This window comes from Sciurus carolinensis, chromosome 15 (assembly GCF_902686445.1).
Source record: "Sciurus carolinensis chromosome 15, mSciCar1.2, whole genome shotgun sequence".
NCBI classification, from domain to species: domain Eukaryota; kingdom Metazoa; phylum Chordata; class Mammalia; order Rodentia; family Sciuridae; genus Sciurus; species Sciurus carolinensis.
In genome coordinates this window covers 31,406,493-31,694,850 of record NC_062227.1, presented here as the reverse complement: position 1 = coordinate 31,694,850, position 288,358 = coordinate 31,406,493, and the positions used below count along the sequence as shown (strand labels likewise).

Sequence of the window (288,358 nt, the reverse complement as noted above, 5' to 3'; positions counted from 1 at the left end):
AGGACATGGGTATGGAAAAAGTCAGAATTTTTTACAGAGGAGGGTAAAGAGACTAAAACTGCCATACTCCTCTCCCTGCGTAACTGGGTTTTAAAAATACGTTTTAATATATTTTGTTATATAGTATATTATAGTGTTTATGACACTTTTCTTAGAGCATGAATGATTTAAAGAAAGGGGGATTGACTTATTTATTTTGATGTCACGTGAACTGTACATAAAGATGTGGAATCTGGCCTGCATGATGGCACATGTCTGTTGTTATGGTTTGGATGTGAGGTGTCCCCCAAAAGCTCATGTGTGAGACAACGTAAGAAGGTTCATAGGCAAAACGATTGGGTTATGAGAGTCTTAACCTTATCAATGAATTAATCCCTTAGGGGATGAACTGAGTAATAACTGGAGGAAGGTAGGATGTGGCTGGAGGAGGTGGGAATTGGGGTGTGACTTTGGGATATGTATATATTTGTATCTGGAGAGTGGAAACCCTCTCTCTCTGCTTCCTGCTGATGTGAACTGCTTCCCTCTGCCACACTCTTCCACCGTGATATTCAGCCTCACCTCAAGCCCCGAGGAACGGAGCTGGCCTTCTAGGGACTAAGACCTCTGAAACCGTGAACCTTCAAATAGACCTTTTTCTCCTTTATAATTGTGCTGATCAGATCATTTAGTCACAGCAGTGAAAAAGCTGACTAAAACACCTGTAATTCTAGCAATTTAGGAGGCTGGGCAGGAGGATCACACATTTGAGGCAAGCCTTAGCAACACAGAGAAACCCTGTATCAAAATTTTTAAAAATAAAATAAAAAACACTGGGGAATGTAGCTCAGAGGTAGAGCACCCCTAGATTCCATCCCCAGTACCAAAGAAAAATGAAAAAAAAAATGTGTACACCAATTTAAGAGTCCAGTAAGGTTAAGAATGTGTGTTAAATTATCAATACTGTGTGTTTGTATAAGCTTAGATGGAAATAATCAGAAAAGATGTCTCATGATATCCAATCTTTTGTCTCCATAAAGAATAAAGATCCTTCTTTGAATTGAAAAGCACAGGGGAGGGGGAGGGTGAAATGGAGAATAGTCTCAAGTAAGTGTCTCATAACATGCTGACATATCTAAAAGCACCACATGAAAATGAGTCTTGCTTGACTGAGTGCTGTAGTTTATAAAGTAACTTTTCATGTAGTTTATAACAGCTTTTCCATGGTCATTGATGGTTTTATCTCCATCTTTTACTACAATGTTATAAAATGCCAAATGGATGCTGCATTCTGTGGGGATGAATAGGAGGAGAAACGTAATCCCAACTGGCAATGAAAGGCCCCCAAAAGTTTTGTTTTATTTGAAAATTTCAATATGAAACTCAGTATTTGGGTTAAAGTCTAAAAGTCTTAAAAATAACCATTAGGGATTTTTTAGTCTGAGATAACACAATAAATATTATCTAGTAGAGGTAATGTGTATGCAGTAATTGCAAGCATATTGTATCATAGACCTTCTATGATATACCACCTTGTTATCTAGGCAAAAGAGGCCTAAGCTCTCCAAGCCTCAATTTATTCATCTATAAAAAGGTACTAATAATGTTGACTGTGCCAAGTTGCTGTAAGGATTAAATCAGCAGTGACTGTAGGCCAGGAGCAGCAGTAGTACATGCCAGTGACTTGGGAGGCTGAAGGATCTCAAATTCAAGGCCAGCCTCCACAATTTAGTGAGACTCTCAGCAACTTTTTTTTTTTTTTTATTATCAGTTTGTTTTTTAAGTTTGGTACTGAGGATTGAACCATGGTGGGAACACTGAGCTACATGTCCCCCAAAATAAAAAGGACTGGGCATGTAGCTCTGTTCCCACCCTGAGTTCAATCCCAGTACCAAACATAAAAAAAAAAAAAAAAAAAAAACCAACAACAACAAAAAATAAAGTTCCTCCAAAATAGCTCTTGGGACCTTTTGTGAGATTAAAAAAAGAGCAGAGTATAATGAATGAAGACCCTGGGCAGGTAAGTTTTGACGAAAAAAGGAGCTGGGAACAGCCTCAAGCATAAAGAGTAACCATGGAAGGAAAGAAAAAGCCATGTCTGAGGACACTAGTGAGCAGATACCACTACAGGGATTCTGAAAGGCCTTGGGGACACCCTGGAGGAGAAACAGGAAGAGGCAGAGCGTGTGTGTGTGTGTGTGTGTGTGTGTGTGTGTGTGTCTGTGTGTATTTCCAATAGAAGATTAGGAGCTGGTGCCAAAAAATCACACCTACTTGGCAATTTTATTTAGGGTGGAATAAAATAAATACTCATCTAATCTTAATGTAGAAAAAAAGTTTTCAAAACAATGAAAAAAGTATACACACAAAGGTAATTTTTAAAACTCCTAACTTCTGCCAGACACAGTGGCCCACGCCTATAATCCAGAGACTTAGGAGGCTGAGGTAGGAAGATTTGAGGTCACACTCAGTGATTTAGGGAGGCCCTGTATAAAAAATTAAAAGGGCTGAGGATGTAGCTTAGTGGTAGAGCACCCCTGGGTTTAGTCCCTAGAATTGCAAATAAATAAAATATTAAAAACTCCTAACTTTGGTACTTAAAAAAATATTTAAAGAATTAAAAAGTGAACAGAAACTTCATCAATGGAAATTGTGAGTTTTTTTGTTTTTGTTTTTTTTCTTTTTCTTTGTACCAGGGATTGAACTCGGGGGCACTTGAACACTGAGCCATATCCCCAGCCCTATTTTGTATTTTATTTAGAGACAGGGTCTCACTGAGTTACTTAGTGCCTCAACATTGCTGAGGCTGGCTTTGAACTCACAATCCTCCTGCCTCAGCCTCCTGAGCTGCTGGGATTACAGGTGTGTGCCACGATGCCCAGTGGAAATTATGTTTTTAAGATTTCATGGAAGGCTTCCAGATAAAGACAGTGGATTACACACAGGCATCTGTTTTTGTTCCTTCTCAAAAGTCCACTGGAACAAGAGTGAAGTGCTTGTTATGAAGGCATAAAATGGAGAGAAAAGGGAAAGGATACAATAGAAGTGAGATTTGGAAACTGAAAATTTTGAAGCTATGGAAATTTGAAAGATGAAAATGGGTTAGCAACACATTCCACTATCACTATTAGAAACAGAATCTTAAATCAGTAGCAGGAAAACTGAGACTAATCCTACTTTCACTGCAGAATCTCCAATGGATTCAGGCAATGACCACATGATTCCTGTGGAAGTGGGGCTGAAAGTTAAAAATAGGATACTTGATTGATAGTCTACTTAAGAAGTAATAAGTAAAAGTTCTTCCCGCTCTGCAGTTGCGCCACTGTCCTTCCCTAACCCTGGCCAGACCAAGGATTTTTATTCTTGAAGAGATTAGAACTGAAGGATGTTGGGCTGAAGGATAGAAGGCTTGAATGAAAATGGGCATATCAAATTACATTGTTATATTGTGTGAATGTACAAATATGTAACAACAAATCCTACCATTAGGTACAACTCTAATGCACCAATAAAAAATATGGAGAGAGAAAAATAAAAAGTGGGGCATTCATAGCACTGAAAGCATAGTTAAGGAAAAATACATCTGGATCTTGAGGCACCTAAGCCTGGCTGGCCTCAGGCCCCTGTCTTTAGGAAAGATCAGAAATTTTCTTGGAGAAATTTGACCAGTTCTATAAAACAGATTTAAACATACCCACAGTGCTTTCCCAACTAAGCAATCTGGCTAAATCACTTCATTGTGAAGGTCACATTCAACAAGCTTCTGTTCCTGTACCCCAAACCCCACCTCAAGAGCCTACAAGCAGTTTTTTAGTTCATACTCTCAAAAGTATGGGGAAAATAAGGATTACCAGACATCTGAGGGAAAAGCAGACAGGAACATGCAAGGTTCAGCTAGAAAAATCTAAAAATCCTAATAACTGGAGTTCATGAAGTAGAGAACAAGGATTGGGAATGTATGTAGCTCAATGGTAAAGTGCTTGCCTACCACGCATGAGGCCCTGGGTTTGATCTCCAGCCTAGAGAGAGAGAGAAAGAGAGAGAGAGAGAGAGAGAGAACAAAGAGAGTGTGTTAGAGAGGAGCATTCAAAGAAAGATTTCAATAAAATGTCTCAGAACTGACTGCATCAATCTATAGATCAAAAGAATTCACTGAGAGCACAGCACAATGGATAAAGAGGCCCACACCAAAACACATATGATGGCTACTTTTATGTGTCAATTTGACTAGGCCATAAAGTGCCCTGATATTTGGTCAAACATTGGCCTGGATGTTTCTGTGGTGGTATTTTGTATGAGTTTAACATTCATATCAGCGGACTTTGAGTAAAGCAGATTGCCTTCCCAATATGGATGAACCTCATTCAATCAGGTGGAGACCTGAATAGAATAACCCCACTGCCCCCCCACCCCCCATAAAACAGAATTCTTTAGCGGACAACTTTCAGACTTCCTCTTCAACACTAATTCTTCCTGGTCTGCAGTAGACAACCTACAGATACAATTGGGACATCAACCCTCCAGAGTCTCCAACTTGTCAGGACACCCTGAAACATTCAGACTTGCCAGTCTTCATAATCACACGAACCAGTTCCTTACTTTAAAAAAAAAAAAATCTCCTTATATATATTGTATTGGTTCTTTTTCTCTGGAGAACTCTGCACATAACACAGCACATCATTGTGAAAATCACAACATTTTGGATGAAAAGATCTTACAAATTATAAAAAAAAACACAAATCACGTGTCAAAGAATTAAGATTAGAATGGAATCTAAATACCTAGTGCATCTGAATTTGGTGAAAAGATTGGAGTTGAATTAATGAGGAGTACATTAAAATTAAATAAACAGGGAGCTGAGGTTGTGGCTTAGTGGTACAGTGCTTGCCTGGCATGTGTGAGGCCCTGGGTTCAATCCTCAGCACCACATAAAAATAAAGAAATAAAATAAAAATTAAATAAACAAACTAACAAAATTTAAGTTATTCTGAACTCTAGAGTAAACAAAATGTATAGAAAAGGAAAAGTAACCATAACTTCCTACATGTTTACAAGGTTGTAACAATGTAAACACTATCTAAAGATAAATCAAAATTAGAATATAATTATATTGGAAGAAAGTTATTTTGTGGTAGGATCGAGGTTGATAAAAAGAACTAAATACCCATGTTACATAGGATAGAATTCAAATATAAGACTTAAAATTTAAGAAATATAAAGATGTTTTATGTAGAGACTTGCAGGTAAATTCCAAAATAATGACCTAACTGGAAAAACTGATTGGTCTGGTCACAGGGAAATATAGAAAGAAGAGCAAAGAGTACTGTTTTTTGTAACAAATCTAGCAAAATTATTTGTCTAAACTATTTATTTTGATTAATTTTGTGTATAATTACACACATTTTGATTACAAATGAAAGCTTAACTCAAATATAAAAACTTAAAATCTTTAAGATATGAGGCTTTTTTTTTTTTTTTTTTTTTTTTTTGACTAGGGATTGAACCTAGGGGCACTTTATCACTGAACCACATCCTCGGCTCTTTTTTGAAACAGTTGAATGCCCTCAGTTGCTCAGGGCATTACTATACTAAGTTGCTGAGGCTGACCTTGACTTGTAATCCTCCGCCTCAGCCTCCCGAGTTGCTGGGATTACAGGTGTGTGCCATAGGGCTCTGCAAATGTGGCATTTTAAATTAAGGGGGAAATGAAATATTAAATTATGATAATGGGAGAAATGTTTGGCCACATAGAAAAAGAGTAAGAATTCACAGTCCATATCTTACTTCAGGACAAGCTCCTAATGGATCAAAAAATTAAATTATAACAGCACTAGATACAACCATATGAACTTTTAAAAAAATAATGTGAAAGTGAGAAAGTCTCTTTAAGAATGATACAAAATCACCGGGTGTGGTGGCCCATGCCTGTAATCCCAGTAACTTGGGAGGCTGAGGCCTGCGACTCCAGTTCAAGGCCAGCCTCAACAATTTAACGAAGGCCCTGAGCAACTTAATGAGACCCTGTCTCAAAGTAAAAAGGGTTGGCAATATGGTTCAGTCAAGTGCCCTGGGTTCAATTCCAGGTCCTCCCACCTCAAAAAAAAGAAAAGAAAAGAAAAGAAAGACACAAAATCCATGATAGAAAAAAAAAAAGATTGACAAATTTGGCTTCATAAAAATAAATTCTTATCATAACTGAAGAACTATAAACAAAGTTAAAATGCTACCTATAATCTAGGAAAATGTATAGATCACAAGAAAAGAGACAATTTCCTTATTATATAGAGAACTATTAAACAACATAAGAAAATACCAATAATGCAATCTAAAATTAGACAAAAGATGTGATCAGGAAGTTCACAGAAAATAACAAATAAACTTGATCATATAAGATGCCCAATTTCATATATAAGAACATAAATGAAATTAGCTCTTCAATGAAATGTGGTGTTTTACTTATTATATTCACCATGACAAAAAGTAATAACACTTTGTTGTCCAGGGATAAGGAAAAGTGAGGAAACAGGTATTTTCATGCATCTGAGCATAAATTGGTATCATTTCTCAGGAAGGTAAGTTGGCCGAGTGATTGCACTTCTAGAATTTATCTTGTAGCTGCATTCTGAGAAGTACAAAAGAACTCTTGGCATCTAACAACTTTGTCCAAATTCTTGTACTGAGAAACTTGACCAACCCTAGCACAGCTTCTGTCAGCCTTAAGCATGCCTCTGGGACAATCCAGTTTCCCTTTGAATTCCTACTTGAAAAAACTCAAGCTCAGTTTGTTCTAGCCAACACCTGACTCCCTCTTTCTTTTCTTTTCAACTTCTTTTTTTTTTCTTTTTTTTTTTTTACATTTACATAGGGTAATGATGTTTATTTTATTTTTCCCCTCCCCCCACCCCTCCCACCCCTCTTTTCCCTCTACACAGTCCTTCTTTCCTTCATTCTTGCCGCTCTCCTTAGCCTAACTCTAAACCTAACCCTAAACCTAATGCTAACCCCTCCCACCCCCATTATATGTCCTCATCCGCTTATCAGCGAGATCATTCGTCCTTTAGTTTTTTGAGATTGGCTTATCTCACTTAGCATGATATTCTCCAATTTCGACCATTTGCCTACAAATGCCATAATTTTATCATTCTTCATTGCGGAGTAATATTCCATTGTATAAATATGCCACAGTTTCTTTATCCATTCATCAACTGAAGGGCATCTAGGTTGGTTCCACAATCTGGCTATTGTGAATTGAGCAGCAATGAACATTGATGTGGCTGTATCTCTGTAGTATGCTGATTTTAAGTCCTTTGGGTATAGGCCAAGGAGTGGGATAGCTGGGTCAAATGGTGTTTCCATTCCAAGCTTTCTGAGGAATCTCCACACTGCTTTCCAGAGTGGCTGCACTAATTTGCAACCCCACCAGCAATGTATGAGTGTTCCTTTTTCACCACATCCTCGCCAACACCTATTGTTGCTTGTATTCTTGATAATCGCCATTCTAATTGGGGTGAGATGAAATCTTAGGGTAGTTTTGATTTGCATTTCCCTTATTACTAGGGATGTTGAACATTTTTTCATATATCTGGTGATTACTTGTACATCTTCTTCTGTGAAGTGTCTGTTCATTTCCTTAGCCCATTTGTTGATTGGATTATTTGTATTCTTCGTGTAGAGTTTTTTGAGTTCTTTATAGATTCTGGAAATTAGCGCTCTATCTGAGGTATGGTTGGCAAAGATATTCTCCCACTCTGTAGGCTTTCTCTTCACATTTCTGATAGTTTCCTTTGCTGAGAGAAAGCTTTTAAGTTTGAATCTATCCCAGTTGTTGATTCTTGCTTTTATTTCTTGTGCTATGGGAGTCCTGTTAAGGAAATCTGATCCTGAGCCAACAAGTTGAAGATTTGGACCTACTTTTTCTTCTATAAGATGCAGGGTCTCTGGTCTGATTCTGAGGTCCTTGATCCATTTTGAGTTGAGTTTTGTGTAGGGTGAGAGATAGGGGTTTAATTTCATTCTATTGCATATGGTTTTCCAATTCTCCCAGCACCATTTGTTGAAGAGGCTATCTTTTCTCCATTGCATATTGTTGGAACCTTTGTCTAGTATGAGAAAATTGTATTTATTTGGGTTTGTGTCCATGTCCTCTATTCTGTACCATTGATCTACCTGTCTATTTTGGTACCAATACCATGCCGTTTTTGTTACTATTGCTTTGTAGTAGAGTTGAAGATCTGGTATTGCAATACCCCCTGCTTCGCTCTTGCTACTGAGGATTGCTTTAGCTATTCTAGGTTTTTTATTCTTCCAGATGAATTTCATAATTGCTTGCTCTATTTCTGCAAGGTACATCATTGGGATTTTAATTGGAATTGCATTGAATCTGTATAGCACTTTAGGTAGTATAGCCATTTTGATGATATTAATTCTGCCTATCCAGGAACATGGGAGATCTTTCCATCTTCTAAGGTTTTCTTTAATTTCTTTCTTTAGTGTTCTGTAGTTCTCATTGTAGAGGTCTTTCACCTCTTTTGTGAGATTGATTCCCAAGTATTTTATTTTTTTCGATGCTATTGTGAATGGGGTAGTTTTCCTAATTTCTCTTTCTGAAGATTCATCACTTATGTATAAAAATGCATTGGATTTATGAGCATTGATCTTGTAACCTGCTACTTTACTGAATTCACTTATGAGTTCTAAAAGTTTTCTGGTGGAATTTCCAGGTTCCTCTAAATATATAATCATGTCATCAGCGAACAGGGATAGTTTGAGTTCTTTTCCTATTCGTATCCCTTTAATTTCTTTGGTTTGTCTGATTGCTCTGGCTAGAGTCTCAAGGACAATGTTGAATAGAAGCGGTGAAAGAGGGCATCCCTGCCTTGTTCCAGTTTTTAGGGGGAACGCTTTCAGTTTTTCACCATTTAGAATGATATTAGCCATGGGCTTAGCGTAGATTACCTTTATAATGTTTAGGAATGTTCCCACTACCCCAATTTTTTCTAGTGTTTTGAGCATGAAGGGATACTGTATTTTATCAAATGCTTTTTCTGCATCTATTGAAATAATCATGTGATTCTTAACTTTAAGTCTGTTGATATGGTGAATGACATTTATTGATTTCCGAATGTTGAACCAACCTTGCATCCCTGGGATAAAACCCACTTGATCGTGGTGCACTATCTTTTTAATATATATTTGTATGCGATTTGCTAAAATTTTGTTGAGAATTTTTGCATCGATATTCATTAAGGATATTGGTCTGAAATTTTCTTTCCTCGATGTGTCTCTGTCTGGTTTAGGTATCAGGGTGATATTGGCTTCATAGAACGAGTTTGGTAGGGTTCCCTCCTCTTCTATTTCATGGAATAGTTTGAGGAGTATTGGAATGAGCTCTTCTTTAAAGGTTTTGTAGAACTCGGCTGAGAACCCATCTGGTCCTGGACTTTTCTTTGTTGGTAGGCTTTTGATGACCTCTTCTATTTCATTGCTTGAAATTGGTTTATTTAAGTTGTGTATGTCCTCCTCGTTCAGTTTAGGTAGTTCATATGTCTCTAGAAATTTGTTGATGTCTTCGAGGTTTTCTGTTTTGTTGGAGTATAGATTTTCGAAATAGCTTCTAATTATGTTTTGTATTTCACTCGTGTCTGTTGTGATGTTTCCTTGTTCATTCCGAATTTTAGTAATTTGAGTTTTCTCCCTCTTTCTCTTTGTTAGTGTGGCTAAGGGTTTATCAATTTTATTTATTTTTTCAAAGAACCAACTATTTATTTTGTTAATTTTTCCAATTATTTCTTTTGTTTCGATTTTGTTGATTTCGGCTTTGATTTTAACTATTTCCTGTCTTCTACTACTTTTGGTATTGGTCTGCTCTTCTTTTTCTAGTGCTTTGAGCTGTAGTGTTAAGTCGTTTATTTGTTGATTTCTACTTCTTTTTTTGAATGCACCCCATGAAATAAATCTTCCTCTAAGTACTGCTTTCATAGTGTCCCAGAGATTTTGATATGATGTGTCTTTGTTCTCGTTTACTTCTAAGAATTTTTTTATTTCCCTCCTGATGTCTTCTGTTATCCATTCATCATATAATAGTGTATTATTTAGTCTCCAGGTATTGGAGAAGTTTCTGTTTTTTATTCTGTCATTTATTTCTAATTTCAATCCATTATGATCTGATAGAGTACAAGGTAGTATCTCTATCTTCTTGTATTTGCTAACAGTAGCTTTGTGGCATAAAATATGGTCTATTTTAGAGAAGGATCCATGTGCTGCTGAGAAGAAAGTGTATTCGTTCTTTGTTGGATGGTATATTCTATATATGTCCGTTAAGTCTAAATTGCTGATTGTGTTGTTGAGATCTATAGTTTCTTTATTCAATTTTTGTTTGGACGATCTATCCAGTGGTGAGAGAGGTGTGTTAAAATCGCCTAGTATTATTGTGTTGTGGTCTATTTGAATTCTGTAATTGAGAAGGATTTGTTTGACGTACGTGGATGAGCCAATGTTCAGGGCATAGATATTTATGATTGTTATGTATTGCTGATTTATGCTTCCCTTAAGCAGCATGTAATGTCTTTCTTTATCCCTTCTGACTAGTTTTGGTTTGAAGTCCACATTATCTGAGATGAGGATGGATACTCCAGCTTTTTTGCTGTGTCCGTGTGCATGGTATGTTTTTCCCCATCCTTTCACCTTTAGTCTATGGGTGTCTCTTTCTATGAGGTGAGTCTCTTGCAGGCAGCATATTGTTGGATTTTTCTTTTTAATCCAATCTGCCAGTCTGTGTCTTTTGATTGATGAATTCAGGCCATTAACATTCAGGGTTATTATTGTGATATGATTTGTATTCCCAGTCAATTGACTCATATTTGTTTTTGACATGCTTTGGTTTCTTCTTTATTTGGCTATTCCTTTAGGCTAGCGCCTCCTGTTGCTGATTTGCATCGTTGTTTTTCATCTCTTCCTCATGGAATATTTTGCTGAGAATGTTCTGTAATGCTGGCTTTCTTTTTGTAAATTCCTTTAGCTTTTGTTTATCATGGAAGGATCTTATTTCATCGTCAAATTTGAAAGTAAGTTTTGCTGGGTATAAGATTCTTGGTTGGCATCCGTTTTCTTTCAGGGCTTGGTATATGTTGTTCCAGGCCCTTCTAGCTTTTAGGGTCTGGATTGAAAAATCTGCTGATATTCTTATTGTTTTCCCTCTGAATGTAATTTGATTCTTTTCTCTCGCGGCCTTTAACATTCTGTCTTTATTTTGTATGTTAGGTATTTTCATAATAATGTGCCTTGGTGTGGGTCTGTTGTAATTTTGTATGTTTGGAGTTCTATAAGCCTCTTGTACTTGGTTTTCCATTTCATTCTTCAGATTTGGGAAATTTTCTGTTATTATTTCATTGAATAGATTGTTCATTCCTTTGGTTTGTTTCTCTAAGCCTTCCTCAATCCCAATAATTCTTAAATTTGGCCTTTTCATGATATCCCATAATTCTTGTAGATTCTGTTCATGATTTCTTACCATCTTTTCTGTTTGGCCAACTTTGCTTTCAAGATTAAATAATTTTCTTCAATGTCTGAGGTTCTGTCTTCCAGGTGTTCTATCCTATTGGTTATGCTTTCTATGGAGTTTTTGACTTGGTTTATTGTTTCCTTCATTTCAAGTATTTCAGTTTGTTTTTTTTTCAGTATCTCTAACTCTTTATTGAAATGATCTCTTGCTTCCCGTATTTGGTCTTTTAACTGTTGATTGGTGCGATCATTTAATGCCTGCATTTGCTCTTTCATCTCCTCCTTCAATGCCTGCATTTGCTCTTTCATCTCCTCATTAGCTTCCCTGATCGTTTTAATTACGTACATTCTCAACTCCCTTTCTGACATTTCTTCTGCTGTGCTGTCATTGGGTTTTATTGATGTAGTATCTAGGTTTGTTTGGGACATTTTCTTCCCTTGTTTTCTCATATTGGTCAGTTGTCAGTGGGACCCTGAGATATTGCAGTTTTCCGCTACTGGCTTATAGTGTCCAGGTAGATTTCCAGTGTATCACCTCCCAGCCTTCAGTAGCCTGATGTCTTGGAGGAATCTGATAAAGCAGCTCATCCGAAGAAAACTGCCCCTAGCCCCCTACTGGTTCCACGGTTTGGAACTGGCTCTGTGCGGAAATGCTCTCACTGTGGGCCTGCGCTGTGCAGCTGGCCGTGTGGGATGAGCCCACTGCCGGAGTGTGGAAGGCTACCTTGGGAAGACTCTAGCTGCCCTGCCCGGCTCCAATAAGCCACCTCTATCTGGGCCTGCCACCCGGGCCGAGCTTTACCCAGTGGGCAGACTCACCTGTGGCTCTATTTCAGTCCGAGTCTCTCAATGCCTCCCCTTCTTAACTCCTGGGTTCTGGAGCGACTAGGGGTGCAGTCTCCCTCTAGGCCGCCATCTTGGATCGCCAACTTCTTTTTTTTTTAATATTTTTAGTTGGAGATGGACACACACTTATTTAATTTATTTATTTTTATGTGGTTCTGAAGTTCAAACCTAGCGCCTTACATGTGCTAGGCAAGTGCTCCATCCCTGAGCTATACCTCCAAATCCTGACCCACCTTTTTCTTAGAGAATTTAGTTTTTAAAAGCTTACAATTGTAAATCCTTCCTTTGTCCCTTCGAGATGTGCATGTCTCCTAAAATGTATGTGTATTTATTTTTCTCAAGGCTGTGAAAGGCATTACTATGAAATGTAACCATCAGGAAGAATAGAACTTGTCTCTCAGTCATGAGGGAGGGCAGAATCCTAGCTTCACTAATTGCTACACAGCTGGCCTCATCACATTTGTGCTAACTTTCTTATACACATTTTGTAATTTTTCACTTCCCAAACTTGCCCCTGCTTGCTTCTCCTCCCCTTTTCCCTTATTCTTCCTTGAAAGTGCCCAGTTACTGCTGCACCGATTGGAATGGAGCTCAGCTCTTTCCCCTACAGTCAGTAGTTACCACTTTAACTATATCTGGCTTTGATTATCTTTTAATAATTCCCACATATTGAAAATGACATTCATAATAACATTGTTTGGAATGGTTAGATTCGCAACAATCTGCTTGAATAATGTTAGTACGTCTACACAAACAATACTGTTCAACCATAAAAAAGCCCTTTATGGAATGATTGAAAGATTGCCAAGATATGTAGATAAGTGGGGGGAAAGGAAGCACAGAACAGAATGTATAGTAGTTATCCTTTGTGTAGCAAAAGCAAAAGAAAAAATATACAAATATAGTTTATGTGCCACATATATATGAGGAGGATATCCAAGACATGAGAACAGTGGTTGCCTGTTAGAAGGAGATGGCATTTCCTCTGAGCACAGAAAGACAGGTAAGCAAACACCTGTAATCCAGAGGTGGGCAGGGGCACAGGCATCTCATGCTTTGTAGGTTGGCTGCTTTGTGGGCAACTGATTTGGGACTTTGCAGAAGGTGATCGGCAGTGACATGTGGACAGCACAAAGAACAGGCTTGAAGAGATCGTAAGGTAACTTTTGCAGCAGGCAGCAATCAATAGGGCCAGGGTTAGTGGCCTTTGAAGGAGAGTGACTAGAGGGAAGCAAGCAGCAGATTTGATTATATTGAAGACATTACTTGCTCCGAAGTTTGAGAGAGGCAGAAGAGGGAAAGTCACTTAGCAAGTGGGAGGCCTGCTAAGACTCAGCTCCATTTAACTAAGATAATCTTATTACACATTCCAGTAGATTATTGCAAGGACTCGCTGGTGGGGGGACATGAAAATGCAGGGTTTGAATTTCCTAATTCAGAAAAAATGATTGATGGGGAGCCTAAGGTGCTGCTCCTCAATTCACTCCCACATTATTGCTAACACCACACTACTCCAGCCTTCTTTGCCAAGGACTGATTATGGTCAGAGATACTGGTTTAGGTCCAGAATGCTCCTCTAATAGGTGACTTTGACCGGAGGGTTCCCCATCATCCTGGCCAAACTTTCTTAGAACTGATGCTTGCTTGCTTGCTTCCTTTCTTCCTTCCTTCCATCTTCCCTTCCTTCCTTCCACTCCTCCTCCTTTCCCCGTTTCCTTTCACAGTACACCAGCACAGTAGTCTGAGGGCACTTCTTATCTACACCTGCTTCTCTCCCTTGTCTGTCACAGGCGTTTCTCCCCATCAGTCTCTTAAAATTCTTAATGTTACCTGCCTGATATATGCTTATCGAAGCACCCAAACTTACACAGACTTTGTATTTTACACTGCTGTTCTCCTGACCTCTACAAACATTTGATTTTATTTTTAATTATTATGTTCTGAGATAGAAGTTTTATTAAGATCCAAAAACTTTATTTAAGACCCAGTAACTGGTGGGATCTAAAAGATATTTGGAATTTACCTAAGGAATTTGCAGCAATAATTGAGGAAAACAACTCTGCAATGGGAGCTCAGAATTATTGACATTACAGGTATTATTGTCAATAATCCACTTCTCACACGCACGTCTTTTAGTAAAGAAGACCGCACAGGTCTCCTGGTTTACTATTAATTCTTTGATCTCTACCTCAGGTGGTCTAGGTGGTTCAGTAATAGCCTCACGTTTGACTTGGAATCACTGTTCCCAGATACTCAAAGGAGGCAAGGTCTGGTTTTTCTCATGCTAATTCCCCAAGAGCCTTTCACCTCCTTTATGATCCTGTTCTTGTCATTCTTCTACCCCACTCCACCTCAGTCCCCAACACCTGAGTCCATTCTTCATGCCCAAGTGTGCAGAAAGTTTAATTCCTTTTCAAGGACACTTGAGCCCCGTCAAATATGGAAATGTGCCTGGGTCTATGTTTAAAAGTCCCCAAACATTCCATTTAAAGCAAACATACAGTCCTTAAAGGAGGTGTTTCCTAATCTCTCAGGGTAACCTGGCTCAACTTCAGCTCCCTTCAGGCAAGACAACTTAATGATTCAATACAGTTTAATATGGAGTCCTAATTTTATACTCCTGTTTTCCTGAACTTTGCAGCCATTTTATTTTATTTGTATATAATTATGTTCTGAGTTTTTATCAATGAAGTCTTTAGCATTTGTACAGAATTAAAAGCACATTAAGGATGTCATCAAATTAAACTGAAGCCAGGTATGGTGATGCATACTGTAATCCCAGCTACTCAAAGACTGAGACAGGAGGATTGCAAGTTCAAGGCTAGACTTGGCAACTTAGCAAGACCTTATTTCAAAATAAAAAATGAAAAGGAGTAGGGATATGGTTCTGTGGTACCAGATTCAATCCCTAGTTTTAAAAAAAGCAAAACAACAACAACAACAAAAAAAAAAACCCCACTGAAGTACAAGAGCAATAAAATCATTGAACTTTCTGTTTAAAACAGCAGGTCATTACACTCTTTAAAAATCATGGTCCCACTGACTATCTCAAAACACTCAAGACCTTAGGCATTTATTACATATTCCAAGGAAGACCTATTCTACCATATGGTGCCTGACTAATGACATCTACTTATATAGTCCTGCTAGTATCCTTTGTACTTGTGTTAAACAATCAAGGTGAAATGACAACTAACTAAGGAGAGGTTGATTATAAGCAGTCGGAACCAGAAAAAGAGTTGTGATATTGCCAGGTGTGGTGGTGTATGCCTGTAGTCCTCCCAGCAACTTGGGAGACTGAGTTAGGAGGATCCCAAGTTTAAGGCCAGCCTTAGAACTTAGTTGGACCCTCAGCAACTTAGTAAGACCCTGTCTCAAAAAATAAAAAAGGGGGCTGGGGATATAACTCAGTTGGTAGAGTGCTTGCCTTGCAAGCACAAGGCCCTGGGTTCAATCCCCAGCACCACAAAAAAAAAATAATAATAATAATAAATAAATAAATAAATTAATTAATTAAAAAAAATAAAATAAAATAAATAAATAAAATTAAATAAAAAAGGACTGGGGATATAGCTGAGTGGTTAAAGCACCCCTGGGTTAGATCCCCAGTATCAAGAGAGAAAAAAAATTGTGATATTTACTTTCATTTTACATTCCATTTTGTTTTTCTGAAATTACTTTTCCTGCATGGAAGTTATGCTACCACAAGATGGCAGCACAATGGCATTCTGGTGGTCTAAATTATAAGGAAGTTTAGACTGGCTTGAAGACTCCACCAACCTGGTTGAAATATAGAACTGAGAATCACATTGTCTTGATACATACATCCATTCATCTACCCATACATCCAACAAATACGTATTGCCTTTCAACAGAACTGTTGATAATGATCCACTTGAGTTTAAAACATTATCAAAACCATATTAAAAGATAACTGAAGGAGGTCAGACAGAAAAGAAACAGACTAAAGTACATTGTTCCTGCTTAATTTTTATAGGTGGGAAAGTTCCAAAATAGGTGCTAGAATGTCTTCTAGCATAAGGCATCAAGTATTAGTCCAAAATTGGGAAGGTGGTGAGAAGTTAGCAGATGACTCAATGAAGGAACTTTGAGAATCATTTCTAGGATTGGGATTGGACACCCCAACTGAAGGTCAAAATTACTACTGGAAGTAGAGGTAGCACATAGTCATCTGTCAGGAATAGGGTGGTGGAGATGGATTTTGGTTGTTGGCTTCCTTGTGAATCCGACCTCTCACACACTTAGCAGCTGACAAAGGCAATTTGGTACCGAGTTAACGAGTTTTTAACTACTGTTATTTTCTTTTTATACTATCAAAGACAGAAATCTTTGGGTGTTTTTGTTTTCGTATTTGCTACTCACATACATTCTTCCTGCACATTGTTTCTTCCCCATATCTGCTAGTTTTCTCTTCTCTAAGAGACCTTTGTAAGACCACCCCTAAAGACTAAGAAGTGGGTTAGTCTTCTAACCTAACTGCTTTAGATCAAACTGCCTTCCTCAAACACATCCAAAAAGGGCAAAATTTGGCATCTATTAATGATCAAAATGTGATTTAATTTATTTTTATATAAAGAAAGAATAGCATAAAATAGAGGTTGGCTTTGCCCTCTTTTAGAATCTGGCCCTCCACAGGAAGTACATTTTAACTTGACTGCTCTCGAATCCCTCCCTTGTTCTGCTGCTATGTAACAGAGATGCTGATCCCAAGAGGCTGCATTACTGAAGTTCTCCCAGTTGTCAATTAACATCTGACTGAGTCCAATCCACACAGGATTCTGCCACAGCACTGAAGAGTGCGAAGAGAAGAAACGCTTGGATTATTCTTGCCATATTTCTTTGTCTGAAGTGCATGTTTGACAGTGGCTGCGTTTCCTCTCTGGCTCCCATTCTAGCCCAAATGATCCCCCATATGGTTTCAAGATTGTTCGATAAACCCAGCTCTGAGATCCAGCAATATTGCACTTTTTATCCCTCTAGTCTAAAAGTATCAGTGGTTTCTGCCATTGCTAATCAGATTGCCTCACCTTCCCTTATTCAGTTCTCAGATTTTTCATCATTTGCCTAATTAGTTTCCTGTATTAAATTCCTTCTGTTAAAAAACATTCTGACAATGGTTTCTGTTTTCCTGACATGTGAATTCAGAACACACAAACATACATATATGAAACTGAAGCAAATTCATTCCTAGTAATATTCCACTTACTGTGTACAATGTGAGGCTGAGGCAAGAGTTCAAGGTCAGTCACAAGTTCAAGGACATTCTAGGCAACTTAGACCCTGTCTCAAAATAAAAAATAAAAAAGGCTGAGAATATAACTCAGTCATAGAGCAACTTTTTGTTCAATCCTAGTATTAAAAAACAAAAACACCAACCAGAGAGAGAGAGAGAGAGAGAATGAGAATAGAGGGATCTGGGGATGTAACTCAGTAGCACAGAATTTGGCTAGCATATGTAAAGCCCTGGGTTCAATCCCCAGTACCAAAAATAACATTTTTATTCTTTAATAATTGCATAAAGACATTAAAATAATGCATATTAATGGGATGCCATGTGATGTTTTCATACATGTATACCTTAAGTAATATTTAAATCATTTAGAAAAAAGTAAGAAGTTCTGATGTGCTTGCACAATAGAATAACTATAGATATTTCAAAAAGCTAGAAGAAAGAATTTTGAGTTTTTTTTACTACAAATTATTGATAATTGTTTCAAGAGACATATATTTAACCTGGTATAAATAATAAACAATGCAGCCTGTCATGGTGACACATGTCTGTAATGCCAGTGTCTTGGGAGGTTGAAGCAGAAGGATTGCAAGTTTGAGGCCAGCCTCAGAAACTTAGTGAGGCCCTCAGCAACTTATTGAGAACCTGCCTTAAAATAAAACATTAAAAAAGGGCTGTGGATGTTGCTCAGTGGTAAAGCTCCCCCGAATTGTATCTCTAGTCCCCCCCCCCAAATTACATGGTACATACATATATCAAAACATTGCATGGTAACCCATTATTATATATAATTTTTATGTTTTGGTTAAAAAATAAATTTAATTTTTTTGTGTGTGGTGCTGGGAGTTGAACCCAGGGCTCTTTGTGCATGCCAGGCACACACTCTACCACTGAGCTACATCCTCAGCCCCTAAAATAAGTTTAAATTTACATATGCCAGGCATGGTGGCATGTTCCTGCAATCCTAAGCTAGTCAGGAGGCAAAGATGAGAGGATTGTAAGTTTTGAAGTCCACCAGGCAATATGGTAAGACCCTGTCTCAAACAAAACAAAACAACATTTTGAAGTCTTAAAAATTAAAATTAAAAAAATTAAAAATAGGAGCCTGGAACTGTACTCAGTGGTAGAGTGCTTGCCTAGCCCATGTGAGGCACTGGGTTCAATCCTCAGTACCACATAAAAACAAATAAATAAAATAAAGGTATTAAAATTTTTAAAAATAAACTTGAGAATTTAAGGAAAGAAAAGAAAAATCAGTTGACTCTTGTGGGTTTACTATGTCTGGATACTCAGTTTTGTTTCATTCATCTACTTTTTTTTTTTTTTCCATCAATTCCACAATGTCTTGGATACTATAGCTTTAGATTAATGTTGAAATGAAGTTTGTGAATTTCCAACTTTGAAAAATGTTGTTTTGACCATTATAAGTCAGAATTTTACCTACAAAATAGTGCTAGATTTTGATTGAGATTACGCTGAGGACAATTTGGAGAAGACCATATTGAGTCTTTTAATCAATGAACATTTTAAATTATAGAGACTAATTCTTTAGTCCAAAATTAATGTTGTGTTTCTGGTATTTATTTAGTAACCTATTTGAAACCACAGAGAACCTTAACTGCTGGGTCTTGATAAAGGTATGTGGGTGGGAGTTCATCACAGAATAACCTCAGTTATTTTTGTGTTCACTCAACTATTTTTGTGTTCACAAACAAAAGTTCCATAAACATAAAAATAGTTTTCTTTAGGACTGAATTCTGCATCCAACTCTTGCTACCTCATGATTTTGAGAAATTACTTAGCTTGAAGTACTTGTTTCTTTATCTGTACAATGAAATGATAAAGGGGTGTAACTCAGTAGTAGGGTGCTTGTCTGGCATGTGCAGGACCCTGAGTTCAATCTCCAGCACAGGAAAAAAAAAAAAAAAAGGTGAAATGGTATGATTTTTTGGTCTATAAATTGGATATATGATATTTTTTTCCAGTGTCTTCCTGAATCAACTCTTTCTTATTATGCCTTCAAAATTAACATTTTATTATATCTTATATAGAAAATGGATTAGATTATACAAAGATGACCATTCAGATTTGAATGATATAGCCCCTCTGAGAAATGATGACAAAGAGAGTATTTTTTTGTAAGTCTTTGTCATTGCTTCTGTTATAAAGGATGATTTAATTTATAAAACACTATTTCACCTGACCCTGAATGTCAGTGCTTAATATGCACCAGGCATGCACATTCTAACAGCTTTTGTGTTCGTATAATGGACCAGTGAATTCTATTTAAGGCCTGGGATTCAATTGTATCCTACAAACAAAGACAGATTGTTTTGAATTGGTGTCTGTTAAAGAAAGATGTTCAGTTGTTATATTAACTATGTGTGTTTTAATCAACTTGAGCATGTTATTCAACAAGCCGTATTTCTCTGTAGAATGAAATGTTCCTTTATGAATTAGATAAACTGAATAGCTGATATATATCTACATATTTAAATCAACTTGCAGCAAAATTTTGTTATTTTTCAAAAACATATCTTGGACTTTCAGGAAGCCATTAAAATGTCAGTGTCACCAAAAAAAAAAAAAAAAAAAAAAAAAAGCATTAGTCATGGTTAAACAATTTTCTGGGTATTTCCAGCCAATAACTTTGTTAAAGGGCCTGAAAATAATATACTACCATCCATTCTGTTATAAACTATTTATTCATAGAATTGTGATTCCTGAATCTTATTCCCCTGAATAAGAGTGAGTTTATACTCTACTAAAGAAGCAAAGATTCAAACGCATAATTTATAATAAAATAAAGGTGGTGGTATAAACAAGAAATTAATTCATTAAAACATTTTTGGGGGTTGGAGTTGTATGTCAGGGTAGAGCACTTGCCTAGCATGTGTGAGGCACTGGGTTCAAGTCTCAGCACCACATTAAAGAAATAAATTAAATGAAGGTATTAAATGAAGGTATTGTGTTCATCTATAATGGGGTGAATTTAGTGCTACCATGTGCTAGTCCCCATACTAGCTATTATGAATAAGATATAAAACTTTAAGAATTTAGGACTGGGCATGTAGTTTAATGGTAGAGTGCTTGCCTAGAATGTGTGAGACTTTGGGTGATCCCCAGCACACGTACACATACAAAAAGACTTGAACTTGTAATTTAGGGGCTGGGGTTGTGGCTCAGTGGTAGAGCGCTTGCCTACATGTGTGAGGCACTGGGTTTGATCCTAAGCACCACATAAAAATGAATAAATAAGGGCTGGGATTGTGGCTCAGTGATAAAGTGCTTGCCTAGCCCGTGTGAGGTACTGGGTTCAATTCTCAGCACCACATATAAATAAATGAATAAAATAAAGGTCCACCAACAATTAAAAAAGAAATTAAAAAAAAAAACTTATACTCTAATTGTGGAGATAGACAAATACAGAAGAAATTACCAAAGTAATTAACTACCTAGCCAAAGTATCAATGGGAAGCAGAAAAAGCTTTCAATAGGTGAAATTTAAACTGAGATTTGAAAAGCTAGCAGGATTAAGAGGAAGAGGAGGAATAAAGATGTTCTGAGCAGTAAAGAAACTTTTGCAAAGGTACAAAAGTGAAGAAAACTGCAAATCCTTAGTAGTTCTGGATCATAGAGTACGTTGGAAAGTAGCAAGAGATGCATCTAGGCCTGGAGTGGGGGTGCATACCTGAAATCCCAACTACTGGAGAGGCTTAGAAGGATGATTTCAAGTTTGAAGCCAGTCTGGGTAACTTAGTGAGACACTGTCTCAAAATAAAATAAAAAGGATTGGGGATGTAACTCAGTGGCAGCGCACCTTTGGGGTCAATCCCCTCTACTGAAAAAGAGAGAGAGAATGACAGAAAAGGGGAGAGAGAGAGAGAGAGAGAGAGAGAGAGAGAGAGAGAGAGAGAGAGAGAGAGAGAGAGAGAGATGCAGCTGGGATGAGGAGAAGCCAGATAATGAAGGGTTGTGTGTATGGTTCTAGGGTTTGGGCCTGATCAAAGATGTTTCAACATAGAAGATATACACAACTATACATATATATAATCATTAATATGTATATATACTTTATTGAAATATAATTTATATACCATAGTTTTTATATATTCACTGAATTGTACTACCACCACCACCACAATTTTAGAATATTTCATAACACAAAATTAAGTTCGGTACCCATTAGCAGTCACATTCACTCCACTCCTACCAGCTATAAGCAACCACTTATTGTTCTATATCTATACATTTGCCCATTCTGGACCTCATATACATGGAATTATATGATATGTTGGCTTTTGTGACCATATTCATTCAATTAGCATAGTGTTTTCAAGGTTTTTCCATGTTGTAGCATGTATCAGTACTTGTTCCTTTTTATTGTTGAGTAATATTACATTTACTTTACTTTTGTATTGTTGCTATAAAAATAACACAAATGTAAAACAATGCAAATTTATTATCTTACAACTCCATAGGTCAGAAATTTGGTGTTGGTCTCAGTGAACTAAAATCAAGATGGTGTCGGGGTTGAATTCCTTCTGGAAACTCTACAGGAGAATCTATTTCCTTGCCTTTCTCAGCTCCTAAGTATTGCCCACATTCCTTGGCTAATGGCTGTCTTCCCACATCTTCCAGGACAACAACAGTAGCCTCATCTACATCGCATCACTCTGATGCTTTCGTCTGCCTCCCTCTTCCATTTTTAAGGACACTCATACATGCTGAGTGTTACATGAACATGGAAGGGAACAAATAGCACATATTGGTGAAGGTCTCAGTCAGAAAATAATTAAGCTGGATCATTAAAAAGTTATAAAACAGTATTGGCTTTTATTCTAATTCTAAAAGTAACAAATTCACTGTAGAAAAAACTTAAACATAGAAAAGCATCTAAAATAAAATAAAAATCACTTAATACTTCCCCACCCAGGGAAAACCATTATTAACATTCTGTAGTACTTCATGTGTGTACATGAAAATAGTTCATATTGTATATAATTTTTATTTTCCATTCTTTTCAACCAATATTATGTCATGAGCACTTTTCAATATCATTAACTACCAGAGACAATAAAGATGGCTGTATGGTATTCCATAATAAGAAAATGCCAACAGATCTCCTTATGTCCATATCCTGAAGAATGTAAGAATTGAAGTGTTCAAACCAAGAATCATAAATTAAAGGTTAATTTGTCTTTCTATGTGTGAAACAGAATTCTTTTTTAAAACTATTTTTTAGTTGTAGATGGACACAATATCTTTATTTATTTATTCTTATGTAGTGCTGAGGATGGAACCCAGTGCCTTGCACATGGGAGGCAAGCGTTCTACCACTGAGCTATAGTCCCAGTCCAAACCAAAATTCTTGATGATACAAAATTTCATCAAGCCATGATAAAAATCTATCCTTGACACTGGTAATTTAAAACTATCAATTTAGCATTGGGTTCACCAAATTTCATCTCTTATGTCCCAAGTGTTGTTTGTGTTTTTTAATTGTAGATATTGCATAGTTAACACAAAAACAAACTTAATCAGTGATGAAGACATATCAACTGAGAGATAACTACTTTTCATTTTAAAATTGAATTTCAGGGCTGTTGCCTGGAAGCCCAATGTCACAGTACCTGCAGGTTTGGTTACACGTGACTGCTGCCATCTTGGGACGCCAGGCAAGGTCTGTAGGTTGCTGCTGCCACAACTGCCTCTCAGGGCATGGCCACCTTGATCTGGGGATAAGGACAGGACCTGAAGATATATTGAGGTGCCTGCAGGACTGGTTGTACCTGATGTATTTCTGCTTGGTTTGGTAGTGGCTGCCATCTGGCTGCCTCTTTGCACAGTCACTCCTTTGTGTGAGCACATCCCTGGTGGTCTCTCTGCAAGTTGAAAGGGCATTGAGATCTTGGGACTGCAGCAAGACAGGGCCTGGGGAAGCTGAAACCAAAGTCCATCAGATTGCAGTTGGGTTTGTGTGGGCCAGTCTGGGTCTTGCAAGTCTGTGGAAAGCTAAAGGCTAGGGGTAGTTCCCTGGGGGGAGCACAGGTTGGCAAAACTGGAGAAAACTGGGCTCTCTCCAGCTCAGTGAGTTCTGAAGTGCACAGGGAAGGAAGGGGCCAGCTGCAATGGGTGGGAAGACTAGAAGAGGGTGTGAGGGCATCTTGCTATCGGCTCACCCACATAACCGGTCCAGCACCCACTGGACTGGAGCTAACATCAAACTCCAGACAACCACACCTATCTGCAGAGAAAGGAAGAAGAGAAAAATTTTAAAAGCCAATGGAAGCAATCATTCAATTTTCCTTCGAGATTTTCCTTCTTTTTTTTTTCACCCTCTCTCTCACACCTCTACCATCTTTGAATCCAATATTTTTCATGCATCAATTTATTGAAGAATGGGATGTCTGAATAGTATATTATAGTTTTGTTGTGTTTTCTTACATTTTTACTTTAAAAAATTTCTATATATTGTTTTTCTCACTTTCCTGTCTCCCTGGATTCTCTTCTCACTTTGCTCATATTAATAGCCAACCTCTATTGATTTGTCCCTCACTCTTACTATAAATTTTTACATCTATTTTTTCTCCCTCTTCCTCATAAACATCACATCTTACACTACTTCTGTTCCCTCATTGTCCATCATTTGAAACAATAAACCCTTTTAGCAGACTAACTGTTTATATTGTAAACAATAATTGAACATTTCATTTCTGTTTATTGTGACAAAACTGTAAATGCCTTAATAGGAATCATTTGGTTTAAGGTGGTATATTGTGCAGAATGGGTCTCCCTTTCAAGGTGAGGTACTGGAAACCTTCAGGGACACTATAAGACAATAGGATAGAATCTCTACTACCTCAGCTCCACACTACTGGATGAGAAGACACCCAAACAACATGCAAAAACAATGGAACAAAGGAATACAAACAAACTGAGATGTTCCAACAATAGGATCCATTGACTAAACAGTATGCCAGAGAGGAAGTTTAGAAAATACATAGTTAAATTTATCTTCAAAATAAAGGATGGTATTGGAGAGAAAATACAGGAAGTGAAAGATCATTTCAATAAAGAGGCAGAAATTATAAAAAGGAATCAAGCAGAAATCCTCAAAATGAAGGAAACCATTAAACCAAATTAAAAATTCACCAACAGACTATACCACTTGGAAGACAGAACCTCAGACAATGAAGACAAAATATATACTCTTGAAAATTAAGCCAATTGCACTGACAAGATGGTAGGAAACCATGAACAGAACTTCCAAGAAATATGGGATAACATGAAAAGACCAAATTAAGATTTATCAGAGTAGATGAAGGCATGGAGATACAAACCAAAATAATGCACAATCTTTTCAATGACATAATAGCAGATAACTTTCCAAGTCTAAAGAGTGAAATAGAAAATCAACTACAAGAGACTTACTAGACCTCAAAGATATAAAATTACAGCAGACACACACCAAGGCACATTATAATGAGAATGACTAACATATAGAAATAAAGACAGAATTTTGAAGGTGGCAAAAGAAAAAAATCAAATTATACATGGGAGAAACCAATTCAGACCTCAGTTGATTTCTCAACCCAGATCCTCAACATCAGGAGGTCCTGGAATAATATATATCAAGCTCTGAAAGAACATGGATGCTGTTCATGGAGAATTTCACATCCAGCAAACTAAACTTCAGATTTGAAGATGAAATAAAAACCTTCCACAATGAGCAAAAGTTAAAAGAATTCACAACTAGAAAGCCTGCATTATAGAACATTCTCAGCAAAATATTCCATGAGGAGGAAATGAAAAAACAAAAGATGAAAACCAGCAAAGGGAGGAAATACACTAAAGGAAATGTCAATCAAAGGAGAAATTAATTCAAGTTAAAAATCAAAACATAACCAAAATGACATGGAATACAAATCATATCTCAATAATAACCCTGAATGTTAACAGACTAAACTCATCAATCAAAGGACATAGACTGGAAGATTGGATTAAAAAAAAAAAAGACTCAACAATATGCTGTCTTCAAGAGGCTCACCTCCTAGGAAAAGACATTCACAAACTGAAGGTGAAAGGTTGGGAAAAAACATATCACTCACATGGACTGTGTATACAAGCAGGTGTTTTCCTTCTCATATCAGACAAAGTGGACTTGAAACCAAAGTTAGTCAGAAGGAACAAAAAAGGACATTTCATACTGCTTAAGGGAATCATACACCAACGAGACATAACAATCATAACTACATATGCCCCAAACAATGGAGCATCTATGTACATCAAACAAACTCTTCTCAATATCAAGAATTAAATAGACCACAACATAATAATACTGGGTGACCTTAAAACACCTCTCTCACCACTGGACACATCCTCCAAAAAAAAAAAAAAAAAAAAAAACTGAACAAAGAAACTGTATAATTAAATAATAAAATCAATGATTTTGACCTAATGGACATATATAGAGTATTTCATTCATCATTGAGCAAATACACCTTCTTCTCAGCAGCACATGAATTTTTCTCTAAAATAGACAACATGTTATGCCACAAAGTGACTCTGAGAAAATACAAAAATATAGAAATAGTACCCTGCATTCTATCATATCATAATGGAATAAAACTAGAAATCAATGATAAAATAAAATATAGAAGCTACTCCAACACCTGGAGAACAAATAGCATGTTATTGAATGATGAATGAATAAAAGAAGAAATCAAGGAGGAAATGAAAAAAATACTTAGAGGTAAATGAGAACACCGATGGGGCATATCAAAATCTCTAGGATGCTGTGAAGGCAGTGCTAAGAGGAAGGTTCATTGCATTGAGTTCATACATTAAAAGAATAAAAAGTCAACAAATAAATGACCTAACATTACATCTCAAGCCCTGGAAAAAGAAGAACGAATCAACACCAAAAGCAGCAGAAGACAGGAAATAATTAAAATCAGAACTGAAATCAATGAAATTGAAACAAAAGAAACAATTCAAAAAATTGACAAAACAAAAAGTTGGTTCTTTGAAAAACTGAATAAAATTGATAAACCCATAGCTGTACTAACAGAGAGAGAAAACTCAAATTACTAAAATTTGTGATGAAAAAGGAAATATCACAATGGACACTACTGAAATACAGAAGATAATTAGAAACTATTTTGAAAATGTATACTCCAATAAAATAGAAAAATTCAAAGACATTGACAAATTTCTAGAGACATGATCTACCTAAACTGATACAGGAGGACATAAACAATTTAAACACATTAATTTCAAGCAATGAAGTAGAAGATTCCATCAAAAGCCTACCAATCAAGAAAAGCCCAAGACCAGATGGGTTCTCAGCCGAGTTCTACAAGACCTTCAAAGAAGAATTAACACCAATATTCCTCAAATTATTCCATGAAATAGAAAAGGAGGGAACCCTTCCAAACTCATTCTATGAGGCTAGCATCACCCTGATACCAAAACCAGACAAGGACACACCAGGGGAAGTAAACTTCAGACCAATATAGAACATAGATGCAAAAATTCTCAATAAAACTCTGGCAAATCACATACAAAAACATATTGAAAATATAGTGCACCATGATCAAGTGGGGTTCATCCCAGGGATGCAAGGTTGGTTCAAGATATGGAAATTAATAAACATAACATATCACATCAATATACTTAAAGACAAAAATTATATGAGTATCTCAATAGATGCAGAAAAAGCATTTGACAAAATATGGCACCTCTTCATGTTCAAAATACTAGAAAAACCAGGAATAATAGGAACATACCTCATTATTCTTAAAGCTATGTATGCTAAGCCCAAGGTCAACATCATTCTAAATAGAGAAAAACTGAAAGCATTCCCTCTAAAAACTGGAACAAGGCAGGGATGCCCTCTTTCACCACTTCTATTCAAAATTGTCCTTGAAACTCTAGCCAGAGCAATTAGACAGATAAAAGAAATTAAAGGGATATGAATAGGAAAAGAAGAACTTGAACTATCATTATTTGCCAATGACATGATTCTATATTAGAAGATCCAAAAAATTCCACCAGAAAACTTCGAGAACTCATAAATTAATTTAGCAAATGATATAAAATCTATACTCATAAATGAAATGCATTTCTATACATAAGCCATGAATTCATTTTTCCAGGACTCTTCTTTTTTTCTTTAAATTCTATATTTTTTGAGCTCATGACTTTTTCTGATCAGTCCTATTTTTTATTCAATTAGAGTTTTTGAACATCCCTTACATTGCAATGGAGGTTCACCTATAAAAAGTTACAAGGCCTATGCTTTTGTGTTATGTGTATATTGTGTTGTCTGATATTGTGTTGTCAGTCTATATATGTGCATGCAAATATCATGTACATGATATCAAAATAGATATATAATGAGCATTCATCAATTAAAATTAAAAAATGAATCCAGAAACCTTTAATTCATGTGATTTTTAAGGTTCAATTTAAATTGGGTAAATAAATGAAAGTAAAATGTCTTTAAATTTACTTAACACAAAAGTCTCTAGGTGGTCAAACTAATGAAATGTTGCTGTCTATAAAATGTCTAATATCAATCATTTCTAGGACTTTTCTTCAATAGGAAAGAGATGGAAAATATTGTTTAAATATATATCTTGGTTTTTACAGTAAAATAAGTAAATTAGATTTGACATGTATGGGATTACTCAAATGTGTTTGTTAGAGACATCTGATTAATTTACAAAGTTAAAATGCTAACTGTTAAATAACATCGAGTACTCTTAACTCCTTAAATTCCATGGGGTAACATACTTAAACATTATTGGTGTTTCATAGATTGGTAAATAAAAAGGGTTTAAAATTGCTTTGTGTTCATCACTAAAAACAATGTTACTAAGAGTTAAGTCCTAACAGGTACAATTCTATATACAAAGGGATCCAAAAAGTTTCAACTGTGTTTCAATTAGAGTACTGTAAATAACATAAAATATTTCATCTTATTAAAATGGAGTAATTTATCTAAATTCAAAAATTTCATGAGTTGTTTCAGAATGTGAACACAAAAGGGGTCAACAGATAAGAAAGAGAAAAATAAAAGGTTCTAGGTATGGAAATATATTTAGTAGAAGGAAAAAAATGTTTCGGGGTAGGAAAAGTCTGTGTGCTGAAATACATGAGGGTCTAAGTAAGTGCTAAGAAAGTCTGTGAGTAAATAAGGGCAAATTTCAACAAGTTTGTGTGTAACTAAGTTGGTTATATGTATGTGAGACAGTCAGATAAAGCTATTTAAGGTTTTTCCTAAGGTCAAATACTAATGTACTGTAAACCAAAGTTTAATTCATATGTTAAAATGACAAGTATTTCTTTTAACACTAATTTACTCTTAACATTGTGTCAGTTAAGTTTTATTCTTTAGAACAATTAGTCTTCAAAATTAGGGTTTGTACAATTATGGTTAAACAACAACTATTAGAGTATTATACTCTAATATAATTTTTCTTTAAAAGCTAAACTTAGTTAATATAAAAACACCAAGATAGAGGGGTTTCAAGATGGCAGACTAGAGGGCGGCTGCATTTCATGTTGCTCCAGGACTCAAGATTCAAAAGAGGAGTTAGTGAGTGACTTGGGACCAACTCAAAGCCGCCGGGTGAGTCTCTCCTGTTGGGGAGGTGTCCCGGACGGGGCGGTAGCCCTGGAACGCAGGGAGCTTTGTGAAGTAGAGTTGCTCGGCAAGACGCCCCTCCCCCCTGCTGGAGCGGTAAACACGGACAGCGGGGAACTTTGCAGAGGAGGCTGAGCAGCACAACGCTTGGTTTCGGAGCAACCTGCCGGGGCTCCGGCAGCTGCCAGAGGAAGAGCTGGGCAGCGAGCTATTTGGACTTAGCAACCGCCTGAACAATGGGGGCGGGCTGTCCTGAGGAGGTGGAGGTGCGCAGTGAGTTGCTTGGTCTCCAAGCACACACAAAGAACACCGGGTGGCTCCCTGGAGGAAGAGGCGAGCGGCGGGTCACTGGGGCTTGGAGCATATGTACGAGGCTCCAAGTGGCTACTCAGAGGAGGGGTCGCATAGCTAGGCGATTAGGTGCAAAGTACGGTCCGGTCCGGGGATCTAGGCGCCTTTTGTTGAAAGAGCTACACAGAGACAAGCTGAGGGGCGGAGCGAAGGTTCCAGGACTGCGGGCAGCTTCTCTGAGGAGGGGCTGTCTAAGGAGACTCGTCTGCGAAGGGCAGGGCTCCCAGGCCCAGGAGGTAGGTCCGGGCCCTTGGGAATGGTGCCTGGGAAGGCTGCCCTGTCCAGGAGGTAGTTGTGGACTGAGGGGAACCTCTAGGAGGGGAACTGACCAGCAAGACCTCCCCATCGGGTGAGTCTTCCCCGCCAGGTGAGGTTTTCCCACAAGGATGGTAAAACCAGAGACACAGGCCCAAACAGGCCTTGCCTCAGCCTGCAGCCTAGTTCCCCTTTGGATGACCATTGGTCAACAAGTAGAGGCACCTCTGCCCACTAGCAGGGAATATGCCCCACCTGAAGACCACCACCCCTAGAGAGGCAGCTTCTTTGGGGAGCACCGCAGTATCAACTTCCTCTAAGACTTCAGGCTACTGAAGGATAAGAGGGGATACACTAGCAATCTTCAGGGACATTATAAGTCAATAGAGGAAATCTGCAACATCTCAGCAGTCTACTGATACCTGAACGACATGAGAAAACAAGGGAAGAAAATGCCTCAAACAAATCTGGATGTTACATCAATAAAATCCAATGACAGCATGGCAGAAGAAATGTCAGAAAGGGAGTTCAGAATGTACATAATTAACATGATAAGGGAAGCAAACGATGAAATGAAAGAGCAAATGCAGGCATTGAATGAACACACCAATCGACAGTTAAAAGAGCAAATACAGGAAGCAAAAGACCATTTCAATAAAGAGTTAGAGATATTGAAAAAAAACCAAACAGAAATCCTTGAAATGAAGGAAACAATAAACCAAATTAAGAACTCCATAGAAAGCACAATCAATAGGATAGAACACCTGGAAGACAGAACCTCAGATATCGAAGACAAAATATTTAACCTCGAAAACAAAGTCAAACAAACAGAGAAGATGGTAAGAAATCATGAACAGAATCTCCAAGAACTATGGGATATCATGAAAAGGCCAAATTTGAGAATTATTGGGATTGAGGAAGGCTTAGAGAAAAAAACCAAAGGAATGAACAACCTATTCAATGAGATAATTTCAGAAAATTTCCCAAATCTGAAGAATGAAATGGAAAACCAAGTACAAGAGGCGTATAGGACTCTAAATACACAAAATTACAACAGACCCACACCAAGGCACATTATAATGAAAATACCTAACATACAAAATAAAGACAGAATCTTAAAGGCTGTGAGAGAAAAGACCCAAATTACATTCAGGGGGAAACCAATACGGATATCAGCAGATTTTTCAATCCAGACCTTAAAAGCTAGAAGGGCCTGGAATAACATTTTTCAAGCCCTAAAAGAAAATGGATGCCAACCAAGAATCTTATACCCAGCAAAACTTACCTTCAGATTTGATGACGAAATAAAATCCTTCCATGAAAACAAAAGCTAAAAGAATATACAAAAAGAAAGCCAGCATTACAGAACATTCTCAAAAAAATATTCCATGAAGAAGAGATGAAAAACAAAGAAGCAAATCAACAAAGGAAGGAGCTATCCTAAAGGAGCTCTCAAATAAAGAGGAACCAAGTCGTGTCAAAAATAAACAAATAAATGAATAAAATGAGTCAAATGACTGGGAATACAAATCATATCTCAATAATAACCCTGAATATTAATGGCCTGAATTCACCAATCAAAAGACATAGACTGGCAGATTGGATAAAAAAGAAAGATCCAACAATATGTTGCCTGCAAGAGACTCATCTCTTAGAAAGAGATACCCATAGACTAAAGGTGAAAGGATGGGAAAAAACTTACCATGCACATGGACCCAGCAAAAAAGCTGGAGTATCCATCCTCATTTCAGATAAAGTGGACTTCAAGCCAAAGTTAGTCAGAAGGGATAAAGAAGGACATTTCATACTGCTTAAGGGAACCATAAATCAGCAAGACATAACAATCATAAATATCTATGCCCCAAACAGTGGCTCACCCATGTATGTCAAACAAATCCTTCTCAATCTCAGAAACCAAATAGACCATAATACAATAATACTAGGCGATTTTAACACGCCTCTCTCACCACTGGACAGATCTTCCAAACAAAAATTGAACAAAGAAACCATAGATCTCAATAACATAATCAATAATTTAGACTTAACAGACATTTATAGAATATACCATCCAACCAAGAGTGAATACACTTTCTTCTCAGCAGCACATGGATCCTTCTCTAAAATAGACCATATATTATGCCACAAAGCTAATGTTAGCAAATACAAGAAGATAGAGACACTTGTATTTTATCAGATCATAATCAATTGAAATTAGAAATAAATGAAAGAGTAAAAAACAGAAATTACTCCAACACCTGGAGATTAAACAATATGCTATTATATGATGAATGGATAACACAAGATATTAGGAAGGAAATTAAAAAAATTCTTAGAGGTAAATGAGAACAAAGAAACATCATATCAAAATCTCTGGGACACTATGAAAGCAGTACTTAGAGGAAAATTTATTTCATGGAGCACATTCAATAAAAGAAGTAAAACTCAACAAATAAACGACCTAACACTACAGCTCAAAGCCCTAGAAAAAGAAGAACAGACCAACACCAAAAGTAGTAGAAGACAGGAAATAGTTAAACTCAGAGCTGAAATCAACGAAATTGAAACAAAAGAAACAATACAAAAAATTGACAAAATAAATAGTTGGTTCTTTGAAAAAATAAACAAAATTGATAAAACTTTAGCCACACTAACAAAGAGAAGACGAGAGAAAACCCAAATCACCAAAATTCAGAATGAACAAGGAAATATCACAACAGACACAACTGAAATACAAAACATAATTTTTTTTCAAAAGCTATTTTGAAAATCTATACTCCAACAAAATAGAAAATTTCGAAGATATCAACAAGTTTCTAGAGACATATGAATCGCCTAAACTGAACGAGGAGGACATACACAATTTAAATAGACCAATTTCAAGTAATGAAATAGAAGAAGTCATCAAAAGCCTACCAACAAAGAAAAGTCCAGGACCTAATGGTTTCTCAGCCGAGTTCTACAAAACCTTTAAAGAAGAGCTCATTCCAATACTTTTCAAAGTATTCCATGAAATAGAAGAGAAGGGAACTCTCCCAAACTCATTCTATGACGCCAATATTACCCTGATACCTAAACTAGACACAGACACATCGAGGAAAGAAAATTTCAGACCAATATCCTTAATGAACACCAACGCAAAAATTCTCAACAAAATTTTAGCAAATCGCATACAAAAACATATTAAAAAGATAGTGCAGCATGATCAAGTGGGTTTCATCCCAGGGATGCAAGGTTGGTTCAACATCAGGAAATCAATAAATGTAATTCACCATATCAACAGACTTAAAGTCAAGAATCACATGATTATTTCAATAGATGCAGAAAAAGCATTTGATAAAATACAGCACCCCTTCATGCTCAAAACACTAGAAAAAATAGGTATAGTGGGAACGTTCCATAACATTGTAAAGGCAATCTACGCTAAGCCCATGGCTAATATCATTCTAAATGGTGAAAAACTGCAAGTATTCCCCCTAAAATCTGGAAAAGGCAGGGATGCCCTCTCTCACCACTCCTATTCAATATCGTCCTTGAAACTCTAGCCAGAGCAATTAGACAGACCAAAGAAATTAAAGGGATAGGAATAGGAAAAGAAGAGCTCAAACTATCCCTATTTGCTGATGATATGATTATATATTTAGAGGAACCAGGAAATTCCACCAGAAAACTCTTAGAACTCATAAGTGAATTTAGTAAAGTAGCGGGATATAAGATCAATGCTCATAAATCTAATGCATTTTTATACATAAGTGATGAATCTTCAGAAAGAGAAGTTAGGAAAACTACCCCATTCACAATAGCATCGAAAAAAATAAAATACTTGGGAATCAATCTCACAAAAGAGGCGAAAGACCTCTACAATGAGAACTACAGAACGCTAAAGAAAGAAATTAAAGAACACCTTAGAAGTTGGAAAGATCTCCCATGTTCCTGGATAGGCAGAATTAATATTGTCAAAATGGCTATACTACCTAAAGTGCTACACAGATTCAATGCAATTCCAATTAAAATCCCAACAATGTACCTTACAGAAATAGAACAAGCAATCATTGAATTCATCTGGAAGAATAAGAAACCCAGAATTGCTAAAGCAATCCTTCGCAGGAAAAATGAAGCAGGGGGTATTGCAATACCAGAACTTCAACTGTACTACAAAGCAATAGTAACAAAAATGGCATGGTATTAGCACCAAAATAGACAGGTAGATCAATGGTATAGAATAGAGGACACGGACACAAACCCAAATAAATACAATTTTCTCATACTAGACAAAGGGGCCAAAAATATGCAATGGAGAAAAGATAGCCTCTTCAACAAATGGTGCTGGGAAAATTGGAAATCCATATGCAACAGAATGAAACTAAACCCTTATTTCTCACCGTGCATGAAACTAAACTCAAAATGGATTAAGGACCTCAGAATCAGACCAGAGACCTTGCATCTTATAGAAGAAAAAGTAGGTCCAGATCTTCAACATGTCGGCTTAGGACCAGACTTCCTCAACAGGACTCCCATAGCACAAGAAATAAAAGCAAGAATCAGCAACTGGGATATATTCAAGCTAAAAAGCTTTCTCTCAGCAAAGGAAACTATCAGCAATGAGAAGAAAGAGCCTACAGAGTGGGAGAAAATCTTTGCCAATCATACTTCAGATAGAGCACTAATCTCCAGAATCTATAAAGAACTCAAAAAACTCTACACCAAAAATACAAATAACCCAATCAACAAATGGTCTAAGAAAATGAACCGACACTTCACAGAAGAAGACCTACAAACAATCAACAAACATATGGAAAAATGTTCAACATCTCTAGTAATAAGAGAAATGCAAATCAAAACCACCCTAAGATTCCATCTCACCCCAATCAGAATGGCGATTATCAAGAATACAAGCAACAACAGGTGTTGGTGAGGATGTGGGGAAAAAGGAACACTCATACATTGCTGGTGGGGTTGCAAATTAGTGCAGCCACTCTGGAAGGCAGTATGGAGATTCCTTAGAAAACTTGGAATGGAACCACCATTTGACCCAGCTATCCCACTCCTTGGCCTATACCCAAATGACTTACAATCAGCATACTACAGAGATACAGCCACATCAATGTTCATTGCTGCTCAATTCACCATAGCCAGATTGTGGAACCAACCTAGATGCCCTTCAGTTGATGAATGGATAAAGAAACTGTGGCATATATATACAATGGAATATTACTCAGCCATAAAGAATGATAAAATTATGGCATTTGCTGGCAAATGGATGAAATTGGAGAATATCATGCTAAGTGAGATAAGCCAATCTCAAAAAACCAAAGGAAGAATGATCTCGCTGATAAGTGGATGATGATACATAATGGGGCGTGGGAGGTGTTAGTTTTAGGGTTAGAGTGAGCGTTAGGGAGGGGGGCAAGAATGGGGGAAGGAAGGACTGTATAGAGGGAAAAGAGGGATGGGAGGGGTGGGGGGAAGGGGAAAAATAATAGAATGAATCAACCAACATCACCCTATGAAAATTTATGTTTACACAAATGGTATGCCTTTACTCTATGTACAAACAGAGAAACAACATGTATCCCATTTGTTTACAATAAAAAAAAAAGAAAAGAAAAAGAAAGAAAAAAAAAACACCAAGATAATTGTGCTTGCTATTACTCTTCTTTGTATATTAAATATGTTCATATCTTCCAGGTATACAATTCTTTAAAGCAGAAAATTTATCAAGCTACTGTTCTCCAAACTAAACTTGTCTGTAAACTTATAAGAATAGTGAATTTTATTAGGAATTTACTCATATCATTTAATGTTCTATAACAGAATCTGTTATCAATAGGATATATGTAAAATTTTATGTTACCTTCTACACTGGGATAAAAATGTAAATGTATTTCTAAAAGTTAGTGAGATCCTGATTTGTTTAAAAGTTAATATCATGAAACATGAAAACATTTTGCCATTTTGCTATATGAAAGGAAAGTTAAAAACTCTCTCAGCCTCTCCTTGATTCATGTATTAGATGTAATGTCATATTGTGTTGACTGACATTCATGCAGACTTGGGAAACAATGTATGTAAACATTGTAAGATGATGCTTAAATAGGAGGCAGGGATCAGCATCAGAACTAGAACACTTAGGATTTGTGAAGAGCCCCACCTTACCTGAAATAAGACTCTGCCTCCCATCTTTCTGCATGTTAGAATGACTCCAAAATAAGTCAGACTTCAGTTCATTTAAAGATATATTCAAAAGATTGTATTTTTGTTATAAAATTACTGTGATCTCAAACAGGGAATATAAGTATAGCTCAGCCAAAATTCAAGATAGCTATTACACAAACTAAATATGTTTTTACTGTTGTTAATTCTGTTTTGTATTTTCCTTGTAAACTCTATAACTGTTGCCTGATTAATGTTTTGCAGACATACTGCTTCAAGAACAAACAACCTAAATTAATTTGAGATACTAAGGCATCACCTACAGAACAGATAATATAGACCCCAATTAAATAAACAAGGGGGTACATAACTATAAAAGCATAGACATTGAAGTTAAAACCCAGTACTCTTACTTTATGACCGGTGAGACTGGCTTACTGGATGTTTAAGATCAAACTTAGAGATCAAGACTAAAATAAAGGGACCAAGAAAACCAGTATTTGGCGCTTGCCTTGAGAGTCAGCCTGAATCCAGGGAACAAGAGAACTTCTCTAAGAAACTTTGCAACACCGGGTCACATGACCTGCCAATCAAGGAGATTGATGAGATCACTAGAGGAAGAAAAATCAATCAGTGCACCTGCTGCAGAGGAGGGTCATTGGAAAAGGGTGGCATCTCTGATGCTTCCAAGGGAAGCCACCTCACCAAGGAGACCCTACCTAGCGAATGGTACTAAAGGAGCTAACAAGTCAAGTTCAGCACAAGTGACTCCTTTGGGAACTTAACTGACCCTTAAGAGACAGGAACAGGTCAATTTGACCAGATTGGTCTTAAATACCTAGCAAAACAATTAAAACCAAAACATAAACATTCTTGGGCACTGAAAAAAGAAACAATAGTTAAATGTCACTTAAGATGTACACTTGTGTTAGCCCTCTAGAACAAGTAAAGACTGGAGACTACAAAAGACAGAATACTCAACATGTTATTTCTCATTGTCCAGCTGTTTTTGCAGTATTGGGCTGTCCATTACTGATCAAAACTGATAATGCTCTGGCTTAAACTAGTTCTTCTTTTCAACAGTTTTACCACCAATTTCATTTTGAACACAAAACAGGTGTTCCTTATAATCTTCAAGGTCAAGCCATTGTAGAATGAGCTTATTTATCTATTAAGCTACAATTACAAAAACAAAAAGGGGGAGATAAGACCTTGCAAAATAACTTTAATCATGTGTTATTTGTTTTAAACTTTTAAAATTGTGATTCTGAAGGTCACACAGCAGCCGAGAGACATATGTCTTCCACCATGACAGGTCCATTGGGTCTACTTTGGTGGAAATATTTACAAACAGGACAGTGGGAAGGACCAGATCCAGTAATAGTGGGGGTAGAGACTATGCTTGTGTCTTTCCAGAAGGAGCATTCCACCCTATTTGGGTACCTGAACATGCCATCAAGCACAGAGGACAAGGAGTCAAGGTTCAAACAATTGAAAGTTGATCAAGAGACATCAGCCCTGACCTCCAGGGAGAACAGAAATTCAAAGAGGAGAAGGAAGAGGCAGAACCAAGTGAACCAAACACTCCACCTGCCATTGTGGGGACAAATGAAGAATCTTATTCAACAGACTGAAAGTATGACTGAACAACAAGGAAAAGTTAAATCTCCAATCACAACGTTGGTAGCCATGTTAGCTCTATTGAACTGTCAAGTTGCCATACCTTTAGAACCAAGAGCGAGGACCTTGAAGCAGCTCTTAGAACCATTTTTTAAAAATATTAAAAAGGGGGAGATGTGGGAAGCCATCCTTATCTCTCAGAATCAGACGATTCCCTATCTGTTTCCCCAAGAGAATGGTTCCCCTAACTCCACCCTATACTGCCCATCACAGAAGAAGCTCCTCCCAGTCTTGGCCCCCTTTACCCTTGTGTCTATAAATAAGAGAGTTGGGCTACTCCGGGTTGTTGTTGTTAGAGGCCAGAGCTGGTATGGCCAGACCTATCATGCTCCCTCTCATTTAAAAAGTATTGACTCTTGTGTGTTTATTGAGAAGATAAGTTTATGGGTAATTGACTGATTTCTAGCCAACATAATCCTCTGGTGGTTAACTCTTTTCTCATCCACGTAGGATGTGGCTGAGAGACCCCATAGTGCTGGGCAAGGTGGCGCTTGCCTGTAATCCAAGCAACTTGGGAGGATGAGGCAGAGGATCAAGAGTTCAAAGCCAGCCTCAGCAACAGTGAGGCACTAAGCAACTCAGTGAGACCCTGTCTCTAAAATAAAAAATAGGGTTGGGGATGTGGCTCAGTGATTGAGCGCCCCTGAGTTCAATCCCCTGTACCAAAAAATGAAAAATAAAAACCAAATGCTTTAAACAACACACAAAAGAAAGAATCAATAAATGGAATGGATTCAAACTACAAAGTTTCTTCTCAGCAAAAGAAAAAATCAATAATGTGAAGAGAGAGCCTACAGAATGGGAAAAAAATCTTTACCACATATACTTCAGGTAGATCATTTTTCCAGGATATATAAAGAATAAAAAAAAACTTAACACCAAAGAAACAGATAACCCCATCAATAAATGGACTAAGGAACTGAGCAGACACTTCACAGAAGAAGAAATACAGTTGATCAACAAATACATGAAAAAATGTTCATCATCTCTTGCAATTAGAGAAATGCAAATCAAAACTACTGTAAAATTTCATTTCACTCCAGTCAGAATGGCAATTATCAAGAATATAAGCAATAAGTGTTGGCAAGGATGTGGGGAAAAAGGTACACTCATACATTACTGATGGGACTGCAGATTGGTGCAACCAATATGGATATCAGTGTGGAGATTCCTAAGAAAACTTGGAATGGAACCACCATTGACCCAGATCTCCCACTCCTTGATTTATACCCAAAGTAATTAAAATCAGCATAATACAGTGATGCAGTCACATCAATATTTATAGCAGCTCAATTCACAATAGCTAAACTGTGGAACCAACCTAGATGCCCTTCAACAGATGAATGAATAAAGAAAATGTGGAACATATATACAATGGAATATTACTCACCTTTAAAGAAGAATGAAATTATGGCATTTTCAGGTAAATGGATGGAATATCATGCTAAGTGAAATAAGCCAATCCCAAAAAGTCAAAGTCTGAATGACTTTCTCTGATAAGGGAATGCTAATCCATAGTGGTGAGTAGGTAGGGAAGAATGAAAGAACTTTTGGATTATCCAGAGGAGAGTGAGGGAAGGGGTCGGGCAGGTGGGGATGGAAAGGACAGTAGAATGAGACAGACATGTATGAAAAAATAAAAGATTTTTTAAAAATAAAAGTTTAAGAAAAAAATATCTAGATAAGCCTTTTTTAAATCACCAAAAACTGAATACAAATATCAAAAAAAAGAATGAATAAGCAAATTGGGCATCTGCATGTAATGGAATAGTATTCTGCAATGTAAAGAAATGGAATATTAATATACATGACAACATGAATAAACTTAAAACACACATTGAGCATTAAAAAAAATTGAATTTCAGGGACTGGGGTTGTAGCTCAGTGGTACAGCACTTGCCTAGCACATGTGAGGCACTAGATTTGATCCTCAGCACCACATAAAAATAAATTAAATGAAGGTATTGTGTCCATCTACAACTAAAAATTTTTTAAAAAAATTGAATTTCAGACACCAGAAGCACATGAGGAATATAGTCAAGAAGAGCTGAACTTTCTGAAACCCTTTAAATACACCATGAAGTGGTGATTGCCTACCTACATACAAGATATGGTCCAATGATGAAAGTGTCAAAGGATTCTATGATTACAGTTTATTGAATGTGACATCAAAATGTGTAACAATACTTCAGCAAAAAAGCTAGGTTGCTAAGTATATTGGAATCAATACAGCAATATTCATTTTTTTTTCTCTCCAGATTCTTTTTTTTTTCTTTTTCTTTTTTTATTATTGTATACAAATGGAATACATGTTGTTTCTCTATTTGTACATAGAGTCAAGGCATACCATTTGTGTAATCATACGTTTACATAGGGCAATGATGTTTGATTATTTTATTTTCCTTCCCCCCACCCCTCCCACCCCTCTTTCCCCTCTATACAGTCCTTCTTTCCTTCATTCTTACCACTCTCCTTATCCCTAACCCTAAACCTAACCCTAAACCTAATGTTAACCCCTCCCACCCCCCATTATATGTCCTCATCCGCTTATCAGCAAGATCGTTCGTCCTTTAGTTTTTTGAGATTGGCTTATCTCACTTAGCATGATATTCTCCAATTTCATCCATTTGCCTGTAAATGCCATAATTTTATCATTCTTCATTGTGCAGTAATATTCCATTGTATATATATGCCACAGTTTCTTTATCCATTTATCAACTGAAGGGCATCTAGGTTGGTTCCACAATCTGGCTATGGTGAATTGAGCAGCAATGAACATTGATGTGGCTGTATCTCTGTAATATGCTGATTTTAAGTCCTTTGGGTATAGGCCAAGGAGTGGGATAGCTGGGTAAAATGGTGGTTCCATTCCAAGCTTTCTGAGGAATCTCCACACTGCTTTCCAGAGTGGCTGCACTAATTTGCAACCCCACCAGCAATGTATGAGTGTTCCTTTTTCACCACATCCTCGCCAACACCTATTGTTGCTTGTGTTCTTGATAATCGCCATTCTAATTGGGGTGAGATGAAATCTTAGGGTAGTTTTGATTTGCATTTCTAGGGATGTTGAACATTTTTTCATATATCTGTTGATTGCTTGTACATCTTCTTCTGTGAAGTGTCTGTTCATTTCCTTAGCCCATTTGTTGATTGGATTATTTGTATTCTTGGTGTAGAGTTTTTTGAGTTCTTTATAGATTCTGGAAATTAGCGCTCTATCTGAAGTATGGTTGGCAAAGATATTCTCCCACTCTGTAGGCTCTCTCTTCACATTACTGATAGTTTCCTTTGCTGAGAGAAAGCTTTTAAGTTTGAATCTATCCCAGTTATTGATTCTTGCTTTTATTTCTTGTGCTATGGGAGTCCTGTTAAGGAAGTCTGATCCTAAGCCAACAAGTTGAAGATTTGGACCTACTTTTTCTTCTATAAGATGCAGGGTCTCTGGTCTGATTCTGAGGTCCTTGATCCATTTTGAGTTGAGTTTTGTGTAGGGTGAGAGATAGGGGTTTAATTTCATTCTGTTGCATATGGATTTCCAATTCTCCCAGCACCATTTGTTGAAGAGGCTATCTTTTCTCCATTGCATATTTTTGGCACCTTTGTCTAGTATGAGAAAATTGTATTTATTTGGGTTTTTGTCCATGTCCTCTATTCTGTACCATTGATCTACCTGTCTATTTTGGTGCTAATACCATGCCGTTTTTGTTACTATTGCTTTGTAGTAGAGTTGAAGATCTGGTATTGCAATACCCCCTGCTTCGCTCTTGCTACTGAGGATTGCTTTAGCTATTCTAGGTTTTTTATTCTTCCAGATGAATTTCATAATTGCTTGCTCTATTTCTGCAAGGTACATCATTGGGATTTTAATTGGAATTGCATTGAATCTGTATAGCACTTTAGGTAGTATAGCCATTTTGACAATATTAATTCTGCCTATCCAGGAACATGGGAGATCTTTCCATCTTCTAAGGTGTTCTTTAATTTCTTTCTCTAGTGTTCTGTAGTTCTCATTGTAGAGGTCTTTCACCTCTTTTGTGAGATTGATTCCCAAGTATTTTATTTTTTTCGATGCTATTGTGAATGGGGTAGTTTTCCTAATTTCTCTTTCTGAAGATTCATCACTTATGTATAAAAATGCATTGGATTTATGAGCATTGATCTTGTAACCTGCTACTTTACTGAATTCACTTATGAGTTCTAAAAGTTTTCTGGTGGAATTTCCTGGTTCCTCTAAATATATAATCATGTCATCAGCGAACAGGGATAGTTTGAGTTCTTCTTTTCCTATTCGTATCCCTTTAATTTCTTTGGTTTGTCTAATTGCTCTGGCTAGAGTCTCAAGGACGATGTTGAATAGAAGTGGTGAAAGAGGGCATCCCTGCCTTGTTCCAGTTTTTAGGGGGAACGCTTTCAGTTTTTCACCATTTAGAATGATATTAGCCATGGGCTTAGCGTAGATGGCCTTTATAATGTTAAGGAATGTTCCCACTACCCCAATTTTTTCTAGTGTTTTGAGCATGAAGGGATGCTGTATTTTATCAAATGCTTTTTCTGCATCTATTGAAATAATCATGTGATTCTTAACTTTAAGTCTGTTGATATGGTGAATGACATTTATTGATTTCCGAATGTTGAACCAACCTTGCATCCCTGGGATAAAACCCACTTGATCGTGGTGCACTATCTTTATAATATATATTTGTATGCGATTTGCTAAAATTTTGTTGAGAATTTTTGCATCGATGTTCATTAAGGATATTGGTCTGAAATTTTCTTTCCTTGATGTGTCTCTGTCTGGTTTAGGTATCAGGGTGATATTGGCTTCATAGAATGAGTTTGGGAGGGTTCCCTCCTCTTCTATTTCATGGAATACTTTGAGGAGTATTGGAATGAGCTCTTCTTTAAAGGTTTTGTAGAACTCGGCTGAGAACCCATCTGGTCCTGGACTTTTCTTTGTTGGTAGGCTTTTGATGACCTCTTCTATTTCATTGCTTGAAATTGGTTTATTTAAGTTGTGTATGTCCTCCTCGTTCAGTTTAGGTAATTCATATGTCTCTAGAAATTTGTTGATGTCTTCGAGGTTTTCTGTTTTGTTGGAGTATAGATTTTCAAAATAGCTTCTAATTATGTTTTGTATTTCAGTCGTGTGTGTTGTGATGTTTCCTTGTTCATTCCGAATTTTAGTAATTTGAGTTTTCTCCCTCTTTCTCTTTGTTAGTGTGGCTAAGGGTTTATCAATTTTGTTTATTTTTTCAAAGAACCAACTATTTATTTTGTTAATTTTTCCAATTGTTTCTTTTGTTTCAATTTCGTTGATTTCGGCTCTGATTTTAACTATTTCCTGTCTTCTACTACTTTTGGTATTGGTCTGCTCTTCTTTTTCTAGCGCTTTGAGCTGCAGTGTTAAGTCGTTTATTTGTTGATTTCTACTTCTTTTTTTGAATGCGCCCCATGAAATAAATCTTCTTCTTCTTCTGCTTTCATAGTGTCCCAGAGATTTTGATATGATGTGTCTTTGTTCTTGTTTACTTCTAAGAATTTTTTTATTTCCCTCCTGATGTCTTCTGTTATCCATTCATCATATAATAGTGTATTATTTAGTCTCCAGGTATTGGAGAAGTTTCTGTTTTTTATTCTGTCATTTATTTCTAATTTCAATCCATTATGATCTGATAGAGTACAAGGTAGTATCTCTATCCTTGTATTTGCTAACAGTAGCTTTGTGGCATAAAATATGGTCTATTTTAGAGAAGGATCCATGTGCTGCTGAGAAGAAAGTGTATTCGTTCTTTGTTGGATGGTATATTCTATATATGTCCGTTAAGTCTAAATTGTTGATTGTGTTGTTGAGATCTATAGTTTCTTTATTCAATTTTTGTTTGGACGATCTATCCAGTGGTGAGAGAGGTGTGTTAAAATCGCCTAGTATTATTGTGTTGTGGTCTATTTGATTTCTGGAATTGAGAAGGACTTGTTTGATGTACGTGGATGAGCCAATGTTCGGGGCATAGATATTTATGATTGTTATGTCTTGCTGATTTATGCTTCCCTTAAGCAGCATGTAATGTCCTTCTTTATCCCTTCTGACTAGTTTTGGTTTGAAGTCCACATTATCTGAAATGAGGATGGATACTCCAGCTTTTTTGCTGTGTCCATGTGCATGGTATGTTTTTCCCCATCCTTTCACCTTTAGTCTATGAGAGTCTCTTTCTATAAGATGAGTCTCTTGCAGGCAGCATATTGTTGGATTTTTCTTTTTAATCCAATCTGCCAGTCTATGTCTTTTGATTGATGAGTTCAGGCCATTAACATTCAGGGTTATTATTGTGATATGATTTGTATTACCAGTCAATTGACTCATATTTGTTTTTGACATGCTTTGGTTTCTTCTTTATTTGGCTATTCCTTTAGGCTAGCGCCTCCTGTTGCTGATTTGCATCGTTGTTTTTCATCTCTTCCTCATGGAATATTTTGCTGAGAATGTTCTGTAATGCTGGCTTTCTTTTTGTAAATTCCTTTAGCTTTTGTTTATCATGGAAGGATCTTATTTCATCGTCAAATTTGAAGGTAAGTTTTGCTGGGTATAAGATTCTTGGTTGGCATCCGTTTTCTTTCAGGGCTTGGTATATGTTGTTCCAGGCCCTTCTAGCTTTTAGGGTCTGGATTGAAAAATCTGCTGATATTCTTATTGGTTTCCCTCTGAATGTAATTTGATTCTTTTCTCTCACAGCCTTTAAGATTCTGTCTTTATTTTGTATGTTAGGTATTTTCATAATAATGTGCCTTGGTGTGGGTCTGTTGTAATTTTGTATGTTTGGAGTTCTATAAGCCTCTTGTACTTGGTTTTCCATTTCATTCTTCAGATTTGGGCAATTTTCTGATATTATTTCATTGAATAGATTGTTCATTCCTTTGGTTTGTTTCTCTAAGCCTTCCTCAATCCCAATAATTCTTAAATTTGGCCTTTTCATGATATCCCATAATTCTTGTAGATTCTGTTCATGATTTCTTACCATCTTCTCTGTTTGGCCAACTTTGTTTTCAAGATTAAATAATTTGTCTTCAATGTCTGAGGTTCTGTCTTCCAGGTGTTCTATCCTATTGGTTATGCTTTCTATGGAGTTTTTGACTTGGTTTATTGTTTCCTTCATTTCAAGTATTTCAGTTTGCTTTTTTTTCAGTATCTCTAACTCTTTATTGAAATGATCTCTTGCTTCCCGTATTTGGTCTTTTAACTGTTGATTGGTGCGATCATTTAATGCCTGCATTTGCTCTTTCATCTCCTCCTTCAATGCCTGCATTTGCTCTTTCATCTCCTCATTAGCTTCCCTGATCGTTTTAATTACGTACATTCTGAACTCCCTTTCTGACATTTCTTCTGCTGTGCTGTCATTGGGTTTTATTGATGTAGTATCTAGGTTTGTTTGGGACATTTTCTTCCCTTGTTTTCTCATATTGGTCAGCTCTCAGTGGGACCCTGAGATATTGCAGATTTCCGCTATTGGCTTATAGTGTCCAGGTAGATTTCCAGTGTATCACCTCCCAGCCTTCAGTAGCCTGATGTCTTGGAGGAATTTGATAATGCAGTGCATCCAAAGAAAGCTGCCCCTAGCCCCCTACTGGTTCCAGGGTTTGGAGCTGGCTCTGTGCGGAAAGGCTCTCGCTGGGGGCCTGCACCGTGCAGCTGGCCGTGTGGAAGGAGCCCACCGCCAGAGTGTGTAGGGCTGCCTGTGGAAGACTCTAGCTGCCCTGCCCAGCTCCGATAAGCCACCTCTATTTGGGCCTGCCACCCGGGCCGAGCTTTACCCAGTGGGCAGACTCACCTGTGGCTCTATTTCAGTCCGAGTCTCTCAATGCCTCCCCTTCTTAACTCCTGTGTTCAGGAGCAACTGGGGGTGCAGTCACCCTCTAGGCCACCATCTTGGATCGCCCCGTGAAAAGAGCCTGCGGCCCAAGTGGGCAGAGCCGCCTGAAGAGGTCTCTGGCTGCCCTGCCCTGATCCCAGAGGCTGCTTGCAGATCAAAGCTCTCCGTTGGTTCGGGGACTTGTGGGCTGGTTCTATGTAGAAAGCCTCTCACTGGGCGGTCTGGTCCGAGAAGCTAGCCTTGAAAGGCACCTCCCACCGCAGGGGTCCAGGCTACTTGGGGAAGTCTCTGGCTGCCCTATCCTGGTCCCTGAAGCTGCTTGCGTGCTGGAGTACGCTGCGCTGCGCTGGCTCCGGGACTTGGAGCTTGTTCTGGTCAGAAAGGCTCTCACTAGGGAGCCTGCTCCGAGAACCTGGAGAAGTTGGCTGTGTGGGCGGGGCCCACCGCCGGAGTGTGCAGGGCTGCCTGTGGAAGACTCTAGCTGCCCTGCCCAGCTCCGATAAGCCACCTCTATCTGGGTCTGCCACCCGGGCCGAGCTTTATCCAGTGGGCAGACTCACCTGTGGCTCTATTTCAGTCCGAGTCTCTCAATGCCTCCCTTTCTTAACTCCTGTGTTCTGGAGCGACTGGGGGTGCAGTCACCCTCAAAGCTGCCATCTTGGATTGCCCCCCAGATTCTTTTTTTTAAATTTATTTTATTGTAAACAAATGGGATACATGTTATTTCTCTGTTTGCACATGGAGTAACAGCATACCATTTGCGTAATCATACATTCACATAGGGTAATGATGTTTGATTCATTCCATTATTTTTTCATTCCCCCCAACCCCTCCCACCCCTCTTTTCCCTCTATACAGTCCCTCCTTCCTCCATTCTTGCCCCCCTCCCACCCCCCATTATGTGGCATCATCAGCTTATCAGCGAGATCATTTGTCTTTGGTTTTTTGAGATTGGCTTATCTCACTTAGCATGATATTCTCCAATTTCATCCATTTGCCTGCAAATGCCATAATTTTATCATTCTTTATAGCTGAGTAATATTCCATTGTATATATATACCACAGTTTCTTTATTCATTCATCAATTGGAGGACATCTAGGTTGGTTCCACAGTCTGGCTATTGTGAATTGAGCAGCTATGAACATTGATGTGGCTGTATCTCTGTAGTATACTGATTTTAAGTCCTTTGGGTATAGGCTGAGGAGTGGGATAGCTGGGTCAAATGGTGTTTCCATTCCAAGTTTTCTAAGGAATCTCCACATTGCTTTCCAGAGTGGCTGCACTAATTTGCAGCCCCACCAGCAATGTATGAGTGTACCTTTTCCCCCACATCGTCTTCAACACCTATTGTTGCTTGTATTCTTGATAATTGCCATTCTAATTGGGGTGAGATGGAATCTTAGTGTAGTTTTGATTTGTATTTCTCTTATTACTAAAGATGTTGAACATTTTTTCATATGTTTGTTGATTGCTTGTAGATCTTCTTCTGTGAAGCGTCTGTTCATATCCTTAGCCCATTTGTTGATTGGGTTATTTGTAATTTTGGTGTAGAGTTTTTTGAGTTCTTTATATATTCTGGAAATTAGTGCTCTATCTGAAGTATGAGTGGCAAAGATTTTCTCCCACTCTGTAGGCTCTCTCTTTTCATTGCTGATAGTTTCCTTTGCTGAGAGAAAGCTATTTAGTTTGAATCTATCCCAGTTATTGATTCTTGCTTTTATTTCTTGTGCGATGGGAGTCCTGTTAAGGAAGTTTGATCCTAAGTCAACAAATTGAAGATTTGGACCTCCCTTTTCTTCTATTAGATGCAAGGTCTCTGGTCTGATTTCAAGGTCCTTGATCCATCGTGAGTTGAGTTTTGTGCAGGGTGAGAGACATGGGTTTAGTTTCATTCTGCTGCATATGGATTTCCAGTTTTCCCAGCACCATTTGTTGAAGAGGCTATCTTTTCTCCATTGCATATTTTTGGCACCTTTGTCTAGTATGAGAAAATTGTATTTATTTGGGTTTGTGTCCGTGTCCTCTATTCTGTACCATTGATCTTCCTGTCTATTTTGGTGCCAGTACCATGTCGTTTTTGTTACTATTGCTTTGTAGTATAGTTGAAGTTCTGGTATTCTTCCTGTTAAGGATTGCTTTAGCTATTCTGGGTTTCTTATTCTTCCAGATGAATTTCATGATTGCTTGCTCTATTTCTGTAAGGTACATCACTGGGGTTTTAATTGGAATTGCATTGAATCTGTGTAGCACTTTTGGTAGTATGGTCATTTTGACAATATTAATTCTTCCTATCCAAGAACATGGGAGATCTTTCCATCTTATAAGGTCCTCCTCAATTTCTTTCTTCAATGTTTTGAAGTTTTCATTGTAGAGATCTTTTACCTCTTTGGTTACATTGATTCCCAAGTATTTTATTTTTTTTTGAGGCTATTGCAAATGGATTTGTTTTCCTCATTTTCCTTTCAACTGTTTCGTCACTTGCATATAAAAATGCTTTAGATATATGTGTGTTGATTTTATAGCCTGCTATTTTGCTGAATTCATTGATGAGCTCTAGAAGTATTCTGGAGGTTTTTGGATCCTCTAAATATAGAATCATGTCATCAGCAAATAGTGACAGCTTAAGTTCCTCTTTTCCTATTCGTATCCATTTAATTTCTTTGGTCTGTCTAATTGCTCTGGCTAGAGTTTCGAGGACAATGTTGAATAGAAGTGATGAAGGAGGACATCCCTGTCTTGTTCCTGTTTTTAAAGGGAATGGTTTCAGTTTTTCTCCATTAAGAATGATGTTGGCCATGGGCTTAGCATAAATAGCCTTTACAATGTTCAGGTATGTTCCTACTATCCCTATAGCAATACTCATTTTTAATTTTAAATTCCATTGTTTTTTTTTAAATGATACCCTTTTGCTTTTAAAATTTTTTATACATTTAGTATGTAAAATTTATGCAAAACTTCATTTACTTAATCATTCTATGGAGTGAGAGAGAGAGAGAGATGGGAAAAATGGCATAAAGGCAAACCAATGTGAAAGTGAATTATAGTATACTTTTTCTCATTTTAAGTCAGTGTGCAGCATAATTAAGTACTTGTAAATAAATGGAAGAGTGGATTAAATCGTAACAAGTAAAATAATGAAAATATAGCTCAAACTAACTTTACTAAAATTAGCTTAAACGATCATTGCTGTGCTATTCTTTTCCAAGTCAATCTGGATTCTGCCAAAACTTTACCAACTTTACCAAGGATTTCCCTCTTAAAAAATTTAAGGAAGAAAAAGACTAGAAACCATAGGATGAAATTAAGCAAAGGATCCTGATGCAGTAATGTTTATTCTTCTAGAAAGTAAGGGATTGGTGATAAATGTGAGCTGTCTAAATCCTAGAGACAAGAGTACAGAGGTATTGGGGGTAAGATTTCTGGCACATATGGGTCCCAATAGAAAGCTAAGATCAATGTATTGAAGTTAATTTCCATAAATTGAATCTTCCAAATTTCTTCTACCAACCTCCTTGTAATTCTTCTCTCTAATTTCCATAAATTGAATCTTCCAAATTTCTTCTACCAACCTCCTTGTAATTAATTCTTCTCTCTAACTTTATGAGATGACAAACATTCTTAAAGTTCTGGTAATTATTTTGATAAGGTGGGTTTATCCTTAGTTGGGGGAAGATAGAACAGAATTAAATGGTGTGTCAGGGGGCTGGGGTTGTCATTCAGTAGGGTGCTTACTTAGCACGTGTGAGACACTGGGTTTGACCTTGGCACCACATAAAAGTAAATAAATGAAATGAGGTGTTGTGTCCATCTATGATTAAAAAAATTTTTTTTTTTAAAAATGGTGTGTCAGAAGTTGTTTCCAGTTAAAAGAGAGAGCTATTGTCAAAAAATTCATGACTGTATTAACGTAGGTGATTGGTATCCTATATAAATTTCACTTGTTAGCATATATGACTCATCTACTTATTAATTCTAGACCAGATTTATTTGTTTCTTTGGCAGGACAAATTCCATCTGTTTCAAAGAACTTTCACCTACAATTATACCCTATTTTTATTTAGTTTACATAGAACAGTCAATTTCTTGGTGTCCCTGTCCTGGGCCAAGAATTTTGGGTCAGAGCAATTGAAGTGGATTTTATGAGTTTGTCTATGTTTGTTTTGATATTCCAGTAGAACAAGGTGTGAACAAGGTGTGTCCTTTTGCAGACTTTCTGGTTTTTGAAAATAATCTTATTTGTTTATTTTTTCTTTTATATGTCATTATTGTCATAAATCACAAGTTTAAATAGATGCCCTTATATTTTTCTCTTTTTTAGAGTGAAAATATCCTATGGAAAAGGGGAAGATCTTGTTCAAGTAGACACGAGTTTTAAATGACATCATCCTCTTCTGTCCTCCCCCTTTGCACTACATTTATTATTTTCCATGCAATAGGAAGTGCAAATCAGTTCTTGACTCTTGCTTAATTTATCTGCCTCTTCAGACTCTGGGGCATAGTGATCTCTAAGAGATCCCTTGCACTAGAGCAGTGTTTTCAAAAAATGTACCATTTCAATGCAATCCCCTTCGAGATACCAATAGCATCCTTCACAGAACTAGAAAAAACAGTCCTGAAATTCATATGGAAGAATAAAAGACTCAGGATAACCAAAGTGATTCTGAGCAATAAGAGCAATACTAGATACATCACAATTCCTGACTTCAAATTATACTACAGAGCTGTAGTAACACAAACTACATGGTATTGGCATAAAACCAGACACTCAGACCAATGGGATAGAACAAAGTGCACAGAGACAAATCCACACAGTTACCATTATCTAATCCTTGACAAAATTGCCAAAACAAAACAAAACATAAATCACTGGAGAAAAGACAGCCTTTTTAACAAATGGTGCTGGGAAAATTGGATATCCATATGCAGAAGAATGAAACTAAATCCTTATCTCTCACGCTGCACAAAAGTCAAATGAAAGTGGATCAAAGACCTAGGAACTGGAATAGAAACTGCAACTGCTAGAAGAAAACACATGGTTAAACTCCAATATATAGGCACAGGCATCAATTTCCTCAATAGTCTCCTAAAGCTCAGGACATAAAACCAAGAATTAATAAATGGGATGGCAACAAAATAAAAAGCTTTTGTAAAGCAAAAGAAACAATTAAGTGCTTGTTTCAGTTAAGAGAGAATCTACAGAATGGGAGAGAAATCTGCACAATTACTCTTCTGACAGAAGATTAATATTCAGGCTATATAAAGAACTCAAAAGGCTGAAGATGTAGCTCCGTAGTAGAACACTTGCCTAGCTTATGCAAAGACCTGGATTTACTCCTCACTACCCCAAAAATAATTTTGAAAAAGAACTCAAAAAACTTAATATACACACCTCAAAAAAAGACCCAATAAATGGGCACATGAACTAAACAGATATTTCTCAAAAGAAGAAATGACCGACAAATATATGAAAAAACATTCAACATCTTTAGTAATCAAGGAAATTCAAAGGAAAACTACCCAGATTTCATCTTACTCCAGTTAGAATGGCAATTATTAAGACTACAAAAACATAATAAATGCTGGCAGTAAGGGGCAGGGACAGACACTATTGGTAGAACTGAAGATTAGTACAACCACTATAGAGATCAATATGAAGTGTCCTCAAAAGTCTAGAAATGTAACCACCATATTACCCAACTATACCACGTCTTGGTATTTACTCAAAAGATTGAAAGTCAGCATTAAAATGGGTATATGATAGTGACACATGCATACTCATGTTTACAGCAGCACAATTCGTAAGAGCCAATTTATGGAACCAATACAGGTGTCCATCGACAGATGAATGGATAAAGAAAATGTGGTATGCACACACAATGGAGCCATAAGGAAGAATGAAATTATGTCATTTGAGGAGAAATGAATGGAATTGGAAAATATCATGCTAAGTGAGGTAAGTCCAAACTCAGAAAGCCAAGAGTCATAAATTTTCTCTCATATGTGAAAACTAAAGAGAAAAAAAGGAAAGAAAAGAGGTCTCATGAAAACAGAAGAGACCAGTAGAGTAGAAAAGGAACATCAGGAGAGGAAGGAGGGGAGTGAAAGAGGAGGTACAGGGGAATGAAACAGACCAATTTATGCTAGGCGCATGTATGAATGTACCAGCACAAATCCCACTGTTATGCATACTTATGATACACCAATACAAAACTTTAGAAGCTATTTTTTGGCAAATAATAATAACTTTATATTTCTAGTATTTATGATGATAGAGTGTGGGATATAGCAAAATTTGGCTAGCAAGGAAGAGCCAATGCTGGAAATCCAGGAAGCAAGAAATTATGTCATAAAAGCACCCAATACATTGTCTGGTTGGTGTTAACAGCTATTTTGGAAAAAAATTTGTTTGTGATTAAAATACAACTACTAGATGTTTGAATTATTTTTAGAAAATTTATACAAGTATACAATCATCACCTCAATCCAGTTTTAGAGTGCTTCCACTACTTCAAAAAATTCCCTTACATTACCAATTTGCAAAAAATTCCTCAGCCTCAAGCAACTATTGATCCGCTTTGTCAGAACAGCCTTGAGCCTAGGGATAATTTAACCTCACTCCTGAGATAGCACCTTTTTGAGGCCTGCATCCAGTGTTGGTGGGAACGAGAACTATCCACAGCCCTGTGGGACTAACCCTCTAATGCTCCCTTCCTTGGTTATTTCTTTAGTCTAGTAGTTTGCTCCACTTACACTACCATTAAAGAGGAACTCTGCAAATCTCTGAGACCCTCTCTGTGTAGTTCTCTCTTCTCTGATACTAAGCCTATAAATTTTAGTTGCTCTGCCCTCCCAAACTTCCAACTTTGTCTCCTCAACCCAGGAGAAACTAGAACTTTGCCTGTGTTCCCCCTGCTTGCAATGTGGCCAGTGAGCTGGGGTTCTCAGAGGCCTCTCACCTCACCCAATCCCTTTTTTCAGGGATCACTGACCTGTGCTGCCTATTGTCTAATGTCTGAAAATCATTGTCTCACATATTTTATCCAGTTTCCTAGCTGTTTAATGTGAGAAGGTAAATCTAGTCTTTGTTATTCCATTATGACTCGAGGTAAAATTTTAGTTTGAAGGGTATTTTCCTATTATTCCCAAGTACCATCTATCTGTGACCAGTTTTGTATAATACTATGATTTCTCAATGATTCAGTGATGTATTAAACCAATTGTGAACTCCGACATGGCAAATACAGACTTAGGTGTACATCTATATTTAAAAAGAGTAAAAGTGATAATGGATCTGTGAAAACCTCTACATTTTGCTATGGTCTATAATATTTGCCATATTATGTCAATCTAGTAATAATCTATGCTTTCCAATTATATGTACTCAAACATTATCTTGAATTTCATGTAGAACTGGGGGTCAAATGATTAATTTGCTTTTTTGGGGGGGAAGTGCTGGAGAATGAACCCATGCCTTGTGTATGTTAAGAACATACTTTACCACAGAGCTTCACCACCAGCCTGATTCATTAGTTTTAACTTTTAAAAATAAATGAATTTATTTTGTAACTTCGTGTATGACCTGGTGAGTATGCTTAGTAGAGAGGAGATAAATGGTAGTGACAGAATGGTGGAAGTGCTGTGTGGAACAACCCACACCCTGCATGATGTACTTAGAGTGCTTTCATTCAGACCATTGTTTTGTATGTTATTTATACTTGCGAATGACATTTATAGAATGATAATGGTGAGTTCCAGAGGAAAACATCATGTGTAATCTTTGAAAAGCTCATAAAAAGATGGTCACTGAATGAGCCTCATGTAGGACAAATGTTAGGGTGGCCTCAGAAAGAGCCTATGTTGACAAATCCTCTGTGGCACATGGTAGACTACAAAGATCACAATGAATCTCTTGATCATGTAAAACACATTGTTATATATGAAGACTGAGGTGTCACATGGATATGTGAATTCCCTTTTGACAAATCAAAATATATTTGACATATTATTTTCCTCCTACAAAGTTACAGAAGTGTACCTATGCAGTTGTGTTATTACCTAGTATTTGCTTTACAATAAAGAAAAACAAGCATATTTGTCAAGGAATAGGTGTATGTGCTTGTTATTAGTCAAGAGAGTAGCAAACAGCAGTGGCCTGCTGCCATGGAAACAGCCTGGTGTCCTAGCAACAAGCATATTCGTTTGCCTGGCTGCCTTGTGGAGTTCTGTCAACACAGGTAAAGGGCTTATCCATAGAACCTGAGTGAAAGCCTTTCTACTTCAGAATAAAGCTGCGCTCACTTAGGTCAATCTAGAGGCAGAAGAGAAAGCAAATTATTCTGCCAGTCTGCCAGTGATTTCGGATTCAAAGGACAGCAATATCAGAGTTAAATTTATTCATATCAGCTCTTCATTCAGATATGCTAGAAATAGGTCTTTTTCTGTATTTGTTGACTCTCCTAAAGGAAGGATAAAAAATTCAGTGGCAGTGGCTAATGCCATGACCTATGACTCTGTTCCAGTACCCTTCTTTGAATTAAGAAGTGTAGTATTTTCCCAAAACTTCACTTGACCCTTGCCTGTATATTTTAAGCCACAAAGACTATGGGGAAGCAGGAAGGACATATCCTGGTGGGAAGGATTGAGACAATTTTTTTTTTTTTTTAAGTAGTTCTGGAGTTGAACTCAGGGCCTTACTCATGCTAGGTAGGTGCTCTTCCACTGAACTATATCCCCAGCTCAAGATTTTTGATCTGAAAAATGTTCAAAATATCTCATGAGACCCAGAGGAAATTTCAAATTATTGGAACCTGGTTTGGAAGATCAAATATCCTGCACTGTTATAGCACCCAGAGAAAAATTTTTGAGTTCAGGATAGAAACTTAATAGGACATGTACCCTGTCCTTGTTCAAAAAAGTTCCTTCCTCTTTCTATACTCCTTTTTTCCATTTTTCCACATTTATTTAATATACACTAGGAACTATTGTAAGCATAGTGAACCACTTTTTTTTTTTTTTTCTAAAATTTGAGAGATACACAAAATCAGTAAGTACCTACAAGCAAATGCTGATTTTCAGTTCAGGGATGATATGTTCAGTATTAAATCAAATATGAAATCTGGATGAATTGGGAATTTCAGTGTTGCCATGTAGGGGGATTAAATGTTATATGTAACTTTTCAATGCATTCTCAAGAAAATTTATTCTAAAACGGATTTTCTTTTCTGAAAGAGAACCTATCTTCAAAGTAGAAAACAGAGAACGTTGAATATGAATATTTTTCTTCTGCTCTGTGTATGCAGCCATATACACACACATACATATATAGTATATAAATAATTGTAATGATTGAATTTTAAAAATTGAATACCGAAGTCAAACTTCTAATCCTGTAACACCTTTATTAGTAGTCATAACTTAGTAAGTCTTATAAACATACACAAAATGTTTAAAAGGTTTTCCTAAGTAAATCACTAGAAGACCCACCCACCAACACACAAAACCACTTTAATAATGAATCTCAGCTCTTAATTTCTTCTTTTTTCTTTCTTTCTTTCTTTCTTTTTTGTTTGTTTGTTTGTTTGAGTACCGGGGATCAAACCCAGGACCTTGCACGTGTTAGACAAGCATTCTACCACTGAGCCACATCCTTAGCCCTTCTTACTTCTCGTTTCTGAAAAAAAAAAAAAAAAAAAAAAAATGTAGGTTTTTATATTGACTCAAAAATCTCAAAATAATGATATATAAATTATTTTATAGCAAATTATTATTTAAAGACAAAGTTTGTTTATGACAAACTATAAAATTAATTTAAAAGTTCAAGTTTTGCCTAAAAAGTGTTTTTGGTAATTCAGGAGATAATTGCTATAACAAAGATGAGTTGAGTAATTATTGTTATTATTACAAAGCAGGGTGTTGTTGTTATTGTTGTTGTTTTTGTACCAGGGATTGAACCCAGGGTCGCTTAACCACTGAGCCACATCCCTAGCTCTTTTCTTTAATTTTAGTTTTTTACTTTAAGATAGGGTCTTGATAATTGTTTAGGACCTTGCTAAGTTGCTGAGGCTGGCTTTGAACTTGCAATCCTCATGCCTCAGCCTCCTGAGTCACTGGGATTAGAAGTGTGTACTACCCAAAAAGCAGGTTTTTTGAAGGAACTATTACACAGAAGGTTATTTCCTATCCCCAAGTTGATGACCAACTTAGAGATTAAAACTAAAGAAAATTATATTACATTTCAGTGGATTCATCTTAGTTAATTAGTAAAAGGAAAGGACAAAAAGGACACTTTTCCAGGAATATAATTGACAAGGAATGCGTGATTGTATAATGCATGTTTTAACACAGAATAAACTTGTAATCACAGAGTTCATCGGGATAGGGGCAGAGAGTCTTGAAAAAAGCTTTGTTTTGCTATGACTACAGAGAAGTTATACATGTGTATATTGTTGATAAGTTGAATACCCAAATATATAGTATTTTAAGTCATGCTTTAATTAAGTATACACAGCAAACTCTAGTTATGTCAACTTATATTTTAGTAACACGGTTAAAGCAGATTATAAATCTCTTAGGAACAAAGTAGCCACAGTCCTTCTTGGAAAAAAAAGTTTCTCTCCAGTAGTCGGTTCTGAAAGACAATATATTTCAAGAAATGAAGTTTAATATCAAAGAGATTTTATTTTTGGGCAAATTTTGTGAATTTTGATTTGCAGTGTATTTCTTAAAAATGTATTTAATTTTCCAAAGGACAGTCTCTTGAAGGTTAAGCATAAGGTTTAGAAAAGTTTTAAAGTTCTCCTAAAGATTTCCTAAGAGCTCTCATCCCTCTTGCTCATTTTACTTCTGCTTCTCTGTGGTCACTAGTACTGTGCAGGAAGCAATTTTGCAAGCATTTCTATGGCTGTGAGCCATGCATGAGTCAATTAGATTGCCTATTTTTCAAATCTAAGAGTTTACAGAAAGGACTAACCCCTTCTCTCACACTGCATCAGGCTTGGATTCTGCCCTTTTGAGGAAGAATACATTAGAGCAAAAGAAGGGGAAAAAAATGCATTTCAATGAGATCAGTGCAGAAAATACCAAACTCCTCTCTCTTCTCCTTTTAAAAATGCTACACAAACTCCTCCTGAGATCTATTTCAAACACACATGCAATGCTCAGATAACAGCAATTCTTTAGTTAAATAGGGTCCAATAGACCCCCCTCCTTCAACCCCTTATTCTTCTAGATTTGTTTGTTTTAGGTTGACTTAGCTGTGTTGCTTATCAAACTTGCAAATAACATCCTACAAGAAATTCCTTGTATTCCATGAATACAGGTGTCTACAGATAGAAAAGAAAATCAGTCATATAAACAATTTATTTGGTATCACTCTAAGTCAGTATTTTGCTAAGCTAAATATAATGGACTAATAAAAAGAGTAACGTGTAATACAAAAACAGGAGGTAGAACAAAAATACTCTTAATTGCCTTTGGGGGCAGCAGTTTTACCTTCCTTCCTCTTTTTCTTCCTTCCTTCTGCCCTTCATTCCTATGTGACTATAAAGCTAATATTAGTATTAGTATGCATTCCCTGAGCACATAGGAGATGCCTAGTCCAGTTCTGATGAGAACTAGACTTAATGTCCTAAAATAATTCCACCTGGAATTTTTGCTTCATGTTTTTGTCTCATAAGAACTTAATTTACCTACTCTGGTAAGATAATTGGATGCTATTTTAGTCTACATGTATAATCAACATAAGGTCTTGAGGTATTGATGTTGGCTCTTAGTTACATAGGAGGGACCAGGGATTGGACCATTCTTTACTCATCATTGAAACCCAAGAATCTAGCAGAACATGGCATAGAGTAGGCACTCAACAACTATCAAAGGATAATGTGGCTTTGTTTTATTTTTTTCTGAACATTTACATATACAAATAATAAAGAAAATAGTATTTAAATAGCCAAATTATTTACCCATACCTAAACATACCATGTTTTCTTTCTCTGTATTTCCACCCATGTTTTACTCAAGTAGAATTTCTTTTAAGTAGTCTTACCTAAGGATTCCTATTTAGATTCCTAATTAGTCCTCAAATTTCATATGGAGCAATCATACTCCTGTGATACTTCTGCAGACTCTTCTATTTTCTAATGTTTCTTCCTTCACAGTGCATAGCATCTGGTACAGGCTGCTCTATATGATAGTGTGATTGCCTATAGACCTAAAAGAATGCCCGTCCCTATGCTATGAATTTCTTAAAGGTAGTTATGATGGTTGATTTTATATCAACTTGACTGGGTCATGGAATGCCTAAATAGCTGGCTAAACATTATTTTGGGTATGTCTGTGAGGGTACAATGAATCAGATACGGTCACCTCAAATGTTCAAGTGTTAAAGGATTGGACCCCAGGGAATACTGTTGGGAGGTACCTTAAGAAAAGGGACCTATAGGAGAGATCCTAAGGACACTTGGGGCATGAGGTAGTGCTCCTGTGATCCTTTAAGTTCAATAAGACAATTGTTATAAAAGGAGCAAGTGTGGCTCCTCTAATCCTCTATCTTCTCCTGGTTCAATATATAATCACTTGCTTCTGCCCGTGCTCTCACCATAGCTATTTGTGCTATGAGATGATACAACCAAGGGGCAGCCTTTGGCAGAGAGCCTGCACTATACTACTTGGACTTTAAACCTCCGAAGTTGTGATGTACACAAACCTCTTCTTCACAAGTAGCCTGTCTCAGATATTTCATTATAATGATGAAAAGCTGACTACTACAGAGGGTATTTCTAGAAGAGATTAGCATTTGAATAGGTGGACTTAGGAAGCAGAAGGACCTTCCCAATGTAAATGGGCATCAAATAATTCATTGAGGATATGACTAGGACAAAAAGAGGAAGATGTAATTCTCTCTCTGCTTAACTGCTTGAGCCAGAACATTGATCTGCCCTCAGTTCTCCTGGTTCTCAGTCTTTCAAACCTGAACTGGACTCTACATCCTTGGCTTTCTGGTTCTCAGGATCTTCAAACTATACCATTGGTTTTCCTGTGTCTCTAGCAGACAGCAGATGTCTCAGCGTTCATAATCACTTGAGGGGTGGTGAGTGTGTTGTTGGGAGGGGGACGGCTGTCCTACTGGCTCTGTTTCTCTGGAGAACTCTGCTACAGTAGGGAAAATGTCTTTTCCTCATGGTTGCCCCGATTCTAGCATGAGTTTCATTTGAGGAACTAATCCAACACCAATGGAATCAAAACCCATTTCCTTTCACATTCAAATAGGAAAGTCAGATAGCTAATCAAGAAATTGGAACAAAATGTGATACATACTATAGTAGAAATATAAGTAAAGTCTCATGGCGCACAAAGAAGAGAATGGTTATTTCTTTCTGGAGGTTAGGATTAGATTGCATAGAGGAGGTAACACTTGACCTGGTCTTGTCATATGAGAAAAACTTCGCTAAGTGGATAATCTAGAAGAGGAAACTTTATGAGCAAAACAGGAAGATTTAAAAGTTTACAGTATGGCACTGGAATTCTGCTTCCGGTCAATTGAATTTATCCTCCCACTCGAAACAACTGAAAGAACAGACAAAATTCATGAACTGATGGTTTCAAGATACTAGACACAGGTAACAAAGAACAGTGACTGGACCACTCGCCCGCGCTGCCCCTGCCGCTCTGCGCTGGTGCGCCACCCGGCGGGCGCTGGCCGATATGGCTGCACACGCTCGGCCCTCGCAGGACCACCGCGGTCGCCCGGGCCGAGCCCAAGGGTGAGACCCACAGCAAGATTCTTGAGGATCCCCTCGGACACCCTGACTTTTTCAACGTCAAGGAGCTGTTTTCCGTGAAAAGCTTCTTTGGTGCCCGCGTGCACCTGGGGCACAAAGCTGGCTGTCAGCACAGGTTTATGGAGCCCTACATCTTCGGGAGCCTCCTAGACCAGGACATCATCAACCTGGAACTGACAGCCTCGCACCTCCATCTGCCCTTGAATTTCACTGCCCACGTGGACTGCTGCAAGGGCACCAACCTGTTTGTGAACCACAAGCGGCAGTTCACACAGCTGTTCGAGAACACTGCCCGAGATTGCAGCGACTATGCCCATACCCTCTACTTCAAGGGTGGCCTGCTGACCAACGCTCTGCTCCTTTTCGGCCCCACAGTCCACCTATCTGACTTCATCATCTTCCTGCACACACTCAACAATGTCTTCGAGCCCCACATGACTGTAAGAAACGCAACCAAGATGAACATTCCCAACGTTGGCATCGCGGACACCAGCTGTAACCCCCTGCTTCATCACCTATTTCTTCCCTGGCAATGACGACTCCCCACCATCTGTCCAGTTTTTCTGCAGGCTCTTCCGGACAGTCATTATCAGGGTCAAGGAGAAACAGCGGCAGGTGGAGGCCCTGTGTCCATTGCAGAGCCCCAAGGAGGCAGAGGGCCACTGTTCTCCCAGAGTTGATGTGAACCATTCCCTGTGATGTGCCACCATCCTCGTCCCAAGTCACACGTGAGGCCTGTTCTGAGCTGGAAGTCCCTTGCATTCTTGGTCAGAGCCTCTTGTTAGTGACAGCATTCAATATCCCTGACCATCCCAGGGCCAAGCTTGAAACTTGACTGCATCTTTGTGGGGCAGACATGCAGGGCAAATCAAATTGCATGTCCCCAATGGCCTAGTTAGGACATGAAGCTGGATGCCTTGACTGCTGGAAAAAGGGGTTCTCCCTGGCCCCTGAGAAGTCCTGGCTTCTACCTTGATGCTAGGTGTTAGGAAGATTCAGATACCAGCTCATTTCGGATCAACCAGAATACCCCTGGTGGGCTGCTTTCCCAGCTTCAGGAAAAGGCTTCAGGGCCTTTTTGCATAGTGATGTTGTGGCACAAACCCCTGGGAAGCTCTGGTTGGGTCAGGCTGAGCAAAGCAGGTGGCAGAACTCCAGCAAAAATAAACTTACATTTGAGCAGAAAAAGAAAGAAAGAACAGTGATTGATACAAGGTGGGGAAGTAAGATGAGTCCTGTAATTGTCCAAATTTACCTGGTTTACAAACCATGGTGCAGGATGAAGGAGCTCAGGAGCCATTGACCTCCTTGAGTTGAGGAGACTCTCTAATCTGGGATTCTCAGGGGACCAAGGTTGCTAGAGTCTACAAGGAAAAGTACTGGGGCTGCACAAAGAAAGAACTCTAGAGACCTGAAGAGATTCCTTCTAGAGTCTACAACTGAGTGCTGATCAACACATACATGATGAAAAAATTACCTGAGGCTGGGAAAAGAACAACCGAAAGGATTAGAGTGAATAATCCTTGGAGCTAATCCATCTGTGGAAATAGTTCCTGTTCCCATAGCCAGGCTGAAAAATCTCATTATTCACAGAGAATTGGACAGAAAGATTTTACCTCAGAAGTAGGGAAAAAGTAGCCCTAGACATGAAACTGCTCTAGAAGGCTGAGGATATAGCTCAGTGGTAAAGTGTTTGCCTACTATACGTGAGGACTTGGGTTCAATCCCCAGCACTGCAAAAACAAAACAAAAACAACAGCAACAGCTCTAGTCCTGCTTAACAAATCTCAAAACAAAGCAAACAACGTGCCATAAACACTAGCATGCCAAATAACACTAGAGGGCTCGGGGCTGGGGTATAGTTCACTGGTAGCATGCTTGTCTAGCATGCACAAGGCCCTGGATTTAGCACACAGGAGGCCCTGGGCTCATTCCCCAACACCAAAACAATGAGTGTATCTCACAGTTTCTGTGAATCCTGAATCCAGGTAAAAGTTAACTGGTTCCTCTGCTCAAGACCTCACCAAGTTGAAATCAAGGTATGGCTATGGCTGTGAGTTTCCTCCAAGGCTCAGAGTCCTTCAGCAGGTCACTCAATTCTTTACACAATTTGCTTTTTTTTTTGAGTTGTGGGTTGAAGGTCCCTGTTTTCTTGCTGGCTATTGATTAGGGACCACTGTCAGTTCCTAGAGGGTCTCTGAGCAACAGATCAGTAAGTCTCCCTGATGTTTCATCTTCTTTTAAAGCCTCCACTGATTTGATCAGGCCCACCCAGAATGATATCTCACTTCCTGATGTGGTTCTAAAAGTACATAAATATTATATTTGCAATAATCATATTAAAAGCAGGGAGATTAAATATATGTGAAGTAAAGCATGGTTTCTAAACTTTATTTGAATTAGTAAATTGTGAACACCAGTAAAGGCTGGTAAGCTGTATGTATGTAAAATGTAATACCTAGAGTAATCACTAAAATGCTATTTCTTACCCAGAATCAATCCTATTCAAATGTGCCATAAGGACAAATGGAATTGCAAAAAATATTCAAGTAACCCATAGGAAATCAGGATAAAGAAAGTGGAGAAACAAAAAGCAGAGAGAAGAAGCAAAACAAAATAAAATAAAATGTCAGACTTAAGTAACAATAATGATGCTAATGTAAATAGATGAAAACACCACTCAAGACTTACTATAGGAGCTGGGTGTGTTGGCATGAGCCTGTAGACCCAGCTACTCAGGAGACTGAGACAGGAGGAATGTTTGAGCCCATGAGTTCAAGTCCAGTATGGGCAATATAGTGAAATTGCATCTGAATGGGAGAGAATTTTAAAAAGGCTATAAATCTACAATAATCAGGACGGTTTGGTAACAGTGAAAGAATAGACAAATAGATTGACAAAAGAGGATAGAAAGCCCAGAAGTAACCCACACAAATATAGTCAACTGACCTTCAACAAAGTCAAAGACAATTCAATAAAGAAAGGACAGTATTTTCAAAAATGGTGCTAAAATAACAATAACCATGTGTTTAGGGGGAAGGAAGAATCTGGACAGAATCTTGCACTTTTCACAAACTTAACTCCTAATGGATCAAAGACCTAAATGTAAAATGCTAAAACTAAAAAGTGCTTGGAAGAAAGGAGAAATGGAAATGACTTCTGCTGTATCCAGAGCAGGATCAACAGAAGAGATAATTGATAAAATGGACTTCATTAAAATTAAAGATGTCTAGTCTAGAAAAAACTGTTAAGAGAATGAGAAGACAAGCCATAGACTGGGAAGAAATCTTTGTAAAACACATAACTGTAAAGAATTCTTAAAAATAAGAAAACAAAGAACCCAACTTAAAAATGAGAAAGATTTGAATGGACACCTTACCAAAGAAGATAAGCAAATAAAAAATAAACATATGAAAGATGTTCAACATCACATGTTATTAGGGAATTGCAAACTAAAACAACAGTGAGATACCACTACAAAATTATTAAAGTAATATAAAAAAAAACAGTGATAACAGTAAATGCTGGTGAGGATATGGAGCAATAGGAACTCTCATTCATTGTTTGTAGGAATGAAAATGTTACAACCAGTTGAGAAGACAGTTTGACACTTTTTTTATAAGACTGAACATATTCTTACCATATGATTACACAAATGGTACGCCTTTACTCCATGTACAGAGAAACAACATGTATCCCATTTGTTTACAATAAAAAAAAAAATCCAGTGATCATGCTCTTTGATATTTACTCAAATGGCATGAAAACTTTCTTAACAAGCACACAAGAAATGAAACCAAGAATCAATATGTGGGATGCCATCAAACTACATAGCTTCTGTATAGCAAAAGAAATTATTAAGAGTATGAAGAGAGAGGCTACAGAATGGGAAAAAATTTTGACCAGCTACTCCTTGGACAGGGAATTAATATCCAGGATATATAAAGAACTCAAAAACTTAATACCAAAAACAAACAAACAAACAAATAACCCAATCAATAAACGGGCAAAAGAACGAAACAGAAACTTCTCAAAAGAAGAAACACAAAAGACCAATAAATACATGAAAAAAAATATTCAACATCTTTAGCAATTAGAGAAATGCAAATCAAAACTACAACAAGATTTCATGTCACTCTAGTCAGAATGGCAATGATCAAGAATATAAAGAACAATAAATACTGTCGAAGTTGTGGAGAAAAGGGTACAATTATATGTTGTTGGTGGGATAGCAGACTAGTATAACCACTCTGGAAAGAGTGGAGATTCCTCAAAAAACTAGGAATGGAACCACCATATGACCCACCTATTCCACTTCCCAAAAGATCTAAAATAGGACTGGGGTTGTGGCTCAGAATGCTTGCCTGGCACATATGAGGCCCTGGGTTTGATCCTCAGTACCACAAATAAATAAATAAAATTAACATCCACTGACAACTAAAAAAATATATTTAGAAAAAGATCTAAAATAGGCACACTACAGTGACACAGCTACCTCAATGTTTATAACAGCACGATTCACAATAGCTAAATTATAGACTCAAACCAGATGCCTGTCAATAGATGAATGAATTAAGAAAATGTGACATATATATATACAATGGAGTTCTACTCAGTCGTAAAAAAGAATGAAATTATAGTATTTGCCAGTAAATGGATGGAAATGGAGACTATCATGCAAAGTGAAATTAGCCAAACTTAAGAAATTCAAAGGGCAAATTTTTCTCTCATATGTAGAAACTAGAGTAAAATAAAGGAAATGGAGAGGGAAGGACGAGATAACAGAAAGAACCAATCAAATACAAATTGTAGATGAGTGAAAGGAAGTCTAGTAGAGTAAAGGAAGGAGACTGGAAGAGGTAAGAGAAGATGGGAGGGAAAAGTGGGAAGGAAAAGAGGGAACCATGAATTGAAATCAATTTCAGTATATAATGAGTTTGTCAGGATGAACCCAACTACCATGTATACCTATAAAATCCTAATAATAATAATAACAAAAAATATATAAAAAGCAGGTACCAAGAGGGGATTAAATGTGAGAGGGTGCTGAGGAAGACCTGGAGAGCCATCAGACATTTATTCAGGCATGTATACCTGAGTAAAAGAGAGAAGATTCATAGTGTACAGTGCAATTCTAGGGAAAATTCATCAAGCCCATTGTTAACTAATGTTGTTGGCAAGAGGACTTCCTGTCTTTCAGGAATGGGTTTTAATATGCCTGTTTTACCCAACTATTGGTTGACAGCAGCCTTTGGGAAGCACGACCATGTGTCAAAGTAGTAATGGATTTCAGAGTCCACAACTGGTTGTCACTTGTGCTTCTGGGCTGGGTGTGGTGGCACAGGCCTATAATCCCAGTGGCTCAGGAGGCTGAGGCAGGAGGATCAAGAGTTCAAAGCCAGTCTCAGCAACTTACTGAGCCCCTGTCTCTAAATAAAATACAAAATAGGGCTAGGGATGTGGTTCAGTGGTCAAGTGCTCCTGAGTCCAATTCCCGGTACCAAAGAAAAAAAAATTAAAATGTAAAAATTAAAAAACAAATTTAAAACTGATATTTGTGAGTTATTTAGGTTGTTTTACAGCATTTCTAAAATTGATTTTTTAACCACTCAGAGAAACTTTGGGTTTTCAATTTTTTTTTTATATTTCTATCAAGATAGAAGATAATCACATTCCATTAAGGATGGAAAATGAACAATAAAAACATAGATATACTCAAAAGATATAAAATGTGAATATATGCCTCATATATTTTTGAAAATTCTTAACAATTATATAAATCTTTGGTCCCTTATAATTAGATATTAGCTTCCTCTTATAGTAAATTGAAAACATTACAGAGCCTTTACTTGTATAGTAACACACACACACACACACACACACACGCACATACAAATACATATAAACACACGCAAATCCACAGATTATGAAGTCAGAGACCTCTGTCAAAATTATGGTTCTGCCCATACAAGCTTTCTGACATGGCACAAGTTAATTCATATTCTGAGGCTCAATGTCTTTATCTATAAAATGGAGATATGGTAGTGGGTTATGAAAAGTTAAAAGAGATAATCAGATAAAATCTAGGACTATACATGGCACATGGGACTCAATAATTTAATAAATATTATTCACTAAAATTATTAAACTATTATTATATTCATCCAACACATTACTCTGATGTTTTATTCCACTCACATTATAAATTTAAAAATAAATAATAGGGCTGAGTAATGTAGATAAATGATAGAGTACTTGTGCATCATGCACAAAACCCTGGATTTGATACCTAGCACTGGAAAAACAAAACAAAAATAAATAAATAAATAAAATAATATGTCTTTGTGAAATACTTATATTTGCCTCTTAATTACAAAAAATGCAAAAAGTACTTTAATTGCAATTTTTAATCTTTTGGGAGCATTAACTTGAAAATCTGGTCATTCATTTTAATAGAGAGAAACTGAATAACTAATACTGATATTCAGAAACTTAAATATGAATATTCATATTTATAATTATTATTTTTGTTGAGTTTTTTGGGGGGGGCACCAGGAATTGAACTCAGGGGCACTCAACCACTGAGCCACATTCCCATTTTCTGTATTTTACTTAGAGACAGGGTCTCAGTGAGTTGCTGAGGCTGGCTTTGAACTCTTGATCCTCCTGCCTCAGCCTCCCTAGTCACTGGGATTACAGGTGTGCACCTCTGTGCCCTGCTTCATATTTATAATATTTAATATAAACCTACAAATGCTTATTTATGTTTTATCTTTCAAAAATGCCAATTCTATGTCATTATGAATGTATTTTTACTTCTCCAATGCAAAAAAACTCTTGTATATTTAGAGTGCAAGCAATTGAGAAAATCAAATAACTGAAAACTTTCTACATTTCATACTTGCAAAGAAAAGTTTGACAAAAATGAATTCCAAATAAGCAAACTGACTTGGAGATCTTTTCCTTTTTCTTTCTTTTTTTTTTTTTTTAACTTTCCAGAGTATGATTTCAAGAGTATTCCATAAAGCTTCTATCAATGGTTATAGTCATGCAGATATATGATGTTCAAAGTGATGATGCTAATGTACACAAAAATCTTTAAATTATTTTGAATAATGTAAAAAAAAAGTCAGTGTAATTTGTTTTTTAGGTTGAACCTAGGGCCTTGTGCATGCTAGGCAGGCACTCTGCCTCCAAGTTAAATCTCTAACCACCATCAGTATAATTTGTGCTAAATAAATTTAAAATATGGCATATTTTAATTACTTTTATCAAACTCACATACTTACAAAAAACACATACTTTATGTCCAGATTTTATTTTTTTAAATTTTTTTTGTAGATGGACACAATACCTTAATTTTTATTTATTTATTTTTATGTGGTGCAGAGGATCAAATCCAGTGCCTCACACATGATAGGTGAGTGCTTTACCACTGAGCTACAACCCCAGCCCCTATGAGCAGATTTTAAAACTTTGTCTTGCATAGACTGAAGATTACATAGTGAAGCCTTATCTGCAACTGGCCAATTGGCCTTATCCCTTATCTCCAACAGGAGATTTTATACACACACACACACACACACACACACACACACACAAACACATTTTGAGCAGTAGTGATGACTAGATATGAATTCTGAGAACATGAAGACTGGTCTTTAGAGGTGATGTATTTTAGAAATAGCAGAGGAAAGATTTTTAGGTGCGCATGCACTTGCGTGAGGGATTCCTGCCACCTTCTTGTGCTGTGGGGCAAAGCTTGTTCTTCTCCCGCTCAGCCGCCCAGGTTGAATTGACCAAAGCAATGATTATGGAGAAGCCTAGTCCCCTGTTGGTCCAGCAGGAATTTGTGAGACAGTATTACACACTGCTGACAGTATTACACACAGCCCCAGATATCTGCATAGATTTTATGGAAAGAACTCTTCATATGTCCGTGGGGGCTTGGATTCAAATGGAAAGCCAGCACATGCAGTCTATAGACAGAAAGAAATTCAGAGGAAAGTAATGTCACAAAACTTCACCAATTGTCACACCAATATTCGCCATGTTGAAGCTCATGCTACTCTAAATGATGGTGTGATGGTCCAGGTGATGGGGCTGTTATCAAACAACAACCAGACTTTGAGAAGATTCATGCAAACATTTGTCCTTGCCCCTGAGGGCTCTGTTGCAAATAAATTCTATGTTCATAATGATTTATCTTCAGATACCAAGATGAGGTCTTTGGTGGTTTTGTCACTGAGCCTCAGGAGGAATCTGAGGAAGAAATAGAGGAGCCTGAAGAAAGACACAGACAGCTGAGTTGGTACCTGATGATTCTGGAATGTTCTATGATCAGGCTGTCAGCAATGACTTGGAAGAACATTTAGAGGAGACTGTTGCTGAACTGGAGCCTGATCCTGAACCAGAACCAGAGCAAGAACCCGTATCTGAAATCCAAGAGGAAAAGTCTGAGCTGGTATTAGAAGAACCTGCTCCTGAGGATGCTCAGAAGAGTTCTCCAGCACCTACAGACATAGCTCAGACAGTACAGGAAGACTTGAGGACATTTTCTTGGGCATCTGTGACCAGTAAGAACCTTCCTCCCAGTGGAGTTGTTCCTGTTACTGGGATACCACTCCATGTTGTTAAAGTACCAGCTTCACAGCGCCAACCAGAGTCTAAACCTGAATCTCAAATTCCACCCCAGAGGCCTCAGAGGGATCAAAGAGTATGAGAACAACGAATAAATATTCCTCCTCAGAGGGGACCCAGACCAATCCGTGAGGCTAGTTGTCAGGGTTTCCGGGACCCCCAGCCTTGGGCACGGTCAAGATGGCGCCTGGCGCTGAGCCAAAAGCGGCCAGCTATACAGTAAACAACCAGCGAATTCCAATGATTGGCTAGTTAATGATGTGATTAGAGCATGCCCCCCTCGTGTACCTATTCTATGCCTGCAGCTGTCCGCGCGTTTACCTCGTGTGCTCTCCCCTGATTGGTTGAAGTGTATATAAGCTTGATGGGTGGGGGAGTAGAGAAGAAGCTGAGAGTAGAAGAAGCTGAGAAAAAGCTGAAGCTGAGAGTAGAGCAGAAGCTGAGAGTAGGAGTAGAAGCGAGGAAGAAGAGTGCGAGCGAGGGCGAGAGCCGAGTGGGAGAAGCGGAGCGGCCGAAGCAGGTGTGAGCCGAGCGGGAGAAGCGGAGCAGCCGAAGCAGGCGTGAGCCGAGCGGGAGAAGCGGAGCGACCGGAGCAGGCGAGAGTTAAGCAGAGGGAAAGAGAGCGAGAGAAAGAAAAGAGAGAAGGGGATAGAAAAGAGGGAAAGAAAGGAAGACTGTGCACAATAAACTTCCAAAGCTTCAGATGTTTGTCGTGTCTCTCTCTGCGGGCAGAGGGAACGCGATAACTGGTGCCGAAACCCGGGAACATGAAGGGTTTATAAAGAAGACAAGGTAAGATATCTTAAAAAAATTTTCAATAAGTTAAACCGGTTATAAAAAAGTTAAAGGGTATCAGGATACGCCATCAGCGGTCCTGGGGACACGCGGGATGCGGTCCGATTAAAATAAAAATAAGGACACACGGAAGGTGGTCCGGTATCGGGATACACCAGCAGCGGTCCTGACGCGTGGAACGCGGTCCAATTAAAAGTGAAAGTAGAAACACGCTTGAAGCGGTCCAATTAGGGTATAGGTAGCACGTGAAAAGCCGCTATAAAAATTTTAATGCACACTTGATAGATAGCTTTCCTTTCAGTAATCTCGTTGCTCCTGGCAGCTTGGCCACTGTTTGTTATTGTAACTGCCATAACTGAAGCTATTCAAATTAGTAACAATGGGGTCTGAAACGTCTAAATTCAGAATGCAGCAACCCCTCAGGGAGCTATTAAAAAACCATGGGACGCCATTAAAGGAAAAAACAGCTAAAGTATTTCTCGATACTGTGGAAAGGGTTTCCCCTTGGTTTTTGGATGAGGGCCTTAGTGGGAACAGCTGGGGGAGGACCTTCGTATAGCGGAAAGGCAAACCCGGAACCTATGGGCCATTGTTAGCCTGGCCATATTTTTTACTTCTAACTAACACATTTTTTATCCTTCCTTTTCTTGTTTTTCACCAATTCCTCTACAAGCCTGTCAATTCTACTGATGATTTTTCAGGTCGTGCTGTTTTTGGTGACAAGGATATCTCTAGTCTTTCTTTGCTTTAACAGGAGGAATTTTTGCACTTTGCCGTTGGAATCATACTACAATCAGACCCAGAGTAGAGCAACTCGTTCTGCTGACCCTAGCTGTAATATTGCTTTTCCTCCCACGTCAGCTTGTGTATTTCCTCCCTTTTATGTTTCTACCAACTAACATTTCTAATAACACCTCTTAACTGTTCACTAACCGTGTGCTATCTCTCACAATGCTGGAATGGTTCTTTTGCCACCCGTGCAATTTTGATGCACATTCCTATCTTCCTACCAGTCCTAGTTTCTGTTGCAGATATAGAATTGCCAGTGCTATTATCAAGAAACAGAAGAGGCTTTGACATTGCAACAGCCGTGATCATTGCCATCACAGTCCTTGCAGTAGCAGCATTGACACAACCATAACAACGATCATTTGGCCGAAAATACAGTTGCAGCCTTACAGACCATATAGACTCTATCAGAGAGTGGACTTACTACAAGAACAAGTGGATACCTTGCAAGAACTTTTGGGACTGGGATGCGTTTATTCCCTGAGAGCTGTTTGTGTTGCCCGTATTGTAACTCTACTGGGATGTATATTGTTTCTGTATTTAATATGGCTACATGGTTTTTCTTCTGTTTATAGATTTATCAAACAGCGGGCAGGCTTAGGAGCTATGGTGGTACTCCTCTGCCTTGGCCTCCTTCTCTTCATTCGTTTTGGCATGCATCTACGAGCTAGCCAATAGAGAGATCAGATTATCTTTCATCAGGCCATGACCGCCCTAAAGGCCGACAGCCCCCCATTAGTATGGCTCTCGATGCTGGACCGGTAGTCAAAGACGGGTAATGAAGGAGGTGGCTGTGTACCAACCTAAGACAGGAGCTGCAGCATGCTCTGCAGGCTCTGATGACGGGTAAGGACATATGCTGACCACTCAGCCTAAGACAGACACGGTCCCCAGCCTTAGTTTAATAATAAAGAAGGGGGATATGTCGGGGTTTCCGGGACCCCCAGCCTTGGGCACAGTCAAGATGGCGCCTGGCGCTGAGCCAAAAGCGGCCAGCTATACAGTAAACAACCAGCGAATTCCAATGATTGGCTAGTTAACGATGTGATTAGAGCATGCCCCCCTCGTGTACCTATTCTATGCCTGCAGCTGTCCGCGCGTTTACCTCGTGTGCTCTCCCCTGATTGGTTGAAGTGTATATAAGCTTGATGGGTGGGGGAGTAGAGAAGAAGCTGAGAGTAGAAGAAGCTGAGAAAAAGCTGAAGCTGAGAGTAGAGCAGAAGCTGAGAGTAGGAGTAGAAGCGAGGAAGAAGAGTGCGAGCGAGGGCGAGAGCCGAGTGGGAGAAGCGGAGCGGCCGAAGCAGGCGTGAGCCGAGCGGGAGAAGCGGAGCGACCGGAGCAGGCGAGAGTTAAGCAGAGGGAAAGAGAGCGAGAGAAAGAAAAGAGAGAAGGGGATAGAAAAGAGGGAAAGAAAGGAAGACTGTGCACAATAAACTTCCAAAGCTTCAGACGTTTGTCGTGTCTCTCTCTGCGGGCAGAGGGAACGCGATAGCTAGTGAGCAGGGTGATGTTGAAGCCCAAAGAATTGTGAGACACCTTGGTAGTCACCAACTCTTCACTGGCAACCTGCCTCATGAAGTGGACAAATCAGAACTTAAAGATTTCTTTCAAAACTATGGGAATGTGGTGGAGCTGTGCATAAATAATGGTAGAAAATTACCCAATTTTGGTTTTGTTGTGTTTGATGATTCTGAGCCTGTTCAGAAGTTCCTTAGCAACAGGCCCATCATGTTCAGAGAAGTCCGACTGAATGTGGAAGAGAAGACTCGAGCTGTCCGGGAAGGGGACCGTCGAGATGACTACCTGCGAGGACCTGGAGGCCCTCGAGGTGGGCTGGGTGGTGGAATGAGCCCTCCCCGTGGAGGCATGGTGCAGAAACCAAGATTTGGGGTGGGAAGGGGGATTGCTCCAAGGCAGTGAATTGCTCTTCACTGATCTTCATGAAGCATAAAAACCCCAGCTTCTGCAGAATGGAGAATTTCTTCAACCAGCCTTTGTTATCTTGGAGTATGATGATCCTAGTCTTATAAACTGCTTAAGTTTGTACAATTTTACTTCTTTTTGTGTTAATGGTGTGTACTCCCTCTCTTCTCCCTTTTCCTGGTCTTTTAGTCCTTCACTTCCAGTTTTGTGGAACACTATTTTAGGAGTAACTGATTTTTAAAGAAGAAAAAATGAAAAGACTGAATTTCCTTACTTACTTTGCATATACAGATTGGAATTTTTTTTTAAAACAGCCATTTCCCTCAAAGGAATGTATTTTGCTTATTACTGACATTTGGTATGTTTCATTCATTGGAATATTTCTTACTTATTTTCTATGTGTTTCAAAGCCTGTGAGAAAGGCAGGATTTGATAAGCATTTTGGAGGCAGGAAAAATCCAAATTGTTTATTCTTTGAGAGTTGACTACCTTCTGATGTGGAAAAATTGCCATTTGGAAAATTTGACATTCGATTCTCTCTGATGTGGTTAAAAACTGAATAAAAGATGTTAATAGAACTTTTTTCTTTTGATATGTGATCAAAAAATAATTCTAAAACCTACTGTTTTTACCATTGAAATTTAAATTGTAAGATAGGTTTTAAATGTCTAGAATGCTTTTCTTGAACTGTTAGATTCTTTTAGAGTTTTTTCATGTTTCATTTGTATTTGTAAAAAGAAAAAAAAAAAAAAAACAGAAAGCAAACAAAAAAATCCCCCAAATCAAATAACAACCAGAGTAAAACTGTTGTGCCTTCTATTTATCTTTGGTTCCAATTTTGGTAGTTTTTAAAGAAAAATAATTTTTAAAAATTTAGATTTGTTTTATTAGGTTCCGAGTATGTGGGGAATTGTAGAGTTTCTCTTTTCATCACCCTGTATGTCTTTTGTTAATATTTGTTATGCCTTATTTTAAAACTGAGTCTCAAACTGGAATGCCTTGGAGGACAGATACTTCTGTAGAGGTCCTTTGACCTAAATAGTTAAGCATTTGTATTAAGTTTTATTTTGGTATCTAATCAGATTTTTGATCATAGCCCATAAGAAGAAATGTGACTTTAATATTGGACTTTGCTGATGTGCTTTAGTGTCTGCAATTTTTTTTCTTTAAATCATAGCTATATGGTAAATTTTCTATTTTGTTATGATTCTCTTTTGATGGGCATGCAGTGGGTGTTTCTTGGAAATGGCCAATTTTTATTAAAATATTTCTGGAAGAAAATTTAAAAAAAAAAAGATTTTTAGTTTTTTGATTTAGTCTCTAAAAGAAAAAATGCACCACCCAGCACAGTAGTGCATGCCTCTAATCCTAGTCACTTGAGAGGATGAGGCAGGAGGATAGAAAATTCGAGGCCATCTTCAGCAACCTAGTGAGACTCTGTCTCAAATTAAAAAAAAATAAAAAATAAAAAAGACTGGGAATTTAGCTCAGTGGTAAAGTATCCCTGGGTTCAATCCTTGACCAAAAAAAAAAAAAAAAAAAAAAAAGAAAGAAAGATAAAAAGATAAAATATACCAGGTATGTTTGTGAACATCTTTTGTATACTTAAAATAACCTCAAATGAACATTGATTTATTGAGAATAATGTGAATGGATGGAATCATTTGGTTGAAAATGAAAAGTAGAACAGTAAGTATTAAGCATAAAGGACTTTTAACAATAATTTGCTGAAATGCCAACTCCTTCCTAATGTAAGCAAGTAACTTGAAAGAAATAAGAAGTATCAACTTTTTCATTGAGAAATTATTATGATGATAAATCATACTGGTGCATATAAAAAGGAATGTTAATAACTAACATTTCTTAGAGTTTTACAACATAATAAATTCTTTCAATTATTTCAGGCATTATCATAATCTTCATATTCCAGAAGTGAAATCTGAGATGCAGAAAGGGTACTCCCCCTTTTTCATATTTAACCTTTCTGCCAAATCTCACCAAAAATAGTGTTCTCTCTCTCTTCAGTTGTAAGCACTGTTTTCTGGTTTATGGCCTCCTTCTCCCCTTTCTTTCTGAAAGGCCTATACCAGGAAAATAACAGCCATGAGTAAGTAGTTGCAGGGGTTACTATTTCCTCCATGAATTACACAGCAAGCTATGCTAGCTTATGCTGCCTTGTTAGGACTAAAAACAACCTGACAAAATTCTCCACTATTCCGAGATCTAGAAATAGATATCAAGTAGATCTTGGCTCCCTCAGAAATTTAGGTTGACATTTAGAGAGTGGGAGTGTGTGCATTCTGGCACTGGGGATCACTCTGATGCTCAGTTCCACTAATGTTTACTGGAAAAACATTAGTTTCAAGAAAGTATAAACAAGTAATCAAGCTAGAGCTCTCAAAATGTTGGAAAAAACACATCAGGGGGTTCCATAGAAGATTTGGAACTTTATTCACTCAATTAGTTCCACTAACCACCACTGAATGCTTTCTAATACTTTTCTCTTTTGATATGCCTTATATTTGGAAGTTATATTCTTTATTCACTACATAGTTCTCAACTTGTTCTAATAGTTCTGTTTTTAGAAACATGAAAACTACTGAATATTCTGACTAAATTAGATTAAGATATGTGACTGGGGAATATGAGGTGAAGTACTTCCAGTTCATGATTTTGGAGAGCTTACATTGAAAAGAGATTTGAAAAAAGTATTGTTAGTTATAAAGGAGACAAAACATAATTAAAATGGGTATCCCATCAAAATAGGTAATAATCCAAAATGTATATTCATTCAACAATAGGGCTTCAAAAATATATGAAAGAAAAATAGGAATAAGGAAAAACTGGAGAAATACACATGTATAATGAGATATCAACAACTCTTCAGAAATCAATAGAACAATGTAATTTTTAAAAATTAGTAGGGATTAAAAGAATAATACTAACTTGACCATATTTACTTTAAAAAGTACTCCACCCAACATCAGCAGAGCAATGAACATGGGATCTTTACTGAGATAGAATAATATGGACCATAAAATAAATCTTAACCAGTTCAAAGAATTAAAAACAGACATAGAATAGGCAATTCCAGAGACAGAAAGTAGATGAGAGAGTACAAGGAATTAAAGGGAATGGGAAGTTATTGTTTAATGGATATACAGTTTCTGTTTGAGAAAAAAAAAGTTCTAGAAATGGATAGTGCCGATGGTTACACAATACTGCAAATGTGCCTAAAGTCACTTTATTGTACACTTAACAATGATTAAGACAATAAATTTTAGGGTATCAATATTTACCAAGATAAAAAGATCACTTGGGAAAAAAGAACCATATACACAATACATTATCTAACCAGAACAGGATTAAACAAGAAAACAAAGGAACATGAGGAAAATCAAGTACTTGGAAATTAAATGATACACTTCTAAATAAATGATGTGTGAGAGAGTTCATTTCAAGGAAAATTTTAAAATATTCTAATTGCATGAGAATGGAATATAACATATCAAAATTTATGGATTATAGTATAGTTAGAAAACTGAATGCTCATATTGGACAAAAATCAAAAAAGTATAAAATAAATAGCCAAAACTCCTAGCTAGAAAATGTGCAAATAAATGCAAAGCAAGCAGAGGAAGGAAATGATAGAGTAAAAATTAATGAAATTGAAAACAAAAAAATAGAAAAAACAATGAAACCAAAAACTGATTCAATAAAAAGATGGATAAAAAACATAAACTGTTAGCTAAACTAACCAAGAAAAAAGAAGACAGAAATTATCATATTAGGAATGGAAGAGGGGCCATCACCAGAGACATTACAGACATTACAAGAACAACAGGGGAATATGATGAAAAATCTATTTCCAGAAATACAGTCATTTAGATGAAAGGGCTGGGGATATGAATCAATGGTAGTGTTTGCCTAGCATGTACAAGTCCCCACACTGAAAATAAATAAATAAAATTAATAAATAAAAATAGATGAAACAGACTAATTCCATCCATTAAAAACACAAAATAGCAAAGCTCCCTGAAGAAGAAAACGGATAACTAAAGAATCCTATGTCTATTAAAGAAAATTAATTTATGATCCAAAAATTTTAATAAAGAGAATTCTAGGTTTCATCAGTGAGTTATAATATTTAAAGATATTATGACCATTCTACACACTCCCCCAGAAAATAGTAAAGAACACTCATTGTGATAATAAAACAAACAAAATTAAAAGAAGGAGAAGGAGAAAAAAAAAAAGGGAGTGAGGGTAAGGGAAGGAGAGAGAACATGAACATAGTCACAAAAACCTTTAAAATATTAGCAAACTGAATGCATTCACAAAAATGTTAATACTTCATGATGAGTTGGGGGTTTAATCTAAGGAATGGAATGCTAGCATAACATTTTAAAGTGAATGTAATTTACTATATCAAATAAAATGAAATGAAAAACCATATGACCATCTCAATAGAAGCAGGAAGACATTTATACTTACATTTCTAAAAAGTTTATCAAACAAAGAATAGAAGGAAACTTCCTCCATTTTACTAAAGGGCACCTGTAGCTAACAAAATGATGAGAGATTGAAAGCTTTCCCCAAAATCAGGAAGGATGGTCAGTTTCATTGTTTGTATTCAACACTGCATTAGCTGGGTGTAGGGGCACACACCTGTAATCCCAGTGACTTGGGAGGCTGAGGCAGGAGGATTGCAAATTTGAGGCCAGCTTCAGCAATTTAGTGAAGCCCTAAGCAACTTAGCCAGACCTTGTCCCAATATAAAAATGAAATGTCTGGGGATGTAACTCAATGCTCAGTTTCTCCTGGGTTTAATCTTCAGTACCAAAGAAACAAACAAAAAGGCCTGACCAGTGCAATAAGAAAAGAAAAAGAAAATTAATGCAGATTAAAACTAAATAGACCTGACGTGATTCCATCCTGTTCTCCAGAGCAGTTGTCCTAAATTACAACCTGTTTTCTTTTTCTATCTCAACTCACTTTACTTACCTTTCAATTCTGTCAGAAATGCTTGGAAAACCTCAGAGTTTTCCTTACCTACATCCTCCTCCTCATGCTTGCTGCTATATTGTGAACTTAGTCAAAAATAAATAAACATATATTCTTTGTCCCAGGTACCTCATAAAGTGAAATCATACAATATTTGCATGTGCATATATTTCAACCACGCATCTATAACAGTGTATTTGCGTACATGCACATACACACACTATACCAAATTCCACTTATATGAGGTACTAGAATATCCAAATTCATACAGACAAAAAAGAAAGAATGGTAGTTGTGCCAGGCATGCTGGCACACACCTGTAATCCCAGTGACTTGGGAGACTGAGGCAGAAGGATTGCAAGTTCAAAGCCAGCCTCAGCAACTAAGAAAGGCCCTAAGCAACTTAGCAAGACTGCCTCAAAATAAAAAATAAAAAGGTTGGATATGTGGCTCAGTGGTTAAGCTTTCCTATGTTCAATACCTAGTACCGAAAAAAAAGGTACTTAAGTCAAAAATGAACAAAAATAAATCAACCCAGAACTTGGGATGTAGCTCTTTTATGCATAGGCCCTGGGTTTGATCCCTGGCACTGGAAAAAAAGAAAAAAAAAAATAACAGAAAAGACTCAAAATCATCAATACCAAGATAAACAGGTCAAGAATCCTTCAAAAAAAATAGAAAATACCAAAAGAACCTAGTTCTGTAAAGGGCAAAATATGTAAGTAAGAATAAAAGCAGCACACTGAACAGTCCTGGGCACTACTGGTCAATTAAGCCTAAAGATGGGGAGAGAGGAAAAGGAGAGACAAATATAGTCCATACTAAATCAACAATCCAGACTGATGTCTTCTGTTTTAATCAAATCCCCTCTCCTGACTTGCCACCCATGCCCTCTCCCAGACTGGAAGAAATCTCTCTTGATTTCTTTTTTCTTGTGCGGGTGGTGCTGGGGATTGAAGCCAGGGCCTTGTGCATGCAGGGCAAGCATTCTACCGACTGAGCATTATCCCCAGTCCCTCTTGATTTCCTGAAGCACTTTCTTTTGTCTGCTGTGATTCAGTGAATTTTACATACTGCTATTAACACATATATGCCTCATCTCTTTGACCATGTTTTAATCACCTTCATATCTCCTTAACTGCTCAATAAAATATTTGAATGAATAAATAATTTTCTCTCTACTGGCTGACATCCTAATCATCTAAATAGAAAACCCCAAAGGTCTGGGGTCAGTGGCGCATGCCTGTAATCTCATAGAATCCCAGTGACTCGGGAGACTGAGGCAGGAGGATTGCAAGTTCAAAGCCAGTCTCAGTGATTTAGTGAGGCCCTGAGCAACTTATCGAGACCCTGTCTCTAGATAAAATATTAAAAAGGGGTGATGTGACTCAGAGATTAAGTGCCCCTGGGTTCAATCCCCTATACCAAAGAGAAAATAAAATAAAACCAAAAAGTGCATAAAGTAGCAGCTGAGACTAATAAGGGAATTTAGGAAAGTTCACAGGATTTAAGGTCAATATGCAAACATCTATTATATATACTTGTATAAACTAGCAATAAACTATTAGAAATTGAAATTTGTAAAGAATACCTCTATAATATATAAAACAATTAGGTAAAATCTGATGAAATATGTGCTAAAAATTCCAAACTATTTACATAAGAAATAAAAGAAGATCTATATAAATGGAGTATATACTGTGTTTGTGAATTGGAAGACTCAATATTGGTAGCAAGTTAATTCTCAATTCTCCCCAGTTGATCTCTAGATTAATAAAAATCCCATCCAGGTATCTTACAGAAATTTGTAGCTAATTCTTAAATTTACATGAATAAACAAAAGACAATCATCAAAACAAGTTTGAAAAATAAGAACAAAACTGGAGCAATCACACTACTTTAAGACTCATAAAACTAGAGCAATCAAAACAGTGTGGTATTAGAAAATGACAAACGAAGGTAAATTGAATAGAATAGAGAGTCTAATAGACTCACACAAAGTTGGTCAATTGATTTTCAAAAAGTATCTAAGAAATTAAATGATGAAAGGGGAATTTTCAGTAACTGGTGGTCAAAAAATTTAATATCCATATACAAAAACAAAAAGAACTAGCTTTCCATTGTTCATTTCTAGTATCACCTTAACATGGTCAGTTAACATACTTTATTCTTTTAATTTATTTGAATTTGTTAAGGTTTGTTTTTACTTGTGTATTTTAAAATCTTTTTGGTAGGCATAAGCCCTTTAAGGATTGTTATTTCTTCTTGGTTAGTTGATCATTTTATAAATCCGTAATATCCTTTTTATCCCTAATAATCATCCTTGTTTTTGAAGTCTACTTTAATATTAAAATAGCCACTCCAAATTCCTTTTGATTATTGTGTGCATGGTATATCTTTTCCATTCTTTTACTTTTAACCTAAGTTTGTATATATGAACTAGGTTTCTTGTAGGTTTTTAAAAAAGGTCAATATAACAACTCTGATCTCTAAGTTGGTATGTTTAGACTATTTACATTTAATGTAATTACTAGTGTGGTTGGATTTATGTTCATCATGTTATCATGCATTTTCTGTCCTGTCCACTTTCTATTTAGTGCCAAATGAAGAAGCAGAAGTGATATCTGATGCGTAAAGCATCTTTTGACAGGAAACACAGCTGGAAAAGGGGTAGAAAGAACTTTGTCATAACTTCCCTCAATTTCCCTTACTGTATAGTTTGGGAACACAGAGCTTCATTAATGAGAAACTAGGTAGCCAGGGCCTTCACTATGTGCAAAGAGATTTCTAAATGGTCAGAGTGTCATTAATAGCCCCTTTGAATAATTCAGTTTCAACAATTCCCAGTGCATAATAAGGCTAGGACAGAGAGTAGAGATCTTGGGATTATAGCAGTTTTCTCAAAGGTAAAGAATTTCAAGTAAGGCAAAGGTAGAGGAATCTGGAGGAGTTTTCATTCATCACTTAATACCATTAAAGTGTAAAGACAGCTAAATTCTCTAGATTACACATCCTCTTTCTTTTTTTTTTAATCATACATTTTTTTAAATCATACATAGGATAATGATGTTTGATTCATTCTGTTATTTTTTCCTTCCCCCCACCCCTCCCACTCCTCTTTTCCCTCTATACAGTCCATCCTTCCTCCATTCTTGCCCCCCTCCCACCCCCATTATGTGGCATCATCTGCTTATCAGCGAGATCATTTGTCCTTTGGTTTTTTGAGATTGGCTTATCTCACTTAGCATGATATTCTCCAATTTCATCCATTTGCCTACAAATGCCATAATTTTATTATTCTTTATAGCTGAGTAATATTCCATTGTATATATATATCACAGTTTCTTTATCCATTCATCAATTGAAGGACATCTAGGTTGGCTCCAGTCTGGCTATTGTGAATTGAGCAGCTATGAACATTAATGTGGCTGTATCTCTGTAGTATACTGATTTTAAGACCTTTGGGTATAGACCGAGGAGTGGGATAGCTGGGTCAAATAGTGGGTCCATTCCAAGTTTTCTAAGGAATCTCCACACTGCTTTCCAGAGTGGATGCACTAATTTGCAGCCCCACCAGCAATGTATGAGTGTACCTTTTCCCCCACATCCTCTCCAACACCTATTGTTGCTTGTATTCTTGATAATCGCCATTCTAATTGGGGTGAGATGGAATCTTAGTGTAGTTTTGATTTGCATTTCTCTTTTTACTAAAAATGGTGAACATTTTTCCACATGTTTGTTGATTGCTTGTAGATCTTCTGTGAAGCATCTGTTCATATCCTTAGCCCATTTGTTGATTGGGTTATTTGTATTCTTGGGGTAAAGTTTTTTGAGTTCTTTATAGATTCTGGAAATTAGTGCTCTATCTGAAGTATGAGTGGCAAAGATATTCGCCCACTCTGTAGGCTCTCTCTTTGCATTGCTGATAGTTTCCTTTGCTGAGAGAAAGCTATTTAATTTGAATCTATCCCAGTTATTGATTCTTGCTTTTATTTCTTGTGCTATGGGAGTCCTGTTAAGGAAGTCTGATCCTAAGCCAACAAGTTAAAGATTTGGACCTACTTTTTCTTCTATAAGATGCAGGATCTCTGGTCTGATTTCAAGGTCCTTGATCTATTGTGAGTTGAGTTTTGTGCAGGGTGAGAGATAGGGGTTTAGTTTCATTCTGTTGCATATGGATTTCCAGTTTTCCCAGCACCATTTGTTGAAGAGGCTAACTTTTCTCCATTGCATATTTTTGGCCCCTTTGTCTAGTATGAGAAAATTGTATTTATTTGGGTTTGTGTCCGTGTCCTCTATTCTGTACCATTGATCTACCTGTCTATTTTGGTGCCAATACCATGCCATTTTTGTTACTATTGCTTTATAGTATAGTTGAAGTTCTGGTATTGTGATACCCCCTGTTTCATTCTTCCTGCTACGGATTGCTTTAGCTATTCTGGGTTTCCTATTCTTCCAGATGAATTTCATAATTGCTTGCTCTATTTCTGCAAGGTACATCATTGGGATTTTAATTGGAATTGCATTGAATCTGTATAGCACTTTTGGTAGTATGGCCATTTTGACAATATTAATTCTGCCTATCCAAGAACATGGGAGATCTTTCCATCTTCTAAGGTCCTCCTCAATTTCTTTCTTCAGTGTTTTGAAGTTTTCATTGTAGAGATCTTTTACCTCTTTGGTTAGACTGATTCCCAAGTATTTTATATATATATATTTTTTTGGGGGGGGGTGCTGGGGATCGAACCCAGGGCCTTGTGCTTACAAGGCAAGCACTCTACCGACTGAGTTATCTCCCCAGCCCCTGTATTTTATATTTTTTGAGGCTATTGCAAATGGAGTTGTTTTCCTCATTTCCCTTTCAGCTGTTTCGTCACTTGCGTATAAAAATGCTTTAGATTTAAGCGTGTTGATTTTATAGCCTGCTATTTTGCTGAATTCATTGATGAGGTCTAGAAGTATTCTGGAGGATGATTTTGGACCCTCTAAATATAGAATCATGTCATCAGCAAATAGTGACAGCTTAAGTTCCTCTTTTCCTATTCATATCCCTTTAATTTCTTTGGTCTGTCTAATTGCTCTGGCTAGAGTTTCGAGGACAACGTTGAATAGAAGTGGTGAAAGAGGACATCCCTGTCTGTTCCTGTTTTTAAAGGGAATGGTTTCAGTTTTCCTCCATTAAGAATGATGTTGATATATATACAATGGAATATTACTCAGCCATAAAGAATGATAAAATCATGGCATTTGCAGGCAAATGGATGAAATTGGAGAATATCATGCTAAGTGAGATAAGCCAATCTCAAAAAACCAAAGGATGAATGATATTGCTAATAAGTGGATGATGACACATAATGGGGGGTGGGAGGGGTTAGTGTTAGGGTTAGAGTTAGGGTTAGGGAGGGGGCAAGAAAGGAGGAAGAAAGGACTGTATAGAGGGAAAAGAGGGGTGGGAGGGGTGGGGGGGAGGGAAAAAATAACAGAATGAATCAAACAACATTACCCTATGTAAATTTATGATTACACAAATGGTATGCCTTGACTCCATGTACAAACAGAGAAACAACATGTTTCCCATTTGTTTACAATTAAAAAAAAAAAAAGAATGATGTTGGCCATGGGCTTAGCATAAATAGCCTTTACAATGTTCAGGTATGTTCCTACTATCCCTATTTTTTCTAGTGTTTTGAGCATGAAGGGGTGTTGTATTTTGTTGAACGCTTTTTCTGCATCAATTGAAATAACCATATGATTCTTATCCTTAAGTCTATTGACATGATGGATTACGTTTATTGATTTACGGATGTTAAACCATCCTTGCATTCCAGGGATGAACCCCACTTGATCGTGGTGCACGATTTTCTTAATATGTTTTTGGATACGATTTGCCAATATTTTGTTAAGGATCTTTGCATCTCTATTCATCAAGGATATTGGTCTAAAATTTTCTTTCCTTGATGTGTCTTTTCCTGGTTTGGGTATAAGGGTGATATTAGCTTCAAAGAATGAGTTTGGTAGGGTACCCTCCTTTTCTATTTCCTGGAATACTTTGAGAAGTATTGGAATGAGTTCTTCTTTGAAGGTCTTGTAGAACTTGGCTGAGAATCTGTCTGGTCCTGGGCTTTTCTTGGATGGTAGGTTTTTAATGGTTTCTTCTATTTCATTGCTTGATATTGATCTGTTTAAATTGTGTATGTCCTCCTGGTTCAGTTTGGGAGGAGCATATGTCTCTAGAAATTTTCATCCTCTTTCTAATAGGGAATCAGGAAATAATTCTATTTCATTTCAAGGGAACTCACAAATTTTTTGCCTGTTAAGTGATAAACACTAGAGATTCTGCACATCAAATTACAGACTATTAGAGAAGAACAGTCTATCAGTATCTTAGATGGTGAAGGAACTAAACATCAAAACTGCATCATATCTGTTTTCAATCTCTGGACTTAGATATTTTCCTTTCAATTCAAAGTTGAGATAATGGGGGTGGGGCAGGGAAATGGGGGTGAGTCCTACGGCAAAAATATGAGCAGTATAAGACAAGGAAAATAATAAGAATTTAGAAAGAAAAGTCTTCATCTAATACTAATTTTTCTGCAGAAACAGGAAGATATTAGAAGAGTTAAAAAAAATTTAGGCCTAGGGTAGAGAGCACTCTCCTTGCATGTTTGAGGACGTGAGTTCAATTCCCAGAAACACACACACACACACACACACACACACCAGCCATTTATAGATGAATAGGTAAGCAAAATGTGGAATATAATACAAGGGATTATTATTCAGTCTCTAAAAGTAATGAAGTTCTTGTACATGGATGAAACTTGAATATATACCAAGTGGAATAAGTGAGACATAAATGAACAAATACTGTATGATTACACTTATATGAGTAAAATAGTCAATTATATGACTATAAAATAGCTAAATTCATAGACAGAAAATAGAATCATGGTTTCCAGGTGTTGAAGGGAAGTGGAAATGGGGAATTATTATTTAATGGATACAGAGTTTTAGTATGGGAAGATGGAAAAAAGTTCTGGAGATGAATGGTGGTGATGGTTTTTTTTTTTTTTTTTCAAGAGACCCAAAAACCAATCAAGATTTTTTTTAATGGAGTTGAAAAAGTAGAGGGGGAGTGGGAATTCTGAGGATGGAGCAGGGAGGTTCTTAACTACTGAGTCCCAAGGCCCAGGAGCAGGACCTTCCTCTGGCTCTCCCCAACTTGAGAAAGCTTTAGGGTCTTCAGGGAACCAGGCAGTGTCCTCTGCAAGGGCCTCCAGGAGGTGGGCCAAGGGAGGGAGGCAGCCTCTTCAACTCAGCATCTTGGCATCTCATAGGCAAAGACATTCATAGACTGAAGTTGAAAGGATGGGAGAAAAATATATCACTCATATGGATTGCATGAACAAGCAGGGGCTTCCATCTTCATGTCAGATAAAGTGGACATATCATGTTGCAGCAATTCCATGGTCTCCTTGTGTTCATCCAGTTTTCTGTATTGCCTCCACAGCTAGATGGACACTGTGAAAAGTATTGCCAATGGAAGCTACACTCTGTTGATGGACATTTACATTGTTTTCAGTATTTTACTATTACAAATAAAGTTGTCATAAAAATTCATGTATAAGTCTTTGTGTGAACTTATATCTTCATTCTCTTCATCATATGCTTTCTCAACATCACGATACTTTCTAAAGTCCCTCTACAGTGGTAGGCAGGCTAATTAAGTCTCCAGCTGACTTAACATTCTGGTTTACTGCAGAAGTCAACAGAGAAATCACAGCACTACATCTGCAACCCCTCCGCAAATATTTTGAGACAGGGTCTGGCTTAGTTGCTTAGGGCTTCTCCAAAATGTTGAGGTGGGACTTGAACTTGCCATCCTCCTTTGGATTTCATTCTTCAAACTCTGGGAGATGGGGAGCGGCTGGTCGGGAGCTCAGTACGTCTTAGGCATAGACGCCATTTCTCAAAGAATCTCCCACTGTCGCCATCTCAAACCCTTTTGGCGCCCACCAACACACTCACAAGTCCTTGGTCACGACCATCTTCCAGGATCTTCCTTGCAGCTGCCGCCGCGTCCTCCTACTAAGACGCATGCGTGGTCATGCCTCCCCAGCCTCCCAGCTACCGCCGCGCCTGCGTGGTCCTTCTGTGGTGATGGTTTTACAATAATGTAAATGTATTTAATGCCTCTGTACAGCACACTTAAATTTTATGTTAGGTATACTTAGCACAACAAAAAATGCAAAAAATTCCACTATAAATTCCAAAGAAGTAATTCACAGAGATGTACACTGTATGATTCCATTTCCATAAAGTTCAAAAGCAGACAGAACTAATATACAGTGATAAAAATCAGAATATTAATTATCTTTGGTGGCCAGGCAGGTTATGAGCAAAGGGAATAAAAAAGTATTTGGGAGTACCAGAAGTATTCTATATCTTGATTTGGACAGTGTTCACATAGGTATAACATATTTAAAAATTCCTTGATTTGAGTTGTACACTTTAAGATTTGTGTTATTAGATGTGTTATAACTTTAAAAACTCTGTGAACAAATAAAAAAATTAAAATCATCAAAAAAATCTGTGCCCATGAAATATAAACAAGCTATTAAAAAGAGAGAGCAGAGCTAAAATGTGATTAAAACAGTTGGAGATGGAAAGAAAACAGGCTATAAAAGTCTTCAAGGAAATAATATTTTTAAATGCAATAACTCAATAAAATTCATTCTGAACAGTTTATAGCACACTTCTCAGTGCAGAAAAGCAAATCAGTATATCAGAGGAAAACATGAAAAGCTTTCCCAGAAAGCCAAAGGAGGGAGGGAGAGAGAGAAAAAAAAAATTAAAGAGAGAAAAGGAGGACAGAGATGGGATTCTAAATATTGATGATAGATGTTCCAAAAGAAAAAAATGAAGTGAATGAAGTATAGGTAATAATTTAATATATGAAAAGAAAAGTTTACAGAGGAGAAAAAATAGTTGTCTTAAAGAGTTTTCTTCGCAAGAAAAAAAAATACAATTAGAGATCTATTCCTAGGATTATAATAGTGAAGTTTTTGAATTACAGAAATACACAAAGAGGGTGGGGGAAGAGAAGAATGGAGGAACTTTGGATGGTGTAGAGGAAAATGGAGAGGGAAGTGGTAGGGGAAGGAAAGATAGCAGACTGAGACAGACAGTATTACCCTATGTATATGTATATGGTGTGAATCTACATTGTGTACAACCATTGAAATGAAAAGTTGTGTACAATTGGTCAAAATGCAGTCTGTAAAAATAAAAACAAATACACAAAGAATCCTGCAAGAGCTAAGTAGGAAAATGTTCCCTATACAGTGTCAAAACACAGGCTGTTTTTAAAACTTTCCTCAGTGGCACTAAATCTAAAAGATAATGGTACAAGTCTAATGAATTTTTGGGGTGAAATTTTATGAACTAAAAAATGATCTAATCATCTTGTCATTGATGTATGAAGACAACAGACATTCTTAAATGTGTAAGATTTCACGTTAAGTATTCTTTATTTTAAAATTATTTGAAGTTTTACTCTAGACCATTCAAAATGAGTCAATATTAAAACTTGAGAAAACAGATTCTCTACAAGGCTAGGAAGCAAATATAGAAGCTAGGAAAAAAATTAGTCATCATTTTCTTACAAACCTGAAGTAATATTGCAAAACTTGAAAGATGATAATGTTTTAAGATAAGAAGAGAGAAAGATAAAGTTGATAAGAGTAAACACTAGTTTCTCATAGTAATAGAAAGCTGTCAAAAGTTTTATTTTAAATTTATGATCATATACATGTAATACTCAACACTGAAAAATAATTCTTTATTTCAAAATCCAAATTATTAAAGAAGGAAAGAAATATAAACACAGTGTTTGTATCAAAATATAGAAAGCAAAAATAATTAAGAATTCTTTTTCAAGTTGCAGTGGGTTGAACTTAAGGCCTTGTTCATGCTACATCGGCACGTGCTCAACCACTGAACTATATTCCCAGTCAAAAAATTTTTAGTTTTTAAATTTTTTTTACTTTATTTTTTGGTACTGGTGGTTAATCCCAGGGGGACTTTATCACCGAGGTATATCCCTCTTTAAAAAAGAATCTTTTTTGTAGTTGTAGACAGACAGAATACCTTTATTTGTTTATTTTTATGTGGTGCTAAGGATTGAACCCAGTGCCTCACACATGCCTGGCAAGTGCTGTGCCACTGAGCTACAACCCCAGTCCATCAACCTTTTTAAATTTTCTGTTTTGAGACAGGGTCTCACTAAGTTAGGGCCTTGCTCATTTGCTGAGACTGGCCTTGAATTTGCTATCCTCCTGTCCCAGTCTTCAGAATTATGGGATTACAGGAGTGCACCACCACACTTGGCAAGAACTTTTAAAAAAGTAAATAATGAATAAAAACTGCAGTATCTCTGAGTCCTTTGAGAAAAAAATAAAACTATTAAATGAAGAAAACATTCAAAAAAGAGAAGAATCAAACAAACCATGAGTGATTTATGCCCAAGGTTATTCATTCCATGATTGTTTATGATAGCAAAAAGATTGGAAGCCACTTAAATGCTGATCAGTGCAGTATTGGTTAAAAATTTTTCCATGCATGCTTATGATATACTACTCTGGAACTATAAAAGAGTGGGATGACTCCATATTTTCTAGTTCAGGACAATCTTCAAATACACTATTAAAAAGTCTGTATACTAAATTTTAATATGATTGTGAACTTATGAAAAGAATACAAGAAACACAATAGTCATTGCATTTTGTAAAAGTGGCTTGTGGATAGAGGAAAGAGGAAGAATTACTTTTTGTTGTATCCCGTTGGATCTTTTGTTTAATGTGTCATATGCATGCATTAACTGTCTGAATAACAATGGTATAAATTTACAAAGTAAGGATTTGAACAAGAGATATTTCTCAACCTCTGTTAGTATTTATATTTACTATATATGATCCTGAAGTTTCTATTTTTGGCAGGGAAAAGAAAAATGTACACCCACAAGAAGCAAAGATGAGAACCATCTAGGTCTGAAATGACTGACTGTCCTTGGTTCATCAGAGCATCTCAACTCCTGATGACAATCTCTCATAATGTCCAACTGTACTTACTACTTTTGACTAAGTTGGTTTAAGTTGTTTTCTATTTCCTTCAACAATCACAATAAAGTCCCTAAAGCCCTGACAATAAAAAATTATACAAATAGAAAAATTCTAATCAGAATGAGGGGGAAAGAGATGGGGAGAGGGATAGCTCTAGAGCTACAAAGGTAATGTAATATTAGGAACTTTTATACAATACTTATACCAGTTATTAGCTTAAGTAAGACAAAAGCTGTGTAATAACCTTAATACAGAAAAAATAGCATTTGAGACAAATATTAACACATTCCTAACAAAGTTTTAAAACAGACTGAATAGATGATTTTAGATGGGATTCAGTTTTGACATTACTCTATTTAAATTCTCTCTATAATCTGATTTTTTTCAGGAAATATTTAAATTTGGTACTCTAGTCTATATTTTTAACACTATTCTAATGTTTGCTAATGCTATTTTTTTCCTCAAAAAATAGACATTAGATTCAGCATAAGCAAGCAAAAGAATTTCATAACACTGATTTGTATTTTATTTGTTTTTATAGTTGCTTTCTATTTATGGAAAGTGATTCCATTTTTCCATCTTCCACAATGGTATAAAGTTTCCTTGCTAACTAAATTCAAGTCTAAAAAAAATCACTCAATTAAAGAAAAATGTTAAGTAAATAAAAGCACATGTTGTAATAGATATATTAGTATTAGATTGACATCAACACATCAGTAAATATTTTGAAAGAGACCATCTTAATATGATAGAGTATTTATTTTAAGTCAAAAGCTAATATATATTTTAAGATGAATTATTTCTGTGTAAAACTATCAAATACAAGGATTATTTTTATTTACCTCTATCTACTGCTCTAGCTAAGACATTGAGACCTGAAAGAGATATGAGGTATGATTACTGGTGATTAAGAAAGAAACTGATTCATTATTTAGATGTATATGATACCCTGTCATATGTAAGATTTGTCCTTTTTCATACTTCAACTCTCCAAATTAAGATACACCCTCAAATTGATAGCTTGTCACAGTGCTCTTTGCTTTGGTATTATGTAAAATAATTACGTATCTTACAAGTGATGGTGTCATACTTTCAATGAATTATGGTAGTTATCAAAATTTATGTAAGAATTTCAAAGTAATCAAGGAAATTTTATGGATAAAATAGGAATTTAAAAAATTGGCTGGGCAAAAGATGTTAAATATATCACGATCAACAATACTCCTTTATATCAACAATCAGGAGACAGTCAAACAAAGGTCCTTGTTAAGATGGCAACAAAATATTTAGAACACCCAGAAGTAATCTCAGTGAGAAATATGCTTTGCCAAGTTGATAAAAGTATGTAAAATTTTGTTAAGAAATATTTTCTAAAAATTTAGATAGAAGTTACCAATTACTTACTAATTGATAAGATGGAATACCACAAGTGTTTCTTTCCAAATTAAGCTAAGAATTTAAAATATTTTGCCAGACACAATGGTGTCTGCTTGTAGTCCCAGTTTGGGAAGCTGAGGCAGGAGGAGAACTTAAACCCCAGGAATTCAGGGCTAACCTTGGCAATATAATGAGGCCCCATTTTTTAAAAATTAAAATATTTTCAGTTAAAATAGCAATAGAATTTGGGGTACAATGAAGAAGTTTTTGAAAAGTCAATTTGAAAAATCATATTTAAGAATAACTGGTTAAAATAGCTTAGAGAACCGGGCATGGTGATGCAAGCCTACAATTTTAGCAATTCAGAAGGCTGAGGCATAAGGAATGCAAGTGCAAGTTCAGCCTCAGAAACTTATCAAGGTCCTAATAATGTGGTGAGATCCTGTTTTAAAATACAAAGTAAAAAGGGTTGGGGATGTAGTTCAGAGGTAAAGCGTGCCTGGGTTGGATACCCAATACTAAAACAAAACAAAACAAACTTTAGAAACTTTTTTTGGTGAGGGGCTTATTGGGGATTGAACCCACGGGTGCTTCACCACTGAGCTAAATCCCCAGACCTTTCTTAAGATGTTTTATTTTGAGATAGGATCTTGCTGATTGCTAGGCTGGCCTCCAACTTGGGATCCTCCTCCATCAGTCTCCCAAGTCACTGGGATTACAGATGTGTGCCACCATGCCTGGCTAGTTTAAAAACTTTTAAAAAAATAAAAGTAACAAAGGAGGACTGGTTTTGGTGAATGATTGACCATATATATGATGGCGGTCCCATTAGAGTATATCGAACAGGGCTGGGGTCTAACTCAGTGGTAGAGTGTATGGTCAGCATGCATGAGGCCCTGAGTTCAATCTCCAGCACATAAAAAGAAAACAAGAATCAAGATTATATAGTACTGTCTGATGATGTTCATAGTGGTTAAGTACTCACTGTATTATGGTTGCACAAAGAAGAAAATGCCCAACAATGCATTTCTCAGAAGACAGCCCTGTTGTTAAAGAGATACATGACTCTGTGTGTGTGTGTGTGTGTGTGTGTGTGTGTGTGTAGAATAGTTCAGGAATTAATACAATTACACGTAACAATTCATGTTTGGTAATGAAGAGAGCATAATAAGAAAAGTAGTAATGTTTAATAAATGGAGTCAACAGAATTATTTAGTATTTGAAAAGGTTCAATTAGATTCTCACCATATTCAACAAATCAAAATACATTACAATTAAAATTAAAAACAATATATGGAAAACTTAGACATGGAAGGAACATATGGGACAAAAGAAAATAGAAGTAAATATACATCAAACTTTTCAAAGAGGGAAAGGCTTTCTAAACATAAAAATAGCAAAAGAAATGTCTTTTAAAAGTTACAGATTTGACAGAAATTTTAAAAGGAAATTCTTTTTTGTCAAAAATACATTCAAAATTTTAAAAAATATTTAAAAATTGGTGAAAATTTGTAATTAGGAAAGCAAACATTAGTATCATATTCATATATTCACACAAGTCAATAAGAAAAATTTCAAGAACCAATTGATAAATAGGAACAAAACATAAGCAAATTAATTTGTAAAAGAAAAACAACTAGTCATCAAACATGGAAAAACATTCAACCTCATAATCAAAGATATGAAAATTATTACAATGAGCTCAGGTATAATAATGACACATTTAGTACCGGGGAGAGAATGATAAAAAGCCACACAAACATTAAAAGTGTTAGACTGTTTTGGTCCACTTCTGAGAATTATTTCTAAGTAAATAATTTTAAATTAAGAAAAAAACTTTATATAGTAGCACCATTTATAGATGAACAGAGTAATGGTTAAAGAAACTATGGTAAATTTCTGGGATGGAATATTACACAGGTATTAAAAGCTACATTTAGGGTAAATATTAGCTGAAAAAAGTATACAAGGAACACACACACACATATACATAGAGAGAAATAGCATGAAAACAAACAAATGTTTGCAGAGGAGAAAAAAATATTAAAAGAAAACCACCAAAACATCTACAGTGATTGGAATTGGGTTGTGGGAATATGGGTGATTTTTATTCTCTGCTTACTTTTCCATATTTTCCAAAATTTTAAAAATAAGCATGTACTATTTTTATAATGAAAAGAAAACATGATTATTGCTTTTAAAGTCCTAGTCTATGCCCTAGGGAATGTGTGAAGCAACAAAGAAGAAAACATATAAATAAAATGTACAAATTCAACTAGTGTTTACACTATATAAAATAAAAAGGGGTAAAGTACACAAGGTATCATAGTTATTAAGAAATAATAGGGCTGGGATCGTGGCTCAGTGGTAGAGTGCTTGCCTAGCATGTGTGAGGCACGAGGTTCAATCCTCAGCACCACATAAAAAAATAAATAAATAAAATAAAGACCCATCAACAACAAAAAATACTTAAAAAATAAATAATATATAAAATCTATGTGGGTAACATTTATATATTGATGGGAAGGTATGAGGAACAAGTTCCTCTATTGCAGTTATAAAGATTATAAGGAGGATTTTTCTTTTTTTTTTTTTTTGTAGTTGTTAATGGACTTTTTAAAAATTTTTATTTATATGTGGTCATGAGAATCGAACTCAGTGCCTCACGCATGCTAAGCGAATGCGCTACCACTGAGCCACAACCTCAATTCGAGGATGTTGTTTTAGGAGGTGTTTGAATGATGGCAGGGAGGGGAAAAATGGTATGATGTCAGAAGCAAATATTTTTCCTATTCCCAGGTGTTAGGTATGAAAGTTTAAAGTTGGTACTGAGATGAATGATAAAAGTCTTAACAAATAAAAAAGGGAAGTAAATATTGGGTGAAGAGCTTGTCATTACCAAAAAAGGCAATTTACCAATTGAAGAGCCCTAAAGAGGAAGATGTAAAAATCTGAAAAGCAATGGTCAGAAAGCACGCTTGGCCTTGGAACTCAGTGGCATGGAGCTAGATAGGAGGAAAAAAACCTGGATAGGAGGCTGTTGTAAAAAATGAGAAGGGGTATGCAACCAGTTATGTGTATTTATTATTATCTCCTTTATATGGGTTTTCCTCACATATGTACTGCCTCAGGGGCTCCACAAACATAACAGTTCCTATTCTTGGAATAAATTGTTATATCAGCCATTTTACATGTTTGGACTTTTGAGTGTGGTAGCAGTAGGGTTCTCAAGATGGCAATGGCATAAGCAGAGAAATAATTGTTTTACAGAACTCTGTTTCCTTCTATTTCTCCATTCTATTTCTAGGGTCACTACAAGTATTTTTGCAGTTGAATGGAATAGCAGCTTCTAAGAAATAAAAAACAGATGTTGGAGGAAGGCATTCCAGGGTGAGTCAGGAGAAGCCTTAAGGGTGCTCACAGCTTGCCCTACACTTTTCTTTGCTGTAGATGGCCTCATCCCCAACTCTGCCAATGCTGTAGTAGATCTAAAAATGTCAAAATGCATTTACTCCCAAGACTGAATGTTCTGTGGAAAGAAAAAAGCTTGGCTCATCTCAAATGAAATACTCTTCAGAAAAAGAATATATTCCTTCCAATTCACTTCTTAGATCTAGAAAAACATATACAAATAAAATGCTTGGTTAAAAATCATATAAAACCAACTTCTTGAAACAGAATTGAACCTAAATTCTCACAACTGTTTAGCAAAGTTGTTCAGAATCAAGTTAAATTGTTCTACATTAAAAAAATTTTAATGCCCTTTGGGAAGTTATATTAATCATAATAAGTATCCTATTTTCTTGGAAATGTTAGCTAAAGTTTCTATAGGAACTTAGCCACATCACATTCCTAACACATTTGTGGTATGCATTTTTGGAATAACATGTAATTTGTGGCCCTGAATTACAATTGATTTGCAATTTACAGAATATACCTGCATTTTTTATGTGTTTTTGAGACAGCACAGAAATGCTTACACACTAGCTGGGCGTGGTGGCACACACCTGGAATTCCTGCAACTCTGAAGGCTGAGGCAGGAGGATTGAAAGTTTGAGACCAGACTAGGCAATTTAGCGAGACCCTGTCTCAAAATAAAATAAAAATATAGTTCAGTCATAGAGTACCCCTAGATTCAATTTCCTACTACCACCACCACCAAATAAAAACTTCATAATTATTTTAAAAATCTGGAAGCATTCCCTAATTTATTTAAAAAGCATTTATAGTTCTTTCATACAGAGAGTTTATTGAACTAAAGTATTAACATGAGTTAATCTGTCATTCCTTTAAAAATACCCATTGTGGACAGCTTCCTTTAATAATGGGTATATAAAAAAAAAAGTATAAAGTGTTCCCAATGTATCTCTCTCTTCATATTCACTTGTGAAATTTTCTTTCTGAAATCCAACTGTTTTGTTTTCCATTGCTGAGAAACTACCCCAAAACTTAGTAGCTCAAAGTAATAATAATTTTATTATTGCTAATGATTCTGTGTGTAGGCAGTACTTGCAAAGACTAGCCTGTCTCTTATTCCATGTGTCATCAAAGGCTGGGGGCTGCTGGAATGGGCCATAAGTCTGAGGTCTCTGCTGGATTCCTCAGTTGTCCTTCCTGTGATCTCTTTAAGTTGGTTAGTTTGGGTTTATTCATACCAGGGTGATCTCAGTTTAGCCTGATTTCCCACAGCACAAAACTGTTAGTTGCCAGACACTCTCAAAGATTAGGCCTCATACTGGCACAGAGCCTTTTATGCTGCATTCTACTGGTTAAAGGAGGTCACAGGGCCTCTGTCCAGATTTAGCGTGGGAGGGAATTTCACCAGGGTGTGAATATCAAGACATGGTTCATTGGGGGGCATCTTTGGAGGTCAACTTTCACATCAGCATTTATGAAAGAAATTCCATAAACATTAAACCAAGTTTATTTCCTACCAAATAACCAAAAGCAAAAGAATGCTCAACTTAATTGTCTTTTATTATGTGGAAGTATACATCTAAGTCTTTCTAATTTTTCCATGAACTCTCCCAAATATGTCTTAAATTCTTTCAGCACTATAGTCTCTTCATTAGGTTCCTGCATGAGTCTTATCTAAACTAAACAACTGCAGGTATCTGAATCCAAAAATCCAGAACAATTAAAATATAAGTAATTTAATCTATACATTTGCATAGAGTTGCCAACTTTGTAATTTTTTTTTTCAGTACTGGGGATTCAACTCAGGGACTTGCACATGCTGGGCAAGGGCTCTACCACTATGTTATATCCCCAGCTCATCTTTATAATTATTAAACTGCCAACTAAGAATATTAAAAAAAATATATCAGGTTTGAGGATGTAGAGTGGTAGACTGCATGCTTAGCATGTATAAGGCCCTGGGTTCAATCCCTTGTACACACACACACACACACACACACACACACACGCACACAGAAACAGAAAGAAATAAAATGTACCATCAACTATTACTCTTGCTCCTTAAAGAAAAATTATGTAAAGAGAACTTCAGACTAAAGGACAGTCTTAAATTTTAGCTATTCACTTTATAAAAACTTATAGTCTTTTTTTGGGGGGGCTTCAGACAATCTTCATGGACAGTGAAATACAGAATATTTCATTAATTTGTCTTTCATCCTTGCACCATAGCCACACTAACCTTTTCTGATCATTTCAGTTTTAGTTGTATAATGCTACTAAAGCAAGCATTGTGTGCCTTTATTCTTCTTACTTTCCTGCAAGTCATGAAAATTCCACCAAGGGCTGCCACTGGTTCTTGGACCCAGTGCTTAAATCTCTAGTCAGTCCAGTGTTACTGAACATGGTCAAGGCCTTTTGTGTGTTTGTATGTGTGTGCTGGGGTTGAACCAGGGGTACTCTACCACTGAACCACATCTCCTGCTCTTTTTTTTTTTTTTTTTTTAATTGTGAGACAGTCTTGTTAAGTTGTCCAGGCTGGTTTCAAACTTGCAATTCTCCTGCCTCAGTTTCCTGAGTAGCTGGGATTACAGACAGGCACCACTATGCCTGGCTGTCAAGGCTTTTTCACTCTGAATCTGCTAAAAACATTTTACATCTTTTTTCTAGGGACTGCAATCATATTGATCACATTAAAAATTCTAGAATTCCCTCTCTTACAAAGAATCATTTAAATCTGTGCCAATACAAAATAATACAAGTACTTGTTCCTCTATTATTAGTACTTGTTCTTGTATTAGTGTTAACATCAGTAGTTATGAATAGGGATCCTGTAGTCAGATTCTCTGTTCTAGTCTCTCTGCACCTCACTTTTCCCATCTGTGGCATAGGTCTAAATCATATTAGAGCTTGTTTGAAGTTTTAATGAGATACTATGTATGAAGTATATGGCGTAGTATCTAGACATGGTAAACAATCGGTATGGATAATAAATATTACATTATTAGGAATTAATATAATACCATCTATTATAACTCTTGCTCCTTAAAGAAATGTTATGTTTAACACTATATTTGTTTTTGCATGTACATGGCACTGAAGACTGAACCTAGGGCCTCACGCATGCTAGTCAAGCACTCTACCACTGAGTTATATTCCTGGCTCATAATACTGGATTTGTATATAGTAATAATATAACACCATCTACTGTTACTCTTGTTCCTTAAAGGAAAGTTATGTTCAATATCATATTCTAAAAATATTAGTACACTGAAAGCAATGAAGAATATTTAAACATGGCATCAGTATTTTGCAACTGTACTTTAGGATCTTAACATACTTTTAGGGTGATCTCAAATATCTACAATTCTTTTGAAGAGATTACTCACAATTAAACAATAGAATTTTTTAAATGGAAAGAAACTTTGTCATATGATACCATCCTATTATGGGAGGGGACTTTTTATTTAAAAATAAATTTAGCCAAGTGTGGTGGTGTATGTCTATAGTACAGCTACTGGGGAGGCTGAAAGGAGAGGATGGCTTGAACCCAGAAGGTGAAGATCAGCCTAGGCAACAAGAAGACTCCAGCTCAAAACACAAAAACAAACAAACAGAAAAACCCAAACTTGATACAGAGTCCATCTAATAGTAAAAATCAAGTGGCAGTGTGTGACAAACATCACAATAGCCTCACAGGTTAATAAAGTATGTAGGCTTCACATGTATTTCTAATAGCATTGCCATTTATTTACCTTTATAAGTGCCACCTATGTATTGTTTTGGCTACCTGTACTTTTTCATGTGTGACCAAATGGAAAGCAACAGAATGTTCAGTTCTGAGAAACAACAAAATTCTTATGAATACCTAAAAATGGTAATAAAATAAAGGACAAGCAGGGTTTAGGAAATTTATTTTAGGGCAACTGCCAGATTTATTTTAAGCCCTTTGCTTAAAAATAAATCTAATTCACATGACTGACTTAAAATACTGGAGCCAAGAAAAGTCACTGCGAAAGCATTTAATGAAATACCTGAAGTTTGTCTCTTGTTTTCTTTTTTGCTATGATTTTTGTGAAGACTTGCTTCTTGATTTATGCAGTGGGCTTTATATCTATTTCCCATATCTAATAAAATTAAGATAGAAATAAACATGATTCAAACACTATTATTTTCCTAACCTCTGATTCCCATCTTAAGGTCAGTGGACTATTCGGTTGCTGTACCATGCTTTCAATATAGGAAGACATTTGGTTCATCTGTAGCATTTTCCAGTGTGGGGTGAAACGTCCACATTTTCTGTTTCTAGCAATCTTTAATTTCACCTATGAGCAAAAAAACCAAAGATTAATTAGAAACAAATGAAGGTTGGTTTCCTGCTGACAGCAGTGAAGAATATTGTCAGCAGGTTGGGTAACAAGTCTCTCACCCGCTCTCACACCACAGTCAATGAAGCAACTGAACTAGAAGGAAATGCTCATTATTTTCATGTTCCACATTAGCTGCGATAAAATCACAATTCTAAATTTCACTGAATTTTGAAGTTAAAAAAGCAGCATTGCACACTTAGGAGAGAACTAGGGTGGGGGTGTCGACGTAATAGAACTAATGTGAACGACTCAAGAATGATTTTTTTTCCTAAGATTTTTTTCCCCTTTCCTTTTTTAACTGAATTGCACTTGACTTCTATTGACTCCATCTTTTTGGAGTCAAAGTTTTAAGGTTCCCGACACAACGCTCGCCTTTGGAAGCGCCGAGTGCTTCGTAGTTTTCCCACTGCACCGTAAACAGACTGGTCTGCGGGCTCACGGAGGGACGACGATGGAGTTCCCAGTGAAAACCGAATTCCACTGGTGCTCAAATAAGATGCTGGTACCTCCCAACGAAAAGGCATCCTGCCCTCCAAAGAACCTTATCTCCATGATAAGGAGAACAAGGGTAACAAGCACCCTTTCTTTCCAATAAGAATTCTACCGACCCGCTGCAGCCCAGAGGAAGCCAAGCTGGGGCAGTTGCCAGGTCAGCCAACAGAAGCAGCAAGAGGTCATCCGCTCGGACCTCCTCTGCGGCTCCAAAGCCTTCCGTGGCTCCCGAGGGCCCGCCGGAGCGCGGCACCCGGCCGGCTCCTCCTAGCCACCAGTGGTCCCCGCCCGCCCGCGAAGCCCGGCGTGCGCCCGCCCCCGGTCCCGCCTCGCTTCGCTCGGAGAGACCCGGCCCGGCCCCGCCCTGAGAGGCGCCAGCGTGCGCGCGCGCGCGGGGCCGGCTGGTTCCCTTTCCGAACGCCCGCGCCCCGCATGCGCAGTCCGCGTCGGCGGTCTCCGTTTGTTTGAACAGGAAGGCGGACATATTAGTCCCTCTCGGCCCCCCTCGACCCCCCCCGCCAGGCATTCGCCGCCGCGACTCGCCCTTTTCCCAGCCGGGACCGCAGCCCCTCCCAGAAGCTCCCCCATCAGAAGCCGCCGGGACCCGACTGTCGTCTTCTTCACCGCGGGTTCTTCAGCCTGTCCTCTCCTAAGTCTCAATCGGGCACCGACCTCGCCCTGCCCCGCCGGACACCGCGGCAGCAACCCCAACAGCGACCGGAGAAAATGGGAGAGTGATCCTGTCCCACGGGACCCGTTCTCCGCCGAAAGGGATCGGTGTGTGGGGCCGGGCCGAGTAGAGCCGGGGATGCGGGGCTAGACCGCCTACAGCGCCTCGGAGCGGAGCGGAGCGGGCCCGGCCCGTGGCCCGAGCGGCGGCTGCAGCTGGCACAGCTCCTCGCCCGCCCTTTGCTTTCGCCTTTCCTCTTCTCCCTCCCCGGCTGCCCCGAGGGAGTCTCCACCCTGCTGCTCTTGCTCTCCCTCCTCCTGCCCATCCCGGGACGGGGGCTCCTCCATGGCGAAGGCAGCCGGGGCCCGCTAGGCTGAAGCGCCTCGCCGGAGCGACGAGGCTGCTGGCGACGGCGCTGTCGGCTGTCGTGAGGGGCTGCCGGGTGGGATGCGACTTTGGGCGTCCGGGCGGCTGTGGGTCGCTGTCGCCCCCGGCCCGGGGTGTGGAGAACCGAGGTCCCCTCAGTGAGGGCGAGGAGGGGGAACCGGGCGCACCTGGTGACCCTGAGGTTCCGGCTCCCTCTCCCCGCGGCTGCGAACCCACGGCGGAGGAAGTTGGTTGAAATTGCTTTCCGCTGCTGGTGCTGGTACGAGGGTATTGTCACAGTAGCAGCAACATGTCGACTGGGGACAGTTTCGAGACTCGGTTTGAAAAAATCGACAACCTACTGCGGGATCCCAAATCGGAAGTGAATTCGGATTGTTTGTTGGTGAGTGGCACTGTTCCCTTTTGCTCGTCTGGGGTTGCGCTTCTATTGCCTTACTCTTGTTTTCGTTCTGGTGAACTGCAAGAGTCTCAGGTATGAATAATCATCGTGGAAAAGGCCACATTTCTGTTTCCCGAAGAATTTTGGAGTGCCACTAAGGCCACATGGTGTGGCCCCTTTTAACCAAGTTCGTTTGGCTCTTTGCTAACCGCTCTCTGAACTTTTAGTTCTGGCCCAGTTCTTCACAAAAGACACACTGCCCGCTGTTGCAAGCTTTATATCAAGTTATCACGCCAGTAACTGCTACTACGTATGTAGGTGTTTGAATGGTGATCTTAGTAGTATTAATCTTCCCGATCTGTTTGACAGTAATATTGGAAAGGCTGCTTTCCGTTTAGAGCTTTGGATGTATGTACTAGGGGTTTAGTGTTTAGACTTGGAAGTGACAATCAAGAATGAATAATGAGGAAGTGATTTTTGAGTTAAAATGTCATAGGCAGGAACTTTTTTGTTGAACTATGTAGTGTAAAAACCCAAGATAATTGATTCTTGTGCAACATTGTTTGTAGGAAAAATACCACACAAATGTGATGATACCTGCTTTTTTTGATGTTGTATTTAACAGTGTCACTGTTAAAACATTCTAAAGAACTTCTTATGAGAAGCCAACTCCTATATTAAAAATTGTTTAGTGCTTGATAGTGTTATATACAATTTCCTGTAAATAATGGAAGTTTGATCCCCAGTATTAACAGTTGTAAACTTTCTGTGAATTTCTTTTTACTTTACTAACAATTAAAAATATATTAGAGTATTATAGTATATGTAATATTATGTTAGACCAAAGAAAACATAATAATTTCACAAATAAAATTTCAGGGAGCATGTATATGTCCCTGAATTTTAGTGTCTTCAGAGAATTAATGTTAGATAGGCACATTTTGGGGATTAAGGGAATAAAATAATGCCATTTAGAGAAATATCATTTTAAAATCTCATTTAAAAAAATTTTTTTTAATTAAAAAAAATTTTTTTTTAGGTGTAGATGGACACAATACCTTTATTTTATTTATTTATTTTTATGGGTGCTGAGGATTGAACCCAGTGCCTCACATGTGCTAGGCAAGTGCTCTACCACTGTCCTATAATCCCAGCCCCTAAAATTTCATGGTGAATCAGGAAAATGTTGTACATTGTTTAAAATTAACATGCATTTCAGTTACTCTAAATACTTGTTCGTGGTTTCAGTGTGTAAGGTTTCTTCCCAAAGCTTTCAAAATTGCTCTAAGCATCCTTGACTATGAAATAAGAGTATTGTGGGTAATGTGTTTGTTTCACCCACATTATGGAAGTTCTTCATATTGAGAAATAGTAAAGAAGATTATTGCTTAATAAATTTAAAACATTTTATTGAATGAGAGAAAAGGAAGGAATTAGAACACATCTTTAATGTGTTCTGTGTCTAATTGGTCTTTTAATATTTATCGAGTTTCTCTATATCTTAGATTTTGTTTTGCTTTTTGCTGTGCTGGGGATCAAACCCAGCGCTTTGCACATGCAAGGCAAGAACTCTACTGCTGAGCTACATCCCCAACTGTGTTTTGCTTTTTGATCTCCTTTCATGAACTGGTGTTACAAGAAGGAATTTGTAGCTTTTTAAATTTTTTTCCTCATTTGTTTTTTTCTCTTGTTATCACTTCATTTAGTGGAAACCTCACAGATATTTTGAAATGTGAAAGAAAGTACTTTCTTTGAGAGTCTAATCTATTGAGGAAAACAAGAATTAATCTCACATATACGTAGAAACAAAGCAGAATGCTTCACAGTTAAGAATATATGTGATAATTCCAAGTGATTGTTTAGAATATCTATCTATCCATTCTTAGTAATTGAAGGGAAGAAATTACTGTGAGTTGAGAGAGCCAAAGTATGCTTTATGATGGATGATAGGTTAGAGGGTCCTCAGTGAGGTGTAGAATAATATAAATACAGGGTGGAAACATGACTGGCTGTGACATGTTTAGGGAAACAGAAGATAAAATTGGAAGGCTAGATTGGGGTTAGATTGTGGAGCATTTGAGTGCTAAGACTGAGGAGTGTAGGACTGTCAGAGAGGACAAATGAAGAGATGAATCTGGTAGTTGTGTGTAAGATGGGCTAGTGTGTAAAAAGACTAAAGACAGGGTTAGATTGGGGGCATTTTTATATTACCACAATCCAGAAATGATTGAAACCCCAAACTGGGGCATGGCAATGAGGAATGAAGAATTGATGAAACTTGATTGGCAGAGTTGAGAAGAAAGTGTGTAACCAAAGAGAGAAGCAGTAGTCAGATGACTCTGAAAATGTTGAGCCTGGATTATGGGGAGAATGGTGAAAATCGCAACGTCAGGTTTGGAAATCGTTTGGAAAGAATAGGCCTACAGATGAATTCAGTTTTAGAATTCATTGTGTTTGAGGGTTAGTGGGACAACCATGAAGAAATGACTTATAGACTACTGAAGATTTGGCACTGAGCTCATAATTAAAAGATAGTGATTTGGAAGTCATTTGCAGAGAGGTAGGAATTAAAATGAACTCAGTGATAAAGTGAGAAACTGTAGAGAACCAAGGTTGGAAGGTGAAAGTTGAAAACAGGAAGAATCAAGGAAGTAAACAATCAAGCAGAGTTAAAACAGCCAGGTATTATGGAACCCAAGACTTATAAAAGAACATTTTGAAGAATAAACAAAACAGTTAGTGGACAGATTTGATTACATTTGATTACTTCCCCCCCTTTATCATCATGGCTCTTTTCTTCTGTTTTAATTCACAACTGTTTATTGAAAGCTGCAATTGAAATTTTATTACCATATCACTCTGAACTTGGTAAAGATTATATTTTTCTTTGGAGACAAAAATCCTTTTTCCAGTTTTGTATTGTCTAGCATGAATTTTCTTTGCATAATATTTTGTATTTATCTTTGAACATCCTTTCATTCACTCACTTATTTTGTCAATAACAGGTCACTTCATTTTTTTCAGGGTCTTTTCTTACTATTTCCTATCTGGATTTTGGACTTACCTTGTATTGTAGGGACAATCCCCTTTTCACACGGTCGGCCTTTCTTTCTCTATTATTTTGACCTTTGTTGATTTATTTAACTGGTATTTATTGAGTATATATTATGTGCCACATGCAGTACTCTAGTTCTAGGTTTTTTATGTGTAATCTTAAAATATAAGGTTGATTTTATTTCTTATTCTTTTCGTCTTTTACTAGATCCTTTCAATAATGTAAGTTCCCCAATCTTTTGCCTTTAGAACAGTTTGCTGCCATGTGTTTAAACCTAATTTTACCCATAGAACTTTTTTCCTGTTGGCATAGTAATGAATATTAGCAGTTATAAAATAATGTAGCAGTAAGAATCTTGATAAATGACTGTTTAATTTTTTCTTGAAGAGCATGACCTTTTTTATCCTTATAACTGGTAGAGGTGGAATAATGGGCTGGTGAAAGCAAGTGATGAGAACCAGTATTATGCTGTGCTGTCCTTCTGTGGGTATTTGTTGCTACAATTTCTCAGTTTTTCATAATGTGAAAGACAAATATAAATGAAGGTTTGGATACTAGTCTTTGTTTTTCTTTAAATTCTCTTTTCCTGGACTTCCTTAACCTAGTACTTTCCCATCTTTATATTGTTGACTTATTTTTCTCTTTGCCTCCGTTTTTGGCCTATAATACTTATCTTCCTCCTCACTGTATTGGAGAATTCATCCATTCTTACAGCTTCAACTTCCTATCTATATGTCCATGATGTCCATAACTTTTTTATTTTGTTCCAAATGCTAAATATATGACTAACTTCTAGGCATCTCTACTAGAAGGTCATGTTATCAATCAGATCCCTCATTTTCCAGAATAAGCTTTTCTTAAATAAATTTACCTGTTGTGTCAATATCACTACTATTCCTGTCGCTAAACTGGAATTTTTGTTGAAAAAACAGTCCTAGTTCATACATTGAATTATTACAATGGATATTCAGAAGCATTTCAGAATCTAGATTATTGTTGGATAATCTTTATGTATGTTCTGCCATTTGAACTGATCACATTTGGGATTATGTTACTGTTGGTGGAATGAAAAAAACCTGAGGTCATTTAATCTTTGACCCTTAAACTGTATGCCTGCCAGTGTTTATGATTTGTGAGTTAATGGGTGTTACCAATATCAGTTGCACATCTGGTTCGTTTGGGCCCATTTTTTGTTTATTTTTTAAGAGATGGGTGCTTGCTATTAAGTTAGCCCAGGCCAGACCAAATTCCTGGGCTCAAGCAATCATCTTGTCTCAGTCTCCCAAGAAGCTGGGGCTGTAGGCACATGCCTACCCAGTTTAGACTAGGCTATTTTAATGTTAATGTGTTGCAAGAACATTTCAAAAACAAAAACAAGGCCTAAAACAAATTAGTCTCCTAATTCATTTATTTATTCAGTGAATCTTTGTGTAGTGTGTAGGATCTAAACTTGGATCCAAATCTAGACTTTCTCATGTATTTGTTGGAAGATTTTAGGTGAGTTATTTTAACTCTCAAAGTTTGTTTCATAGTTGGAAAAATGGGAGAGGGGTTATAGTACTAGTTGTAAGAATTAAATAATACAGGCAAAATAGTTAATGGCATGGCATTTAGTGATCATTTGATAATTGATAACCATCTTTGCCATATTTGTAGTGTTACTGACATATGCTAGTCGCTGTGCATAGGCTTAAAGTTGCTGTCTTCTTTTAAGTGCAGAGTAATTTACCTGACACTTCAAGCCATGCTCATAAATTCCTGATCCAGTTGTGCTTTATTGAGGCAGTCAATCCAATTATAACTGAAAATGCAACTACTGAGATGGGTTCAATAGAAAAGGGAGGGACTTTTGGAGACCTATTTTGTGCTAAGAGTTTAAATTGAAATGAAAAGTAGTTGGAAGCTAATTTGTTGAGATTTAGTTGTTGTCTTGTTCTCTTTCTGTGTATCTTACACTTTGAGTATGTGTTCTGTAAATAAGCCTTCTTGCACTACAAGCATGCTGTGGGTGTATAGAGAGGTGGTTCAGAGTAACAGCTGAGACATGAATTGAGTCATTCATTAATCTCTTGAGTCAGAAATGTTTTTAATCCAGAAGAAGGAATCACATATAGAATTTTATAATGAACAAAAGGTATATTCTCAGTTTTAAGTTAGACTTTACATAACTTCACAGTTTAGTTTATTTCATGATTATAAGTTTTGGTACTGTGGATATATAGTGAAAATTACATACTATGGATGTGTAGTGAAAAATACTGATTCTATTATGATAAATAACAGAAGAGCCCACATATCAGGATGGAGTTTTGTTGCTGAAAATAATCCAGTAGCTTTACTTTCTCATTCCCATCCTCAGATAAAAGGGATGTATTCAGTTTAAATTCAAAATATAGATGTTGGGTACCATGCACATGTATGTACAAGATGATGAATAGAGTTGTGACCGTGGTATATGCCTGTAATCATAGCATCTCAGGAAGCTGGGGCAGGAGGATTGCAGATTTGAGACCAGTCTGGGCAGTTTATAGCAAGACCCTCTCTCAAAGAAAAAGAGGATTGGGGGATGTAGCTCAGTGGTAAAGTGTGCCTGGGCTCAGTCCCCAGTACCAAAAAAAAGAAAAGAAAAGAAAAGAAAAGATGGAACAGATAGTACTGCAATTCACAGTGGGTAATAATTTATTTATTTTTAAATATGCAGTTAACATGGAGTAGTGAAAAGAACACTGGACTGGAAATTGTAAGGATTGGCATAGCTTCACTTTGCTATTAACTTTCTGTGGCCAACTAAATCTTTTTCCTTATCTAGGCTTCAGTTTTCCTGTTTGTAAAATGAAGAGTTGGACTGATGGTTACTGATGTCCTTTGTGTCTCTAAAAATTTCTGAATCTTTATTATACTTCAATAAAAACTTTAGAAAATTGTCATTGACTTATGATTTAAGAGATAAATTTAAAAGTTACATGCTATTGAGCAGAAATATAAGAATAAGTACCATCTTGGATAAGTGCTGTTTTTGGAAATTAGTTCCTGAACTAATTTTAATTGTTATACTGGCAATTATATTTTGAATTTGTGACTTACGTTATAACTATGGAGGTTTGTACTTTTTGAAGAAATAAAGTGTTAATTGATATACTTACTTGTATATCCATTATAATGTTTATATGTAGTTTACTTTCCTAATACATCTGTCCTCCCTGTTTGGGATTGTGAAATACAGAGTACATTTTTATTATAGTTACTAAAGATTTAGTAGGAAGCTAGGTGTTCGAATTAATGTCTAAAATCTAGTGTCTCAGAAAGTGGAAAGGTTGTTTTATCATTCTGTTATATTTAGAAAGGTAGGTTAACCTATGCCCCTCATAATTTGTTGATCCATACTTCATATGTCAACTTTCGGCAAGAAATGGAAAATTTTCTCAGATTGTTGTCTGGAACTAGTTTTGAAACAGTGGACCATGTTAATATTTCTTTTTAAAAGATTTTTTTCTTTATTGTTATTCATTCAGCAAATGTTTATTTGGTGTAGGTTGTATGCTGGGCCCTCTGATAGGCAGGGGTGACACCATGGTGAGTAAAATCAAACATAGGCCCAACTTTCATGAAATTTATAGTCTTAGGAAAATAATTGATTAAATGTCTCACACTAAGATGGGGTGGGGTAAGGTTTAAAGGGAGGTAAGAGATACATGATCATGCCTTTCTGTTAAGGTTTGGAATATAGTTAAAGACTTTGATATCATAGCCTGAAGTATGTAATTTTTCAGATATGAGTCTGTAGATTCACTTGGGGAACTTGTTTAAATGTAATCTGGGCCCATTCCCAGACAAACAAAATCAGAATTTTCGGGGATGAGTCCTAGGATTCCACATGAGATAGCGTTTCTTAGACACTCAAGCTTGAAAAATTGTAGTTAAGAGTGGGAAAGAAAAAAAACCAGTGTGAATTTTTGTTTTGCTTGTTTCAAACACACAACAGAATAGTGAACTACTGTTACCCAGATTCTGCACTTTTCAAAATGTTGTCATGCTTGATTCATCCATCATTCACTCTTCCTTACCAAAATGTTAACTTTTAGATATTGTCTTTTAACTATTACTATACTTCCATTAGCATCTCTTAAACACACACACATACACACACACATATGCCCAAAGGACATCTTATATAACTATCATCATGTCTAACAGAATTAAAAGCTTCTTGTATCAATAATTTTGTTTATATTCACATTTCCCCGAGTGTCTAAAATGGTGGTGTTGTTGGCTTAGTTTTTGTTTGTTTGTTTGTCTTTCAAGTCTTAAATTTAGAAAACTCTCATTCCCCCAACTTCGATTTCTCACCTCTCCTCCGGTGTGTTGGTGAAGATGCTTGGGTTAATGATGTTTTACCTTGTTTAATTGTCTGGGATTTCCTTTTAGTTTCCTAGATGTAATTTAACTTGTTCCTACACCCTCTATATTTCCTTTGTAAATTGATAGGTCTAAAAACTTGATTTAATTATTTCGGAGTTTTTGCTCAAGTGCTTCTTAGCCTGTGTTTTCTTTAGCATTACATGGAAAGGCATATAATATGTCTGACTGGCCTACCTTTAGTAATGTTAAGACTGGATCATTGTGTTTAGATGTCAACAGCCTAGTAACTTCCTTTGTAAAATACTTCATTGACCTTTTATGTCATGGTTCCATCCACTGATGATTTAATTTAGTTCAGTTTAGTCGGGATAGCAAAATAATGATTTTCTAATTCTTTTACTTTCTCATTGATTAGCAGTTGTTCTGCTGAGAAAGGAACTTGAACTCACCAAGTAGGGCTGTTTGGTTACCTTGAAGTACTATTCATAAGTACAGGATGAGTACTTCAGTCTTTCTTTAATTACCACTTTGCAGAGAAAGGTATTTTGGAGCCTTACTGTGATAGACTTGGCATAGCCAAACTGGATAATTTAAGGGAAGTTTAAGAAAAGGACTAGTTACAACGGTAAAGACAATATTTAAGGAAACTGGTAGGGATAGTACAGTGTGCCTGGGACTAATAATGGGGGAAGGGAGTTACTACCACCTTTGGGCCCAAAGGACAAGAGTAATCTGGCAGTTGACAGTAAGAGAGACAGGGGAATATATCCCCTACCCTTATTCTCAGCCTTACAATCTCCTGGGGTCTCTCATTGCCTGAAAGGCTAGTATGCAGAAGAATATATATAGTTCATAAGATACAGCAGAAAGATAGAGCTGGTATCTATTTCTTGCTTTTTTGTGGTTGTTGTGGCATCATAGATACATTTAAAGAACACGATGTGTTTGTCAATTTTTGTCATCCCTGCTGATACTCTGTCCTTTGACTGATGATAACCTCTTCTTATTGGTGCCTTTAGTTTTGTTTTTGTGGTGCTGGGATTGAACCCAGAGCCTCATGCGTGCTAGCTAGGTTAAGTGCTCTGCCACTGAGGTACATTCATCTCCAGCTCACCCATGTTACTTGTACAAGACCCTAATAATCTTTGATAGAGCTTCCTTGTTTTTGCTACAATAACATGCCCAGGTTCATTTTGCATATGTCTTGTACCAGATTTGAAAATCAGCTATTCCTCCAGGAAACTTTTCTTTTGGTAGGGCATGATGGTTGTTCTTGTTTGTTTGTTTTAAATATTTTTTTGTAGATGAACACAATACCTTTATTTTAATGTGGTATTGAGGATTGAACCGAGGCAAGTGCTATACCACTGAGCCACAACCCAGCCCCGGGCATGGAGTTTTGAATACTCATTGCTGCTGAGTTCAGATTATTTCTTGTCCTTGTTCAGTGAGTAGATTTTTGTTTTTGAAAAGAAGAAAAAGTACTTTGTACAGATTATTTTACCACCTTGACATCAGTTAGGCTATATCATTTCAAGTTGTTTTCAATATTTAGGAATTGCTTTCCTATTAATGTAATTTTATTTTTGTGTACATAAAATTTTTCCATGGTTTAAAAGTATTCAAGATGTTTAGGAGAATCTCACATTCATCCATCTCCTTTCACCCTCTCCTTTCCCATTTAAAAAAATTCATAATTCTACCCCTTTCTGACCCACAGTAGCATGCACCATGACCCTATCTTGGTATATGGAGAGATCTTCCTCTTTCCTTTATTTTTTTTCTTGGTGGGGGGTGAATACCAGGGATTGAACTCAGGGGCACTGGACCACTGAGCTACATCCCCAGCCCTATTTTGTATTTTATTTAGAGACGGGATCTCACTAGTTGCTTAGAGCCTTGCTTTTGCTGAGTCTGGCTTTGAACTCCTGATCCTCCTATCTCAGCCTTCCCACCTGCTGGGATTACAATTGTGCGCCACCATGATTGGCTCCTCATTTCTTTTTGGTTGCTGCATACTGTTCTGTTTTGTAGCATCGTTTATTCAATTTCATATCAATGGACATTTGTGGTGTTCATGATTTTTTGCTGTTAGTAACAATCCATATAAATCAGTTCATATTTTTTCCAGGGTGTCTTTAGAGTAGATTCCTAGAAGTGAGATTGCAGAGTCAAAGGTACATTCACGTGTATTGTTGAAGTATTTTCCCTCTTCCGGGAGTTATGATGTTTCACATTTGCACATATGAGGGGTTATCTATTGTGCTCATCAACAGTATGCTAAGACTTTTGAATTTTAATAAGTGAAAAGATCTTATTCTGTGATTTGTTTCTCTGAGTTAGAATTCTGAACATCTCAGATTTTAAGGGCCATTTGAGCTTCATCTTTTTTTAATATTATTTTTTAGTTGTAGATGGATACAGTATCTTTATTTTGTTTATTTATTTGTATGTGGTGCTGAGGATCAAACTCAGTGCCTCATACATGCAAGGCAAGCACTCTGTCACTGAGCTACAACCCCAACCTCCATTTGAACTTCTGTGAATTGCCTTTCTCTACTTTTTTGCCCAGTTTAAAATTTTTTTCTTAACTTTTAGTTCTTTTTATGTATTAGTAATCATAGCCCTGTTTCTGTGGCAGAATGCAAATATTTTTATGTGAATGATTTTGTTTCTGCATTTTTTTGCCACACAAATTTTTTTAAAAAGTGTATTCAGATTAGTCTTTTCTCTTTTGTTCCTTAAAAGATTTTGAATCATGGAGAGGTTTTCCTTATGTCCAGTTTATAAAGAGATTCATCCATATTTTCTTCTAATGCTTATGTTTTGTTTTTTTTTTAGGTGGGCACAATACCTTTTTTTTTTATTTTTATGTGGTGCTGAGGATCAAACCCAGGGCCTCATGTGTGCTAGGTGAGCACTCTACCACTGAGCCACAACCCTAGGCCCTGGAATTGTTTTAAGATACAACTAATTTTATCTTTATCCAAATAGCTATCTGGTTGTCTTCACAGCCTATATTTTAAAATGTCTTTCTTTATTGGATTAAGATGCTACTTTTTTCATATATTACATTTTCATATATACTTGGGATTATTTCTAAGCTTTCTTTTACATTGGTCTGTCTTGTTTATTCTTGTGCTACTACCATACTGCCAATTATTAAGACTTTTACCTTTTCAGCTTTTATTATCTACTAGGGCCATTCTTTACCTCCACTCTCCCCTGCACATATTGAAGAGTGTGAGTTTTTAAGTCAGAGATAACTAGCTTCAAATATTGGTTTTAGGATTTACTAACTTTTTGTGCTTAATAGTTTACTAAAGCACTATGATATGCAATTATCCCATTTCTATTATTATTAAATAACTTAAGCAGAACTACCTTGTCAAGGCTAGCCAATAGTTAATATATATACACTTGATTTCTAAGAATTGTATAGTAATTGTATAGTGAAAGAATGGGGAGTTGGAATCCTTGAATTCTACTTTAACTCTGAATTGTAAATTTTAAAAAACTGTATGGACATTGAACCTTGGTTTTATTTAATAGTATAATACCAAAGTCACTACTTAAAACCATTTCCAAATAAATTGCCTTGTAGATATGTTTATTTAAATTCTCAACTTTATAAGTCATTTTAGATACGTGCTTCTATTTTTCTTTGAATGGTTGCTTGAATTTTACTACTTCTGTAACAGTAAGAAAAAGAAAATGTTTCTCTAGTTTTTATCATTCACCCTAAAGGGTTTATTCATCTCATCCTAATTGTATTTTCTCTGCTCAGTTCTAGTAAGTTAATGGTTAGGGAGGCTTAGTGGTAAAGGCATAAGTGGTTAAGAGTGTGAGTTCTGAAGTCAGGCTGTGATGTTTGAATCCCACTCAGGTTAGGCACTTTTCACTTTTAGTCTTGTGACTTGGGCAAAGTTCTTAACAGTTTTAACATTCAAACATATCATCTTCAAGCTGTTAGGAATACTAAATGGAATAATGCATATGAAGTGATTTGCATGGTTCCTGGTGTGTTGTAAATGTTAGCAATCATTGTCACCATCATTGTCATTATCATTGTGTATCTTCATGATTTGTCCTGGAGTTTTGTGTTGACCAAGTGAATTATGAACTATCTTCAGACTCCTTAGGCCAGGTTTTTATTTAGTTGTGTGACCTTGGACAAGTTGTCTAAGTTCTTTGAGCCTGAATATATTTAATCTGCAAAATGAGAATTTCATAGGTTTTAATTCTTAGGATTAAGTGAAATTATCTTTATGCAACCTCATAGTTATATACATTGATATGTATTCATAGTTACTTCTGCCTTTATCTGTAGTATAGATTTGATGACAATTCAACTAATTATAGGTAAAAATACTACTTGGAAACTTGGGAGGAAAATAGAATATGATACTTTATTTTAAATATTCCTTGAATCTCATCTATGCTTTTTTTTTTTTTGCTGTCCCACCCAAATCCAAATTTCAATTGAGCATTCATGGATTAGTGGGATAGCCTAGGAATTTACCAATATAATCCATACTATTATCTTTTTCTTAATCTTAGTGCTTTTTGTCTTATAGTCTCATTCTACCTATTTATTTAATCTTAATTTCTACTAGTCCCCCAAACAGACTGTGCTCTGGGTGGATTTTCTTGCTTTCTACGGTAATTTGTCTGCTCTTTTCCTACCTTTGCTTTCCAATTCCAGGGCCTACCTTCCCCCCCCCCCCCTTAAAATCTCCCCCATGTCCTGTTTACCAATTTTCTCAGCTTTGTAGTCTAATGTAAATCATAATTGTATTACATTGTTATTTTCTTTTATGAAATTTTATAGTACAGCTGATCTCAAGTAGTTTAGAACTCTCTCATAGCTGTTTGGTATGGGTCTGTTTTCTGTTAATCTTCTTTAGTGAGAATTCCTTAAGATCTAAATAATTCTGAATATTAGTGTTCTGTTAATACTTACTGTTGTTATGAATGATTACCCTTCCACCCCCATTCTCCCATTCCTTCTCTTTCCGAATCAGGACTCTTTCAGTTGTAAGTGATAGAACCCAACTTGAATTTTTGTACACAAAAAGAATTGATAGATTCAGGGAAACCTGATCTTATTAAAGGTGAAAGATTCAGTTGAACTTCTCCAAGAACTGGAATGTAGACCTCAAATGCAAGCAAAGCCCTCTTTTTGTATTTTCATATTCTTTCTTTATATTGACACAATTTTCCCTGATTGTAGACTGATTTTAGTTACATGTAGAAATATGGTGGCCAGAATGCCAGAGCTTTATATGTAATAGCTTCAGCTGTGACCACTGACTTCATTCAGATCTTCCCCAAATCTAGACCTCTGAAAGAAAAGAATCATTGGTTATGTTCGAGTCTGGTACCTATTTCTTAATTAATCAATTGTAATAAGGAGGTTAGGGTCACATGAGAACTATGAGAAGGGACAGGTAGTTTCCAGGAAAATGAGGGCAGTGGGACAGGGTAGACAATATCATAGATACTTACTCCATTACCCCTTCCTCCTTCCCCCTTTTCTTTGATCTTAGATAAGTCACTTAAATTCTCCTAAGCTATATTTTACTCAGTCTATAAGATGGAGTGAATAATAATGCTTTTCATAGGATGATGAGGAGGATTAAATGAGATAAGCTTTCTACATTTTTTCATAGTAGTGTTTGAAATCTCATAGTGTAACCTGATGATAAGAATATTACCAATAAGTTCCTAGAGGCTGAATTCAAGACCACCAACTGGGATAAATTTGCTTTTTTAAGGGAAATATGCCTTTATGCTATTTTACCTTGGTGACATAATGAAGGATTGCCAGATACCTATTGGTGGATCAAACATTTCAGAACCAAATACAGATTTTTGTGCTTTATACAACATACCATATGAGAATTGAAACTGGAAGAGGTAGTATGCTGGATTTTGTATTTTTAATAGGATTTAGGTGATTGCATAACCTTGCTTGGGAAGGACTGAATAGTTGCCAAGTAGCTAGATAGTATACCTCCTGCATACCTATACCTCTTTTGGGAATCTGCTGTGAGGAAAACAAGGTGGTAAATTGAAGTGGGAGTAAATGGAAAAAGTCTTGAGGTCTATTTATTGTAGACATTCTTTTTTTTTTCTCATAGATTTTCTTTTAATTTATCTTTTAATTTTTTACAGACTGCATTATGATTCATTGTACACAAATGGGGTACATCATTTTGTTTCTGTGGTTGTACATGAAGTAGATTCATACCATTCATGCAGTCATACATGTACATAGGGTAATGATGTCTGTCTCACTCCATTTTTCATACCCCCCTCCCTCTCATTTCCATCTACATAAACCAGAGTTCTCCTTTTCTTCTCTCACATCCCACCCCCATTATATATCATTCTCCACTTACCAGGGAAAACATTCGGCCTTTTGTTTTTTGGGCTTGGCTTATTTCACTTAGCATGATATCTACAATTCCATCCATTTATTTGCAAATGCCATAATATTATTCTTCTTTATGGTATTTTAGACATTCTTTTCTCTTTTAGAAACATAAAGGACATGTGCTCCCTGACTCTTGCCAGGTGATGCATTGCACTGCCTCAGAACTTGGTCAATAAAAAGGTCATCACTAAATGACATCCCTGTACCTCCAGAACCATGAGCAAAATATGCCCCTGCCCTTTTAAAATAAATTTAAAACACACACACACACACATACAGTTAAAGAAAGCACCAGGCTATATGAAAGAGGTTGGTCATTTTCTGACATTTGCTGAACAAGCTGGTTTTGTTTTATTTGGTTGATACTACTTTCTTAGGTGGGGAATCAAATTTGGTACAGAATTTAAATAAGATGGTTCCTCAGTCATCATTGTAATTTCCAATACCTTGGTCCTTGGCTTGTTACAAGGGAAGAATTTGCTGTTTTCTATAATAATTTATGAAGAAATGTCTTAATGTGAAAAGACTACCAAAATAGTAGTTTATTGCCAGGTGTGATGGCTCATGCCTATAATCCCAGTGACTCGGGAGGCTGTGGCAGGAGGATTGCAAGTTCAAAGCCAGCCTCAGCAATTTAGCAGGGTCCTAAGCACCTTAGCAAGGACCTGTCTCAAAAAGGGCTGGGGATGTGGCTCAGTAGTTAAGAGTCTCTGGGGTTTGATCCCTGTCCCCCACCCCCAAAAAAAATTACTATATAGAGAAATAGATGTTTTCACAAATTCAAAAGAGATTGGAAATTTCCTATTGCTGTGAGATTAAATTTTTTTCTCCTACATAAAGAGGGTCCCCCCCTCCCCCGTACCAGGGATTGAACTCAGTGGCACTTGACCACTGAGCCACATCCCTAGCTCTGTTTTGTATTTTATTTAGAGATGGAGTCTCACTGAGTTGCTTAGCTCTTTGCTTTTGTTGAGGCAGACTTTGAATTCATGATCCTCCTGCCTCCGCCTCCCCAGCTGCTGGGATTATAGGCATGTGCCACCGCACTCAGTTAAAGACAACTCTTGATTACCTAAGTGGCTGTTTGGGCTTAGGTGCTATTTTTTTTTTTTTAATACTGTTGCTGTTATACATAAGTTCCATGAGAATGGATATGTGATTGTCTAATTCACTGATGTATAACTAATTCTTGGAGTAGTGCCTGACCTGCTGTAAATTTTCCACAGATACTTTTTGAATTACAAGAAAATATCTTTTGCTTGTTTTGGTGACAACGGTTAGGAGATATTGTATGATTGGTAATTTGTTTAAATCTAGACTCTATTCTTTAGAACATGTAAGCATGTTTTTAAACTACAAGAGGTCTATTTGAAGACACTGTATAGTTGTTTTCCCCCCATTCCTCTTAATTTTGGATGAGGGACAAAATTCAGTAATGTTCCTTTTTATAAGATTTTGTACATTTATTTATTTATTTTTTAGTTTGTTTTAGTTGTAGGTGAACATGATACCTTCCTTATTTATTTTTTTTAATGTGGTACTGAGGATTAAACCCAGAGCCTCATGCATGCTAAGCGAGCGCATGCATGCTAAGGGAGCACACTACCACTGACCCACAACCCCAGCCCCTTGCACATTTATTAATCTTTACAACAGTCTCATGGGCTGGGTGAGGCAGATATTGTTACTTTATAAGTAAAACTAAACCTCAGAAAAGGTAATTAAATTGTGTAAAGTCATATATCCAGTAAGTGGCAGACTTTCTGATCTTTAGTATGTTGTACAATGGGAAAAGCATCAGTTTAATGTGCCAAATAATTGTTTGCATATAAGGCAGAGTACATTGTACACAGAATGCACTAAATGACGAATAATTAAATTTCCTGAAAAGTATAGGAATCAGTAAATAAAGTAACAAGATGAGATATGAAGTAGTATGGGTTCATCTTCAATATTTTTTGACTGGGTTGCAGGGAGAAGATTAAGTCCTATGGTATTCCATCTTAGAAGCCGTGGTCTAGAACTTGACAATATGAGGAATGAAAACCAGATCTTTGAATCTGCAGTGTATTGCAGGGTTAAAATAGTTGCCTACTGAAACATGTCTTTGTTGAATTTGTCATGTTTGGAAAGTTGGTCGGCAATCTGAGCTATGAAACATGATGATCTGAAGTAGAATAATGGTAAATAGTTATGGTGGTGATGATATAATTAAACAATAGATAACGACAACATTTTACCCAGTTGGGGTAAGGTAATGGAAGAATAAGAAAAAAGTATTTATTTGGTGAAGGATTAATGAGCCTACAGTAGAACTGAATATGTATTAGTTATGGATGATAATATGGCTTTTGAATATGAGGAATGTGTCTGTGTACAGGCTTGTTTGTGTGAATGTGTCACTTGGGAATGACCTGTATTGACTGGATTTTAAAGTATGATGGTTAGAATACAATTGATAATATTGGAGCCAGTGATAAAATTAGAGGTTTGAGGTGAAAATTAGACTTTTAGAAACTTGTATCTACCACCATGAGCTTGACAACTTCCTGATAAATAAACATTTTTCCTGGGAGTTTGGTGATGACATTAATAAATACAATTTTCCTGTGTATTATGAAATGGGTTAGTGTTTAGAAGAACTGTATGATTCAGTGAGCCAGTATTTTCTAAATGACCAAATTATGATGTTATAAAATCATTCATGAATAAATAAATTTTACAGTTGAAAACTGAGTATGAAAAGTTTTTTGAGGAGAGGGAAGTTGTGGGGAATAATTGGCCAAATTGTTTTGTTATGTGGTTGTACGAATATGTAACAATGAATCCCACCATTATATACAACTATAATGAACCAATAAAAAAATGTGGGGGAAAAGGAATTGTTGCACATAGTAAGTAACTATTTACCATACGTGAAAAATTAGTGCTTATATTTTCTTTAGTAATTTTAGGATAATTATTTTAAAAACTATACATTCTTTAGATCCATTCTAAAACAAAGGAAAAAGGAAAGTTCATTGATATGGTTTCACATTCCACATTGCAACCAAACTTTAAGAAACTCCACTTGTCAAGTTTGGTATAGTAGTAAAGTATTTCCATAATTTTCTGAAAGGGCTATTAAAATGCTCTCTTCCTTTTTCCAACTACCTGTGTGAGGTTGGATTTTCATGTTTCAACCAAGGGTAGGATGTAGTATTTGGATGTGAGAGTCCAGCTGTCTTCTATGAAACTGTACACTAAAAAGATTTGTGAAGTTCCAAGGGAAAAAAGGTTTCGTTTCCTTGTGCAATGCTGAGGATTAAACCCAGAGCCTCACACATGGAAATGGATTTCTTTGGTTTTATTTTGTTGGGGTTTGCTGAGCTTCTTGAGTCAGTAGGTTTATGTTCTTCTACAAATATGGGAAGTTTTCAATCTTTATTTCTTTAAATATTTTTCCTGTACCACATTCTTCTGTGACTTTTATGATACAAATATTACTAAGCAAGTACTCTGCTGTTGAACTAAACCCAAAGCTCCAAAGTAGTTTTAAAATAAAAATGTTATTTATATTAACATGAAATGGGGATTGTTTTTAGTCCTTTCTTGATCTGTTTGTGCTGCTACAACAGAATACCTGAGAACGGGTAATTTATAAGCAATAGAAATTTATTTTCTCACAGTTCCTGAAGCTGAGAAGACTTAAGATCAAGGAGCTAGGAGATTTTGTTGTCTAATGATCGTTCAGTTTCTGCTTTTAAGTTGGTGTCTTGAATGCCATGTCTTGCCAAAGGGAAGGAATACTGTGTCCTCACATGGCAGAAGACTGAGGGAGTGAAAAAGGGGTCCAACTACTACAGGAAGCCCTTTTAAAAAAATATTTTTAGCTATAGATGGATACAATATCTTTATTTATTTTTTATGTGGTTCTGAGAATTGAACCCAGTGCCTCACACATGCTAGGCAAGTTCTTTACCACTGAGCCACAACCCCAACCCAGGAAGCCCTTTTATTATGACATTAATCTATTCATGAAGTCAGCTCTCATGACTTAAACACCTACTAGAAAGACCCCACTTCCCAACACTATTTCATTGGAGATTAAGTTTTCAGGAAAAATAAATTTTGGGGGACACAGTCAGACCATGGTACGTCCATTCTGATGATCTGTCTCTTCATCATTGTGTTAAGAATACTCATGTTTAATGCTATTATTGATATATTGGGATTTAAGCCTCCTCCCCCCTTTTTTGGTACCAGGCATTGAACTCAGGGGTGCTTAACCACTCAGCCATATCCCCAGCCCATTTTTATTTTGAGACAGGGTCTCACTAAATTGCTTAGGACCTTGCTAAGTAGTAAGGCTGGCCTCAAACTTTCTATCCTCCTTCCTTAGCCTTCCGAATTGCTCAGATTACAGGTATGTGCCATATCTGACTGCCTCCCTTTTTATTGTTAGTTTTGTGCTTCTTCCTTTAATTTTTATTACTGTTTCTTGCCTTCATTTGAGTACATTTTTTAGTGTTCCATTTTAACTTATCTAAGGTGTTTCTTACTATATCTTTTGTGTAGATATTTTTAGTGGTTGCTGCTTTAAGGATTTCAACATATATTTTTAACTTTTCACAGTCTACTTATAATCAGTAACCTTACCACCATATTGTTCCCTTTGTCCTGTGTTACAATTATCTTATTGTTTTATACATTGAAAAGCTATCAGATAATTTACGGTTTTTGTTTTCAACTGTCAAGACTTAAATAAGTCTTTACTGCTTAACTTTTTTTCCACTTTTTTATTGGTGCTTTACAGTGGTACATATTGATAGGATTTTTTATTAATATATTTGTACATGCACACAATATAACAATATATAATTTGGCCAGTATCACTCTACAGCTCGTCTCCCTCTCTATCTCCCACCCCTTGGTCCTTTCCTCTACTGATCTCCCTTGTTTTTCATGAGACTCACCCCACCTTTCTTTTCCTTCTTCCTCTCTGGCTTCCACATATGGGAGAAAACGTATAACCTTTGACTTTCTGGTTTGACTACCTAACTTTGCTTAACATAATGGTCTGTAGTTTGAACCATTTTTCCTGTAGATGACATAATTTAATTTTTCTTTATGACTGAATAAAACTTCATTCTATTCATCCATTCATTGCTGGACATCTAGGTTGGTTCCATAGTTTGGCTATTGTAAATTGTGCTGCTATAAACATGGGCACACATGCATCCCTCCAGTATGGTGACTTTCATTCTTTAGGATAAATACTAAAGAGTGGTATAGCTGGGTCATATGGTGGCTCCATGCCTAGCCTTTTGAGGAATCTCCATACTGATTTTCACAGATCTTGTACTAATTTACAAACCCATGAACAGTGTAAAAGTGTTACTTTTTCTCCACATTGTCTCTAGCACTTACTATTATTTATATTCTTTTATAAGTTTTTTTTTTAAGTTGTTGATGGACCTTTATTTTATTCATTTATTTATATGTGATGCTGAGAATTGAACTCAGTGCCTCACACATGCTAGGCAATTGCTCTACCACTGAGCCATTATTTGTAGATGACTGCCATTTTTACTTGTGTGAAATGAAATCTCAGTGTAATCTCTGCCTGCATTTCCCTAATTATTAGTGATGTTGAACATATTTTCATATATTTGTTGATCATTTATATTTCTTCTTTTGGGAAATGTCTGTTTAAGTCATTTGCCCATTTATTAATTGGGTTATTTGATTTTGTCAGACTTATTTTAAATAACTTGGTAGAAGAACAGGTACCATTTCTGTTGCTCTTTTTTCTTGGCTCATGTTCCAGATTTCTTTCTATTATTTCCTTTCTATCTGAAGAAATTCCTTTAAGAGTCCTTCTACCCTCACTCCCTGCCCCCATCAGGTCAACTGGCTTGGAATCCTCAGTCTTTCCCTTCATCTTAGAATGTTTTATTTCATCTTCATTCCGAAGGATATTTTCAGTAGATATAGAATCTTGGACTGACATTTTGATGCTTTCATTATTTAAGAAACAGTGTTCCTGATGGAGTTTTATTCAGCCATAAAGAAGAATTAAATGATGTCATTTGCTAGTTAATGGATGGAATTAGAAAACATCATGTTCAGTGAAATAAGCCAGACTCAAAGTCAAGGGTTGAATGTTTTCTCTCATATGTGGAAGCCAGAGAGAGAAGGAAAAGAACAACAACAACAACAACAACAACAACAAAAGGAATTAAAAAGAAGATCTCATGAAAATCGAAAGGAGAACCATAGACTAAAGGAAGGGAATCCAGCAGGAGGGAGAAGAGGGCATGAGAATGAAATCTACCAAATTATGCTGTGTCCACATATAAATATATCATAATGAATAGTTATAATGGACTAATTTAAATAATAATAATAGAAGGGAGATCAGTAGAATAGAGCAAGTATATCAAGGGTGGGGGAGGAGAGGAGGGAGAGAAAAGGTACTGGGGAGTGTGATTGATCAAATTATGTACATGTATGAATCCCACTATTAATAACTGTACACCAATAAAAAATATTTAAAGTGTTACACTTTCAAAAGTTTCACATGATTACTGTTGAGAAATCTGCAGTTATTCAGTTCAACCCCTTCCCCCATAAGTTACATGTTATATTCTTCAGGTTGTCCTCAAGATATCTTTATCTTTAATTCAGCAATAATGATGTATTTGGAAACTGGTTTATTTGGGTTTATTCTGTTGGGATTTGTATAGCTACTTGAATCAGTGGGGTTTTGTCCTTCAGCAAACATGGGAAGTTTTCCATCTTTATTTCTTCAACTATTTTTCCTGCTCCTCATTCTTTTTTCTGGCCTTGACCCTTATGATATAAATATTCCCCTTTTTGGTATCTTCCCATAAATCACTGGTCCTCTGTTGATTGAAGAAATTTCTTTTCTCTCTGTTGTTAAGATTGGGTAATTTCTACTGATATATTTTCAAGTGTGTATTTCTGTGATTTTATTGAACTTATCAAGTGTATATTTTGCTTATCAAGTACATATTTTGGTTACTGTATTTCTTTATTCTAAATTTTCCATTTGGGGCGGGACACAATGGCTTATACTTATAATTCCAGTCACGTAGGCAAGAGAATCACAAGTTTGAGGCCAGTTTCAGCAACTTAATGATATTTTCTCTCACAAATAAATAAAGGGAGGACTGGGAATGTAGCTCAGTAGTAGAGTGCCCCTGGGTTCAATCTCCAGTACTACAATAAATAAATGAATTTATTTTCCATTTGGTTCTTCTGTTCATTGCCTAGATTCTTTCCATTTCTTTTAAGAGTGTTTGCCCTTATTTTGGAGGGCATTTTACTAGTAGCTGCTTTAAGATCATCAGATAATTCTAATCCATGTGTCATTATCACTATGGTATCTGTTCTTTGTCTTTTTCAGTTTTTGTTTGGAAATAATTACAGACTCACAGGAAGTTGTGAATATAGAACAGAGAGGTCCAGTGTACCTTTAATCCATTTTCCCCTAATAGTTGTGTCTTATGTAACTATAGTACAGTATCAAAATCAGGAAGTTGCAGTTAATTAAATGTATAATTCTCTGCCATTTTTTTTCATATGTAGACTCCAATAGCCATCACTAAAATGAAATTATAGCACTATTCCATCATCATGAAGATCCCCATATCTTTAGTCCATAGGGTCATACTTCCAGATCCCACCTTCCTAACTCCTGGCAGTCATTAATCAGTTCACCATCTCTAAAGTTGTATTTGAAGAATGTTACCACATGTGATCTTTTGAGATTGTCTTTTTTCACTCATGATCAGATCCCTGAGATCCATCCAAGTTATTGTATATATCCATAGTTTGTTCCTTTTTATTACAGAGTATTATTTCATGGTTTGTGTGTACCACAACTTACTTAGCCACTCATCTACTAAAAGTTATTTTTGTTTTTTCTCCTTTTTGGCTGTGACAAAGAGAGCTGCTACAAATGTTTATATACTAGTTTTTGTATAGACAATGTTTTCCTTTCTCTGGGATAAATGCCCATGAATGCAGTGCTGAGATCTATATTAGATGCTGAGAAAGTATTTTCCAGAGTGGACCTACCATTTTAAATGCCTATCTGCAATGTATGAAAGATCCAGTGTCTTTGAATCAGCATTGCTGTTGCAACTATTTTTATATTAGTTATTCTAATGAATGTGTAGTGGTTATCTCATAGTGACTTTAATTTGCATTTCCTTAATAACTAGCAGTGTTGAATACCTGTTTATTTGCCATCATTATCTTCTCTTTGATGGAATAACTACTCATATCTTTTGCCCATTTTCCAATCTGGTTTTGTTTTTAGAGTACTTTAAGTATTTCATATGTGTGCTTTGCAAATATTTTCCCCCAGTATTTGGTTTGTCTCTTCATCCTTTTAATTGAGTTTATGGTATAGCAAAAGTTGTTAGTTTAGATAAAGTTCAATTCTTTTGATTTTGTTTTTTCTTTTATGTGTCATACTTTCTCTGATATGTTTAAAAAGTCTTCACTGAGCTATAAGTCTTAAAGATTTCTGTTAATTTTTTCATAAAGTGTTAAGTTGAGGTTGAGGATTTTTTTTTTTTCTTTTTCCTGTGGGTATCTAATTGGTCCAGAGCCATGTGTTGAAAAGATTACCTTCCTCCATTGGATTGCTTTTCATCCTTTGTCATAAATTGTGTAACTTTACTTGTGTTGGTCTATTTCTCATTTCTCTATTCTGTTCCATAGATCTATGTCTGTCCCTTCATGAATGGCACATTGTTTTGATTATTATAGCTATATACTATCTTAAACTTGGGTAAGTAGATTTTTCCCACATTATTCTCCTTTTTCAAAATTGTTTTTGCTACTCTAGTTCTTGTGCCTGATCTTGCCTCTTTCTGCAAAAAGTTTTGCTAGGGTTTGATAGGAATTGTATTAAACCTGTATTTCAAATTTTGGAAGTATTGGTGTGTGTGTGTGTGTGTGTGTGTGTGTGTGTGTGTGTTTCTTTTTTTTCCTATCTTTTTTTGGGGTACCCAGGATTGAATTCAGGGGTACTTGACCATTGAGTCACATCCCTAGCCCCCCCTCCCCTTTTTGTATTAGAGACAGTGGGGCTGAATTGTTTAAGCCCTTGCTGAGGCTGAATTTGAACTTGCAGTCCTCCTGCCTCATCCTCCCAAGCTGCTAGGATTATAGGCTTGCACCACCACGCCTTGCCTGTGTTTCTTCTAATCAACGAACACCATATTTATTCTCTCCATCTTTAATTAACATCTTTTTTTTTTTTTTTAATTTCACTCGTGTTTTATGAGTTTTGGCCTAAGTCCTAAATGTTTGTTAGACTTACACTCAAGTATTTCCATTTTGCTTGGGGAAATGTAAATGACATATATTTTTAATTTTAATTTTCTCATGTTAATTTTTTTTTTTTTTTTGGGGGGTGCTGGGGATCGAACCCAGGGCCTTGTGCTTACAAGGCAAGCACTCTGCCGACTGAGCTATCTCCCCAGCCCCTCATGTTGATTTTTAATATTTAGAAATGCAGTTGATTTTCAAATTAATCTTTTTTTAAAATATTTTTTAATTATCGACGGACCTTTATTTTTTTATGGTTCTGAGAATCAAACCCAGTGCCTCACACATGCTAGGCAAACTCTGTTTCACTGATCTACAACTCCAGCCCCACATGTTAATCTTTTATCTTATGATCTAATTTGTTGAACTCACTACTTTTAGGTGTTTTTGTTTGTTTGGTTTTGTGGCTTCTTTGGGATTTTCTGCACAATTATCTGAGAATATGAACAATTTTATTTCTTCTTTCTCATCTGTATGCCTTTTATTTCCTTTATTAAGTTGACTGCAATTTCCAGTACTATACTGACTAAGAGTGGTACATTATGGGTTTTTGAGGGAAAATACTCAATCTTGATATATCACATATATTCGTATATTCGTTGTGGGGTTTTTTAAGTGTTCTTTATCAAGTTGAGGAGTTCAATTCTATTTCTCATTTTGAGAATTTTTCCACATAAATGGGTACTGGTCTTTGTCAAAAGCATTTTCTGTATTTGTTATGACCGTATGATTTTTTTTTTTTTAGCCTGTTCATGTAGTGAATTATATTGGCTTATGTTTTAAATTGAGTAAGTCTTGCATCTTTGGAATAAACAGTAGTTGGTTATGTTTATAATTCCTTTTATATATTGCTGAATTTTACTGGCTACTATTTTGTTTAAAACTTTTGTGTTTATATTCATTAATGGTATTGGTCTTTCGTTTTCTTATTTGGTACTAACTTTGATATTAAGGTATTATTGGCTGCCTGATATGAGTTGGAAAGTACTTTTTTCTTTTTCTATTTTATAGAAGGGATTATGTACAATTGTGTTAATTTTTCTTTAAATATTTGGTAGAATTCTCTGGGAGAAACTGTATGACCCCAGAGGATTTTTTTTTTAAGTAGACTTTACATTTTTAATTAATAGCACTGTATAAATTATCTTATTTGTGTTGGGTTTGTTGTGTTAATTTGTGTTTTTTAAGGAATTGTCCATTTTCATTGAAGTTTTCAAATTTATGTTTAAATTTTTTAAAATTTTTTAGTTGGACCTTTATTTAATTATTTATATGTGGTGCTGAGAATAGAACCCAGTGCCTCACACATGTCAGGCAAGTGCTCTACTGCTGAGCCACAACCCCAGTCCTCAAATTTATGTTTAGTTTTTCATGGTATTCTTTTATTACCTTTTGTATGTTTTCAGAACCTTTAGTGATAGCACCTATTTTGCTTTTGATACTAGCAATTTGTGTCATCTTCCTTTTTTTTTTTTTTTTTTTAATCTTACTACTCTAGAGGTTTGTCAGTTTGTTACTGTCAGAGAACCAGTTTTTTGTTTCTTTGAGTTTCCACTATTTTGTTTGTGCAATTTTATTGTTGTATTGTTTTGTTCTTGTTTCCTTTCTCTGGTTCGTGTTAGGCTTATTTAATTCTTATTTTTATAGTTTCTTTTCTAAAGAATTTAGACTATGGATTCAGAATCATTACAGTTTTTCTCTTTTTTGCAGTGCTGGGGTTCAAACCCTGGCCCGTGAATCATGAGCAAGTACCCTACCACTGAGCTGCACTGCACCTGTCCCCTTTCACCCCTCCACCCAGCCTTACTATTTTCTAACAAGAACTGCTAGTGCTGTGCATTTCCCTTTCAGCACTGCTTTAGCTGTTCTACAGATTTTGATATAACTTTATTTTCATTCAGTCCAGTGTATCTATTTATTTCCCTTGAAACTTCCTTTTTGATCCATGGATTATTTATAAATCTGTTTATTTTCCAAGTGTTTGGAGATTTTATATAGATTTATTATATAGATTTATATAGATTTTATATAGATTTATTATAGTTTGATTACATTTTGTTTAGAGAACATAGTGTATAACTGAAATTCTTTTAAATGTCATACAGGATATGTTCTGTCTTGGTAAGTGTTCCATGAACACTTACAAAGAATTGTGTATTCCGTTTTTTTTAGGGGGTGGAATATTCTAAAAAATGTCAGGTCCTCTTGATTCATGGTGTTAAGTTATTCTCTTTTCTGATTCTGTTATTGAAAACAGACAGATTGCCAATTAAAATTGTGGATTTGTCTATTTCCCTTTTATTTCTATCAGTTTTTGCTTCACTTATTTAACAGTTCTGATATTCAGGGCATGCACATTTAAGATTGCTATCCTGGGCCACGGATATATAGCCCAGTATGGAGTGCTTGTCTGGCATGGGTGAGGTCCTGGGTTCTGTCCCCAGCATCACACACACACATTCCTCTCTCTCTCTCTCTCTCTCTCGCTCTCTCTCTCTCTCTCTCTCTCTCTCTCTCACACACACACACACGATTGCTGTCCCTTCTTGGTGGATTACCTTTTTTATCATGATATACTTTTCCATTCTGTTCTCGGCAGTTTTCTTTGCTGTGTAGTCTGCTTTGGTAATATAGCCACTTTGTGGCTCCGTGGTAGAGCACTTGCCTAGCAAGTATGAAGCACTGGATTCGATCCTGAGCACCACATGAAAATAAATAAATAAAATAAAGGTATTGTGTCCATCTACAACTAAAAAAAAAATTTTTAATGAAAAGAGTATTGTTAATTTTATAAGTCCTATGTAGTAATTATCCTGATTTTATAGATGAGAACATTAAGAATGAAGGGTTAAATTAACTTGCTCCAAGTCACAAGACCATTTAATGTGTTAGCTTAGAATATGATTCCCTGTCCTTCTGACATTGTACCATTTATATAGAAGTGTTTTTCTTCCACCTTATAAAATTAATTCCTCAACTTTGTACGCTTATCTTGTCTTCTCTTACATTTCTTAGACCCTTACTCACTTAGCCTCCATAAAAAGACATCTTTTTTCCTAAGGTATTCCATTGAGCTTATATCCTAGATCATGCAAGATTCTAATCTTTCTCATTTCTCTTGGCTATTAACTTTCCTACCTGCTATAAGCTGGTGTACACCCCTTCTATTCTGATAAACTTCCTATTTCAGGTTCATAGTGACCATTTTAGAAAATAAAAATTACAGTAAAATATACATAATATAAAAGTGTTGATCTCAGGGGAAGGCTTTCAGTCCTTCACCATTAAATATGATGTTAGCTTTGGATTTTTCATACAAGGCCTTCATGAGTAATGGAAGTTTCTTTTTCTAGTTTTTTGACCATGTGACTTTTTTTAAATTAGGAAAGAATTTTGAATGTTGTTAAGTGCTCTAAGTGTATCTGATGAGATGGATCATGTGGCTTTGTCCCAGACTTATTTTATTAATATGGTGTAAAACATTGGAAGTTTTTTACATGTTAAACCAACCTTGCATTCCTGCTATACATCCCTCTTGGACCTGATGTGTCATATTTTTTATATGTTACTGTATTCTAGTATTGTTCAATATCTTTGTGCCTCCGTTCACATGTTTCATAACTGTAATATGTAGTTTTCTTGTGATGTCTTTAGCTTTGAAATCAGGGCAGTGCTGGCCTGACATAGTAAGTTAAGAAGTAATTCCTCCTTTTCACTTTTTGGAAGAATTTCAAAAGACTTAGTGTTAATTCTTTAAATGTTTGGTAGAATTTACAGTGAAGCGATCTGGCCAAGGAATTTTCTTTGTTCTCATCAGTTTATTTTCCTTGTTAGTTCTGGGATATTCAAATTTTTTATATCTACATAATTTGGCAGATAGTTTCTAGGAATTTGTCCATTTGATCTAAATTGTCTAATATTTTGGTATACAAATGTTCATAGTATTCTATTAATTGTTCTTTTTATTTTTGTAGAATTGGTATTAATATCCCCACTTTCACTTCTGATTTTAATAATTTGAGTCTTCGCTCCCTTAGTCAACTAAGCTAAAAGTACGTCAATTTTTTGATCTTTTAAAAAAAGATAACTTTTCATTTAATTGGTTTTTCACTGTTCTTTTTAAATTCACTGTTATTTTCACTCTAATCTTTCTGCTAGCTATGGGTTTAGTTTGCTTTTCTTTTTCTAGTTTCTCACAGTATAAAGCTGGGTTATGGCTTTCTAGTTTCTGTAAGCATTCATACCTATTAATTTCCATCTTAGCACTGATTTCTCTGTGTCCTGCAAAGTTTGTTATGTTGTATTTTCATTTCTCTTTGTCTCATAGTATTTTCTTTTTCCCCTATTTCTCCTTTGACCCATTGTATTAAGAGTACATTTTAAAATTGCTACATATTTGTAATTTTCCAGTTTCTTTCTTCCTATGGTTTTGTAGTTTCATTCCATTGTGATTGGAGAGATACTCTACTCCATGTGACTTTAATCTTTTTTAAAGTTAAGATTTATTTGATGTCCTTACATAGGGTCCATTTATCCTGGAGAATGTTCCAGGTGCCCTTAAGGAAAATATGTATTCTATGATTGGGTGGAGTATTCCGTATATGTCTTTTAGATCCATTAGTTTTTTAGCATTGTTCATATCCACTGCTTCCTTCATTATTGCAACTTGGTAATTGAAATCTACAACTATTTGTAGAACTGTGATTTCTTCCTTTCAATTTTATGTTGTTTCTTTTATATATATTTGGACTTTAGTGGTTTGATTCATGTAAGTTTTTAATTATTTTATCTTTTTGAAAAATTGACCTTTTATCAACATATACTCCCTTGTCTCTCTTAGGCACCCCCCTTTAAACCTAAAATCTGTTTTGTCTGATACTAGTTTATCCAAACTCAGTTCTTTTTTCTTTTCTTTCTTTCTTACCATGTACATGGGATAGCTTTTTCTTTTTAACTTTTAACTTTAGATCTGAAGCAGGTCTCCTGTAGACAGCATACGGATGGATTGATGTGTGTATATACATATTTAAAATCTACTTTGTCAATCTCTATCTTTGTTTTGAGAGTTTAATCCATTTGTATTAAAAAAATTTTTTTAGTTGTTGATGGACACAGTATCTTTATTTTATGTGGTGCTGAGGATGAACCCAGTGTCTCACATGTGTGAGGCAAGTGCTCTACCACTGAGCCACAACACGAGCCCCCCATTTATATTAAATTACTTCTTAGCACCAGAATTTGTGTTTGGTGCCTTTTGTAATTTCTTTTTGGTAATGTTCTCAGTTTGTTCATATATAGTTTTCGTATTTCCTTTAGTACTGTGGGTGTATTTTCCTTTAGTTCTTCAAATGCAATTTAAAACAATTCTTAAAGTCTTTGTCTATAAGTCCAATGTCTAGACTTACTTGGGGTTTTTTTTCTTTTTATTCATTTCATTTCTCTGGATGAACTGTATTTTTGTTTCTTTGTGTATCTTGTCACTTTTTTTAAAGTTGGAAATTAGTCACTTAACTGTTACTGTGTATTAACTTTGGAAATCAGACTTTTTCTCTTTCTAGAGTTTGTTGGGTGTTTTGTTTTATCATTGATGTTTTATCTATTTGAGAGTTTTCCAACTTTTTTGTTAGATTATTCTTTACTGGTGATTACTGAAGTCTCTTTCTTTCTAACTTGTATTCAGCTTAATGTTTGGGCCAAAATTTCTTTGGATGTCAGATGTGCAAACACACACCAAGGAAACCTTACCTAGAGGGGTAGCAGGGAGAATGAGAATCATACCTCTTTAGTCTTTGCAGATTTGTTTTTTGCTGGGATATTCCTTCACTGCCTAACTAGGGTGCTCAGAGTTTTAGAATCAATCTGAGGTAAAACCTTAGGGTCTTTTCAATATTTTTTTTAACATGTTCCCCCCCAACCTCTCTTATAGGTGGCTTTCTAAATTTCCCTTTATACTTGGCTGCTTTCAAATGATTAATTTCCCAATGAATCTCACCCCAGCTTCTTCTCTGGACCTAGATGATCTGTTGTATGTGTTGTATCTGCAGTCCTTCATCTCCTGGTTTAGGTATCAGTTTTGTAGTAGCCCTCTTGAAGCTTTATGACCAGTGTCTGCTAGTTTCTAAGTTATGTGAAATGGAGATGAAGTCCTTGCCTTACTTAGTTCCTTAGGTATCTCCCAGAAAGGTAAAAATGGCACATACAGTATAGTTTTACTTTACTCCCTTGGGAGATCAAGTATGGGGAGGATGGAAACCAGTCTGCTGGTCTTTCTGTCATTCCTCTACATTGGGGTGGGACAAAAAGTAAACCGACAAAAACAAAAAACAAAAAACTTTTCTCTCATGACTTATTGATGGACACTTTTGCTTATTTGCTATAATTTTTAGTTTTCTCAGAACTCCTATAAATTGGTTCAGATAACTCTGGTTGGGGGTGTGTGTGTGCACGTGCGAGTGCTTGTGTAGAAAGAGAGTCAGCGTGCAATATTTTGTTGGTGAAGGAGAGCTTGGAACTTGCTAGTCTACCAGTTTGCTGACATCTGATAGTGACTTTTAAAAAAGTGAAATATAGATAACAAAACTTATCACTTAACTGACTCTAAAAAGTACATAGTTTTTAGGCATTAAGTCAGTCGCATTGTTGTGTAGCTGTCATTAATGTAATTTTAATTACAAGTGACTTGGCTTTTCCTGCATTCTTCATTCTACTTGACCTTTCTTTTGCATTTTACTTGCTCCTAAGTTCCTTCCAGGAATTACCTCAGATTTTCTGATGCTCTTCTGTCTTCCCTTTCTGTCTGGGTGCTGCTTGCACATTTTTTGACCTGCTTACCTATCAAATGTCAATATTTCCCAGGGTTCTATTCTTCATTCTGTGTTTTGCTCTTGTTGGGTAACTGCATCTGTTCTCATGGATTAAGTGTGCTCTCATGATTCCCAAGTGTATATGATAGTCCCAATCTCTTTGTTGAAGTCAAACTCATATTTCAACTGCAATAGTTTTCTGTAAAATGATGTCCTTTGGGGACTACAAATTTATTTTGTCTAAAACATCTTTTCAACTTACATTTTTTGCCTTGTTTAATGAAGTTACTATCTACTCATATAAACTAGAAGATATAATCATTCTTTTTAAAAATTTTTTTTTAGTTGTCAATGGATCTTTTTTTTATTATTTATTTTTAGGTGCTGAGTATTGAACCGTAACCCTCACACATGCCAGGCAAGCACTCTACCACTGAGCCACAACTTCAGCCCCAGTCATTCTTACTCCTTTCTGTTCCTCTTGCAGTTAGTTATTCATCAAGTTCTTTTACTTCTAGTGCTCCATTCTCATTTCCCCAGTTTAGTTCAGTCTTTTGTCCTCTTTTTCTAGAATTGCCACATCATCCTTCTAAATTGCTCCGCTTTCTACCTGTTTCTTCTGGATCTAATTTGTAGGCTTTTTCATTGCCAGACTTACTAAAATAAACCCCAGTCATGTCACCCCCACAAAAAAAAAAAATTCCTGTGTTTCCAAATGGATTTCTGAAGATAAATACCCAATTTCTTAGCCTGGTATGTCATACCTTTAACATTCTCTAACCTATCTTCACATTTTTATTTCTTGAACTACCATTTACCCTTCCCAATCTAGAGCATTCTATTTTTATTCTCTAACTTCTCCTTTGTTTCTCTCTTTTGATTGCTTTGACCCACCTCCATCTTATTCCAAGTTCTTTTCTTTAAGATTCAACCCAAATTTATCTTCTCTCTAAAGCCCAAAAGATTACACAGTCCTTTATTTGTTTGTGTGGGACCTACTTATAATACTTGGTATCTTGTATTTTCTTTTTCTACCTACTTGTGAACTCCCTGGAGTATTTCTTATTTTTTCTATTTCCCTAAAAAAGAGGAGACTGATTTGTAAATAAATAAATAATTACAATATAGCATTTAAATATAACAATTCTTATAATAGGGAGAACAAAGAACATCTTTATTAACATAGGATCTTTCAGAAGGCGACAAAAAGTAATGGCTATTTGAGGCAGTCTGAAAATGAGTGTTCACATTCCAGCTGGAGACTATAGCAGGTGCAAAGGCAGTGGGATATAGTAAGGCTTATTTGGGAAATGGCTATACACTGCAGCTCAAGCCTAGCTATATGAATGCAGAGAAAATGATACTGGAAGGGCATAGTTGGAGGACTAATTGGGAAAAGCCATTGTTGGCCTAAGTAACTTGGAACAGTTTTTGTTTATTATAATTGCTCTGATTGTCATTAATACAGCAATATGAATACAGTAGTGTCATACTGATTAAACATTTTAATTGTATTAGTATTAGGTTGTTAAAAATTTCTAAGGAAATTATTTTCATTTTCATATTAGTGTTTAATTTTGAGAATTTCTTATTTCTTTACCTGGTGAAGGGATTTATTGAAAACATTCTACTATATAATACTAAACATTTTCTTTAAATAGTATCTCTTCTGTCATTGCAATTTGATACCATTCTCTTGGTACCAGTGGGTCAGTCTATTTTAGAAATAATTTGGTTTTCAGAACGTCTGGTCTTTTTCAGGGTTATGTCTCCTAAAACAGGTCTATTAAGTTACAACAATGAACTTAGATTTAAAAAATTTACCTAAAATACATATTTCTTATTTGCACATAATATGCCATTTTCCCTATTGCTTTTTATGTTCTCTTGCCTTATATATAATTAGTTTGTTATTTTAATAGATTTAATCTGAATAGTATTTTATACAGGACTCTTATTTTTTGTAAGAGTATCTGGAAACTAAGGTTTGTAGTAGTGTTCAGGTGAATAATTTTCTTCTACCTTTTACTTAAGCTCTATTGTGAGATAGCCCAGCTACCCCAGCACATATCCATGCTTCTCAGGAAATACGAAATGTTCATGCTTAAAAGATTCTTGTAAAATATTATACTTACAATTAATTATACCTGCCTTTGTGTATATATGAGAAAATACTTCTACACGACTAGCTTCTTTTAAAATACTACTGCTATAACTGGTGTACTACTATTTTTCAAGTATTAGTAGCAAAGAATTTAATTATTGTAACTCTTTAGTATTGATTGTCTTTTTTATATATACTGTCCTCTACATTCTTTTTTTTTTTTTTTTTTTTTAATTGGTACTGGAGTTTGCGCCCAGAGGCACTTAACCATTGAACCACATCCCCATTCCCTTTTTATATCTTATTTAGAGACAGGGTCTTGCTGAATTACTTAGGGCCTCACTGAATTGCTGAGGCTCGCTTTGAACTCATGATCCCCCTGCCTTAACCTCCCGCCTCAGCCTCCGGAGCTGCTGGGTTACAGGTGTGTGCCACTGCACATGGTTTCCTCTACATTCTTAAATTTGGGAATAAGCTAAATGATAAACATGTTGTGAAAGTAGAGTATAACTTTGCTTCATTCCTAAATCATGAAATTAAATGGAGCAGTAGGACTGTATGCTTTGGCTGTCATTCCTTGTGGATTGGTTTTGCACCTGGAAGACTTAATTTCTGTTAAGGTCCTGAGTCATTTTACCAAAATTTGAACTTCAGGAAATGCAGAAGTCTTTCCTTCATTTGTTGCAGAATTTAGAACATTGAGAGAAAGTCAGGATTCCTTGCCCCAGTTTATGGTTGGATATGCACATTGCTTGTATTGTATATCTTCCTTTCAAGGGGAGGCTCGCACCCTTCTCCCTCATCCTGATGTCTTCACTCCCTTAGCCTCAGTTGGAATATGCGTTAGATTATGCTATAATACCTTCTTGCCAGTTTTCTCTCTCTGATAAGAAGGATGTGATTTTTACATATGGATGATACTGAAAAAGTGATAGACCATCTCATACTGCTATAAAATTAAAGCATATGGTGATAGGTCCAAACACCTGGTGATCATAAGCAATTAGTGGAGGCAGCATAATATGATCAAGGTAAAGCCAAATGGGATTACTGCATTGAGGAAGATTTTGACATGTGACCTAAGATTTATTCTTAGGGTTTTATGACCATATGATTAAAAGGTGTGACTTTTTTTTTAATGTCATTTCTATTAACAGGGAGACTAACTTGTAGAGCTTTTTAATGTCCCCTACAGAAATAGAGAAGTGGGATTATTAAGGGCTAAATATTTCACTTACTTTGCTTACTTGTCACAAATTTGTTGTGAGTTACAGGTAGGTGTTCATTATCCTCATTTTACAATTAAAAAAAAAAAAACCAGAGCCTTAGAAAGGTTATGTGACTTGACCTCCCAGCAGTAGCACGTGAATACACTATTTTTTCCTTTAAAAAGCAATTGCTTTGTTAGGCAGGGCTGTAATCCCAGCTGCTCCAGAGGCTGAGTCAGGAGGTCCAAAGCCAGCCTCAGCAACACCAAGATGCCAAGCAACTCGGTGAGACCTTCTCTCTAAGTAAAATTTAAAATAGGGCTGGGAATGTGACTTAGTGGTTGAGTGCCTCTGAGTTCAATCCCCGGTACCCCTCCTACCCCACCAAAAATAAAAATGTTGCTTCTTTTGTTGTTGTTTTTAAATTGTTTAATCTTTCGACCACTCTGGAAAACATTCTTTTAAAGCATGACTCAAAACTCATTCTTCATCATTATACATCATTGTCCAGTTATACAAACTACATTTACCAAAGAGTGACACTTTGTAATGGAGATAGGTTAGAATTACCCAGATGTTCTACCTGCTTCTACCATATGGCAGGTTGTATAGTCTGAATAGTTGCCTTCCCATTTCAACATTGAGTGGTACACCTTCATATTGCCCTGTACTTGGTTAGTAAGTATCCACTCAAAACAAAAGCTCATGTTTGTCCTTTACTACTGGTTGCCCTAGAAAGTGTTTTAAAGAAAGTGAACTCTGTGAAAACGTAATACATTTTTAGAATTAAATATATATATATAACTTTTGTTTGTGATTATGTGAAATTTATTTATACTAAACCGCATGCTTATTAACTAGCTGTACCTTGTAAAGTATCTGTAGTCAGAAATGTAGGTTTTTGATGTGTACTTGTGAAATGAAAATAAGAGGAAGTGAAATGTAAAATTTCATGCCCTTATGAGGAGAAAAGTACGTGAATTGAAATCACCTGCTGCCAATCTGTGGTGATTTTCCTGTTCTTGTGTCTGGTAGGTTTAGAAAGTGAAAAATCTACATATGAAATAAAAACAGCTTTTCCCTTCTTCCAATACTCATGTAACTGTAAAAGGGTATAAAAATCTTTTGTTAAAAGAACACAAGATACATTAGAGAAGGGAAATTAATATTAAGTGTAGCTTCTATAATCTTAATAAGGAAAGTATTCTAATGTGATCCAAAAAAACTAACTATTCGTTTGTTTCTTTAGGATGGATTGGATGCTTTGGTATATGATTTGGATTTTCCTGCCTTAAGAAAAAACAAAAATATTGACAACTTTTTAAGCAGATGTAAGTAATTTTTTTGTGTGGAGGTCAATGATAGATTGCATATAACTACATCTTAATTTAGATAATTTAATCCCTTTTTTTCTTTTACTTTTGGTTATTTCATCAATAATTCCTGCATATATTAGTAGAAAATATGAAAAGAAGCTTTATTAGCTAGTTTGGGTGTCTAGTAGGAGAAGCTACAAAGTAGTTTTAGAGAAGGGGATGAAAATAACTGAAATAAGTATGTAAAAGAGTGCCTGTATATACATATATTGAGTTTCAATTATGTGTTATATTTGGTCCCTATTTTTCTTTTATAAATGAGTTCACTATTTGAAAACTCACAGGTAAAAGTAAATGACATGTGAAAAACTCTCTTAAGATATGAGGATTTTGTTCATGAAAATTGTTTCATAAATTTTTTCTAAAGATTCCATTTTGGATTTTGATGTTAAAGTTTAAAATGTGATTGTATAACTTTTTAAATTAGTTTCAAGCTCTTAATCTTAAGGAACTAATAATTAAGAACTACATCATAAAATCCTCCTTAACTAGTTTATTTCTATTCCTAAACCATATATGTTACTGCATTTAGATTGGGTTTGTTTTGGTGTTATCTTTCCATTTTGATTACATATGTTTTATTACAAAAGTTTTATCTTTATAAATAGTCATATTCTTTAACTTTGTTGTAATTTACTTTTATCATTTCTGTATTTTGTAGTCTTGCCTCAGAATTTTGCTTACTGATTTTTTGTTCTTCCAATTTCTTCTTTTAAAAAAAAATTCAGTTTTAATTTTATTGGGAATATAGTACCAACTTCTGAATTGGGAACTTTTAAAGTATAAAACTTTTAATAATTTCTCACATTCTACTGACATAGAGTTTTTTAATGTTTACATTTGTTTACCTCCCTACTTGATAACATGTTGTGAAAGAACTAAGATGGAGAAAGTACACTTTCTCATTTGATGGTAGACAAAGGGCAAATGCTTATTAGTACAAAGGCTGGGGTATAATTTTGTAAAGTTGTGTAACAAGAATTGAAATACATGCTTTCTTAATTTTTAGGGGTACATTTGGCAAAGTAATATGTAAGACCTACTTACATATTATTTACTATACAATAATGCAAACAGAAATTAAGACAAGACCTAAGTAAAAGAGAGAGAGGGAACAGAAGGAAAAGAGAGATTCAGTGATTGTGGATTGGACAGTTTAGTATTAAAATATTAAAGAGTATTCAGATTGCCAGGCATGATAGTGCACACTTGTAATCCTAGCAACTTGGGAGGCTAAGACAGGAGGGTAAATTTGAGGTCAGTCTGGGCAACTTAGGAGACCCTGTCTTTAAGAAGTAAAAAGAATTTCAAGTAATGAAATAGAAGAAGTCATCAAAAGCCTACCAACAAAGAAAAGTCCAGGACCAGATGGGTTCTCAGCCGAGTTCTACAAAACTTTTAAAGAGCTCATTCCAATACTTCTCAAAGTATTCCATAAAATAGAAGAGGAGGGAACCCTCCCAAACTCATTCTATGAAGCCAATATTACCCTGATACCTAAACCAGACAGAGACACATCGAGGAAAGAAATTTCAGACCAATATCCTTAATGAACATTGACGCAAAAATTCTCACAAAATTTTAGCAAATCGCATACAAAAACATATTAAAAAGATAATGCACCATGATCAAGTGGGTTTCATCCCAGGGATGCAAGGTTGGTTCAACATCAGGAAATCAATAAATGTAATTCACCATATGTATAGACTTAAAGTCAAGAATCACATGATTATTTCGATAGATGCAGAAAAAGCATTTGATAAAATACAGCACCCCTTCATGCTCAAAACACTAGAAAAAATAGGGATAGTGGGAACATTCCTTAACATTTGTAAAGGCCATCTACGCTAAGCCCATGGCTAATATTATTCTAAGTGGTGAAAAAACTGAAAGCATTCCCTCTAAAACTGGAACAAGGCAGGGATGCCCTCTTTCACCACTTCTATCCAATATCGTCCTTGAAACTCTAGCCAGAGCAATTAGACAGACCAAAGAAATTAAAGGGATACGAATAGGCAAAGAAGAACTCAAACTATCCCTATTTGCTGATGATATGATTGTATACTTAGAGGAACCAGGAAATTCCACCAGAAAACTTTTAGATCTCATAAGTGAATTCAGTAAAGTTAGCAGGATATAAGATCAATGCACATAAATCTAAGGCATTTCTATACATGAGCGATGAATCTTCAGAAAGAGAAATTAGGAAAACTACCCCATTCACAATAGCATCGAAAAAAATAAAATACTTGGGAATCAATCTCACAAAAGAGGTGAAGACACTCTACAATGAGAACTACAGAACACTAGAGAAAGAAATTAAAGAAACCCTTAGAAGATGGAAAATCTCCCATGTTCTTGGATAGGAAGAATAATATTGTCAAAATGGCCATACTACCAAAAGTGCTATACAGATTCAATGCAATTCCAATTAAATCCCAATGATGTACCTTACAGAAATAGAGCAAGAGCTTATGAAATTCATCTGGAAGAATAAAAAACCCAGAATAGCTAAAGCAATCCTTGGCAGAAAGAGTGAAGCAGGGGGTATCGCAATACCAAACTTCAACTCTACTACAAAGCAATAGTAACAAAAATGGCATGGTATGGTACCAAAATAGAAAGGTAGATCAATGGTACAGTAATAGAGGATAGGGACACAAACCCAAATAAATACAATTTTTCTCATACTAGACAAAGGGGCCCAAAATATGCAATGGAGAAAAGATAGCCTCTTCAACAAATGGTGCTGGGAGAATTGGAAATCCATATGCAACAGAATGAAACTAAACCCATATCTCTCACCATGCACGAAACTAAACTCAAAATGGATTAAGGATCTCGGAATCAGACCAGAGACCTTGCATCTTATAGAAGAAAAAGTAGGTCCAGAGCTTCAACATGTCGGCTTAGGACCAGACTTCCTCAACAGGACTCCCATAGCACAAGAAATAAAAGCAAGAATTAATAACTGGGATAGATTCAAACTAAAAAGCTTTCTCTCAGCAAAAGAAACTATCAGCAATGCGAAGAAAGAGCCTACAGAGTGGGATAAAATCTTTGCCAATCATACTTCAGATAGAGCACTAATCTCCAGAATCTATAAAGAACTCAAAAAACTCTACACCAAGAATGCAAATAATCCAATCGACCAAATGGGCTAAGGAAATGGATAGACACTTCACAGAAGAAGATGTACAAGCAATCAACAACATATGGAAAAATGTTCAACATCTCTAGTAATAAGAGAAATGCAAATCAAAACACCCTAAGATTCCATCTCACCCCAATTAGAATGGCGATTATCAAGAATACAAGCAACAACAGGTGTTGGCGAGGATGTGGGGAGAAAGGGTACACTCAAACATTGCTGGTTGGGGGGCTGCAAATTAGTGCAGCACTCTGGAAAGCAGTATGGAGACTCCTTAGAAAACTTGAATGGAACCACCATTTGACCCAGCTATCCCACTCCTTGGCCTATACCCAAAGGACTTAAAATCAGCATATTACAGAGATACAGCCACATCAATGTCATAGCTGCTCAGTTCCACAATAGCCAGATTGTGGAACCAACCTAGATGTCCTTCAATTGATGAATGGATAAAGAAAACTGTGGTATATATATACAATGGAATATTACTCTGCCATAAAGAATGATAAAATTATGGCATTTGCTGGCAAATGGATGAAACTGGAGAATATTATGCTAAGTGAGATAAGCCAATCTCAAAAAACCAAAGGAAGAATGATATCGCTAATAAGTGGATGAGGACACATAATGGGGGGTGGGAAGAGTTAGTGTTAGGGTTAGAGTTAGGTTTAGGGAGGGGGGCAAGAATGAGGAAGGAAGGACTGTATAGAGGGAAAAGAGGGGTGGGAGGGGTGGGGGGAAGGGAAAAAAATAACAGAATGAATCAAACATTACCCTATGTAATTTATGACTACACAAATGGTATGCCTTTACGCCATGTACAAACAGAGAAACAACATGTATCCCATTTGTGTACAATAATAAAAAAATAATAAATAAATAAAATTTAAAAAATAAATAAATAAAAGACTGAGGATGTAACGCAGTGTCCCTGGGTTCAATTGTCAGTACCACAAAAATAAGCAAACACACACACAAGCAAAAGAGAAAGTAAGTGAAAAGATAAACCACAGGTTGGGAGAAAATAGTTACAAACATGTGAAAGAAGAAATAATAATATCCTCAACAAATGGTACGCAGGCAACTAAATATCCTTATATGTAAGAGAATGAAGTGGGACTCCTATCTCATACTATGTACAAAAATTAATTTATAAGAGCTAAAAACTATTAGGAGAAAACATAGTTGTAAATCTTCATAATCCTGAATTTGTTGCTTCTTTGCTACAATATCCAAAGCACAAGCAAAAAAGAAAAATTGAGAAATTGAACATCATCAGAATTAAAAATTTATGTGCTTCAAAGGGACACTATCAGGTAGAGTGAAAAGACAACCTACAAAATAGAAGGAAATACTAGCAAATCATTTATTTGACAAAGGGCTGGTATCCAGAATATATAAAATCTTACTGCTCAGTAATAAAAATATAGTTAAAAACTGGACAGATAACGTAAATGGACTTTTCTCCAAAGAAGATATGAAGATAGCCATAAGCATATGGAAAAACTATTCAACACGATCAGTAGAAATTATCAATTGTGACCACAGTAAGATCCACATCATGGGAATGATTAAATCTTTAAAAATTGGTATCAAGTATTTATGAGATTTGGAGGTTGAAACTTTTATTTTGTTGACTGGTTTATAAATGGCGAAGCACTTTAGAAGAGTTTGAGTTATGCGAGCACTTAATCATTTGATTCAGGAGTCCTAATCCTGGGTATTTATTCAAAAGAAATGACAGTATGTGTCTACACAAACACCTGTTTAAGGCACAAAGAATATTGAAGGCAGTTTTGTTTGTAACTGCTGAAAACTGGAAGCAACTCAAGTGCCCATTAATTGGTCAGTGGATGACCATTTGTTACAACCAACTAATAGAATATACTTAACAATAAAGGAGCAACTACTGACATGGGCAAACCCTATCAGTAAATCTTCAGAAACATTCTGCTCAATAAAAGCCAGGTTCAAAGGCTGCCTACATCTGGGGATGTAATTCCATGATAAGTGTGCTTGCCCTAGCATGTACAAGGTGCTAAATTCAACCCCCAGCACTGCAAAAAAATAAAAGGGTGTGTGTGTGTGTGTGTGTGTGTGTGTGTGTGTGTGTGTGTAGGACTACTTACTATATGAGTCCATTTATGGAAAATTCTAGAAATGTCAGACTTTGGAGATTGAATTTATGAGAAGTTGACTAGGTCTGGGGTGAGAAATGACTAATAAACATATGAAAACTGAATAGAAAGAGATATGAAGAAATTTTGGAATTCTTTAACTTCTTTGTGATGATGATTGCACAAGCATAGTATTGTTCAAAAGTCATTGAAATCTACATCTAACAAGGAACACTTACACTGTTAATTATACATTAATAAACCTAATTTTTTAAAGATGGTTTTAATGCTCCTTTAATAATGAACTTAATTCTAAATCAACCAGTTATTTCAAGAAAAAATGTTTACAAGTTGTTTGAAATAAAACATGTACTATGAAATAATAAAAATAGGAAATATGAACAAAAAATGTTATAAGTACACTTGTTTTCAATATAATTATAACATCTTCAGTTCTTGACATGCTTATGTAATATATAGAGTCGTAGATTTTCATAGGATAGTATTTCATCTAACTGCTGAAATTCATTTAACTATTCATAGTTTTCAATCAGTGGATACATCAAATTTTTAAAGTTGGTATTTTGTTTCTCTGCATCCCCTTACCAGGGGCTCTTGACCACCGAGCCACATCCCCTTTCTTATTGTTGATTTTGAGACAGGGTTCTCACTCAGTAATTGAGACTGGCCTTGAACTTGTGATCTTGCTGTCCCAGCCTCCTGAGTTGCTGGGATTATATGCATATGTCACCGTGCCCATATCTAATTGCTTTTTGCTTATGGGTATCAGATATAGTGATCTAAGAATACACTTGGAATATGGGATAAAATTATTCTCTTTAAAATAAAATACCTTTGAGTAAGTTTAACCAAAGAGGTGATAGACCTCTACAAGGAAAATCATCAAACATTGATGAAAGAAATTGAAGAGGATCCCCAAAATAGAAAGATATCCTTTGTTCATGAATTCACAGAATCAATACTGTTAAAGCCTCCATACTTCCCAAAGCAATGTACAGATTCAGTGAAAATCCAGTCAAAATACCAATTATATTCTTCACAGAACTAGGGGAGAAAAATCCTAAAATTCTTATGGAACCACAAAATCCCTGATAGATAAAGCAATCTTGAGCAAAAAGAATAAAGCAGGAGTATTACACTGCCTAACCTTAGAGTATACTACCAGGTTGTAGTAATGAAAGCAGCATGGTATTGACATAAAAATACACAGATCAGTGGAACAGAACAGAGAACCTAGAAGTAAACCCACCCTTGTATAGCCAACTGGTTTTTGACAAAGGTGCTAAGAACGCACTTTGAGTCTCTTCAGTAAATGCTGCTGGAAACCTGGATATCCATATGCAAAAGAATGAAGCTGGACCCTTGGTTTAGTCAGCTTTTTGTCTCTGTGCTCAAAATATCTGACAAGAACAATATAGAGGATAAAGAGTTTCATTTTGGCTCACAGTTTCAAAGGTTCGGTCCATGCCTTGGTTGACTCCATTACCCTGAGCTTAGCTGAGACAGACTTCATGGTAGAAGGATGTGGTGGAGGAAAGCTACTCATGCATAGCAGCCAGAAAGCAGTGAAGAGGAAAGAGGAAAGGCTCATGGACAGATATATTCCAGGTCACACCCCCAGTGACCTGCTTCCTTCAGCCACGCCCTACCTCTCTTAGATTTACCACCCCGGAGTCTATTTAGGTTCTCCATCCATCTAATGGATTAATCCATCAGTGAGGTGGCAACTCTTAACAGTAATTTCAACTATGAACATTGCTGTATTGCCTGATACAAGCTTTTGAAGGGACATTGTAGGTCTAAACCATAACAACCCCTTCTTCTCCCTAGTTATAAAAATCAACTCAAAATGGATTTAAAAATGTAAGATCTGAAACTGAATTACTAGGAGCAAATATAAGGGAAACACTTCATATTAGAATAGGGAAGATTTTTTTGGGTAAAAAGAAGAGCAAAAGTAGACAAATGGGATTTTATCAAACTAAAAGACTTCTGTGTAGCAAAGGAATTCCATTTTAAAATTTCCTCAAATGATTTTTTAAAAAATGTAGAACTACCATCTGGTAGTAGCATTATATGCTTTCTTGGGATTGAGATTGTGGCTTAGTGGTAGAGCTCTTGCCAAGCATGTACACGGTCTGGGGTTTCAGTCCCCAGCACTGTAAAAAAACAACAAAAGAACTTTCTTCTTCACAGCTAGGAATTAAGGTACATACCAGGCATTAAATGGGACAGTATACTTGGCAAGATTTGTTTTCCTCTTTAAATATATAAGTGACTTGCATAGTTTATGTGTCTAGCACATAAGTGGTAATGTGTCTACATTTCAGAGGGAGGCAGAATTATCCTACTGATATTTTGGGATTATCTTTTTTAAACTATTTACTGGGTTATAAGAAAATGGTACTTTGTGAAGGACATAAGATCAGTAGATCATCATAGAGTCTAGAAGGATACCTTTTTTATTATATGAAAATTCAATATAAGCTTAGGGGCTGGGATGTGGCTCAGTGTTGAGAGCATTTGCCACTCATGTGCAAGGCCCTTGAGTTCATCCCAGCATTACAAAAAAAGTCAGTATAAACTAATGCCCGCATGTAAGTAATTGAGAAAAAGGTAGATTATTCAGTAATTTTTAATTGAGCCATGGAAGATAAATGAAATCCAGTGCCCATTTCACAACATATATAAAGTGAAAAGAGAAAGTACTAGGTAAAATTACAGGTAATTATGTTTATAATTAACCTAGACGTAGAGAATGCCTTTACTGGAACTAGAAACTACAGAAATATTGACAGATTTTGTCATCTCAAAAGTTTAATTATGGAAAAGTTTTTCCCCCCAACTTCAGAAAATAGAAATAAGTTTCTAGGATTGATGGATATCGAAAGTGAAAATTGGTACAGTTGTTTTGGAAGGTGTATTTTAAAACTTGATCATAAGCATAACAACGATTTTACCTCAGAAAATATGACCTACAAAACATCTCTGTGATTATCCAGGAATTTTAGCACATATATATATGGATCAGAAGTTAGAACATTTGTTTTTGCTTTTTGTTTATTTTTATTTTTTTTACACTAACAGTCCATGTATCTATAAGTAGTTTGAGATAACGAACAATAAATTCCTGTATCTTCACACCACCAACAAAAAAAAAAAAAAAAGAAAAGAAAAGAAAAAGAAAAAAAAGAAAGTTAGAACATCCTACTTGGAAATCCAGGGAGAATTTGTCAGCTATCCAGTGTGTTCGGTAAAAACTAAGCTGTGACTATCTTTCTAACAATAAATATAGATAGATACATTTTTAAGAAAGAATACATATATTCAATTGGATGAATGTACCATAATTTAAAAACTTTGTGATGATGAATTCTTGTCTTTTATAACTACAAGAATGGGATAAACAATGTATATACAATTCTTTATACATGTATACATGTTTATTCTTTTTTTAGAATAAATTTTGAGAATTGCTGAGTTAGAAATTGTATCCTTGTTTACATTTTGATACATACTGCCAAAGTACCTTCCACATAGTGGCATAAAAGTCAGAATTTTTTAATGGAGCTATAAATTTAGTATACATCTTAAGTATACTTTATTTTAAATATCTGAAGCCAGAAGTGTTTCAGATCTTGAATTTTTTTCAGATTTTGAATATTCACATAAATACTATTAAAGATCTTGGGGCTGGGACCTAGGTCTAAACTCGAAATTCATTTGTTTCATATGTATCTTTTACATAGAGCTTTTGAGGTAATCTTATACAGTATTTTAGTGCACCTATAATTAAGTTTTCTATTTTTGGCCTCATTTTGGACTCAAAAAATTTCAGATTTTGGAGCATATTAAATTTTAGATTTTTTTACCTTAGGGAATGTTTAGCCTGTATTATGCAGTTTAACCTTGGGTGTTGTAAAAATACTCTGTTTGAAATTATTGCAAATGAAAATGACTAAATTAGATGGATTTTTAAAAAGAAACATTAAGTTAGGCATGGTGATACACATACCTGTAGTCCCAGCTACTTGAGAGGCTGAGGCAGTAGGGTCACTTGAGCTCAGGAATTTGAGACCAACTTGGATGACCTGGTGAGACTGTCTCTCTTTAAGAAAGAAAGGAAAAGAAATGTTAAATATCTTCATTATTTAACAATTTTTTAAAATTGGTAGTAACTTAGACTATGGAAAATTTGCAGAATAGTACAGAGGTATCCTTTACCCCCTTTCCTTTAATATAAACATCTTACATAACCATGGTACATTGGCAATCTGAGAAATCAATATTGGCACATTAGCTGCAGATGTTATTCCAATATCTTTAGTTTTTCCAGTAATCTCTCTCTTTTTTGTTCCAGAATCCAATTTAGAATACTACATTGTATTTACTCATCATTTTGCTTTAACTTTCTCCAATCTCATTCTTTCTTGTTTTTTATGACCTTGACAGTTTTGAAGATTACTGGTCAGGTATATTGTAGAGTGTTCCTCAGTTTGAATTGGTTTCATGTTTTCTTATAATTAGACAGGGGTAATGAGTTTTGGGGGAATACCACAGAGATGAAGTGTCCCTTTCATCATATTTCAGATACTGTGATATTATTTTACTTACTAACTTGGTTTAGGGTAGTGTCTGTCAGGCTTTTCCATTGGAAGTTACTGTTTTTTCTTTCCATACTCTGTTCATTGGGCTCTGAGGAAGGGAGTGCACATGTGGCCTATTTAAGGAATAGCAAGGAAGCCGGTGTGGCTGAAGAGGATTAAACAGGGAGCAAAGAGCAGAATGATATCAGAGAGGTAAGAAAATGGGGAGAGATAAAAAAGAAAATGAGGTTAAGTCATGTAGAATCCTGTATGCGCTAATGTAAGATGTTGGGCTTTTGCTCCTTTTGAGGTGACAAGACATGAGTTTTAAGTAGAGAAGTGACATGATCTGACTGTGTTATAAAAATATAATTCCATAAGAGTAGGATGTGGAGAGACAAGGATAGACACAGGGAAATTGGTTAAGAGACTTGCATTAATTTGTTATATTTTGTGCATGTATAAGAGATAATGGTGGCTTGGTATATAGCATGGTAGCAGAAGGTAAAAAAGGTTTTAGTTTCAGATATATTTCAGAGAGACAACCAACATATTTTCTTGAAAGACTGGATGTAAAGTGTAAGAGGAAAAAAAAAAGTCAAGAATGCCCCCTAAAAATTAACTTACCTTTTAAAATATTTTTCAAAAACAATTTTTATTAGTGCATTATAATTATATATAACATTCATTATTACATATTTGTACATGAACAAAATATAGCAATTGAATTTGGTCAGTTTTACTTACCAGAACTTCTTTATTCTTTCTAAAAATACTAGAAAATCATTATATGTTTTTACATGAAGAAGTAATAGTATTATTAATCAAAAAAGTAAAAATAGTATTGAAAAGTTAATAAAAATACATGATTTTACTTTTCTAGAATTTTTAAATGATGTGATCAATTTTTTATATTTGTAACTTTGTCTTGATTTCTTTATTCATTCTAAATAAATGCTCACCCTTATACCTAAACAAAATCAGTATCTTCTGGGTTATTGCCAAAACCAAAATTGAGTCTTTGACCCAAGTGTGAGGGACATATGTGGAGGTTTTGGATGAGAGCATCTCTTCAATTTTGGTCCCTTTAATTTCATATTATCTATTACTCAAGAAGGTTTTGTGTGTGTGTGTGCACACATGGTTTTTCTAATACTGAAGATTGAACCCAGGGCACTTAATCACTAAGCTAAATCCCCAGCTTTTTAATTATTTTTATTGTGAGACAGGATCTTACAAAGTTCAGGCTGGCTTCCAAATTGTGATCCTCCTGCCTCAGCCTCTTGAGTCACTGAGCTTATACCCAGCTCCAAAATGATATATTTTGAATATGTTTTGAAAGAACGTAAATATGAAAGTCTGAAGATAAAAGAGAGATCAGGACTGATAATATAGATGGTTTAAGTCCATCAAAGAAATGAGTATATATAGAAGAAAACACTTTTAAGGACTAAGACTTGGGATGCTGTGACATTAAGAACTCTGGGAGAAGAGGAACAAGTAAAGGCAACTGAGAAGTAGCTTATTGAAATGGGTTGGAAAAATCAAACCATAACATGCGATGTCCTGGAAGTCAAGCAAAGAACAAATACCAGGAGAGAATGATCAAACGTGTCAAAACTGTTGATGTAACACAAACAACATTGAGAACTCACCTTTGGCTTCAACAGTGTGGTGCTTGTTTGTGACTTTGACAAACAGTTTTGATAGAAAAGTAGAGTCAAAGTCCATCTGAAGTGGTTTTAATAATAAATAGAAAAAAGGTTGTAGGAACAGAGTATAAACAGCATTTGAGGAATTTTGCTGTAGGTAGAGGCTTGACTAATGAGATAGTACATGGTGACAGAAGTAGGATCACAGACTTTTTTATTTGCTTGTAAGGAAGAAAACAACATGGTGGGATTTAATTAGGGGGAGGTCTTAGTTATGCCGGAGAAAGAAGGGAGAATTACTGGAGGAATAACCTGAACTACTGAAAAAGGTAAACATCAGTGCACAGGAGAAGGGGTTGACTTAAGATTGAAATAGTTTATTGCATAAGGTGAAAAAACCAAATAGATGAATACACATGCTAGAAATTGAGTGTGTATATATATGGTAGTAGTTGGTGGCAGTTTTCTTCTGAGTGTTTCATTTATTTCAGTGTACTGACCAACAGGAACATTAGCTGTGAATGGGGGTCAGTGGGAAAGTTGTGGGAGGAATGAGAAGAAAAGAAGAAAATGTGAAATATGGTGTGTAGGAGAGTGGGAGAGTGAATAGGCTAGGGAAACAAAGATTGCCAAGCAGAATTAAGGGCCAGCTTTATGTTTATGATTATAAACTTAAAATTAGATAACTTAATGTGACTCTATATATGTATTCAGACATATTCAGTTGCATGAGTGCTGACAGAGTTGTTGGAGAGTTGGACTTAACTAAGATTGCCAAACCAGATGAAGCAGAAGAGAGCTTAAGGCATTGAGGATATATACAAGAGAGTGTTTTTAATTGACCATATAATTTAAGCTAGATCACTGCAATGGGGGAAAGTAAAAATGGTTAGAATCAACCAGTCTGGTGGGGCTGGTGATTTTTGGAGTTAAGATATTAGAGAGTATATATTTAAAATTTTCCCACTTCATAAATGGTAAATATGTACATGTATTGGAGCATCTCTTGTTATCCCATTAATAGGTACAATTCTTATATTTTATGGATCAATTACAAATAAATAAAAAGGTCATAATAGAAGGACTGAGCATGTAACCTAAGAGTGCTTAGAGAGTATAAGGTTTGAAATTGAAATTATGGGAAGATTGTGATTACTGGTAATGACAAGATCTGGTTATATCACTATGGAAATGAGTGACTGGGATAAGGTGTAGAACAAAATCATTGGAAGAAAAAAAGGGCTGTATTATTGGAAGCAAAACAACTATGTATATATTAAAATCACTAAGAATTAAAAACAGGAATATATTGGAGAGATCAGTAAATTAGTAAGATTTTTTAAGTAATGAGATGTGGTGACCTAAGAGTCAGTAGATAATAGCAACAATGAGAGGTATTCAGCCTAATACAATGAAAATCACAGCTGGCAGATTTAGAGTTGGGAGTGTGGAGATGGCAGTGGATTTGACCCGTTACACATCTAGGACCCGTGGCATAAGGCTTGTGGGAGGTTAGAGGTCATCATCACATAAGAGCTAAAGAAGAAGCACTGTCTTCAGAGGGGAACTAGGTTTCTTTAGAGTAGGGGTTGGCTGACTACAAACCCACAGGCCAAATGTGACCTGCCATCTGCTTTTGTATGGCTCGTGAGCTAAGAATAGTTTTTATATTTTTTTAATAATTGGAAACAAAGGTTAAAAAAAAAGACAGGAGGATCGTGAGTGAGTTCAAAGCTAGCCTCAGCAATGGTGAGGCATTAACCAACTCAGACCCTGTCTAAATAAAATACAAAATAGGACTGGGGATGTGGCTCAGTGGTCAGGTGCCCCTGAGTTCAATCCCCAGTACTTTAAAAAAAAAAAGAATAATGTGGCATGAAATTCAGATTTCAGTGCCCATAAAGTTTTATTAGGACATTGCTACACTAAATTTTTTTTGTGTATCTTCTTTGGCTGTTTTTGTGTTACAGCAGCTGTGTTGAGTAGTTGCAACAGAAACACATGTGGCACTTTTCTTGGCTTCATACTGCTGCTCAACACAGTATAAATCATGATGCTGCTGTTGTAACTCCAGTGTTTTAAGTGCCATGTGTATCATCATACCACAGTGTTTTATTTTTTATTATCAGTCCTTAGCCATTGTTGCCAAACAAAAAGACAAAAAAGTGTACTTCAAATGTTGTCCTCCTAAGGCACAGTAAAGTATGATTTCATCAAGTTAGATGGGAAAGAATTGTTTAGTATGCAGTGACATAATAGCTGTGCTAAAAGAATAACATACAGTAATATTATCAGACTCTGCACTAACCATAATATTCCCAACTCATTAGGCAGCAACAGTTATAAAAAATGGAAAAAATGGTATATATCATTAGAGTAGAATTTGTGCATGAAAATGGAAAGGACATGAGGCTACAGCCTTACCTAAGTTTACTAGTGGGTTATTTGTTAGCCAAACAGAGATAGCTGTTCACTGGTGGTGTGTGATTACAGAAGCCAAACAAATATGTACAGAGAGAAAAACTTGCTTAAGACTGTTAGGGTTGGGGCTGGAGAAACAGCTCAGAGGTAGAGCATTTGCCTAGCATGCATGAGGCCCTGTGTTCAATCCCCAGTACTGCAAAAATAAACATAACAGTTGGTCAAAGAATTGAAGACATTAAGAGCAAAATCAGTTGTCAATTAAAAAACAAGACTATTTTGAATTATTTTCCTTCACTTATTATTTGAGGAGTCACTGTGGAGTTTAAAGTGACTAAAGAATTAGCCTGTAGGTATACTCTGCCCTTATAGACTCTTTAAAGTTTGGTCTTATTTCCATTATAATATGTATCATATTGTGAGATTAACATTTATTAATTATTTCTCTTCCCTCTAGAATATAATCTCCCTATACCAGGGATCCTGTTTGTTCCCAGTTTTTAGAATTTTGCCTACTACATAGTAGGTTCTGAATAAATATTTGTCTAAATATGTCATCCTTGATTCATATCTCTTCCTCACATACAGTTACCCAGTAAGTTGATCTGTTTTATTTTGTTTTTTTTTTTTTTTTTCCCCTCTAGATGTATCCTCTTCTCTCCATTTTTCTCAGTGCTGCTATGAAATGACTTTGGAAAAAACCATTGCTTCTGTCTTCCAATCCTTAATGTTCTTCCTTTTTAAATTATTTCCAACCCCAATATTTTGAAATTAATTGAAACTCTAAGTTATTTATATTTATAATCAATTGTGATTGTAAGTCTGAACCTATGTTAGTTTGAAAATGAAGCAATAAGAAGCAACCATTGTATAATCATGTCTTAGGATGTCCAGTGCTGACTAACTGTGAATATTGAGTTCCCAGAGATTGTTCAGATAAAGGAGGAGTAGAAGTTTACTGATGAGGGGTTGGGGATAATTGACCAATCTGGAATTGTCATCAATATGTCAGGAAACACAGACTTGAATTTAGGAAGGTCATGTGCCAAATAAAGTAAATGGGACTATTATTAATGAATATTTCTTGACAATTCCAGATTCCAACTAAAACCCATCTCATGTTTTCTGTACATGGGGTATGGAGATCTGGTAACATCCAGTCACTTCAGATAGGTCTGGAAAGCATCTAATTACACTATTTTCTGCCTCATATAAACCATAAACCTTTGAAACGCAGGCTGTAAATAGTATCCTTAGACCTAGGGTATATCTCTACAATATTACTTTCCAATAAACAGTTTTAAGGTCCTGGGTTTAGGGTGGATGTGGATAAATAGTCCTGAGCATTGAAACCAAAGACCGTTGGTTAGCCTATACCATTAAATCCTCGATTAGTTCTAGATTGGACCCTTGGTGAGGTAAACTAGGAAAGCTAGTGCCACAGAAACTCTTGAGTTTGAAAACCATCATCAACCAAGAGGCACTCAGACTTGCTAGCATGTAAACCTGTATTAGGATAAGCTAAAATCAAAGGCAGTAAAACAGGGAAAGATATGTTGGATTTTAGATGCCTTGTCTGCAGTCTTCCTCAAGATTTTATAACCTTTTTATGGCTCTAAGCCTCATTTAACTAGAGCCCAGGGATCTTTTTTTCACCCATGAACTATTATGTAATACATTATTTGGGTTCAGGACTTTCTTATCTCATCAGTATTCTTAAAATTCTCCTCATCTCCAGTCTTGCCCTTAGTGAATTCATCATTTACATTTTCTCCAGAGTGCTTTAGCTGAAATGTTTGATTGTTTATTTGCCTAAATTTCTTTTCATGGCCTTCAGTGCATAGTAGTAGTTTTCAGACTGCACTTCTCAGTTTCCAGAAGATATTACAGGACCCTCAAGGGACTAAGGAAGAACTTAAAGGACAAGAGACTTTAGCCTCTATCTAGCATTCCTCACTCCCCGTACCTCCCAAAACTGAGCATTTTTTTTTCCTTTTTTTTTTATTATTTATTTATTTTTTTATTATTGTACACAAATGGGATACATGTTGTTTCTCTATTTGTACATGGCGAAAAGGCATACCATTTGTGTAATCATAAATTTACATAGGGTAATGTTTGATTCATTCTGTTATTTTTTTCCCTTCCCCCCCCCCTCCCACCCCTCTTTTCCCTCTATACAGTCCTTCCTTCCTCCATTCTTGCCCCCCTCCCTAAACCTAACTCTAACCCTAACACTAACTCTTCCCACCCCCCATTATGTGTCCTCATCCACTTATTAGCGATATCATTCTTCCTTTGGTTTTTTGAGATTGGCTTATCTCACTTAGCATAATATTCTCCAGTTTCATCCATTTGCCTGCAAATGCCATAATTTTATCATTCTTTCTGGCAGAGTAATATTTCATTGTATATATATACCACAGTTTCTTTATCCATTCATCAATTGAAGGACATCTAGGTTGGTTCCACAGTCTGGCTATTATGAACTGAGCAGCTATGAATATTGATGTGGCTGTATCTCTGTAATATGCTGATTTTAAGTCCTCTGGGTATAGGCCAAGGAGTGGGATAGCTGGGTCAAATGGTGGTTCCATTCCAAGTTTTCTAAGGAGTCTCTACACTGCTTTCCAGAGTGGCTGCACTAATTTGCAGCCCCACCAGCAATGTATGAGTGTACCTTTCTCCCCACATCCTCGCCAACACCTGTTGTTGCTTGTATTCTTGATAATCGCCATTCTAATTGGGGTGAGATGGAATCTTAGCATTTTTTTTTTTTTGATCACATGTACATATTGAGCTGCTTTAAACTTTAATCTGAAAAAGACTTTTTATGATTAAATAATAGGTTTATAACTACTGGCCTATACCTACAAACTGTAGGTAAGGTTCAAGCTCTTTAACCAGTATGGGATTTGCCAGCCTCTTCTGCCCATTTTCACTAGAGTCCATTGATACTCAGCAGCAGAGAACTTATACACAATTCCACTGTGTCTTTTGTTTTATTGCCTATCCACCTGAATTTTCTTACTTTTATTCTTTCTCACTTGACTAACTGCTGCTCTTCATTTTAGACATGTTTCAGGTGTTATCTCCAGAAAGCCTTTTTAGCCTTCTCCCTTCTAGGCAAGCTTAAATTAAGTATCCTTCTTAGGACTTCAAAAACTCTCTTATCTCCCTTATTAAATTATTTTTTGGATTGTTTTTCATTGTTTGTTTCATTTGCTAGAGTTTGAACTCCTTGAGAGCAGGAACTAGGTTTTAAAGTTGCCTTTTTATATCTCCAGTGAATACTTTAGAGCCTGATATGTAGTAGAAATAAATATTTGTGCAACAAATTGGTTATTGTCAATATCTTTGTAATGGGTATATAACCCCCAGAATTAAATGTACTTATGATATCCATGTGTGGAAATTTGTTCTCAGTTGCTTGTGTTAGTCATAATATATACAAATGCTTGAATTTGAATGTACATTTTTAAAAACAGACAAGAATATTACTGCCACTTTTTTTGTGAACTAGAGTGCCAGTTTAATAGCTTTTTAAAAAATTTATGTACAACTCTGAAATGTGAAGCTTTTCCATGTAATCTCATGCGAGTGTTGACCCATGTGGATTAAAATAGCTCTATTTAATCTGTGACCAAATTAGGAATTAGAATAGCTATCCAGTAGGGATTTGTAAATTTCATAGCATGACAGGTTTATATAAATGATTGTAGTTATTCCCATTGTATGTTTTAAGTTAAAATCTAGATTCTAATATAGAAATGTAGTAAGTACTAAGTATTGCCAGTTGGAAAATTCATTTTGATTCTTTTAGCATGTTTGCCATTGCTATCTAAAATTACTTTTGTCTTTTTTAAGGGATCATCAAAACTGACTTGATAAAAAGAAAATTTTTATTTCATAAATCTAATATATCTATTCATGTTCCCTAAATTCAACTTTGATATTTACTTAAAATACCACAAATGAATAAGTGAATTATCTTATAGTTTTGCTCATAATGTAATATTTATCTAATAAAATTTTTTTCTGTGTGATACTGGGGATTTAACTCAGTAGTGCTTTACCACTGAGCCACATCCCCCAGCCCTTATTTTTTTTTATTTTGAAATAGGGTCTTGCTAAGTTGCCAAGGGTGGCTTCAGACTTATGATCCTTCTGCCTCAGCCTCTGAAGTTGCTGGAATTACAAATTGTGTACTACCACAACCAGCTCTATATCAGATTTTAATAAAAACTTTTATTAGTACAGTGAAGCAATTCCAGAAATTATTTTGAAAAGAAATCTTACCATGTTAAATAGTTCTATGAAGTTTTTTTGTTTTTCATTGTTTTTTCTGAAGAATTGTATTATAAGTAATGCTTAGTTATAATGCTTTAGTGACTTAAAATTATATACTTTTCTTTTCATACAGATAAAGACACAATAAATAAAATTAGAGATTTACGAATGAAAGCTGAAGATTATGAAGTAGTGAAAGTGATTGGTAGAGGTGCATTTGGAGAAGTTCAATTGGTAGGTTATTTTAATGAGATTTTTATAGAGAACTTTGTTAAATTAAAAAAAAATCATTCTGTGTTTAACATGTATTATTTGGTAAAACATTTATACAGACTTCTTGCTTTAAATTGCTCTAATCATTCTTGCCTAAGGGTGTGAAAGCCTTGAACTAAATCTAGCAGTAGTGGAAAATGTTTTCCCCAGGCATCCATGTATAACAAAAAGATCTCAAGCATTAGAAGAGAAATTTTTGCTCCTAATATTAGACGATCTAAAATACTATAGAATCGTTAAGTAAGCTTTATAAACAGGAGTAGCATACATAGCAAGTATGCTATGATATAAAGAATAAAATTTTTCTAACATTACTTGTGCAGTTAAAGCCTTAACATTAGCTAATTGGGATAATTCCACAGAAGAGGACAAATAAAAGTAGCTGAAATAATAATACTAAATTATTTTAAAAATATTAAAATAATAAATTATTCTGTGAAACATTGATCTTTAAGTATTCATAAAAAGTTTGTTATTTTCAATTTTAAAGGTAAGACATAAATCCACCAGGAAGGTATATGCTATGAAACTCCTCAGCAAATTTGAAATGATTAAGAGATCTGATTCTGCTTTTTTCTGGGAAGAAAGGGACATCATGGCTTTTGCTAACAGTCCTTGGGTTGTTCAGGTATGATTTTGCTACTATTTGATTATTGCTGTTCTAGTTTATAACTAAACACATCTGAGAAATTTATTTTATAGAAGAGTAGTAGTTTATTTACAATTCTAGAATTGATTGATTTTTAATTTGTATATTTATTTATTTTTAGTTGTTGATGAACTTGTATTTTATTTATTTATTTATATGGGGTACTGAGGATGGAACTCAGGGCCTCTCACATTGCCAGGCAAGTGCTGTACACTGAGCCACAAACCCAGACCGAAATTAAGTGTTGTTTTTTATTTTTTTTGTTTTTTTGCAAACATAAGATTCTCTTATTATACTCTTTAATCTGGAGTAGTCATGAAATGCCAATTAATTTCTCATGCTTCTCCCAAAATATATTTTTAAAATTAAAATGTGTGTAATTAAAATCATTAAACATCTTTCAAAAAAAGGAAATATGAAGATCTTAAGACAAACAGTTAGGTATAGTAGGTATCATTTTCTCTAGGGCTTATTTTATTTTGGTTTCATTCTAAATTTCTAGTATTTACTTATTGGTGCTCTTTTGAAACTTTGTTCTTTTTATTTCACATAATACATGTGGCCACCTAATATATTTATGCCTAATATTCTTCCCAATTTCTTATTAATGAATTTTACTCTTCCTCCTTAGACTCTACCTGCTGATGTTTCCCTATTTCTTTGTTAGCTATTACTGCTTCTGCTTCTACTGACTGCTGTCATGTATTGAGCATCTGTTGCACTAAGTGCTTCCTATATTTAGTAATCTTTTTAACAGTCAAGAAGTATAATTGCTATTAGGTGCACTCCCAAATTGTAGATTAATTCATGATTTTGTTCATTAAACATTTGTTAAGTATTTTCCAATTTCCAGGTATCCAGATGTTCACTGAGCAGCAAGGTATAAAAGTCAAGAAAGGTTTAGTTCTTCATATCTTGTGGAAGGGATTATAATCAGAGACTTGGGGAGATTAAGCAGATTGCCAGAGCCAGTCTGCTAATAAGGAACAGCTGAAATTGTAGCCAGATTTATCAAAGACTTCTTAGAGAATTGTGGTGTTGATATAAATTTAATGGTATAATCCACTAATGCACAAGTTCAATAAGAGGTACAGTAGTTCTTGCGTAAGAGATTTGTACATTCTCTATTGAAACTATTATAAGTACAAAAATTAACAGTGTTAAAAATTCAGAGTATTGAAGGTTATGGAAGAAAAAGTGTCAACTCTTCAGTAAAAGGTGTATAGTGTTTGTATATACAGCAGACTGTGAGACATTTGTCTTTTTAAAAAAATTTGTTGTTATAACTTCTGTAATTTATTTTATTGAAATCTTAACATTAGTTAATTTTGCCAGTTTATTAATGAAACAATCTCACTTCATCCTAAGGAATTTGTTTTTTGCATTTTATAGCTTTTTTATGCATTCCAAGATGATCGTTATCTCTACATGGTGATGGAATACATGCCTGGTGGAGATCTTGTAAACTTAATGAGCAACTATGATGTGCCTGAAAAGTGGGCACGATTCTATACTGCAGAAGTAGTTCTTGCATTGGATGCAATCCATTCCATGGGTTTTATTCATAGGTAAAGATAAAAACGCTTTAAATTTTTTCATTTGTTTAAGGGAGTTGCTATAAATAACTGAAACTTTATTTATTTGATTAATATTTCCTACTCTAAATTCATTTATTCTCTTCCCATGTGACACAAGTGGCATTTTGAAGTTATAGTTGTAGCATTTAGTTTAATGTTATATGAATGTATTCTTTAATATCATTATTATATATCTGATTAATAGCTTTTATATATTTATTTGTGTATTACATATTTATATGTATAGTATATCTATTCTATAGCTTTTAAATGGTATTTTTGAAAAGTATAAATTGTTTTCTAAAGTACGTGCTGGAGTGTTACTTTGGTTTTAATTTTTTCATATAAATTGATTTTCTCTTGATTAATAGGTCTTATTTATGCCTTAGAACAGTATCATTTATTTTGCAAACACTGCTTGAATCCTGTGTACAGTTACTGTGCGTTGTGTCAGTGATGAAAAATGAAAATGACTTAGACCCTGTCCTGGTGTTATTATGTACATACCTGTCTTACATGTTTCAATTACCTTTTATATTTCTAAGTTTGATATTTTTGGTGGTTAATCTCTCTCAAATGATTGAAGAATCAAAACTCTAAAGAAAATTATATATATATATATATCTTTTAAGGCATTAATATATAAAGGCATTAACATATTAAGGCATTAACATATAAAGGAGTTTGCTTGGTGAAATTCAATTTCTGGATGTGGATAAGGGAGCACATGTAAATCAAAGTTGGCTTCGTATAGATTGAGTGAGAATACTTGACCTAAAATAACTGCCTCATAATTTTCACTAGTGTCTGATCTGCTTCAGAAATATTCTGGTATTTTTTTTTTCTTTTCCTCCCATAGGGATGTGAAACCTGATAACATGCTGCTGGATAAATCTGGACATTTGAAGTTAGCAGATTTTGGTACTTGTATGAAGATGAATAAGGTTAATTAATTACGTTTTAATTTAGTTTTTTAAAAAATATTTTTGTAGTTGTCAGTGGACTCTTATTTTATTTATATGTGATCATGAGAATCGAATTCAGTGCCTCACGCATGCTAGACAAGCATGCTACCACTGAGCCACAACCTCAGCCCTTAATTTAGTTTTTGCTAATTCAAAGTAGATGCTTCATTAGACAAAGTCATAAGAATTCGCCAACCATATCTGGACTTGTCCAGAATTGATGTGACTGTATTTGTTGAACTAAATACCATGGTTTCAGTGTTGTATTAGTAACTTGTTAGTGATTTATTTTTCCTCTCTATTTAGGGTAAATTGGATTGCCAGATTTACTAAATCCTTCATAACAACTCTATAATATACACTGCTGGTAACTAGAAATGGAATTAACTTAAATGTCACTAAGTACTTATGCTAGTGTTAAAATTAGACTTCCATAAAAATTGAATTTCAGGAATGTGTCTACTTTTCAGTGTTTTATTTGCCTTCTGCTAACATGTAGAAAAGATTTTGCTGCTTATTTTTAGTTAGGAGTCAGTCTAAAAATATATGCATGCTCACTATATATTAAGTGACTTATATACACAGTCAAAAGAACAAATATGCCACTTTCTTTTCAGTTGAATTTATATTTTTTAATTTACCACAGAAAAATAGGAAGCTGTATCTATTATTTTAAATGGAAACTTATTGGTTTGAAGGAAACACTACATGATAACTTTTATGTAAACATTTGGTTATAATTTTGTTGCATTAATTAAAAAAAACAAATAATTTTGGCATGGGAGTTATTCAGTGTCCTCAACACTTTTATGTTCTTTTCCTATACATATGCTTTTCCATTTTATATTTATACAGTCAAGTTTTGTATGTTTTCTTCACATTTTTAAGCATAAACAGCTATTTTAGTTTTTAAAAAAAGGTAAAATCAATATTTGTGTTATAAAGTATTTCATCTCTTCAGCCCCTCCATCTATTTACATTGACTTTTATGCTTGTTTTCTCCATTAAGATGAAATCATTATATAGGCACAACTGGGAGAATATTAAATGGTGGCAGTGTGGTCTTTCTAGTGAGTGTTACAAAACAAAAAGTAGTGTGTGTGTGTTTGTGTAATATATATGGTTATAATATGAATATAGTGTGCCTGTATTTTGTATATATGGTTAAATTATATGTTAGTTTTTCTCAAGTTTGCCTTGTTATTTTTTTTAATTTTTTTTTTTTTTAGTTGTAAATGGACACAATATCTTTTATTTATTTTTATGTGGTGCTGAGGATCAAACCCAATGCCTTATGTGTGCTAGGCAAGCACTCTACAACTGAGCTACAACCCCAGCCCTCAAGTTTGCCTTGTTTTGATACAATATTTAGTAGCCCAAAGATTTAGAGTTCTACAGGTTATATTAAGAAGAAAGTCATTTTAAATAATTGAGATTTAAATTTTTATATCCTAATTCAAAATTTGACCTGTCACTTTTTTTAGGAAGGTATGGTACGATGTGATACAGCAGTCGGAACACCTGATTATATTTCCCCTGAAGTATTAAAATCCCAAGGTGGTGATGGTTATTATGGACGAGAATGTGACTGGTGGTCAGTTGGGGTATTTTTATATGAAATGCTTGTAGGTGAGTAAAAGAGAGTTTCATGTACCTAATATAGTTGTTCATCCCAAAACTCACCACTTGGCTTCTTCTGATTAATATTTGTTACGTTAAGTAATGTTCATTTTGTTTGTAAGAAACAAACATGATCCAAATCTGCTTTATATGTATTTTTAGAAACTGTTTAGAGGATTAGAGAAATTCTATGATGTGTTCTTTTAATGTAATGAATGTTTCTTTTTTAATACATATTTAATCTTTTAAAAAACAGGGAACTTTGACTCTTTTCCTTTAACATAGATTTTTTTTTTGAAGTGTATTTTATTTTGCTTTTATGTTCTTAACAATTTTTCAGGTGACACACCTTTTTATGCAGATTCTTTGGTTGGAACTTACAGTAAGATTATGAACCATAAAAATTCACTTACTTTCCCTGATGATAATGACATATCAAAAGAAGCAAAAAATCTCATTTGCGCCTTCCTTACTGACAGGTAAGATTATTAATCTTGACATTGAACTTCTATTAATTCTAAAGAATTGTAATCTTACTGCTCAGTTTGTAAGGTTATATCTAAGTTTCTACATGTGAACTAATAGAATATAAAAAGTATCATTACCAAAGTCATTTATGACTATGAAACCTGGTATAATTTTATGATATTCTGTTACTTTAGATTTCAACTTACTCACTGTCCCTAAGTAATGGGATAATAATATAGTCTTGGCTGATGGCTAGAGCAGATAACTTTTTGTTGTTAAATTTTTTACTTGGCTAATTATCAGAATGATATTATATTTTGTTGAGTCTAAGAATTTTTCTTAACATGTTAACATCTCAAATTAGAGTGCATCTCACACCAGTGGTATATATTAATTTAATTGGGAATGGTTTTTCTTTTAGTTATATAAAAATGATGATGTATCTTTTAATTTATGCTATTTTCTATTTGATGGTGCATAGTAAAAAGCATAAAGCTATAAACTATATACATTTTCTACATTCTTTCTTCTAGACATTGTCATTGACTTGTTTTTCTAGATTCAGTAAGCATTTGATAAATGTACTTTGCTTTTGAAACAGAAATGTCATAGTATGTATACTTTTGTGATTTCCTTTGTGTTTGTATTTATTTTATTCTATTCTGTTCTGTTCTGTTTATTTACAGTGCTGGGAATCAAACCCAGAGCTCACACATACTAGGCAAGCACTCATTGATGGTTTATTTTTAAACATAAAAGTGAATCAAATAACTGAGTAATAAGATTACATTTAATGCTTTTAGTGTCACTGTGGATTAGTTTAAATAGTAGGGTGGTGTGGCGCATGCCTGTAATCCCAGTGGCTCAGGAGACTGAGGCAGGAGGATCATGAGTTCAAAACGAGCCTCAGCAAAAAACAAGGCACTAAGCAACTCAGTGAGAACTTGTCTCTAAGTAAAAAACAAAATAGAGCCGGGGATGTGGTTCAGTGGTTGAATGCCCCTGAGTTCAGTCCCCAGTACCCAAAACAAATAGATAGATAGATAGATAGATAGTAGGGTGGCTTTAGATTTTTAAATATTTTTCAATTTAAAATTCACGTCCATTAAAATTAAGTCACTTTTATCAAATTATCTTTTTTTATGTCCTTAGACCCTGAAAGAGGGTAGACTTTTCAGATTTTAACTGTGTTAGGAAGATTGTCATGTAGAAGTGAGCAAGATACATAATATTTTTTCTCATAGCTCTTTAAGAGGAAATAAACAAATTAGGGATTTATAGTACAGAGAGATAATTACAATGACATAAGTACTGTGTACCAGAGAGCCATAGAGGTTCTCTAATCCAGTCTGCGAGAGCAGTGAAGCTTTTTAGAGAAAAATATCACACATCTAAAATAATTTATCCTTTAACTTTTGAAAAAAAATTGCAATTCGGGTTTCCTCATTGTTTATAAGCATTCTACTGGAGAACAGACCATGCTGAGTTCCTCTTTCCAATTCAGCTAAAGACACATTTTTAAAAATTTCAGTGCTCACCAAAAAGAGACCAGTGATCAGTACCTTGTCCAGTTAAAGCTCTGAATTTTGTAGGAATGTCAGGAATTGCTACAAAATCATTGGTTTTTGATTGGTCAGAAATATTGAATAGTTTTTAAAATAAAAATTTAAATTTAAGATGTTTTCCTGGAGTTTTTTGGTATAAAGCTAAGCTGTTGGTTGCACAACAAATGCTTAACTTTACCACCATTAAAAAAAAAAACTGTCAGAAAGCATTGTGTTTTATTTATCATGCAGTTGAAGCAAGGTAATGTTTCATCTGAATTCTCAATAGTAGTGGAAGAGTCATAGAATATTAACAAGTCTATATTTTTGTATATTTTCCTTAGTTTTCTTTAAACAATTTCTTTAGTGTTCTCAGTCTTCTGCTTATTTTTTATTTGAGCTGAAAACTATGCTAAAAATATAATTTCAAGGTGACAGATCTGCACAGGTTTATTCTGTCTACAGATAAACCTAGACAGGATTATAAGAAGATGTTAAGTATTTGAACTGGGTTGTAGCTCAGTGATAGAGCACTTGCCTAGCATTTGTGAGGCACTGGGTTTGATCCTTATTACCACTTATTTATAAAAATAAATAAATAAAAGTAAAGGTCAGTCAACAGTGAAAAAAAATTGATTACTTTTCTTCTTCAGAGAAGTAAGATTAGGAAGAAATGGTGTAGAAGAAATCAAACGACATCTCTTCTTCAAAAATGATCAGTGGGCTTGGGAAACACTCCGAGACAGTAAGTTATTATTTCTTGCACATTACAGTTCCTATCTGAAAGTAATTGTGATAAATAGTTGAAACTGTCTTGCTAAATATTTTGTACATCTGATGCTTACACACTTGTTCTATATGGGAGTTGTCTTAACCTACTAAAAAAGGAGTATTTGATAATATTGGGGAAATTGTATAGCTCCTCCTCTCATGTCCAATTCAAGATACCAAGATGAATAATACAAGTGGAATGGATTTTGTCTCAGCAGTCATAATTTGACATTTGATTTTTGTTGTTTCCTTGTGGAGGAAGTAAATCAAGTCAAGTAGTAGTAGTATTGTTACTTCTTTGTCTTTTAAAATGTGGGTTTTTTGGTGAAAAGTCAAGTTATTTTTATTAAAACTTAGAATATAAGGGAGTTTATTTTTACTAAATGCTAGAATTTAATTTTGTAAGGGTCTTAGAAATTGTGATGTACTTGTTTCCATCAGGGTTTTTACAGCTTGCAATCGAGATATAAAAATATGTAGTGTCTAAGAAAGTTGATTTTCAGTTCATCTAGAATATTTCCTTAGTTTTTAAAAATAAAGTTGAAATTATAAGTTTATTTGCAGAAAACCTTACACAAGGTAGTTGAATCAAAATTATTGTATAATGGGGTTCTTATCATTATGGATTTGGAAAGACAAGAATTCATCTTTTACCCTCCTGAAGCCTCAGGATTTTTTTTCTTTTTCCTTTTCAGAAAAAAGATATTATGTATTTCAGCCCCTAACTTCTTACTATATCAAGAGCAGTGAACAGTAAATGGGAGTGAACTCACTATAGTTTTAGAACAGTTAAAAATTGGGTATTTGAGGCTGGGTTGTGGCTCAGTGGTAGAGCATTCACCTAACGTGTGAGGTACTGGGTTTGATTCTCAGCACCACTTAAAAAAATAAAGATATTGTGTTCATCTAGTAGTATTGTCTTTTAAAAATATATGTTGTTAGATACAGTTTTGCTGTGGTATAGATTTTAACCTACCTATAAACATTTTCATAGCTTTTCCTAATCCTGTTTTGTAGTTATTGAAAAAAATGAAATATTGAAGTCTGTAGAACTTCCTGTACTTTTCCCCTTTCCTTCTTCCTACCCCTTTTTTACTTCCCACCCCTGAAATACCAAGAATAGTTTTATTTGAACTGACCTCCCTGACCTGCTAGTTTTTTTAAAATTATGTAAGTTATAATTCCTTTTAATTTGTTTGAATCTACAATTTTCTTTGGCAAGACTACTTTCTTTAAAAAGAGTTATTTTAAAAAAGTAGTTTTATCACTTACACATCTCTTAAGCAATCAGTCTTCACCTTTTGTTCCTTGGTTGTGTGGAAGCAGGGTATAAAATGCTTAATTTTTGGCAGACTTTCTATAAGTTTCTTGGTTGTGTTAAACCTTAATTTAGAGGCACAAAGTATTAAGATTGTAAAGTTAGTGATCCACTCATTTGAGATAGAATTGAAGTGACAGCAAATAAGTTTAAAAATAAGAGACAAAAGAAGTGAAAAGATCCAGATAACTTGGGTTATACCATGAGCACTATAAAATAATGCAGTTAGAGCACACTGTTTTATATTTCCTTGGGCAGAATGCATAAAGAAATAAGGTCCAGCTTCTCCATATCTTCTTCATCAATTGTGTGGTTTTTTTGTTGTGGTTTTTTTGATTTTTTTTAATAGTAACCATCCTAATGAAAATGTAAAGTCCTTTGCCCATTTTTGAGTTGGGTTGTTTGTTTTTATTGAGTTGTAGGGGTTCTTTATGTATTCTGGATGTTAATTATGTATTAATGTATCTGTACATTAATAACATGAATTAATGTATCTGATAATTCCTTATCAGATACATGATTTGCGAATATTTTCTCCCATTCTCTGGGTTACCTTTTCTTTTCTTTTTTTGGTTGCAGGGATTGAATCCAGGGGACATTTAAACTCTGAGCCACATCCCCAGCTCCCCTCCTTTTTTTTTTTTTTTTTTTTTAAATGTTTTATTTGATACAGGGTCTTGTTAAATTGCTGAGGCTGACTTTAAACTTGCAATCCTCCTGCCTCAGCTTCCCAAGTCACAGGGATTACAGGTGTGTGCTACCTTGCCCAGTTTGGGTTACCTTTTCATTTTATTGATAGTGTCCTTTTACATACAGAAATTGTTGTTTTGTTTTGTTTTTTGTGTTAGGGATTTAATCCAGGGGTGCTTTACCTCTGAGCTACAGGGTCTTGTTAAGTTGCCAAGGCCGGGCTTGAACTTGTGATCCTTTTACCTCAACCTTCCGAGTTGCCAGTATTATAGGCAACTGTAATACTGGCCTGGGATTTTCTATATATAGGATCATGTCATCTGTGAATAGTTTTTAACTTCTTTATTTCCAGTTTAGATTTCCCCCCCTCCCTCTTGTTCTTACCCAGTTGCTCTGACTGGAACTTCCAGTATGATGTTAAATAGCAATGGTGAAAATGGGCTTCCTTGTCTTCCTGATCATGGGGGAAAGTTTCAGTCTTTCACCATTGAGTATCATGTTAGTTGTGGGATTATATCGTAATTATCATATTACAGAAGTTCCGTTTTGGCTGAAATTTTTATTGTAAAAGGATATTAGACTTGCCAAATGCTTTTTCTTTTTAATTTTTTTCTAGTTCTGGATGGACCTTTATTTTATTTATTTATTTTTATGTGTTGCTGAGGATCGAACCTAGTGCCTTGCACATGCTAGGCAAATACTCTGCCACTGAGCCCCAGTCCCAACCCAGCCAAATGCTTTTTCTGTATCAGGTAGAATGATTGTTTTTCCTCCCTTCATTCTGTTAATGTGATAAACAGTTGTCCCTTAGTATCCATGGAGGATTGCCTTGAGAACCCTCCACAGATCCAAAATCTGAAAATGCTCAAGTCCCTGATATAAAATGGCACAGTAATTGCATAGAACCCGCATATACCTTCAGCATACTTTGACTCATCTCTAGATTACTTAAAATATGTAATACAGTGTAAATGCTATGTAAATAGTTGTTATACTGTTCTTTTGGGGAATAATGACAAAAAGGTCTGTACATCTTTAGTAGAAACACAGTTCTTTTTAAAGATTATTTTCAATCTTCTTTTGGTTGAAACAACCCATTTATATAGAGGACCCAGATACATTGCACTGATTGATGTGAGGTACCTTGGAGTAAATCCCACATAGTCATAGAGTATAGGTCTTTTTTTTTAATTTTTAATTTTTTAGTTGACAGTAAAATTGTATTTATGACATGTTACTCTTTTTAACATACCATTGTGTTCTGTTTGCTGCTATTTTGTTAAAGATTCTTGCATCTGCGCTAATGAAGGGTATTGCTCTGTGGGTTTTTTGTTTTGTTTTGGCGTCTTTGTTATTGGTTTCAGAACAATGCTCATCTCATGGAATTTATTAGGAGCTTTCCTCATCTATTTTTTCGAAGTGCTTGAGATAGGTCGATGTTAATTCTTTATATGTTTGGGTAGAACTTTAAATGAAGCTATATTGAACTTTTTATGTTGTGTAGACATTTTTTACTATTTTTTAAATCTCTTTACTTGCTTTTAGATGTCTTCTGATTTCTAACTTCTTTTTTTTTTTTTTTTAACTAAGTTTTGGTTGATTGTATTTCTAAGAATTTGTCCAGTTCATCTAAATTATCTAATTGGTTGGCACGCATACTCGTTCATAGTATTTTTCTTTAATGCTTTTTTTTTTTTTTTTTTTTTTTGGTGGTACTGGGGATTGAACCCAGGGCCTTGTGCTTGCAAGGCAAGCACTCTACCAACTGAGCTATACTCCCAGCCCCTTTTAATGCTTTTTATTCCTATAGTATCGGTAGCTTTATCCCTACTTTTATTTCTAATTTCAGTTGTCCATGTCCTTTTCCCCTAAAAATGGTTGTCATTTTTTTTTAGCTTTTTAAAGAACCACTTTTAATTTTTCACTACTCTTTTGTTGATTTTGTTATTTATCTGCACTATTATTTTTTTCTACTAGCTCTAGATTTATTTACCTTTTTTCTAAGTTCTCTTTTAATGGTAAGTTAATGGTTTGAGATCTGTCTTATTTTTTAATGTAGACATTTATAGCTAAAATTTTCCCTTGTGCACTGTTTTCACTGAATCCCATAAATTTTGGTGTGATGTTTTCATTTTCATCAAAGTATTTTTGTATAATTTCTCTTGTGATTTCTTCTTTCACTCATTTGGTGGTTTAAGAAAATTTTAAGTTCCACAATATTTGCAGATTCCTGGTTTAATTCCATTGTGATTGGAAAAGTACTTTGTATGATTTTAATCTTTTTTAAATTTATTAAGACTTCTCTTTTGGCCTAACATATAGTCTCTCCTGGACAATGTCTTTAAGTGCTCTCTCTGGAGAAACATTCTACTTTTGTTGGGTGAAATGTTGTGTGTGTCTGTTATGTATCTAATTGGTGTATAGTTGTTCAAATCTTGTTCTTTTTATGTGTTTTTTTCCTCTGAATTTATGTCAATTTTTGCTTCATATTTTTTGGAGCTGTATTGTTGAATGCATGTTTATAATTGTTACATTTTCTTAATAGATTAAGGTTTTTCTTGATACTGTAAATATTTGGTGTCCTCTGCCTCTGTCAACAGTTTTGTCTGACACCAGTTTAGCCATTCCTCTTTTGCATGGAATGTATTTTCTTCTTCCTACCTATTTCTGTCTAAAGTGAGTCAGAGCATATTCTTGGATCATTTTGTATTTTATTCTGCCAATCTCAGCCTTTCAATTCATGAGTTTAATTCATTTAAATTTATGATGAATACTAATAAGGAAAAATTTCTTCTATTTTGTTTTCTGTATGCCCTATATTTTTTGTTTCTTCTTGAATTTTACTACCTTTTGTGTTTATTTTCCTATTATGCTGTTTTTATTCTCCATTTCCTTTTCTGTATGTTTTTTAAGTTGGTCAACATGGAGATTATATTTAAAACCCTAAATTGATAACAATCTAGGTCAAATTGATTCTAGTTTACTTTTAATGTCATAAAAATAGCTTCTATAACAGATTGTTCTTACCCTATATTTTGTTATTGTCACAATTTAAATCTTTTTATATTGTATGCTCATTAACTTAAGTTTATAATTATTGTATTATGTATTCATTTTTTAAATCATATGTGAGGGGATAAAAGCAGTTAAAAACCAAAAGTATAATAATACTGGCTTTTACATACCTTTACTGATCTTTCTTCACAGGGCCTTGAGTTAGGGCAATTTGATTTTGCTGCATGATTATAATGCAGTTTCATGTTGATATTTTGGCGTTTCCTTTGTTGGCATTCTTACCTTGTATGTGAATATAAATTTACATGTTCTATCAGATTTGGGAAGTTTGGGGCCATTATTTCTTCAGATATATTTTCTGCTATTTTTTCTCCTCTCTAAAATTCTCATAATGAATGTGTTGGTCTAGTTGTTGGTGCCATAGTTCCCTTAGGCTCTCTTTGTTTACTTTTTCATGTCAGCACCAGAATTTCTGTTTGGTTCCTTTTTTTGTCTCTATCTTGATATTTTCTATTTAGGATAACATTCTTCTGGTTCTCTGTAGTTCATTGTCTATATCCTTTAGCCCTTGGTACACATTTAAGAAAGTTTATTTTAAGGTTTCATGTATTTCTAACAATCAGAAATGTACCCCAATATTCCCAGCAGTTCTCTGGTAGGCAAAAATTGTTCATGATTGAAGACTGTTTTTAAAGTAAAATTTATGCCATTCCATAATTGACTGTAGACTTCCCAGAGGGCAGCAACCTTTTATTTTCCCCTCATTTTACAAATTAGAAAGTTATTATTATTAGGCTATCAACAATGTATAGTCAAAGCAGTTCTCTTCGCCATTAAAGTGAATAGTGGAAGAACTTACTGCTTTTAATTAATACTACAAAACAGTTGGGCTAAATCTGTTGTTTTGTTCCCAAATTATTCAGATAGTTCAGTATCTCTGAGACTGCCTAAAAAATAGATATTTCTTGCCTGAAATGCCCAGATAACTCAAAAAATGATTCCTTAAAGAGATTAAGACCACAGAGCTGTTCAGTTTTTTGTTGGTTTGCTTAACTTCATCTTTTTTTCTGAAGGAAAAGGAAACAATTGTTCCTGAGATAATTATTTAGTATTTTGGTGATAATTATTTTATGTATTATTAAACTATTGTACCTTTTAAACTCAAAAATATTTATCCTAATTTTTTTAAATGTACCCCTTATAGCATATTCAGACTTATATGGTGTTTTATCCTGGGTTATGGGTTTTTAAAGACGGTCACATATGGTTTTAAGTTTTTAGGTATATGTAAACCTTGCCCCTCCCCAAAATATTTACAGTTCTTGAGATACTTTATCCTTATTTTTGTGTCCTTAGTCTTTTTTTTTTTTTTAACTGTGTCATAAATACTGCACTTAATTATCCTTGATCTTGATTCTGGAGGTAGCTAGTCTGAAACTAATTTAAAATCCTTTGCTTCTTATGGTTTAATCTATGAAGATATTGAATGATAGGAATATTGAGCATCTAGATTCTAGGTGAATAAAAATAAAAATTTCAGTTCTAAATTAGTAGTTATATTCAGGACTACTAAGAATTAACCTTGATTTCTGATTTGCTATACAGCAGATTAATAAAACAATAAATTAACCAACTTTTTTGAGTATGGCTTATTATGCTCTAGGTTCTGAAAATTCTTCTCTATAGTCCTAAATGCGTTTGAGAAATTTATACAATGGTATGTTTAAAGTAATTCTAATACTTGACTTGTAATAGTCAAGTTAAACTTGAATTATATATGATAATTACAGGTGATTTGGAAGTTATTTCATAGAATTGTATAACAATATCAATAAACAACAATTATCAATATCAATAAAATAAATCAATTTTTATCAATAAAACCAATAATTCGTGAACCATAAATTTATGATTATTTATAGATTTGTGAATATTATTCATCATAAAGCAATGAACAATAGGTTTATAAATTATAAATTAATAATGAACATTTATTAATTCTAATCAATCTTACTATAATAGATTCATTCTGTTTGAAATTTGTTTCATAGCTATTTGGAAAAGAGACATCATCATTATTGTCATGATTTTTTTTCTCTTTTATTTCTTTCTTTTTTTTTTTTTTTTTTTTTTTTTTTGATATGAGGTCTTATTCTATTGCCCAGGTTGATCCTGAACTCCTGGGCTCAAGTGATCCCCTTGCCTCAGCTTCTGAGTAGCTGGGTCTAAAGGTGTGCACTACCATACTGGACTGGTATAGAATCTTCATGTCACTTTGTTTGTATATTTGAAATCAACAACAATTTTCTTTCTATTTTTAGCTGTAGCACCAGTTGTACCTGATTTAAGTAGTGACATCGATACTAGTAATTTTGATGACTTAGAAGAAGATAAAGGAGATGAAGAAACATTCCCTATTCCTAAAGCTTTTGTTGGCAATCAACTACCTTTCGTAGGATTTACATATTATAGCAATCGTAGGTAAGTAAGCTAAACAGTAATTTTAGGGAGAGGTTCTGATTTTATTACATATTCATATTATTTTCTTAGGGGTCTCTAAAGGTCCTTTAAGGTCTTTTTATATTATACCATTTTTCAGTGATACATGGTATTTCCAGCATTTCATGTTTGATTTCTTTTAGACTCATTTATGTTCAGGGTATTGTTTTTCAGAAATTCTTTGCTATCTGATGTACTCTGTGTTCACAAGTGACAACTAATAGGTCAGAAGATACTGTTAATACTGATATTTAGGTCAGTGTTGTTATCTAAAGATTTATGGTTTATAATACAATTTGGAATAAACTTTCCTAGCATTATCATTTCTATATTGTTACCCAAGGTCCATAATTTTTAGCTATTCAGAAATTGATTTTTCCCAGTTTAATAAATTCACCATGTATTACAACATCTAGTATTACCTGTATCATGTTGGATTAGTAACTTTAACCTTCTGTGCTTTCATTTCCTCAGAAATAGGGATGATGATGATAACATTAATAATACTTGAATCATAGGGTTTTTATAAGGGAGAAGTAAAGCAAAACACAGGAAAGAACTTAGAGCAGTGCTTTGCATGGAATAAAAATACTCAAGTGTTGGCTGTTACTATCATTAGTATTAGCTAATGTTAATTTTAGTCTTTCCAAATGTACTTGTGATGGAAGTTTAACATTTAACTTTATTTCTGTCCCGGACATTCATTCATTCAAAAAGGTATGTTTGATAACTTTTCCTTTGTCAGATACAAGCTAAATACTAAGGTGCAGGGAGAAGGATGACTAAGTTATAATACCTTCTCTTGAACAGCTCACATAGAAAATGGATAAATTAGGTTGATAAGTATGGCTTAGTTGAAAACTAAACAAAGTTCTATATTAATAAATTACAGTGAATCATATGGCAACAATAACTGGGTGTATTGTTTTACTGTTAGTTTTTAATTATTTCAAAAATTTTCTTATAATCAAATTATACTACATTAGAGAGTGGTATAAATATTTTATTTATTTGGAGTAATTACTAAGCTAGTTGTTATAGCTAACTGTGATTGATTAAACTGAATCAAACAAGAAAGCAGTTTAATCCTGCTTTATGAAATTTTTCTAATAATCTACTCTAAAACAATACTGAATACACAAAACACTTAGGTCTTGACCCATTGAAAAGCCCAATAATTTAGTCATTTTTTTCCCCTAAAACACTGGGTGTATAACAATGTAACTATTTTATATTGACATATATATACAAGAGAGTTTTAGAGTAATTTGGCTGAAGTATTCCTTCTTTGTTATTTGTTTGTGCTTTTATCAATTATTCTTTGAATTGGTTTCTGAAATACTCAAGATATTGATAAAAACAACTTCCAATATTTTTGAATTTTCTATATTAAACAGTTAATATTTTAATTTTTATTTACATTTTCTGTACAATGGTAATATTTACATAAATATTAAGTTATTCATATTACATGGTCATGTACTTCATTAAATTCTCTGGTTTTCCTTTTTATTCCTGTGTTGCATGTTGCAAAAGTAATTTTTAGGCTTTTTTTTTTTTTTTTTTTTTTTGGGTGCTAGGGATCGAACCCAGGGCCTTGTGCTTACAAGGCAAGCACTCTACCGACTGAGCTATCTCCCCAGCCCCAATTTTTAGGCTTTTTAATAAATGTTTTGTGGGGCTTTCTGTTTTTTGTTTTTTATTTTTACCCCCACCTGTGGTACCAGGAATTGAGCCCAGAGCTCACACATGCAAGGCAAATGCTCCACCATTAACCTACGTCCCCAGCCCTGACATTTTACTGTGTTCTTAAGTGTCACAGCCCTATCAATTAATATAGTATTTTTAAGATAAGTGCCCATCACATGAATAGGTGAAAGTGTGGTTGCTTTTAATAAGGAGTCAATAAAATATTAATGAACCTTACTATCATATGTAAGTCTAATTTTGAATATGCTGGTGTGAAGTAGGAAACTTCTGATATTCTTATCCCTGAAATATAAACCTCTTTTATTTGTCAAGGACAGACATCTGTGTAGTTGTTATTCACTGCTAATACCTATCAGCTGCACCTATATAGCTATGAAATGGACTATAAGTATTTGGTTTTTGAGAGAGCTCTTCTGGTTAATCAAAGTGCTTCTTATCCCTGAAATATAAACCTCTTTTATTTGTCAAGGACAGAGATCTGTGTAGTTGTTATTCACTGCTAATACCTATCAGCTGCACCTATATAGCTATGAAATGGACTATAAGTATTTGGTTTTTGAGAGAGCTCTTCTGGTTAATCAAAGTGCTTACTGTAAGTGGTGGTGATGGTGAAGATAGTAATAGTGGTATTGGATCATGTTGGAGGTGATAGCAGGAGCAATAGCAGCAGTACCTTACTTTTACATAATATTTGGTACCTTAGAAAAAAATTTCACATATACTATCTAACTCTATTATTTGATATTCCTGTAAGACATTCACAGATCTTTAAGTCTCACTAACCACCTGTGTTTTTATGTAATTCTAACTTTATGCTGAATTAATTTTAAAGAACTCTTCAAGGCTTGGTATACAAAATTGGTAGGATATCACCTAGACTTTTTTCTTTTATTTCAGTTAGGCAAAAACCTTTTTTTTAAACCCAAGCAAGCAGTATCATGTATTACTAAAGGTTAGTTGAGGGATGTGAAGGTAGTTGTATGCATGTCTTAGAGATCAATAATTCCTTGTCCCCAGTTCTTAAATTAAAATGCTCTAAAATTGAAATGACATTTAGTTACTGTCTGGTGATACACCTATTGCAGTTTGCTCAGAAAACCTGATCTGAACTAATTTGATACTATTTATATTTTTTTATTTATCCTTCTTGGTATACTCATATGTTTTGTAGCAGGAATAGTAAGTCATATGATTGCAGACCTAACTGGAATTTCATTTAACTATGTATCATTTCTGTATTTTTTTCTAAAATAAAAATCATGTACTTGTGCCTAATTTTTTATAAACATAGCTAATAAATACTGAACATAAAATAAGAATATAGTATTTGTTATTGGTTTATTGGATATTAAGGAGGGTTTTTTGTTTGTTTGTTTTCTTTTTAAACCCCCTTCCCCCAGATACTTATCTTCTGCAAATCCTAATGATAACAGAACCAGTTCCAATGTGGATAAAAGCTTGGTAGGTATTTTCTTATTGTTAGCTTTTAAAAAATTGTTTTATGTATAATGTATTTGTGTATGTGGTATTGAGTAAGCTTATGTATTGCTTGTGAATGAGCAGTTATTGCACTTAGATTTTTCTGGCAATTTTTATCTATTGTCACCTTTCTGATATGAATTTTTCTGAATATCAAAGGAAATAATTTATGTAGAGACAGTAAACAAAGTTGCTACACAGATGACAATAGTGGGGTTGGGGAGATAGCTCAGTCAGTAGAGTGCTTGCCTTGTAAGCACAAGGCCCTGGTTCGATCCCCAAAACCAAAAAAAAAACAAAACAGATGACAATAGTTGTCTTTTTAATCTTTGGAATTAGTAATATATATAATAAGTATTTCATCACTAAGGGTCTTGGCAGGCAAACAGATGACTTGGAAAATTTAAATGAAGATTTTTTTTGTATTATTAAAATAACCTTAACATAAAATTTACCACTTTAACTATTTTTAAGTGTATACAGTACAGAGACATTAAGAATTTTCTTAGAGTTGTGCAACCATCCACCATCTCTAGAACTTTTTCCTTATCCCAAACTTAAATTCTGCGCCCTGAAAAAAATAACTCCCCATTTCACTCTCCCCAAGGCCCTTATAACTACTACTCTACTTTCTGTCTCAATAAATTTGATCATTTACCTCCTGGAATTAGACAATATTTATCATTTTGTGACTGACTTATTTTTTTAGCCTGTTGTCTTCCAAGCTTTTGTAGTATGTATCACAATAGCCTTCCCTTGTAAGACTGAATAGTATCCCAGTGAACATTTTAATCACACTTTGTTCATGAATTCATTAAATGAAAAGTTTTAATGGAGGAACTATTAAATTGTGAACATCAACTTTGATTAACAATAGTGTGAAGGCATTACTCGTATAGTAGAGGCAAAGAGAAAATCCTGTAATGGTAACTGAGAAAGCCTGGCATCATAGAAGAGGAACATAGAACATAGAACTTTTCCAAAGCTATGGTAAAGCCAGAAGGATACCCTCTGATTTCCTGATGGTGTTGCTCATCGTTTGAAATCAACAGGGCAACAAAGTACTGCATTTTGTAGATTTTAAGGCCAAGATGAACAGAGGATAGATCTTCAAGACTAGAAGCTTGTTGGGGAAATGGAGAATAAGCATCATTTAATTTTTCTACTGAGAAGTAAATTAGGAAGTATATTTTAATTGTGAGTTCTTCCTGTTGCTTATATGGTTTATGTTCATGAAAGAGATTTGTTGTTTTTAAAAAAATCTTATTTGCTTACATTTGAGAAAATTCTTTTGTGGTTTCCTAGACTTTTCTGAAAAAAATATCAGGAATGATAATTTGGCTATCCTTACAGGGTTCTTTAAACACTGTTCTATAGTCTATATGTTTTAACAGAGGAGTAGAGAAGTAGCAACATTTTTTAGAAATTGATAGAGTTCTTCTCTTTCTCTCATGTTTTTACCCTTTAAAAAAATTTTTGTTGTTGTAGATGGACAGAATGCCTTTGTTTTGTTTATTTTTATGGTAATAAGGATGGAACCCAGTGCCTCACACATGCTAGTAAAGTGCCCCAGCCCCTGATGTATTTACTCTTAAAAGTAAGAAAACATATGATAAAATAAGAAAAAGAGGAAAGAATTGTGTGAGTTACCTGCTGGCTTTTATGGTCATCTTTCTCTTAAAATTTCATTCCAAAAAGCTCGTTAGTAAGTTATATAGCTCACAAGTCTTCAGGGCTCAGATATCATTAAAATAAAAGTACTTTTGATCTAGGGAAGGTAAAATTAAGGCCTTGCTGTAACCCAACTCTTAGAGCATTTTCTGTATGATTAAAGGTATGTTAGACTTCAGGGAATGAAGGGAAGTGGGAATTGGGAGGACAGAGTAGGAAAGATAGTAGAATGATTCTGACATAACTTTCTTTTATGTATATACGTGAATACACCATAGTGAATCTATTAGAATAAGATGTACTCCATGTTTATATAAATATGTCAAAATATACTCTACTGCCATGTGTAACTAAAAAGACACCAAAAACAAGACTTCAAAAATATTCAAAGGATTCATCTTTCGTTTGGGCTGATTTTGTTCAGTGGTGATTGCTGTAAGTTTCTGTCAGTGGCTGCTTTTTATCTTTTGCTCTGGTAAGAACTGGGGAAACTAAGTACAAAAATCAGCTGATTTAATTTTCAACTCTTCCTTACAAGTCTTCTAGTTAAAATTCTAACAAACAACTTTGCAGTTGTCAAATATGATGAAAAAAATATATATATATTTATATATATTTTTATATATATTTATATATATTTATATTTTTTTTGGTGGGGTAGGGCTGCATTTGACATTGACTACTCCCTCCTCTTTGGAACTTTAACCTTTTAATATTCTTTCATGTTTCCTTTATTTCCTTTAAATTTTTTAAATTTATTTTGATTCATTGTACACAAATGAGGTACAACTGTTATTTCTCTGGTTGTACATGGAGTAGCATCATTTGTGTAATCATACATGTACATAGGGTAATGATGCTTATCTCATTCTGTTATTTTTCCTTCCCGCCACCCTTCTTTTTCCTCTATACAATCGATCCTTCCTCCATTCTTGCCTCCTTACCACCCCCCTCCCGTTATGTATCATCATCTGCTTATCAGAGAGATCATTTGGCCTTTGGTTTTTTGGGATTGGCTTATCTCACTTAGCATGATGTTCTTCAACTGCATCCATTTACTTGCAAATGCCATAATTTTATTCTTCTTTAAGACTGAGTTTCATTGTGTATATATACCACAGTTTCTTTATCCATTCATCAATGGAAGGGCATCTAGGTTGGTTCCACAATCTAGCTATTGTAAATGAGCAACTATGAACATTGATGTGACTGCATCACTGTAGTATGCTGATTTTAAGTCCTTTGGGTATAGGCCAAGGAGCGAGATAGCTGGATCAAATGGTGGTTCCATTCCAAGTTTTCTAAGGAATCTCCACATTGCTTTCCAGAGTGGCTGCAATAATTTGTAACTTCACCAGCAATGTATGAGTGTTCCTTTTTCCCCACATCCTTACCAACACCTATTGTTGCTTGTATTCTTGATAATAGTCATTCTAATTGGGGTGAGATGGAATCTAAGGGTAGTTTTGATTTGCATTTCTCTTATTACTAGAATGTTGAACATTTTTTCATATATCTGTTGATTGCTTGTAGATCTTCTGTGAAGTATCTGCTCATTTCCTTAGTTCATTTATTGATTGGGTTATTTGTATTCTTGGTGTAAAGTTTTTTGAGTTCTTTATAGATTCTGGAGATTAGTGCTCTATCTGAAGTGTGTGTGGCAAAGATTTTCTCCCACTCTGTAGGCTCTCTCTTCACATTGTCAATAGTTTCCTTTGCTGAGAAAAAGCTTTTTAGTTTGAATCTATCTCAATTATTGATTCTTGGTTTTATTTCTTGTGCTTTGGGAGTCATGTTAAGGAAGTCTGGTCCTAAGTCTGATGAAGATTTGGACCTACTTTTTCTCCTATAAGGTGCAGGGTCTCTGGTCTGATTCCAAGGTCCTTGATCCATTTTGAGTTGAGTTTTGTACAGGGTGAGAGATAGGGGTTTAGTTTCATTTTGCTGCATATGGATTTCCAGTTTTCCCAGCACCATTTGTTGAAGAGGCTATCTTTTCTCCATTGTATGTTTTTGGCACCTTTGTCTTGTATGAGAAAACTGTATTTATGTGGGTTTGTCTCTGTGTCCTCTATTCTGTACCTGTCTATTTTGGTACCAATAACTTGCCGTTTTTGTTATTATTGCTCTGTAGTATAGTTGAAGGTCTGGTATTGTGATATCCCCTGCTTCACTCTTCCTTCAAAGGATGGCTTTAGCTATTCTGGGTCTCTTATTCTTCCAAATGAATTTCATGATTGCTTGCTCTATTTCTGTGAGTTACGTCATTGGGATTTTAATTGGAATTTCATGGACTCTGTATAGCGCCTTTGGTAGAATGGCCGTTTTGACAGTATTAATTCTGCCTATCCAAGAATATGGGAGATCTTCTAAGGTTTTCTTTAATTTCTTTCTTTAGTGATCTATAGTTCTCCTTGTAGAGGTCTTTCACCTCTTTTGTTAGATTGATTCCCAAGTTTTTTTTTTTTTTTTTTTTTTTTTTGAGGTTCTTGTGAGTGGGGGTAGTTTTCCTAATTTCTCTTTCAGAGGATTCATCACTTAGGAATAAAAATACATTAGATTTATGAACATTGATTTTATATCCTGCTACTTTACTGAATTCATTTATGAGTTCTAGAAGTTTTCTGGTAGAATTTTTTGGCTCCTTTAAATTGTCTCTACTCATTTCTATGGGTATTCTCATGTATGCCCAGCTTATTACTCTAAGGTCTACACCCAAATCTATCTCTCCTGGATACACTTCTGGCTTTTCCAACTAGACCAAAGTTGAACACAATTTTCTTCTCTCTTAACCTCCCAACAGTAGTTTTTTTGTTTCTTGCTTTTCACAGTGGCACTATATCTGTTCTTTCTTATTTCTGATCATTTTTTGAGGTCATAAATCTGCTTTCTAATTGACAGATTTATCCATTTCTTCCTCTTTATTCCTGCAACCTCTTCTTTATATCAGATCAATATTCTCTCTTACTAGAACTTTTTCAGTAGCCTATTAATTACCTTGTTCTTTCTAGAATTTCACTTCTCTCTAAACTATTATTGAAGTTTGGTTTCTGAAATGGCAATATTATGTCATATATTGCTTATAGGTTAAAGTTTTATTTTTGCATACAGGAATCATGGTCCCACACTTACTTTTCAGGTTTGATAAGAGTTATTTCTTGTATTATATGCTATAATCTGTCATACTTGGTTTCTTCCCATTTCCCTAATTTGTTCTCTTCTACCTTTTGGCCTCTATGTTCCTTCTGGTTGAAATATCTTCTTTCTACTACCTTCTCTTCTGGGTAAATTTTTCTCATCTTTTCAGTCTTACTTCAAGCGTTGCATGTCCCTAGCAGAATGAGAAGTCACTCATCTTTCTCTCCTTCAGAACATCCTGTATATAATTTTATTATCACCTACCATGATATCATATTTTGTGTATATGTTTTTGGATCATTGTAGGTTCGTAATGGATATATTAAAAAATTAAGAATGTACATATTAATGTAATGCCAGATAATGTTTCAATACATATAAATATTGCATAATATTTAAATCACTTCACATTTCTTTTGCATCATTACCTTTACAATAATAGGGACATCATTAGTTTTAGGAGAACAAGGGCCAGACCTTTGTAATTTTTGCATTACTAACACCTAGCACAGGATACCTAAAATACAAATAAATGTTGACAAAATACTTGTTAAAGTAATAAAAAAAGAAAGTGATAAGATTTAACTAATTATTTCCTAAACAGGTATAAAATGGTACCATAAACTTGTTATTTTTAATTTCCCTATGAATATTATTAGTTGAATGAGATGGATTTTTTTTCAATTAAAGCAGGAAAGTTTGCAGAAAACAATCTATAAGCTAGAAGAACAGCTGCATAATGAAATGCAGTTAAAAGATGAAATGGAGCAGAAGTGCAGGTAAGAGTATAATTATGTTTTTCATGTTAATAGTTGTATATAGCAAATACTTTAATGCTCATACTCTCACATCCACGAAAAATGTCTTGGCTAGAATTGAAAAGTAATATTGATGTTAGCTTTTAGTTGTAGATGTACTTTTCCTCAAACTATTAAAGTTCATTTGTTTCTGGCAGTCTTCCTTCTTAAAAAATTATGTATAGTTCTAATTCATTTAATCATCTGATCTGATTCATTTAATCTTCTTCCATTTTAATTAGCTAACTGAAAGAGTAAATTGGTTTACATTAAATAAGTAGTTTCTGAAATGTAAAGTGTTGATGTTTAAAATTCACTAAATTTTTGAGGCAGTCTTTCTGATTTCCACTGTGATTCCCTAGAACAGTAACTCAGAATTATTTCATGTGCATCAAATTCTAATAGCATATATATTTATGAGAGGATGATCAAGCTATTTTAAAATAACCTAGCATACTGCTATTTCTTATTAATAGCAATCTTTTTATAATTATAAGCAGTAACTTCTTATAATTATGCCATTAGTGAACAATATTGAATAAATAAAATATAAAGGTAACATTGAGATTAAATATTCAGCAAGTGAAATTGGAAACACTCAATATTGTGACTGAATAGGAATAGAGGAGTAGGAAACAGGTAAAATTCTCACTACATACCATCCCTGTAGATTATATAGTTAAGTGTATAATAAAAACTTTAAAAAAAAAAAAAAAGCATTGGAATAAGCAATCAATTGATCCCAGAATTTGGAAGGAATTTCCAAGTATATAATATAGAAATAAAGGGAGGAAATGGAGAAACTGTTGAATGTTGGAACTATTGAGAAGTTTCTGTATCAGAAACATTTTTCAACAAAATTAAAAGCAAATTGTGTAGTAGTAGTAATGGGAATCAATTTAAAGGAAGAAATAAGAATAACGAAAATGCCTGATAGTCATGTGAAAATGTGTACTCCCAAGAAAATGGAATTAAAACGTGATAAGAACTTTTAAAATTACATATTGAACTGGTGAATAGTTAATTTTAAAGACTTAATACTAGGAATTATAGATTGATACTTGCTTACATTTATTTTCTCGTGAGTATTCAAATGTTTTATTCTTTATCTTTTCTGAAAGGTATATCTGAAATATCCATTAGAACTTTATCCCACAAAAATATAGTTTTTTTGTTTTGGTATTAGGGATTGAATCCAGGTGCACTTTTACCCTGAACTACATCCCCAACCCTTATTTTTTATTTTGAGACAGGATCTTGCTAAGTTTTTGACGACCTTGCTAAATTACTGAGACTGTAGCTGGTTATTTTTAGATTGTCTTTCCCTGTCCGACTTTTAGCCTTTTCCCCCTCACAGAAACTGGAAGAATTTAGTTGGTTTTTAAGTGGGCAAGCTGGAAACAAATTTTACGTAGAAATTCACTACTACTACCACCACATATAGATTAAGTTAAGACTAATCCTGATCTAATTCTTCACATTTAAATCAGTTTAAATTCAAATCAGTTGAGTTACATTTATTCATTCAGAAGGTCATTTTATATCAGATAATGTGCTTGCCAGGAGTATAATCTTGACTAAAGCAAGGAATAGACCTTGTTCACATGGAGCTTGTAATCAACAGTGAGGATATAAAAGTCATTGTTAGTGTGGTATGTGGTAAGATGGAGAGAGAAAAAAATGATACAGGTATACATCAGGAGATACCTGTACTACTTTGTTGGAGATTAGAAAAACTGGAACCAGAAGGATCAATGGGAAATACTAAGAAGGAATAGAAAGATTAGTTAGGATCCAGGGAATACATATCTGTGGAGGCTTCGATGTAAGAGATGACTACGTAGAAACATATGAAGGAAAGAAAAGCCTGAGGTTAGGCTGGGAAGGTTGGCAGGATCTAAATCTTAAGGGACTTTGTTTTTGACAAGCTAAGGAACTTGGAGATTATCCTAAGTGTGATGGAAACACTTTGAACGTTATTAAACCAAGAAATGCTGTGCGGGTGTGTGTGTGTGTAATTAAATATTTATATAATATATTAGTTTGGGAATGTGGCTTAGTGGTATAGCAGTTGACTAGCATATGCGAGGCCCTGGATTTAGTCCACAGCACCACAAAAAAAGAAAGTATACATGAATATTTTTAAAAAGAACAATCTAGTTAATTTGCAGCATTTTCTATTTACTGAACTAGATGGGAATAAAGGAGAAAATGAGTCAAGAATGATTTCTGTGTAATGTCATTTACTCCAGGATTTATAAATCTCTCCTGGATGAAATTCAATATCCTTAAAGACGGATGAGAAAAAGTGAATATTTTTTCTAATTTATAACTGACATTTATCATTTTTGAATTCTGTTCAAAGGTAACAATAAAGTTAATAAGCAGTAGCTATGAGTTTATCATTACTAATAAAAATGACAGATATTTTCCTATATTAAAATTGTTAATTATCTCTAAATACCACTATACTGAAATTATTGCCACTAGATCTTGTGATTTAATTTAGTAATGAAAAGCATATACATTTGTATTTCAATATAATTGGCTTCTTTTAATCCTGTGTAATTTTTATGCTTTTAAAAATCTATTCTGGAAAAAAGACCATAGACCTTACCAGAGTGCCAAAGAAGTTCATGGCACAAAAAAAGATTAAGAAACCCTAGTTGTGAAAACATTAGGAATATATAGATTTTCAACTCTGGGCAAAAAAAAAATAATTTCTAATCCGTATTACTTTTGTTTTTACAGAACTTCAAATATAAAACTAGACAAGATAATGAAAGAATTGGATGAAGAGGTACATTTTTTGTTTCCTAAACAGGTTTTCCTTTTTGAGATTTCCCCCACTTTCAGTTTGTTTTGTTTCCAGAGATAATTGCATTTGAACTCCATAGTTGAAACACAAAACAGAACCACAGAATTAAGATGAAAGACATTGGAGTTGCAGATTTAAGTGGTATAGATTGTACCTTAAATTTCCTTTGTACAATTTTATTCTATGACCATTTTGGAATATTAATAATATTAATTATAATCCGTAATTAATAAAATATTAATAATAAGATTTAGTTCAGAAGTTCTTAGTAGGTGAAAAATGAAAAGAAGGAAGAGAAGTTAGAGATCAGAAATTGAATCTAGAATTATATCAGGAAGAGACAAATAGGGGTGAGGGAGGAATCTAATTTAAAATATTTTTTAAAGGATTAAGATTAACAATTGCATGTGGTCAAATGGGAAGTACATTGATTTTGAAATTATTTATGTCTCCATGATTACCCACTAAAATTGTTTTTATTAGAGAAACAGCATAAGCTTCTCTTATAATAGGATGATTGATATTTTTAAATATGTAATACCTTTTCTTTCCTTAGTTACCTTGTAGATTTCTACTGTGTATGTGAAGGGTCCTTGAAAGAAAGACTGTCTATAGTCTTTCTCTAATATATTACTTTCCTTTTCCTTTTTAGATTTAATCTCTCTGTTGGTTTTTATTAAGAAATCTGTCAGTGGTTTATCTTCTTTCATATATAGCTTTTTATGTATATAAAGTCATCTGCGAAGATTTCAATATTTTACCTGTTGACTATGGGGCAATATATACTTAGCCTTAGCACTATATTTTTTAATCTTGGTGTTTAAGGATCCTTTTTGCATATCTTCCACTTTTTATTTTATTTCATTTTTAAAACATAAAATTTAGATGTGCTAGATTTGTTACAATTTTTTCCAAATTCAGGATAGAGAGGGAAATCTTAATTAGAAGAGTCCCACTTATGAAAAAACACCATGAAAGTACTTTTCCCTATTCTTCCTGCAAAGTACAGCTAAAATCCCTAGACATTAAATATAAAACAAATGTTTAAAAAATTCTGAGAAGTGCAAAGAAGGCGGCTGATCAGGTAATCTAAGTACTCGGTTCTTGAAAAACACCACAGGAATGAATACTATGGGCTTTCTTTTTGCTGCACATGTATCCTAGATTGCTTACTAAAGAAGGCAGCAACCTGGAAATGCTAACAAGCACAGACAAAAACCTAAGAAGAGTCTTTCTCTAACCTAAGAACCAAAAAAGGAGTAGGCTAGGAAGTCAGAAAACTTACACAATCATTGCTCTGCTCAGGGAAATGGCATGGAAAATGTAGCCCCATCCCCACCAAGTGGGAAGCCTGGCCTTCCACCTCCTCTGTGTTGTAATGTACCACAGCCTCCAGATAAGGTAGTATCAGAGAAGGCCTACTAAAGGGATTCTCATTGCCAATGGGTGGTAACAAACCTCCTTCTCACGAGACATGTAGCAGAGGCCATGAGAGAAATCCAGACTTCCACTTATACCTGCCTGTAGTGAGGCACCCCTCCCACTCTCTTCTTTGCCAGAAGAGGCATTGTAGAAAGGCACAACTTTCACCACTGAAAATGCCATGCCTTCTCCACAACAGTGACTGTGGAGGCCACCTAAGAAACAGTAATAAGGTACTCACCTGCCCCAAGCATGTAATTGGTGGAGTGCTGGAACTCCCACTCTCATTCAGCAGTAATGAAGATCTGCACTACCACCACCCCCTGACACACGCTTTGGTATCAGTAGAAGTTAAGTGTAAAATCTGGTTATCTATTTTCACCTGGCAGAAATGAAGCAGCACTTCCTTAATTCCACCAGAACAGTGACAGAGCGGTGTCCCAAAACAGACATTTTATTCATTTATTTTGTTTCAATTATACAGAATGGTGAGTTTTGTTGTGGCATATTCACACATACATAAAAACACAGTTTAGTCAACCTAAATCCCCAATACCCCTCACCCTCTCCTTCCTCCCTTTATCCCCACCCCACCCTAATGGTTACCTTGCTACTTTCATGCCATCCGTTTTTCCCATTTCCCTTTAGCGTCTATAAATAAGAGAAAACATTATACTTTTCTCTCTGAATCTGACTTATTTCCTGCAGAATTTTGATCTCGAGTTCTGTTTTTTTGCATAATTTTGTCCTATGGCTAGATAAAACTCTTTGGCTATATATATTACATTTCCTTTGTTCATCTGTTGATGAACACGTAGGTTGATTTCATGATTTGGCTAGTTGAAGCAGAAGATTGAAATAAGATCCAGAATATTGTAAGATAATACTAAAAATGTCCAGCTTTGAATAGCAAATTGTTCGTCATAATCAGAACTAGAAACATCTCAACTGGAATGAGAGAAGATAGATATCAACACCAAGATGGCACAAGTGTTAGAAATATTTGACAGTGATATAAAGGAACAATCATAAATATGTTTCAGTGAGCAACTACAAACATACTTGAAATAAGTGAAAAAAATAGAATGCCTTAGCAAAGAAATAGAAAATGTTAGCAAAGATGTAGATGAATGGTATAAAATAGAGCCAACCAAAAATATTATAGTAACTGAGATAAAAATCTTAAGCTCTTAGCAGCCAAGTAATACAAGAAAGAATCAGAGAACTTATAGAACAATAAAAATTACCTAGTCTGAACAACAGAGTTAACAGTTGTGGGGGACAAAAAAAAGTGACTGAGCCTCAGGGGCATGTAGAACTAGCTCTAGCAGTAAAGTTCTCACTTTTGTGTCAGTGGAATTGCTGAAAGAATGAAAAAAAGAGATGGGAAGAAATGGTGACTGAAAATTTCACAATTATAACAGAGGACATGAACCTACATGTAAAAGATGGTCAATCAACAGGAAGCTTAACAGACCACAAAAAGAATAAATCCAAAGATAGTTTACACTTAGACGTAATAGTCAAACTTCTAACAAATGACAAAGAGCAAATCTGAAACTTAGCAAGAGACACCTTACCTAAAAGGGAAAATCACTGCAAATAAAATCAGATACCTTATCAGAAACCATGGGGGCAAGAGGGAACTGACTTGTTTTTCATGTGGTAGAAAAACAAAGTACCTTGTCAACCTAGAACTCTATGCTCAGTGAAGATATTCTTCCCAAATGAATTTAAAAAAAAAAAAAACATGAGGGGCTGCAATTATAGCAGAGTGGTAGAAACCTTGCCTAGCATATGTGAGACACTAGGTTAGATCCTCAGCACCACATAAAAAATAAACAAATTTTTAAAATGTATTGTGTCCAACTACCACTAAAAACAAAAAATTCTTTTTAAAAAATTACCTTCTCAAATGGGGGGAAATAAGAGAATATGTTGCCAGCATACCTTCCTTAAGAGAATTACTAAAGAAAATTCTCTAAATAGAAAGAAAGTGAAAAGTGGATGTGCTGGCACTCATCTGTAATCCCAGCTACTTGGTAGGTTGAGGCAGGAAAATGCAAGTTTGAGGCTAGCCTGGGCAACTTAGTGAGACCCTGTCTCAAAATAAAAATAAAAAGAACCAGGATATAGTTCAGTGGTAGAGTCCCTCTGAGTTTAATCCTCAGTACTTACCATGTATATAAAGGAAATATTTAAGACAATTATAAACAGGAGGGTAATAAGACTCTACATGAACTGGTAAGAGTCAGCACTAGCAGAATGTGATATAATGCTATACACCCACACACACACATATATATAAAACAAAACACTTAAAGCAGTCACTGAAAAATCTACACAAAGATATACACCAAAAAACTCCACAGATGGGCTGGTGCTGTAGCTCAGTGGTAGAGCGCTTGCCTCACACATGTAAGGCCTTGGGTTCAATCCTCAGCACCACATGAAAATAAACACATAAAAAGATATTATGTCCATTTACAACTAATAAAATTTTTAAAACTCCACAGTTAAAAGATTTTATCTTCATAGATACTTTTTTCTAAAAAAAAAAAAAAAAAAATTCAGGTAACCCACAAAAAGTCAGGAAAGAGAAAAATTGATAAACAGCAGAGATCACAGAAAAGTGGCAGAATTAACCCTAATATTACATTAAATAGAATACCAATAAATAGAGGTTTTAAGATTCCATTTTTCTAAAAATCCCACACTTAATATATTGTCTACAAAAGCTTCGAATATAGAAACATAGGTAAACTGAAAGTAAAAGAATGGAAAAAAGATATATAAATATTAATACCAAATAAAGTAGACTTAAGCACAAAGAGTTACTAGGACAAAGAGAAATGTTGCATAATGATAAAAAGGACAAATCCACCAATAAGACACAGCAGTTCTAAATGTTTATACACCAAACATTTGAACTACAAAATACTTGAAATGAAAACCGAAAGAGAAGTAGACAAATCTGCAATTATTGTTGAAGATTTCAACTCGTCTTTCTAGACAGAATCATCATACGCATAGGAGAATTCAACCACACCATCAACCATCTGGATCTGTTCAACATTTATGGAACCCTCTATCCAACAAGAGCAGAATATATAATCTTTTCAGTGGCTTAAGAACCACATCCCAAGTACACCACATCATGAATCAGAAGGCAAACAAATTTAAAACAATTGAAACCATATAGTGTTTTCTGACCAAAATATAATCAAACTAGAAAGAAAAACAGAAAGGTAACAGGAAAACTGTGAACCCATGGAAACCAAACTGCACATAGGTCAGAGACATCAACTCTCAAAGGGAATGAAAAAATACACCCTTTTTTTAAAAAATATTTTTTAGTTGTAGGTGGACACAATATCTTTTATTTTTATGTGGTGCTGAGGATAGAACCAAGTGCCTTGCCCGTGCGAGGCAAGTGCTCTACCACTGAGCTACAGCCCCAGTCCCCATCCATTGTTAATTATATCTCAGAACTTCACTTTATTTTATTTTTGGTACCAGACATTGAACCCAGGGGCGCTTAACCACCAAGCCACATTCCCAACCCACCTGCCTTATTTTAAAATATTTTTTTAGTTATCAATGGACCTTTATTTTATTTATTTTTATGTGGTGCTAAGTGTTGAACCCAGTGCCTCACACATACTAGGCAAGCATTCTGCCACTGAGCTACAATCCCAGCCCTCTTTTATATTTTATTAGAGATAGGATCTCTCTGAGTTGCTTAGGGCCTCGCTAAGTTGTTGAGGCTGGATTTGAACTTCTAATCCTCCTGCCTCAGCCTCCAGAGCTGCTGGGGTGACAGGCGTGTACCCAGCTTCAAATTTTCATTTAAAAAAAAATATTAAGAGCAGTAAATGAAAAATCCAATATCAAAATTTGTGAAGTGCAACTAACAGTGCTGAAAGGGAATCTTAAATGCTTGCATTAGAATAGAGGAAAAGTCTCAACTCACTAAGCTCCTACTTCAAGAAACTACAAAAAGAAAAAAACCCAAAACAAGTAAAAGGTAGGAAAAGTAAAGATAACTGCTGTGTTAGCTTTCTGCCTCTATGACAAAGTATGTGAGAAAAACATTAAGGAGTATAGATTTATTTTAGCTCACAGTTTCAAAGGTTTCAGTCCATAGTCACTTAGTCCTATTAACTGTCGGCTTGGGGGTGAGGCAGAACATGCTGTTGGGGAACAAATGGTGGGAGCAGAGCTGCTCACCTCTTGGCAACTAGGAAACAGAGGGAGAGAGGAAGGGGGCTGGGGACAAGATAAAGTCCCCAAGGACCCACTCCCTTCAACTAGGTCCCACCTTCCACAGTTTGTACTACTTCCCAGTAGTCCATTCAGCTATGACTCCACTAATGGATTACCCCCATTGATGAGATTAGATCCCCTAGGATCCAATCATTTCCCAAATGCCCCATCTCTGAACATTGCTTCATTGGAGACCAAGCCTTCAACACATGAACTTTTATCAGGCATTCCAGATCCATACTGTAACAAAAGTAGAGATGAGTGAAATTATAAACATAATAAAAACAATGAGAAAATCAGTGACATAAAAAAAATTGTTTGAAAAGATCAACAAAATGGACAAATCTCTAGCAAGACTGACAAAAGAAAAAGAAGACACAAATTACCAGTATTGGTAATGAAACAGGGCATATCGTTGTGGACTATGAATATGAAAAGGTAATAAGGGAATACTGTGAACAATTTTAAACAGAAGTATGAAATTTAGGTAAAATAGGATTAATTCCTTGAAAAGTACAAATGCCACAGCTCATACAATGTGAAATACATAATTTTAATAGCTCTGTATAACTGTTATGTAAAGCAAATTCATAATTTTAAAAAACTCTTTAAAAATCCCCATAACCATGTAATTGCACTAGAGATTTCTGCCAGGGTTTAAGAAAACACCAAATCTGTACTCTCTCAGAAAATATAAGAGAGCACTTCCCAATTAATTTTATGAGGCTAATATTAACATGATACCAAAGACCATACTACAAAGAAAACTATAGACCATTATCCCTCATGAATACAAACACAAAAATTCTTAACAAAATAGAATTCAGCAGTATATATAAAAAGAAACCAACTATGCTTTATTTCAGAGATTCAAGTCTCATTTAATACTTGAAAATCAGTTTAATTCATCATATTAGTTGCTAAAAAAATTAAATGATTATATCAATTGATAAAGATAAATCACTGGACAGAATGCAACACCCACCCTTCATGATAATATTTCTCAGCTCAAGTTGATAAAAAGCGTATACTTAAAATCTATACCCACTTTATAGTTTATGGTGAAAGAGTAATCTTTTCCCCTAAAACCTGCTACAAGGAAAAGATGTCTGCTCTCATCAGTATTAACTAGTATTGGAAGTTATGAACAGGACAAAAAAGACAAGAAAAGAGTGGGGGAGGGCTGGGGATGTAGCTCGGTTGGTAGAGTGCTTGCCTCACAAGCACGAAGCCCTGGGTTCAATCCCCAGCACCGCAAAAAAAAAAAAAGAGTGGGGGAGGAACAGAAAGGAAGATTAAAACTCTAAATGTTTTATACAGGTGACAGGATGTTTTATGTAGACAGATCATAACTATGATGTTCAAAATTGTATGATACTGACTAAAGAATAGACATATTGGTCAGTAGAACAGTAGAGAAAACAAATGCTTCCGTATGATTATAGCCAACTTCTTTTTGGCAAAAGTGCAAAAGCAATTCATTGGTAGTCTTTTAACAAATGATAATGGAACAGTTAAATATCTATAGGCCAAAATATGAACCTACTGTCTTACACCTTATACAAAAATTCACTTGATGATTCATACATTTAAATATAAATATAAAAATATAAAACTTCTAGAAAAAAAAAAAAAGACAAAATCTTTGGAACTAGTATGTTAGAGAATTCTTGGGCATGACACCACAAATTTGATCAATATAAGGAAAGTTCAGTCGATTGGACTTAATCAAAATTAGCATTTTCTCTATAAAAGAGGAAGAAATCACAAGCTGTAGATTGGAGGAAATATATTTACAAGCTATATATCTTACAAAGGACTCATCTCTAGACTATTTAAAGAACTCTCAAAACTTACCAGTAAACAGATAAAACTACCATGAACTACCATTAGAACAAGTAAAATTTAAAATTGTATCAAGACACAAACTAAATGACAGAATATGAAAAAACTGGGTCACTTGTATTTTGCAGATGGGATGTAAAATGGTAGACATTCTGGAAAACCACTTCCTTAAAAAAAAAAAAAAACTAAATGTGCCACCTATGACTCAGCAGTTGTGCTCTTGGGCTTTTATCCCAGAAAAATGAAAAGTTATGTATATTTTCACAAAAACCTGTATATTACTATTGATAGCAATTTTACTTATAGCCAAAAACAGAAACTGTCCTATAATAAGTGAATGATAAACACTGTACCATGGAATACTACTCAGCAGCAAGAAGGAAAGAACTGTTGATACACACAACAATTCAAATGGATTTAAAATTAAAATGATAAAATCTTAAAATTGAAAAGACCTGGGCTGGGGTGGTAGCTCAGTGGTAGAGTACTTGCCTAGCATGTGTGACACGACACACTGGGTTTCATTGTCGGCACCCCATATAAATAAAATAAAGGTCCACTGACAACTAAAAAAAATTTTTAAAAAATTGAAAAGACCTTACAAGTCTGTGTCACTTTTACAAATCTCTGAGAGCATCTCACTTAAAAAGTAGTTTTTGCTTAAAGATCGGAAAACCTGGGAAAAAAACATAACTATAAAATAGGTTTTCCTGATGTGGAGTCCTGAAGGTAAAAACAAAGCATCAAAAATAAGATAATGGCAGGACTGGAGTTGTGGCTCAGTGGTAGAGCACTTGCCTGGCATGTGTGAGGCCCTAGGTTCGATCCTCAGCACCGCATATAAATAGGTAGATAGGTAGGTAGATAGATCGATAGATATCCATTGGCAACTAAAAAAATATTTTTAAAAAATAATGTTAGAAGTGGTAATTCAGAAACAGATAAATTTTAAGTTGTGAAAATTTGAATATTTTTACTTGAACACTACTCCCCCTTGTTTCTTTTTCTAACTACTTCACTGGTTACTTTTTAATGTACATTAGTGGGTAGATACATAGAGAATCTTAGGAAAGATAAGTAAAATATTGTTGCAATAGAGCAACTTGGAGTGGTGAACTCTGTACCATTTGGAACCATTTCAGCTTTGTCTTAACTGTCAAATATATAATTACTGTCTGAGTCTTTAATATGTTAAATTGAATATTGTAAACCAAAATATTTGTAATATAATACAGTGTAGTTGCCATTAATACAGCGACTATTGATCTGAAAAGGTAAGATAGGGTTGTATTTTAAGTTCATGAATTCAGAAATCTGAAAATTTTACATGTCGAGCTCAAATGAGGATTCTTATTCATAAGATAAGCTTCATCCGTTACTACAAAGTTATTAGGAGGCACTATTTGATTTTGAAGCAAAAAAAATCCATGTTCAGGTTTTTGTCTTTTTTTTTTTCAAAGAGCATAAATGACAAAGTCTATTAATTGCAGTGGTAAATTTTGTCATAATTTCAGGGGAATCAAAGAAGAAATCTAGAATCTACAGTGTCTCAAATTGAGAAGGAAAAAATGTTGCTGCAACATAGAATTAATGAGTACCAAAGAAAAGCTGAACAGGAAAATGAAAAGAGGAGAAATGTAGAAAATGAAGGTAAATTATTGCCCTTTTTAAATGCTGAAATTTTGCTGGGCACAATGGCACATGCCCGTAATCCCTTTGTCTTGGTAGGTGGAAGCAGGAGGATCACCAAGTTTAAGACCAACTTCAGCAACTTAGTGAGACCCTTCTCAAAAGAAAAAATACAAAGGGCTGGGGATGTGGCTCAGTGGTAAAGTGCCCCCATGTTCAAGTCCCAGGACTAAAGAAATTTCTAGGCAAGCACTCTGCCACTGAGCTATACCTCTAGTCCCTGTAATTTCTGTCTTAACACTGTCCTCCTGTAGGTCTTTATCATTAGGTTGTTTTAAATTTAATGCCCCTGATAAATTTATGAAGCCACAGTTCTAAAGCTCAATAACCCAGATCTCCAATTAAATTTATGACACATTAAAGTCAATTGTGAATACTATTTAACAAAATAGTGATGTTGTCATTGTTTGCATACTGGAATCTACTGGAAGCTTTAAAATACACTCATGACTAAACTGTAGAAATCCTGATTTAATTGGTATAGACATGTGACCTGGGCATCAGTATTTTCTGTTTGGTTTTGGTTTGTTTTTTTGGCACTAGGCATTGAACCCAGGGCCCCTTTACTACTGAGCTACATCCCCAGCCCTTTTTGTTTTTTATTTTGCAACAGGGACTTCTAGCTGAGGCTGGCCTCAAACTTGTGGTCCTCCTGTCTCAACTATCATGTCTAGAATATCTGTATTTTCTGTAAATTCCACAGGCACTTTTAAGAAGCAGCCATGTTTGAGAATTACTAAGCTAGAATTTCATATTTGAATTCCAGTAAAAATACATTTAAAATGGTTTCCTACACCCTTTGATAGAGTGATTTCACTTCTGCTTTATTTTATACATATGTATGTGCCACCTAATGTATACACAAAACTATTCATTGTAAAATTGCTTAAAATTGAAAAAAGTATAAACAATGTAAGTTTAATTAGTGATTTAATTTTGGTGTATATATATGATCAAATACTATGTAGCTTATAAAAGAATAAAGTATTTTTTATATATTGTTATATAAAAAGATCTCTAAGATGTATCTTGAAAAAGCAAGAGTATAGACGCTTTGTGTTTAAAACAAGTGCTGTTTTACATATGCTTAAATTAAATATGTATATGTATTGATATAGACATGCATGTGAAAACATAAAAAAAGTATATGGTTTTATTTTAGGATTTCAATTTATAGACTGTCCTAGGAAGATACGCAAGAATTCAAAATAGTTGTGTATTCCAGTTAAGGGATACACAAAGTATGTGGAGATGATGTGGAGGGAGGAAGACTTATTCTATACTACCTGCCATTTAGTGCCTTTTGAATTTTGTACCATTTTAAAAATACTTAACTATTCAAACCATTTAAGTAATTGTACTATTCAGAAACAAATAATAAAAAGGGCACACACCTGTAATCCCAGTGACTCAGGAGGCTGAAGCAGGAGGATCTTGAGTTCAAAGCCAGCCTCAGCAAAAGCGAGGTGCTAAGCTATTCAGTGAGACCTTGTCTCTAAATAAAATTCAAAATAGGATTAGGGATGTGGCTCAGTGGTTGAGTGCTCCTGAGTTCAATCCCCAGTACCCACCAACCTAAAAAAAACCAACTTTATAACATTATACTAAGAGATCTTATTAAGGCAGTAAAATAATTTGAAATGATACAATAGTGGAAACATCTGTTTTTGTACTCTGAATTACAAAATGATGATCTACTTTTTGAAGCATTTAAAAATGTAAGTACTTCCAAGATGGAATTTGGTTTTGGGAGTGGGACTGGACCTAGTTTGGCTGACTATATTATGGTCTAAGAATAAATGTCATTTTTTTTTTTTTAAAGGCAATCTATATGTTTCCTCTATTAAAAGTTTATAATTTTTACATATTCTTTCACTGTCTAGTTTCTACATTAAAAGATCAGTTGGAAGACTTAAAAAAAGTAAGTCAGAATTCACAACTTACTAATGAGAAGCTGGTACAATTACAGAAGCAGGTAAGTTTTTCAGATGAGGTTCTTGTTTTAAAATTTTAGTAAATTAAAATAAGTTTGATCATATTTTGGTCAAAATTCTTTTTTCTCTTTTAAATAGCTAGAAGAAGCCAATGACTTGCTTAGGACAGAGTCGGACACAGCTGTAAGATTAAGAAAGAGTCATACAGAGATGAGCATATCAATTAGCCAGCTAGAGTCCCTCAACAGAGAATTGCAGGAGAGAAACAGAATTTTAGAGAATTCAAAGTCACAAACAGACAAGGATTACTACCAACTACAAGCTGTATTGGAAGCTGAACGAAGAGACAGAGGTCATGATTCTGAGATGATTGGAGACCTTCAAGGTAATATTTTTTCTTATTGTGGTAAAATAAATCTAACATAAAATTAATCATTTTAGCCATTTTTAGGTGTACAGTTCAATGATTTTAAATACATTTCAATTGTTGTGCAACTAATGTCACTGTCTCCAGAACTTTTTTCATCACCTCAAGACTACAACTCTACTTATTAAACAATAACTTTTCCCCTCCCCCATGGCCCTGTATAACCACCATTCTACTTTCTGTGTCTATGAATTTGATTACTCTAGTTTCCTCAAATAAGTTGAATTATACAACATTTGTTCTTAATTTTGTTTTAAAAACACATAACAAACTGTACCATGTTTAAAAATGAGACTTTTTTTTTTCTAATCATCTTCCCTCATGTAGAAAATGGCAAAGCCAGAAATGGTTAGAGAAATTCTTCCTCTTTCAGGGTAATGCCTACATTTTTATTGCATGGTAATCCCCACACTTGAATAGGCACTCTGTGAGGCAGTTTCTGTGGATGTTTTCCAGTTCACAGCCAAGTTAACTGAAAGGGTTTTTTTATTTTTCCAGACTGCATTTTGATTCATTGTACACAAATGGGGTACAATTTTTTACTTCTGTTGTTGTACACAATGTAGATTCATACCATTTGTGTAATCATACATGTACATGGGGGAATGATGTCTGTCTTAGCCCTCTTATCTTTCCTTTCCCTGCTCCCCTCCCCCCCTCATTTCCTTCTACACATTCCAAAAGTTCTTCCATTCTTCTCCCCCCCCCCCCAATTATGTATCATTGTTCACTTATCAGAGAAAACATTCAACCTTTGGTTTTTGGGGATTGACGTATTTAACTTAGCTTGATATTCTCCAACTCTATCCCTTTACCAGCAAATGCCATAATTTTATCCTTCTTTATGGCTGAGTAATATTCCATTGTGTATATTCATCAATGGAAGGGCATCTAGGTTGGTTCCACAATCTAGCTGTTGTGAATTCAGTGGCTATGAACATTGACATAGCTGCATCACTGTAGTATGCTGATTTTAAGTCCTTTGGGTATAAACCAAAGAGTGAGATAGCTGGGTTAGATGGTGGGTCCATTCCAGGTTTTCTGAGGAATTCCATTCTGCTTTCCAGAGTGACTGCACCAATTTGCAACCCCACCAGCAATGTATGAGTGTACCTTTTCCCCCACATCCACGCTAGCACTTATTACTGCTTGTGTTCTTGATAATAGCCATTCTAATTGGAGTTAGATGAAATCTTAGGGTGGTTTTAATTTGCATTTCTCTTAATTACTAGAGATGATGATGATGAGCACTTTTTTCATATATTTGTTGATTGCCTGTGTAGCTTCTTCTGTGAAGTATCTGCCCAGTTCCTTAGCCCATTTATTGATTGGGTTCTTTGTATTTTTGGTGTAAAGTTTTTTAAGTTCTTTATAAATTTTGGAGATTAGTGCTGTATCTGAAGTGTGTGTGGAAAAGGTTTTCTCCCATTCTGTTGGCTCTCTTTTCATATCGATTGCTGCCTTTGCTGAGAAAAAGCTTTTTAGTTTGAATTTCTCCCATTTATTGATTCTTGCTGTTATTTCTTGTGCTCTGGGAATTAAGGAAGTCTGGTCCTAAGCCAACATGATGAAGATTTGGGCCTACTTTTTCTTCTGTTTGGTGCAGGTCTCTGATCTAAACTGAAAACTTAACTGAAAAAGTTTACTAATTTATAAAGCCCTTACTCAAAGTGAGACTGATCTATAAAGAGAGGATTATTACTATCGAATCCTGGGAATTGCTCATGCATTATGGATAGAAATAGAAACTCATTTGCAGAAATAGAATCTCATTATTAAAAAAGAGTTATGTACTTGGAAAGGTTAGGACTAGAGATAGTAGTATTTGTGAATTAAAAGGCAGAAGATTGAATATAAAAGAATATCTAAAGAAAGAGAGGGAGGTATGAAAAATGGTGGAATGAGACACAGACATCATTACCCTTATGTACATGTATGACTGCATGAATGGTATGAATCTACATCGTGTACAACCATAGAAACAAAATGCTGTACCCCATTTGTGTACAATGAATCAAAATGCAGTCTGTAAAAAATTAAAAGATAAATAAAAATAATAATAATTTAAAAAATCCCCAAAAGATGCTCTATCTTACCGATATTGCTGTTATCCTAAGAGAATCAACGGTGGAATGTCTGAATAAGTACCATAAAACAGGTCCAACTTCTCCTATAATAAAGCCCTGTGCCTGAGCTGAAAAAGTTGTGCAGACATTCTCAATAATCTTTGCAGCCATGTGATTCACAACACGTTCTTCCTGGAGAGAGCAAACAAGGAGAAATTCAGAGACTATTATTTAGTATTAGAACATGTCATTTCTTCATACAAATCTCTACCCAATAATTTCAACTTTTAAAAACAAAGGTAAAACCAAAAACTGTTAGCACTGATAAATTCAGTAAAGTTATAGGACATAAAAATAAAAAAAAGAGTATCTAAAGAAATAGTTTTATAGTGGTAAATAACATCTTTGATTTCAAGGATGCCTGGCTCTACCTACTTCTCAAATATTTTTTTCAATTTTTTATTGCCATTAATGGCAACACCCACACTACCTAATCAAAATAGATATACTTGGAAGTTGCCAGACCTCTCGGGGAAAAAATTGGCTGGTGGGGGGAGTCTGTTTTAACCTTAGTCACAGAAGGGAACATAGTTTGGGTCTCATGGGGTTTGATGATTAGCTATAATTCTGTGGAGAGAGGTCAGGGTCAGTTTTTGTAACTATGGAAATGAAAATTAGGATTTCTCATTGGTTCATAGCTGAGGATTGTTGTGCAATCTTACTTCCCAGGCACCAGGCTTAAAATAGATCCAAATATAACCAAGAAAGTAGCCTCTTTGTATGTATTAGGAAAGCCTTGTACTTAACTTCCTTAAGTCAGGTTTTTCTAGGCCCTTCTAAACAGTTTAACAGCAGTGTGATAGTTGTATCTCCTTTCTCTATCTGTAAACCAAGATGATTAATTAGATGACCTCTAGAAATCCTTCCGGTTCTAATATTATGTTAAACTTTTTATCTTCTATTTATGGCCAAGCTTTTTTTCCCCCCGCATTTTTTTATTGGTGCATTATAGTTGTACATAATGATGGTATTTGTTGTTACATATTCATACATGACACAATATAGCAATATCATTTGGCCAATAACACTCCCCAGCATTTCACCTCTCCCTCCCCACCTTCTGCCCCTTGTCCCATTTCCTCTACTGATTTCCCTTTGATTTTCATGAAATCCACCCCCCGCCTTTCTTTTCCTTTTTCTAACTTCCATATGTGAGAGAAAACATACAACCCTTGACCTTATGAGTTTGACTTATTTCCCTTAACATAAATAGTCTCTAGTTCCATCCATTTTCCTGCAAATGTCATAATTTCACTTTTATTATGACTGAATAAAACTCCACTGTGGCACACACCTGTAATCCCAGCAACTCAGGAGGCTAAGGCAGGAGGATCACAAGTTCAAATCCAGCCTCAGCAGTTTATTGAGGCCCTGAGCAGCTTGGTGAGACCCTGTCTTAAATTAAAAAAGAGTCTGGGGATGCTGCTCAGTGTTTTAGTGCCCCTGGATTTAGTCCCAGGTTAAAAGACAACAACAAAAAAAATAAAACTCCATTGTATACATAAAGCACATTTTTTATTTTTTTAATCTCTTTATCTGTTGATGGACACCTAGACTGGTTCCATGGTTTGTTTCTTGTGGTTGTGTTGCTATAAACATGGGTATGCACGTATTATTGTAGTATGATGACTTTAATTCTTTAGGATAAATACCAAGGAGCAGTACTGCTCAGTCTTATGGTGGTTCCATGCCTAGTTTTTTGCAGACCCTCCAAACTGTTTCCACAGTAATTGTACTAATTTGCAATCCTACCAACGATGTAAAAGTACTTTTTCTCTACATCCTCTCCAGAGGTATATGACCAAGCAGAAGAGCTTGCTTCCAAGGGAGAGGCCATTATCCAAGTGCTCATCAGTAGTGTTTTTTAATTGAATCTATTTTTTTTAAATATTGCTGAAAGTTAAGAAAAGTTCATTGCATGATATATTATTAACCAATTTATCATTTTTAATGCTTCTGTTAATGCAGTGTAGTTAAAAGAATTATAATTTTTACTTTAATCTTTTACAGTCCTTAAGAACTTTTAGATCCCTTAAGTATAAATTTCTTTTAGTTCGGGGTGCTGGGCTTCTGGCAGACTCATCGTTGTTATTCCTTATTGAATATCCTTCATGTACACGAGTGGTCAGTAGCTTCTTTGTATGTGTGAGAGACTTCCTTAACATGATTGGATTATAAATATTTTAGGGGCACGCATGATCTTTGTTGTATATTCATCTTTTTATAACTCTTTAAAAATGAAAGCAAGAAACCTGGCATGGTGGTATACACCTGTAGTCCCAGCTACTTGGGAGGTTGAGGCAGGATCACTTCAGCCTAGGAGTTCAGGACCAGCTTGGGCAACATAGTGAAACTCTGTTTCAAAAGAAGAGTAGAAAAGACCTATCTCTATAGAAACAGGCTGTAGACCTAATGTTTGCCAGCAACTGGACTAGTGTTTCAATAAGGCTGCCACTACAGGAAAGTACGCTTCCAAAAGTTCAGGATATAGATGCTTAATGAAAAGGAATGGGAAAAGATGAAAATATCATGGAGGAATGAAAATTTTAAGTGAAATGATAAACTTTTCATATGGTAAGTTTGTTATTGATTCTTCCAATTGAAACGCAGAAGACACGTTTTAAAGATACATCATTTTTAAAAGACTTTTTTTCTAAAAACAGTATCATTTGGTTAGTTTTTATTTAACTTTTTATTTTGGAAAATTTCTGATACATACCAAAATAGAATACCAAAATGACCCCCTGTGTATTCATCATCCACTTCAATCATCTGGTAGCAGGTCTTGTTTCATTTTATTCCTCTGCCTCCCCTCCCCAGTCCTCTCATATTGAATTCTTTTTGAAGCAAATCTCAAGCATCAGTATTGTTTAATTTGGTACATATTTCAGCATCTCTTAAAAATATGAATTTAAAAAATATAACCATAAGATCATTACGAAAGCTGAAAAAGAAGTTGACTTTTGTTTAAAATATCTACTCAGTGCTCAAATTCCTCCAATATTCTTATAATTTGTTCTTGTTACTGCACTTATTTTGCTTGAATTAGGATCCATTTAAAATCTGTACATTGTATTTTATTAATATGTTCCTCAAGTTTTCCCTTTTTTGTTCATTGTATTTTGTTGTCGCTGTTATTTGTGGTTGAACAAATCAGGGTTTTGGCCTTATCTCCCATTCTAGCTTTTGCTGATTTTATCACTGGTATCATTTAATATGTTGCTCTGCCCCTGTAGTACTTTAAATTGGGAGTTACATTTAGATACTTGCTGTGTTTGGCAGGAATACTTAACTAATTGTGTTGAGACACTGAGAGGTACATAAAGACCCTTTCTGATGTCGGCAGACACTAATGATTATTAACTAAATTTTGTTTCTTTAAGCATTTGCAAAATTGTGATCCTCTATTTTTATCCTTCTTGATTTATGAGAAACTCCTCATTAGGTAACCTTTGAAGGTCACCTTATGAAAGAAAATCAGATTAAATACTTATTCTTTCTTTCTCTTATTGAAGTTTTAGAATAGAAATAGCATATCTCAGTTTTAGAATTTCAGTACTCCTCTGTCTAATTCCAAAACATTTTTACTACCCCCAAAGAAAATCCTGTACCCATTAAGCTGTCTCTCCCTGTTTTCCCTTCCATTTAGCCCCTGGCAACCCCCAACCTCCTGTTTCTGAATTTTACTTGTTCTGTATATTTCTTATAAATAGCATCATAAAATAGGTGTCCTTTTATGTTGACTTCTTTCTTATAGCGTAAAGATTTTAAAGTTCATTCTAGAATTCATCAATACTCCGTTAATGACTGAGAAGTATTCTGTTGAATCTATTAGATGACATTTTACATAGCCCTCCAACTGATTTTTTTTAAACCTTTCTGCTATTATGAATAGCATTGCCATGAACATTTGTGCAAGTATTTGTTGGGGTATCTTATTTTTAGCTATTTTGAGAATATATTTAGAAGTAGAGTTGCTGGGTGATACGGTAATTATTATGTTCAACCTTTAAGAAACTTCTAGACTGTTATCTGCGATGTCTGCACCATTTTACCTTCCCATTAACAATGTGTCAGGATTCTGAATTCTCTGCAGCCAGATAATGCAACGGCCAACTCTTGATAATTTCCTTTTTTCAGTTATAGCCACCCTGTGGATAAGAAGTAGTGTCTCATTGTAGTTTTGACTTTCATTTCCATAATGACTCATGATGTTGAGCATTTGAAATTGTCCAGTTTCTTAGCACCATTTGTTGAAGAGACTATCCTTTCCTTTTTAAATGCTCTTGATGTCCTTGTTAAAAATTAACCCTCCAGGATTATTGTTCTTCAATCTTATTTTAACTGTTCTTTGCAGTTCCCTGTGAATTCAAGGGTTGGCTATTCTACTTCTGTAGTAGTGTATTGGAATTTTGAAGATTGAATTTGTAGATTGCTTTGGGTACTATTCCATCTTAACAAAATTGTCTTCCATTCCATGAACATGGATATGGTTTATTTAGCAGTGTTTTGTTATTTTGTCCACTTTCTTATCAAGTTGTCGTTTTCTTACTGATTTGTGTGAGTTTTTCATACTAATTCTCAGTCCTTCATCAAATATATGTATCAGAATTGTCTTTTCCCATTCTGTAGTTTGCTTTTTCACTTTTTAATGGTGCTTTGGACAAATAGGAGTTCTTCATTTCTCATATTTAATATAGTCTAATTCATTTGGTTTTTTTTTTCTTTTTTTAGTAAGTGCTGGGTTTAATGTGACCTGTTAGAAGATGACAGGTTACGAAAACATTATCCCTTATTACCTTTTAGGTTTATTGTTTTAATCCACCATGACGTTTTAGAGCTTATTACACCCTTGATGTTTTCTGTTTTTTAAGGATCTTTGCTTTCATGTACTACACAGACAAGCTGTTGTTTATTCCTAGTATATCCATTTACATGGAATAAATGAGATAAATAAACTATTTTATTTATTTAATATGTCTTTTATATGGTTGTTTGGAATTGAAAATGAATTCAGCCCATAAATTTTTATTACCTTGTCTTTTATTTATTTATATATATATATTTTTTAAGTTGTTGATGGATGTTTACTTTATTTATTTATATTCAATGCTGAGAATTGAACCCAGTGCCTCACACAGGGTAGGTAAACACTCTACTACTGAGCTATAACCCCAACCCCTTTCCTTGTCTTCTTAGGAATTCGTTTATAATAAGTTTCTTCTACATGAAATATTCAAAGTTTAATATGAATTTACTATCTTTGTACAGGTACTTAAAGCCTATTATTATTACAGATACAGGAGGAAGCCTTTTTTCCATAGGATTTCAACATCTAAACATTTAGACAAAGTTGCTCTTTCCATACAAACTTTCACATGCTTTGTACTTTTTAAAATTTTTTTCAGTTATTCATAGACCTTTATTTTATTTATTTATTTATTTATTTACTTATTAATTTATTTCTATGTGGTGCTGAGAATCAAACCCAGTGCCTCACACATGCTAGGCAAGTGCTCTACCACTGAGCCACAACCCCAGCCCTACTTTGTACTTTTGAAAGAAACTGGTTGGTGTTTGTTTCTTTTATATTAATATACTCCAATACAAACATAATATTTTCATGTGTGTGTTTCTGTAAATAAAATTATTTCATTGTTCTCTAGATTCTAGAACTGATCTAGCAAACAAGTATTTTCAAGCCAAAGATATAATGTTCATTTGTTTTTTTTGTTTTTTTTTTTATTTATTTTTTTATTGTAAACAAATGGGATACATGTTGTTTCTCTGTTTGTACATGGCGTAAAGGCATACCATTTGTGTGATCATAAATTTACATAGGGTAATGTTGTTTGATTCATTCTGTTATTTTTTCCCTTCCCCCCCACCCCTCCCACCCCTCTTTTCCCTCTATACAGTCCTTCCTTCCTCCATTCTTGCCCCCCTCCCTAACCCTAACTCTAACCCTAACACTAACCCCTCCCACCCCCCATTGTGTGTCATCATCCACTTATTAGCGATATCATTCTTCCTTTGGTTTTTTGAGATTGGCTTATCTCACTTAGCATGATATTGTCCAATTTCATCCATTTGCCTGCAAATGCCATAATTTTATCATTCTTTATGGCTGAGTAATATTCCATTGTATATATATACCACAGTTTCTTTATCCATTCATCAATTGAAGGACATCTAGGTTGGTTCCACAGTCTGGCTATTGTGAACTGAGCAGCTATGAACATTGATGTGGCTGTATCTCTGTAATATGCTGCTTTTAAGTCCTTTGGGTATAGGCCAAGGAGTGGGATAGCTGGGTCAAATGGTGGTTCCATTCCAAGTTTTCTAAGGAGTCTCCACACTGCTTTCCAGAGTGGCTGCACTAATTTGCAGCCCCACCAGCAATGTATGAGTGTACCTTTCTCCCCACATCCTCGCCAACACCTGTTGTTGCTTGTATTCTTGATAATCGCCATTCTAATTGGGGTGAGATGGAATCTTAGGGTGGTTTTGATTTGCATTTCCCTTATTACTAGGGATGTTGAACATTTTTCCATGTTTGTTGATTGCTTGTAGATCTTCTTCTGTGAAGTGTCTATGTATTTCCTTAGCCCATCTGTCGATTGGATTATTTGCATTCTTGGTGTAGAGTTTTTTGAGTTCTTTATAGATTCTGGAGATTAGTGCTCTATCTGAAGTATGATTGGCAAAGATTTTCTCCCACTCTGTAGGCTTTTTCTTCACATTGCTGATAGTTTCCTTTGCTGAGAGAAAGCTTTTTAGTTTGAATCTATCCCAGTTATTAATTCTTGCTTTTATTTCTTGTGCTATGGGAGTCCTGTTGAGGAAGTCTAGTCCTAAGCCGACATGTTGAAGCTCTGGACCTACTTTTTCTTCTATAAGATGCAAGGTCTCTGGTCTGATTCCAAGGTCCTTAATCCATTTTGAGTTTAGTTTCGTGCATGGTGAGAGATATGGGTTTAGTTTCATTCTGTTGCATATGGATTTCCAATTTTCCCAGCACCATTTGTTGAAGAGGCTATCTTTTCTCCACTGCATATTTTTGTCCCCTTTGTCTAGTATGAGAAAATTGTATTTATTTGGGTTTGTGTTCGTGTCCTCTATTCTGTACCATTGATCCACCTTTCTATTTTGGTACCAATACCATGCCGTTTTTGTTACTATTGCTTTGTAGTAGAGTTGAAGATCTGGTATTGCAATACCCCCTGCTTCACTCTTTCTGCCAAGGATTGCTTTAGCTATTCTGGGTTTTTTATTCTTCCAGATGAATTTCATAAGCTCTTGCTCTATTTCTGTAAGGTACATCATTGGGATTTTAATTCGAATTGCATTGAATCTGTATAGCACTTTTGGTAGTATGGCCATTTTGACAATATTAATCTTCCTATCCAAGAACATGGGAGATCTTTCCATCTTCTAAGGTTTTCTTTAGTTTCTTTCTTTAGTGTTCTGTAGTTCTCATTGTAGAGGTCTTTCACCTCTTTTGTGAGATTGATTCCCAAGTATTTTATTTTTTTCGATGCTATTGTGAATGGGGTAGTTTTCCTAATTTCTCTTTCTGAAGATTCATCACTTATGTATAAAAATGCATTAGATTTATGTGCATTGATCTTATATCCCGCTACTTTACTGAATTCACTTATGAGATCTAACAGTTCTCTGGTGGAATTTCCTGGTTCCTCTAAGTATACAATCATATCATCAGCAAATAGGGATAGTTTGAGTTCTTCTTTTCCTATTCTTATCCCTTTAATTTCTTTGGTCTGTCTAATTGCTCTTGCTAGAGTTTCAAGGACGATATTGAATAGAAGTGGTGAAAGAGGGCATCCCTGCCTTGTTCCAGTTTTTAGGGGGAATGCTTTCAGTTTTTCACCATTTAGAATGATATTTGCCATGGGCTTAGCATAGATGGCCTTTACAATGTTAAGGAATGTTCCCACTATCCCTATGTTTTCTAGTGTTTTGAGCATGAAACGGTGCTGTATTTTATCAAATGCTTTTTCTGCATCTATTGAAATAATCATGTGATTCTTGACTTTAAGTCTATTGATATGGTGAATTACATTTATTGATTTCCTGATGTTGAACCAACCTTGCATCCCTGGGATGAAACCCACTTGATCATGGTGCGCTATCTTTTTAATATGTTTTTGTATGCGATTTGCTAAAATTTTGTTGAGAATTTTTGCGTCGATGTTCATTAAGGATATTAGTCTGAAATTTTCTTTCCTCGGTATGTCTCTGTCTGGTTTAGGTATCAGGGTAATATTGACTTCATAGAATGAGTTTGGGAGGGTTCCCTCCTCTTCTATTTTATGGAATACTTTGAGAAGTATTGGAATGAGCTCTTCTTTAAAGGTTTTGTAGAACTCGGCTGAGAACCCATCTGGTCCTGGACTTTTCTTTGTTGGTAGACTTTTGATGACCTCTTCTATTTCATTACTTGAAATTGGTCTATTTAAATTGTGTATGTCTTCTTTGTTCGGTTTAGGCAATTCATATGTCTCTAGAAACCTGTTGATGTCTTCAAAATTTTCTATTTTGTTGGAGTATAGATTTTCAAAATAGCTTCTAATTATGTTTTGTATTTCAGTCGTGTCTGTTGTGATATTTCCCTGTTCATTCCGAATTTTAGTGATTTGAGTTTTCTCTCATCTTCTCTTTGTTAGTGTGGCTAAAGGTTTATCAATTTTGTTTATTTTTTCGAAGAACCAACTATTTATTTTGTCAATTTTTTGTATTGTTTCTTTTGTTTCAATTTTGTTGATTTCAGCTCTGAGTTTAACTATTTCCTGTCTTCTACTACTTTTGGTGTTGGTCTGTTCTTCTTTTTCTAGGGCTTTGAGCTGTAGTGTTAGGTCGTTTATTTGTTGAGTTTTACTTCTTTTATTAAATGCACTCCATGAAATAAATTTTCCTCTAAGTACTGCTTTCATAGTGTCCCAGAGATTTTGATATGATGTTTCTTTGTTCTCATTTACCTCTAAGAATTTTTTAATTTCCTTCCTAATATCTTCTGTTATCCATTCATCATATAATAGCATATTGTTTAATCTCCAGGTGTTGGAGTAGTTTCTGTTTTTTACTCTTTCATTTATTTCTAATTTCAATCCATCATGATCTGATAGAATACAAGGTAGTGTCTCTATCTTCTTGTATTTGCTAACATTAGCTTTGTGGCGTAATATATGGTCTCTTTTAGAGAAGGATCCATGTGCTGCTGAGAAGAAAGTGTATTCGCTCTTGGTTGGATGGTATATTCTATAAATATCTGTTAAGTCTAAATTATTGATTGTGTTATTGAGATCTATGGTTTCTTTGTTCAATTTTTGTTTGGAAGATCTGTCCAGTGGTGAGAGAGGTGTGCTAAAATCACCTAGTATTATTGTGTGATGGTCTATTTGGTTTCTAAAATTGAGAAGAATTTGTTTGACATACATGGATGAGCCACTGTTTGGGGCATAGATGTTTATGATTGTTATATCTTGCTGATTTATGCTTCCCTTAAGCAGTATGAAATGTCCTTCCTTATACCTTCTGACTAACTTTGGCTTGAAGTCCACATTATCTGAAATGAGGATGGATACTCCAGCTTTTTTGCTGAGTCCATATGCATGGTATGTTTTTCCCCATCCTTTCACCTTTAGTCTATGGGTATCTCTTTCTATGAGGTGAATCTCTTGCAGTCAACATATTGTTGGATCTTTCTTTTTAATCCAATCTGCCAGTCTATGTCTTTTGATTGATGAATTCAGGCCATTAACATTCAGGGTTATTATTGAGATATGATTTGTATTCCCGGGCATTTGGTTCATTTTTAAAATTTTATTTATTTATTTATTTTTTTGACACAACTTGGTCCCTCCTTTACTTGACAGTTCCTTTAGGATAATTCCTCCCTTTTCTGATTTGCTTCTTTGTTTTTTATCTCTTCCTCATGGAATATTTTGCCGAGAATGTTCTGTAATGCTGGCTTTCTTTTTGTAAATTCTTTTAGCTTTTGTTTATCATGGAATGATTTTATTTCATTGTCAAATTTGAAGGTAAGCTTTGCTGGGTATAAGATTCTTGGTTGGCATCCATTTTCTTTCAGAGCTTGAAAAAATGTTGTTCCAGGCCCTTCTAGCTTTTAGGGTCTGGATTGAAAAATCTGCTGATATCCGTATTGGTTTCCCCCTGAATGTAATTTGGTTCTTTTCTCTCACAGTCTTTAAAATTCTGTCTTTATTTTGTATGTTCCGTATTTTCATTATAATGTGCCTTGGTGTGGGTCTGTTGTAATTTTGTGTATTTGGAGTCCTATAAGCCTCTTGAACTTGATTTTCCATTTCATTCTTCAGATTTGGGCAATTTTCTGATATTATTTCATTGAATAGATTGTTCATTCCTTTGGTTTGTTTCTCTAAGCCTTCCTCAATCCCAATAATTCTCAAATTTGACCTTTTCATGATATCCCATAGTTCTTGGAGATTCTGTTCATGATTTCTTACCATCTTCTCTGTTTGTTCAGCTTTGTTTTCACGGTTAAATATTTTGTCTTCAATATCTGAAGTTCTGTCTTCCAGGTGTTCTATCCTATTGGTTATGCTTTCTATGGAGTTCTTAATTTGGTTTATTGTTTCCTTCATTTCAAGGATTTCTGTTTGGTTTTTTTTTTCAATATCTCTAACTCTTTATTGAAATGATCTTTTGCTTCCTGTATTTGCTCTTTTAACTGTCGATTGGTGCTATCATTCAATGCCTGCATTTGCTCTTTCATCTCATCATTCAATGCCTGCATTTGCTCTTTCATCTCATCGTTTGCTTCCCTGATCATTTTAATTATGTACATTCTGAACTCCCTTTCTGTCATTTCTTCTGCCATGCTGTCGTTGGATTTTATTGATGTAACATCTAGATTTGTTTGGGGCATTTTCTTCCCTTGTTTTCTCATATTGTTCAGGAATCAGTGGATCATTAAGATATTGCAAATTTCCTCTATTGACTTATATGTCCCTGAAGATTGCTAGTATATCCCCTCTTATCCTTCAGTAGCCTGCAGTCTTGGAGGAAGTTGATAATGCGGTGCTCCACAGGGAAGCTGCCTCTCTAGGGGTTGTGACCCTCAGGTGGGGTATATTCCCTGCTAGTGGGCAGAGGTGCCTCCACTTGTTGACCAATGGTCATCCAAAGGGGAACTAGGCTGCAGGCTGAGGCAAGGCCTGTTTGTGCCTGTGTCTCTGGTTTTACTGTCCTTGTGGGAAAACCTCACCCGGCAGGGAAGTCTCACTTGGTGGGGAGGTCTCGCTCTTCAGTTCCCCTCCTAGAGGTTCCCCTCAATCTACAACTACTGCCTGGACTGGGCTGCCTTCCTCTGCAACGTTCCCAGGGGCCCGGACCTACCTCCTGGGTCTGGGAGCCTCACCCTTCACAGACGAGTCTCCTTAGGCTGCCTCTCCTCAGAGAATCTGCCCGCAGTCCTGGAACCTTCGCTCCGCCCCTAAGCATGTCTTTGTGCGGCTCTTCCACCAAGAAGCCGCCTATGTCCTGGGACCCTGCTCTGCACCTAATCGCCTGGCTATGTGGCCCCTCCTCTGAGCCGCCACTTGGAGCCTCGTACAATACTCCGAGTCCCAGAGACCTGCCACACACCTCCTCCTCCGGACAGCTGCCCGGTGTTCCGACGCAGTCACTAGGAGTCCAAGCAACTCACTTCGTGTCTCCTCCTCCCGCCAACCGCCCGTATCCCTAGGCAGTCACTCCGAGTCCAAGTGACCCGCCCTGTTCCTCCTCCTCCTCGGGGTAGCCCCCCGGGTGTTCAGGAGCGGTCCCTTGGAGACCAAGTGACCCACCGCGCTCCTCCTCCAGGCAGGTCACCGGTGTTCAGGAGCAGTCGCTTTGAATCCAAACCACTCACCACTCACCTCCTCCTCTGAGCAGCAACCCGGAGCTCTGATGCAGTCACTCCTAGACCAAGCCACCGGCCACGTTCCTCCTCTTCCTCCAGGCAGCCCCCCGGTGTTCAGAAGCGGTCACTCTGAGTCTAAACAGCTTGCCACTCAGCTCCTCCTCTGGCAACTGCCTGTAGCTCTGGTGCAGTCCCTTCTAGACCAAGCGACCCGCCACGTTCCTCCTCTTCCTCCGGGCACACCCCCCCCCCCTTGTCCAGAAGCGATCGCTCTGAGTCCAAACAGCTCGCCACACAGCTCCTCCTCAGGCAGCTGCCCGGAGCCCCAGTCGTTGCTCCGAGTCCAAGTGCTGTGCTGAGCAGCCACCTCTACAATGCTCCCAGTGTCTGTGTTTATCCCTCCAGTGGAGGGAGGGGCGCCTCGCCGGGCAACTGTATTTCACAAAGTTCCCTGCGTTCCGGGGCTACCGCCCCATCCAGGACCCCTCCCCAACGGGAGAGACTTACCCGGCGGCTTTGAGTTGGTCCCAAGTCTCTCACTATTTCCTCTTTTGAATCCTGCATCCTGGAGCAACGTGAAGTGCAGCCGCCCTCTAGGCCGCCATCTTGAAAACCCCTCTCATTTGTTTTTTGAAGAACTTTTTTAGAGCAGAGCCTGATGGCACATGCCTATAATCCCAGCAGCTTGGGAGGCTAAGGCAGGAGGATCAAGAGTTCAAAGCCAGTCTCAGCAAAAGTGAAGTGCTAAGCAAGTCAGTGAGACCCTGTCTCTAAATAAAATACAAAATAGGGCTGGGGATGTGGCTCAGTGGTGCAGTGCTCCTGAGTTCAATACCCGGTACACCGCCCCACCCCCAAACACACACACCAAAGAATTTCTTTAGAAATACTAAAAACAAGGGAGGTGGTAGAGAACATTCGAGACTTATGCAAGTATATAATTAAACTGTACTTTCCATTTTTCCTGGTCCTTCAAGGTATTTCATCAGTTTTCATGTAAAGTTATAGACTTCTTTGAATCACAAATATGAAAATAGTACTTTTGAGCTGGATAATATTCATTTAAGTTAGATTCTGCATGTATTAGCTTTATGTTTGTTAAATACTTATGTGTTAAAAACCTATAAGGTTAAAACATATTTTAATGAGGAGACAGTTGATAAATATATGAATTGCTTGCTAGTGTTACATGGTATGAGCCTAAAGTATGTAAAAACTAATAATTTGGCTGGGCATGGTGGCACATGCCTGTAATCCCAGTGACTTGGAATGCTAAGGCAGGAGGATCGTGAGTTCAAAGCCAGCAACTTAGCAAGACCCTGTCTCTAAATAAAATAGAAAAGGGGACTGAGGATGTGGATCAGTGGCCAAGCACCCCTGGGTTCAATCCCCAGTACCAAAAAACCCCCCAAAACCCCCACATCTAAGTTCATTAAACACTGCATGGTGTCTAGTATATTCATGGCATTTAATGAATACTTGCCTTAATTAAGGGTGTCAGCTTTAATGTGCTAGAAATGAGCATGCAGTGAGAACTTCGGTCTGATTCCTAGCCCATGCTCAGGCCATCTCTTTGACCACTTGTACAATAAAGAATATACATTAGGTGATATCCAGGTACATTGATATTTTCATTTTTTTTTTTTTTCAAACCACTGAGCTACATCCCCAGCTCTTTTCACTTTTTATATTGAGACAGAGTCTCGCTAAGTTACTTTGTCTGGCTTCAAACATGCTATCCTGCCTCAGCCTCCCCAGTTCCTGGGATTATATGTGTATACCACCACCCCTGACTACTTTTTAAAAAAATCTTAATAATCATTCTGAACAAAAAGACTTTTCTTTCATTGGTAACGGATTTAAACTTTTTTTCTCACTTGATAGCTCGAATTACATCTTTACAAGAGGAAGTGAAGCATCTCAAATATAATCTTGAAAGAGTGGAGGGAGAAAGAAAAGAGGCTCAAGACATGCTTAATCATTCAGAAAAGGTAAATGACATAACATGTGTCATTTATAAGATAGTATTTAAAAGTTATCAAAGATTATAACGTATTTTTATAAAATAATGTTCATTTGTAATGTTGAGGTATATTTCTAGAAGTTTTTATGTTTGGTTCATTAGGGTGTGGAGATGTGTTATTCAGGGTCTTATTCTATTATTTTTGTTTGTATACTTGAGAGAGTTAGATACTTAATATTTAAAAGATCATTAAAACATTTAAAAAATTGCTTTGGTTTTGAAATAACTTTTCAAAAGTAATTTTTCCTAGTTTACTTTTATTCAGGTAAGAAGAAGGTGTTCATTCATACTATAACATCTTACGAAGAAGAAAAATAAATGATTGGTATATAGTAGACCATGCACATTTAATCCATTTTATTCATAAAAGTTAGCAAAATAGAACATGAAACAATTAGTCTTTGCATTTAACAATCAAAAATTTTATTGGTTATCCTCTGTCACATACCTTGGTGAGGAAAGGACTAAACTGATAATTTATAGATCTGTCTTTTTCAGTACCTCCCTGAAATGTTGTAGTTTGAGTAGAACCTCAGATAAATTATCAGAAAAGCCACTAACTCTCTAGGCTTTTTTTTTTTATGGACACAATACCTTATTTATTTTTATGTGTTGCTAAGGATCAAACCCAGTGCCTCACACATGCTAGGCAAGAGCTCTACCACCAAGCTGCAACTCCAGTCCCTTATCTTGGCCTTTTGACATATTTTGTAACAATTAGAATATTTTTTGATGACCAAGCTCATGTAAATGTGGAAATAGGATAAAAGAAGCAATAATAGAAGTATGTAAAAAGAAATGGAATACATTTTTGCTACTTCTCTATCTCAGTGACTTGGCATTAGATGTCTCTTTTAAAGAAGACAAGAAAAGTAAAATTAAAGAAAAGAAAAGTAAATGTGGTTATATATGTCAATATAGATAAAGATAATTTAATATTTTTTTTTATAAAATGATAGTAAAAAACAAATAAACTGGAAGATTATTCATTTGTGATCCTAGCAGTGAATCATCCTGAATGTAACCACCAGCACAACTTGTTCAGCATTAGCCATGTTTAATGAATGATTCAAACAGGAAAGGAGGGGGTAAATAAAAAGTGATATTTTGCTTTTAGATATGTGTTTGCTGTGATTTAAAAAGTAATGCATTTATCTCTTTGGGGATATTAAATAATATAAGATTTAAACATGTACCTGTTGAATGGTTTTTATGTGATTTCACATTCCAATTTTACAGGAAAAGAATAATTTAGAGATAGATTTAAACTACAAGCTGAAATCATTACAGCAAAGGTTAGAACAAGAGGTAAATGAACACAAAGTAACCAAAGCTCGTTTAACTGACAAACATCAGTCTATTGAAGAGGCAAAATCTGTTGCAATGTACGGTAAGTGTTGAACTATAATAGTTTCTACAAGATTAATTTTAAATAATGCCTATAGAAATTTGCTTTTGATCAGAATTTTATTTTAGGGCCATGGAGATAGCTCAGTTGGTAGAGTGCTTGCCTTGCAAGCACAAGGTCCTGGGTTCAATCCCCAGCACTGGAAAAAAAAAAAAAAAAAAAAAAAAAATATATATATATATATATATATATTATAGTGGAAAGAATAATTATAAATAATAATCTTGGAAGATGATTCTCTTTTTTTTTGTTGTTACCTTTAAAAAAATTACAATTAACTTTCTATTTCGCTTATTCTTTTACTGTCTCCTCCCTATAAAAGTTAGTGGAGTCTCTCTTTTCTCCCAGTTTTTAAGCCCTTTCCTTGATTTTCTTCCTAATCCATTCTGGACCTCATTATTCACTCATCTGCTTTCTTTCTTAATACCTTCAATTTTCACATTCCTTTACATTTCCACTGTATTATGCCTATAAACATAACCCTCATTCAAACCAACCACTTTTTTAAAATCAACTAGTACTTCAGATGAATATTAGTCTAGTGCATTATCTCTAACATTAGTCAGTTTTTTAATATATCACTCATCAGAAGGATCTCCCAGTCTTTTATTTCTCTTCTTAAACTTCCTATTCCATTTCTTTATCATTCCAATTCTTTTAGTTTGTCACTGAAAGCCTAGGTCTGAGCACCTCTAAATCTTGTTCTCCTACTTACCAGTCTATCCTATTTCTTTATCTTCATTATATCTTTAAGAGGTTTCTAACTATATGCAGATCTGGTCACTTCTTATCCACTTCTTACCCTTTTTCTCTTCTTTTTCCTCAACCTTTGCTTCTCCACTGGTTTCTTTCTTGTTATAAACGTATACATATTTCACCTATCTTTTTTGGGGGGTTGGTGGTGCTAGGGATTAAATCATGGGCTTCTTGCTTGCTAGCTTGTAAAGCACTCTACCATTGAGCTTCTTAAAAATTAATAGACAAATCCTTGCAACAACCTGTTGTCCTAATTTACACTGTTTCATTCCATCCCCTTAAAATAACCACCTTTTTTTTTTTTTTTTTTTTTTTGCGGTGCTGGGGATCGAACTCAGGGCCTTGTGCTTGAGAGGCAAGCACTCTACCAACTGAGCTATCTCCCCAGCCCCTAAAATAACCACCTTTTAAAATGTATATATATATATTTTTTAGTTCTTGATGGACCTTTATTTATTTATATGTGGTGCTGAGATTTGAACCCAGTGCCTCACACATGCCACCCCAGCCCTAAATAACCAAACTTAAAAAAAAAAAAAAGGGGGGAGTCTTTCTTCACCTTCTGCTCACTCTTAACCTACTACTAAATGTGTCACCTGGTACCTTTAATTTCATTTGTTCAAAAGAAAACTAGTAATCTTATTCACCAGACCTGCTCTTACATTTTAGTCTCACTAATTTGGTTTTGGCCATATGGTCTTCTTGAAACTAGGTTTTTGAATCAGGTAGAACTACTTAACATTTTATGATTTTTTTGTTTTTTTATTTTTAGTTTCTAATCTTTTCTTCAGTGAAGAACACCATCTTTTTTATTACGCATACATTTATTACATGTTCACACACACACACACTACAGACAGAATTTCTGGCTTCCTGTCTCTCTTTTCTCCCTCCTAGATTGAAACACAACAGCTGTGTATAGGAGAGGATCTCACCTATAAGCACACAGTTTAAGGCAAAGAAATTGGTGTCAAATGTGAAATCAGAGGGCAGTTTTTTTTTCCTAATTTGAATATACCTCTTTTTAAAATTCTTTTTACTTATATGAGACAGTAAAAATCATTTTGATATAATTATACAAGCATGGAATATATCTAATTCTAATTAGGACCCCATTCTCGTGTATGTACACGATGGGGGATCACTGTGGTGTGTTCATTATGTACATAAGAAAGTTATGTCAGATTCACTCCACTGTCTTTGCTTTTTCTGTTCTCTCCCCTCCCTCCATTCCTTTTTGTCTGATCTACCAAATTTCTATACTTTCTCCCCCTCCCCCACCCTCCCACTTATTGTGGGTTAGCTTCTATTTTATTGCAAACATTTGACCTTTGACTTTTTGGAAATGGCTTATTTCACTTGGTGTGGTAGTCTCCAGTTCCATCCATTTACCGGCAAATGCCATAAAAATCATTCTTCTTTTTGGCTGAGTAATACTCCGTTGTGTACACACACACACACACACACACACACACACACACACATCATTTTCTTTATCCATTCATCTTTTGAAAGGCACCTAGATTGGTTCCATAGCTATAGCCTAGCTATTGTGAATTGTGCTGTTGTGTAAACATTAATGTGGCTGTATCACTGTAGTATTCTGATTTTAACTCCTTTGGATATATATACCAAGGAATGGGATAACCAAATGGTGGTTTCATTCCTGCTTTTTTAAGGAATCTCCATACAGCTTTTCCAGAATAGTTGTATCAATTTGCAGTCCCACCAGCAGTGTCTGAGTATACCCTTTTCCCCACATCCTCACCAACATTTTTTATTCCTTGTGTTCTTGATTGTTGCCATTCTGACTGGAGTGAGATGAAATCTCAGTGTAGTTTTAATTTGCATTTCTCTGGTTGCTAGAAATGTTGAACATTTTTATATATTGTTGACCATTCATATTTCTTCTTTTGAAAAATGCCAGTTCAATTTCCTTTGCCCATTTTTTGATTGTTTATTTGATTTTTTGGTGTTAATTTTTTTGCCTTATCTGAAGTTTAGTTGGCAAAGATATTCTCCCTTTTTTTTTTTGCAGTGCTGGGGATTGAACCCAGGGCCTTATGCTTGCAAGGCAAGCACTCTACCAACTGAGCTATATCCCCAGCCCAATATTCTCCCATTCTGTAGACTCTCTCTTCATGCCTTTGATTGCTTCCTTTGCTGTGAAGAAGCTTTTAGTTTGATAGCATCCCATTTATTGATTATTGATTTTACTTCTTATACTTTAGGAGTCTTGTCAAGGAAGTCAGTTCCTGAGCTGATATGTTGGAGTGTTGGGCCTACATTTTCTCCTAGTACCTGCAGGGTTTCTGGTCTATTCCTAGGTCTTTGATCCACTTAAAGTTGAGTTTTATGCAGGGTGACAGATAGGGGTTAAATATCATTGTACTGCAATGGATTTCCAATTTTCCCAGCACCATTTGTTGAAGAAGCTATCTTTTCTCCAGTGCATGTTTTTTAAGGAGCTTCATTCTAACAATTTCTATTTTGTCACCTAGAGGGCAGTCTCTGAGAATGAGAAGACAGACTTAACTATGTTTGAATCCTGTTGGTGCAGAATTTCAATGGTTAACTAGTAAACCATTGAAAACCAACTTCTTAAAACCTTAATTACCATATCTCAAAAAAGGCACCTCAGTGTAGACTAATATATCCAGGTAATAATTAAATAGGTGTTGGAATACATGGAATCTTGTTCTTCTGAATTAGCCTTCCTATCATAGCCTTAAACCTCTTGAAACTTTTTCAGAACAATGTAAGGTATAGATTAATAACCATAACTGTATATTTCTGCTTTTACCTAGTCTACTTCCATTTTTCTCTTTTGTTTTTCTGCTGTCTTTACCTTATACTCTGAAAATGATACTAAATAATCTCTTACATCATTGGGTAAGGTCTAGATTTAAAAGATACTGTTTTACTACTTTATGGTATTTTAAAACTTTTCCTTTGGACATCCTTACCACACAAATAATTCAAATAACGTTAGAACATTTGAATAGCTCTGGGTCCCAGAATAAAAACAGTAGAGACATTAAAACGACTTTACAGACCATGTAAAGTGAAAAATATTAAGGTACTCTTTCAAGTATATGTTTTTAACTTTTTTCTTTTACAGAGATGGAAAAAAAGCTGAAGGAAGAGAGAGAAGCTCGAGAGAAGGCTGAGAATAGAGTTGTTCAAATTGAGAAACAATGTTCTATGCTAGATGTTGATCTGAAACAATCACAGCAGAAGCTGGAACATTTGACTGAAAATAAAGAAAGGATGGAGGATGAAGTAAGAAAAATAGCACTGATTTTGTTTTTGTTTTAGAATAGAAACAGTTGTAAGTTATGAGTGAAGAGCTATTATCAGTAATTTAAACACAGTGGAGACTTGAATGTGAAATAACCTACATGTTTTTTGTTTTCCCTATAATACATGGTCATCTTAGCACCTAGAAATTTCCTTTCAAATTATTATTGAGCATTCATCCCATAAAATCTTTTCCATTTTGCATTATGACAGTGCAATTGTATTGAAATGACATAGTTCCTCCCCTGAAGAAAATGACTCTCTACTAAAAAACAAACTTAACTTGACTTAAACAAACAAACTTGGCTTACACATTTATAAAACTTTTGCTAAAAAGACAAAAGGACATACATATTTTGGGAATTATTTGTAAGGCTGAAAATAGAAAAGCCTTCCCAAGATGTGACTTGGTAGAGGGAATATTACAAGTTACAGGTAAAAGAGTGAGCTGGGTGTGAGGGTGCATCCTGTAATCCCAGCTACATGGCAGGTAAGGCAGGAGGATAGCAAGCTTGAGGCCAGCCTGAGCAACTTAGCAACATTCTGTCTTAAAAAATAAAGAGGGCTGGGAAGAATACCCCTGGGTTCAAGTCCCAGGACCCACTCCCCCTACCAAAAAAGATTGAGTACTGGGTGAGTGTTAAGATGTGTGAGTAAACAGCAAAAGGGAACTTGATCTGCCCAGAGAAGAAAAGACACGTTGAGTCATTATGAGAGAAATTTTGGGGCCAAAGTATTGATACTCTTTAAAGCTTAGTTGGGAGCTCTAGGTGACAACATTCTTTTAGGAAAATTAATCTGGTATTGGTGTATAGAACTGACTAAAATGGAGAGAGATTAGAGATACCTTTCAGAGCTGATACACTGGAGAAATGTATGTTGAAAATTTGAAAGATAATAGTCACTTTAAAAACATAATTTTTGACTACCTGTTATTTGCCAGCTCTGTGCTAGGAGTTGGGGTTACTGAGGTAAATAAGGTTGGTATGATCTTTTGAGAATTTATCACAGAGAGGGAAATGTGGATATTAAAAGAGTAATTACAAACATGACAGATGATAAAAAGAAAGTACAGAATGCTATAGGATATAACTAATCACATCTGAGAATTAAGGAAGGATTTGCTAGGGGGGTGACACTTAAGAGCTGAAGAATGAATAAATTTTTAGTAATTACTTTGGATGTGCTCTAGTCTATGACCTTCCAAAGAAGGAGGAGAAGACAGAAAGTATAGCATGTGTAAGAACTATGAGATGAAGAGTTTATTGCATTTGAGGATCTGAATAGTATGATTACATTGTAGAGAATGGCCAGTGATAGGACTAGAGAATGGTCTATCATATGACAGAGTGGATCATGAAAGCACTGTAAACCACTGTAAGAATTTTTAATTCATTGGTCCCAGCATCTAGTATTTTAGAAGTATTTTCTAAATATTGGTAATAAATATTTGTAAATATTTCTTAAATTGAATCAGATGTTGAATTTGTTTTGTTAAATTGAATTATATATTTGTTTTGTAAGCTTTGAAAGGTTGTAGACAAGAGAATATAAGTATTTATGAATAAACAGTAAATTTTAAATACCCTTTTGGACTGATCCCCCCAAAAGTGGCTTTTATGATCACTTTGTATTCCACAATGTCGATTCTGGTTAGAGTAGAAAGAAACTAGATATTTTGTTCTACAAAATCTAAAATTTGAGAATTGATTTGACTTAATAGTAAATACCCAATAATAAACACAAAGAACAATGGAGACTTCTTAGAATACTGATATTCTTTTTTTATTTTTATTTTTTTGTTGTTGCAGATGGACAGCATGCCTTTATTTTATGTTTATTTTTTATGTGGTACTAAGGATTGAACCCCAGTACCTCAACCCAGTGCTAAGCAAGTGCTCTGCTACTGAGCTACAGCCCCAGCCCCAGAATGCTAATATTCTTTATTAAAATAATTATATTATTATATTCTTTTTTTTTTTTACGTTTACATAGGGTAATGATGTTTATTTTATTTTTCCCCTCCCCCCCACCCCTCCCACCCCTCTTTTCCCTCTACACAGTCCTTCTTTCCTTCATTCTTACCGCTCTCCTTAGCCTAACTCTAAACCTAACCCTAAACCTAATGCTAGCCCCTCCCACCCCCCATTATATGTCCTCATCTGCTTATCAGCGAGATCATTCGTCCTTTAGTTTTTTGAGATTGGCTTATCTCACTTAGCATGATATTCTCCAATTTCGACCATTTGCCTACAAATGCCATAATTTTATCATTCTTCATTGCGGAGTAATATTCCATTGTATAAATATGCCACAGTTTCTTTATTGATTAGTATTCTTTCAAATAATGCCTGATAAATTATAAAGAAACTTAAGATATTAATTATTTTTCTCATTCTTAGGTTAAGAATCTAAGCCTGCAATTGGAACAAGAATCCAATAAGCGACTGTTGTTACAAAATGAATTGAAGACTCAAGCATTTGAGGCAGATAATTTAAAAGGTTTAGAAAAGCAGATGAAACAGGAAATAAATACTTTATTGGAAGCAAAGAGATTGTTAGAATTTGAGTTAGCTCAGCTTACAAAGTAAGTATTTGAAAATATCATTGTGATTTCTTTCTCTTTTGTGTTCAATGTTGGCTCATGTGTTTGATATCCTATGTGTGTTCAGATTATGTACTCAGAGTTTCTGAAAGGAAGTCAGAAAAAAGCACTTAGAAATTGAGGAAATTGCTTGCAAGGAAGGTTTGCAAAGGAGTTTAGGCTTTGGAATGGAGATTTACTAAATTAAAAATATAGATGTTTAAAAATAAGAAAAGATAGACTTCAAACTTTATAATAAGTGTGTTCATGATGGAAAAACCACAATTTTCTCATTTTTTTATATCCATAAAAGTCATCACATTTCTTCAGACTATTTATAAAATTCAGGGATAATTTTCTTTTCCTTTATCCACTTTTTTAAAATTGGTGCATAGTAGTTGTACATGATGATGGGATTTGTTACATAGTCATACACACATACAATATAATTTGGCCAGAATTCACTTCCCAGCATTCCCACCCTCCCCTGATAAATTTCTTTTTATTAAGGAAATGTTCAGGGTTTCTTCATTTTGGAGACTAGAATTAGACATGATGAGTCTTTGAGGTTTTTTTTTTTTTTTAATTTATTTATTTGGTGCATGTTAGAGTGCAAAGTGCCTTTTTTCTTTTTGTATTACTCTTGAGAAGTGATGTATCTGCGTGCTTGAAATGGAGTATCCATGTTGCTTTGAATTTACAAAGATAAACTTCAAAAGTTAAGTATCGAGGATGGTATAATTTATGCCAACTCATGCGTTTTTATTTCCTTCAAATTTGTTTTGCGATATTTTCACTTGCCATTTTTATTTGCAGAACAATGTTCCTTGGATAAAATTGTCAGTTTTTATTAAGTTGGATTTAAGCAGGACACAGGAGTGAATGCCTGTAATCTCAGCTACTTAGGAGGCTGAGGCAGGGGATGAAGGTGCTAGGAATGTAACTGAGTGATGGTGCACTTGCCTAGCAGACATCAGCCCCTGGGTTTAGTCCCCAGTACAAAAAGAAAGAAAAGAAAAGTAAAGTTGGATTTATATTGGTAAAATTCTTTTCACCCTTTAGAGCCACCACTTTCATCCATTAATGTGAATTACATTTTTCTTCTTCACAAGTAACTCTCAACTCAGCATTGAATGTACATTTATAACATACTTTCCATCAACTACATGCCTTGTTAGGTAGAAAAATAAAAGCTATTACTAATATTCATATTTAGCTCTTACAGATGAAGTTATTAACCTTTGAAAGTCTGTCTTCGAAGTGCATTATTCCATTTGAGTCTTTTCCTGTCCTGCTCATGTGGGTGCCCTAAACATGTTTTTGCCTCTCTACATTTTTCCTTTCTCAGTTTGCAACTCTTGTTTTTCCTTCATTTTTCCTTTTCTAATTATTCATTTCCACTACCTTCTTGTGCTTAATTAGCCATACTATGTAATAGTGAATAATTATTTATTAAATATTTCCTGTCTGTTTTTAATTGTTTACTTACTACATAAGATTTAAAATGTATCCGTCATTGCTTTTCTCTATAAAAATGTACCAAAAAATAATCTTATATTTGTGGTTTGAATAATTCGATGCACAATTAATATCTCCTGAAAGTGACCTTCATTGGAAAAGAATCCCTCTCTTTTGCATAGCATCATTTCAAAAGGAGCAAGATAGAACCAGACAATGTGGCCTGACAAAATTAGTAATTTAATGTATATTGAAGTATATTTTTAAAAAAGCAAATGTTGTTTCAGGGAACCTTTTTATTTTAGCAACTTTAACAGACTAAGAATAATATAAAGTCTAGTATAAATAGAAGCATTTGTTTACTGTTTCTCCTTTTATCTGCAGACAGTATAGAGGAAATGAAGGACAAATGCGGGAGCTACAAGATCAGCTTGAAGCTGAACAATATTTCTCAGTAAGTGAGAATCATTTTTAACATGTAGACTGTTTAAAACCTGACTTAAAACCATGCATTTAGGGACTGGGATTGTAGCTCAGTGGTAGAGCACTTGCCTAGCATATGTGAGGGCACCACATTAAAATAAATCAAATAAAGGTACAAAAAAATACAATAACATTATTTATTTTAAAAATTAAAAATAAAAAACCAAGGCATTTAGCCAGGTGCAGTGGTGCACACCTGTAATCATAGCAGCTTAGGAGGTTGAGGCAGGAGGATCAAGAGTTCAAAGCCAACCTCAGCAAAAGTAGGGTGTTAAGCAATTCAGTGAGACCCTGTCTCTATATAAAATACAAAGGCTGGGGGTGTGACTCAGTTGTCAAGTGCCCCTGAATTCAATCCCTGGTACCACCCACCCCCTACCCACCACCCCACAAAAAAAGGTATTTAGATCTTTTTCTATACACTGACTCTTTTTACTGTGAAGTTTTTTTCCCTTTTCATCCCCATGTCTGCATTTCATATCTGAATCTGAGTTCATGATCTTGAAGAAATTATCATTTTGTGTAAACGTTTCCAGAATTACCATCAAATTAGAGCTATAAATAAAACTGTTAAAGGTTCTGCTTTCTTATTAGAAAACCATTTATTTGACTCACTTATACATATCAAAGTGGCCTTTGAGTTTGTTGATAGTTGTTTCTGTTTTAAATCTATATACACATTAAGTGAATTTTTTTTTGGAGGCGGGGTGCTGGGGATTGAACCCAGGGCCTAGTGTTTGCGAGGCAGGCACTCTACCAACTGAGCTATATCCCCAGCCCACATTAAGTGAATTTGGCTTTTTCCTTGGTATTTATCATTCTACCTCTTAATTTGCTGTAGACCAAACTATTTTCACTATTACAATGAACATTTACAGCTGATGCTTTGAGGCTTTATTAAAACCTCTCAGTTTTGTTTTGGTTGCCAAGCTTCTGCTCTGCCATTTCATTTCAGCTTAATAGTGTGCTCTTAGTATTATTCTGACAGCCACCTGTTCTGCAAGCCAAAGTCAGTGTGATTAAATGCATGGAATTCAGGTTACATTAGTGAACATATCCTAGAAACTAGCATGAATAATATTGGAGGTGATTTCTGTAGTTAAAAAAAATCTGAACACCATTAGACCTCTATACAGTTTCTGCATAACTTAGAGCTTCATGATACATTGATTCCATATATTGTTTATCTTCTAATAAACACAGTGACTTCCTATTTTTTGTTTTGTTTTGATTTGTTTCCCCCCCCCCCCCCCTTGGCTTAATTCCATTATTGGAATGCTTTTAAGTTTAAGAAAAAAAAAAAAGTACTGTTGAAAAATCTGTCCCTAACTTTAGGTTAACCTTAATTATACAAGTATGCACTACCAACTTCTGCATAGTGATCTGTAGCATCCTGTATTCTTTATCTGCCTGCTTCCACAGAATATTCATGCAGTGCCTCCAGACTTTTGGATGGATATCAAATGGCTTATGGTAGTTTCTATGGATTCTTGATTTTGCTTCTACAAAATAATATAAAACCTGACCCCATCTCTTAGTTTCTGTTTATTCCATTAATTATGAGGATTCTATTTGGTATCATTCAATTAATAAGCTATTATGAACCAAATTTAAAATTTATCTTTAATCTGGACTTTCAAATCTAATTGTTTTTCTTTTTATCCCTTAACTGATTGTGTATACAATTTCATTATTTAATGTCAGAAAAGAGAGGAGAATCTAGTTCCTACAGGCAAAACTGCTTATTTAATTTTAGAAATTATAAACACTTAAACTACAGTAAGCCCTCTCTTTTCCTTCATTTGCATTACAATACAAATTTATTTTTCCCATCAAGAAGTCCTATTTCTAGAGAAACAGCATAACAGTTGTCCTCTAGAGCTGCTTTGTGGTCCTTGCTATTTTTCTTTATCTTTTAAACTAAAATGGGTGGTTTTTTTAAAAAAAGAAAGGAAATAGACATCAGAACTGAAGTTTTCTCTGTTACTTCAGCACCAAAAATATAAGTCCGATCTGTTCATATTTGTTGATGAAGTTGGCAAAAACCTGATGAATTTTTTGAGAATTATTGTACTACAGTAAGTATATATTCTTACATTGACACTTCTTGTGTCTCAACCACCCTTTCCATCCAGCCCAGTCAAAAAGAGAAGTGCTTTTTGTAACATTATTCACTTAAAGAATTGAACTTTAAGATGTTTTCTCAAGTAAATACAATTTGTATGTTATTAAGTATAATTTCTATATAATAGAAATGTAAGGTCAATAAGTTTGACAGATGTGTGTGTTCATGTAACTACCATCACAATATGTACAACATTTTCTTCACCACAAAAAATTTCTTTGTGGTCCCTTTGCAGTCAGTCTTCCCTGCCCACCTCTATCTGCCAGCAACTACTGACTTGCTTTCTGTCACTACTGATTATTTTCACCTATTATAGAATTTTATATGTGAGAGATTAAACAGTATGTACTCTTTAATGCCTGATTGCTTTCACCTAACATTTTATTTTTTAGATTTATCTAGTATGTATCAGTTCATTCCTTTTTATTGCTGAGTAGTATGAATACCCCACAATTTTTTCAACAAGTGGGTTAATAAATATCTGAATTGCTTCTAGTTTGGAGCTTCTGTGAATATCGCTTTAATGGAAATTTCTGTACAGGACTGTGTGGACATATATTTGCATTCACATGAGTAAATACTTGGGAGTAGAATTGTTGGACATATGTTTCTTGTTTATAAGAAACTGCTGAACTGCTGCCCACTACAAACCCTTATTTCTTACCACTTGTTTTGTAGACACTTTATAAAACCCAGGTAAAGGAACTTAAAGAAGAAATTGAAGAAAAAAACAGAGAAAACTTAAAGAAGATACAGGAACTACAAAATGAAAAGTATGTCCATTTTGCTTTAGAATAAGAATCAGTACTATAACAAATTCTTAAATTTAATTTTAAAGATATTGTTTTAGTCAGCTTTTTTGTTACTGCAACCAAAAGATCTAAGAGCAACTTCAAATGAGGAAAATTTTAATTGGGGCTCACAGTTTCAGAAGTCTCAGTCCATAGATAGCAGGCTCCATTGCTTTGGGCCCATGGTGAGGCAAGTTGTGGCAGAGGAAAGCAGCTTAGGACGTGACAACCAGGAAGCAGAAAGAGAGATTCCACTCACAAGGACTAAATATATACCCCAAAGGCAATACCCCCAATGACCCACCTTCTCCAGGCACAGCATACCTGTCTACAGTCACCACCCAGTTAATCCCTATCAGAGGATTAATGCACTGATTAGATTAAGGCTTTCATAACCCAACCCTTTCACATCTAAGCTTTATTGCCTTGTCTCACACATGAGCTTTTGGGGGACACTTCATCTAAACTATGACATATATTGAGTAGGTGCGCCATTATTTTAATGGGAATGGTATAACTCATTTTACTGGGCTAATGAGAATAAATCAGTCTAGGCTGAAATTTACTTTTACAGTGAGGAAACAATGTAATAAACTAATACTATAGCCGTTGCATAGAAATTCACTGTTTTAGACTGTGACAAGAAGTTGTTTTCAAGGGGCTATCAAACTTTAGACATTTATTTGTGTACAGGTAACTCACTCTGTATTTGCAATCATTATTTTATGTTAGATGAAGGTTTTTGTCTTCTTCTTAGTATTATGATGCAGGTTAATTTCCATTACTTGTATACCTTAAAAGAACATGGGTTGGAGATATAATTCAGTGGCCTAGTATGTACAATACCCTGGGTTCAATACATCAGCAGCACTAAATAAACAAACAAGTAAACCTTATAAAACTTTTTAAGGGTAACAGCCTCATTTTAGAATTGAGCTGAGAGGCCCAAAAAGATGGTGACTCACTCATCTGGGTCTTATAAGTAGATATGGTCAGAATGAATTCTGAAGCTAGTTATCTGATATTATATTCTGTTTCATTTAACCTCCTTTGAAAGAAAATTTAAAGTAGATCTTTTAGCATGTAGCATTTCCCTCACTGGTGATTTTGCTGATTCCATTTCCATGTTTAGTTGAACATTCTCTCCTTTGTGTTTCTTACAAATCAGTACTTAAATCTGGAGCTACTCTGTCTAGTATGGTAACCACTAACCACATGTAGTCATTTAAATTTAAATTCATTTATATGAAATTAAAAGTTTAGTTCCTTAGATACACTTGCTACATTTCATAGGTACTCAATAGTCCCATTAAGACAGATTTAGAATATTTATATCATCTTAAACAGCAATTGGACATCCCTGATCTGGAGGAGGATTAATAGGAGTTCAAATCTGATTTTTTAGAAAGGAGAGTCTACTTTATATATAAGCTTGCAATGCCTGGTTGTCTCTTTGTATTGTTAGCAGCCATGGATATTCAATGTTAGATCCTTAATACTTTAGGTACGGGAAATGGAGATGTTCCACTTTCACACTCTTCATTTGTTTCAGAATATGTAAGTATTTTTGGTGCTAGGGATTAAACTCAGAGCATGTGCATGCTGAGTACATTCTCTACTACTGAGCAACACCTCTAGCCCCAAAATACATAATTTTTATTTTAAATTCATTTTTAACAATTTTATAAAATAAACTTGGGTCAGACTTTTACTGTTTAGCCTTATTGGCTTTTAATAGCATAATGCCTTGATAGTAATTACATTTCTTGTATGATTAAGTGGCCTTAATTGAGTTATTAAATTATTTGAGACACAGAATCAACAATGATTTGTTACTGAGCTGTCTTATCACCATAAAATTGAGCATCACAGTAAGTATCAGCATATTAATTTGTCAACCAAGTGTTAGAGCTAATAATTATAGTCTAATTTAGAAAGCTACATTTCCTGGTCATTCTGACAGTAGCCCCATTGTAGTCTAATTTGTTGCCTACCATTTGTGTGATATCCACCTTGTAATGTGCAGTCCCAGGTGTGCATGTGCTTTCACTTTGAAAAGAGCATCCAATTTCCTACATACAGTATTGTTTCATAGGGTTAATATGTTTGCCCTTGTTTTATCTATTTAAGACAAATGTATTGATTATCCCTATTGTGCTGTGCATCTGTACTTTGTGCCAAAAATATAATTAGTAAGTTATGGTTCTTTAAGTACTTAAGAATTTAGTAAGGAAACAGATCTAATGAAGGTAAGGCAAAATGCTTTTAGAACACATTGAAAGAGGGGTATATCTCATCTTAACCATGTGGGATTCAGAGAACATTTCCCAGAAGAGATGAGAACTAAGTGAAAAGTAGAATTAGCCAGGAGTGGGATAAGGGAAAAGGGGGACAGTATAGGTAGAAACCAATCCAATTTAAGGTGAGGAACAAACAGTATATGGTTTAGTTTGTGACAGAAAAGGCAAGAGAGATAAATCTGAGTCAGATTACAAAGGGCCTGTGTGTCAAGCTAAGAGGCTTAAAACACTGAAATACTTATGGAGTTTTATTTTTATCTGTTGTATATCCCCAACACCTAAATTGGGCCTTGCAAAGAAAGAATTAAGTATTCAGAGTATGACATAATGGTGCCCGCCTGTAGTACCAGCTACTTAGGAGGCTGAGGCAGGAGGATCACTTGAACCCAGAAGTTTGAGAACAACCTGGAATAAACATAGTGAGATCCTCCCCTACCTCAAAAAAAATTTTTTAATGAATAAATGAAAATTCTAAGCTGAGAACCAACAAGTATTTTCGAAAGTTCACTCTGATTGAAGAGTGGAGAAGGAATTGAAGTAGAGCAAAGCAGTGCAGATAAAGGGAGTTCAATTATGTAACCACTGGAATAATCTAGATATGAAATCGTAGTAGAAATTGGCAGTAGGAGGAGAGGAAAGCATATGGAAAGAAATACGAAGTTAGAAATGGGATTTGGAGATAAGAGATGGCAGGAGTAAATTTAGGAAAAATTTCAGACCAACACTTAAGTTTGTGACCAGAACAGTTGAATTGATAGTATTGATAATTCCTCAATTAAAGGAATGTCAAGTTTGTAAATTGAGGGATTATTTCAATTTCAGACCTATAGACTGAGGTGCTTCAGGATGTCCAAATAGAAATGAAAACCAGGTAATTTGGGCTTATTACTTTAGTATGCAGAGAAAAGATAGGGATTTGAGGTTGATTTGATAATCTTTGCATATGAAACCACTGAGATAGAAGAGAGTTATTAAGGTGATGATATATCTCACAGTTGATAAACTCATGAACCTTTGAGACCATACATGTAACTGAGTTGGAGTTTGATAAATGCATATACCTTGATTGCGTGAGTTGTGAGAATTATATGAAACTGAAAGAGTTCATGTCCTCAGTTCCACCTGTTTGCTGCCACCTGGTAACATTAGCCCAAGATTTCAAGATCTTCTGATATTTCAAGAGAAGCCAGAAAACTGAATTTTTATTTTCAATATAGATCCAGACTATTCTAATTGTTGAATGTGTGTGCATGTGAGAGTGTGCACACATGTACATGCATGCACATGGATGCATGTTTGGAAGGAAAGAGATGAACATTTTTGTGGACACTTAGTCCTTCCAAATTGTGACCCCAAGTATAGGATCAAAAGACCCAGGATTGAGGAAGAGCTGCTGAATCCTGTACTTTTCAAATGGACAGAGGTAGAGAAAATAAGAAGTCAGTAATAATACACAAGAAAGTCAGAGGGGGGTAGTACAAAAGCTAAGGGGAATTGAATATTTTAAGAAAGAGAAAATGGTTTAAAATGCCAGATATTCAGAAGGTCAAGGAATAAATAGTCCATTATTTGTACCAAGATTGTTTGTTAGCTGGGTGAAACCAATTACTAAATAGTGATGAGAATAGATACTAGATTAAAGTCAATTAAAGCATGCATGGGAAGGGTAGAAATAGAGGTGGAGTATATACAACACCCACTCTGACTTTCTTAGTCAACAAACCTATCATTCTGAACTTGTTCTTCCCTCTGCCCAGAACATTTTCCTCCAAATGACCACGTGGCTTGTTCACCCTCTTCAGTCTAAGTCTAAACATCATCTCAAAGAGACCTTTCCTGATTACACTTTTCAAAATTCTGTTTATCCCATCCAAGCCCATTTCCTTGCTGCTCAATTCATGTGTCATTTCCTATTTTATTTTTCTTTGTAGCACTTATCTCCTTTCTCATATATTATAGGTTTTGCTTACTTTTCTCATTTGTTGTTTTTCTTTCCACTAGAACTTAAGCTTTATACCTATGGAATAGAGCTTTATTCTTTGCTCTGATTCATTTGTGTAGGCCCAACATCTATAATTGTACCTGCAACATTACAGTATTCAGTAAACTCTTTTTTAAATTAAAAAATTCAGTGCTGGGCATATAGGTAGATCCATGGTAGAGAGCTTGCCTATATGTGCAAGCCCCTGGGTTCAATCCCCAACACCACCCCCCAAAAAAAAAAAAATTCAAGAGATGTGGCTTTTAAGACAAAATAAAGCAATAACTGGAGGAGAATGGAAGAATGTGAAGGGAGCCCTTTTTTCCTAAAGATAGCATTAACTTGGGCATATGTAAATGGGGCATGGGGAAAGTTGCCCATTCGTTCTTTCAAATAAATAAAATATCTGAGCACTTTCCATGGGCCAGAGAATTTTCTAGTTTGGAATATAGCAGTGGAAGAGAACCAAGGTACTGCTCATAATCAAGAAGAATGGAATTATTGATAGTTTTAAGTTCTCTGAGAAAACAGGAGAATAAAGGTAAGAGCAACTTTAAATAATAATAAAGATAGGTCCTTTGCCAATGAGAATTGTAAAGAAGTCTTGAAGTATATATATAGATGCAGATAATTGTACCCTCAACCATTTCTTTCTTTCTTGTGTAATTTCATGACCAAGTTTTGAAATATATTCTAGGATAAAAACATTTTCTGACATTTGAAAATATAACTTAGATCTTTCTATCTGAATCTGATGTAAAGCATTAACCCCAGATAAGAATGTCTTATACCCAAAGTCCTGTATTATAAAATTATTCATAGTTATAACATTGTCAGTGTTTTCTTTTTCTAATGTACTCACTCTTCTACTCTTCTTTAGTATTTTGTATCTTCTCCTCAAATCCAACTTCTCTTCATTCTCATTTAATGACCTTATTTCCTAGAAATGAGAAAACATCTGTTCTCTCCTACCACCGTAGCCACAAACCCAACTGCATCTGTACCTGTAAATCCCTGTCTTTCTTCTGATGATGTAAATGGACAAAGTGTGCTCTTAAACCAAATTCCAGCCCCTCTGTCCCATCCCTTTCTGCCTACTTCACAATTCTCTCATCTTTCCTACCAATTTTTTTATTTTCTTTGTCATTCCCATTGTTATATAAATAGAGAGTTCAATATCTCCTTAAAAAATAACCTCTTTTAACTGCATATCTACTTCCGACTACCATCCTGTTTTTCTGCTTCCTTTTTTAGCAAACTTACTTGAAAAGTTACATTTCAGCTATCTTCAGTTCATTTCTCCCATCCCCTTAAGTTCACTCCAGTCAGACCTCATCATTCTAACAAAACAGCCCTTCTCAAGGTTACTCTTGTCTTCTTAATAGTTAAAGACAATAGTAAAATCTCAGCCCTTACCTTATTTAACAGTAGCTTTTGACATGGTTGATTAGTCTCCTTACAAAATCTTTACTTGCTTTCTGTGACACTATACAATGTTTTCCTCTTACTAAACCGGCTATTCTTTCTCAACCTACTTTGCTGTTTTGCCCTTATCCTTTCTGAAAACTAGAGTTTGGAGGGCCCAAGAGAGATCACTCCCTACTTGTTCTCATCCAGCCAAATGGCTTTAAATAGCATCAGTGTACAAGTACATTCTCTGAATTCCAAACTTGTATATCCAGCTGTTTGACATCTCTCTTGAATGTTTAATAAGCATCCCATACTTAAATGTATGCAGAAAAAGTTGCTGAGTCCCTCATTTTGCCAACCTGTTCCTCCTTGTCTTACTCATTTTAAAAATTAGCAATTGTTATTCCCAGTTGTTTAAATTAAAAAAAAATTAGTCATTCTAGATTCTTCTTTTTTCCTTTCTCTTTGTGAAGCCCATTAACAAATTTTCCTGTTTGTAACTAAAAATTGTGTATGGAATCTGATCACTTTTCACCAGTTGTACCACTTAACTATCCAAATTAACTGTGCAGACTATCATCTCCAAAATTGTTTATTTTAGTAGTCTCCTTACTGGTGTCTCTACTTCTGCCGTTACCTCCCTACTGTCTGGTCTTAATAGAGCAGCCAGAATGATCTTTATAAAACATCAGAGTATAGAAGAAAAACTAAAGTCTCTGCATTATCTTGGAAAGCCTTAAAATGTCTATTCTCTCCCCTACTTCTCTTACTACATCTCTCACAACTTTCCCACATCTCTCACTGCTCATGTTAACTTCCTTCAGGTCACCTTAGGGCACGTTTTACTTGTTATTCCCTCTGCTTGAACCATTGTATTCCCAGATTACCTGCACTGCTTATTCATATCTCTTTTCTGATGTCATCTTAACAGAGACACCTTCTCAGTTACTGTGTAACAAAATTGTGATCACATTCACAACTTTTTCCACATTTTATTATTCCCTGATATACTACATATTGCTTGTTCATTTTTTAAATTGTATAATACACGAATATATGCTCCCTGAAAGGAATTTTATTATGCCTTAATTCATAGAACAGTATTTGGCACATAGTAAACATTCAAATAAATAGTTGTTGGGTAAATGAATGAATATTCTTTCTGTGTATGTAAATACTCTATGTCTCCCTCCTTAGGTTTAAGGCAGAAAAATTGATTTCTAATACTCCCTTATTAGAAAATAAGATACAGAATTCATTTGTTCTAAACCATTTATTGAGTACCTAATGGTGTATAAGAGGGATAAAATGGTGAACAAGGTAACTTATCCAAGAGACTTTCTTTGAGGAGAGTAAGCAAAAAGGTTGTTTATTTGTTTTAGCAAAAAAATTTTTTAAAAATATTTTTGGTTGCAGATGGGCACAATACCTTTGTTTTATTTATTTTTATGTGGTGCTGAGGATTGAACCCAGTGCCTCACACATGCTAGGCAAGTGCTCTACCACTGAGCCAAAACCCCAGCCTAGCAAAAAGTTTTTTAAAGTATGATTTCCAAAAGGCATTTCCAGTGGTTTTACAAGTCTTTGTCTCTATGATCTTATTGAATTGCACTTAAAAGGATGTCACGGATAATTTAGTTTAACCCTTCCATTTTATTGATTTGATAAATTGAGCTCTAGGAAGTGTAGGGAATTTGCCCAGTATTTCTACCCAATTAGTGATAAGGGTAAGAATCCAGGTCTGGCCTCCTGATTTGCCAGCCAGTGACTTTTTCACTGTGCTTTACTATCTTCTATTTCAAACCCACGATAAATTCCTATTCAAATGTTTACAATAAAAATAAATTAGAAAAACAAACAAAAATGTAGATGGCTTGAGAAGTATAGAAAATTTGCAATGGATTTCAAAGTTTATTTTAATCAATAAAATCCTTAATTATTTTTTATCATTTAAAGATAATTGTGTTTTTAAACATTTGATTAAGTTGGGAGAATTATCAGTTTCTTTTAAAAACCTGTTGCAGAGAAACTCTTTCTACTCAGTTGGATCTAGCAGAAACAAAAGCGGAGTCTGAGCAGTTGGCTCGAGGACTTCTGGAAGAGCAGTATTTTGAGTTGACCCAAGAAAGCAAGAAAGCTGCTTCAAGAAATAGACAAGAGATTACAGATAAAGATCACACTGTTAGTCGGGTAAGTGTGATAAGTAAAGTATATGCAGACTAAAATTGATGTAAATCAAAATAGGTCACATATTAAAGCATTAAGGTAAATGTGTGTGTATGCATACTTACATTTTATTGTGGTGATTATTCTGTGCTCATGTTTTAAATAGTTTATTCAATCTAAAACAGTTGTTAATGATTGAAATTCCTATTCAATATACTGGGGTTTGGTTTTCTGACTATAGATCATTATATTTTATATGAAGAAATGTTTATCTTAGGTTTATTTATAATTCTTTTACTATATTGAAACTGATTTTATGAGGCAGAATTCTTTGAAATTCAGAGAAATCAATTTGTGATGAAAAATTCTTTGTGGATAATCTACAAATCCACTATAAGAAAATCTGTATTACACTTACCTATTCCTGAGATGTATAGAATCATGAGACTAAAGTGGGAGTCAAAGAGATTTTTTTTGTTTCAAAGTCATCATCGTGTGCTCTGGTGTAAGCAGTCCTGGGTTCAAATCCTGAGTTTACCCCCAAGAAGTTATGTGATCTCTAATCCTCAGATTACTTATGTATAAAGTAGAAATAATATCCATTCTATGTGATTTTTATGAGGATTAAATGATCAATAAATGCATTACTTAAATAATTGATCAATAAATACTTTATTGTCATTTTCATCATTATTATTCAGATGAAGAAACTGAGGCCCATAAGGATAATTACTTACCCATGATCACATAGTAGATTAATGGTAGAGTTAGAATTAAATACAGATTTCCTAATTTCCAGTCTAGTTCTCTATTTCATTTTTCTCTTTTGATTGCTATATGTGCATACACTGAAATAATTTTTAGAAACTAATACAATACCTAGAATTTAATTATGTCTACCTATCTTAAACTGGAAAGTAGGCATTTTTTGTAGTTAAGTGATGCCTGACCTGTCCTCATCTATGAAAAATGTAAAGTATTATTTTTAAGGTTTTAGCTTTAAATATAACAGTAACAAAGAGGCTATAGCTTAAACCTTTGTATGCTTTGTTTAGCTTGAAGAAACAAACAGCATGCTAACCAAAGATATTGAATTATTAAGAAAAGAAAATGAAGAGCTAACCGATAAAATGAGGAAGGCAGAGGAAGGTATGAAGGGTTTTTTTAAAAAAATCATAATATTAAATTCAGTGACTAATCTTTACCTGTTTATGTTGTGTGTTTGGTTTTTGAAATATGTTTTCATATATTAAATAAGTCCCATAGCCTTACAAATTCTCTTAGTGAAGTTATAGGAAATTGTTATCTAATGCATGGTAATTTGAATAATTGAGGACAATGTTAGTTTGAAATGCAGAAATTATTTAATGCTATACAATAACATTTTATATAATTTACTGGCAGAATATAAATTGAAGAAGGAGGAGGAGATCAATAACCTTAAGGCTGCCTTTGAAAAGAATATAAGTACAGAACGAACCCTTAAAACACAGGTATACATGTTTTCAACATTTTCTGTGAGTTTGTATTTGAGTTTCATATTTTGGGGAAGATTAATAATTATTCCTTGTACATTTTTTCCTAAAATTAAGGTAATATGGTTCAAGTTTTTCATTTGAAAAATAATGTAATTCTCTTCCCACTAAATACAGATGAGTTACATAGGAAATAGAACTTTAATTTTAAAAGTTAGTTTGTCTAGCAGTCGTTAGAATATATTTAAGACGGTATTGAAGACCTGTTGTTGACAATAGGAAAACATGTCTTCAATAGTCAACTGAAAGCAAGAAAGATGATGTGGGAATAAGTAAGAAACTGCAGGGGTACATATATAATTTTGCTTTGAATTTAATGATGCCTCTAGATCATATTTTTGTCCATTAAAACTTGAAATCTTATTATTTTACAAAGTTATCCAATAATTCAAATTCTTCATAACCTACTAAGTATTTCATTTGATTTACTTACCTTTATATCAAGACAAAAACCATGAAGGAAAAGACTGACATTTATTTATGTAAATTTCAAGTGTCTGTGGTGCTCAGAACAACGTAAGTTGAAAGAAGACAAAACATTTAACAGCATTTATATTTATAAATCAGGAAAAAAAAAATTGAAAAAAGTCTTCTACTTTTTAATTGAGATGTGAAGAAACAGTGAAGATTTTTAAAATGCTCATCCTCAATAATAAACCAAGAAATAGGAATTAAAACAGTAGAATTATCTTTTTGACAGAGTTAAATAACACAACTCCTCGGTTTGTCAAGAATGTGAGAAAAGTTCATTCATATACTATTTGAGAAATTAAAGTATAAGAAGAATTTAATATAATAAAACATTTTTTAAATATATTTTTATTAGTCAATGGATCTTTTTATTTTATTTTTTTTATATGTAGTGCTAAGTATTGAACCCAGGGCCTCACATATACCAGGCAAGCGCTCTACCACTGAGCCACAACTCTAGCTCAGAATAAAGCATTTTTATGTACATATTCTTTCACCCAGTATTTCACATTTAAAATTTATTCTACTTAATGCTTAGAAGAAATAAAATTTAAAAAAAATATTTTTAGAGCTGGGCACGGTGGTGCAGGCCTGTAATCCAAGTGACTCGGAAGGCTGAAGCAGGAGGATAGTGAGTTTAAAGCCAGCCTCAGCAACTTAGCAAGGCCCTAAGAAACTCAGTGAGATCTCTGTTTTCAAATAAAATACAGAAAAGAGCTTGGGATGCGCCTCAATGGTTTAGTGCCCCGAGTTCAATCCTTGGTACCCCCCAAAAAAAAAAAAAATGTAGACAGATACAGTACCTTTATTTTATTTCTTTATTTTTTGTGGTGCTGAGTATTGAACCCAGTGCCTCACATGTGCTAGGCAAGTGCTCTACCACTGAGCTACAACCCCAGCCTCCAAAGAAGTAAATTTTAAAAATGCTTTAAAGAAATACAAAAGTAATTATTGCATTTTTTTTTTTTTTCCTATAGTGCTGGGGATTGAACCCAGGGCCTTGTGCATGCAAGGCAGGCACTCTACCAACTGAGCTATATCCCCAGCCCTATTGCATCATTTTTAATAGTGAAAATATAAAAATAGCCCAACTAATCATCAATGTAGTATTGATAAATCATGTAACGTTCATACAATAGAATTCGAGGAAGCCATTAAAAATGAAAGAATGGGTCGTAGTAGTAAGTACATGCCTGTAATCCCAGCAACTCAGGAGGCTGAGGCAAGGGCCCTCAAGTTCAAGGCCAGCCTGAGCAACTTAAGAAATTTTAGAGAAAGGACTGAGGATGTAACTTAGTAGTAGAGTTTTCTTGCCTAGCATATGTGAGGCCCTGCCTGAAGTAGATTTGTGTGTAATGTATGAGAAAATAGTATTTCCCATGATATAAGATATAGCATTAAATTTAAATTGTATTATCGCACAAAATGTGTAATGTGATTCCAGTCTTTACATTTAAATATGTAGTTTGTTTTTATATGTGGGAAGCATAGAAGATGATACCCATCTAGCAAATTGAAAGAAAAGCAAGGAAACTTTGTTGATCTTTGAGGAAGTGTTCTTACACAGGTTTTTTACTTTCTTAATGATATATCTCTATTTGATTTTTTTTGGACTAAATACATGTTAGGATTTAGTTTATGTAACTAATTTTACATACTTTTAATAGTATCTTAATTTGAATGTACTTTTTTTCTTTCTGGCAAAAGGAATTAGCCTGAACCATGTTTACATGCATTTTTACTTTGGTGAAAAGGGCCTTAGGATACCTGCCTAGTCAGGTGCCTTGTCCCAGTTTTCCTACTTGTCCAAAGGAGGGAAAAAAATTCTCTTGGTCCTTTTACCTATGTATTATTTCCTTTCCTTAACATCATCTCTGGCTTTTCTCCTTTATATTATTTCCTCTTTACTTATCCAACTCCTATTTGTCTTTAAGAAACATATGGACATATTTACAGGTATTCCAGGAAGCATCCCTGACTTTTCCAAGTCTCAGTTGTGTGCTGTTCCCATAGCACCCTTGCATGTGCCTCTTTCTTCTCATTTATTCTGTTACTGTATTGCTTCTGTCTAGCTCCTTCAGACTAGGATGCCTTTGGTACATAACCGTATTTCTACCTTTATATCTAGTGTCTAATAAAGTGCCTATAACATAAGCAGTGCTTAATTATTGAACAATGAATTGATTTTTGCAAGACTATCTGTTCTTAACATTGGAATGGTGAGATAAGCCATTATTACTTACTTGTGCTACCAGCTATCATAACCTTCATTAGGTTGTTCCAGTTTTCTTTCTTTTTTTTTTTTTTTTTTTTGGGGGGGGTGCTGGGGATTGAACCCAGGGCCTTGTGCTTGCAAGGCAAGCATTCTACCGACTGAGCTATCTCCCCAGCCCCTGTTCCAGTTTTCAAGTCCACAAAAAGTCTTGCTTCTTGAGTAAACATACACACACACACACACACACACACACACACACACACACTTTAGTGGAGATTTACATTGAATGATTACAATATAGATCTTTATTAATATTTTAATAGGCTGTTAACAAGTTGGCAGAAATAATGAATCGCAAAGATTTTAAAATTGATAGAAAGAAAGCTAATACTCAAGATTTGAGAAAGAAAGAAAAGGAAAATCGGAAGCTGCAACTGGAACTCAACCAAGAAAGAGAGAAATTCAACCAGATGGTAGTGAAACATCAGAAGGAACTGAATGACATGCAAGCGGTAAGGTTTGTGTGTGTACATGCAGGCATATGTAGTTTTATTTTCATAAATTGTTACTGTACATAATTGTTATCTATCTTGTTTAGATTGGATTTTCTTGTTTAAAAATATTCATGTTAATATGTACTCTTCACAGTTTGATCATTATTACTCTAATATAAATATTTATCTTGAAAAACTAGAAAGATGCTATATGGCTGCAAATTAGGTATACCTTAATTTTTACCAATTAGCAGCTGCTTGGTTTAGAGGGCCCATTTTGAGAGATAAAAATCAAGGGTTTTCTTTATTTGGTTTCAGACTAAAGTTGGAATATGGCTGTTATAATATGAATTATAGTTGAGGTAGAGCTTTTGAAGTATTGTAGCTTATTTTTCTAGTCAAGACTTACTCTTCTGAAATCTAAATATCAAGTTTAATTTTTTTATACTTCTGGCATATTAATAACATAAAATTGTGAACATGATCTCTGATGTAAAACAGGCTAAGATCTAAGCATTGACTTCATCGTTTATGGTTTAACCATCTGGAGAAGTTTTCTGTACCTTTTGAACTGATTCGTATGGAGCCAGAAAAGCATTTCCTAATGCTTTAACATATTTTATGCCTTATGTTTAAAAAAAAAAAAAAAAAACTCATAAATTCTTCTAAAAGCAAGGAGAAAAGCAGCTTTTCCTAGTGTTGCTTTTCTGAGAAAGAACTTAGTTTATGTAGTGCATCAAAATCTGTTGTAGTAGGTAAGTAGTCCTAGCTGCTCAGAAGACTGAGACAGGAGGGTCTTTTTAGCCCAGGAGTTGAGGCCAGTCTGGCAACATAATATAGCAAGACCCTGTCTCAAAAAAGAATAAAATAAAATCTTTGTAGTAAATATTCATAGTTTGTAGTAAGTTTTTCATATTAGCATTTTAGAGTACTTACTTATATTACAATTAATCCATAATGATGGAAATTATTTGACCTTGATTATTTATATTATCTTGATATTTTTCAAAAACAGCAATTGGTAGAAGAATGTACACATAAGAATGAACTGCAGATGCAGTTGGCTAGCAAAGAGAGTGATATTGAGCAATTACGAGCTAAACTTTTGGATCTTTCGGATTCTACTAGTGTTGCTAGTTTTCCTAGTGCTGATGAAACTGATGGAAATCTTCCAGGTAAGAGTAATTCTGTTATGGCATTCACGTTTGCTTAAATGTCATGGATTTTTTTTTTTTTTTAGCCCATTTGGTTTTCTACCTCATTTTTGTCCATGGATGTTTTTAAGAAGAAATTGTTTCTGATAGCCAAGACCTATGCTAATTGTTTACTAAGTGCATTTTATAAAATACAGTTATAAGTAGTCCTAGGCTTAAAAAATTTACCTGACTGGAAACCTGAAGAAGTTTATGAACCTATTTTGAGTTACCTGTGAAAGTTGAAGCCTCTTGCTATTTAAAGAAAATTACACTTTTCTGACTAGCAGCTGTTTGTTGTTTTATATATTCTTGTGCTAAAACTAAAAACTGTACTTCATAATAAAAACCATAACAGCTATATATAGAAGCCTACATAATGTAGTATTAAACTTAAATATGACAGTTGAATTTGAAATTTGGAGAAACACAAGGGGTAGTACAATGCTAGAGTAAGGGGACAGGGAACCAAATAAGGCAGAAACGAGTGGCTAGAATTTCAGACTTTTTTCTATCTTCTTTTTTTGCTAATGGAAAACCAATTTAAAAATAAACACAACCTCATTATTGGCTTAATTATAGTAAAAATAAAAGGAGTGGATTATAAATATAAAAACATTCATTGTGTGTGTCCATACATGGCACATTTGATATACTACACATTCCAAGTTCAGGGTTTTAGAAGTTTGGTTTATATGATGTGATAAACTTAAACTTGAAAGTAGATTTTAATTAATGTTTTTCCTGCATAATTCATAAATAAGATATTCATAAAGCAGCATAAATTATTATAGGGATTCTATCAATAATACATTGCTTGTTTTTGAAAATTTCATAAAATAAACTTGTCTGACTATTTAAAAACTTTGCTGTTTTTCTTGATCAAGAAATTGACTCTCAAACTGGGAAGTGAATTCAGTTCCTACCATGTGATGCCATGCAATCCCTGCCCTCATTCTTTGTTGGTTTTGCTAGCCCAAAGTCTGGTATCTGGGAAAGGAAGAACAGGGAAAGTTCCTTCTGTTTCTCCCACTTTTTGGCTCTCTGAAACCACCTGCCTCTTAAGAAACACATCATTATAGGAGGATCACTTTAGATTTGACAAGAACCTCTAGCTTCAGCTTTTTAAATATCTTTCTAAAGTTAGTTTTAATCATCAGTAAAAAGATAACTTTTAGAGGTTTTTGGCTAATTGTTTTAATTTTTGACCTGAAATTATAGTTTAATTCCCTCTTTGTTAACCCCGGGATACTTATGCAGTAAAGAAATTCTTAACTCTATTCAATGTCAGTTAAAAATCTTGACTAGGGTTTTTTCTTTATTCCTACCCATGTCCCTATAACCTGGTTAATGTTTTACGTGCACCTGAGTTTTCTCTGAGTTAGTGTGGACATTTCATTAGACAAATTGAACAGAAAGATGTATTTTGGTGGGACCTCCAAAAAAGGTGATGAGTTTTTTTCTCCATCCTCGCATATTGAGGAAAGCTAAATTCAAAGGCAGACTTGGACAGGAATCCATTTAGATTTCAGAATCCCAATCTAATAAATTAACTTAGGAGTCAATTAGCAAAGACATTTTAAATATTTCTACTGTCTTTATTCTGAGTTTATTACTTAGAATATTAATGTATTTTCACGGATTTTGTTTATAAGTTTTTAAACTCCAGATGATAGTACTACTAGTGATTCTCCATTGTTATAAAACAAGCCAGTTAGGTAATTCTTTTCCCATCACTGTGTTCTCAATGTTGAAACTTTACAGAGATCCAACAGTCTCAAACCTCAGCTTTCATATTGGAAGTAGAAATCAATGATTTGACTTTCTAAGTAGTTGGGTAAATGAACTAATACTATGTCTTTCATTATTTCTTTGTAAGATTTAATATTCAATGTAAAGATTCTAATTTAATTATCTTGTACATCTAGGAGTCAACCTCTGTAGACTTGCTCAGTGGGCATATTGTCATTAACTACATCAAGTCTCCTAAATTTCTCGATTCTAAAAATCTTAGGGGTAAAAAAATGGTACGCCTTCTCTGACTTATAACTGAAGGCGCTTATATTTCTTTTAATTCTTTTAAGGATCATCTTCTTGGCTCTGTGGCAGGTTGTGACCTAGCACACTGTGTAAACATTACCATAGAGTTATAGTTGGCTTTTTGTCTAAATGACAAAAAACTTTGATGTAATAAAGAGTCTCTACTTTCTCTTCTTTTCTTTTTCATTCTTTTGGAACCGTTGACCTAGTTATATAAAGAGAAGGTAATAGATGAAGCATTAGAAAAAAAACTTGGCATCAGTACATCATTACTATTCATTATCTCAGAAATTGTTCGCATCATTCTCTTTTTCATACATCTTGATCTTAGGCTATGTAACTTAAACCTGAGAATGGTGGAATGCTTGGTGTGCGTCCAAGTATTTGAGTGTATGAGGGTCTCTGACTTCACCCTACCAGTGATTTGGAAATTATCAGTGCATCTGAATTCTTGAACATTAGTTGATTTTATTTTCTTTTTATGTCACTTTTGTATATGATTTAAAATATTTTAGTTTGTTTCTCTGCCTCTCTTTCTTAAATAGTATGTGGTTTATCCTAGTAACCACTTTGGTAGTCTTCAGAGGTTAGCTTTGATGTTTAAATTGGCTATGTTGTTTATTGATTTGCATATAATTAGGTTATCTCTTTGGAGAAAATAACTATTGCTGATTTTGCAACAAAGCATTATCTAATTTTTCATAACTTAAAATTGTTCTAGAAATATACTAGAAAACCTGGAGCCAAGTTGTACTTGTATAGCAAAACATTGATGCTAATTCTCAGTGGTAGAGTGGTTGCCTGGCATGTACATGACCCTGGGTTGCATCCATAGCACCACAATAAAAGATAATAATAATAATAAGTTCTCAGCATGAGTTTCTTTTACTTATCTGGAGAAACGAATTTCTGTGTTTGTGATGTGAAAGATGGAGTGTACAGTATTTTACCTTAGATTGCCACTTAGATTACACCTAGTCCTGATTTAGAGAAGGTCTTTATGTATAAAAACTAGTAAATACGTTAATTTGCACCTAAGGAGTAAGGAAAGGAAATAGAGGGGAAGCCAGTAAGTATCACTGAGCTTAGAGCTTAGTTCAGTTGCTAACCCACACCTTAATCCAGAAAAACATATTGTTTTGGGCATTGATTTTCATAGAGAAATTTTTGCAGAAGGTAAAATATTTAGGAATACACAATGTTGTATAAACAGCATATCATGGGCTTTTCTTTTCAGTAAAGAATAGCTAGTATTAATCAGCTTTATTTGTATCATCAAATATTGACTACTTTTCAAACTACTGTTCATCTTAATGTTTTCCAAACCATACTTTAAGACAAGAACTGCAATTTTTGTGCTGAGTGGAAAAAATTTCCTAGCAACAAATTTTTTTCTTTTTGTAAGGTAAAGTATTTACGAATGATCAATTTATGACCAGCAGCCTTCTACACTTTATTTAATATAAAACTGCCTATTTGGTTGTTAAATTGTAACCATTACTTACAGAGCATGATTTTAATTGCTAATTTAGATAAAAAGCAGAATAGCAAAATAACAAATTTATCAATCACCTTCTCTGTGTGTCACATGCTATCAGGTACATAAAACAAGTATTAGGATTCCTGCTCTCTCAAAACTTAACAAGGAAACAAAATAAGTATTCATAAATTAAATAGAATCAATTAAGAAAAAAGTTGCAGAAGAGAATTTAAGTGTTTTGAACCTCAGTTTTATTATTCCCTCTAATAACTACAATTTATATGAATGAATAACAAAAATTTAGGGACATTAAACGTGGTGAAAAGTGGGAACAGGAGGAACATTACCCAATGTTACCCATAATTCAGTGAACTGCAAGGGTTGGTTTGGGAACACAGACTATCATTGTGCTACAGAAACATAAACTCAGAAATTAGCCTTAGCCTTGGCATGTGCAAGGTCCTGGGTTCAATACTCAGCACTACATATAAATAAATGAAATAAAAGATCCATTGACAACTTAAAAAAAAAAAAAAAAAGAAAAAAGAAATTAACCTTGGTTTGAACTCTGAACTTTTTATAGTTACAGATAGAGTAGCAGCCCTGGGCAAGTTAGTTCACCTTGCTAAGCCTTATTGTTTCCATTTGTAAATGGAGGATGACAGTAGAACCTATCCTTTATTCCTAAGAATACAATACCCTATATTCTTGGAACTATACAGAAGTTAAATAAATATGTAACTTGTAAAGTACCTGACAGTAAGTGTTCAGTAAATGTCATCTGTTGTTATTACTCTGAGACTGAACTTTACAGCTTTTAAGGTATTTGGAGAGAGACAATACATGTTCCCATTAGGATGATGATTTGATCCACAATCAATTACATTGTAGCATTTATACTTTAAAATTGGTCACCTTTTTGTTCTTTTATGTTTTAAATATGATAGATAAATACTTAATGTTTATTTAAATACTTTCTAATGGAATCATCTTTATCCCCAGATATTCCTGATAAACATCAGTTTTATTTAAACATCAGTGATTATCATTATAAAAGGCCTTGACTGAAATATGGAATTCATGGTAACACAAACTGATTTAAATATCAGCAGTTCACCAGTTGAACAGTTTTTTCTGTTTGTTAAATTATGATATCACAAACTTAAAAGGCTTCACACCACTAGTTTCAACTTGCTTGTAGAATTTAGACAATCGAATTAAAATTATTGTGAATATTTTACCAAAAAGTTTATCAGAATATTGTACTGAGAAAACAAATAAAATGCTTGTCTCTTATTCTTTATATCTAGTTGATTCTGCCTGCATTCCTTATTTATTTATCTTCTATTCTTGTCTTCTGTGAGTAATAGGACACTTCTGTACTTTTGCTTGCTCTTTCTTGTGTAAATCATGGCTCTGATTTGTTCCACTTGCTGCATAATTTTTTCTTTTTTTCTTTTTCTTTTTGCTAAGTTTTTATATGAATGTTATATTTTTTATATGAATGTTATATATTTTTTATATGAATGTTAAGTGGTTTAAAGTGTTCTATATTATGTCCCATTTAAGCTGCAATCCATTCCAGTTTTGCCTGGCTCTTACAGACATTGTTACTTCATACTTTTGTAATTGAGTACTAAATGTTCATTTTATGAGAAAAGTGGCTTGGGATTCTTTTCCTGCAATATTTGTATGGCCATTAAAGTTGATTTGTGTGACTGAAGCATGAAGAGCAAATTATAGCATTTATTCATTTAGCCGTTTTCAATTGCCTGTTGCTGCATGCTATCAGACAACTTAAAATAGTTTTTCCTTTGCTTACAATTTTAAGACTAACTGCTATATATTCTTTTTCTCTTAGAATCAAGAATTGAAGGTTGGCTTTCTATACCAAATAGAGGAAATATCAAAAGATATGGCTGGAAAAAACAGGTACTACATAACAATTTTTTTTTCTAATTGATATTTTGTAAAATGTTTTACTTTGAAGCATGGAACTTGTATTAACTGCTCTACTATTAACTTTGGTTTTATATTAATACAGTACAGTCTAGACATAACTGGCAAATGTTACACTTATCACTTTAAACCAAGCTAATGTTGCTCTTATAATAATTCTTCCCTTTTTCTGATTGCAGTATGTTGTGGTAAGCAGCAAAAAAATTTTGTTCTATAATGATGAACAAGATAAGGAACAATCCAATCCATCTATGGTATTAGACATAGAGTAAGTTGACTTTGATTGAATTTTAAGTTACTTGAGTGTTAACATATAATTATTTTTAGACTTGCTTTGCATTTTGTTTTATTTAAACAATATTGTCTACTTTTCTGTTTCAACAGACTTAAACTTATTAACTTTGTATGAAATCTTTAGCAAAATGTGAGAAGGAAAATTTTGTGTACCTCATTCATGTACTTGAAAGACAAATTTTTTATTTCAAGCATTTGGAGGTTTTGAGTTCAGAGTATCTAAAAAAAGTAATGACTTCTTCGGTCATTATTAAGAGGAATTATTAACATACCTAGGGGTTTTTTTTAGGTAATATGTCAATGAAACCTGTAAGTATAGGGTTTTAATTTTCCCTAGTGTTTGTTCTATAGATTCAGTAGTATGTTATAAAGATAATTAAGTTCCATATTTAAGGAGCTCAGAGACTGGTACTAGAAAAGACTGAACATGAAACACAACATAAATTCAAAGTGAAGTAGTAGGTGCTATTCAAGAGAAATATAAACGTAAATGAAATACTTCTATTCCTTCAGAATTAAATATTTATGAACCTGATTATTGTTAGGATGTAAATAGAATTGGGCAAGTACTAAAAAGTTCTGATATATGTTTTCATTTCTCATGGGTAAATAAGATGATAGGAGTAGAATCCTGGATTAATAGAGCTACTAAATAAATCTAAACAGTTCTCAAGAATGATTGTACTATTTTATATCTACTTACAAGATATACATTTTGTTGCTCCATATCCCATTTGATGGTGTCAGACTTCTTTTTTGTGTCCCAAACTATTCTAGTGGATATGAAGTATTGTCTCATTGTTGCTTTGATTTTTTTTTTTTCCCCCATAGTGGGAATTGAATCCAGGGCACTTAACCAAGGAGCCATATCCTCAGCCCTTTTTTGTATTTTATTTAGAGACAGGGTTTCATTAAGTTGCTTTAGGGCCTTGCTTATGTTGCTGATGCTGCTTTGAATTCAGAGGTCTTCCTGCCTCAGCCTCCCAAGCTGCTGGAATTGCAGGCCTATGTTAACGCCTGACCGGTTGGTTTAATTTGCATTTTCTTTGTGACTAATGACATCAAGAATCTTTTTGTGCTGGGCACAGTGACACACCTGTAATTCCAGTAGAGAGCCCCAGTACCTCAAAAAAAAAAAAAAAAAAAAGTAACCTAGAAATTATTTTAAATATATAGGAGGATGTACACAGGTTTTATGCAAATATGCAAATACCCTTTTATATAAGGGAACTGGGATTTTGGTATCTGCAAATAGGTCTTGGAACCAATTTCCTGAGGATACTGAGGAATGACTGTCTGCCATGATACAGATGCATTTCATTTAACCATTTATTTGTGTTGTTTCCAGTTTGGGACTATTATGAATAAAGCAACTATGAACATTCACATTCAGGTTTTCATATAGATGGAAATTGTCATTTTCCCAGTGTAAAGGCCCAAAAGGATAATCACTGGTGATATGTTGAGTATATGTCTAGTTTGGTAATAAGTTACCATATTCTTTTCCTGAATGGTTCTGTGGTTTTATGTTTCCGCTAGTATTGTATAAAGGGATCTAGTTTCTCTGCATTCTCAGCAGCATTTGATGTTATTATTTTTGTTCTAAAATTTTTAATAGATATATAGTGATAATGCATTGTAGGTTTTTTTGTTTTTTGGTGGAACTAGGGATTGAACCAAGGGTGCTCTACCACCAAGGTACACCCCCCCGCCAGTACTTTGAGAAAGGGTCTTCCTAAGTTGCTGGGTATTGGGGCTGGCCTCCAACTTGCAATCCTGTCCCAGCCTCCTGAGTCTCTGGGATTAATAGGGGTGTGCCACTGCACCTGACTCATTGTAGTTTTAATAATATATTTTCCTAATGACTAACGATGTTGAATATCTTTGCATTTGCTTATTTGGCACCTATATGTTCTCTTTAGTGAAATACCTATCTTTTGCTCTAAATGAATTTTTTAAATGGTTTATATATCATATTTATTTGTATTCCAGTAAGCTGTTTCATGTTCGACCTGTAACCCAAGGAGATGTATACAGAGCTGAAACTGAAGAAATTCCTAAAATATTCCAGGTAAAAATATGAAATTATAATTAAAAAAAATATTTTCAGTTGTAGATGGACATAATAGCTTTATTTTATTTATTTATTTTTTTTTATGTAGTGCTAAGGATCAAACCCAGTGCCTCATACATGCTAGGCAAGCGTTCTACCACTGAGCCACAACCCCAGTGCTTGAAATTATTATTTTATTTTTTTTATTTATGGTACTAGTGATTGAACTCAGGAGCACTCAACCACTGAGCCACATCCCCAATCCTATTTTGTATATTATTTAGAGCCAGGGTCTCACTGAGTTGCTTAGCGCCTCACTTTTCCTGAGTTTGGCTTTGAACTCGAGATTCTCCTGTCTCAGCCTCCCAAGCCTCTGGGATTACAGATATGCGCCACCACACCCCACAAGAAAATTATCATTTTTAAAAGGCTCTTTTTTTGGGGGCTGGGGAGATAGCTCAGTTGGTAGAGGGCTTGCCTTGTAAGCACAAGGCCCTGTGTTCGATCCCCAGCACCCAAAAAAAAAAAAAAAAAAAAGGCTCTTTTTACCTAAGTACTGAGTGTTGTTGTGAAATAAATGTAAAATATACCTTTGCTTTTATATTTGTGGAACTTTTATTTAGAGATTAAGATGTTTTTCCCTTCTTCCTTCTCTATTCCTGAATGTAGATACTATATGCAAATGAAGGTGAATGTAGAAAAGACGTAGAGATGGAACCAGTACAACAAGCTGAAAAAACTAATTTCCAAAATCACAAAGGCCATGAGTTCATTCCTACACTCTACCACTTTCCTGCCAATTGTGAGGCCTGTGCCAAACCTCTCTGGCATGTTTTTAAGCCACCCCCTGCCCTAGAGTGTCGAAGATGCCATGTTAAGTGCCACAGAGATCATTTAGATAAGAAAGAAGACTTAATTTCTCCATGTAAAGGTAAGGCATGGTAATTATTTTTTACAACTTCAAACAAATTTTAGTTTTAAGTCCCAATAAAATAACTTCTTCTAAGTATTAATGAATTCTATATCACATTGAAAAGGTAGGTTATAAGAAGTACTATTTTGACACTGGTGGAACAACTGCAAGTATAGTTTCACAGCTACAGATTTACTTGTTTTTTTTTTTTTTTTTTTTTTAAAAGAGAATCACCCCATTGCCAGGCACAGTGGTACACACCGTAAAGCCCAGTGATTTGGGAGGCTGAGGTAGGAGGATCACAAATTCAAAGCCAGCCACAGCAACTTATAGTGAGACTGTCTCAAAATAAAATATAAAAGGTTTGGGGATGTGGCTTAGTGGCTAAGTACCCCTGGGTTCAATTTCTGGTACAAAAAAAAAAAAAAATACTAAGAAATTATCCTGTGGGGCACAGTGATGTCTGTGTATAATCCCAGCAATTTGGGAGGTTGAAGCAAGAGGAGCACAAGTTCGAGGCCTGCCTATACAACTTAGTGAGACCCTATCTCATTAAAAAATAAAATTAAGTAAAAGGGCTGGGGATGTAACTTGATGGCAAAGCTCCCCTGGGTTCAATCCCCAGTACTAAAAAAAAAGAAAAAGAAAAGAAAGAAATTTTTCTGAATTGGAGAGAAAAGTTATAGATGAGTTTCACTGTATTCCTCTCTGAATTTTTACCTCTTACTTACTTTGTTTTTGTCTGACTCTCTCTGCCTGGACCAGCATGCTCTATGATAGACAAAAATACCTTCTAGTTAATCAGGGGTAACCTAAGGGGAAAAAAATGTTGAGTACAGACAGCTATTTTAAGATAAGAAACTTAAGTTCTATAAATATATTTATTTCACTTCTGCTTTTTATTTTTCTTACTTTATGAATGTTGGCTTTAGGCTTTGATTTTAATTAAGTTCAGCCTTAATTAAATTTGAGAAAAAAGGAATATTATCTGAACTTAATTAATCATAGTTTTTCCTTTAAAACTTTATAAGAACATGAACAATTATACATTTGATAGATTTGGGTTTTTAATATTATATGATTTTAATTATGCTTTTTTTTTTCAACATAGTAAGTTATGATGTAACATCAGCGAGAGATATGCTGCTGTTAGCATGTTCTCAGGATGAACAAAAAAAATGGGTAACTCATTTAGTAAAGAAAATCCCTAAAAATCCACCATCTGGTTTTGTTCGTGCTTCACCTCGAACACTTTCCACAAGATCCACTGCAAATCAGTCTTTCCGGAAAGTGGTCAAAAATACATCTGGAAAAACTAGGTAAGGATTGAAATGTTAACCTTTTTAACAGCGTGAAAGCAATCAGATTGTATCTGTTAAAATCAAAATCTCATTCATTTCACTACAGAGGACGTCATTTATAATTAGGTCTTTATAGACTTGCAGTTACTTTATGATTTGTTTTAAAAATTAATATTATTAATAAATGCAATATTTAGTTCCATGTCAATTTTTATTGTCATAAGTTGGTGTACAAAGCACATATTTATCCCTTAATGTTTTAACCAAGTAATTTATACCTTTTTTAATGCAAATAAGGTTATATAAAACTTTCCTCATCTTTATGAAAATTAAAATTATTTGGTATTATTGATGAAGATGGTGTTACAAATAAACTTTCCAGTTAAGTCCCCCTTTTTTTTATTTTCTATGAAATGTTTTTCAAAAATATCTGACATACAAAGTTACAGTATAATTGTTTTCTTGAGGAGAAAGTAAGGAACTTTTCACAAGGTTACATAGCCTGTAGATTGGAACTTGTTTTTATCCAGTTCTAAAGTGTGTTTTTCTCTGATACCAACTACCAACCCCCTCAGATGTAATCCTAGATCAGAGGGCCATTAGAATATAGAAGCTGAGACCTAACACTGATTTGCTGCTCTGCTAATGTCACCCACTTCTTTCAAGCAGGCAGAGAAGCTTTCTTTAATTAATCTCTTTTCTTCATTCTCTCCTCTCAGTAACCAGGTCTAAGTCTTTGAAATGACTCATAGCTTTTCCTTCTTATGTATTTCTCAGTCACATATTACTCCAGTTTATCACATCATTCTTAACTTAATTCTGTAGAAGACTATATCAACCATCTGGGTATACAGAATAAACTGGATCTAAAATGATTTAAAATAGGATTATATCTGAGTGAAAAAAATATGTTTAAAAAAGGATCAAATCAGCCTACTGTAATCCCAGTGGCTCAGGAGGCTGAGACAGGAGAATTACAAGTTCAAAGCCAGCCTCAGCAACAGTGAGGCACTAAGCAACCCTGTCTCTAAATAAAATACAAAATAGGGCTGGGGATGTGGCTCAGTGGTTGAGTGCCCCTGAGTTCAATCCCTGGTACCCCCACCCCCAAAAAGGTAGAAGCAAAATGAGGTAATTTTAAGTATGGTTTTCCTATTCCCTGTTTTTCAAATTTTATGTAATTATTAATTATTTTATATAAAAATAATATGTATGTACTTTTCCCTCTTTTTTTTTGCCCCCACCCGGCACTGCTGGGAGTCAAACTCACAGCCTTGCATCTGGTAGGCAAGCCCTCTACTCCTGAACTATACCCCAAGCCCTCACTCTGATTTTTATTTATTGTATTTTTAAACTGAGTACATTTCTTAAATTACAGTTTTTTCTCTTTTCCCTCCAGCAGTTAACCATGTGACCTACTGCCTTGTGGAATCATGTGGGATGCTACCTGATAAACCAGGCTTCTTTAACCATGCAGAACAGACAGGCTGTTTCTTTGACACAAATATCACAGGCTTCAGGGTTAAGATTGCTGTTAATCTGTCCTTGCTTTGGCACAAAAGCACACTGAGGGGTTTTTTATTATTATTGCGGGTTTGCCTACAGGTAGATTAGATTAATTATTACTATGTAATGCAGAAACAATTGGGGGAAAGCTTAGCTAGATATATTTTTTTAAAAAGGTGCTGCCTTTTTGAATTTCTGAGAAAACGCCTGTCAGTTGTGATAGAATGCAGTTTTCCTCATATGAGTGAGAGGAAGGAATTTTCACTTTCAAGTGGAATGGCCATCACTATCAAGATCAGCTCATGGAAGGAGTAAAGAAAATATCTCAAAATGAGACAAACTGAAATGTTTGGTTTTTTTTTTGTTTTGTTTTGTTTTTTAAATGACGTTTTTGTGCTCTTGCAAGACTATACAAAATTATTTTAAGAAAACAGTGACATTGCTTGAACTTCAGTGCCCTCACTGTAGAATTAAAAAGCCTTACTGTTGATTGCTCATGGTGGACTTGATGGAGAAATTAAATATCTTACATTATGCTTTACAATACTGTATATGTTTCAGCAAGTTTGTAGATTGGGGAATGGGAAAGACAAAAATTACATTTAATCTATGCATTTTTGCCAAGCCATATTATTTTACTACTAGAGACATTAGGAACTAACTGTACAAAAAAAAAAAAAAAAAACAAGTTTAAAAGCATTTTGTGGGGTACATCATTTCTGTAATTATATAATGTATTTCTTTGTGGTTTTAAGTGATAAAGACATTAAGTTAACAAACATATAAGAAATGTATGCACTGTTTGAAATGTAAATTATTCTTAGAACACTTTCAGTGGGAGTTGCATTGCCCTTTTAGTGCCTTAATTTGAGATAATTATTTTACTGCCATAAGTATAGAAATTTCAAAAAACAGATTTTCAAAAAATTATGTGTGTCAGTGGGTTTTTCATTGATAATTGGTTTAATTTAAAATATTTAGAGATTTGAACTTTCATAAATTGAGTACAATCTTTGCATCAAACTACCTGCTACAATAATGAATGACTTTATAAAACTCTGCAAAAATTATTCAAGGTTGCAGCAATGTAAAAAGAAAATTATGGCAATACATCCATGGTGTTTTCCAGTTAACATAGGAATTACTGTATAAATACTGTTAAACTCTTGTCCAGTAACAAGAGTGATTTGTATGGGCAGTATGATTTATTGTTTATTTTTTTAACCAAATACCTCCTCAGTAATTTATAATGGCTTTGCAGTAATGTGTATCAAATAAGAAGCACTGGAAAACTGATCGTCTCTAGGATGATATGCATGTTTCAAGTGGTATTGAAAGCCGCACTGATGGATATGTAATAATAAACATATCTGTTATTAATATGCTAATGACTCTGTGCTCATTTAATGAGAAATAAAAGTAATTTATGGAAGGATATTTTTAATGATGACTGCTATGGTCTTTTCTTGTGGCTGAAATGAATAGAAAAGCACTTAGGTTAGTCCCTGACTGTATACAAATGTTCATTAAATTTGTATTTCTAAAAGATAACACCTGGTTTGGACTCTAAAACAAACAAGAGTGGCTATATTGAAAGTATCTGTTGGGAAACAATTCTCCATGGGTCTCTTCAATTTCTTGTGATCAGAGACTTTGACAACCTTTTTTCTGGACTGTCATTTTGAAGGGTCATTAGTGAACAGCCTTAGAAGATAGTGTGTCTGTTCAGAAAAAGGCAGGTTCATTTACTGTTCAGAATAATTAAAATAATGTTCTTTCTCCAAGGTCAAAGACAGACAGGTTTACTCATTATAAAAGATTCAGGTTCCATAAACTTGAAGTTCCTTACCTATAATACAAAGCCACTGTAAGCACAAGTACCCACCTCTGCCTCTTTGTATTGACCATGTAAGACTTGGGCAACAAGGGGAACTCATGGTAACATGAGGTTGATGCTGCTTCCTATACTGTGAATAATGAAGTCATTTGGCTCTGACCCAGGAGTTTGAGGTCCTCTGCCCAAATTCATGAAACTGACTAAATTGTAGCTTACAAATTGGGTAAAATCTCAGGCCCTTTACACACCTGACAACGTCCTTAATACCTTCTCAGAATCATTATCATTACCTAATGTATTAATATCCAGTAGCAGAGAACACAGTTAATTCTCATTTATTCAAGCAAGAGAGAATTTTTTTAAAATAAGAGTAATCTGAACATACGTGTGTATGTGTGTGTAGTGGTTGTTATTGATGGACCTTTATTTATTTTTATGTGGTGCTGAGAATCGAACCCAGTGCCTCACACATGCTAGGCAAGTGCTCTACCTCTGAGCCACAACCCCAGCCCTGAACATAAAATTCTTGAGAATCACATGAACTTTTAGGAACAACCAGGTCAGCCGGGAAGGCTGCTTCCTCTTACAAGTTTAGGAAACCACTTAGCTGCCAAAGTCCACCAATAGTGTGAGAATCCTGAGAGAGCCATGATCAGGAAGCCACATAGGCATGCCATTCCTCTTGCCACTTACTAACCTCATGTCCCATACACTGGGATCTCTCTGTCCACACAACCTCAGAAAAATCACTTTCATGACCCTGCTTGCCAACAACAGTACAGCCTCCATCTCACATCAGGCTTCCAAAAATAAATTTACTTGGCCAAAAATTAAATCACATTCAGAACGAGCTGCAAGAAAGTCTGGGAAATACATCTTTTAGTTTTTTCTACACTTCATTACAGGAAGACACAGTAAGAGTGTGAAATGAAAGTTCAACGTCAAGCCAGCCTATCCACCCATAAGCAAGCTTCAGCTAAGACCTGGCTGGAACTCAGCCTGTAGAATGGAAAGAAAACATAGGCATTATTATGTCCAGGCTTAATCCAACTGTAATCACTTCTCATTTTTTGAGGCTTCAGTTTGAACAAAATAACCTGTCCTCCATTTAAAGTAAAAAAAAAAAAATTAGCAAAAAATATAAATATGGCATTCAAACTCATAATTACTTAAAGTGTATTTTGTATTTTCATTTACTTTTTATACCACTAGAAATGATATACAGTAGTCCCACTGTGAGGGGTTCACTCTTACTATATATCTTAACAACTGCATCATGTGACTTTTTTTAATTGAGTCAAGAACTTTTTTCACCTTTTCACATAAAGCACTTTACAGCCTGGCTTTAGGGCATACCTGAATTGCCCTAATTACTACTCTTGTATTGGGGCCATTTTTTTAAAATTATTTTTTAATTGGACCCAAGACCTTTATTTTATTGATTATTTTTATGTGGTGCTGAGGATCGAACCCAGTGTCTCACACATACTAGGTGAGCACTCTACCACTGAGCTACAACCCCAGCCCCTGGGACCATTTTTTAATAAAAATAAGGGTCACTTGAGCACAAGCACTGTGATATCAAACTTAGAACAATAATGTCTACCAAATAACTTAATGGGCCAGGAGTATATACAGTGTGTAAATGCTGGACCAAGGGATGGTTCATATCCTGAGCACCCGCACAAGAGATTTTGTCACACTACTGAGAACCATATATAATATAAAACTGATTAAGACTTTATTTCTGGAATTTTCCATTGAGTATTTTTGGACTGCAGTTGACCATGGATTACTGAACTACAGAAAGTGAAACAAAAAAGGGAGACTATAATAACTAAACTAATCACGTAAGTTATTTTGCTGCTGCTTACCGTATTGTTGGTTTAAGTTTCAAATCTTTATTTTGCGTTGTCTAAGATTTTTAGAATGCTTTCTGCTCAGAAAACGAAATTAACTATTAGCAGGTTTTATGAACAGTTAAAGGCAATGTCTTTTCAAAACTTAGTCAATTGTGGATGACAATGTACTACACTACTACATTTGCTTTTTTGTTTTTTAATGATAACATTTGATGAACAAAGAATCTAAGTTTTAGTGAAGTCTGATTTATTTATCTTTGCCTTTATACTTAGTGCCTTACACATTCAGGTCTACAATGTAGCTGGAATTTATTTTTGAGATTGAGATCAAGAATTTGTTTCTGTTTTATTTTTTCCATATGTATACCCAATTGGTCCTGCAGGAATTACTGATAATTATCCCTGCATCATAAATCAGGTGACTGATCTTTTAATCTGTTTCTCTCTTTGCCAATAGCAATTTTTAAATACTCTAGCTTTATAATTAGATTTTATATCTGTCACGTAAGTCCTCCAACTTCGTAATTCTTAACTTGGCTATTCTTCGCCCTTTGCATTCCTTTGTAAATTCCTTTAAAAGATTGTCAGTTGCCACTTAAAAAAAAAAAGACTACTGGGAATTTGAATGGTTTTTGCATTCAGACTATTCATCGATCAGTCAATGTCCTTACACTTGCCTTCCTGTCTACAGACATAGTAAGAAAAATAAATAAATAAATAAAAAGACATGGTAGGGCTGGGGTTGTGGTTCAGTGGCAGAGCACTTGCCTAGCGTATGTGAGGCACTGGGTTCGATTCTCAGCACCACATATAAATAAATGAATAAAACAAAGGTTCATAGACAACTAAAAAAAAAAAGTTGTAAGCCATGGCACAGAAATGAAACTGACATGTTTGTAAATGTTATAATTGTTTTATGTAGAAGTCTATAGTGAATTTTCAAAGGCTACTATGTACAAAGTCAATGTACAATAATAATTTGTTTTTCTATATACTAGTAAGACATTTGGTGAAAAAAAAAATTTAATGGTACTATTTAAAAAAATAAACAGATCAACTGAAAGAAGTATAATACATCCACCAAGATTATAAAACATCAAAGAAACTTAAAAAGAAAAATGGAAATAATTTTTAAATCTGGTCACTTTCACATAAAGTTCATATAATAAATTGGTTATATTCTGAGAATATGATTGTTATCCTTTTTAATCCACACTTGGAAATCTCTTCTTTTTCCTTTGTTTTCCTTTTTTTTTTTTATTTTAATTTTTTACAAACTACATTTTGATTCATTGTACACAAATGGGGTACATCATTTCATTTCTATGGTTGTGCACAATGTAGATTCACACCATTCGTGCAATCATACATGTACATAGGGTAATGATGTCTGTCTCAGTCCACCAGTTTTCATAGACCCCTCTCTCTCATTTCCTTCTACATATTCTAAAGTTCCCCCATTCTTCTCTCATTCCCACCCACCACCCCCATTATATATCATTCTCCACTTACCAGGGAAAACATTCAGCCTTTGGTTTTTTGGGCTTGGCTTATTTCACTTAGCATGATATTCTCCAATTCCATCCATTTATTTGCAAATGCCATAATATTATTCTTTATGGCAGAATAGTGTTCCATTGTGTATATATACCAGAGATCATCCATTCATCTGTTGAAAGACATCTAGGTGGGTTCCACAATCTAGCTATTGTGAACTGACCTGTTATAAACATTGATGTGGCTGTGTTACTGTAGTTTGCTGATTTTAGGTCCTTTGGGTATAAACAGTGGAATAACTGGGTCAAAAGGTGGGTCCATTCCAAGTTTTCTGAGGATTCTCCTTACTGCTTTCCAGAGTGGCTGCACCAATTTGCAACTCCACCAGCAATGCACAAGTGTGCCTTTTTCCCCACATCCATGCCAACATCTATTATTGTTTGTGTTCTTGATAATAGCCATTCTAATTGGGAGTAAGATGAAATCTTAGAGTTGTTTTAATTTGCTTTTCTCTAATTACTAGAGATGTTGATCACTTTTTCATATATTTATTAATTGCCTTTGTGTCTTCTTCCATAAAGTGTCTGTCCAGTTCCTTGACCCACTTATTGATTGGGTTCTTTGTATTTTTCATGTAAAGTTTTGTAAGTTCTTTATAAATTTTTGATTTAAGTGCTCTATCTGAAGTATGTGTGGAAAAGATTTTCTCCCACTCTGTAGGCTCTCTCTTCACATTCTTGATTGTATCCTTTGCTGAGAAAAAGCGTTTTAGTTTGAGTCCATCCCATTTATTGATTCTTGCTTTGATTTCTTGTGCTTTGGCAGTCTTGTTGAGGAAGTCTGATCCTAAGCCAACATGATGATTTGGGCCTACTTTGTCTTCTGTTAGGTGCAGGGTCTCTGGTCTAATTCCTATGTCTTTGATCCATTTTGAGTTGAGTTTTGTGCAGGGTGAGAGATAGAGGTTTAATTTCATTTTACTGCATATGGATTTCCAGTTTTGCCAGCACCATTTGTTGAACAGACTATCTTTTCACCGTTGTATGTTTTTGGCTCCTTTGTCTAGTGTGAGGAGACTGTATTTAAGTGGTTTTGTCTCTGTGTCTTCTATTCTGTACCATTGATCTGCCTGTCTGTTTTGGTGTCAATACCATGCTGTTTTTGTTACTATTGCTCTGTAGTGTAGTTTAATGTCTGGTATTGTGATACCTCCTGTTTCACTTTTTCTATTCAGGATTGTTTGGCTATTTGAGGTCTCTTGTTCTTCCAGATGAAGTTCATGATTGCTTTCTCTATTTCTATGAGGAATGTCATTGGGATTTTAATTGGAATTGCATTGAATCTGTATAGTGCCTTTGGTAGAATGACCATTTTGACGAGAACCCGGGATCTTTCCATCTTCAAAGGTTTTCTTCAATTTCTTTCTTTAATGTTCTGTAGTTTTCATTGTAGAGGTCTTTCACCTCTTTTGTTAGATTAATTCCCAAGTTTTTTTTTTTTTTTTTTTTTTTTTTTTTTTTTTTTTTTTGAGGCTACTGTGAGTGGAGTGGTTTTCCTAATTTCTCTTTCAGAGGATTCATCACTTATGAATAGAAATGCATTAGATTTACACGTATTGATTTTATATCCTGCTACTTTGCTGAATTCATTTATTAGTTCTGGAAGTTTTCTAGTGGAGTTTTTTGGATATTCTAAATATAGGATCATGTCATCAGCAAATAGTGACAGCTTTAGTTCTTTTCCTATTTGTATCCCTTTAATTTCTTTGGTCTGTCTAATTGCTCTGGCAAGTGTTTCAAGGATGATGTTGAATAGAAGTGGTGAAAGAGGGCATCCCTGTCTTGTTCCAGTTTTTAGAAGGAATGCTTTCAGTTTTTCTCCATTAAGAATGATTTTGGCTGTGGGCTTAGCATAGATAGCCTTTACAATGTTGAGGTATGTTCCTACTATTACTATTTTTTCTAGTGTTTTAAGCATGAAGAAGGGGTACTGTATTTTATCAAATGCTTTCTCAGCATCTATTGAAATAATCATGTGATTCTTAACTTTAAGCCTATTGATGTGATGAATTATGTTTATTGATTTCTGGGTGTTAAACCAACCTTGCATCCCTGGGATAAACCCCACTTGATCATGGCACACTATCTTTTTAATATATTTTTGTATGCGATTTGCCAGTATTTTGTTAAGGATTTTTGCATCTATGTTCATCAGGGATATTGGTCTAAAGTTTTCTTTCCTTTGTGATGTGTCTTTGTCTGATTTTGGTATCAGAGTGATACTAGCCTCATAGAATGAATTTGGAAGGTTTCCCTCCTTTTCTATTTCCTGGAATACTTTGAGGAGTATTGATATAAGTTCTTCTTTAAAGGTCTTGTAGAATTTGACTGAGAATCCATCTGGTCCTGGACTTTTCTTGGTTGGTAGGCTTTTGATGACTTCTTCTATTTCAGTGCTTGAAATTGATCTTTTTAGATTCCTGATTCATCTTCCTGATTCAGTTTGGGAGGATCTTATGTCTAAAAATTTGTCAATGTCTTCAATATTTTCTATTTTGTTGGAGTATAGATTTTTCAAAGTAGCTTCTAAATATGTTATGTATTTCAGTGGTGTCTGTCGTGATCTTTCCTTTTTCATCATGAAATCTAGTAATTTGAGTTTTCTCTCTCCTCTTCATTAGTGTGGCTAGGGGTTTACAATTTTGTTTACTTTTTCAAAGAACCAACTTTTCGTTTTGTCAATTTTTCGAATTGTTTCTCTTGTTTTAATTTCATTGATTTCAGCTCTGATTTTAATTATTTCCTGTCTTCTACTATTTTTGGTGTTGATCTGTTCTTCTTTTCCAGGGCTTTGAGATGTAATGTTAGGTCATTTAGTTGTTGACTTTTTATTTTTTTAATGTATGAGTTCAGTGCAATGAACTTTCCTCTTAGTACTGCTTTCAGAGTGTCCCAGAGATTTTGATATGTTGTGTCATTGTTCTCATTTACCTCTAAGAATTTTTTTATTTCTTCCCTGATGTCTTCTGTTATCATTGCATCATTCAATAGCATATTATTAGTCTCCAGGTGTATAAGTAGTTTTTTTTTTTTATCATTCATTTCTAATTGCATTCCATTATGGTCTGATAGGATACAAGGTAGTATCTCTAATTTTTTGTATTTACTAATGGCTTCTTTGTGGCATAGCACATGGTCTATTTTGGAGAAGGATCCAGGAGCTACTGAGAAGAAAGTATATTTGCTCGATGATGGATGAAATACTCTATAAATATCCCTTAAGTCTGTATCATTGATGGTATTATTTAGTTCTACAAGTTTCTTTGTTCAGTTTTTGTTTGGAAGATCTATCCAGTGGTGAGAGCAGTGTGTTAAAGCCCCCCACTATTAATGTGTTTGGTCTATTTGATTCTTAAAATTGAGAAGGGTTGGGGGCTGGGGTCATGGCTCAGTGGTAGAGCACTCGCCTAGGTGTGTGGCACTGGGTTCGATTCTCGGTTCCCCATCATATAAATAAATAAAAATAAAGGTCCATCAATAACTGAAAAAAAAAATTTTTAATTGAAAAGGGTTTGTTTGATATACATAGATGCTCCATTATTTGGGGCATAAATATTTAAAATTGTTATATCTTGCTGTTTTACGCTTCCCTTAAGAGCATGAAATGTCCTTCTTTATCCCTTCTGACCAACTTAGGTTGGTCACTTTATCTGATACAAGGATGGAAACCCCTGCTTTTTTACTGGGTCCATGTGGATGGTATGTTTTCCCCCCTCCTTTCACCTTTAGTCTGTGGATGTCTTTTTCTATGAGATGAGTCTCTTGAAGGCAGCATATTGTTGGGTCTTTCTTTTTAATCCAATCTGTCAGTCTATGTCTTTTGGTTATTGAGTTTAGGTCACTGACATTCAGGGTTATTATTGAGATATGGTTTGTATTCTTGCTCATTTTGGCTTATTTTTGGTTTTTTACTTGTCCTTTGATTGGCTTTTCCTTTAGGGTAGTTCCTCCGTTTGCTGACTTGTATTGTTGCTTTTCACTTCCTCCTCACTAAATATTTTGCTGAGAATGTTCTGTAGGGCAGGCTTTCCATTTGTAAATCCTTTTAACTTTTGTTTATCATGGAAAGATTTTATTTCATTGTCAAACCTGAAGGTTAGTTTTGCTGGGTGTAGGATTCTTGGTTGGCATCTGTGTTCTTTCAGAGCTTGAAATATATTGTTCCAGGCCCTTCTTGCTTTTAGAGTCTGGGCTGAGAAATCTGCTGATATCCATATTGGTTTCCCCTTATATGTAATCTGACGCTTTCTCTCACAGCCTTTAAAATCCTATCTTTATTTTGTATGAGTTATTTTCATTATAATGTGTCTTGCTGTGGATCTCTTGTAGTTTTGTGCACCTGGTGTTCTGTACGGCTCTTGTATTTGATTTTCCATTTCATTTTTCAGGTTTTTTTTTTTGGAAATTTTCTGATATTATTTCGTTGAACAGGTTGTTCATGCCTTTGGTTTGTATCTCTGTGCCTTCCTCAATCCCAATAATTCTTAAATTTGGTCTTTTCATGATATCCCATAATTCTTGGAGGTTCCGTTTATGACTTCTTAACATCTCAGTTTGTTCAACTTTATTTTCAAGGTTAAATATTTTGTCTTCATTGTCTGAGATTCTGTCTTCCACGAGGTCTATTCTATTGGTGATGTTGTCTATTGAGTTTTTAATTTGGTTTATTGTTTCTTTCATTTCAAGTGTTTGTGGTTGGTTTTTCTTTTTTCAGAATCTCTATCTCTTTATTGAAATGTTCTTTTGCTTCCTGCATTTGCTCTTTTAACTGTCTACTGGAATGGTCATGCATTGCCTGCATTTGCTCTCTTGTCTTTTGCTTCACAGATCATTTTAATTATGCAGATTCTAAACTCTTTTTCTGTCATTTCTACTACCATGCTGTCATTGGAGTCTATCACAAAAGCATCTTGGTTTGTTAGGGACACCTTCTTCCCCTGTTTTTTCATATTATTTCTATATATTCCCCTGTAGCAGTGAAGATCAGAGATACTGAAGTTTCCCCCCTGCAGGCTTATTATGACCCTGCAGTTTTCCACTACCTCTCCTTTGAAGGGGAGATCAATACCAATAGCACCCAATACAGAGAAAATGTAGCCCTGAACCAGACAGCCCCTATAAAGACTTTAACATTATTAAAATGAACAGGATCAGGTCAATTACTATTTACAATATTTCTAGTTGTGAACAAGAGGATGGGGAAGGCTGTAGGATGTGAGTAAATAGAGGTACCTGTCAAAGGGCCTCCAGTCTCCTGTAGGTGTCTCAGGAAGGGAACCGCCCTTCCAATGATGATGGAATAATTCAAAATGCCAGCAGCAGCCTCCAAAGAGGCTGGGGAGCCCCAGCGAGGGTGTACTGAGTTAGCATGGAGGCAGGCGCAGTGTCCCTCAGCAGTAGGGGTCAGGCGGGCAGGCTCAGCTGCGGGCCTCCGACCTCAGTGTGGGGGGGCAGGCTCAGAGATGGCCACCATCCTAGGTCTCTTTTTTTTTTTTTGATGATGCTGGGATTGGACCTACAGCCTCGCACATGGCAGGCAACTGTTATAGCACTGAGCTACATCTCCAGCCCCACACGTGGAAATCTTAATCACAATTGTTTATTTTTATAATTTATGCTGCTATCCTGTTATAATAACTGTTCAAATCTATTTATGATTGGATAATATGTATGTATAAAACTGCTCTAGGTATATTTTCTGCCAAATCTTTGTATGTTTTTAGTGTTATGTTTTTGGCAAGACCTATGCTTATTGCAATAAATGAAGTGTAAAAGCTTAAGTCTGTCCTACCAAACCTCTGCCCATTCTATTCCTTTGTTGCCGATATTAACCAATTTGATGTTTCCTGAAATAAATTAGCCCCAGAGTATTATAACTTGGACTTATGTGAGTTAAGGAAAGACTAATATTCACTCCACTTCACATACAGAAAGCCTGAAGTAAAAAAGTAATTGAATATCTCATGTTGTTAAATGTTAATGAATTATACAAACAATAAAATATGACATCATTTCCTGAGCTCTCCTGTTTACCATGAAGTATTTTGAGATGTTGGAAAATCTACAACAGGGGAAAAATTTAAAATGTTCAGAAATAGGCTTGTTTAATCCTATTTATATGATTCTTCACAAGTTTATGAAAGTTGTATAGGATGCAGTAGTTCATTTGCCTGGATCACTGGCATTGTAAAATCAAATATTCACTTAGTCTAATTGTTTAAGAAAGTCAACAATTTGGGGCTGGGGAGATAGCTCAGTCGGTAGAGTGCTTGCCTTATAAGCACAAGGCCCTGAGTTCGATCCCCAGCACCCAAAAAAAAAAAAGAAAAAAAGAAAGTCAACAATTTATTTGCATAACAAAAATGGAATATGGGCCTAGCTGTGTAGAAGAAAATATTTTGAATCTGCCTTTTACTTTGGCTAAATATGTTTCTTAGATTACTCCTCATTACTACTCCTCAATGTGTCATTAATTCTACTTGGGTAAGAACCAATTCTCATTCAAGGTATGTCAATCACAAGAGGAGCATAAATGAAGTCAAATATATACCTACCTAATGAAAATGCCAAGTTATTTCCTCTAGTGAGATACCTCAAGATCTTGAACTCAGAAGTTCAAAGTCAAAACATGACTTCCAGCTTTGTAAAAAGCATCATTTAATTCTCACAACTCTGTGATATTACCATCCCTAATTTATCGATGAGGAAACAACTCGAAGTTTTACTCTTATATGGTTACAAATCTCAATTTTCCAGATGGAAGGTGAAAGTTAATTTACAGCTTTGAAAGAAATAGTCACAAATTTGGATCCTGACTCTTCCTTTACTTGACTTTAGCATGTGTCATATATATATATATATATTTTTTTTTCTTTTTTTTTTGCGGTGCAGAGCCTTGTGCTTGTGAGGCAAGCACTTTACCAACTGAGCTATATCCCCAACCCTCACATATATTATTTAGGAGAAAAAAACCTGATTTTTTAATTTCAATATCATGGTATGAAAAAATGTCAAATATTTTTCTGAACTTTATAATTTGAATTCATAGTAATTTGAGCTATAGATAGGAATGTGTTATGAAATACACAATGACAAAATAGTAAGTGTCTTCATGACTGGAACTATAACTCAGTAATAGTGCACTTGCCTAACATGCAGGAGACCCTCTTGAGTTCAGTCCCAGAACCACACATGCAAAAAATTGATGTGTCTTTGGGTTTTTTTACTGGACAGAAAGTCTCTATTTGATTACCTGCATCTCATGAAGGAAATATTTAGTGATTAAGAGTCTTATAAGCACTAGAGATATTTCTTTTTAAATATTTTTTTAGTTGTTAATGGACCTTTATTTATTTATATACAGTGCTGAGAATCAAACCCAGTGCCTCATACATGCCAGGTGATGCTCTACCACTGAGCCACAACTCCAGTCTGAGATAGTATTTCTTTTGCTATGCCATTTAACAAGAACTTCATTCACTAAAACTCATCTCCACATTTGGTTCAATTGCATAAATATGTTGGGGTGATTTCATAATATTAAGAAACTAATATTTGTTTGGTGTTACATATGCATACATTATATTCTCTGTCAACTACAGATCACTGCTATACTGCTAACTACTTAACAAGAACTCTTATATCTGTCTGTCTCACATGCCGCTGTTACTCTAATTTTTTTCTTTTTCTTTTTTTTCTTTTTTTTTTTGCGATGCTGGGGATACAAACCCAGGGCCTTGTGCTGGCAAGGCAAGCACTCTACCAACTAAGCTATCTCCCCAGCCCCTATATGGAGCTATCCATATAATTACATTGTATTAATTACTACCATCTATAGGCTCATTAATTTTATTCATAATGTTGATATTTTTAATCCTGCAAAAAATAAAAATACAAATTATGGCTTAATATCTATAACCTATACTTAGCAAATTAAATATCTTTATATTCTCTTCAAATTGCTTTTTAAATTTTTTTCTTGTGGAGCTAGGGATGGAACCCAGGGCCTCATGTATGTTAGGTAAGCTCTCTACCACTAAACCACACCCCAGCTCTCAAATTGCTTTCTTAAAAAAAAAAAAGTTCTCTGTTAATTTGATGTATAGTCTTCTCATTCATATTCCACCCCTTTACTAAATGTCCTTACATCTACATAAGCATATAAAGTTATTTTAAGTGACTTTTATATTTATATAAACAGCAGTATACTTTTCACATGTAATATTCTGTAACTAGTTTATTTCATCATTGTTATTTATAGTATTTATAGTCTAAGAAGTATTTATTTCATTCAAATAAATAATAGGAGATAAACTATTGTAATGGTTGTCTCCTACATGTAAACATTTTGTTTATGTGAAGTACATTGTAGAAGCCTTTATAATTGGTTTGGTAAGGGGTTTTGGTACTGGGGATTGAACCGAGGAGCATTTCACCACTGAGCCACATCCCCAGCCCTTTTTATTTTATTTTATTTTATTTTATTTTATTTTATTTTATTTTATTTTTTGAGACAGGGTCTTGTTAATTTGCTTAGAATCTTGCTAAGTTGCTGAGGCTGACTTTGAACTTGGCAATCCTCCTGCCTCAGTCTCCCAAGTCCCTGGAATTGCAGGCATGTGCCAGCATGCCCAGCTCTATAATTGGTTTTAAATCACCTTCATTATTTCCTCATTTTCTAAACGGATTATATTGTCAACCTTAAACTTTAGGTTAAGGTCTTTTATATCTTTGTGGCATATTTATAACAACCAAGCTTTCAAGAAAGTGTATTTTCAAGTGAAATGGAAAATCAGATACAGGAGGCTTACAGGGCCCCAAATATACAAAATTACAACAGACCCACACCAAGGCACATTATTATGAAAATGCCTAACATACAGAATAAGGATAGAATTTTATAGGCTGCCAGAGAAAAACAACAAGTAACAATTCAGAGAGAACTGATCCAATCTCAGCTGATTTCTTAACCAGACCCTCAAGGCTAGGAGATCTTGGAATAATATATATATCAAGCTCTTAAAGAAAATGAATGCCAGCCAAGAATACTGTTCCCAACAAAATTAAGCTTCAGAATTGACAATGAAATAATAATAATTCCACAATAAACAGAAGTTAAAAGAAATCACAACTAGAAAGCCAAATAATAAAATAATAATAATAAAATATTTCATGAAGAAGAAATGAAAAAAGTGAAAACCAGCAAAGGGAGGAATCACACTAAAAAATACTCAAAGGAGAAACTAATTCAAATTAAAAACCAGAAATAAAATGACAGGGAATAAAAATCATTTCTCAATAATAACATTGAATGTAAATGACCCAAAATCAATCAAAAGACATACACTGGCAGATTAAATAAAAAAACAAGACATAAAAATATGCTATCTCCAAGAAACTCACAGGCAAATGCAACCACAGACTGAAGGTAGAAGATGGGAAAAAACATCATTCACACGTATCTCATAAACAAGCAGTGTTTTAGTCACCTTTTTTGCTGCTGTGACTTAAGGACCCAATCATAACAATTGTAGAGGAGGAAAGGTTTATTCAGGGGCTCACAGTTTTAGAGGTCTCAATCCATAGACAGCAGGCTCCATTCCTCCAGGCTCAAGGTGACGCAGGACATGGCAGAAGAGTGTGGCAAAGTGAAGCAGCCCACATGATGATCAGAGAGCAGAGAGAGAAAGACATCTCCATTTGCCAGATACAAATACATACCCCAGAACCATGCCCCTCAATTCCCCATCTCCTCCAGTCACCACACCTGCCTTCAGTTACCACTCAAATAAGCCCTTCAGATGATTAAGTCACTGATTGGGTTAAGGCTCTAATAACCCAATATTTCTCCTCCAAGCCTTCTTGCATTGTCTCACACATGAGCTTTGGGGGGGACACCTCACATACAAACCATAACACAGGGGTTTCTATCCTCATATCAGACAAAGTGGACTTCAAGCCAAAGTTCATCAGAAGGGACAAAGAAGGACATTTCATACTGCTTATGAGAATTAAACACCAAGACATAATAATTGTAAATATTTATACCCCAAACAATGGAGCATTTCTGTACATCAGACAAACCCTTCTCAATTTCAAGAATCGAATAGACCACAACACAATAATCCTGGGTGACTTTAACACACCACTTTTACCACTGGATAGTGCCTCCAAACAAAATCTAAATAAGGAAGGTATATTACTAAAAAATACAATTAATTTAGACTTCTCATATATAGAATATTTCATCCATCAATGACTGAGTGCACTTTCTTCTCAGCAGTACATGAACCCTTCTCTAAAATAGACCATATCTTATGCTACAAAGTAACTCTTAGTAAATATAAAAAAATAGATAATACTTTGGATCCTGTCAGATCATAATGCAATGAAAATAGAAATCAACAATAAAATTAAAAATAGAAGATACTCTAACACCTGAAGACTATTGAATAATATGCTATTGAATGACCAGTGGATAGTAGAATGAATCAGGAATGAAATTTAAAAAAATACTTAGAGGTAAATGAGAATAACAATACAACAGAGGAGTTTCGAGATGGCGGCCTAGAGGGCGACTGCATTTCACGTTGCTCCAGGACGCAGCATTCAAAAGAGGAGATAGTGAGAGACTTGGGACCAACTCAAAGCTGCCAGGTGAGTCTCTCCCGTTGGGGAGGCGTCCCGGATGGGGAGGAAGCCCCGGAACGCAGGGAATTTGTGAAGTGGAGTTGCTCGGCGAGGCGCCCCTCCCCCCGCTGGAGCGGTAAACACGGACACCTGGGATCATCGTAGAGGAGGCGGCTCAGCACAGCGCTTGGACTCGGAGCAACCACTGGGGCTCCGGGCGGCTGCCTGAGGAGGAGCTGCATGGTGAACTGTTTAGACTCAGAGTAATCGCTTCTGAACCCCGGGGGGCTTCCCGGAGGAAGAGGAGAAGCGAGGCGGGTCGCTTGGTCTAGGAGTGACTGCATCAGAGCCACAGGCGGTGGCAGAGGAGGAGGCGAGTGGTGAGTATATTGCACTCAAAGCGACCGCTCATGAACACCGGTGGCCTGCCTGGAGGAGGAGCGTGGTGGGTCTCTTGGTCTCGGAGCCACCGCCCCTGAACACCCGGGGGGCTACCCCGAGGAGGAGGAGGAGGAACAGGGTGGGTCACTTGGGCTTGGAGTGACTGCCTAGGGCTATGGGAGGTTGGCGGGAGGAGGAGACTCGAAGTGAGTTGCTTGGACTCCTAGTGACTGCGTCGGAAACCGGGCTGCTGTCAAGTGGAGGAGGTGTGTGGCGGTTCTCTGGGTATTGGAGCTATTGTACGGGGCTCCAAGTGGCGGCTCAGAGGAGGGGCCGCATAGCCAGGCGATTAGGTGCAGAGCAGGGTCCCAGGAGCTAGGTGGCTTCTTGCTGGAAGAGCCGCACCTAGACACGCCTAGGGGCGGAGCGAAGTTTCCAGGACTGCGGGCACATTATCTGGGAGAGGCAGCCTAAGGAGACTCGCCTGCGGAGGGTGAGGCTCCCAGGCCCAGGAGGTAGGTCCGGGCCCCTGGGAACGTTGCAGAGGAAGACAGCCCAGCCCAGGTGGTAGTTGTAGGTTGAGGGGAACCTCTAGGAGGGGAACTGACCAGCGAGACGTTCCCACCGAGTGAGTCTTCCCTACCGGGAGAGGTTTTCCCACAGGGATGGTCAAACCAGAGACACAGGCACAAACAGGCCTTGCCTCAGCCCGCAGCCTAGTTCCCCGTTGGATGACCATTGGTCAACAAGTGGAGACACCTCTGCACACTAGCAGGGAATATATGCCACCTGAGGGTCACCACCCTAGAGAGGCAGCTTCTTCGTGGAGCTCCGCATTATCAACTTCCTCCAAGACTTCAGGCTACTGAAGGATAAGAGGGGATATACTAGCAATCTTCAGGGACATTATAAGTCGATAGAGGAAATCTGCAATATCTTAATGACCCACTGATTCCTGAACAATATGAGAAAACAAGGGAAGAAAATGCCCCAAACAAATCTAGATGTTACATCAATAAAATCCAACGACAGCATGGCAGAAGAAATGACAGAAAGGGAGTTCAGAATGTACATAATTAAAATGATTAGGGAAGCAAAGGATGAGGTGAAAGAGCAAATGCAGGCATTGAATGATGAGATGAAAGAGCAAATGCAGGCATTGAATGATGAGATGAAAGAGCAAATGCAGGCATTGAATGATAGCACACCACCAATCGACAGTTAAAAGAGCAAATACAGGAAGCAAAAGATCATTTCAATAAAGAGTTAGAGATATTGAAAAAAAACCAAACAGAAATCCTTGAAATGAAGGAAACAATAAACCAAATTAAGAACTCCATAGAAAGCATAACCAATAGGATAGAACACCTGGAAGACAGAACTTCAGATATTGAAGACAAAATATTTAACCTCGAAAGCAAAGTTGAACAAACAGAGAAGATGGTAAGAAATCATGAACAGAATCTGCAAGAACTATGGGATATCGTGAAAAGGCCAAATTTGAGAATTATTGGGATTGAGGAAGGCTTAGAGAAACAAACCAAAGGAATGAACAATCTATTCAATGAAATAATATCAGAAAATTGCCCAAATCTGAAGAATGAAATGGAAAATCAAGTTCAAGGGGCTTATAGGACTCCAAATACACAAAATTACAACAGACCCACACCAAGGCACATTATAATGAAAATACCTAACATACAAAATAAAGACAGAATTTTAAAGGCTGTGAGAGAAAAGAACCAAATTACATTCAGGGGGAAACCAATACGGATATCAGCAGATTTTTCAATCCAGACCCTAAAAGCTAGAAGGGCCTGGAACAACATTTTTCAAGCTCTGAAAGAAAATGGATGCCAACCAAGAATCTTATACCCAGCAAAGCTTACCTTCAAATTTGACGATGAAATAAAATCTTTCCATGATAAGCAAAAGCTGAAAGAATTTACAAAAAGAAAGCCAGCATTACAGAACATTCTCGGCAAAATATTTCATGAGGAAGAAATAAAAAACAAGAAGCAAATCAGCAAAGGGAGGAATTATCCTAAAGGAACTGTCAAATAAAGGAGGAACCAAGATGTGTCAAAAAATAAATAAATAAATAAATAAAATTTTAAATATGAACCAAATGACCGGGAATACAAATCATATCTCAATAATAACCCTGAATGTTAATGGCCTGAATTCATCAATCAAAAGACATAGACTGGCGGATTGGATTAAAAAGAAAGATCCAACAATATGTTGCCTGCAAGAGACTCACCTCATAGAAAGAGATACCCATAGACTAAAGGTGAAAGGATGGGGAAAAACATACCATGCACATGGACTCAGCAAAAAAGCTGGAGTATCCATCCTCATTTCAGATAATGTGGACTTCAAGCCAATGTTAGTCAGAAGGTATAAGGAAGGACATTTCATACTGCTTAAGGGAAGCATAAATCAGCAAGATATAACAATCATAAACATCTATGCCCCAAACAGTGGCTCATCCATGTATGTTAAACAAATCCTTCTCAATTTTAGAAACCAAATAGACCATAACACAATAATACTAGGTGATTTTAACACGCCTCTCTCACCACTGGACAGATCTTCCAAACAAAAATTGAACAAAGAAACCATAGATCTCAATAACACAATCAATAATTTAGACTTAACAGACATTTATAGAATATACCATCCAACCAAGAGCGAATACACTTTCTTCTCAGCAGCACATGGATCCTTCTCTAAAATAGACCATAGATTATGCCACAAAGCTAATGTCAGCAAATACAAGAAGATAGAGACACTACCTTGTATTCTATCAGATCATAATGGATTGAAGTTAGAAATAAATGAAAGAGTAAAAAACAGAAACTACTCCAACACCTGGAGATTAAACAATATGTTTTTATATGATGAATGGATAACAAAAGATATTAGGAAGGAAATTTAAAAATTCGTAGAGGTAAATAAGAACAAAGAAACATCATATCAAAATCTCTGGGACACTCTTTTCCCTCTATACAGTCCTTCCTTCCTCCATTCTTGCCCCCCTCCCTAAACCTAACTCTAACCCTAACACTAACCCCCCCCATTGTGTGTCATCATCCACTTATTAGCGATATCATTCATCCTTTGGTTTTTTGAGATTGGCTTATCTCACTTAGCATGATATTCTCCAGTTTCATCCATTTGCCTGCAAATGCCATAATTTTATCATTCTTTATGGCTGAGTAATATTCCATTGTATATATATATACCACATTTTCTTTATCCATTCATCAATTGAAGGACATCTAGGTTGGTTCCACAGTCTGGCTATTGTGAACTGAGCAGCTATGAACATTGATGTGGCTGTATCTCTGTAATATGCTGCTTTTAAGTCCTTTGGGTATAGGCCAAGGAGTGGGATAGCTGGGTCAAATGGTGGTTCCATTCCAAGTTTTCTAAGGAGTCTCCACACTGCTTTCCAGAGTGGCTGCACTAATTTGCAGCCCCACCAGCAATGTAAGAGTGTACCTTTCTCCCCACATCCTCGCCAACACCTGTTGTTGCTTGTATTCTTGATAATTGCCATTCTAATTGGGGTGAGATGGAATCTTAGGGTGGTTTTGATTTGCATTTCTCTTATTACTAGAGATGTTGAACATTTTTCCATATGTTTGTTGATTGCTTGTAGATCTTCTTCTGTGAAGTGTCTATTCATTTCCTTAGCCCATTTGTCGATTGGATTATTTGCATTCTTGGTGTAGAGTTTTTTGAGTTCTTTATAGATTCTGGAGATTAGTGCTCTATCTGAAGTATGATTGGCAAAGATTTTCTCCCACTCTGTAGGCTCTTTCTTCACATTGCTGATAGTTTCCTTTGCTGAGAGAAAGCTTTTTAGTTTGAATCTATCCCAGTTATTAATTCTTGCGTTTATTTCTTGTGCTATGGGAGTCCTGTTGAGGAAGTCTGGTCCTAAGCCGACATGATGAAGCTCTGGACCTACTTTTTCTTCTATAAGATGCAAGGTCTCTGGTCTGATTCCGAGATCCTTAATCCATTTTGAGTTTAGTTTCGTGCATGGTGAGAGATATGGGTTTAGTTTCATTCTGTTGCATATGGATTTCCAATTCTCCCAGCACCATTTGTTGAAGAGGCTATCTTTTCTCCATTGCATATTTTGGGCCCCTTTGTCTAGTATGAGAAAATTGTATTTATTTGGGTTTGTGTTCGTGTCCTCGATTCTGTACCATCGATCCACCTTTCTATTTTGGTACCAATACCATGCCGTTTTTGTTACTATTGCTTTGTAGTAGAGTTGAAGATCTGGTATTGCGATACCCCCTGCTTCACTCTTTCTGCCAAGGATTGCTTTAGCTATTCTGGGTTTTTTATTCTTCCAGATGAATTTCATAATTGCTTGCTCTATTTCTGTAAGGTACATCATTGGGATTTTAATTGGAATTGCATTGAATCTGTATAGCACTTTTGGTAGTATGGCCATTTTGACAATATTAATTCTTCCTATCCAAGAACATGGGAGATCTTTCCATCTTCTGAGGTTTTCTTTAATTTCTTTCTTTAGTGTTCTGTAGTTCTCATTGTAGAGGTCTTTCACCTCTTTTGTGAGATTGATTCCCAAGTATTTTATTTTTTTCGAAGCTATTGTGAATGGGGTAGTTTTCCTAATTTCTCTTTCTGAAGATTCATCACTTATGTATAAAAATGTCTTAGATTTATGTGCATTGATCTTATATCCCGCTACTTTACTGAATTCACTTATGAGATCTAACAGTTTCCTGGTGGAATTTCCTGGTTCCTCTAAGTATACAATCATATCATCAGCAAATAGGGATAATTTGAGTTCTTCTTTTCCTATTCATATCCCTTTAATTTCTTTGGTCTGTCTAATTGCTCTGGCTAGAGTTTCAAGGACGATATTGAATAGAAGTGGTGAAAGAGGGCATCCCTGCCTTGTTCCAGTTTTTAGAGGGAATGCTTTCAGTTTTTCATCATTTAGAATGATATTAGCCATGGGCTTAGTGTAGATGGCCTTTACAATGTTAAGGAATGTTCCCACTATTCCAATTTTTTCTAGTGTTTTGAGCATGAAGGGGTGCTGTATTTTATCAAATGTTTTTTCTGCATCTATCGAAATAATCATGTGATTCTTGACTTCAAGTCTATTGATATGGTGAATTACATTTATTGATTTCCTGATGTTGAACCAACCTTGCATCCCTGGGATGAAACCCACTTGATCATGGTGCACTATCTTTTTAATATGTTTTTGTATGCGATTTGCTAAAATTTTGTTGAGAATTTTTGCGTCGATGTTCATTAAGGATATTGGTCTGAAATTTTCTTTCCTCGATGTGTCTCTGTCTGGTTTAGGTATCAGGGTAATATTGGCTTCATAGAATGAGTTTGGGAGGGTTCCCTCCTCTTCTATTTTATGGAATACTTTGAGAAGTATTGGAATGAGCTCTTCTTTAAAAGTTTTGTAGAACTCGGCTGAGAACCCATCTGGTCCTGGACTTTTCTTTGTTGGTAGGCTATTGATGACTTCTTCTATTTCATTACTTGAAATTGGTCTATTTAAATTGTGTATGTCCTCCTCATTCAGTTTAGGCAATTCATATGTCTCTAGAAACCTGTTGATGTCTTCAAAATTTTCTATTTTGTTGGAGTATAGATTTTCAAAATAGCTTCTAATTATGTTTTGTATTTCAGTCGTGTCTGTTGTGATATTTCGTTGTTCATTCTGAATTTTAGTGATTTGGGTTTTCTCTCTCCTTCTCTTTGTTAGTGTGGCTAAAGGTTTATCAATTTTATTTATTTTTTCGAAGAACCAACTATTTATTTTGTCAATTTTTTGTATTGTTTCTTTTGTTTCAATTTCGTTGATTTCAGCTCTTAGTTTAACTATTTCCTGTCTCCTACTACTTTTGGTGTTGGTCTGTTCTTCTTTTTCTAGGGCTTTGAGCTGTAGTGTTAGGTCATTTATTTTTTGAATTTTACTTCTTTTATTAAATGTGCTCCATGAAATAAATCTTCCTCTAAGTACTGCTTTCATAGTGTCCCAGAGATTTTGATATGATGTTTCTTTGTTCTCGTTTACCTCTAAGAATTTTTTAATTTCCTTCCTAATATCTTTTGTTATCCATTCATCATATAATAGCATATTGTTTAATCTCCAGGTGTTGGAGTAGTTTCTGTTTTTTACTCTTTCATTTATTTCTAACTTCAATCCATTATGATCTGATAGAATACAAGGTAGTGTCTCTATCTTCTTGTATTTGCTGACATTAGCTTTGTGGCATAATCTATGGTCTATTTTAGAGAAGGATCCATGTGCTGCTGAGAAGAAAGTGTATTCGCTCTTGGTTGGATGGTATATTCTATAAATGTCTGTTAAGTCTAAATTATTGATTGTGTTATTGAGATCTATGGTTTCTTTGTTCAATTTTTGTTTGGAAGATCTGTCCAGTAGTGAGAGAGGCGTGTTAAAATCACCCAGTATTATTGTATTGTGGTCTATTTGGTTTCTAAAATTGAGAAGGATTTGTTTAACATACACGGATGAGCCACTGTTTGGGGCATAGATGTTTATGATTGTTATATCTTGCTGATTTATGCTTCCCTTAAGCAGTATGAAATGTCCTTCCTTATACCTTCTGACTAACATTGGCTTGAAGTCCACATTATCTGAAATGAGGATGGATACTCCAGCTTTTTTGCTGAGTCCATGTGCATGGTATGTTTTTCCCCATCCTTTCACCTTTAGTCTATGGGTATCTCTTTCTATGAGGTGAGTCTCTTGCAGGCAACATATTGTTGGATCTTTCTTTTTAATCCAATCCGCCAGTCTATGTCTTTTGATTGATGAATTCAGGCCATTAACATTCAGGGTTATTATTGAGATATGATTTGTATTCCCGGTCATTTGGTTCATATTTAAAATTTTATTTATTTATTTATTTATTTTTTGACACATCTTGGTTCCTCCTTTATTTGACAGTTCCTTTAGGATAATTCCTCCCTTTGCTGATTTGCTTCTTGTTTTTTATTTCTTCCTCATGAAATATTTTGCCGAGAATGTTCTGTAATGCTGGCTTTCTTTTTGTAAATTCTTTCAGCTTTTGCTTATCATGGAAAGATTTTATTTCATCGTCAAATTTGAAGGTAAGCTTTGCTGGGTATAAGATTCTTGGTTGGCATCCATTTTCTTTCAGAGCTTGAAAAATGTTGTTCCAGGCCCTTCTAGCTTTTAGGGTCTGGATTGAAAAATCTGCTGATATCCGTATTGGTTTCCCCTGAATGTAATTTGGTTCTTTTCTCTCACAGCCTTTAAAATTCTGTCTTTATTTTGTATGTTAGGTATTTTCATTATAATGTGCCTTGGTGTGGGTCTGTTGTAATTTTGTGTATTTGGAGTCCTATAAGCCCCTTGAACTTGATTTTCCATTTCATTCTTCAGATTTGGGCAATTTTCTGATATTATTTCATTGAATAGATTGTTCATTCCTTTGGTTTGTTTCTCTAAGCCTTCCTCAATCCCAATAATTCTCAAATTTGGCCTTTTCACGATATCCCATAGTTCTTGCAGATTCTGTTCATGATTTCTTACCATCTTCTCTGTTTGTTCAACTTTGCTTTCGAGGTTAAATATTTTGTCTTCAATATCTGAAGTTCTGTCTTCCAGGTGTTCTATCCTATTGGTTATGCTTTCTATGGAGTTCTTAATTTGGTTTATTGTTTCCTTCATTTCAAGGATTTCTGTTTGGTTTTTTTTCAATATCTCTAACTCTTTATTGAAATGATCTTTTGCTTCCTGTATTTGCTCTTTTAACTGTCGATTGGTGGTGTGCTATCATTCAATGCCTGCATTTGCTCTTTCATCTCATCATTCAATGCCTGCATTTGCTCTTTCATCTCATCATTCAATGCCTGCATTTGCTCTTTCACCTCATCCTTTGCTTCCCTAATCATTTTAATTATGTACATTCTGAACTCCCTTTCTGTCATTTCTTCTGCCATGCTGTCGTTGGATTTTATTGATGTAACATCTAGATTTGTTTGGGGCATTTTCTTCCCTTGTTTTCTCATATTGTTCAGGAATCAGTGGGTCATTAAGATATTGCAGATTTCCTCTATCGACTTATAATGTCCCTGAAGATTGCTAGTATATCCCCTCTTATCCTTCAGTAGCCTGAAGTCTTGGAGGAAGTTGATAATGCGGAGCTCCACGAAGAAGCTGCCTCTCTAGGGTGGTGACCCTCAGGTGGCATATATTCCCTGCTAGTGTGCAGAGGTGTCTCCACTTGTTGACCAATGGTCATCCAACGGGGAACTAGGCTGCGGGCTGAGGCAAGGCCTGTTTGTGCCTGTGTCTCTGGTTTGACCATCCCTGTGGGAAAACCTCACCCGGTAGGGAAGACTCACCCAGTGGGGACGTCTTGCTGATCAGTTCCCCTCCTAGAGGTTCCCCTCAGTTCACAACTACCGCCTGGGCTGGGCTGTCTTCCTCTGCAACGTTCCCAGGGGCCCGATCCTACCTCCTGGGCCTGGGAGCCTCACCCTCCGCAGGCGAGTCTCCTTAGGCTGCCTCTCCCAGATAATGTGCCCGCAGTCCTGGAAACTTCGCTCCGCCCCTAGGCGTGTCTAGGTGCGGCTCTTCCAGCAAGAAGCCACCTAGCTCCTGGGACCCTGCTCTGCACCTAATCGCCTGGCTATGCGGCCCCTCCTCTGAGCCGCCACCTGGAGCCCCGTACAATAGCTCCAATACCCAGAGACCCGCCACACACCTCCTCCACTTGACAGCAGCCCGGTTTCCGACGCAGTCACTAGGAGTCCAAGCAACTCACTTCGAGTCTCCTCCTCCCGCCAACCTCCCATAGCCCTAGGCAGTCACTCCAAGCCCAAGTGACCCACCCTGTTCCTCCTCCTCCTCCTCGGGGTAGCCCCCCGGGTGTTCAGGGGCGGTGGCTCCGAGATCAAGAGACCCACCACGCTCCTCCTCCAGGCAGGCCACCGGTGTTCATGAGCGGTCGCTTTGAGTGCAATATACTCACCACTCGCCTCCTCCTCTGCCACCGCCTGTGGCTCTGATGCAGTCACTCCTAGACCAAGCGACCCGCCGCGCTCCTCCTCCAGGCAGGCCACCAGTGTTCAGGAGCGGTCGTTCTGAGTTCAAACAGCTCGCCACGCAGCTCCTCCTCTGGCAACTGCCTGTGGCTCTGATGCAGTCACTCCTAGGTCAAGCGACCTGCCGCGCTCCTCCTCTTCCTCCGGGCAACCTCCCGGTGCTCAGGAGCACTCGCTCGAGTTCAAACAGCTCGCCACGCAGCTCCTCCTCTGGCAACCGCCTGCGGCTCTGATGCAGTCACTCCCAGACCAAGCGACTCGCCGCACCTCTCCTCTTCCTCCGGGCAGCCCCCCGGTGCTCAGAAGCAGTCGCTCTGGGTCCAAAAAGCTCGCCACACAGCTCCTCCTCAGGCAGCTGCCCGGAGCCCCAGTGGTTGCTCCGAGTCCAAGCGCTGTGCTGAGCTGCCTCCTCTACGATGATCCCAGTTGTCCGTGTTTACCACTCCAGTGGGGGGAGGGGCGTCTCGCCGAGCAACTCTACTTCACAAAGTTCCCTGCTTTCTGGGGCTACCGCCCCATCCGGGACGCCTCCCCAATGGGAGAGACTCACCCAGCGGCTTTGAGTTTTTCCCAAGTCTCTCACTATCTCCTCTTTTGAATCTTGTGTCCTGGAGCAACGTGAAATGCAGCCGCCCCTTAGTCCACCATCTTGAAACCTCCTTTTTATTTTTGAGATAGTCTCACTAAATTGCTGAGGCTGGCCTTGAACTTGGGATCCTCTTCCCACAGCCTCCTGAGTTGCTGGGATTACACGCATGCAGCCACCATGCCCTGCAGCCTGTGATCATTTTTTGATAGGTCTTTTGCTTTCTGGTCCTTACCTGAAGCACTTATTTGCAGTTATCTGTCTGGTGTTTAAAATCTGAATATTCAGTGCTGCCAGAAAAGGAAACAATCAGCATATCTGATACATAAATATGTAAAAGTTCTATAAAGTAAATGACTACAAAAACACAGTCAAGCTATATGTGGCACTGGGGGAAATATTTGAAATGTATATGAGACCAAAGGTTAAAATTATTTAAAAGATCTTGCAAATCAATGGATTAAAAAGAAAGCAATCCTATAGAAAAATGAATAAAAGGTAATAAATGAGACTTTTATTTTGAAAATATTTAAATTCGTGGGGCTGGAGATGTAGCTCAGTGGTAGAGCATTTGTCTGCCACGTGCTAACCCCTCAGTTCAAACCCCACCCAAAAAGAAATTATAGAAACTACAAACTAAAATACTAGTATATCATTTTTGACTCATTAAATTTATGAGGTTGTTGTTACTGTTGTTGTTTTTGGCATTACAGTATCCAGCACTGTCAAGAATTGTTCTCAAAAATGGCTATCTATTATTGGGGATGATAATTTTGGCAGTATTTTTATGCCTTTGATATGAAATTTCACTTCTATGATTGATCCCATGAAATGTTCCCACATATGCACCAAGAAATACAGTTTTCCCTCAGTATTCATGGGGGGGGGGCAGTTCCAGGACCTCCTCCCCTCTTGGATACCAAAATCTGCAGATGCTCAAGTCTCTTTTATAAAATGGTGTAGTATTTGTGTGTAACTACACACATCCTCCTGCATACTGTAAAGAATCTCTTAAATAGGAATGGTAATGCACACCTGTAATCCTAGCAACTTGGGAGGCTGAGGCAGGAGGATCCCAAGTTCAAGGACAGTCTGCAAGCTAGTAAAAAAAAACCCTGTTTCATAAAATAAAAAGGGTAGGGGATGTAGTTCTATAATGAAGCACCCCTGGGAACAACTCCCAGTACCACAAAAACAATAAACGAATCATTTCTAGAGTACTGTTTTTGATTTGGTACTAGATACTGAACAGAGTCACTTTACCACTAAGCTACTTCCTGTAAGGGGAAAAATGCAGCTCAGGTTGGGATCCGCAGCAGTGACTGTAGCCGCCGCTGCGCGATCCCGCTGAATGGCCGCTCTCTCGCTTGGCTCAGTTGTGGCTCGCCAATAGCTCCCAGAAAAAAATGCTCTGCAGACACGAGGTCTCACGCAAGAGACTTTATTTAAGTGCGGACGATTAGCATGTCCGCTCAGGGCAAAAAGAAGGGGCAAAAGAGAAAGATGGCGTGTGGCTTCTCCCAGATGTTGGAATCTCGCGGGCTGGAAGGAACCAATAGCAGAGGAGAATACTTGCAAGCTGACTAATGAACCAATAGCTATTTAGCATGTTAGGACATAACGTGGGAAGCAGGAAAATGGCGACAGCGTAAGCTGGAAATTCCTGTAACGTAAGAGGCGGGCAGAGCGCAGATTGACAAGTGGTTGGGAGGTGGGCAAAATGGCTGTACCTGATGGGAGGGGGGCAGCTTTATACATTACACTTCCCCAGTTCTTTTTTTAAGAATTTTTTAAGTTGTTGTTGAACCTTTATTTATTTATTCAGTGCTAAGAATCGAACCCAGCACCTCACACATGCTAGACAAGCACTCTACCCCTGAGCTACAACCTTAGCCCCCTAGTTCTTTTTATTTTTGTTTTGAGACAGGGTCTCACTAAGTTGCTGAGGGTCTCACTAAATTGCTAAGACTAGCCTCAAACTTGCAATCCTTCAGCTGCCCGAGTTGCTGGGGTTACAGGTATGAGCCACTGAATCCACCTAGAGTATTTACACACCTAACACACCTAACATACCTAACACAATGTCAATGCTATGTAAATAATGATTGTACTCTGTTATTTAGGGACTAATTATAAGGGGAAAAAAAGTCTGCACATATTCAGTACAGACACAATTTTTTCTCAAATATGTTCGATCTGCAGTTGATTGAATCCTTGATGAACACCCACAGATACAGAGCCAACTGTAAATGCATAAGGAAGTTTAGTGCAGAGTAAAAGGACATTACTGAGTCAGCAGAGTCCCTGCCAACAATCTCCCAAACCTCAGTGGTTTACAAAAACAAAGGTTTATTTCTCCCTTAAACTCTGTGCACATCCTGGGTCAGCAGCAGCTTTGCTTCACACATTATTCACTCTGGGACCCAGGTTAATGTATTAGCCTCTCTCTTGAATACTGCTCAACATCGGGGGGAAAAAGAAAAGGACATTTCTGCACAGACAATACATGTCACTGCCATGGTTGAAACAAGTCATAAGACCAGCCAGGTCTGCCATCAAGGGGATGAAGATACATCCCCATATGGGAGTGCAGGAAATACTGGGAAAAAATAATGTATTTAGGGTTAATTACCATTTTTCTTTGCCCAACAAATCAAAGTTTGGGGACAAAAGTACCCAAGTTAGAACCCATGTCTTACTGGTAGAAAAGCGTTTTGATTTTTTTCTGTGTCCTCCTACTTAGTGCAATCTTTTCCACTTTTTCCTTGGAGCCATATTTCTTTCCTTGTTTTTGGTACTGGGGATTGAACTCAGGGACACTTTGACAGAAAGGTATATTCCCAGCCCTTTTCATTTTTATTTTTTTTAAAGTTTGAGACAAAGTCTCACTGAGATTCTCAGGGCCTTACTAAGTTGCTGAAGCTGGTCTTGAACTTGTGCTCCTCCTGCCTCAGCCTCCTGAGTCACTGGTATTACAAGCATGTGCCAGGACACCAAGCCCCCTTTGAGCTATATTTCTAAGAATAACAAAATTATAGTAGTTAAGTTGAAGCTATTTATTGTTTAATAAGGATATCAACACTCTGAGAGGACACTGTAACATGGCAATGTGTTCAAGTACAGTTAGATACAAAACAAAATCAAACCTAAATCTCCCAACTTATAATGTTTCTTCAACCACATATAATATTGTTTTTCTAACAGGATTATTAAATAACCTTTTTATTAAATGAGGATAGGTTTATTCAGTACATAAAACATGATTGTAGAATATATTTAAGTGTATGGGAAGAAATATAAAAATAATTCATGTCAGAAAATCATTTTGACAATAAATGCTTAAGGAATCAGACTGGCAAAAGAGGAAATTTATTGACTCATATAATTAAAAGTCAAGTGGAAAAAAAATTTTTTAAAAAGTCAGGTGGAAGAGCTTCAGCATGAATTCAGAGGCTCCAATGATGTTTCAGAAACCTGTCTCCAGCTTAGTTTTCTCCTTTGAGTTGCCTTTCTTCTACTGAATATGTGTCACTGTGGCACCTGGTCTAAATTCCACAAGTGTAGCAATCTCATCCCCAGGAGCATCTCTTTTGGCTTATCATTTCAGGGACTTGGGCACACGTCTCATTGCCTGAGTCATGTCTATCCTTGAATCTATCACTACAGGCCGAGGGAGACAGAGCTCATTGGTTACACCAAGATTATGTGAGATCAGACCTACGTAAATGACCTGCCTTTGGAAAGGAGGCAGAGATCAGTTTGCAAAGGGAAAATCAGGCCTCTCTTTCCAAAATAAAGAGAACAGACAAAAGGAACAAAAGCTTCTCATAGACATTAGTTGCTCTACAGAGAAAACAAGGAGAACTTTTACTTTAAAAAACTATCCAAGCAAAAATCATAAAAGGAACAAAAATTTTTTTAAGTCATAAAAGGGATTTGATAAATAGGTGTACAGTAGAAAATAAGATGTGATGTCGGGGTCTTAAGCCCCCTTGCTCTTCTCGACCAGCGGCAAGGGAAGGGGACACTCCCCAACAAGGCCAGACCGGGATAGGTAGGGCCGACTGACCGCCCGCACCCAGCCCTCCGGGCGGAGGACAATCAGATGTGTCAGGGAGAACAGTCACAGCAGGAACTCGTTTAGTGAGGAAGTCACACAGCTTTTATGTAGGGTGGGGGCTAGGCGGGAACCAATCAGCTTAAAGGTCAGCAAGGCACGGGGGTTCACGCAGGTGGGAGTCCCATAGGACTATATGGCAAGCACAGCTGATCACGTTTGCAGAACTGTTGTTAACCAATCCCTGACGGTGGTCCGATTTATCGTCATTAACCTTTGAAACCGGCTTTGAGGCCTTGATCTTGCTCACCCGCCAGGAAGTAAGGAGTCAGCCTGAGTTAGTTAACGTGTCATTAGTCCCAACAATGTGGGAATATTTATTATATGAAATTTTAGTGTAAATATGATGAAGTTTTCTGTGGAATAAAAGAAATTTGAAGGTAACTTCTCGAAAGAAAAAATATAAATGGTCAACAAATATATTTTTAAAATGCTCAACATTTCTAGCATTTAGGGCAATGCAAATTAAAACTATATTGAGATTTTTATCTCACTATGTCAGAATGGCAAGAATACAAATAATAATAAATATTGGCAAGGATGTGGGGGAAATGTACACTTATACATTGTTGGTAGGACTAAAAACTAGTGCAACCACTGTAGAAAGCAGGATCAAGATTCCTCAAAAAAACTAGGAATGGGTCAGGTAGGGTGGCTCACACCTGTATTAGCAGCTGGGGAAAGGCAGGAGGATCATGAGTTCAAAGCCAGCCTCAGCAAAAGTGAGGCCCTAAAAAACTCAGTGAGACCCTGTCTATAAATAAAATACAAAATAGGGCTGGGATGTGGCTCAGTGGTCTAGTGCCCCTGAGTTCAATCCCTAGTACCCCGCCAAACAAAACAAAACAAACTAGCAATGGAACCACCATATGACCCAGCTATTCCACTCCTCAGTATTTACACAAAAGATTTAAAATTAGCATATTACAGTGATGCAGTCACAACAATGTTTATAGCAACACAATTCACAATAACCAAGCTATGGAACCAATCTAGGTGCCCTTCAACAGATGAATGGATAAAGAAAAAATAGTGTATATACACAATGGAATATGAATCAGCTGTAATAAAGAAGAATGATTATTATGGTATTTGCTGGTAAATGGATGGAACTGGAGACTATCACGCTAAGTGAAATAAGCCAATCCCAGAAAGTCAAAGGTCAAATGTTTTCTGATATGCAGAAGCTCATCCAAAATGTGTGTGGGTCGGGGAGAATAAAAGAAGAAAGAGAAAGAGAAAGGGGGAATAAGGGAGAGGGAATTTCATGTAAATGGAGGAACCATCAGTAGACAAAGGGGATTGAGGAGGAGAGGAAGAAGGGATGGGAAAAGGGAAGAACAGTGGAGGGGATCTGACTGAACTTTTGTACGTGCATGCATGGATGTTGCATGGAGGATCCTGGCATCAGATATACCCACAGGACACTAACTGGGAAAAAAAGTAGACTGTAAATGGATTGAAGAGGGATTGCTGGAGTGGAGGGAGAGGAGTAGGGGGGTTGTGGGGTGGGGAAAATGCTGGGGACTGAAATGGAGCAGGTTGTGTTCCATGCTTTTGTGATTATGTCAGGTGTATCCTGGTGTCGTATATAATTAAAACAAATGATTTTTTTTTTTTTTTAAAAAGCAAATTGTGGGGGCTGTGACTGTGGCTTAGTGGTAGAGCACTGGCCTTGCATGTGCAAGGCACTGAGTTTGATCCTCAGCACCACATAAAAATAAATAAATAAAGATATTGTGTCCACCTACAACAAAAAAAAAATTTAAAGTAAATTATGAATAAGATATATGTGATTTAAAAATAGTACGAAGCCTGTCACCCCAGTTACTCCAGACGGAGTATCACAAGGAGTCTCCAACCTTGGAGACTTAGTGAGACCCAGTCCAACATAACATTTTAAATTGTGGGGATGTAGTTTGATGGTGGAGTACATGCTTAGCAAGGCTAGACCCTGGGTTCCATCCCCAGCACCACAAGAAAGAAAGAAACAAAAATCAGTCATTCTCCTTTGGGAGGGGTCTACATACTTCCCTACTGTTTTCCTCCCACATACCCTGCCCACCACCAATCAAACACATTTCTTAAAATGTGTTTAACAGAGGAGAGCACTGTCTAGTCTTGTTGCCATGGTTTCCAAGTGAGTTGCTACTAGGAAAACAAGAACACCTCTGTAATTATTCGATAAAGCATTCTAAAACATGAAGAAATTATTCACAACACAAGAGTAGATTTTAAACCAATATTTCTGTTACTACTACCAGTTGTCCACTTCAATTTTTTGCTTCAGTGTTCCAAAGTGCATGTATGAAAATTATCGTTTATCTCATCAACTTGTGAAAGAGAATATTTGGAAAAGTGAAATTTATACTTTTAGGTGTATTACTCAATAAAATTAATAAAATGATTTCAAGATGTGTGTTGATATTTAAAACAAAAAAAAAATTGAAAACAATTACCTCACAACTTGTTTGTTTTGGGTACCAGGGACTGAACCTAAGGGTGCTTAACCACTAAGTCATAGCCCCAACCTTTTGTACTTTTTATTTTGAGGCAGGGTCTTGCTAAGTTGCTTAGGACTTTGTTAAGTTGTGGAGGATGGCTTTGAATTTCTGTTCCTCCTGTCTCAGCCTCCATGGCCCAAAACTTGGTTTTCAAGGCAACTGACATTGTCAAAATTTACAAGAATCTCAGGCCTTCATTTCAAACGAATTTAGAGAAAGCCTGTGTTTCTGTATTAGGATAGTGAAATCTTTCTTCCAGAGTCACATGAATTACTTTTTAGTACCAAAAAAGTGGCCTTATGTCTCTGTAAGAGTGTGAAAGTAAGCATAAATTTCAGCAATTTGGTATATACTTTTTTCATATTTAAGTCTATGGCACATATAAAAATAGTGCAAAATGGTCTGAAAGGTAATGATGTTAACATAAGTAAATATGCATAAGCATCAGGTTTTTTAAAACATATATATTTTTGTAGATGGACATATACCTTTATTTTATTTATTTATATGTGGTGCTGAGGCTAGAACCCAGGGCCTCACACATGCTAGGTGAACCACAACCCCAGCCCCCTCAGTTTTAACTTAAAGAGATGCCAGTGCTGTGGTTTGGATCTCTGCGTCCCCCAAAGGTCCCCATGGTAAAAGCTTGGTTGGTCCTCAGGGTGGTGCTATTGGAAGGTGGGGGAGCCTTTAGAAAGTGAGTCCTGGGGGAGGTCTTCGTGTCATTGGGGCATGCCCCTGAAAGGGATATTGAGATCCCAGTTCCATCTTCTTTCTCTCTTCCACGTCCTGGTCATGAGGTGAGCAGGTTTGCTCCACCACATGCTCCTGACATCATGTGCTGCCACAGGTCCAAAACAGTGAGACCAACCAACCATGGAGTAGAACATCCGACCTGCGAGCCGGAATGGATCTTTTCTCTTTAAAAGTTGATCACCTCAGGTATTCGTTATGTTGATAGAAACTGGACCAACACAGAATAGTTATTAAGTTAAATCTTACCAAAATAGTCTCTTATTACCACAGTGCCAGTAATATCACATGGAAAATTTGCTTGCATAATCCAAGGAGAGTGATAAGGAGTAGGAGCTGGGGTTGTACTAAGAAATTGATTAAAGGATATTTTGCTCGTTTCAGGTTAACTGCGCTATTAGACTTGGCTAATAGAAACATCCTCGAATACAACATAATGTGCTTGACCAGTTTTACAAGCTTTTGTACATAGCATTGGTGAAGCTTTGGGGTCTATTTTGCCTCACTTGCTGGTGAGGCCAGAGCCTCTCTATAGGGAACATTTGTAAATTTTGTTTCTCATCATCTGTTTTGCCTTTCTTCTGGTTTCAGCATCTCAAATTTTTTGGAAGTGAAAGGAACTTTACCTCTAACACTGTTCTGACTGACTGTTAAGGTGACTCCAATTTTTTTTTTTTTTTTTGGATGCTGAGGATCGAACCCAGGGCCTTGTGCTTACAAAGCAAGCACTCTACCAACTGAGCTATCTCCCCAGCCCCTCCAAATTTAATGGTGTTAAGACTTTTGGTATAACAGTTGTGATGATTAATTTTCTGTCAATTTGACTGAGACATGAAGTACCCAGATTTTTGTCCAGCTATTATCTATTTTTTTCTGCAAGGGTGTTTCTGGATTCAATTAACATTTGACTTGGTGGTCCATCTACAGGGTGGAATATTATTGGGCACTAAAAAAGAAATGAGCTATCAGGTTATGGGAAGACCTGGAGGAAACTTAAATGTGTACTGCCAGGTGAAATAAGCAAATCTGAAAAGACTACATATTCTAAGCTTCCAAAGAGAGGGTGAGATGAACAGGAAGGGGCCAGAGAATTTTTAGGCAGTGCAAATTCAGGGCCTCACACATGCTAAGCATGCACTCTATCACTGACCACATGCCCAGCCCATGGACCCTAATTTAAACTATGGACTTTGGGCGATATTGATGTGTTAGTGTGTATTCATTGATTTTAACAAATGCACCTCACAGATAGGGATTGCTGAGGGTAGGGGATGCTGGGAGGAGTGTATAGGAGCTCTTTTATTAACACTCAGTTTTCTGTGAAACTAAAACTGCTTTTTATAAAAGTTATCAATTTAAAAAATGGAGAAATACTTTCTTAGACATACACACACACGATATACAGAGCTTACAGGTGGACTCAAGATCAAGATAAACATTCACCAGAAAATGGAGTAACATATCAAAGTGGGCAGTGGAGGCGAAGCCATGACCTCCTGGGTTGTGGGTCTGAAGCAGGCAGGGGTGACAAAGAGGTTAGCTCTTGCAGTACAACAGGTTAAAATGCTCAACCTGAGAGAATAAGAGTGGATTCATGCTTACAGCCAGAGGAAAAGGAGGCCACTCTCAAGAAACAGGCTGGAAACCAAAAATGGATAAATAAATAAACAAAACAAAAGAATGAAGAAAAAATTCCCTCTCTCCCTCCCTGTGAGGAGCTGTGGGTCTGGAAAGTGGGGAGGGTAATACCAGAACCATGTGATCAGTAACTGAATTGGAGCCCTCCTTAGCTTAGTGACTGAATCTGTGATATCCAGATATCAACACGGAGAAGGAGGCCCCAAACAGCATGCAGAAGACCAGAGGATAGGAGGGATGAAACCAGACTAGGTGGGAGCGCAAGACTTCTACTCAAAATCGTCCTGCCAATGGACTGAAACACATGGTCTACAGAATGAATTCATAGTGCGACGTGAGAATGAGCAAGAGAATCGGATGCCATTGTTAATAACTAGAGCACCAATACCTGACCCTGAAAACTGGCAATAAAAAGGGAGGCATTAAATTTTATCTACCCTGCTCTTCCTATACGAACGTGTTCTAGACAAAATATAGCTGAGTTGAAGAAGGAAAGTTCTTTACAGAAAAATTTAGCTAGTAAGTACTAAATGAATAGTAAGCATTGAATGTATTAAATACTTAGTACTAAATTTTTTTTTTCCTGAAAGTCCAACTCTGTCCCTATTCCTTTACCATTTTATTTGGATTAGGCAGCAACACTGCTGGGAAGACCCTGAAGAGTAGGGAGAGGGAATCTGTTGGATGGAATCTTCTCCTGAGCATCAGTTAAACTCGGTGCCTCATTTCAGCATTGTTCATGGTAGACTTTTCAAAGGCAAAGTACTAAATATTTAATGAATACTTTAATGAATATTTCAGTACTAAGTATTTGATGAATAGTATTTAATGCATATTAGAATTAGGAATCACTTGCAACCTCAGAGAGATGGTTAAATTAGGCAGCATCATGAATGGATAAAAACCATTAGATGCTGGTGGAAAGGGAACCTAAAAATGGAGAGACCAGACCATTTTACCTGGATGGTTCTGCAGGTCTAGGAAGGTGGGACAGAAATGACAGAGCTACATGACCATTAACACTGAACTGAACTATCCCTTGGCTTAGTTACTGAATCTGCTCAGAACAAGCTTATTTTATCATTAGTAGGTGTGGGACAATCAGTTGCTGTGTATCTCCTGACACCGGAACATCTTCACTGGAGTATTTTTGTCAAAAAGGCTTATGCAGAATTTAATTAAGTCTCTAGAGCCGACTTTTTAAAAATTTTATTTTTTTTATAAGCACTACAGGGGAAAACAAATTAAATGATGCCCCCAAAGAAACAAACCAACAACTTCAGAATGTGGGACATTTTATATTATGGAACAACTTATTTGACTTTTCTAAAAGTCAGTGGCTCAAAAACAAAGGACTGGGCTAAAAGAAAGGCAGAAGCTTTAATTAATGAATTTATTTATTTGCAGTGCTGGGGAATGAACCCAGAGTCTTGCCTATGCTCAGCAAGTGTCTCCCACTGAACTGCACCCTAGCCCAGCAGCTTTATTTATTTATTTTTTCTGGTATTGGAGATTGAACTGCATTTTTTATTTTTTATTTTTTATTTTGAGACAGGATCTTGCTAAGTTGCAAAGGGCTGGCCTTGAGTCACTGGGATTACAGGCATGCACCACCATGTCGGACCCAGCTGCTTTATTTAAAAGAAACAAGTAGCACAGCAACCAAATGTACTATATGGATCTCATTTGGCTCCCAATTATAACAAATTAACTATAAATCAACAAACTAAAAACAACAAACAATAACAAAAATATTTTAAGACAAATTAGGAGATTGAGGTTTTCTTTTTTTTTAATAAAGCAATTATTTATTTATTTATATATTTAAGGCAAGGTTGCAGAGTATTAATTTAATATTTCAACAATCAATCGTATTTGTGAAAACTTGAAATACAAAGTTGGAAAGTAAAACCCAACATTATTTATAATATACTTTAAATATGAAATGCTTAGTTTGTGCATGTAACAACATCCTTACCCTCAAAACCACAAAACACCAATGAAATTAATTATAAAAGACTATGGTAAATAAGAAAGGCACTATTTTCAAGGCTTAAAGATTCAACATAGCAATTATATCAGTCCTTTAAATGTTACTTTATAGATTTAATACAATTTCTATTAAAATCTAAAGACTTTGTAGACTTAGACAAGCTAATTCTGCTAGATACATGTAAAGAAAAAAGAATTGTAACCACCTAACCTGTTACCAAGTAATGTTTAAGGAACCCTACGATTCAATATTGAGCCCTATTGTAAAGTTACTGTTTTACTCAGCTATTTCGTTTACTAAAAGGGTCTGACCAACACAATAGTAGAAGAGAATAGATTTATTTGCAGGCTCGCGGTTTCAGAGGTCTTAGTCCACAGAAGGCCAGAGGCAGAACATCATGGCAGAAGAGCGTGGCAGAGGGAAGCAGCTTGCATCATCAGGAAGCAGAGGGAGAGTCTTCACTCTCCAGATACAAAATATATACCCAAGAGTCACACCCAAATTCCAATCTGCTCCTGCCACACCCTACCATTTCAATTAATCCCATCTGGGATTAATTCACTGATTAGGTTAGGACTCTTAAGACCCAATCATTTCTCCTCTGAACCTTCCTGCATTGTCTCACACGTGAACTTTGGGGGGAACCTCACATCCAAACCATAACATTTCACCCCTGGCCCCCCAAAACTCACACTCATCTGACAATTCAAAATACATTTAGTCCATTTTCAAGAATCCCTATAGTTCCAAGATTGCTCGAAGTTCAAGCCACAGTCTTCCCTCAGGCTCAGGCACTCTCGCATTGTGAGCTCCTATAAAATTAAAAGTAACTTACAAATATCCAACATATAAAGGAACCGAGTAAACAATTCCATTTACAAAAATAGGGGCATTGAAAGAAGGGATAGGACCAAAGCAAGACCAAAATCCAGCTGAACCAACAGGTCCTGTAGCTCCATGTCCGGCACCTGGGGCACGTGGCATCTTGATGTTCTCTACTAATGGCTTGTTTAGCTCCATCCCTGTGGCCTTGTTTGTTGCAGCTTAAATGGCCTTCCTATTGGCTTGTCTCTGCTCATTTCCTGCAGTTTTCTTAAGATGATGTCCCATGTTACTGGCATTTCTTAATCTTGGGGGTTTCCACGGCAGCTTTGACTTCCTTCTCACATCTCCACACTTTGACTTCTCAGGGGGTGCCTGCAGGGACTCTGACCCTGCTGCACTTTGCCTGCCTCCCAGATTTTCCTTTGAAATCTAGGTGGAAACCTCCTCGATCCCCTAACTCCAGCATCCTGCATTCCTGCAGAACCAGCACCATGTGGTTGATGCCAAAGTCTGCCGCCATCTCGAACAGTAGCCAAGCCTCCAGGAACCCTTGCTGCAGCAGCCTCTGAGGGTCTGGGTGGCTGAGCACATTGATAAAACTTCCTAGGACCCCTTGTGAAAGAAGGGTGCCCCACTGGTCTCTTCTCAAGAGAATTTCCACCTTTATTCCCTTGAGCTTGAGATGGGTGTGGTCTTGCCAGTTCCTGAGATGGCCTCCAGCTACCTTTTTTATTGTCTCTAGGCAAAGTCTTTAGCATTCCTTCAGTGGCAGTAGTGTCTCTAACAGTTGCAACTTTCTTAGCCCTAGTTTTACTCCTGCCTTTCAAGTTCATTTTTTCCAAATCTTTCTGCTCTCTTTTCTGCTCCTGATTATCGCAATGAATTTGGCTAAAAGCCACCAGCAATATCCAGGCCACTTCCTGAATGCTATGCTGCCTAGACATTTCTTCCGCCAGATTAAGAAGTCCATCACTTCTAAAATCAGCCTCACAGAAAGTCTCTGGACACGGGCAAAATTCAGACAACTTCTCAGCCAGAACATAACACGAATGACCTCTAGTCCAAATTCCAATGGAGTCCTCCTTTTCTGAATCCTCTTGAGCCCTGTCTTCACTGACCACAGTCCTATTGCCATTCTGGTCTTCTGAGCTCCCACCAGAATCGGCCACTAGTGTCCACTTACAACAGTCTAAAGCATTTCCAGCTTGTATTGCTAAGTATCTCAAAATTCCTCCCACCAATTCCAGGAAGCTCCAAAAACTTCTGAACTACATGGTCAAGTTAGTCACAGCAATGACCCCACTTCTTGATACCAATTTCTGTTTAAGTCAGTTATTTCACTGCTGTGACTAAAAGGATCCGGCCAGCACAAAATAGTAGAGGATAAAAGGTTTATTTGAGGGCTCACGGTTTCAGAGGTCTTAGTCCATAGAAGGCTGGCTCCATTCCTTAGGACTCGAGGTGAGGCAGAACATCATGGCAGAAGAGTGTGGCAGAGGGAAGCAGCTTGCAGGAAGCAGAGGGAGAGAGCTGAGGTTTTCATAATAGGTGATGCCAAGAAATCGTTTCTAATTTAGTTAGGTATGATACTGACATGTGGCTATATAACAAAATAATTTATTTTTAGAGATGGTCAATTGATACTTTTTTTTTTTTGGATGTACTTGGGATTGAAGCCATCCATGCACACTCTACCACTGACCTACATTCCCAATCTTTTTTAAAAATTTAAAAATTTTGAGCCAGGTGTGATGGCACAATGCCTGTAATCCCAGCAGCTTGGGAGGCTGAGGCAGGAGAATCATGAGTTCAAAGCCAACCTCAGCAAAAGAGAGGTGCTAAGCAACTTAGTGAGACCATGTCTCTAAATAAAATACAAAACAGGGCTGGGAATGTGGCTAAGTGGTTGAGTACCCCTGAGTTCAATTCCTGGTATCCAAAAATAAATAAATAAATACATTTTGAGATAGGGTCTCCTTAAGTTTCTGAGGGTGGCCTTAAATTTACAATCCCCCTGATTTAGCCTCCTAAGTCACTGGGATTACAAGCATGTGCCACATGCTGGACTGATACCCTTAAGCAAAGGAAAAAAAGAGAGGATAGTGCCAGTAAATAGGCAAAACTTCAGTTTTGTTAAGTCTGGATACTGGTGATAAAGAGTTTCATTGTACTGTCCTCTACTCAACTGACATTCTAGTTTAATTTACTTTTATGTAAATGGTTTTAAAATTAGTCTGGGGATCTGTTCAAGATTACAGATTAAAAAGCATAAAGGAGGGCAGGAAAATGGCAGGAAAATGTGCAAGACTCTGGGTTGATCCGCAGTACCAAAAAAGGATAATGTTAAATACAATGCATGATCCCGGATTTGATCCTGAACTAGAAAAAAGTTGCTATAAAGGATATTTCGCAGCCAGGTCTTGGGGTGCATGTCTCTAATCTCAGCTACTCAGGAGGGTGAGGAAGGAAGATGGAAAGTTTGAGACCAACCTCAGCAATTTAAGGAGACACTGTCTCAAAATAAAAAATAAAAAGGGTTGGGGATGTAGCTCAGTGTAGAGCACCCTGGGTTCAATCCTTAGTACTGCCAAAAAGCAAAAAAGATGGCATTGTGCAATAATTTGAGTAAGGTTGATAGTTAGGTAATAATATCATTGTATTGTTGATAATTGTCCCATGGTTATATAAATAAATGTCCTTGCTCTTACAGAATACACACTGAATTATTATGCAGAGCTAAAGGGATATCAGATTTTCAACTTGCTCTCAAATGGTTAAGAAAAAAATCATAAATGTTCTTTTATATAGATAAGTAAAGCAAATGTGGTAAGGGGTAACAATTGGTGAATCTGAATGAAGAGTGCATGGGGGTTATTTGTATTATTCTTCCTAATTTACTGTAAACTTGAAATTATTTCAAAATAATAAGTTACAAAAATAATAATGACACAAGGACTGGGGGTTAAACCCAATGGTAGAACACATACTTTGCACACACAAAGCCCTGGGTTCAATCCCTAGCACCACTGCCACCAAGAAAATAGTAATGACAACAACAACAAAATAATTTGAAGGAACTGTATATATTTTGAGACAAATAAATCATGAAAGAAGGCAAATACAACTCAAGAGGAAAAAGAACCACAAAGCAATTGTGACAGCATAAAATATGATCATTAAAATATAAAGCACTAGATGGGAAAATCTAGTTTATAGATAGTCTTTTTTAGTTTATAGATAGTCTTTTATCCCTGGTCCCTGGTAACTCTTAAAATTTTCTTTTTGTTCTTAATATTTAGTTGCATTATATGTGTCTGAGTGTGTATTTAGTAGTCATTTCACTATTAGCATAAACTTTTGACCTAAGATTTTCAGTGTTTTTGTTTGTTCACAGTTGACACAATTAAGGAGAGAATTAATGATTTGGAAAGTAGTGCTGAAAATTCAAGAATAATTTATCACAGAGATAAAAAGATAAAAAATGAGAGTCTAGATAAATGAATTTATAGATTCATTTGTAATTCTAAAAAAAAAGAATAAACAATATTCAAAAACAAGTCTAGTACGCTGACACAATAGGATTGCAAGTTCAAGGTCAGCCTAGTCAAATTAGCAGGACTCTGACTCAAAGTAAAAATTTAAAAAGGGGTGGCGAATGTAGCTTAATGTAGAGCACTTTCCTAGTATGTATGAGGCTCTGGGTTCAATCTCCAGCACTGTGAACAAACAAAAACCCTGAAAGTCTTAGGTCAAAAGCTTATGCTAGTAGTGAAATGACTACTAAATACACACTCAGACACATATAATGCAACTAAATATTAAGAACAAAAAGAAAATTTTAAGAGTTACCAGGAACCAGGGATAAAAGACTATCTATAAACTAAAACAAATTCCTTCCCACACCCTGGGACTGGGGATTGAATCCAAGGGCATTCTACCATTAAGTTACATCCCCAACCCTTTAAAAATGTATTTTGCTTAACTGCCAAGGCTGGTCTTGAATTTGCAATCCTTCTCTCTCAGCCTCCCAAGTAGCTGGGATTAAAAACAATTAAATTTAATGAAAAAAATTATCAGCAGCAATAACAGATGATAAGACAATAAATATCTTCAAAGTGCTGAGGGAAAATTACTGTTTATCTACTGGGCTCAAGTCAGATTAACTATCATTAAGACTAAGATAAAAATAGAGATATTGGTTTGGGGGGTGTATCTGAGCAGTAGAACACTTCCCTAGCATGCACAAGGTCACAGGTTCGATCTCCAGCACCAAAAAAAAAAAAAAAAAAAAAGTATTTTCAAACATGTATAATGTTCCCCACCATCCTTGGAACCTTACTGAATAATATCTATTAATTTATGTAGTTATTAAACTACATACCCACATTGAAAGGACAATTATCATAGTTAATATTAATAATACAGTGAAATAATTCATTCATCTGAGCAGCATCTTGAGCAGAATGTCATTTCCAGTAGCTGATTCTTGCTCCCTTGCCCTCTGGAACTTCCCATAATCTCTGACTACTTCTCGTTGATTCTCTAATATTCTTAGTTTCTGTTGTTGGAAATCTTTCACTATACAAAAGTAAAGGTGTTCTGGAGAAAAAAGCTGGTCCCAACATATGATTGCTGGCTGCAAGGTGTTGTGAGACCAAAGAAAGAGGCAAACAGATTCAGGATTATACAGAATGCAAGTTACTGGGGAAGAGTGTATTGGGTGGCAGCAAAACAGGTGGATCCCAACAATTAGGATCAAAGAAAGGGGATACAGAGTGGTCCAGACAAAAGTGATTTCATCCAAACCAGAATATAGTTAACTTACCTCAAGCTAATGTCAAAGACACTGGACACCTTCCTGGCCCTGATGACCCTGGGTCTGGTCAAAAAGCTCCACATACTACTCTAACAGTTTCATTTATTTGTAGTATGCTTGGAAACTGTGTGGAGAAGACTGGGCGGGAGTTACTCAGAGGCGACCATGGTGATTACAAACCAAGAAAGCTGGGCTGGGGATATAGCTCAGTTGGTAGAGTGCTTGCCTTGCAAGTACAAGGCCCTGGGTTCAAATCCCCAGCACCACAAAAAAAAAAAACCAAGAAAGCTGCAGTCAGATCAAGCTTGATCTTTGCAAATGATACAGCTGAAAGATTTCAGAAGGTGAAAGAGGGGATAAGAGGGAATCAGAAGACTGGAAATTTTCATTTCTTATCCTACATAGCAGCAGTGTTAGCTTATAGAACAAGAAATGAGGGTTAGAGTATGTTAAAAATTAACCAATAAAAGAACTAAAACTTATAAAAAATAGAGGGGAAAGTTGGGGATGGAGCTCAGTGATTGAATGCTTCCCTAGTATGTTTGAGGTCCTTTTGCAATGGGGGTTCAATAGGTATTGCTCAAACTTGATAAACCAAGAAATATATTATTAGAATTATGGAACTGATTACCAGAAGATCTAAAATCAGAAAGGGTTAAAGTCAGGTTAAGGGATGGGATAGGAGAATTCTCTCTTTGTTGGAATGCTTTCCTGTTATTATTTGAATTTTATACCTCATATTAGTAAAATTACTAATTTTAAAAGTAGATAACATTAAAGTGACCTTTTTGCCTTGACTTATGTGGCTACTTATATAAGAATTCTTGATTTAGGTTAGATCTTTGCTTTGAAATGAGAGTTTATCTGGAAAAGTCTAGCACGTGGAAATGCCAATATTCCATTTTTTGGTGTGTAATGAATAGTGACTTTAAGAAAGTCAGGTAGGGGCTGGGGTTGTAGCTCAATGGTAGAGTGCTTGCCTAGCATGCGTGAGGTACTGGGTTCCATTCTCAGCACCACATGTAAATAAATAAACATCCATTGACAACTAAAAAATTAAAAAAAAAAAAGAAGACAGGGAACTCCACTTGGTAGAGACTAAACTTTTTATCTTGGCACTCAGGCCCTCTGTAGTCACATCTCATCTTACCCACCCTGCCTTATCTGTTGCCACAGCTCCACACATAGGTCCTCTGCCTTGTGCGTCCTCTGCCCCTCTTCTTAGTCTTCTTCCTAGATCCATATGCATTGTTATTACACGTTAATATTTTTCTACATTTTCTGATGG

The 288,358-nt window shown here is 35.7% G+C and overlaps 2 protein-coding genes, 2 non-coding genes and 1 pseudogene across 7 annotated transcripts; 3 read left to right on the top strand and 2 right to left on the bottom strand.

Annotated features, from left to right (window-relative positions):
• Window positions 1-18,405: 18,405 nt before the first annotated feature.
• Window positions 18,406-18,478, bottom strand: Trnaa-ggc (transfer RNA alanine (anticodon GGC)). The gene has a single exon. It is a non-coding gene; the product is annotated as a tRNA-Ala (tRNA).
• A 35,212-nt stretch (window positions 18,479-53,690) lies between these two features.
• Window positions 53,691-60,007, top strand: LOC124965357 (28S ribosomal protein S2, mitochondrial-like). Its single transcript, XM_047526217.1, is given in 3 exon segments — window positions 53,691-53,764; window positions 59,259-59,808; window positions 59,810-60,007. Coding segments are annotated over 3 exon segments (822 nt in total).
• A 7,108-nt stretch (window positions 60,008-67,115) lies between these two features.
• Window positions 67,116-71,452, top strand: LOC124965716 (ras GTPase-activating protein-binding protein 1-like; annotated as a pseudogene).
• Window positions 71,453-97,671: 26,219 nt separating this feature from the next.
• Window positions 97,672-245,837, top strand: Rock1 (Rho associated coiled-coil containing protein kinase 1). 4 transcript variants are annotated; one of them, XM_047526161.1, is made up of 33 exons: window positions 97,672-98,761; window positions 133,234-133,315; window positions 151,732-151,832; window positions 152,362-152,499; window positions 153,913-154,088; window positions 154,957-155,041; window positions 156,547-156,691; window positions 157,023-157,161; window positions 159,348-159,439; window positions 166,810-166,969; window positions 170,098-170,158; window positions 175,679-175,764; window positions 178,534-178,582; window positions 187,648-187,783; window positions 189,706-189,797; window positions 189,895-190,141; window positions 206,099-206,205; window positions 207,477-207,627; window positions 211,523-211,683; window positions 214,104-214,288; window positions 216,128-216,197; window positions 219,030-219,124; window positions 226,858-227,023; window positions 228,055-228,148; window positions 228,404-228,492; window positions 231,544-231,732; window positions 232,730-232,889; window positions 238,289-238,359; window positions 238,566-238,654; window positions 240,673-240,751; window positions 241,403-241,664; window positions 242,758-242,965; window positions 244,347-245,837. In XM_047526161.1, exons 1-33 carry the CDS (start codon window positions 98,579-98,581, stop codon window positions 244,351-244,353), a joined length of 4,155 nt encoding a protein of 1,384 aa, XP_047382117.1. In that variant the 5' UTR covers window positions 97,672-98,578; the 3' UTR covers window positions 244,354-245,837. The 4 variants fall into 4 exon arrangements, with proteins under 4 accessions (XP_047382117.1, XP_047382118.1, XP_047382116.1 ...); XM_047526162.1 differs by having other exon boundaries at window positions 175,676-175,764; window positions 244,350-245,837; XM_047526160.1 differs by having other exon boundaries at window positions 175,676-175,764.
• Window positions 163,181-163,253, bottom strand: Trnaa-ugc (transfer RNA alanine (anticodon UGC)). Its single transcript has one exon. It is a non-coding gene; the product is annotated as a tRNA-Ala (tRNA).
• Window positions 245,838-288,358: the final 42,521 nt, after the last annotated feature.

Coding starts and splice junctions, on each gene's coding strand:
- Rock1 (XM_047526160.1), top strand. CDS start 98,579: ATGTCGACTGGGGACAGTTTCGAGACTCGGTTTGAAAAAATCGACAAC. Junction 151,833..152,361: donor CATTTGGAGAAGTTCAATTG/GTAGGTTATTTT, acceptor TCAATTTTAAAG/GTAAGACATAAATCCACCAG. Junction 166,970..170,097: donor ACATATTATAGCAATCGTAG/GTAAGTAAGCTA, acceptor CCCTTCCCCCAG/ATACTTATCTTCTGCAAATC.